The sequence below is a fragment of the Macrotis lagotis genome, chromosome X, assembly GCF_037893015.1.
Source record: "Macrotis lagotis isolate mMagLag1 chromosome X, bilby.v1.9.chrom.fasta, whole genome shotgun sequence".
In the NCBI taxonomy this organism is placed as follows: Eukaryota; Metazoa; Chordata; class Mammalia; order Peramelemorphia; family Peramelidae; genus Macrotis; species Macrotis lagotis.
In genome coordinates this window covers 239,086,475-239,374,832 of record NC_133666.1, presented here as the reverse complement: position 1 = coordinate 239,374,832, position 288,358 = coordinate 239,086,475, and the positions used below count along the sequence as shown (strand labels likewise).

Here is a 288,358-nt window from a genome sequence, read left to right as displayed (position 1 = left end):
TCACCTCAGTCTCTGGGTGGTTTTCAATTCATAGAGCTCAGTTCTTATAGAGTTATATCAAAGTTTCATGGGTCAACCCCTCTACAGGCTACTGCCCAAGGCACCTTGACTTCTGAATTTCCCTAGTGAATTGACTGACTATACCATTCTGGGTTGGCTTCAAGGTCATCATGGTTTGAACTTCTGGTTCCACTGGGTTTTGTTGTTTGTTCCTGGAAACAAGGACAGACTATACAAAATAGAAAAAAAAATACCCCAGGATCACTTTTCTAGAGTCAGAATAAAAAAGGAAACAGGGGGAAGGAGGCAGCAAATAAGGCAGCAAAAAGAAAGCAAATAGTTCAGTCTGTTTAGTTCTAAAGATGAACCAAGCAGATTAAAGGTGGCTACCCCTTCCTATCCAGTAAGGCACAAAGAGGCTTCCAGGGCCCCTCAGGGATCCCTCCATGTGAGGCAAACTGGACATGTTCAAATATGATGAATTACTCTTTTTTCATCCTTGTATTCTTTCTTCTATTGTCAAATGCCTAAATTTACAGCCAGCTTGATGTTTCACATTATGAACAATCCTAAGGTAACAAACTGTTTTGATAACTGCAGCTTTGTAGTATAGCTTTAGATCCAATACTGCTAAGTCTCTTTCCTTCCATTTTTTTTGTTGATTCCCTCTATATTCTTTTCCTTTTGTTCTTCTAGAAGAATCTTGTAATTATTTTTAAAACTCTATAAAGTACTTCTTGGGTAGTTTGATTGGTAGGGCACTGAGTAAATAAATTAATTTAAGCAGTATTGCCATTTTTAGTGGTATTGGCTTAGCCTACCCACGCTCAATGGATATTTCTCCCAATGTTTTAAGATCTGTCTTTGTGTGGAGGGTTTTATAATTGTATTCATATATGTATTCTAGTATGTGTTTTGATAGGTAGACTTCCAATATTTTCCAATGTCTGTAGTTATTTAAGTGGTACTTTCCCCCCTATCTCTTCCTACAGCATTTTGTTGAAACCTAAAGAAATACTAATGATTTATATGGTTTTATTTTATATCCTGAAAATTTGCTAAAGTTGCTAATTGTTTTGATTACTAAAGTTGACAGTTTTAGGGTTAATTAAAATCAATAATTATATCATCTGAAAAAAGTGATAGTTTTATTTCCTTTTTTTTTGCCTATGCTTATTCATAGGCAAATACCTTTTGCTATAGCTAGTATTTCTAGTATAATATTAAATAGCAATGGTAAAAATGAACATCCTTACTTCATTTCTGATCCTATTGGAAAGGTTTCTAGTTTATCCTTATATTTTAGTAAGTTCAGTTTGTCTAACATGGAGTCTGCTGCTGAGATTTGAGTCTTAGTTACAGTGGTTTCTCAGGACTTCATGCTGAGATGGTTGGCTGCTGCATCACCTTTTGTGCAATTCTGGTTTCGAGGTCACTATGACTTGAATTCCCAGTCAAAGAAGATCATGTTCAGCGCCTGAAAATGAAAAGGACAAATAACAGAACAGAAACAAATACCCCAGGTTTATTTCTTGGTGCTGGGGGTAAAAAGAAGGAGAGTGGGGGAAGAGCAAGTTCCTTTCTCTTCTCACTGATTCAGTTCATGGCATCCAAACTAGGTGCAACAGCTAAGCACAGCTGAAAAAAAGGGTGGGAAGAGAGACAGTAAACAGGATGGTCACACTACTTTTAAAGATGCAGGAAGTCACCAATGAGGTTATCTCCACCCATATGGTTAGGGATACAGCAAGCTCCATGATAGGCAAACTGAACTTGTTCAAAAGCTAGGTTACATTCCCAAGAATACTTGCTTTTGGTTTTAAATGGACACTATCTATTTTAAGGAAAACTCCATGTATTTCCATGCTACTGATGTTTTTTTAAACAGGAATGAGTGTTGCATTTTGTTAAAAAAACACCTTTTTTCTGTACCTATTGAAAAATCACATGATTTTTGTTGGGTTTATTTATTATGATCAATGTACTTATGATTTCCCTGGTGTTGAACCAGTCCTGCATTCCAAGTATAAATCCAACATGATCACAGTTTATTATTGTAATCTCCTTCCTAATACATTGTTTTTAAATTTTGCATTTATATTTATTAGGGAAATTGGTCTCTGTTTTAATTCTTTCTGATTTAGGTATCAAGATCACATTTGTGTCATAGAAGGAATTTGGTAGGATCCTTTTTTTTTTTTATTAACCTGTGTTTTCAAAGAGCTTAAGTAGTCCCAGAATTAATTGTTTTTTTAGCTAGCTATTTGGCAAAATTTACTTGTAAATCTCTCTAAGTCCTAGGTTTTTTCCTCCCTTTTGTAGATCATTTACGGCTTGTTCAATTTCTTTTTTTAAAGATAGGGTTACTTGATTTTCTATTTTCTGCTTCATTAAACTGAGTAATTTGTATTTTTGCAAATATTCATCCATTTCATTTAGATAGTCAATTTTTATTGGCATTGGTATATTTTGTTGTTCAGGCTTTTTTTTTTAGTTGTGTCTAACTTTTGGAAAAGATACTGGAATGGTTTGCCATTTCTTTCTCCATATCATTTTACAAATGATGAACTGAGGTAAACAGGATTAAGCGTCACAGCTAGTAAATATCTAAAACAGATTTGAACTAAGGAAGATGCATCACCTAGTTACTCCTATTTATAGGGGGGCAAAATGACTCCTAAATAATTGCTTTCATTTCTCCTTCATTGTTTGTGAATTAACCTTCCCCCCTGCCTAATTTTATAAAACTAGTTTAGTTTCCTTTTTTGTTTGTCTTAATCAAATTAGCTAATCATTTATTTTTTAAAAGCTAGCTCCTTGTTTTTCTTATTAATTCAATTTTTTAACTTTCAATTTTGCTAATCTTTGATGTTCAGGATTTTTATTTTGGTGTTTAAATGGAGGTACTTTTAGAAAGATTTTTATTTAGTTTGACTTTTAAATTTTTTCCCCTAATCTTGCTTCCCTCCCCCACCCCCCACAGAAGGCAGTCTGTTAGTATTTACATTGTGTCCATGATATATATTGATCTAAATTGAATGTGATGAGAGAGAAATCATGTCCTTAAGGAAAAAAAAATAAAATATAAGAGATGGGAAAATTACATAATAAGATATCATTTTTTTTTAATTAAAGGTAATAGTCTTTGGTCTTTGTTCAAACTCCACAATTCTTTCTCTGGATACAGACAGTATTGTCCATTGCAGATAGCCCAAAATTGTCCCTGATTGTTGCACTGATGAGATGAGTAAGTCCATCAAGGTTGATCATCACCCCTTAAATGGAGGTTTTTAATTTGTAGATTTTTTTAGTTTTCTTAGTTGCTTAAATAATTCTTTGATCTGCTTTTAAGCAATGATGAGTTTATAGTTTTAAAAAAATTTCCCCTAATTGCTATTTTGGTTCTATTCCATAAATATTGGTATGTTTTTTCATTGTTGTTATTATCACTGATGAAATTATTTATTATTTCTAGAATTTGTTCTTTGATGTACCCATCCTTTAGGAGTATTTAGTTTTCAATTAATTTTTAATTTTTGTTTATTTATTAAATGAAAATTCATTATATTATGGCTGGTAGAAGATGCATTAAATATTTCTGTTTTTCTTCATTTGTCTGTGAGATTTGTATGCCCTAATACATGGTCAATTTTTGTGACTGTGACAGACATAAACGAGAAATAGATATTCTCTTTTGTATTTGCATTCAGTCTTCTCCAGAAGTCTAATAAATTTAACTTTTCTAAAATTGTATTCACCTCCTTAACTTCATTCTTGTTTATTTTTTCATTAAATTAATCCAGATGTAAGAGGACTATATTGCTGTTTCTCACTATTATAGTTTTATTATCTATTTCTTCCTATTACTTATTCAACATTTTCTTTATGAAATTAAGCACTATACTATTTGATGTATTAATATTTAGTGCTGTTATTAATTCATTGTCTATGGTACCTTTGAACAAAATGTAATTTCCTTATTCATCTCTTTTAATTGTCTATTTTTTATTTAACTTTGAGATCATGATTGCTACTGCTTCATAATTAATTCTGTTCTAGATGTTTATTTTAATTTTGTGAGTATCTTTTTTGTTTCAGATATATTTCTTTTAAACAACCTATGATGGATTCTGGTTTCTAATTAATTCTACTATCCCCTTCCATTCTGTAGGTGACTTCATCCCATTGACATTCATTAACTGTGTTTACTTCCATCCTATTCTCCTATACTTGTCCTTTTCTTTCCCCTCCCCTACTCTATTTAAGAGTTTCTTTTGCTTCTAATACTTCCTTAATCTAATCTTCCTCTTATTTCTCCCCCTTCCTTCAACTCTTTTCCTTTCTATTTGCTTTTTCATTAAAGTATATTTTTGTATCCAACTGTGTGTGTATGCGTATTCTTTCTTCCTTTAGCCAGTTCAGGTGAGGGTGAAGTTCAAGTGTTGTCTGTTCTTCCCTAATTTCCCTTCATTGTATAATCTCCTTTTTGTGCTACTTATTCGTGTGAGATAATTTTCCTCATTTTCCCTCTCCATCTCCTCCTAGTGCATTTGATTTTCCCATACATTTCATTCTTCTTTTGAGATCTTCCAAACATGATACAATCAGAGTCATAAATTTGTCTAATTAGACAAGCTTCCAGCTTTTTTTTATAGTGGTGGTCACTAAATTTTGTGTGATCCTGATTGTGGTTCCTTGATAGTGTTTTCTGGCTCCTTGTAGTATTTTTTCCTTGACCTGGGAGTTCTGAATGTTGGTAATAATGGTCCTAGGAGTTTTCATTTTTTGGATTTCTCTTACAAGGTGACTGGTAAGAGAACTTTCGATTTCTATTTTACCCTCTGATTCTAAAATATTTGGGCAGATTTCCTTTATGACTTCTGGGTTTTTTGTTTGCTTTTTGTTTTTTGCGAGGCGATGTGGTTAAGTGGTCTAAGGTCACACAGCTAGGCAATTATTAACTGTCTGAGGCCAGATTTGAATTTGGGTCCTCCTGACCCCAGGGTCAGTACTTTATCCACTGACCACCTAGCAACCCCCCCTTAATGACTTCTTGAAATATAATATCTGGACCCTTTTTTTGATTGGGACTTTCAGTTAGTCTAGTGATTTTTTTTTTTAAAGTTTTTTGCAAGGCAATGGGATTAAGTGGCTTGCCCAAGGTCATATAGCTAGGTAATTATTAAGTGTCTGAGGTTGGATTTGAACTCAGTTACTCCTGACTCCAGGGCTGGTGCTCTATCTATTATACCACCTAGCCTCCCCTCCAGTGATTCTTAAATTAGTTTTCCTTGATCTATTTTCCAGTTTTGTGTGTTTTTTTCTATGAGATATTTTACATTTTCTTCTCTTTTTTTGTAGTTTTTCACTTTGTTTTGTTATTTCTGATGTCTCATGAAATCATTAGTGTCCATTTAGTCAATTCTAATTTTCAATGAGTTATTTTCTTGAGAAAAGTTTTGTACCTCTTTTTTCCCAAGCTGCTAATTTTCTTTTTATATTTCTCTTCCCTAGTTCTTGCTTCTTTTTCATTCTTTCTTCTACCACTTTCACTTAGTTCTTAACATCGATTTATAGCTCTTTTTTAAACTTCTGTTTTAATTCTTCTGGGAATTCTGGTTGGACTTGTGTCCAAGCTGCATTGTTTTCTTTAAGTTTTTGCTTGTCAATATTTTTGAGTCATTCCCTTCTTTTATATTTGAGTCTTGAGTTTCCTTGCTTCCATGACAGCCCTTTATGGTTGGGATGTTTATTTTTTGTTTGCTCATTCTTCCAATCTACTTCTTTACTTTGAATTTTATTCTAATGCTCATCTCTGCATATTTCTGGGAAAGGCTGGTTTTAAGACCACAGAACAAAATTCCCCTGTTCTTGGTACCTCTGGTGACATCCTCTCCTGCTTTCCTACCTCCTTTTGGGACATCTCCCCCTTTAGATTATAAACTCATTGGGAGGAGGGACTGCCTTTCTTTTTATTCATTGTATCATCAGCATTGTGCTTGACTTTATAGTGATTTCTTAATAAATGTTTCTTGGATTGTGATATCTGACCTTTTCATTTTTTTTCTATATTTTTGGTTGAGTTTGCAAGTTTGCAAGTTTGCAAGTGCAAAGTGGGGGAGTCTGTTCACTGCCCTCGTGGTCTGAATTCTGCAAGTTCCTGACCCTGAGATTGCTCTATTGGCTTGCTTTAGATTGGGAGGTTTAGACTGAGTCACTATTGACCTGCTGGGAGGCTCTATATGTCTAGGGGGATTGAATTGCTGGTTCCCCTTTAATCCTGGACATTATGCTCTGCTCTGGGGATTGGATCCACACAGATATTATGAGTTTCCCATAACTTGTTCTATGTTCAGTCAATATTCACAATCTTTCCTCTGCCCTGGATCCATGAACTGGGGAACTGGGTGGTGAGTTACTTCATAGTCTTCATTTCTGCAGCTTGCTAACTTAGGGCTCCTATGGGTTCTCTTTCTGGCAGTCCTTGGTCTTCTCCTAGTTCCTTGGTGCTATAATACTTTCTCTGCCCCCCCCACCTCCTGCCCCTTGTCACCTGCCATTGTTGCTTCAGCCATATGCTCTAGCCCACACCCCTCTCTCCATCCCCTAAATTGCTTGTGGACTGGAAAATTATTCACTGGGGGGACTTCTGGCCAAGATGGCAGAGAGAAGACAGGCACAGTTCTAAAATCTCCTGATCTTTGCCCATATATGATACGAAACAAACCTCTTAACAGAAATCCGATCCACAAAACCCAGAAAGAAAAGCCAGGAGAACATCTACCCCAGGATTTGTCTTCTACAGCCATGGGTGAGTCCGGGTGCAGAGGTGGATCAGTTGCATGTCAGCCTGATTAGTGGCAGGGTTGGAGCCTGGGAACCTGAGAGCCTGAGAGCTGGACCTGTTTGATCAGCTGTGGGGCTACAGCCTTGTTGACCACCAGGGCTTGGGTCCACTAGGGAGCAGAGGCATTGGTGTTGGTGCTGACCATCTGGAGCTCACTGGCAGGGCTGGAGGAAGAGTTCCCATGAAGGAGAGCTTCGAACATCATCCCTGGGCTCCTCTGGTCCGGAGGAACTCTGAGACCACATCTCCATTGTGGCTGAGGCCTCTTCCCAGAAGAAACACAATTACAGACTTTCTGCCCCAGGCACAGGTGTGTGAGCAGAAGAACCACCTCAGCTGACAATGAGGAGAGGGTTGACCTCACACCAGGGTATAGCTCACCATTGATTGAAGACAAAAGTATTCAACAGCTTCAATCTCTCCCTCCATGCCAAGGCATAAAGCCTCAATCAAGGTCACAGACACTCCAGAGAAAGCAACTGGCACCCCTACTGGCCAGCTAGAGAAATGACACTCAGTGAGAGCAGCCCCTAGGGATCCCAACACCAAACCTCTGTGAACCAGCCCCTCCTCCCCAACTCAAGGTCTTAGCAAAATGAAGAAAGGTCAGCAGAAAGGTGGATCCATAGAAAAATTCTTGGAAGGGAAAGACTCTAACTCAGAGAGACCTAGAACCTTTGAGGAGGAATACAATCTGGTCTCCAGCACAGAAAGACTTCCTTGAAGAAATAAGGAAGGAGTTTAAAAATCAATTGGAAATTTTGGGAAAAGAAACCCAAGAGAAGATTAACACCTTGCAACAGGAAAACAAATCATTGGAAAATACAATTGGACAAATACAAAATGAGACTAATTCTCTCAGATCCTCAATTGGACAAATAAGAAATGAGAATAATTCTCTCAGATCCTCAATTGGTCAAATGCAAAAAGAAAATAATTCTCTCAAAACCTCAATTGGTCAAATGGAAAGTTCTTTTGAAAATAGAATTGACCAATTAGAAAAAGAGTTGCAAAAGGTAAATGAAGAAAACTCCTCTCTAAAAAAAGAATAGTCTGGGGAAACTAATGACTTCATGAGACAGCAAGAGCCTGTTAAACCAAACCAAAAAAAAAAATAGCAAAAAAATAAAAATAGAAAATTACTCACTGTAACTTCTTGACTTTTTCAAACATAATTGAATCTGGAACATTTTAGATCTTTGTAGAGATGGTATGAGGGAAAAACTAGACTCTAATACTTCCCCTCATGTTGCCATCTTGACTCCACCTTTCTATAGGAATTTTTTTTAACATTATGAATATCTAAATTGAATTATTGGGAATATCCATTTATATACCTTGTTCTCACTATGTGATCAGACCACTTCCTTTTCCAATCATCCTTTGGAGGATAATATAATTTGTGTTATTTTTTGTGAGCATTGGTAATATGCTACAACCTATTCATGGCTTCTATACATTTCTCCATTCCTTCTTGGGTAAACCACTATTTTATATCACTGAAGATTGTAATGTTCTAGAAGTGATAGTCATATGTTATTGCTATTGTCATATTGTTATTTATGGTAAAGATATGAGTTTTTGTATCAGGTTGAAGCTTTATGATGGCTGAAAGTAATATCCAATTTTCTAAACACAATCTTGCCTGTTCTCTTTTTTTCTCTTCAGTTCTGGGCCCAGTGTTTTTTCCATTTACAGTGCCTGTTCAAGATATGTTTAATGATTACACATCTGAATGTATCTCATAGTCTGGATAATAAATTTTCTTCGTCCTTACTTGTGCAGATTGTGTGTTGAACCCTTCTGTGTTTGTCAGTCTTTTTAAGACTATGTCGTATTTTTATGTTCTGATATAATCAGCAGGTTGTCAATTTTTCTTTCTTTGCAACAAATAATAGGGCATAAAATGCAAATATCTTCATGGTGATTTTTTTTTTTTGCTAATGTCCATCACAAGTATTGTGAGGCAAGATGAGCAAGTTACAAAATAATGCCAGTTGTTGCCTTTAGTCTATAAGGAAATTGACTTTTTGATTTTTTTATTTACCTCTCCAAAGAGAACTTGTGATGGCATCATATTTCTGTTTATCAACAGTTTCTTCATTTCTTCTGGTTTCATTTACAAAGAACTATCAACTTTATGTTCTCCTAAAGTTATTTACATGACTTTTGTCTAACTATAGTTTTCTGATGATCATAAATGGTTTTCTATAATGAAATTTCAGAAGTCTAGTTATTTCCACTGTAGGAAATTTCCAGTGAGAATTGGTTCAATGTCAGTGCCTAACCATAGTCTCTCTACATATCTCCATTCCTGGAAGAAATACTATGTACTGTTAGCTAGAAGCAGAAACTTAAAGCTGTTTATACCACTACAACAAATTTAAAACTATTCACCTTGTATGTTAAAGGAATATATACCCTGCATTTTCTTGTTGTTTTGTCATTTTTTAGTCATGTATAATATGATAAAATTTGGGGTTTTCTTGGCACAGATATTAGAATGGTTTGTTGTTTCTTTCTCTAGTTCAGATGAGAAAAACTGAGGCAAATGGGGTTAAATGATTTGCCAGAGTCACATAACTACTAAGTGTCTGAGTCCAGATTTAAACATAGGAAGAGGAGTCTCCTGATTCTATGCTCTATCCACTACACCATTTAGCTAACTTAAGTGGAAAAAAATGTTCTAGTTAAGTCAAATACATGATATTTAACTAGTTTAACTTTTCCAGTGATGCTACTGGGTTTATACTGGAAGTATAAAAACTATTTGTTTTAATCTAACATGAATAATAATCCTTCAGAAGAAACTGGTATAATAGTTATGCAATAAATATATTCTATTGAAGGATCTTAGTGTCTAGTAATAATATTGCAGTCCCTTATCTAAAAATATATCCTTCAGGCTATTGAGACTAATACAAAGCAAATTGAGGCATCCTATATAGACGACTGGCTATGTGTCCTAATTAAATTCTAGGAGCAGCTAGTTGGCACAGTGGTAAGACCCTGACTCCATTGACCAGAGGACATGAGTTCATCCTTAGACACTTGCTAACTATGTGATCCTGGGCAAGTCATTTAACTCCAATTGTTTCACCCAAAAAAATCTATACATGATTTTTCATTACCTGTTCAGTTTTGCATCAACATTATAAGACTTCTATTACAAAGTTCTGAGTATTCTAGTCATTTCCATCAATCTTAAATTAATAGGAAATATCTAATGGAAATTGGTTTATTTTAAATTGTCTTAGCCAAGTAACTTCACTCTGACAATAATATTATATATTTCTTTAGCTAGAAATAAGTCCTTAAAGCTATCTAGAGTGATATTAGAAAAACTGGAACATCTCATATTACACATTTGCTTTGTGTGCTATGTCAGTTACATAAATTATTTCTAACTGGCAATATATTTGACTTATGACAATATTTTCTCTAGCTATATTTTGAATGATTGGTTGATTCTTGTCCTTTGTTATCAAAAAGACTAAAATGACATCACTATGTTTGAGACAAATTGCAGTGTATCTGACTGTGGCTGACCAGGTCAATATGAGCTCAGAATGCTCTACCACAAATCAGTACAAATAATTCTTGTGAACACCTGGGATACTTACTCCAAATTTATATATGTTACATTTCTTTTGAGCTGCTTCACTTTTGTCTTCTTCAAAGAGCACAATGCCATGCTGGGTGATCCTGTGCCAATGTCTCTCATGCTGGATAATCAATTTTAAAGTTCTTATGAGAGACCTTCAGGGTGTCCTGGTACTGCTTCTTCTGATCCCCTTGTGAGCTCTTGCCCTGTTTTAGTTCTCCTTAAAAAAAAAAATCTTTTTAGCAAGTGTACTTCTGGCATTCTAACAATGTGTCCAGCCCATTGTAGTTATATAGTAATATTGGAATGCTAGGTAGTTTAGCTTGAGAAAGGACCTCAGTGTCTGGTATCTTCTCTAATTTCAGAATCTTCCTAAGACAATTTAAATGGAAGCAATTAAGTTTCTTGATATGGCACTGGTAGAATGTCCAGATTTCACAAATATTCAGCAATGACTCTGTAGACCTTCAGGTTGATAGTAAGACTAATATCTCTTCTCTGCAACACTTTTTGGAGCCCCCCCAAATACTGAGCTAGCTCTGACAATGCATGTTATTGTCAATGTGTACCTCCCTGGAAAGGACACTGCCAAGATAAGTGAACTTGTCCACAGTACTCAAAACTTCTTCATTTGCTGTAATGGATGGTTCCACATATGGATGGTGTGATGCTGGCTGATGGAGCACCTGTATTTTCTTGGTGTTGATTGTTAAACCAAAATTAGTACAAGAAGCAGTGAATCTGTCCATACTTTGTTGCATCTCATTTTCAGACGCTGCATAGAGTGCACCATCATCTGCAAACAGAAGACCCTGCACCAACACTCCCTTGCACTTTGGTCTTGGCTTGTAGCCTTTTCAAATTGAAGGACTTACTATCAATGCAGTAGCTGATGAGGCCATGTTCATCCTCATTGAAGGCATTTGATAACATGGCTGAGAACATCATGCTAAGAAGCATGGGCACAAGGACACATCCTATGACCATTGATGACTGGGAAATCTTGAGAGCAGACATGTCATCATGAAATAGACATACAAGATTGATGAACTTCTCGCAATTCCAATAATCTGTCAATTAACATTGATTCTATAGCAATAGGCAACCTCTGGTGGTATTCAGTATAATGCCAGCTTATAATTATATTCTATTTAATATTTTATTTTCCCCAATTACATAGAAAACCATGTAATTTCACATTCATTTTTTAAGAAAAAATTTGATTTGGACAGGGCCAAGATGAAAGGAGAGAGAGAATGGAATAAATGAGAGTGGGGAGAAATAGAGTGGAGGCACAGCTAGTAGTAGCAACTGAGGGAAAAACATTGAAGCAACTTCTCTGGTGGACTTATGATAAAGAAAGCAGCTCATCCCAGAAACAGAGCCATTGGAATGTGAACCCAGACTGAAGTACATTTTTTTCTCTCTCTGTTCTTGAGGTGTCTCATCTTCTTGGGGTGGGGGAAGGGGTTTATATTTACTCTTATGTTTACTCTTATAAAATATTTAATTTACATCAATGTATAGCATGGAAACAAAAAAAAAGAAAAAGTTTGTTTCAATTTCTGTCTCCCTCCCTTCATATCTCCATCATTGAGAAGGCAAGCAATTTGATATAGGTTCTACATGTGTGATTAATTTCCATTCCATAAAGAAAGCTGGTTTGTTTTTTTTAATGTGTTTTTAATCTGTATTGAAATTACATCAGTCCTTTCTCTGGAAGTGGATAGCATTTCTTTTAAAGAGTAAGTCCTGGGGCGGCTAGGTGGCGCCCTGGAGTCAGGAGTACCTGGGTTCAAATCCGGTCTCAGTTAATTACCTAGCTGTGTGGCCTTGGGCAAGCCACTTAACCCCATTTGCCTTGCAAAAACTTAAAAAAAAAGAAAAGAAAAGAAGAATAAGTCCTTCTGAATTGACTTGGATCATTGTATTGCTGAAAATAGCTAAGTCATTCACAGTTGGTCATTGTACAATATTGTTGTTACTGTATACAGTGTTCAAATTCTGTTCATTTGCATCAGTTTATGAGTCTTTCCAGATCTTTCTGAGAGCATCTGCCTATCATTTCTTTTTTTTAGATTTTTTTTTTTTTGCAAGGCAAATGGGGTTAAGTGGCTTGCCCAAGGCCACACAGCTAGGTAACTATTAAGTGTCTGAGACCGGATTTGAACCCAGGTACTCCTGATTCCAGGGACGGTGCTGCCCCCGCCTATCATTTCTTAATAATATAATAATATTCCTTTGCAACCACAACTTGTTCAGTCATTCCCCAATTGATGGGCATCCCTTCATTTCCAGTTCTTTGCCACCACTAAAGGAACTGCTTTTACTATTTTTGTGTATACTAATTTTGTATATATTTTGATTTTTTATCTTTTTGGGATATGGACCTAGTGGTATTATTGCTGGGTAAAAGGATGTGTATGGTTTTATAGCCCTTTGGGCATAGTTCCAAATTGCTCTACAGAATGGTTGAATCAGTTCACAACTCTATTAGTAATGTATTAGTGTCTCAATTTTCCCATCCCTTCCAACATTTGTGATATGTGTGTGAGATATATATATATATATATATATATATACATACATACATGTGTGTATGTCCATATGTCAATTTTGTATGTAGAGTTATTTGTATGATGTCTCCCCCATTAGAACGTGTTCTCCTTTAGGTCAGAGACACTACTCTTGACCTCCCTTTGTATCCCCAGACTTAGCACAGTACTTAATAAAATGCATCTCTATGTTTAAGCATATTTACATGTAACATGTACATATAACTATACAGTGGGAGTACTAACCAATGAAGTTCCAGTCTTTGGAACTTGAATAAGATTGATCTTTCTTGAAGGTTATAGAGCATGAGCAACATTAGTTGTCTTCTGCCAGTCCAAAAAATGGAACCTCAGAAATTGATTTTGACCATGATGATCCAGAGATTGAACTATGTGATGAGTGAAAAGTCTTCAGGTTGGTTAAGATACCAAAAAGAAGAATAATGACTCACCAGATGTCAAAATGGAACTGAGTGTGCATACAAAAAGTTCACATGGACAGTCTACTCTCTTTTTCTCCCCCCCCACAAGGATAATGAATTTTAACAAAGTGAGTCTGTGACTGAGAGTAGCTATTCTATTAGGCTGCAAATGAGGGTAGTTATTTCTAAAATTCTTCTATACAAGGAATGATCCTTTTTTTTTTTAAATTCAGGGGAATTTAATTGGTGTTTATTATATAGTAGACATTGTGTTCCGGTGCTAGGAAGACAATGGAAAAATGAAACAATTCCTGCCCTCAAGGACTTTACTTTGTATTTGATAAAAATAAAACAAAATAATAGTTTGTACATAGCTAAGTAACTTTTAAAAAAATTGGACAAATCCTGTGATTCCCTTGCTATCAGAAAGATTTAATGAGGAAATTCCTTCTCTGCAGGGATCAAATATGTAAAAGAAGGGGAAATATACTCCTTGTTTGGGGTATGTTTTTCTGTCCTTGGTATTCTTTACTAGTAATACTCTCTTTGTAAAAATTAATTGATATTAATTGTTTGCTAAATAATGAGGAGCATACTAGATAGGGGTTCTTGCATAAAACTATTGAAACCTCATCCCTTTCGAATTTTATGATAGAACCCTCAAGAGAAAAGTAGTCAGCTGACCTCTGAGGTTCTATTCTGCCATTGGGAAAGGAAGTTGGGCAAGCAGCTGGATGCAGGGTGAAATATATGTGTATTTATACTACATTTTATTATTTGTAAAACATTTATTGTTCATTTTTTTAGGTTTTTTTTTTTTGCAAGGCAAATGGGGTTAAGTGGCTTGCCCAAGGCCACACAGCTAGGTAATTATTAAGTGTCTGAGACCGGATTTGAACCCAGGTACTCCTGATTCCAGGGCCAGTGCTTTATCCACTACGCCACCTAGCCACCCCCTATTGTTCATTCTTGAATTGTTTACTGGGCTCCTGTCTTTTTATTGTCTTCTTGGGCTTTCTCTTCTGCACATAGTTCATGGTCAGACAAGCATGTTGAATGGCTCCTGATTTGCTTCTGTAACTTATGCTTTGCTATGTCATCTCATAGAAAGGCATAGTAATTTTTGAAGATTTCATTAGGGTGTTGATTTTTGATTGAATATAGTTTACTAGGGCTAGTTATTAATGCTCTCCTATTTCCACAATTGTTTATATTTGCTTTGCATATTTTTTGTTAATTGTCTACTCTGTGTAAGATGAGAGTCAACCTAACATATAGGACAGAAGACCTACTTCTGAATAAGGAAGACCTGGACTCAAAAGACTGCCCCTTGCATACTGACTGTGCAAACCTTGACAAGACTCTTAAACTGTTAATGAAGCCATTCAATGCTTTAAAATTCTAAGTTGCCAAGAAGTTGATCTCCTTGTTGTTCCATGTTACCTGTGAACTGCCCCATTAATAGGCTACAAGAACTGGGGAAAGACTCCAATTCTTTTTCAGGCTACCCTTTCTTTGCACAGATCCAGTGCCAAATCTCATTTTGCACTCTGCTAACTGGGGAGAGAATATCTCTCTCCTCTACCTCTTGCAGTATTAAAGTCTATAACTGTTTTAGGACAGGGACACCATGTGTTTCCCTAGATGAACCGCAGACTGGGTCGCAAGTCCCTGACCACATTTTCTTTTTTTCATTTTTTTTCCTCTGAGCCCTGTACACCTAACAGTGATTCTGAGAAATGAACATTTCCTGATCTTGGAGCTGTCCTTTGGAGCTAAAGAAGTTGAAAATCTCAAATTGGTGGAGTATACACAGAGCAGGATGTTTCCTGCTATAGCACTACTTCTCGGAGGAAGAAATGATCATGAATAAGGGTAAACTTAAATTGAAGGGATTCAAGGATCATGTCTTATTGGTCAGAAGATCTGGGCACTGAGAATTACTCAGAAAGTACAAACATGCAGGGAATGTGAAATATGTGTTCAGAAGTCCTACAAAACTGTCTTTACCTCTGGAAGAAAATAATGAGTTATGGATTCATTATTCAAGTATTGTTACAGTATGACTATGAGACTTTTGTCTCAATTTAAGCCTGTCTTTTATGGTAGAAGAAATCAGTTGCAAACCTAAACCTGATCTCCATTTTGAACTTGGAGTATCTTTTCTAGAAGAGACCCCAAATACAATCATCAGTCTTCCTTTTTTTGTTTCAGTTATGTCCAATTCTTCAAAACTCATTTGGAATTTTTAGGCAAAGATATGGGAGAATCATTTCCTTCTCCAACTCATTTTACAGTTAAGGAAACTAAAGCAAACTGGGATAAGTGACTTGCTCAGCAACATACAACTAGGAAGTGTCTGAGGCCAGATTTGAACTCAAGAAGATGATTCTTTCTTAATCCAGACCCAGAACACTATGCACGATGACCCCACCCAGCTACCCACAGTTCTAATGCAAACTGTACCTCAACTATTTTAGAGATTATCCTTAGGATTTCTACTTTAGGGTTTAAGCATAAGCAGACAGTGTAGGAGAAAAGTCTGATCTTCCCATCTTTGGGATCAAGTTACCCCTAGGATTGAGCCTGGCTCATGCAAGTGCAGAGTGGGAACCCCCTGTGCGAGGTGGACCATCTGGGAATGCAGGTGACAATAAAATCCTGCTTGTGGGGTGCTTGGAGTTCTGAAGAAAAGCACCAGGTAGTCTTATTTTTAAGCCTGTACTCAGGCTGAAGATATGTTTTTCTTTGCTAGTGAGTCATTATTCGCTCCAAGTACTCAATGTCATGTGGAGGAGCTTAATAAAAATGAAAAGCCTGCTCAATAAATTAGTATGCTGATGATTGCATTGTTGTTGAAGGGACTGACTCCTGATTCATCTCGTTGGAGGGAACATGAAAGATGAAGTAATGTGGAAATAATTGCTTAAGTATACACATCTCTCTGGCAGAATGTTGCCTGTTTCTTGGACCCTACGTATGTTCTGAGTTTGTAATAGATGAGGGAGCAGTATGGCAAAATAAGACACAGCCAAAAGAGTGAGAAGAGGATTGGATTCTGCTTGGAATATGCAACATGGCCCTGGATGAGTCAGCTTAGAACTTTTGTAGCTGCATTGGAGAAACCATGACTTTGTGACTGAAACTCAGAGATTAAGTAGATTACAAAATTAATAAGTAACATGCTGAGGTCGGAATCCCATCTTTTCATCCCTGATCTTTTCCCCCCACTACACCACACACTGCTTGTGCAAAATGGACCCCAAGAGCATTTTGATCAGTTTCTTTAATAAAAATATAGATGACATATATTTATCAAATTTGTAGATGACACAAAGCTGGGAGGAATTGCTAACATGCTGGATGGCAGAATCAGGATCCAAAATATCTTAAAAGGTGAGAGTATTGAACTAAATCTAATAAGATGATATTGAACTGGGATAAATTATGTTTAGGCTTGAAGAAAACAATTTCAAAAGTACAAGATGGAGGCTGCATGATTAGAAAGCAGTTTATTGGAACAAGATCTGGGTTTTTTATTTATTTATTAAGATCTGGGGTTTTTAGTGAATTGGAAGATCGATATGAAGTTATTGAGAAAGGAAAGAAGCAAAGAAATAAAAAAGAAGGAAGTGTTAATATAATTACAAAATATATAGAATGTAATTAAGAAGCACTAAGAAGTTGGGAATTAGGAAAGACTTTGTATAGAAGACATTTGAGCAGAAATATTATTGTAATGTGGGGCCCAAACTGGCCTCCAACCTGTGGATAGCCAGAGCTAAACAGAGCAGACTAGAAATAGGAGAATCAGGAATCAAATAGAAATTTAATTTCAAAATGAGGGAAACAGCTTGCAAAGAGAGAAATTAAATAGTGTGCCATAGCCAGGGGACCTGAAGCAGGGTAGGGAGATCTCAATACTAAATATCAGTGGTTGCTCATTAGACTGAAGCCTTGACAATGTGGGGTAAGAACAGCAATGTGACACAGGACTTCATGATCAGAACTTGTCCTGTGCTTGTCAGAGCCCAGGGAACACTTGGTGCTGGTCAAGGGAATTCAATAATTATGGGATTTTGCCTGAGGGTGAGTAAAAAGGATTGTTATTATGCCAAAAGGCCGCTTCTGCGAGACTTAAGCTCTGTAAAACAGGGGTCTTTTTGCATCTTTTGCAGTAAGAGGAACAAGGAGTTGCCTTCGTCAACACCTCATCTGTTGTCTTATGTTCAGTTGTGGGCAATATTTAAGTAGGATATTAATAACTGGAGAGTATCTAGACAACCAGGATGGTGAATGGCCTTGAATCCATGGAATAATAAGTAGAAAAGAAAGAAGGATAATGGGTAGGAGTTAAAAGAAATCTGACTTTAGTTTTCTATTTGTTGTGGTTCAGTCATTTTCAGTTGTGTCTAACTTAGACCCCACTTGGAGGTTTTTGGTTTTTTGGCAAAGACACTGTAGTAGTTTACCATTTCCTTCTCCAGTCCTCAACTAAAATGCAAACTCCTCAATTTAGCATTTAAAACTATGCATAATTGAGCTACAACCTATATTTTCAAACATTTCTTATGTTTTTCTCCCCCACCCGCTACATGTAAAAATAAGTTTCAACATTTACTTCCAAAACCCTGAGTTCCAAATCCTCCCCCTTACTTCCACCCTACTCCCCCTCACTGAGAAAGCAAGTTACTTGGTATAGGTTAAGAATATGTAGTCATGAAAAACATTACTACAACAGTCATGTTGTAAAAGTAAATATAATCTCCTCTCCCCACAAAAAAGAGAAATGTCAAGAAAAGTAAAGTGGGAAAAAAAGTATGCTTCAATCTGTATTCAGATCCCATCAACTCTGTCTTTGGATTAGATAGCAATCCTCATCATAAATTCTTCAGCGTTCTCTTGAGTCACAGCACTGCTGAGAAAAGTTAAGTCATTCATAGCTGATCACCCTGTAATACTACTGTTACTTCGTATAAGATACATTTCCCATAGTATTTACTTGTGTAACTTTTTTAGTGAGAGTGTCCTGTTCATCATTTCCCACAGCAGAGCAGTTCATCTCAATCACATACCACAATTTGTTCAGCCATTCCCCAACTGCTGGGCATCCCCTCAATCTCCAGCTCCATCACCAGAAAAGAGCTGCTATAAATATCCCTAAACATATAGACTCTTTTCTTCCCGTAGTTCATCTCTTCTGGACTATAGAACCAACAGTGGCACAGCTGTTGGGTTTTATAGCCCTTGGGGCATAGTTCTGAATTGCTCTACAGAATTGTTGAATCATTTCACAATTCCTTCAACAATACATCAATGTCTCAATTTCCCTACATCCCTTATAAATGTCATTTTCTCCTTCTGTCCAATTAGCCAATCCAATGGGTACTCTTAGAATTGTTTCAACCTGCATTTTTCCTATAAATAATAAGGTAGGACAGTTTTAAATATGTATATACATATTTAATATATATTTAAATAGATGGCATTGATAACCTTATCTGAAAATTGTTCCTATCTCTTGGTCATTTATCAAATGGGGAATAACTTATTTTTATAAATTTGTCTCTGTTCTTTGTGTTTGAGAAATGAGATCTTTATCAAAGAAACTCATTTCTATATTTGATTCCCACTGTTGCTATTCTAGCTGTTATTTTTCTCCATTATATTCCCACCACCCCCATTTATTCTATTCTCTCTCTCCTTTCACCCAGTCTCCTCAAAAATGTGTTGTATCTGATTACCCCCCACACACACAATCTTTCCTCTCTTCTACTATCTATCCCCCCATCCCCTTTTCTCCTACCCCTTTCCTCTCCTATATTCCTCTAGGGTAAAATAGATTTCTATACCCAATTGAGTATGCATGTATTCCCTCTCTGTGCTAATTCCAATATGAGTAAGGTTCAGTCACTCCCCCCACCTTCCCTCCTCTTCCTCTGCACTTTCTTGCCTTTTTATGTGAAATAACTTGCCTCATTCTACCTCTCCTTTCCCTATCTCCTAGTGCATTACTTTCTCTCCCATTAACTCCATCTTTTTGATATATTATACTTTCAAATCCAACTCCCACCATTACCTTGTCTATACATGCTCCTTCTAAATGCCTTAATAAATGAAAAAGTTCATGTGAGTTATCAGTGTCATTCCCATGTAGGAATATAAGCAGTTCAACATCAGTTCCCTTATGATTTGTCTTTCCTGTTTTCCTTTTCTTATGCTTCACCAGTGCTTAAAGATCAAATTTTCTGTTAGCTCTGGTCATTTCATCTGGAAAGTTTGAAAGCCCCTTATTTCACTGAATATTCATCTTTTCCCCTGAAGAAGTATGTTCAGTTTTGCTGGGTAGTTGATTCTTGATTGTAAGTCAAGCTCTTTTGCCTTCTGGAATATCATATTACAAGTCCTAGGAGCACTTAATAAAGAAGCTGCTAAATCTTGGGTTATACTGAATGTGATTCTTTGATATTTGAATTATTTATATCTGGCTGCCTGCAATATTTTCTCTTTGACTTGGGAGTTCTGAAATTTGGCTTTAACATTCTCCATCATAAGTCCCCTAAAATTGTCCATGATTATTGCACTGATGGAATGAACAAGTCCATATTGGTTGATCATCACCCATGTTGCTACCAGTCTGCACAGTGTTCTTCTGGTTCTGCTCATTTTACTCATCATCAATTCATTCAAATCTTTCCAGGCTTTTCTGAATTTCAGTCCCTTATGATTTCTTATAGAACAATAGTGTTCCAACACAAACATATGCCACAATTCATTCAGCCTTTGTTATCTTCTACTGAGTGTGTGTTTTGATCCTCCATAGGACCAAAGTAATTATCTATGGTCATATTTTTTTTCTTTGGTGGCTTGCTCATTCCCTCAGCCAATCACTTGATTTTACTCTTGTTTAAGGTGAGGCTCTGCTTCCAGGGTGGAAGACTCACTGTTCCGAGTTTTTAAGAGTTTTGCAGTTGTTTTCAGGGATACCCCCAGGGACTTGCCAGTTCTCAGTTCCTCCAAGATCTTTTGAGAGGTTCTGACTGCTATCCTGGCCTGTACTCTATTCTGTGGGTGACCAAAATTCTGGAACCATAAGGAGGATCCTTGCTCTGCTTTAGGCAGTAAGCCATGTTGTGCTTCTGCACCTTTTCCTAAGACTGATGTCCCAGACTGAGACCTGGATCTGAGTATGGATGAAGCAATAGAGTCCTGCCAGGGATAGCAAAGGTCTTCTGTAGTATCCCCCATCCCTTTATCATCCTCGCTCTGGAAGCAGCTGCTGGATAGCTTCCTAGACCTGCTGCTCCTGGTCCCTAGGCTGGGTCTGGGCTGAGGCTTGCACTGTCCTGGGCTCTGCACTCACTCTGACTGAGTTTTCCTGCTGCCCTTTCCAATTGTCCTTGTCAATCCCGAGGCTGAGAGGTCTGAAAACCATCACCTCTGCCATAGACCAAGATGCCTCCAGGGACTCAGGTGCTTCATGGTCTGTTCCTGGATGGTTGGAGCCAGTTCCTTCTGGCATGCCAAGGCTTTGCCAAGGGCCCTTTCTAAACATAGTGCAACAGATCTTTCCTACAAATCTTCCAAGTTGTCTTGGACTGGAAAATTATTTCACTCAGTCTTTTTGTGGGTTCTGACACTCTAGAATTTGGTTAGAGTTATTATTTAAAGGTATTTAGAGTGGTGTGGGGAGAGCTAGCAGGAGTCCCTGCCTTCACTCTGCCATCTTGGCTCTATTCTAACTCAAAGTTGTTCTTAAAACAATATTTCTGTTAACTGTATACAACGATCTCTTGGTTTTTGCTTATTTCTTTTTTTTTTAAGGTTTTTGCAAGGCAAATGGGGTTAAGTGGCTTGCCCAAGGCCACACAGCTAGGTAATTGTCAAGTGTCTGAGACCAGATTTGAACCCAGGTACTCCTGACTCCAGGGCCAGCGTTTTATACACTGCGCCACCTAGCCACCTCAGTTTTGCTTATTTTAAGATTTGCCTGGAATTTCTGGAGTCTGAGAACAAGTCAAAGAAAGAGACTTGACCTTCTCAGGTCAGTTCCCAGTATAGCTAACTAACATTTATAGAGCTTACCAAATGCTGGGAACTTTGCAATTATTATTGATGCAGGAAATTGTAATTGTAATTAGAAATAAAATTTTTAATCTTTTTCTGCACTGACCTTTACTTTGATCTGGCCATGGGCTTACCATGGATCAAGTTAGATGCAAGATTGTGCATGTGTATGTGTATGTCACATTAAAGCATGTGCAATGTGTATGTCACATTAAAGCAAGTAGGGACTCAACCTACTGTCACACCTCCTACAGCAATCTATCCAATACAGGACCCAGATCATTCCCAAAATACCCCCCCCCCATGGATCCTTGCTTTCTTACTCCCTTTACCTCACTGACTTCAAATGTTAATCAACCGCTGACCTGATTGATTGAACTGCCTGTTGTGTCCAAAACTACTTGGCCTTTAAAGAACTCTTAGCTATCTCTCACTTTCTTTCTTTTGTGTTGTAATGACTTTTTAGTAAATCTGTCTTTTCTTTTACAACTACATTCTGCGGTAGTGAATCCTCCTACAACATTTTATCATTTGATTTTCATAGGAACCTTGAGAAGTAGGTGCCATTATTATCTTTGTTTTTATGGATGAAGAAACTAAAGCAGACGGAGTGGAAGTAACTTGTCCAAAGTTACAGCTAGTAAGTGTCTGAAACTATATTTCAGCTCAAATTTTCCTGTCTCCATGCCATTCTATCCATTCACTTACCTGCTGATCAGATTTGATTATTGTGAAGCCAGGTTCCCCAGGTTGGCAGGCTGACATGGGTCACAGGTTACTTTATTCACAAGATTTTATAGACAATATATTTTTTGGTAAAGTTATTTACATTTCTATTTATATTTGCAGAGATGAACTCAATGGATATTTCTATTAATTAAACAATGATTTGTCCTTTCCTTAGTCTGAACATTACCCTAAATCTAGATAAGGGTGGCAAAAGAGGGCATTACTCTTATGTGTATTAACTCTTCCTTTACCCATCCCATACCCCACTTTATATACATACATACATACTCTAATTCTATCTTCAGAGCTCCTCCTCAAATTTTAACTTAATTTCCCTTTAGAAATTGGTTGGACCTTTGGTAGGAGTGGAAAAGAATTTACTACAGGGCATTGTTTTTCCTAGAAGTTTAAATATTGATAACATTTTCTTCAGTCAAGTTAAGTCCAAATAGGATTTTAGTGTGGAAAAATATTTATTTATTCATATTTCTAAAAGCTGGGGTAACTAGGTGGCAAAGTGAGTAGAGTGCTGAGCCTGGAATCAGGAAGAGTCATCTTTCTGAGTTCAAATGTGACCTCAAACACATAACTGTGTGACCCTAGGTGAGTCACTTAATCCTGTTTGCTTCAGTTTCCTCATTTGTAAAATGAATATCTTTGCCAAGAAAACCCCAAAGAGGATCACAAAAAGTTGGATACAACTGAAAAGTACCTAAGAACAACATCATCAACATTTCTAAAAGAGGGAAGGGGAGAGCTTAGTGTGCTTCCATAAAATTATGCTGCTGACTATTATGCTTCAATATTGACAGATGGGGGAATGTTGAAAGCAAGGATACATTTAAAGGATAACTCATTTTTCCTCTGAGCATATGCCATTTAGGATTGATTTTTTTTTCATTTATCTTTTGATCTGTGCCTGATAAAGATGTTCTTACTATTTTTACTTAATGGTACATTGTTGGGTGAGCAATGGTTCCCTAGAAAACCTGGTGGCTACAGCTGGGATTCTGAGTATTGCAGGAAAATATTAAAACAACATAGAAGATTAAATCATTAGTGGGAATGTCTGGTACAAGTTGCCCATTAGATAGACTCAGAAAAGGAGGTACAAAACTTTTCATTTAGTAAAATAGGGAATTTAGAGAATTGAGTGAAGGAGGGATTGTTTGGTTTAAAATATATTTTAAAAGATTTATTAATGCTACTTTAGATAGAGCAAAATGATAAGAAAAACTAGACACAAAATTAGCATAATATTTAATGATTTAATATCTAAATCAATATCAAAATATATTGATTTAATGGAAAAGAATACCCCCCCATCAGAGAATATCAGCACAACTTCCTGTTTCTAACAAGGCATTTGTGAATTGCCCCTCCTCTACTAGCCCTATTTCCTTTCTTTGGAGTCCTCTGGAAGGACTGCACTGATTTGTGTATATAGTTATATCCACCTATCAAATCACTTAGTTCATCTCTTCTGCCTCTTCCCTAGCTTAGGTCTCAATGAATCATCTTTGTCAAAATATTCAATGTCTTTTTTTTATCTTTTTATTTTTTAAATTACATGTAAAGATAGTTTTCAACATTCATTTTTTGCAAGATTTTGAGTTCCACAATTTTTCTCTCCCTTACTTCCCCTCCCCTCTCTTCTCGACAGTGAATAATCTGATATAGATTATATGTGATATATATATATAGATATATATGTATAGATATATATGTTAAACTTATTTCCATATTAGTCATGTTGTGAAAGAATCAGAACAAAAGGGGAAAAATCATGAGAAGGAAAAAAGACAAAACAAATTTTAAAAATTGGAAATAGTATGCTTTGGTTTGTATTCAGACTATAGTTCTTTCTCTGGTTGTGAATGGTATTTTTCATCACAAGTCTTTTAGAATTGTCTCTGATCATTGTACTGAGAGGAACTAAGTTGATCACAGTTTATCATCACACAAAGTTGCTGTTGATATGTATAATGTTCTCCTGGTTGTGTTCACTTCATGCAGCATGAGTAAGTTTTTCCAGATTTTTCTGAAATCTATCAAGATCATTATTTTTTAAAATTGTTTAATCACTGCAATAAAGCACACATATAATAGAATCAAAAGTGTTGCTTGCATGTAGCATACATAGATTGGGTATACCATTTAATCTCAGGTCCCAACCCAAGACCCCTACTCATTTCCTACCCCCAAGTCAAAATAATCTAATTTAGTATCTAATTATTTACATTCTAACTCCAAGTAGAAGGATACAACATAAGGAGAAGCCTGTTCATAAATGCCCCACTTTTAGCCATAGCTTGGAAATCTCCTTTTGTTCTTAGTGGGGTCTATATGCTCCTTCTTCATTCACCAGTGAATCTTTTTCAATCTTGCTGTGGTTTAATTCATAGCATCTGCCTCCATGGATTAAACATCCATCTATCCTTCATTTCCTACCTTTGTTAGGAAAAGTTAATATTTAAAGATAGGCTCTTAGACCAGAGCAGTAGTGAGTGTCAGGGAGATCAGTAGGGCTATTGATATTGATATTCCATCTCTACCTTCAAAAGTATGGGGGGGGGGAGGGAGAGACAGAGGCAAGAAGATAGATTAGAGGCAACCCAGATGAAATCTCTCACATACCTCCTCTCCCCCAACAACTCTAAAATAACAATGCAACAAATTGAATTTTGGAGTGACAAAAATCAATAAAAGGCCAGCATGAGACATTTTTTTCTAGTGTAAAAATCTTAGGAGGCCAGTAGGAGATGGTCTATGAAACCTAACCAGAGCCCACTTGTGGCAGAAATATCAATAGCCACAACAGAAACTTCAGCTCAGAGTTGGGGGTCAATTAGCTGATCAGAAAGAGATTATAGGGGACCTTTCATAAGTACTTGGTATATCTGGGACTGATTGGCATCTCTGTTGCCCATACACAGTTCTGGGTTGCAGTTCCAGGGCATAGAGGAGCACTTGTGGTCAGACACAAGGAATAAGGATCATGGTCACATTTCTAAGGCAAAGAGAGTACTAGAACTTTTGGTTGCAGGGAACCAGGGACCTTTGGGTAAAGACCAGAGTGAAGATCAGGAGATAAGTGATCACACCTCTTCCAGGATCTCATCACCTTGGAAGCCCCAAAAGCCTACAGAATCCTAGAACTAGTTCTGAAGATAGCGGAATAAAAAAGACTGAAACTTGGAATACTGCCTCTCCACCCCAGAAGAAAAGAACCCAACTTTTATCATAAAGTTCAAAGTCAAGAAATAGACTGGAAAAATAAGTAGGTAACAAAAAAGAATTTGACTATTAAAAATTACCAAGATGTTAAGGGAAGACATAAACTCAGAAGAATGTAGCATTAAAAACAGTTATAAACAAAGCCTCAAAGAAAAATGCTTGTTGGGTTTAAGTTCAAAAAGAATTCCTGGAAGAGTTAACAAAACAGATTAGTGGTAGAGGAAAAATTGGGAAAAGAAATGAGAGTGATATAAAAAAGTCATGAATAGAAAAATAACAGTTTGGCAAAAAGAAGGACACAAAATATACTGAACAGTTTGGTAAAAAGGATACAAAATATAATTGAAAAACAGAATTTGCCTAATGGCAAAAGAAACACAAAAATTGACCAAAGAAAAGAATTCCTTAAAAAAGCAGAATAGATCAAATGGGAAAAGTGGTACAAAATTTTCAATGAAGAAAATAATTGCAAGTGCTAGTTAATACCTCTATGAGAAACCAAGAAACAATAAAACAAAGTCAAAAGAATTTTAAAAAAAGAAAATGTGAACCATCTCACTGGAAAAAATAACTGACCTGGAAAATAGATCAAGAAGAGATAATTTAAAAATTATTGTACTACCTGAAAGCCATGACTAAAGAGAGGGCCTAGACATCATCTTTCTACAAATTATCAAGGAAAACTGCCCCAATATCTTAGACCCAGAGGATAAAATAGAAATTGAAAGAATTCACTGATTACCCCTTGAAAGATATCACAAAATGAAAACCCCCAGGAAGATTATAGCCAAATTAAGTATTTCCCAGATCAAAGAGGAGATACTTTAAACAGACAGAAACAGTGTGAATATTGTAGAGATACACAGTCAGGATCACATAAGATTTAGTGGCTTTCATGTTAAAAGAATGGAGAGTATGGAATATGATAGAAAACTTTCAAACATTCCTGATAAAAAGACCAGAACTGAATAGAAAATTTGACATTTAAACATAAGAATCAAGAGAAACATAAAAAGGTAAAGATAAAAGAGTAATCATAAAGGACTCAATAAACTTAAACTGTTTACAGTCTTATCTGGGAAGATGATACATGCAACTCCTAAGAACTTCTTTGAGAAGTTAAGTGTCTGCATAGACAGAGTATAAGTTGATTGTGTAGGGGTGATTTCCTTCTCCCTCATGCCTCTCCCCAAAAATGAAGGAATGAGAAGAAGGATGAACTGGGAGAAGGGGGAAGGAAGAGACAGAATGGGGAATTTTTTTTAAGAAAGATTTTATTTATTTTGAGTTTTACATTTTTTCCCCTTATTCTTGTTTTCCTCCCCACCCCCCCCCACCCCCTGCCACAGAAGGCAGTCTGTTAGTCTTTACATTGTTTCCATAGAATGGAAATTTCTGTCACATAAAAGTGGTGTACAAGGAAGAGTTTTTATAGTGAAGGGGGAAATGGGGGTGGGGTGGCAGGCAATGCTTGAACCTCACTAATTGGAATTGGTTCAAAGAGGGAAGACTACATACACACATACACACACAGACACTCTTAGTTATGTGTAGAAATGCCACTTTATTATTTTATTTTTGCAAGGCAATGGGGTTAAGTGGCTTGCCCAAGGCCACACAGCTAGGTAATTATTAAGTGTCTGGTGCCGGATTTGAACTCAGGTACTCCTGACTCCAGGGCTGGTGCTCTATCCATTTGCACCACCTAGCTGCCCCAGAAATGCCACTTTAATAGGGAAATAGGAGGAAAAGGGGATAAGAGAAAGTTGGGAGTAAAATTGATAAAAGGGAGGACAGATTAAGGGAAGCGGTGGCTAGAACCAAAATAGACTTTTGTGGAGAGATAGAATATAAAGAGAGAAGAAAAAAAAGAAGAAAATGGGAAGGTGGGAAATACATAGTTAGTGATCATAAGTGTGAATGTGAATGGTATGAGCTCAACCATAAAACAGAAGCAGAAAGCAGAATGGATTAGAAACAAGACTCTAATAATATGTTCTTTATAAAGGATACTTGAAACAGAAAGATGAAACTCTGAGTGCAAATTGAAGAAACAGGGTATTAATTAAGAGGCTATTGCAGCAATCCAATTGGGAAGCAGAGTGTTCTTATATCTCTTTTTTTGACCCTCTTTTTATTCCTATACATGCTTCCTATTCAGTCTTTTTTGTTAAATGATTCTAGTATAGAGGAAAGAATACTGGCTTTGGAAATAGAAGAATTCAAATACTGCTTCTTAACATTTACTACCTCTATGACCTTGAACAAGTTACCCTAGATCTATGGACTCAGTTTCCTTATGTGTAAATATGGCTCTTTTGGTCCCTTTTATCGCCAGATTGATGATCCTATTTATTTCCTATGATCCTCTGTTTATTTCTCTCAGAGCACTGAAACAGTTTTCCCTAGCTATACTTATGATAGTTTAGGGTGATTCATTTGTGTTAACTTGCAGTTTCAACCTCACTTTTTAGACATGCTTCCAACTCAAAGGAAAAGTATTGTGAATATTGACATTTAAAAATGAATGCATGAAAATTTTTTGCATAATGTAGACAAATCCTCATCTCTGAATCATTTAGAAAAATACAGAAAGTGGTATATGTCCTTGGCAAACATTTAGGATCATTGTTATCATAAACACTTCAAGGTGGCTAATTGTTAGGCTGCCCCTTGATCTAGCTTTGAGGTCAGTCTTCCTTTCTGTAAAAGTCCATTAGCATTTACCCATGAGATCACTGAAACTATCTTTCATGTAGATAATTTTCCAATTCCTATGCAAAGGCTAAGTAGGAGTTAAATGTTTTAATTTTAAAAGACAAACTTGTTTTCAATTTCCCGACTAAATACATCTCAGGAATAAGATTATCAGCATAGGTGTAAGCTATGATGATTCAGTCATTGTCCACCAAAGTAATTATGAACTTCTAGACATTCATGACCTTGCAGTACTCTACCTCTCTGTTCTGCTTTTCTAAATTTCATCATTTCCCTAAAACCCATCTGAGCCCATGCTCCTCCTTTAACCATGTCAGTCCATATTTTCTCCCTCCTGAATTCCTTTAGCACCAAATGTGAGTATCCTAATTTCACACATTTCATAAACTACCTGATAATGTTATTTACTTTTTAGAATATATTTATTGCATCCTCAATTAGATTGTAAGCTCCCTGACAAAAAAGGACCATGCTCTATATGGCTGTTAGTAGGAGAGGACTAGGCAAAGCAGCAGGAGTCCAGTTCTGGGTTTGTCTCTGTCACTATTGGGCTATCTATGTGACCTCTAGAATACCAGTTCACCTCTCTGAGTCAGTTTTCCCATATGAAAATGAGGATTAGATGATCTCTAAGCTCCCTTACAGTTGGATAGGAGGTCAGAAACCTTAGTTCAAACTTAACTGTTGGATCATGGGCAAGTCACTAACTTCTCCAAGTCCCAGTTTCCTCCTCTATAGAATGAGGATTTAATGTTTCAAGTACCTTCAGCTTTAAACCCTATGATACTAAGTGTATCCAAAATGAAAACTTTTCTCCCTGGCAACCTGATGTTTCTATGCATTCATAGAGGGCATTCTCAATGAGTATATTAGGAGGAAACAGGCTTTCACAAGTAAAATTCCATAGTCGTTTACATCTTTACTTTCAAACAACTGACTGAAATATGTAAAGAATATAAAAATATAAGAACATGTGACAAGAAGAGGAAGAACTCTGCAAGCTCTCTAGTCTCCTTCTAGTCTGTAGTGGCCCCATTTGAGGTTTTCTTGACCAAGATTCTAGAATAGTTTGCTATTGCCTTCTCCAGTTCATTTTCCAGATGAGGAAACTGTCACTTGGTATCAAAATAATACCCTGAAGTATGGGTACAATCATGTCATGCCCTGATTTTCTATTTAAAATACAGTGACTTCCTATTATTTCTAAGATCAAATGTCCACCCCTCTGACATTAAAAATTCTTCACATCTTTCCAGTATTCTCTATTCGTCTTTTCCACATATCACACAAACTAGTCAGATTGACCTGCTTACTTTTTTTTTTCATAAATGCTCCCTCCATCTCTTATCTCCATAGCCTAGTCCTGGCTATTCCCTGTGCCTGGAATATTCTTCCTCATCACCCTCCCATCACCTTAGAATCTGGAGTTTCCTTTAATACTCAGCTCAAAAGTCACCTTCTTACATGACTGATTTTATAGGTGAGGAAAGTGAAGTTTAGGAATGAGTCTAGAAGAATCATCTAATTATAGAAATTCTTAAATGCTAGGCTAAGGAGTAGTCAATAAGTAAGCCTTTGAGGAAGGAAGGTGACAGGATTACATTCATGCCACATGCTGTCTGGCAGTATTTCTTTGACATAAGCTGTCTGGTTATCATAAGCACTTAACAGTACCATAACTAGGGGGAAAGGAGCAGGAAGAACAGAGGATAGTCCCACAGGGGTTTGGTTCTGTCATGCCAGAAGAAGGGACCATCTGACTGTCATCCCTATATTGTTGAATTGGTGGGTATGGCAGAACCCAGAAGAGGTCCATCATTCTGTTGTGACAGCAGGAACTGAATAGTAGAAGAGTGAAACTGGGACCCTGAGGTGAATGGTAGAATTCTCCAATTCCAATGGTCAGCATTTAGGAGCAGAATTCCTTTGGTTTGGTTTTAGTAATAGCCCTGATTAATAAATATTTAACAAATTGACTTGCTTGACTTGAATTACCACACTCATGGATTGAAAGGTTTAGGGCTGGGACTCAAACCCTTTGAACTAAATCTGGTTCTCTGCTTACTTACTATTTTATGAAGGCTCTTGTCTCTGCACCACATATAGAGATCTATACAAAGAACTCATGTCATATACATCTTTGAATTTCCTTTCCAAAAGTATTGGATGTCTGAATTATAGAGTTTTCCTGGGTGGTGTGCTTTTCTTATTTTGTTGTGATTCAACTTCGCAATCCACTAATCTCTCTGAGCTTTGCTTTCTCCTTCCTTCTTTCTTCAACTTTCCTCCTCTCCAGCTACTCATTCAGAAACCAAAAATCCCAAAGTAAACATTCACAGTCAATTATCCAATGCTAAGATGTGATAAGAAAATATCTGCCTTTCATAGAAGGCATCTGAAGCATCAGTGAGAGGCTCTTGGGTGCATTACCATACAATCCAAACAATTTTTATAAGTGCTTTTCTACTTTCTGTAAATCTCTCATTATCTCTAGAATATTATCCTTAATTCCTTTTTTTAAACATACAAATAGGAAAGGATAGTGAAGGAAAAAGAAGAAACCATGCAACTGATAGATGATTTGCAGGCAAATGAAGGGATAGAAGGAGCTACATCATATCACAAATGATTAGCAATTTTTGTGAGTGTGTGTGTGTGTGTGTGTGTGTGTGTGTGTGTGTGTGTGTGTGTGCCAATGGGGATAAAATGACTTGCTCAAGGTCACATAGCTAGTGTCAAGTGTCTGAGCATTTTCTCCCATTGTAAAGAAATAATCTTTTACAAGAAAACATTCCCATTCAAGAATGTTTGATCCCAGCGTGACTAGGTGGCGCAGTGGATAAAGCACTGGCCCTGGAGTCAGGAGTACCTGGGTTCAAATCCGGTCTCAGACACTTAATAATTACCTAGCTGTGTGGCCTTGGGCAAGCCACTTAACTCCATTTATTTGCCTTGCAAAAACAAAAAACAAAACAAAACAAAAAGAATGTTTGATCCCAGCAGGAAAAACCACAAGCAATGAGTAAATATTTTAAAGAGGCAAATTTAAGCATGATATTGAGAAAAATTCCCTGACAATTAGATACAGCTTAGAGTTCCAGTATATATAGTGAAGAATTCATGGGTTAGACTAGACAATTATAGAGATTCTTTTCAAGCTGATAGTCTGTAATGTTATGGTTCCTTTTCAACATATAGATGCGAAAAAAGAGAGTAGCATTTAATATAAGAGAAGTTGCCTTTATAAAAAAAATTATTGGAAATGAACTTGTCTGATATTTACTATTCAACAAATATGTTGAGTTTTACTCTCCCATTTCCTAGAAGTAGGGTTGGGAAAAGTGAGCAATGTCCAGGTAGGAGCCGAGCTGGTCTGAGGCACTTCATCATAGGACTCCTCCTTCACCTTCTGCGCCCTGGGCTGGGTTTGTGTGTTCCTCGATTATTGGCAAATGGACTTGGAACCCTTTCAACAGTTCCAGCAACTGATACTCAGCCAGAAGAACCCGCAAAACCTATTAGTTGTTATCCTGTTTCACATAAAAAGGAACTACCTTTTGATATAGTGGAGCTTATGGAAGGGGGAGAAAAAAAAGACTGGATTTTTACCAAGTGTCTTTAAAGCGTTAGCACATCAACCAGGGGAATTCAGAGCAAAAAAACAAACTTTTCAATGAGTACCTGATATTGAGGTGTACTGAGTGCCTTCTTTCTCGGTTGATCAACCTCCAGTGACTTTTATTAACAGATTGTGAAACTGGTTATTTAACGAGCATTTTAATCCATAAATAACTATTCTATTTTAGGTTTAAATAAGGGTTGTCTGAGAGGAGTAGGAGCTCTTTTTATTGACCAATGGGTAAAAGCAGAACTACAAAGCTTGGAAATGATTTCTTGTACTGAAACGATTCTTTCAAGATTTATTTTATAGGGAATTGCTTCTATCTACTTCTACTGTTGCTTCTTTCAATTTGTATGTTCCTGACTTTTAAAGTGCTTCCATAGTTTTTATGTGGTTAAAAGAATTATATATAGCCTATGCAGTATTTTCTCTATTGATGTCTTTTCTCAATATTTTCTGAATTAGTCAGTAAAGAAATCATAAATAACTTTGAGAGCAAAGTTATATTAAAGTTTGATTTGATTTAACTGTGAAAAGGATTAACTTGTCTGTGAACAAAATTTCAAAAATGAGGGAAATATTATGATTTGTACCTCAAATGCTTTACCTTGTGAAATATAATTTTTTTTTGCAAGGCAATGGGGTTAAGTAACTTGCCCAAGGTCACACAGTGAGGTAATTATTATGTGTCTGAGGTCAAATTTGAACTCAGGTCCTCCTGACTTCAGAGCTGGTGCTCTAGCCATTTCACTACTAGCTGCCCTTTTGAAGTAGGGTTAATTTAATTTCACAAATAAAACTAATCAAATTTAAAAAAACGAAATACGTTTCTTAGGTAGTTTTATTCTATAAGGCGTGGTGACCAGGACATTCTTGTCCTCATGGAACTTCTTGTCTAGGGAGATTATAATCAAGGACTCAATACTTATTTACACTAGGCTTTTATCATTGGTGGAGATTAATTACTCAATGCCCTGTTCATGGTTGTAGGTGTATAGTATTGAGTAAGCAACATCCACCAATTGAGTAGAGCCTTATCCAAATAAATGTTAAGTTCCTGATTATGGGTAAGAGACTATATACAGAAAGAGCTAGTAGTGTTTTTCAAGGTAATAATAATAATAATTTTAAAGAATGTGAAAGAAAAAGAAGAGAGGTATGATTAGGACTTACTGAATGGGACCTGAGAGAAGGGAAAGATTATGGAATTTCTTGGTGTTGAATCAAGGATAGCACTGGAGTTTTAAAGAATGACATAGCAAGTAAGGTTAGAGGAGAAGCACGTACCAAGTTTGATAATGTTTATCCTTAGTTCTAGAAGAAGATCATGACATCAATTAGGAGATGCCACGACAAACATGTGAATTGGTTTTGACTGAGGAAATACTGTGATAAGTCACTAGCTTCACTTTCTCCTCCAGAACGATCTAGGACCAATGACCAGATACAAATCAGGACAACTTGAGATGGCCCTGGATGTGAGAAAATCAGGGTTAACTGACTTGCCCAAGATTACACAGTTATTAAGTGTCAAATGTCTGAGGTTCATTTTCAACTCGGGTCCTTTTGACTCTGGGGTGGTGCTCTATCTACTGTACCACCTATCCACAATATTCCAAGTAGATGAAAGAAAAAGAGTAAAATGAAGGGATCCCAAAGTATATTAGGGAAACAGTTTGGAAAAAGTAATATTACCTATCATTTTCTTCCATGATAGAGTTATAGGTCTGAAAGAAGACTGAAAAACAGGAATTGGCATTCCAAGAGAGAGTGTGCAGTCATTTTCTCTGTGACTTTTTTAAGAAGCACTGTACCTAGGGATTTAGCACTGGAAAAGACTTAAGAAATTATCTAGCCTTGATGATCATTGATCATCAAACTCTTTGGTTTCAGGGACTCCTTTACACTTTAAAAATTATGGAAGATTTCATAGTGTTTTTGTTTTTGTGGGTTACATCTATCAATATTTGCCATATTATAAGTAAAAACTGAAAATTTAAAGCTCATTTATTTATTAATTCATTTTCAAATAGAAGTAATAACTGTTAATAAAACACTTTCATTAAAATAATTATATTTTCAAATTTAAAATAATTTATTGAGATATATTTTTGCAAATTTTTTTATTTTCTGATTTAGTAGAAGACAGCTGGATTTTCCTTTCTGCTTTTGCATTCAATCTGTTACAATATGGGTTTTGAGATACATATACCAAGTTTCATCAGACATATAGTTAGAAAAGGGAGGAGTATATAATATGCAAATGACATCTTAGTATCATTTTGACTAAATGGTCACCCTTCTAGGATCTCAGGAATGCCCAGGGGTCCACGGACCATGCTTTGAGAACATCTCATCTGATCTGAGTTATTTTACATATGAGTAAAATGAGCCTCAGAATGACTAAATGTTTGTTCAAGGCCACATAAGATAGTACCAAGCCAACTCTCATCCTATTGTGTATAGTACATGAAAAAAAAACATCTCTTTTTATGATTTTTTCCTCACTTAATAGTATTTTTCCCAATTACATGTAGAGATAGCTTTCAACATTCACTTTTATAAGATTTTATGAGATTTCAAATTTTTCTCTCTCTATCCTCTCCTCTTCCTCCTCAAGACAGCAAGTAATCTGTTATAGGATATGCATGAACAATCTTATTAAATATATTTCTACATTAATCAATCAGAACAAAAGGGAAAAAAACATGAGAAAGGGGGAAAAAAACCCAAATGAAAATAATATGCTTCACTATGTATGCAAATTCCATAGTTCCTTATCTGTATATGGATAGCATTTTGGAATTAACAAAAGATAGTTTATTTTTTAATTTATTTTTTCTTTTAGGTTCTTTTTTTTGCAAGGCAATGGAGCTAAGTGGCTTGCCCAAGGCCACACAGCTAGGTAATTATTCAGTGTCTGAGGCTGAATTTGAACTCAGATACTCCTGACTCTAGGGCTGGTGCTCTATCCACTGAGCCACCTAGCTGCCTCAAGATAGTTTATTTTTTTTAAAAAAATTTATTTTGTTAAATATTTCCCACATACTTGTAAAATTTATTTTGACAGTCATTTAAAAAAGTTTTAAGTTCCAAATTATCTTTGCCCTTCTAACCTGCTCTCCTCCTTGAGAAGGCAAGTTTTTATTGATTATATGTGAAAAGTCATGCAAAGCATGTTTTATATTAGCCACGTTGTAAAAGAAAACACACAGAAAAAATAAAACAAGAAAAAAGAGTTGAAATAGTATACTTCAATCTGCACTCAGAGTTCTCTCCTTGAAGGTAGATAGAGTAAAATGAATGAAAAGTTCAGGAGACATAGTTTCTGGGTAATTGACAATTTTATGGGGAATAATTAATAAAAAGATGGTCATTTGTTTTTCTCTTGTGAACCAAAAACCCCTCTGACATTCATATACTATTGGAAGAGTTGGTATTTCCAACAGGGGGAAATCAACTCTTATTGGTCAACAATTAAGGAGAAAATTGTTGTTTGTCCTTAGTGCTTGAAAAAGAGAGAGGTGAAATCATGACCTGTATATGAATTGGGTTTGAGTGAGAGGGGTAATGTTCTAAGTCACTAAGTCTCACTTTCTCTTCTGGAGTCATCTGGTACAGTGGATCAGGACAATTGCAGCAGTAAAAGGTTAAGTGACTTTCCCAAGTTCACATAGCTAATAAATACCAAATGTCTGAGGCCACATTTGAACTCAGGTCCTCTCCTGATTCTATGGCTGCCCTATTCTTTTTACTCTTTAATCAGAATTTAGCTTTCCCCAGTGGGATAGGGTATATCCTGAGAATTTGGGCAGTCTCTTCTATCTATTTGACCTCCTTCAGATACTGGATGAGTAACACACAAGGGACTGATTTCTGAATGAGGAAACTCAAAAGGAAAAAATCTCAATTAACATCTGGTTATTAATATAAGAGAAATAATCATTTCACTCAACAACTTTCTGGTCCTTTGGAATTGTCTTGGATCATTGTTTTGGTCAGAGTAGATGAGGGGATGAGGGGATGCTGTGCTAAGTCACTAGCCTCACAGATGATTATTCTTATAATATTGTTGTTACTGTGTACAATGTTCTGGTTCTTCTCACTTTGCATGGATTCATGTAAGATTTCTCATTTTATTCCTCCTAATTAAATGTAAAAGCAATCTTAAATGTTATTTTTAAAATTTTGAGTTCCAAATTCTGTCCCTCCTCTCCCCCACATTGGGATGGCAAGATATTTGACATAGGCTATACATGTACAGTCAGGCAAAAGATATTTCCATATTGGTCATGTTGTGAAAGTGAACAAAGACCAAAAAACAAAAGCAAGAAAAAGTTAGGGAAAATGTTTGCTTCAAACTTCATTCAGACTCCATTAGTTCTTTCTCTGGAAGTAGATAGCATTTTTCAACACAAGTACTTTGGAATTGAAAGATACCTTTTTTGAATACAAAAATTTATGTACTATCCTACCCAAAGTCAAAAGATATATCAGTGAGTTAACAAGATTTTATCAAATACTTTATTAGATCTCCAGTTTTGTGTAGTCACTTGGCAGGGAGTGACATAAAAAATGGAGGAATATAAAAAGAGTATAAGGCAAGGTCCTTGGCTTCAGGGACCTTACAATCTAGTTGGGGAGACAGAACCTACACATATGAGAAAGTTGAGGAACAATAAAAGATAGCATATGATTAAGTGTCACAATGAGAGGTACAGGTTCTATTGAATATCTTTAATGAAAGGTTTTCATTTACCAATATGACATTTTAAAAGTAATTCTTCTAACTCTGATATCCCTAATTAGGAAGCTTTGGCAATTCTTAGGTTCTTTCTTCCTTTTGACATCATTAATGTTGTACCTGTTTGGAACATTTTGTTCCTAGAAAAGCATGAATAAGTGGGATTGGAATACATTTGTCCTATATTCTTGGTGATTTGTAATTATATGCTGCCACTTTCCTTACTATTCTATGCAACTCTGTGGAATTTAAGCATACATTACCATTTTACTTCTTATTCATACTAAATATAACACTTAGGGCACTTGAAGCAGTTTTAGGAAAGTGCCCAAGAATAAATAAATAAATAAAATATGTTAAAAATGAACTTCTGTTTGAAGGAAATTAAAGAGAAAGAATATTTTTTGATATTTTAAGGTATTTTATTGAATTTTGACTGAGAAGTATGCCTGTGCTATGATCCACTACAATTGTACTCTATTATTCCATGTTATTTATCTTAGCATTATGGTGCCTATTTATATGCAAAACTTCAGGCCCGAGACATTTATTCAAAATTATGTCTCAGGAGCACCTACTGATATGTTTCTTTTTCTTAGACATCCATAAGATACATTAGTACAAAAGATATTTAATTGAGTGGTGTAATAAACCCAGAAACAATTCCTTGTCACTTTTGTTCACATGATATTATTATAGTACTAGTGAAGTAGGGCATACATGTATAGACAATGTATGGCCATGGAATCTGTATGAAAGGCATGCGTAAAGGGCATGTGTGGCCAGCTAGGTACCATACTGGATAGGACACTAGATCTAGAGTCAGGAAGACTCATCAACCCTGAGCAAGTCACTTAACCCTGTTTGTCTCAATTTCCTCATCTATAAAAAATGAACTGGATAAGGAAATGACAAACCACTTCAGTATCTTTGCCAAGAAACCCCAGATGGGTCCAAGAGAGTCAGATATAACTGAAAAACAATGGAATAACAACAACAACAACAACAACAACAACAATAATCTTAGGAAGTCACTTAACCTCTATTTGCTTTAATTTCCTCATCTTTAAAATGGGGATCATAATAGTATCTATCTCCCAGGATTGTGGTGAGGATCAAATTATTGTAAAACATGGTGCCTAGCACATAGTAAGTCTATATAAATGTTATCTTAATGGCATCTCTGCTCTCCACTAGACCCACTGTCCTTGCTGAGCATTGTTCCATTGATCTTATGATTTTCATACCTCTTAATGCAGCAGCTGTTAGGTTTAATTTCTTTATAGGACCTGCTGGCTATCTCAGCTTGTATATGCTATGGTTCAGTGACTAGAAGGATTCCTTCAGACAACATAAAGTTAGATGATGATTTTTTAAAATTCATGCTGCAACTTTCTGAGGTACAGTGGCATAGCAGATAGAAGTTGGCTTCAAAATCAGGAAGACCTTCATTCAAGTACTACCTCTAACATATGAGGATGATGTTTAACCTTCATTCTTGAAGAAGACTATGACATCAGGAAGATAAAGCCATGAAAAGCATGTGAATTGGATTTGAATGAGGGGGATGCTGTGCTAAGTCACTAGCCTCACTTTCTCCTCTGGGGAGTGAGAAAGTTGATTTACAGTTGATTCAGTGAGTTAGCAGACTTACTTAAATTCTAATCAGTATTAGTCAATTGATTGTATTCTAATCAATTTTAGTCAATACATTATGATTGTATAAGGAGCATTGATCATCAGTAATCAAGAACACATACTCATTTAGTAAAACACATTTAATCCATCATCTAGTAATAGGCATAAAATAAGCAATATATATATATATATATATTAACCCATATTTTGTATAAATCACTTAGGAATATAGAAAAACCTGAAATGGAACTTAACCTTTCATTACTGCTTGCTTGTTAAATTACAAGAGCTGATACAAGGTATCTTCACCTTGTTTTGCTCAAATTCCATATTTGAACTTTGTATAGGGGATAACTTGGTATGGAAAGTTCCAACTCAGGATCAGGTCCAGAAAAACACTCCCTCCCTTTCCCCTGCAAATTTGTTCTTGGAATAGATGGATGGCCATACCAGCTGCTCTTGCTCAACTCCAAGAGTAGCCCAGCTGTACCAAGAGTAGCCCATCTGTTTTATGACCACCTAGTCAGTGCAAATATTTAACTTTGCCTAACTCGCAATCCTGGTGGCATTTATTTTTGCTTATTCTAGCTTATTCTAGGGGATGCATCATATGTCAACCAATGAAATTGTGCTTTATTTGAAAGGTCTATAAAAGAAGGGCCCTGGAAAGCATTAGCATTTCAGAGTACAAGGAAGATCTCGGGTGTTCTTCATTAGAGGAGGTCAGGTCCCTTTACTAAAGTGTTTGATAAAGAGTTCTGACTCAATTTCTTTTTTGATCATAAGGGTAGAATTTTTCCCTATGGAAGCCTTCTGGGTCCAGTGGTCAGAGATGGCCCTGGATGTGAGGCAATCAGGGTTAAGTGACTTGTCTAAGGTCACAGCAAGTAAGTGTCAATGGTCATATTTGAACTCAGGTCCTCCTGACACCAGAGCCAGTGGTCTATTTACTTCACCACCTAGCTGTTCCCTCTAACACATATTGGCAAGTCCCTTAACCATTGCTCTAGGCAACTCTCTAAGACCATAAATTGCAAAGCAGGTATGACTTGTATTGGCAGAGAGTTTTCTTACTTGAGAATTTCCTAAATCAGTAAAATCACTAATATAGTCCCTTTAGCTTTCCTTTTATTACCTTGTGAACTAGAGCAAGTTTTACATTGAAAGTTGTAATTGCTTTTTCCCTACACTAAATCTTGATTTGTTAACTATCTTATCAGCTCTCCAAAAATATGCCATATTGGTATATGGTATATACCACTAGTATATCCTCTCACCCTCCAGTCCCCACCTCTTTAAAGTACTGAGATAAACTTTTCAAAGCTGGGAAGATTTACCTCCAACTTCAGATAGGAGTGTGATTTAGAGATGATCCATGCCACTCTCTCACTCTCACCTCCAAGTTCACTTTGTTGGCCTTTTTTCCCTATGCCTTTTTTGGGGAATCCCTCAGCCCAGTCATCCTAAGATCTAGCAGAGTCATTCTTCCCTTTTAGGTCCCTTTGAAAGGAGCTCAATAAATCAAGAGGCAAGGTTGGAAGATAAAAAATTTAATTGGCTGATGGGCAGTTGTTAGGTGGGTAGCAACTCCTCAAAGTAGAGGGAAATGCATATGTATAGAATTTTATACAGTTTTTAGAGCAAATGGCAAAAAAGATTTAATAAGTGGGATTGCTTAGTTACTTTCCTTATTTTGGTCATTAGGTGGAACAAGTTGTTGTGATTTGGGGGCTAGGAATAATGACTTAATTTTGGAGTAACTTTGATGTTGCCCAAGATCAGGTCTATCCTGACAGGATTGTTTTCCTGTAGTTAAAATCTCATCAGATCATCTTGATAGGACTTGGGGTAGGATTCTAGTTAAACTCATCAGAATATATTGGTGGTGGGGGCAGCTAGGTGGTGCAGTGGATAAAGCACTGACCCTGGAGTCAGGAGTACCTAGGTTCAAATCCGGGCTCAGACACTTAATAATTACCTAGCTGTGTGGCCTTGGGCAAGCCACTTAACCCCATTTACCTTGCAAAAAAAACCAAACAAACAAAAAAAAGAATATATTGGTGGAATAGAAGGGAGACCTCTATTTTTAGTGAGAATCAGCACAACCATGCAGAATTCACAACCCTTATGACCTCTGAAGTTACTATTTTAGGGGATATGTCTCCTTCAAATTCACAGCACAGAGATTTTGTACAGTTCCTCTACACCTTCCACACTCTAAGTATTAAAATTCATTGTTTTCATGTATTCATTGTTAGATGCCTTTTTAAAAAGTTTATTTCCTCATAAAGTTTTTATTTTGTTTGCTCTTTTTATTTGTTTTGACTCATTTGGCAATACTATTTCTGAGATGATCTAAGTTAGCTGTGCTTATTCACAACAATTTATGCTAACATTTATATCAAGACAAAAATTTTGTCTATGGCAAGAATGAATGATTTCTTGAATCTTCTCAATGATCCTGGCATTGCCCTTCCTTCTTCACAAATGGTCTTAGTTTTAGCTGAGTTCTATGGTAACAAGAATTCACTTATGCACTATGGTTCAGCTGGTGCCTAATATAGTTCTGATTTCTTGTCTTTCAGCACCTAACACAGAACCTGACGCAAATCGAGCACTTAGTAAATGCTTTTTGAATTCAACAACTAGAAATTAATCTTTCACTTTAGTTATCTCTGGCATGTAGCACTTCTTCTGAGCTATCTTTCACACAACCTGTATTGGCAAACTCTGGGTTTCCCGAAGGGCCACTATCATAAGTTCAAGGTAATCTGTGAATCTGCATTTTTGTGAATTCAACCTTTAATGATTAACCAATAGACCTATTTAGTTCCAAACAAAAGCATTTACTGAGATATATTTTAATAATAGTAACTAACCCTTTCCTTCCCCAATAAATGCCCCCAAACTATTCCATAATCTCCTACAATCATATGTAGTAACCATGGTAAGAGGAATCACACATTTAGGAAACACTTAGTCGATACTTTGACCAATGCAACTTACATCTAAAGTCCTTTTTTTTTTTTTGTGGTGTCATGCTGCTCCCGTGGGTACAGCATCTCTGCCAAACTGGCTGAACAATTGGACTCCCTGAGACTGTTCTCTGCAGCTCACTTTCCAAACTAAAACTGGCTCTCTTCTCAAATGTGCATTCAATGCTGAGGGACTCTCTCCCTGTCTTTCTTTCTCACAGACATAGACAAAGACACAGACACAGACACAGACACACACAGACACACACACACACACACAAACACACACTTTGACACCATTCTTCTTGTCTCTTGAAAATATAACTGAAAAGTCTCTCTGGAACCACTCTTGAGGGAGAAGCTTTCCCTCACTCCAAGTAGCTTTGATATATATGCTTGTATTTAGTGGTAAGTTCATAAATGACGAGACAGACAAAACTAAGTAGACTAGACTTCAAATCTGACTTTGCATTTTGTGACTGAACAATAATCCTGAGAGATGTTCCTAGCCTGTGTAGTTCTAGTGTTGTGGGTTCAAGAGTTCTGGAGTTCCTGGGTTTTCAGTCTGGCAGAAGGAAGAGTTTCTTTCAACTAAACTCTTCTTGGATAAAATAGTCATTGCCAGGGGATTAGCCCAAGTCTTGTCTTGTCTTCCTAAAAGGAATGGACTTTGAAGTTGTTCAGAGTGCAGAACAGTCACAGTTCACCTTTACCTCAGTAATCCCCTATTAAGTTTTTCATGTTTTGTGTAGCAGTATCCCAAGAGAATATGATGGGAGTTATGGATTACAGTTTCATATTTCTTATTTTATAAATTCAGACTTTAGTCTTATATGTTTAAAGCATAATTTCTTTTATATGGAGAAAGTAAATAGCTACTACTAAGAGAGAAGTATAAGCATTGATAGCTGAGTAGCTAATTAATATTAAGTTTAATTATATAATACTTATTTTATGTTCAGATGGTTTAAAGTTTTACATATTATGTGCTTTTTTTCCTCAAGGTTTTCAGGAATGTAAATTTCTTTTTCTACCCAAATTTGTTTTTTAGAAATATATTTCATTATAATTGCCTTCTTTTGCAATTCTATGTATTTTATTTCTAAAAATTATTCATAATTTCATTTTTCCCATTTATATGTAAAAACAATTTTTTAACATTCTGTTTTTAAAATTTTGAATTCCAAATTTTCCTTTCTCCCTCCCTGTTCCTCATCACCCTCATCAAGAAGGCAAGGAATCTGATGGAGGTTATACATATGAAGGCATGAAAAACATTTTCATATTATTCATGTTGTGAAAGAAAACACAGATTAAAAAGACAAGCAAAAAAGAAATTTAAAAATATGCTTTAGAGTTTATCAGTTCTTTCTCTGGAGATGGATAGCATTTTTCATCATAAATCCTTCAGAATTGTCTTGAATCATTGTATTGCTGAGAATAGCTACATCATTCACAGTTGACCATTGTCTTGGTTCTGTTCATTTAACTTTGCATCAGTTCATCTAAGTTTTTCTGAGAGCATCCTGCTTATTATTTCTTTTAGCACAATAGTATTTCATCACAATCATATACTATAACTAGTTCAGCCCTTCCTCCATTGATGTGTATCCCCTCTACCTCCAGTTCTTTGCCACCACTAAAAGATCTGCCATAAATATTTTTGTATATGTAAATCCTTTTCCTTTATAAAAAAATCTCTTTGAGATACAGACCAAGTAGTGATATTAGAAATCAAAATTTCTAATGGAACATTGTCCTTTGTCCCTGCTAGATTCATGGTCTTTCCATAAAGAATCACCATGTTGTCATTTCTAAGAAAAATAATCTCTTGAGATTTTAACCAAATAATATCCCTGCATCAGTTATCAAGATAAGTAAGTCCAATGAGGATAAATCATCACTCATAAGTAAACTATTGAAACTTTTGTCTGGTGTTGTCATTCTCAATGGTAACTCCTTGGTAGGCTGTGCTGGTAAATGTTTAACAACTGGTTATTTAGTGTGCATACTCTTTGATCCAGCAATACCACTACTGGGTCTATACCCTGAAGAGATGATGAAAAAGGGTAAAACATCACTTGTGCAAAAATATTCATAGCAGCCCTGTTTGTGGTGGCAAAGAATTGGAAATCAAGTAAATGTCCGTCAGTTGGGGAATGGCTTAGCAAACTGTGGTATATGTATGTCATGGAACACTATTGTTCTATTAGAAGCCAGGAGGGATGGGATTTCAAGGAAGCCTGGAGGAATTTGCATGAACTGATACTGAGTGAGATGAGCAGAACCAGAAAAACACTGTATACCCTAACAGCAACATGGGGGTGATGATCAACCTTGATGGACTTGCTCGTTCCATCAGTGCAACAACCAGGAACAAATTGGGGCTGTCTGCAATGGAGAATACCATATGTATCCAGATAAAGAACCATGGAGTTAGACCAAGGACTATTACCTTTAATTTAGTTTTTTGGGTTTTTTTTTTTTTTTGCAAGGCAATGGGGTTAAGTGGCTTGCCCAAGGCCACACAGCAAGGTAATTATTGAGTATCTGAGGTAGGATTTGAACTCAGGCACTCCTGACTCCAGGGCCGGTGCTCTATTCATTGCCACCTAGCCGCCCCCAATTACCTTTAATTTAGAAAAAATAAACTGATATCTTATTGTTGGATCTTGCTTTCTCTTATACTTTGTTTCTTCCTGAAGGATATGATTTCTCTCTCATTACATTCAATTTGGATCAATGTATACCATGGAAACAATGTAAAGACTGGCAAATTGCCTTCTGTGGGGGGGTGGGGGGAGGGAAGTAAAATTAGGGGAAAAATTGTAAAACTCAAAATAAAGTCTCTAATTCTTATCTTCTCCACAAAAAAACAACTGGTTATTTAAGAAAAAATACCTATAACACACTTTTAAGTTTAATACAGTCAGTACAATGAAACAAACCCTGATCTACAGCATTTGCTAATTTCTGAGGTGTAATTGCTCACATTGAAGTTTTAACAATTGGTTCTTGAGAGCTTGTGTGTCAGCACCATTACACTGCTCCTAGGGAAGAGGGACTATAGTTGGTTCACCGTTGCTTTACAGACTTCAGAATAGCATCTTGTGGATGTAGGAGCTTACTGGTGCTTCTTCATAAGCATTTCAGTGACCAATAGAAATGGTTCTTGCAGCTAAATAATTGTAGTTTTGGTTCTTGCAGCTATTAATTAGAAAATATGGAAAGATTTACAGAAAACCCAATGTTAAGATTATTGCCCACTGATTTATGTCATCATGCTTCACCAAAATTACATTCTACAAAAAAAAGTCAAAGCACATTTACAGAAAGCATAGGTTCTGTGGCTCATTGATTTGCTTTGATAAGATGTTGTAAATCTCAGCTCAAGCCCAGCTACCCATCCTGTGAGACTCTTGCTCATGTTCTCCAGTAAGTTTGTCACAGAAGGTCCATCCACTGGAAACTTTCTTGCTTCATGATTCATCATAGGATAACTGTAGGGGGCAATTCAGGGTCTCAAAGGCTTCATGGAGTAGAAGTGTTGGCAGGTTCTATCATTCTGGGAAGGCTCTCAAAACAATCCTTTCTCAGGACCATCCTAGCTAAGTACAGAGAAGGTCATCACCTCTAATAGATGGAAAACTCCTTAAGGGCAGGGTTTGTCTTTTGTCTTTTTGTTTTTTGTGCTTAGCCCTGAAAATATAGTACCTGTTACATAGTAGAACCATTGTGATGATTTTTTCATTAGATTTGGAGTCTGATGAGGCAGCTTTGAGCCACAAGTTCATAGAAATTCTTGTGTTAATTAGAAACATATAGATAGGGCGGCTAGGTGGCACAATGAATAGAGCACTGGCCTTGGAGTCAGGAGTACTTGGGTTCAAATCTGGTCTCAGACATTTAATAATTACCTAGCCATGTAGCCTTGGGCAAACCACTTTAACCCCATTGCCTTGAAAAAATATTAAAAAAACCTAAAAACTCAAATCAGAAACATATAGATAGTTCATAATTATGGTCTTATCCAGAGAAAATTCTAACAATGGACTGGATTCATTTATCTGGGTTATGCTGGCTTTCCAGCACTATGCTAGGGAAGGTCTCTCTCTCCCCTCTATAGCTCCTAGAGTTGGTCATCCTATGAACAAGGGAAAATGCAAAGGACAACCAGAAGGGTGAATGAAGAATTGGTCAAGTTGCTGTCTTTAATGGAATATAAGAACATATTTCAAAACAGGTACCATCTGGTTAGGCAGAGGAAGGGAATGAGGTTTACCAGGTCCTCTGTTTCTGTTATTACCCTAATGTTCAATCCTAGTGAGCACTGATGATAAAAGTTGCATGCCTTGCCACTTGTTTCTTTGGCTTTAACTTCTTCATTTTCCCAGTAAGAGGCGTGGGTTTTGGAAAGAGAATTGCTAATGTTGCTACTGTTACCATAGTCATTTGGCTGCTCCATTTGTCTGGGGAGAAGAGAAGGTTCTCTCCATCTGTTCTCTCCCTTCTTTTACCTACGCTGTCCTTTTAAACCTGCCCCAGGTCCAAACCAGGCAATATTTCCTTCCCTCAGGAGATGAGCAAAATCTCCAAATCCCAGAAGTATCTTCACATCAAAGTCATTCTTTTCTCCCACCAGTAGAGGAGGAGCTATACATGAAAGGAAGATGGGGCAGAACTACCTTTTTTTGCATTCACAATGAGTGGGGGGCCAAATCATTGTGGAGGAGTAGGGGATAAGGACCAAAGATACACACACACACACACACACACACACACACACACACACAGCCCTAAATGTATCTTCAAAGTCATTTGAGAAGATTGTAATTTGCTGAGGGAACACACAATATGAAGGAGTCAAAGTTTATGTGAAAATATATCTGGGGCCTTATTTGAAATTGGGTTTATTCTGCTAGGGACCTGGAGGGAATGGGGAGTCTTAATCAATAATGGCTGGTGGTTTTTGGTAAGACTTTTAATTTAGGTTCAGCTGGACTACATTTTTGGGGAGAGGAATCTGGACTTGGGGACTGGGGTTGTTGATAATTCATATTGGTGTCAGTCAATAAATATTTATTGTCTCTTATATGCTAGCTAGGTACAGTGCTAATTGCTGCTAGTGGGGAAGGAAAGATTGCTGGAGAACTGGCAACTAGTTGTTATTCAAACTTTCTATTGGGGTACGATTGGGGGATAAAAGGGAGATTTGGCCCTCACTGCAAGTCATATTCTGATTGGATGACAAAGGGGTTTTGATCTTCCTTGAGGCTTCTTTACTTAGCAGGTTGTAGACATTGCTGTATTCTTTACAATGCTAAATATTTGTGGATTTAATTCTCTATTAAATATTTCACGGGGTCTTTAAATCTCTTTTCTGCATGTCACCTCCATTCCTGTCTACATCAGAGTTGTTTTAGTAAAAACCCTTTTGGATCAAGGACCTTGACAATCTGCAGTGTTTAGCATTTAATCTGGCAATTTCTTATGAATAGATGAATTCTGATGGTAATGAAGAAATTGTGGTTTTGTATACCATAGGTACCAATAGCACATGAGGTTGATTAAATTCTCTCTAGTTATGCCCACACAAGGCAGACCCTGAAAGATGAGTTAATTTGGCTTAATTTCTTTTACCCAACAGTCTCAGGATATGATTCCTCCTCTGCCCTCTTGCTTGTTGTTCCCTGCTCTTTCTACAAGTGTGCATTTGGACCAAGCCATGTGGGCATGCAAAGTTTTAAAAAATTTCATCTTTGAAGTCTGACCTGGAGAAGAGACTATCAATAAAGTGCTTTCTCTCCACTTGTCCCTTTAAACACACAGAACAGTAAACATTACAGATACAAAATGTTCTCTTGCCTAAACTGCTTATGGACTTTTTTTTTTTTTGTTGAGAACACTTAATAGTGCTGCTCAAGGACAGTTCTAGTGGCTCGTTTTGACTTGATTGATGACTTCCTTTATATCTTTTTTCCCTTCTCCTTGATTCAGATTTTACATTGAAAATTTAAAATATCAGACTGCTGAAGGTTCACCCCAACAGTCCTTCCTTATCTTACTGTGAGAGAAAGCAACTTCTATAAATACTAATAGCATATACTTAGAGCTTTTCATAGCGTGAATGGACATGTGCTTGAAAGGCCCAAGAACACAGTGTCAGAGAACAGAAAGACTCACTCACTCACCCCCACATTTCGCTGAAAAGATGTTTCGGCTCTATGATTACCTTGCTGGGGAGTCACTTTTTTGAAAATCAGTGAAAGAGTTTATTATATGATCAACAATTCTCTGAAATCAGTAACAAGCATTGGCAATAAAAAGAAATGGACTTTTTTTTTTTTTGACAAACCACATACAATTTCTTGTTAAAAGTTCCAGTTTTGAAAGGTAGTCATCTGGTTTTTTTTAAAGACTTGAGTTTCCAGAATAGCATCTTCAAAGCTAGAAACATCTGTGGGCTCCGACTAAAAGTATAAAAAGGACATGAAAATGTTTGCTAAATGATACACAAATTGTAGTTTGTGAATCTTGTAAATCTTGGTGTCTACATATTTATCTTGGGTTAAAATATCATTAAATTGCTAAGAAAAAAATGACAAAGAATGTACAATCATAAATTAAAAAGCAAAATATTGTGTCTGTCTTTCTGACTGGGATCAAAAACTCTTTGGGAAAACAAGATCTTCCCTGAGAGGAAAAAAAAAAGCATCCTAGGGAAAGCATTAAAATTCCAAGTATTCTTTGGCTTATTGATCAATGAGAAAGAGCTATTTCCAGTTTCCTGAGATAGGTTTGAAGATAAGTTTTCTACCTGACCATTCAAAATCCATGCAATCTAAAAACCCCTAATAAGGAATGATGTTTCCCCTTGTCCATATGCAAGAAGGGGCGGGGGGGAAGAAGACAGAGACTGACAGAGACAGACACAAGTCAAACTATCCTTAAACCTTGCAGTTCCCTGCAATTTGCCAGTCTCCAAGGTTTAAAAGATGTTGAGGACCAAGTGATTTATCTTTCAATGCTTCTCCCATTGTCCTTCAACAGTCCCAAGGAAGTCCAATATGGAAGAGGTTCCCAAATGCCACACAGAAAATCCCAAGCAGTTCCTTTAGGGTGGTTTTTCAGAATTCTGTCTGGGGTAGTAAGCCAAGATTTACTGCTTAGAGATCACTGTCACCCTCCAACTCCACAGAAATTTTATACAAGTTCAACAAACATTTTATTAGTTATCTTTATAATACAAATTTTTTAATTTTAATTTAATTTTTAATTCTCATTTTGTACAAATGTTTTTTTTACATTAATAAAATATTCTTGTTTAAGAGTAAACAAAATACCCCTGCCCCCCCATGAATATAGACTTCCTTGGGTGATAAAGTAAAGGGGAAAGAAAAAAATTAAAGTTAAAAAAATAATAGCAATAATTGTAGGTATGGCCAGGTGGTGCAATGGACAAAGCACCAGCCCTGGAGCCATGAGCACCCGAGCCCACATCCAGCCCCATAGACCCAACAATCACCCAGCTGTGTGACAAGCAAGCCACCCAATCACCACTGCCCTGCAAAAACCAAAAAGAAGGAAAAAAAAGACCCAAAATAAAATAAAATAGTAATCATAGTAGGGGTGGCTGGGTGGCAGACAGAGCATTAGCCCTTGAGCCAGGAGCACCAGACAAATCCAGCCTCAGACACCCAAAGATCACCCTGCTATGTGGCCCCAGGCAGGCCACCCAGCCCCATTTGCCCCCAAATAATAATAAAAAATGTGCTTCAGTCTTTGTTTCAACACCAACAACTCTGTCATGGGTGGATTGCATTCTTTATGGTAAGTCCATTGCAAAAGTTGCTTCCATATTTTTCCAACATTGCCATTGCTGATCGCAACTCCCTCCTTTCTTTTTCCACTACCATGTACTATATTTTCTCTCTCTCCTTTCACTCTGACTCTGCTGTAGGGTCGCTGAGTGGCATAGCAGACAGATTCCTGGTCCTGGGGCCAAGAAGCCCTGAGCCCCCATACCACCCCTTAGGCCCAGAATCCACCTGGCCCTGTGGTCCTGGACAGGCCTTCCAATTAGAATACAATTTTTAAAGATGGAAAATGGCTACATCTTTCTATAGTTGCAGAATGACCGTTTACTTTCTAATCTCTCAGTTATTGGGGGAAGCCTCTAGGTAAGTTAGAGGCATCAACAGAAATATTGCTACAAGCTTGGAAACTATGGAAGAATTGACTTCTATATTTCCTAACCTCCCTTTCAAGGTCATTCAAATTTCAGTTCTGCATGACAATTGCCACCCTCACTCAAAATCCTTTTATTCTATATATAATTCTAAGATGCTTAGTTGGCTATTTTTTTATTTTAAAGATTTTATTTGACTTTTACAATTTTTCACCCCTGATCTTACTTTCCTCCCTCCACCCCCCCCACAGAAAGCAAGTTGTCAGTGTTTACATTGTTTCCATGGTATACACTGATCCAAATTGAATGTGATGAGAGAGGAATCATATCCTTCAGGAAGAAACATAAAGTATAAGATAGCAAGATCAGACACTAAAATGTCAGGTTTTTTTTTTCTTCTAAATTAAAGGTAATAGTCCTTGGTCTTTGTTCAAACTCCACAGTTCTTTATCTGGATACAGATGGTATTCTCCACTGCAGACAGCCCCAAAATGTCCCTGATTGTTGCACTGATGGAATGAGCAAGTCCATCAAAGTTGATCATTGCCCCCATGTTTGGGTGTAGTGTTTTTCTGGTTCTGCTCATCTCACTCAGTATCAGTTCATGCAGATTCCTCCAGGCTTCCTTGAAATCCCGTCCCTCCTGGTTTCTAATAGAACAATAGTGTTCCATGACATACATATACCAGTTTGCTATGTTATTCCCCAATTGAAGGACATTTACTTGATTTCCAATTCTTTGCCACCACAAACAGGGCTGCTATGAATATTTTTGTACAAGTGATGTTTTTACCCTTTTTCATCATCTCCAGGGTAGAGACCCAGTAGTGGTATTGCTGGATCAAAGGGTATGTACACTTTTGTTGTCCTTTGGGCATAGCTCAAAATTTCTCTCCAGAAAGGTTGGATGAGCTCACAGCTCCACCAACAATGTAAGTGTCCTAGATTTCCTGCAACCCTTCCATTAGTTGGCTATTAAAAAAAAAATCATTAAAGATTAGATGCAGCAAAATGACATACAGTAAGGCAGATATTATACCAGACAATTAATGATTACTAATATAGGGGAAACAGAAAAATTTATAAAAATCTAACCAAAAACTTTCAGCATAGTTTCATTATCAATACTGTCACTGTAATTAACATCCCACATATATTTGTGGAATCACTGATTTAGAGCTAGAGAAAGGCCCTTAGAATTTACTTGTTTATATTGCTTGTCCTTTCAATGGGTGGGGGAGGGCTGAAAGAGTCAAATGAAGGTTGAAACATTTAAAAAAATATTTAAAATTATATATATATATATATAATTTTAAATATCTTTCAAAGTAAAAGGCAAAAAAAAGAGAAATTACCTAGTAAATCTGGTCATTTAAGAGAAGAAATTTAGGGTTAAGAATAAGCAATTTGGATTAAGTCCCATAGATAAGTTATAGAACCTGGTCATTTATCAATTCAGATTCTACCCAAAGGAGAGTTGGAAAAACTTCTGCAAATTATAGGAGCATCTTTCTTCTCTGAAAGAGTGAAATATTATATTTGCAGCAAAGAGAAACAGCCTAACCTAACAACATAGCCACCTGTCTTACACAGACACCATGTCCAGCTGGAAATTTTATGGCAGTTCTCAGAGTTGGAGGAGTTGCCTTCTTTATGTGCTGCCTGTAATTATGCTTCACCATCATGGTTCTTTACATTTGTGTCCATTCTTCTTTATAGACACTGCATGTGTGTGTAATGATGGATGAGTGTACCTCAACTTTATTGGTAGATTGTCTAATTTTTGTTCTTGCTTTGCCTTCTAAGAAAATGCTTTTGTTCAGAATTGAATCAGTTGCCTATGTTAATGGATAAATGTAAATTCTCTGGTTACAGGTTAGCTGGTAAAGATGAAGATTTCATCTTCCACAAAAATACTACTCTGATTCATCATGGAATGGAAATAACCTTGGGGTTCTCCAAGGCAATGCCAATTGAACAGAAGCTCTTTGAAGTTCTGCCAGGACTTTAGATTAGCCATCTAATGATGGAACTTTTTTTTTTATTATGGAAATCCAAGATAAGGGTGAGGGAAGTTCATTAAGTTTTTGTGTGGTCCACTTTGCTTCTGTAGCTACAGTGACAAGATATCAAAAAAAAAAAGGAAGGAACAAAGAGAGAGATCTAAGAATTAGATAGTTTTTAGATTGCCAACAACGTTAACTAGATTGCTAGTAGAGATCCTTATCCAATGATCAAGTAGATAGACTGCTAAGAAGAAAAATTCTATCATTCTTGTTTTTTTTAAATTAAATCTTTTTCCCAATTACATGCAAAGATAGTTTTCAACATTCATCCTTTTGCAAGCTTTTGAGTTCCAAAATTTTCTACCACCTTCCTTTTCCTTCTGCCTTCCCATGGCAGTAAAATTCTGATAGAGGATATACATGTTTGACATAAAAAATTGGAACTAAGGAGAAAAAAATCATGAAAAAGAAAAAAAATGAAAGAAAATTTAAAAAGTGAACAATGAATGTTTTGCTTTGTATTCAGACTCCATAATTTTTCCTCTGGATGCAGATGTCATTTTCCATAATAGGTCTCTCAGAAATCCTATCATTCTTGACATCTTTGTCATAAACAATACTTGAAGAAAGAAGGAAGTCATGGTTAAATTGAAGGATGGCTCATAGGTACTTCTTGAAGAAGCAAATAAAGGAATCGGCAGGATGAGTTTTATTATACTTCCTTAAGTATAAGAGATATTTCATGGGGACATTTATCCATCATATATTGCAATGCTGGTTATATATGTAGAAACATCATCATTAATATGTCTGTAGCTTATGCACCAAAATCAGAAGCTGAAGATTGTTGACAGGGTAGAGGAATTCTATGTAGAACCTAATAAAACCCATTGAATTAAATCAACATATATTTTGATATTTGATAACTTCAATGCAAACATGGGAAAAGGCGAGGATGGGGGGACAATAAGGTTTACGAGGCCCAAGGTCACACAGTTAGGTAATAAGTGTCTGAGGCCAGATTTGAACTCAGGTACTCCTGACTCCAGGACCGGTACCCTATCCACTGGGCCTAGCTGCCCCCAACTTTTCTTTTAAAGAAAGGATTGGTAGGAACTTGAACTAGCAAAACATCTAGAAAAAGTGAAACTGATTACCTTTTTAATAGATAAGGAAAGGTTATGGATGTATGAATTATTCCTAAGTCACCTGTCTAAGACCACTGCCATATCAGAGAGAAGATCAGAATTTTAAAATATAAACAGCAAAACCAAAAAGATATGGTATGTTAAATTTTAAATATGATTTATGTAAATGAACTAGTAAAGCCTGAAAATGAATAACAGAAATTATACTGACATAGGCTATAATAATTTTATCCACAAATTAAAACCCATAGTTTCTTAGCATAGATTTGATTTACTTGTCAAAAACAGAGATGACTGCCAAAGGCAACACTGATTTAGAATATAGACTTATCTATAAAATGTTTTGAAGGGTAATGGACATTTATGGGTAACAGCATCTCATAGTCAAGAAAAGTAGTGCACAAAGAAGAAATTTTGGCGAGATAGTCAATTAGGCAAAGTCATCTCAAAGTCATTCAAGAATGGAAATGGGAAGAGAACTACAAACAAGAAAAATGGAAAAGATCTGCAAAAAATAAACTTTTTTTCCATCAAGGATAGTGGAAATACAACTCTTGGATCTTAACATCACAGTTCTTGAGGTACTTTCAGAGGAAATAAAAATAATACTAAAGAGAACAACGATGGTTAGAGCTGACAGAATGGATCAAGTTCACAAAAATGAGAACATGCTGGATAATGTGGGGGCATCAAGGTATCTAAACGAGGGGAAATTTCCAAAGGTGTGGAAAAATCTCAGAATTTATTGATTTGTTTCCCCTCCCTCACCCCAAAGTGTCTGAGAGAAACTCAATAACTACTGATCTAAATATACCTACTCTCATCTATACAGAGGCCTTTTTGAAGGCCTCTATAAATGAATTGAAGACATCCTTGATGGGGAAAGTCAGCAAGAAACAAGAAAACTTTCAAAAGTGTTATTTTTAGCCATGGTACCATTTCACCAGTGGAATATATAGAGAATATAAGATCCTGTTGTGCTTATTGTTTAAATTTTTTTTTTTTTTTTAGGATTTTGCAAGGCAAATGGGGTTAAGTGGGTTGCCCAAGGCCACACAGCTAGGTAATTAAGTGTCTGAGCCCGCATTTGAACCCAGGTACTCCTGACTTCAGGGCCGGTGATTTATCCACTGCGCCACCTAGCCGCTCCTTGTTTAAATTTTTCAGTGCTCATTAAAAATCCTCAAAGCATTCAATGAAGTAGAACAAAATGGCACTCTATAAATAGGCTCTTCCACAAGAGGTCTTCAATTATCAAAATCATTTAAGATTTTTTGGAAGATGTTAACAATACAAACAACCACATTCAATGACCTGTTAATAATAAGCACCAGTCAAAGTATTAAAGAGTTGGTGTCCATGTAATGTAAGGAGACAAAGGTAGGCATTTAGGACAGTGGGTAGATTTAGATAGATGTTTGAAAGATTGTAGACAAGAACAGAACAGGATGAGAAAGTATGAGCAGGCTGTGATATATACCACTAGAGGGTAGCTACAACAATCACGCCATAAATGAACTTGAGTATTGGTTTACTTTTACATATATTTTTTTCCTCCAGTAACACCCTAAAATACTGATTTAAAAAGTGATACTTCGTTTTCATATTTCAATGAAGAACTCACAAACTCTTAATTTTACCATCTAATAATTTAAAAAAAAAACAGTATTTTAGATCATAAGCTCATGGATTGAGAGCCAAGAGACCTTAGAAACCATCTTGTACAACTCCTTTACTTTATGATAAGGAAACTGAGGCCTAAAAAGATTAAATGACCTAGGGTCACACAGGTAATAAGTAGGAGGGCTGGGATTTGAACTAAAGTTCTGACTTTAAATTATAGCCTCGTTTCCACTGCATCACAATATATACTTAACTATTCTCATGATTTTGCTTATTGTTCTGTATCACAGGTATTTCTAAATTTGTCACTTCTTACAGAAGTAGTATTTTTTGGCTTTGTTTCATTAAATTTTTTTTTACTGTTGTTAAAAATAGTATGTTTCCCTCTTAGTCTCCCACCTATGTAAAGAAGCTAAAGGAGGTGGTCTTCACATCACTCTTCTTTGGAGCTAAGGCTGGTCATTATAATTTCCCAGTATTGTTTCAATTATTTGGTTATTTTCATGTACATTTTTTATAACTATATAATTTTCCTGGATTATTGCAATAGGGTCTTTCTGCCTCAAATCTTTCACCACTCCAATTCATCCTCCATTCACTCACTAAAGTAATTTTCTGACATCACATTCCACCCCCGCCCCCCCCTTTACTTAATAAATTTAGTGGCTCCCTTATTATCTCTGGGATCAAATACAACATTTTTGTTAGGCATTCAAAGCTCTTCCCTCATCTACCTTTCCTCTTTTCTTACACCTTAGTCCTCCCTCAACACATCTTCAATCCAGGAATACTGACCTCCTGGCTGGTTCACAAACAAGAGCCCCATCTCTTGCCCTCCAGCTGGCCCCCGTGCCTGAATGCTCTCTCCTCTCTGACCACTCTAGTTTCCTTTAAATCCCAACTAAAATTCCAGCTTCTCCAGGAAGTCTCCCCCAACTCCTTAATTCTGGCACCTTCCCTCTGTTCCTTATTATTTCAGACTGCTTCTATGTATAGCTTGTTTGCACATATTTGCTTGCATGTTGTCCCTCCCTTAGGATGTGAGTTTTCTGAGGCAGGGACTGTCTTTCCCCCTTTTTGTAGCTTAATACACTGCTTGCCATATGGTAGGTACTTAAGTTTATTGATACATGAAAAAGTAAAAACAAACATAATTAGTTGGAAACAACAGCCTTCAAACTTTTCATGTTAATCTTGTTTTTCATATACTTCAAATTTATACTGAATGCCCTTTTCTTCTTGGACACCAGAAAGAACACCTGGATATCTGAAAAACAAAGATTTATATATTGTTAAATAATGTGTTGAATATCTTGATAAAATATTTCAACATGATATAAAAACAAAATAGAAAGTTGGGACAGGTCTTACATTATTTACTTTAGTAACACTGTTAAGAACATAAATATAGGGCTGGATGGCTGTTTAGGTTTTATTCTGTGCACCTTTGTCTCATTCATTTAATATGTAAACATTTATTAAGAACCCAATACTAGTTGTGTGACCCTGGGTAAGTCACTTAACCCTGATTGCCTCCAAAACAAAGCAAAACAAAACACTAAAAGACCCAAAGCACTGTGACAGGTGAACATTTATAGTAACTTAAATATAAAATTTCATTTGGAGACTAATACATACTTCAGTATTGAGCAAATAGTTGGTACTGAATACAGTATTTGATTTATTGGAGTGATACCATGTTCTAAAATTCCAAATTTATGAAGTGGAGTTTTTTCCCCAGAATTACCTTTCCTTTGCAAATCTCTCTCTGTTCTCCTATCCCTTATTTGGGTACTTATTCTTGAGCTCCATCTTTCCATAAAGTCATCTAAACTCACAGGGGAGTTAGGAGTCTTTTCCTTCAAGACACAGTTTAAGACACACCATCTTTATGCATTATTCCTTTACAATTTCAACCTACCTGGATGTTTCCCCCCTTTCTGAATACCTCTTTGTATTTTTATTAAAGTATCACACAGTTAATACCCTGCTATTTCCTAATTGTTTCATCCCTCACTCCCCCCCCCCCCCTTAAAGTAACCTCCTTTAGGGAAAGGAGCAGTATAAACATCTCACACATCTTTGATGATACCCTGATTGAAGATCAAGTTACTTTATGATTAAACAAAATAGAAGATATGATGCAATAGTTCTTCTATCTGTAGAAAGGATAATTTTCAAAATCTTTCCATATTGGAAAACATTCTAGATTAATTTATCTACTCTCTGATCTGTACTATTAGGACAATAGTAATCAGGAGAGCCATCATTTCTAAATTTCCTTTCAACAGTAGAGGCAGGTTATTATAGAAGAATTTAGGTTTTTGCGGAGCATTTTTATGTCCTTTAGAAATGTTTTACCACAACAGTTTTTCAGTTTTAGTTTATTTGGAATGAGTCACCCCAAACTTCATTTATATCCTTATGAAATTTTCAAGAGTTTGTATGTCAAACTGTCACTTTTTTAAGATAAGGAAAAAAAATGAATATGTGATTGCTAAAAACACATAAACCTTATAAAAATAATAACCCTTAGAAGTGAACAGTGTATTAGCCAATTAAGCTGGGTTTTATAAAACAAGGTAAATGATGTAGTTCAAAGTAGAGACAAACTTACTTTGATCTCAATCTCATTTTGGTCACTATTTTCCCTCATTTTCCCCCTTGCTCTTCTCTTCTTAGCAGGATGTGTTTGTTCTATTTCTTCTCAAAGCATTTTTATTCATACCTCTTCACTGAGCTCACCACATTGCTACAATACCTTTCTTTGGGTATTTCTCTTATGTTCTTGACCAAAAAGTAAACTTCATGGTAGGGTAGGGACTATCTTACTATCTTACTATTCAACTTTGAATCATCAGTGCCTAACACATAGTAGGCAGTTAAATGTTTGAGATGAAATGAATCACAATTCCATCTGCTTGTACAACAATCAAAACTCACAAATTCTTTGGCTTAAGCATAATCTTAAATTTTTCTCCTTTCTAGTTAGCAAGAGATTCAGAGAGTAATAAATGTGAAGAGTCGAGCTGAGATCTTGACTTTGTGTATGACTAAAGTTAACTATTTGCTGAATAAGCAAAACGCAGGGAAGTTTTAGACTTATCAGAAATTGTAGGATCTTTTGGAATTGGAAAATCTCTCTAGAAGAGATGGGTGATATCTGAATCAAAATGGCACTAGTCTATTGACAAGAAAAAAATTAAGGAAAATAATGCAAGGGAACTTTTAAACTAGAAATTAGGAGAAAGAATCTATTAGGGCATGCAGGAGATGTTCTGATGATAAACTCAAGAAAATAATGCTTTTAAGGCAGTTGTCACACATATGGGAAACTGAGATATATAGGAAATTGTAAAAAAAAATTACACTAAGATTATTATACAAGAATTTTTTTTAGGTTTTTTTTTTTGCAAGGCAAATGGGGTTAAGTGGCTTGCCCAAGGCCACACAGCTAGGTAATTATTAAGTGTCTGAGGCCGGATTTGAACTCAGGTACTCCTAACTCCAGGGCCGGTGCTCTATCCACTCTATCCTAGCTGCCTCATTATACAAGAATCTTAAATAATCAAACAAGTAAAGTGAAATACTTGAATACAACTAAAGACCTCCATGTAATTTGCATTTTAAAAACTTTCTAGAAGGGAAAGCTAATGGTACTATTAGGAAAGTCAATTATAATAAGAAAGGTAATATTAGAGGAATCATCACAAATTATAATGGCACAGAAAGTATTATAACACAAAGGACATACTAGAAAATATCCACGAGGATAAACAGCTCACTTAAATAGGAAGAAGTTTAACAGGATTATTTACTGAACCAAAAAGTTACAACACAAGACAAGTGATGATGAATACTATCCAAACTGACTAAAAGGTAATGGATTGAAAATTCAGAAAGAAACTTATGTTTTTGGAAATGTTCAAAGTGGGAATTTGCTCTGCTTAAATTGCATATTTGTTATAAGGGTTTTGGTTTTCTTCTCATTGCACAGAGGTCTGGGGAAGGGGTAAAGGTGGGAGGGAGAGAAAATAAATTTTGATTTGACCTCCATGCTAAAGATGCCTAATGGCAGGAACAATAACTTGTTACAATACTTAATAGCTTCCTTTCCCCATTCATATCTGAATGCTTTGGAATGGTAACTACTAAGTCAAGGCTCAGGAAAATTATTGAAACAAAAACCTCAAAATTCTTTTGTTGAAAAGCAGGAAGAAATAGCCAGATTGTGACAAAAGAAAAAAAAAAGAGAAAGAGATAGCAGTAGTCAGAGTTAAAATAATATGAGGGAGAGCTCCAAAGTTCTAAGGTCCTTTTCAATTCCCCAATTCTTTCCAATGTTATTTTATTTTCTTCAATTCAATGAAAAGATAATTTTCTAATTCATCTTTTTTTTTGTGTGTGAGTGTTTGAATTCCATTTTTTTTTTGGCAAGGCCATGGGGCTAAGTGACTTGCCCAAGACCACACAACTAGGTAACTATCCTGTCTGAGGTCACATTTGAATTCAGGTCCCCCTGATTCCAGGACCAGTGCTCTATCCACTGTGCCACCTAGCTGCCCCAAATTCCACTTTTTTCTACCTCTCTCTCTTCCTTCCCCACCCTCTCCAATTCTACAACTAACAAGGTAATAGTGTTGATTTTGGGGGGAAATATATACACCTTCCAGAACTTATACAAATGTGTATTGTCCCTTTTAAAATAAACCATTTTAGCAGCCCATACACATACCACTTAGAAACAAAAACAAAAGGGCAGCTAGATGGTGCAGTGGATAGAGAACCGGCCCTGGAGTCAGGAGTACCTGAGTTCAAATCCGTCCTCAGAAACTTAATAATTACCTAGCTGTGTGACCTTGGGCAAGCCACTTAACCCCATTTGCCTTGCAAAAACCTAAAAAAACAAAAAAACAAAAAGAAACAAAAACAAAAAAAAATGAAATTGTTCAGATTTATCATTTATCTAAATTTACTGACTTGGTTACATATAATTTTTGGCTATTTCTAAAAATCAGATTTGCCCTTCAAAGTTGGATTATCTGCCACACTAAGTAGTCAAGAGAATGTACTTTAGATCCAAAGGAAATGGCAAAAGATGATGTCCCAAAGTATATGTAACACCTATAGCATTAGTGGAATAAAATATATTGCTTCCTAGGAAATTACTTTGAAGAATATAACCTTTCCCCTAAAAAGAATAAACAAAATGAATCCTGAGAGAAAGTTAAAGGTGTTTCACTTCTTTGTAATAACCAATCTAAAAATCGGTAAAATTTATAAGGATGGAAGTGTATTTAATCCAATCTTCCTAATACACATATCACTCCTCTGTTCAAAATCCTTCAGTGTCTCCCACTACCAGAGCTCATTTCTAGAAATGAGTGAAATCACCACCTGTACTCAATCTCTGCCTACTGAAAGTCCTTCTTTCTTTCAATCCCAAACTTGGGTTATACCTCTTTGATGTTTGGTCATGTCAAACTCCATGACTTTTCTCTAATCTTTAAAATCACTGCTTTTTGAAATTTTTCACAGCACCTTTCCTGGATCTATTCCTGTACCTTTTTTTTTGGTCTTTCATTTCATATTATATTATGAACAGCTTGAAAGAAAGATTTATATAATTTTATCTTTGCATTTGGCTCAGCACCAAGGAGAGTGCCTTGTACACAATATTTTATTTTTTAGATAAACTGAATAAATAGAGACTCACTGAGGATATATAGACATGTAAAATGTAATATGTGAGATACAAAAATATAGAATAACATATATGAAAGGAAATTTTCTAGAGAAAGGAAACAATGTAATTGTTCTAAGTTACTAGAAATTATAGATTCATTATTCATTTGAGTTACATTAGAATCAATCATATAGTACCAGAAAGTTACCAGGAAATATTTATGCCTTTATGAGCTTCTAAGATGACCTTCATGATAGGTGTTAAAAACTAATTTCAAATAAAACATGTTTTCAATTATTCTTTAGTATAAAGTTCGAGAAAGCACTTCAGTTAAATTGTGTTAACTTACTCTGGGAGAAGTTTATATTTCTTTGGATCAATTTCTGGAAAAAATGTGTCACACTCAAATTCTTGCAAAATTCTTGTCACAAACAGTCGCTGATGACCAGGTTTCTTCATCACTTCCTTTGCAAAGAAGACAAAAAGGATTAAAATAGATTAACTGGCTAACATAACCTAAGCAAGTTCTACCAGGAATAAATCACTGGTATCTAACTAAAGACAAAGAGCAGCTAGGCCTGGAGTCAGGGAGACTCATCTTTTCGAGTTCAAATTCAGTCTGAGACACTTAATAGCTGTGTGATCCTGGGGTAAGCAAATTAATCCTGTTTGTAGCAGTGTTATCTGTAAAATGACCTAGAGAAGGAAATGGCAAACCACTCCAGTGTCTGTGCCAAGAAAATCCTAAATGGAGTTTGACATGACCAAAGCAACGGAACAACAACCAAAGATAATAAAGAAGAAAGCCTTTTGGGGGTGAGGAGTTTGTTTTAATGATTTTATTTATAGCACTAGGTATGTAATATGATACATACTGGTGACCAATAGAATGCCCCAGTTAAATGTCTTAACTTATGGTCTCATAGGTTGATATTATGTTAATTCTAGTTGTGGTTAATGCAAAATTAATGAAAACAATAGGGAGCCACCAGCTACCTAATCTTTTGGCCAATCCTATGTTTTATAAACACTTCTATCTGTGGTAGAGGTTAAGAAAATGAAACTAAAATCAACCCATTTTTGGAGAGGAGAGAAGGAAGGGGAAATCAATAGTTAACAGTTTCTAAACTGTCTACGGTTTCAGCATAATAAACAAGAAACTTAAGGTTTACAAAGCATTTTACAAACATTATTTTATTTTTATGGTGACAATAACGTTTGTCTTTCATTGTCAAAGACCATGACATCAGGGAAGTGATGCCAGAACAAGCAAATGAATTGGATTTGAATGAGGTGATGCTGTACTATGTCACCAGTCTCACTTTCCCCTCTGGAGCCATCTGGGCCTAGTGGCCAGATATAGATCAGGACAACTGGAGATGGCTCTGAATGCTAGGCAAACAGGGTTACATGACTTGTCTAATGTCACATATCTATTAAGTGTCAAGTGTATGAGTGGATTTGAACTAAGGTCCTTAAAAAATTTTTTTTAAAATTTAAGTCAATGGGGTTAAATGACTTGCCCAAGGCCACACAGCTAGGTAATTAATGATTAAGTGTCTGAGGCTGGATTTGAACTCAGGTTTGAACTCCAGGGCCAGTGCTCTATCCATTTAGCAACTCCTTATTCTTATATCAGTCCTGGAATATAGGTACTATATATAAGGTTGGATCTGAACTCAGGTCTTACTGATTTAAAGTCTATCAATCTACCTATAAGTAAAATGATATTTTCTAAAATTGAATTAAAAGAGTACCTTATTTTTTTATTTTTGTTTAGAAAGTGATTTGAAAAAATGTTCTGGTCCAGGGGCAGCTAGGTGGTGTAGTGGATAAAGCACCAGCCCTGGAGTCAGGAGTACCTGAGTTCAAATCCAGTCTCAGACACTTAATAATTACCTAGCTGTGTGGCCTTGGGCAAGCCACTTAACCCCATTTGCCTTGCAAAAAAACCTAAAAAAAAAAAAAGGTTCTGGTCCTTATAGCCATTTAAACTAGAAATTCTAGACTTCCTTGAATGGGACTTCTTGCCTAAAAATGAGGCACAAATAACATTTTTGTAGAAATTTTAATTCATTTAACATATATTTATTAAGGGCCTATGGAAGATACTTTGTTAAGTAAAATTTAAATAAATGACAAGGAATGTAATTATTTTTTTAGTTTTGCATTTCTAGTATGTGGCACAGTGCTAACAGGTTAATAACTTGCTTGTTGAATTGATCTTCAGTTAACATAGTAAAAGAGTTACTTGGCTGAAACTTAGAACAAATTTTCTCATAGAAACAATAGCATAGATATGAGTTAGATTCCTAGGCTAGCCCACAAAGGCCTGTTAATCCTGTTTACTATTATAATGGAATATTATAAACCAGCTGAAAGCTATCGATTAAACAAAAAAAAGCGAGAACAATAGGGATTTCAAAAATAAATTCTGAATGCTGGCTACTTTAGGAAAATACAAGTTGTTTAATTAGAAAAAATGAGAAGGTGGATATTTCTAGAGATTCTGAAATACATGCAGGGGTTTTAAAAACTGATAGCATTGTTTCTTTATTATGGCTAATTTCTTCCCCACACTTATAGCTCTCCTTTTTCTTGACATATCTCTATCAACACTATTCTTAACTCACAATTAAAATGGAAAACAAAGAAAGTAAGGATCTCAGAAAGAAAAATTTTCTGAGCTAAGTGAGCCAAGTATTAGATGATTCTACATCATTTATTTAATAGCTAGAAAAGACGTCAGAACTCCCTGAGTTTATTTCTCCATTTTAAGGATAAGGAAAATGAGAAAACCATAAAATGTGACTTGAATATGGTCATACTAGTAAAATTTGAACCCAAATTCAGCTCTCTTTCCCAAGCTCTAGAGGGAAGTTAAAGAGGATGAAAATGTTTGTGTAAGGTAGAAAGTCTACCTGAAGTATAATTATACACTGATATAAGGCAAATTCCAGGGAAGTAAGGAAGTTGTAGGGAGGAAGAAACATTGGACAGAGACATTTTCCTATACTAGTAATCAGGTGAGTCTGTTAGCCAAGGATAGCCTGATTCTTTAAAAAATATCTGAAGGTTTATAGGATGGGGATTATTGGTTGTTCTTAGTGATTAAGTTAGGGAGGGGGATGAGTACAGCATGACGTGGCCTCAGAGACTGTGAGGAAAGATTAGGCAATCAGCTATTCATAGAAAAGGATATTATCCTAGTATAGGATCTAGCAAAGCTATAAAATTAACTATTAATTAGGCATTGTGCCAGACCCCGCTAGAGATTTAGGCATTCCTCAAACAGAATCTCTACTCTTAAGGAGTTTCCAATTTAATTGGAAAGATAATCCAATCTATGAATCTTTTGTTAGGATGATTATTAATAGTAAGCATTTATATAGTATTCTGATGTTTGCAAAGTATTTCCATTGTTTAAATTAAATTATTCTTTCTACATGAATCAAAAAAATGAAAGCTCTTTGCAAATCTTAAAACTTTATGTAAATATGAGCTAGTAGCATATAAGGTATGTGAAAAGGACTTTGGGAGTTTGGATGGGGGAGAATCATGGGAAACTTCCTACAAAAAAAGTTACAAGGCTAGGTAGCACTTTGCCATACTGAGACAGAAAAAAAGCTCAGTTATGGAATACAGCATGAGGAAAGGTAGAAAACCGCGTGTTTGCCCAATTTCCTAACCCCTCTTTTATCTGTGTGGTTTTTACACACACACACATAAAGGAGGGGTTAGGAAATATAGCTAGCTGCGTGACCTGGACAAGTCACTTAACCCCACTGTTTAGCAAAAACCAAAAGGAAGTTTGAATAGAGAATTCAGGATGAAAGGGTAGGACAAGTTGTTATAACAATTGAAATAAACTGAGATAAAAAGGGTCAGAACTAGAATGGTGGTGATAGGAAAAGAAGGAAATGGTTAGATTTGAAGGACATTTCAAAGGAAGAAAAAGCATTGTAGTTTTCTTGGTAATGAGACTGACACAAATGGTAGAACCACTAACTCAAAAGGAATAGTTAAGAAGTTGTGTACACAGAGAGAGATGTGAATCAGTTTCAGACATGGTAAGTGAAGAGATAAATGAGATATACACAAATGGAAATGTTCTACAGTTGGGTTTTTGGAAATATGGAAGAAGTCTGTGGTATACTGGATACAGCAATAGATTTGAGAGTCAGGAAGACTTGAATTAAAATCTTTACTGGCTATGACTCTGGGTAAATTCCTTAACTTTTCTGAGCTTTGGTTTTCCTACTGAATGTAGGAAAATGAGGATAATAACATCAGCTGCCCTAAAGGGTTGTTGTGAGGATCTATTTGCTTGCAAACTTAAAGCCTTATGTAAATGTGTATTATCATATTCTATAATATTTTATCATGCTACAAATATACATATTATATAACAGTATACAATAGCTCTAACTATTACAAGCTCACACTTACATAAAACTCTAAGGTTTGGAAAGAATATTCCACAGATTACTTTGAGATGACAACTAAAGGTAAGAAAGTTATTGAGACAAAAGGGATAAGCAAACTGACTTAATTAAAAAAAAATAAAGAGTTATTTTTTTCCAACTATGGTTAGAATTGGTTACAAGGAAACATTCTCATCCTTTTTAAAAAACAAACCAGTTTAGAAGACTCCCCCTTTACTTACAACTAATTCATTCATCTGAAGACTGAACATAGCACATGTTAAGTATAGAGAAAAGTTTTGTTTTGTTTTTAATGAGAAAAAATCTTAAAAAAAAGCATATTGGTATAGTCAAATTTAACTGATGCTGCTGTATTTCAGTAACCTCTGTAAACAATGTGTGTTTCTGAAAGGAGCTCACTTGTCTCACACTGCTTAGGACTTAGGACTATCCTTTGCCACATTTTGTTAATGATCACGTTAAAGACTTGATGGAAATTTATTCATGGAACATTAACCCAATGCTCCTACTAGGCAGCAATGCTGAGAAAATGAGTTTTGAGAGAAACAACTCCACAAGGGGAGAATTTCTGAAAAATGCTAAAGGGGAGAAAAAATAACACTTCCAAAAATAATTTCATAATAATTTTTTGGGGGTGTTGGAGTGTGGGGGTGGGGAGGATGAGTCTTAAAGCATCTAGTACATATACAACATTTATGTCCCTTTATCTCTTGAGCCCATATTAAGACCAGGTCACAAGGCCAAATTTAGTCATGCAAGCTTTATTTTTCTATTTCTGGAGGCCATATTTGAATCTATAATCTTGTACTTTGCACTTCAAAAGCCTGTCTAATTTATTTAGAGGAAGAGGAAAATGAGGAATTTGGACAGGACCAAGGAAAGATTTAGTTATTTCTAGTTATTTATAGGGGGAGCCTGATATCCTTACTGAATTCAGTACTACAAAGAACTAATTCCTTTGGTAGATTATTGTATTTTTTCCTGCCAAGTTTTTAAACAATGTCTAAATAACTTGATAGTCACAAGATACCACATCAACACCTGAGATGGTTGGCAGGTGTCCAATCCAGGGGGCAGGGCACAACTAGATGTGTGCAGAGAGATGTTTAACTAGCTCTCAAGAAAAATAAAATGTTTGTATAACAAATGCTTTAAGTTTAGCCTGCACTAACATTTTCTCCATTCCTTTCTTAAGACTAGGCAATCAATAAAATAAATTCATTTGCAATGTTTGTCAATTTCTGGAGTGTAAACTTTTATAAAAATTTATCTTTGTTCCCACAAAGTGGTTCCAATACACACCCAGTCAAATCACTCTGGAGATATCAGAGGGCTTAATAATAACAACAAAATCAATTAGCATTCAAACAGTTGCCTACCCATATGCAAGGCACAATATTTACTACATCACAAATATTATTTCATTTGATCTTTATTCTGAGTCAAACTCTGGGAAGTAGGTGATATTCTATTACATATAGGAAACTGGGGCAATAAGTTATAGTTGAGAAAACTGAAGCAAAAGTTTTGATTTGTCCAGGGTCTCACTGCTGGCTAACTTTCTGAGTCATATCTAAACTCATATCTTCCTAACTCGAGACCCAGAGCTCTATTAATTGTGTTACATGGTTAAAATAAAACTTATTTAAATGTTTTAATCATAAGTATTTAAAATTTTCAAGAAAGCTTTTCTCAAGATAAATGTTACTTAATTCAACTAATATCTATTAAATGGCTACGTGTACAAGGCTCCACGTTAGCATACAAAAACAAAAATGGAAGGGCCTTCTCCATAAGGAATTTATGGTCTACCAAATAAGATATTATATGAGTTCAAAGAGTATTTTTCATTTTAAAATTTTAATTTATTTTGAGTTTTACAATTTCCCCCCAATCTTCCCCCACCCCAGAAGGCAGTCTGCTAGTCTTTACTATGTTTCCATGGTACACATTGATCTAAGTTGAATGTGATGAGAGAGAAATCATATCCTTAAGGAAGAAAAATAAAAGTATAAGAGATAGCAAAATCATAAGATAACAGGTGTTTTTTTCCCCCTAAATTGAAGGTAATAGCCTTTGGTCTTTGTTCAAACTCCACAATTCTTTCTCTGGATACAGACAGTATTCTCCATCACAGATATTCCCAAACTGTCCGTGAGTGATGGAGTAAGTTGATCAAGGTTGGTCATCACTCCCATGTTGCTGTTAGGGTGTACGATGTCTTTCTGGTTCTGTTCATCTCACTCAGCACTAGTTCATGCAAATTCTTCCAGGCTTCCCTGAATTCCCAACCCTCCTGGTTTCTAATAGAATAATAGTGTTCTATCACGTACATATACCACAGTTTAAGCCATTCGCCAATTGAAGGACATTTACTTGATTTCCAATTCTTTGCCACCACAAACAGGGTTGCTGTGAATATTTTTGTACAAGTGATGTTTTTACCCTTTTTCATGATCTCTTCAGGGGTGTAGACCCAGTGGTGGTATTGCTGTGTCAAAGGGTATGCACATTTTTGTTGCCCTTTGGGTGTAATTCCAAATTTCTCTCCAGAAAGGCTGGATGAGTTTACAGCTCCACCAACAATGAATTAGTTTCCTAGATTTCCAAACACTGATCACTGTCCTTTCTGGTCACATTGGCCAGTTCAAGAGGTATGAGGTGGTATCTCAGAGATGCTTTAATTTGCATTTCTCTGATAAGTAATAATTTAGAGAAATTTTCCATATGACTATAGATTGCTTTGATTTCCTCATCTGTAAATTGCCTTTTCATTTCCTCTGACCACTTGTCAACTGGGGAATGGCTTTTTTTTTTTTGAAAATTTGACTCAGTTCTTTGTGTATTTTAGAAATGAGTCCTTTGTCTGAAATAAAAAGCCTTTTAATTTAATGTAATCAAAATTATCTAAATTGTTTATGTTCTCCATCTCTTCCTTGGTTATAAACTGATTCCCTTTCCATAGATCTGACAGGCAAACTACTCCATGATCTTCAAGCTTGCTTATAATATATATTTTTTTTATGTCTAAATCCTATATCCATTTGGATCTTATATTGGTATAGGTTGTGAAGTGTTCTCATTACATTTTTTAGAATTTTGATTGGTAGGGCACTAAACAGGTAATTTAGTTTTGGAAGAATAGTCATTTTTATTATATTAGCTCAGCCTATCCATGAACAGTTAATATTTGCTCAGTTATTTAAATCTGTTTTTATTTGTGTGATTAGTGTTTTGTAATTGTTTTCAAAAAGTTTTTGAGACTGCCTTGGCATATAGACTCCCAGGTATTTGATATTGTCTGAGGTTACTCTGGATGGGATTTCTCTCTTCTTTCTGATGTATCTTGCTAGTCATATATAGAAATGTTGAGGATTTATGAAGCTTATTAATTTTATATCCTGCCACTTTCCTAAAGTCTAATTATTTCTAGTAGTTTTTAAGATGATTTTTTGAGATTCTCTAGGTATACCATCACGAAATCTGCAAAGAGAGTTTTGTCTCTTCCTTCCCAATTCTAATTCCTTCAATTTCTTTTTCTTCCCTTATTATTGCTGAGGCTAACATTTCTAATGCGATATTGAATAGAAGTGGTGATAATGAGCATCTTTGCTTCATCCCTGATCTTATTGGGAATGCCTCTAGCCTATCCCCATTGAATATAATGCTAAATTCAGCTGCTGATACTCAGCCTCAGTAGCCTTACTTTAAAACTAGGAAAAATAAAACCTATGGACATATATGAGGTTATTATTTATTATATTGATAATCAATTATTAAATTGGGATCCAGTCTTTTCTCTTTGATTTCCTCATTAAGGCCCAGCTCCTATAAAAAGTCAGTCTCTGAAGGATATGAATGTTTGAGGAAGATTAGAAAATTAAAAAGCTTGAGTGGAACCCCACTCAACTAGGAGACTTCTGTTTATAACACAAAAAGAATCTAGTCTGGGTGACTTCTTTGGGGCAAGTAGTCCCTGGTCTTTGGACTCCTCCACTTCAGTTTAGGTTGACCCAGCTCAAGGAGAAAACCACCTAGAGAGGTGTGGATGGAGAAGAAATTCCCCTTGTCCAGATGGCTTGAGGTGGCTGAGTCTTATAATCAAGCAATGTTCTCAAAGGGAGGAGCTTAAGACTCCTAGTCCACCTCCTCATTTCATTAAATGTCAACCAATCAATATTGATTTTCATTTGTCAGGGGCATTCATTTTAAAAAATTACTTAAGGCTTTTTAGGCTCTTCATGGGTCATCTTTGGTTATCAAGAAACTACGGTTGATAAATTTATTGAATGTGGTTAGTCTAATTGATAAATTAGTTTTATTATTGTTTTGCTGATTATCTAAGCCTAAGAAAGTGAGGAAGAAAATGAATACTTACCAGCATACCCTAAGTTTAACATGAAGAAAAAAAATAAATGCCTCTGGGTTATATAGAAAGTTTTCCCTAAAGATGTTTTAAGTTTAACATCTTATGAGCATCCATGTCTAAATTATGATTACTGACCATTTGGAAAATCCTTTTCCATCATAATAAAAATGTCTGAGCCAAGTTATATGCTTTTAGAAAAACAATGTGGTTGTTATCAATGACATTCATTGACCAAATTAGGAAAACCAATCCTTAATTAGAACTTGCAGGTTACATCACAGGGAATGAAGGATTCCAAGGCAAGTTTGATTTCTCAGGGAAAAATTTAGGATAGCTTTTAAATTTGGAACATTAAAAAGTGCTAACATGAGAAAAAAGGTGTTTCCATAAAACCACACAGCACCATTTAAAATTACACTTTAAAATGTAAATTATCCAAAAAAAGATAGTCTAGTTCTAGTATGAAGAATGATTCATTTGAAACAAATCATTTTGAAACAAGAGAACAGAGAAAAAGTGATTACTTTTCAAAAGAAAGCATCCAAATCACAATGGCTGTGATTAAGGACAGAGGGGGAGGAATTTTTGATGTAGAAAAGGGGGTTTTATTTTTCATTAAAACTCACATTTCAATCACACATCAAAGGGAAAATAAAGAATGTAAATTGTCAGTATTTTGCACTTTGAGGAGATGGAAATTTTAAAACTTAATTCTCATTCTATAAAAATAGATCTTATGTTTTCTTAAAAGTCTTTTTTATCTATTGCTAAAGTAATGCAATTTTTGTATACTTCCTGGCACAGTCTGACCAGAGAAATAATCTTTATGATCTGTTGCTGCTGTCCTTTTTTTCTATTTATTTTAAAATTTTGCATCAAAGTTCATTAGTAACATTGGTCTAGTTTTGTGTTTGGCTCCTCTTGATTTAGGTATCAAGAATATATTTGTTTTTAGATATCAAAATATATTTGTTTTATAGAAGAATTTGACAAGGTTCCATCTTTTGCTATCTTTGCAAATAACTTGTGTAATACTGAAATTAATTGCTCATTGAACCTCTGAGAGTTTGCTTGTGAATCCATCTAATATTAGGTTTTGTCCTCTAGAGGCTGGTTTATGCCTTATTTAATTCTTATTATCTGAAATTAATTTCTTTAATTTCCAGGATTTCTATTTTGGTATTGCATTGGAGTTTTAAAATTGGCTAGTCTCCTAGAATTTCTTAGTGATCAGATTAATTTAATTTATTGATTTGTTTTTCTCTCTTTTCTGTGGCTTAATGTTTTCAGATACAAGTTTTTTTCCTAAAGATTATTCTATTATTATTATTTTTAAACAAACCAACTTGTGTATCATTCTAGAGGGAAGATAGTGGCTAGTACTTGAAAATTTTTAGGACAAGATTCTTTCAAGCAAACACAAAGTGTGGTGAATTACCCTTAAATTCACATGGACGATGAAATTAACAACATACCTCATAAACAGAGCTTCCTCCAACTACCCAAATCATGTCCACCTTATCTGCAAGTTCTGGAAGTTCAAGAAGGTCTAATGCATCATCCAGACTTTTGGCAAGATAATGAGCTCCAGGAGGAGGTTCCCTAAATTGGAGAGGAAAAGAACAATAACAAAAGATTATTTAAACTAGACAAATAGAGTTGATTAGTCAGCTAGCATTTATCAGATAACTACAATGTGTTGGGCTTTGAAAATATAAATAAAAACAAACCACTGCCTAAAGGGGAAAACAATAAACAAACAAGGATGTAGAAAAAAGACTTTTGCAGGATTAACTAGTCTCAGAGAGACAGTATCAAGATTAAGGAGAACTGGGTAAAGACTGTTTGCAGTAGGTGGGATCATTGCTGAGACTTGAAGGAAGCCAGGAGATGAGGATAAGGAGGGAGAATTCCAGGCATAAGAGACAGCTAGGAAACCACTCAGAGCTGGGAGATGAGAGCTGTATTTGAGGAAAAGCAAGCAGCCTAGTGTTATAGAATCTTAGTGTTAAATGGAGGGAAGTAATGTGCAAAAAGACTGGAAAGGTAAGGAAAAAGTTTTTCTTTTTTTAAAGTTTTTGCAAGGCAGTGGGATTAAGTGACTTGTCCAAGGCCACACAGCTGGGTAAATATGTTATCTGAGACCAGATTTGAACTCAGGTTCTCCTGACTCCAGTGCTTATCCACTGTGCCACCTAGCTACTCTGGGAAGAAGTTTTAAAAGCAAAAAAGAAAATTTTATATTTGATTCTGGGGCAACATAGTCAAACCTTCACTTTTATAAATATAAAATATTAATAAAATTAATGTCAACATGGTCTTTAGTAAGATAGATGACAATTTTGAAGCATAAATTTCCTGAATAGCTCTCCCTCTCTACTTGGCTTCCTTGTCTTTCTCTAGCTAAAGAGATTCAATTTAATTTAGCAAGTGAATAACTAACTGATCTTTAAAATTAGTCTTTAGGAGGCAGTTAGGTGGCCCAGAGGATAGAGAGCACTGGCTCTCTAATCAGGACCTAAATTCAAATCTGGCTTCAGATACTTACTAGATGTATGACCCTGGAAAAGTCACTTAATTTGCACTGCATTCCAAAAAATAAAATTGGTTTCTGACTTTGTCAAAGATTCTTTTTTATAAAATGAGGAGCTCAAAGGTAAATTATTGGTCTTCGTTTATTTGTTATTAGAACCAAAATAGATAATTAGAAGAAAATGTATATAAATAAATAGAAAGTAGAACTTAATTGTTATCTTCTTAGTCCAACATCTGCACTTCCAAACTCATTTTTTTCCTTTGCTGCATGAGAGAAAAAATATTAGGACATTAAGTAACTGAATTCATTAAAAACTGACTGTTCAGTTTGATTATATATGTGCTCTGATTTCTCCTTTTTGCTTGTTGTTTGTCTTGTCTATTTCACTGGTTGTTTGTTCCTCTAGTGCAGTTAGGGTAGAGAATAAGAGGAAAAACATAAATTATTAATGCTATTTTTGCTAACAACAAAATTTGGTGATAAAAGGTTGAAAGAAGCAGCTACAGTTTTCTAATAATTCCTTCACTATTTTAGTTGAACTAAAATCTCATCAATTTTCCTCCAGCGATGTAGTTTCCAGCCCACCTATGCTTAACCATTCTGGATGACACTTGTCTGTCTTCTCATGAAGAAGGAAAAAGGGAACAACCATTTATTAAATGCCTAATGTGCCTGCCAGGTCAAGTCCTGAACACTTCACAAATATTTCAATTGATCCCTCAATAGCCCTGGGAAAGATGTGCTATTATCATTGTACTTGAAACTGAGGCAGACAGATGTAAAGTGTCTTGCCCAGGGTCACACAGCTAGTGTCTGAAGTCAAATTTGAATTCAGGACTAGTATTCTATTTATGAGCCCATTCCAGGAGTTCCCCAACTTACTCTCTCGGTCTTCTCTTGATATTAGGAGAATAGCAAGCAAGCAGGTAACCTGTCTTTCTCATTATTCCTGGGATTAAATGTTTCATTTAAAAATTCTCAAATGCCCACTCAGACCAAGGACTGATGGACAGCTTTTGGGGGCTGAATGGGAAAAGAACAGCTCTGGTGGGTGGGAAAACTAGAATACAGCTAGGGATCCAAAAGTGTCTGACAATTGCAAATAAAGTTTTTGTAATTTCTTTGCACTCTGAAGACTTGTCTAAGAATCAGACCAAGGATCCAATTTTAACATTGCTGCAATATGTATTCAGGTAAATGCATTCTTTCAAAAATCATGTTGCTAAATTCTCTGGAAACAATTGTGGGCAGAGGAATTAGATAAAGATTTATACAAAGAACAAGAAAAACAAGAGAGGCAAGAAACTCAAATTTTTAAGAGGCAGTCAGGTCTAGTGATATAATACTGGGAGCTCTTAATGTGGATTTTGTAATTTCTTTTTTAGAAAAATATATTTTTATAATGGTATTTCAAAATAATTCTTTTGTAATCTTATGTATTTTATTTTATGCACTTAAATATTATTCTGAAAAACAGTATGCTGGCTTCACCAGACTACTAAAGGGTTATATGATCTATGGTATAGTAGATAAGGTACTAGACTTAAGAGTCAGGAAGACTAGGATTTAAAGCCTACCCAAGTATTCTTGTGACCTATACAAATCACTTAATCTTTCTATGCCTCAGTTTCCTCATATGTATAATGAAAGGGTTGGTTTTTTAATGGCTTCTAAAGACCTTTCTAGATATAAATCTATAATCTTATTTGGAATGATGCAAAATGCTCATTGGATGTTGACAATTCTTTATGCACATGGAGTTTTATATAAGGTATGATGGAAATAACTATATCTAGTAATCTCGACCTCTGTTGCTTATTTGCTGTATGCCCTTGGGCAAATCACATGTCCTCTCAACCTTTTCCTCATCTATAAATTGAAAATTTTCACAAGAATAAGATCTCTTCCAATTCAAAAATCCCTATTATATGGTGGCATTTAAATGAACTTTAAAGAATAGGACAAATTTCAGTGGCTGAAGAGCATACCAGGTAGACAATGGCATGGGTAAACGCAAGAGTGAGAAAGTATGATAATGATACAGATAAATAGGATTAAGGAAATAAATTGGGGAATTGGGTAGTTACAAGAGTAAGATTTGGAGAGTATGAAGGGAAAAGATTGAAAATAAAGACCAGCTAAGAGATTGTTCAATTAGATTAAGGCATGAGATGAAGAGCTATCTAGATTAGGATGGTTGAAGCAGGGATAGAAAAGAAAAATTGAATCTGAGGGATATTTTCTTCTTTCCTCCCTAAATTGACCAAAGCCCTGGTAACTATGACCTGGTAGCCTAGCTGGTTTACCTTTTCTTAGGCAACCTGGTATCTACCCTTCTTCCTTACTAGGCTCACTAAATTAGTGCCAGATTTAGTGTGATCACCCAATTAGCTTACTACACTTCAACTCAGAACTCCCAAGTACAAATCATTTATCAGTCTCAGTCTCCCTAGTAGTAGGGACTATAGATGTTTTCTACTATATTGGCTGAGGGGCATTTCAAAGAAAAAAACAGACTTGGTAACAGATTGGATGGAAGTGGTGGATAATTAGTCAGAAGTTTCCAATGATTTTTTCAGTTCAGGAAATTGGAAGAATGATGGTACCCATAAAAGAGATGTGATAGGAAAGAGGGACTTTCTCTGGACATATTGGAGGGGTTCAGTTTTGTATAAACTGAGTTTGAGATGCCTTTCCATTATCTAGAAATAAGAGACTTCAATGGGGGTGAGAGGTCTGACCTAGAAAGTTAAGAATCACCCCCTAATAAGGAGGTAGGTAAAAGTATATTAAAAGTATGTAAAGAAGAACATAGGATAATGAATACTGACTTTGTATACGGCTATATAAAAAGAAGCTATAGACAAGGAGTGACAAAGTATGGTCAGTGATAGGAAAAAGAAGAAATTGTAGTTTCATGAGAATGGAAGATAGGAGAGAAGTTCAAGAAAGAGTTGTTGCTCTGCAAATGCCAAAGAAGTAAATGAAAATAGAACTGAGAAATGATCACTGAATTTAATTGCTGTTAGGTCATTCATAGATTTAGAAATAGAAGTAGCTCAGGTCATGTTTGTAGAAGGAGGCTGCCATGGTAAACAAAAGCTTTCTTATTTAATGATAGGGAGACCTGAGCAAGGCTGGTGGAAGGGAAAGCCCAAAGGAAGAGAGAAATTAGAGGTGCTAGAAGGAGGTTATAGTCATTAGAGCTCACTAAGGATGGAGATCATATCTTATTCTTCTTTGTGCTGCTCCAGAAGCTTTGCAGTAACTAAGTAAATGAATAACCACAGGTTTGACCTTCTAAAGGAGACAGGAAGAGACAGGCCCAGTGTTCAAGTGGAAGTGTTGATTTGGAGATGAAAATCCAGTAAAGATTGGGGTGTCAATTACATGGACAGGATTATGCTGAGCTAAAAATCAAAGATACACTCTTACTTTTCTCCTTAAGATATAAAGACAGGCACACAAGTGGCGTCTGGTTAGGAATGGGAAGAATTAATGATTTAGGAAGAAAAGGTAATAAAGTCTTATTCACATAGGGTGTAGCTGGGTGGTGCAATAATAGAGCACCAGGTCTGGAGTCCTGAAGTTCTAAGATTTACTAGCTGTGTGACTCTGGACAAATCATTTTACCCTGTTTGCCTCAGTTTTGTTATCTGTAAAATGAGTTGGAGAAGGAAATGAACAACTCCATTATTTTTGCCAAGAAAACCCCAAATGTGGGTCATGAAGCGTTGAGTGTAACTGAAATGACTGAACAACCAAAAAACCCAGAATCCTCTTGAAATGTGCTTCTGCTATGGTTCCAAATTTTTAAAAATATAGCTGCCCAGACTAATCAGTCTCTTAATTTTAGGATTAGCTATACTGTTCTTTTATTTTAGCCTTGGCTTGTTATTTTTTCCTAGTGAATGGAGAAGGAAAGAGGGATAGGAGGAAAGTTATATAGAAATTAAGTATCTACAGCATAGAGGGCTTTCACTAATAATAATAATAATAATAATAATAATAATAATTAATATATATATATATGTCTACTTTTTCAAGGATATTTTGTTTTCATCTATTTCAAGAATGAATAAGGGACCACTTGGAACAATACAAAATTACTCTTTGTTAAAAATCATTCTAGCTATTTCAGCCCAATTCCTTATAATACTTGAAAACAAAGTTTTAAAATAAAGTAATGGTATCTACATGCCTTATAAATTTTTAATAAACAGACAAATAAAAGCTATTAAATATAAATAAATAAAAAGCATCCAGAATCAATTATCTGCACTACTGGGGGCACATAAAGAATAAAATTATCTTCATTACTTTAGAATTGCTGACCTGAAATTGCACATTCCTCAGCAAAATATCTTTATGACCTGTTTTGGCTCTTGTTAACTAAAAGTAACGTCTAAGTATTAAAAAATGTATTATTAAAGGGTACCCCAGGAAAGTTGATATTGCTTACTGATTTGGGATTTACCAAGACAAAAGAATAAATTAGATGATTATTCTGGAAACACAGGGGAAATAAAAGGAAAACAAAACTTTCTCAAGTCTATTTTACCTTATATATGTAGTAGCCTATTGGGGTTTTTTTTTTTTTTTTAGGTTTTTGCAAGGCAAATGGGGTTAATGGGGTTAAGTGGCTTGCCCAAGGCCACACAGCTAGGTAATTATTAAGTGTCTGAGACCGGATTTGAACCCAGGTACTCCTGACTCCAAGGCCGGTGCTTTATCCATTATGCCACCTAGCTGCCCCTGTAGCCTATTGGTTTTAAGGAAAACTCAAAAAGGTTCATACTTAGAATATCACAAAACATCAAGGTATAAAAGGTGAGGACAATTAATTACCTTCTATCATAAAGTCTTTTAGTTTTTGTATTTGGATTCCTCATTGCCCAGTGTGGACTTAAATGCTTGCTGATTGGTTGAATTGTTATTCAATTCACTGAGCAATGCTACACATAAATAAAAAGGAAAATTAGAATTTCTTTATAATGTTATTCAATCTGAAAAAAATGGAGAAAATTTCATGTATATTTTAAAAAATATATATACTTTTTGTTGAGTTAGTAGTAACTAATATTTAGAGAGGACTTAAAAAGGCTAAGTGACTTGCTCATGGTCATGCAGCTTATTAGCTTTTCTTGTACAAAAGGCACTTTGTAGGTGCCTCAGTACAACTTCCAATTCAATTGAAAAGTGCCAAGAAGGAAGGTCTGGGTTTCAATCTAGCTCTAACATGTATGACCTTGAACTTCTGTTTTCAGTTCTACAAACAATAGCCATTGTTGTGTCTAGGGGTTGTGCTAGATAATGGGCGAAAATGTCACTAGGTAACCAATTTACCTTACCCCAATGAAGGAATGACTCCATGTCATTGAATTAGTAGTCAACTCTATACAAAATTTGTTAATGCCTGGAATTTTATCCTCATCACTGTCCCATTTTTCCTGTCATTCCCCCCTCTTCTCCCTCCCTAGTCTAGCAAACTTATATTGCCCATTGGCTTAATTAAATAAAGATGCTCTGGCTATATCTTCCTCAGTTCTGAAGGGGACATTCATTCAGGATTCATTCATTAAAACCTTACCATTTATATATAGACTTGTGACTCGGATAGACAAAGAAGTGAGATACAGAGAGGAATACAACTTTTGAAGGAAACAAAAGAACAAGACTATCTACTTGTCCTCCCTAGACACAGACTTGTGTTTACAGCAAATGATAAAATGTGTATGATAACCCTGAAAATTAAGAAGCAATGCACAATTACAGTGTGTGGAGCATGGAACAATTCTGTAGTTCAGAACAACTGAATCAATCATCTGCAAGGTAGCATTTAAGCTTAGGTTTGAAGAAAACAAGGGTCTGTGAAGTGAAGGTGAGGAAGGGCTGTCCTCCAGGCTTGCATCTCTTCCATCACTTCTCAGATCCTTATAAATTCTGACCCTGCTTTCCAAAAAATACTCTAAGGTTACAAACAACCCCTAGATAATTAAATCTAAAGGTCCCTGTCAGTCCTCATCCTTCTTGAGTTTCCAATGTAAGTATGAAACTGCTAACTGCTTTTTCTGGATATTCTTTCTTTACCAGTTTTTTTTGGGGGGGTGACACTGTTTTTCCCTCCCTCTCTGAGAACTCCTTCATTCCCATCAGTATTCACACCCTGTTTTCTATTTGTACTGTGTAACTTGATGCTCTCCCTGCAATAGTTTTACGTATTATCTGGTCATTCAACTAAATCATCTGCTACCATTGGTGATCTACTTTTCCCCATGTGAAACAGACTTTCCCGTAATGCACCTAAATTTGGGACTTCCAAACCTGAGTCTTCTCAAATCCACTCCCTCATCTTAGGGGAAGCTAGTCAACTGATCTTTGGAGTTCTTCCTCAAGAGTCCACTTTAGTTGATTGGTGACCAAGGATATGAAATTATAAGAAATTGAAAAGCCATTCTCCTCCCATCCCCAACATATTAATGCAAAGAAGATAGGAAATGAAGTTGTTGACTAGGAAAAAAGTCTTTGCATCAAATATCTTTGAGAAGAGTTTGATACCTAAGATACACAAAAATATATAATACTGAAAGCCATTCCTCTAAAGATTTTTTTTTTTTAGGTTTTATGCAAGGCAAATGGGATTAAGTGGCTTGCCCAAGACCACACAGCTAGGTAATTATTAAGTGTCTGAGACCCGATTTGAACCCAGGTAACTCCTGACTCCAGGGCTGGTGCTTTATCCACTGTGTCACCTAGCCACCCCTCCCCTAAAGATTAAGTGATGCAAGTATAGGAACAAATAGTTCTCCAAAGAAGGGGGAACCACCCTTGTGGAACATTACAAATGTCAGATTTTTTTTTGATACAATCATCAGTTTTGCTGAATGTTTTCTCTCTTTTTTCTTTTTTTCTTAAATTTAAAGTCTGATAAAAAGTTCTTTGAGAATACAGTGGGAACTCTAGGGAATGAAAAACAAAAGATATTAATAAAAATCTATTTTTTAAAGAATCAGTCTATTGAGGCTTCTGTGAAGATGGAACAAGGCAGGAAAATTACCTTGTTCTTCCAAATTTCCACAGAAAAAATTTAAAATAATGCCTCAACGTGAACTTTGAGAGGTAGAAATAATTAAAATGGATAAACCAGCTTCTGCCTAAGATAACTTGGAAGGACGTTAAGGAAGATCTGATCATCTAATATAATAGTCTAGCCTGACTGAAGTATACCCCTGAGGCATATATCTTAGAATCAATAACCAACAAGCCCTTGAAGACAGTATTCTCAGCTGGAATGAAGTACTCAGGTACTGACAAGGGCCTCGGGTTCACAGAAGTCTCTTTCTAAAGTTTAAATCTAGTGTCAGGCACTTGAATAGCTGTGAGATCCTGGGCAAATCATTTAACCCTGTATGCCTCAGTTCCTCATCTATCAGGAGATGGAGAAAGAAATAGCAAACCAATTTATTATCTTTGCCAACCCCACCCCCCCAAAAAACCCCAAACCCAGAGTCAAATAGAGTCAAAAACAATCGAAAGAACTGAACAACTATATTCAGGACAATAAATAATCAGTTGGAAATTAGTGTCAGTAGTTTAATAAATGCTTTTCCATTCATTCCTTCTTTCTTCATAATGATTATGATTTCCATACAGATGACTCCCAATCTATATCACCAACACTTCTCACCTCTTTCTGAGCTCCAGGCCATCTCTCCTTATCCACTGACATCTACAATGGGTTTTCCCTTTAGCAACTCATTTTCAACAAGTCTAAAATAATGGGGCGGCTAGGTGGCGCAGTAGATAGTGCACCAGCCCTGAAGTCAGGAGTACCTGAGCTCAAATCCGGCCTCAGACACTTAATAAGCCACTTAACCCCATTGCTTTGCAAAAACTAAAAAAAAAAAAGTTTTATTCTTTCTCCCTAATTTACTCCTCTTCCAAAATTCCCCATTATTGTCAATTCCCCATTACCATCTTTCGAATCATCCAAGATCATGACCTCAGTGTCACCCTAAGCTAGAGTCTCATATTCACGTCACACACTGAATCAGCTGCCAGTCTGCCCTTTTCTACTCCTTTAAGATCTCTCTCCCATTTTTCTATTTCCTTTCAACAATCATTCAACTCTCACTCCTGGTTAGGCTCATACCAATTCATCTAGCATTTTGCAATAGTCTCTCATTGATCCCCCTGCTTCCTGTTTCTTTTCTCTGATCCATCCTTCACACCACTGACCAAATAAAATTCCTCAAGTGTAGTCCAAGATTTAGTGACTCTCAATTGCCTCTAGTATAAAATGTTTTCTGTTTAGCATTTCAAGTCATTCAAAAACCAGCCCCTCATCCATTTTTCACAATTCTTCCTAACACTTTTCTGCTTTCCACCTAAGTAGGCTTCGTTTCTACTGCCCAGATATAACATTCCATCTCTGACCTCTGGATCACTGGATAGACTGTTCTCCATGCATGGAATGTCTTCTGTCTTTATGAATTATTTCAAGTATACTGTCTAATTCCCTATGGTTGTCAGAGTTCACTCTTAAAATGAAATGACTTTGTTTACATTTCCTCTTTATTTCTCTGGGTACATTTTGGATCTTTCCAGGAAAGTAAGCTCCCTGAGGGCAAGAACAACTATTGCCTTTTTTTTATTTTTAAGTTTTTGCAAGGCAATAGGGTTAAGTGGCTTGCCCAAGGCCACACACAGCTAGGTAATTATTGAGTGTCTGAGGTTGAATTTGAACTCAGGTACTCCTGAATCCAGGGCCGGTGCTCTATCCACTGCCCAACTAGCCACCCCAACCGTTGCTTTTTAACAACATCAACAATAATTGAAGCTATTATTTAGGGAGGACTTAATATGTTTCAGCAACTATGCTAAGTACTTTATAAATATTATCCAACAATCTTTGGAAGTGGGTGTTATTATTATCCTTCTTTCTTAGATGAGGAAACTGAGGCAAATAAAGGTTAAGCAACTTGCCCACAGACACACAGTTTATCATAGTTTTTCTTGTGCAAAAGGTATTTTAAGATGGGTGCTGAAATGATTTTTTTTTTCTTCCAGGCAACACTTGATTTAGTAAACTTATTTTTTTTTAAGTCATAAGATCATAGATTTGGAGGTGGGAGAGAACTTAAGAGGCAACTTCATTCTGAGAGACAGGCACCAAAGTATAGAGAGTTCAGTGATTCTTATAGTTAATAAGTTTCTGAATTAGGATGGGAAACTTAGTCTTCCTGATTCCAAGTCTAGTCTCTTATACATTTCTCCATGCTACCTCTTAATCTTTTGGTTCAGACATGTATTAAGTTTAATAACTCTTTTTCATTAACTATATATTATTACATCTGATTACAAAGTGACCATCAGGAATTAACCAATAGTACTTACTTCAGTTCTCTGCTGAGAACTACATTAATCCTGTCTTTTAAAGGTCGATTCTTCTCAGGAATAGAGAACCAGGTCTTCTTTCCCATTATCAACAGATTCTGTTTACCTGTAAATCAAATGGAAAATTTAAGAATCCATTTGGATAAATATAGTTATTATAGCGACATCTAGTGGATCCTCTATTCTCACATAATTTTTGTTAATGAAGGATACTTTAAAAAAAGTTAAAATTGCCCTCCCTGCCAAACCACTTTGTATATCTAGATACATTATATTTATGCTACTTATATTTTCATATATACTTGCTGAATCCCCTAGTAGAGTAGAAGTTTATTTTGAGTGCTTAATTTTCTGTATTTTTAATACTAGTGGCATATGGCAAGTATTTAATAAATGTATTGATTTTTAAAATTCTCTTAAGTTTGGGATAAGAGTTGTATGATAAGCATTGCTATTTCTTTTTTTTAGGTTTTTTTTTCAAGGCAAATTATTAAGTGTCTGAGACTGGATTTGAACCCAGGTACTCCTGACTCCAGGGCCGGTGCTTTATCTACTACGCCACCTAGCTGCCCCACTATTTTTTTAATATAAATATTTTATTTGTTTTCCAATTATATACAATAGTAATTTCACCTATCTTTTTTGGGTAAGGTTTTGAATTTTACAATTCTCCCCGCCCCCCAGAAGGTAGTCTGATAATCTACATTGCTTCCATGCTAAGCATTGAACAAAATTGAATGTATTGAGAGAAAAATCACATCCTTGAGTAAAAAAAGACAACTTTTTAAAAAAAAATATTGAAGGTAATAGTCTTTGATCTTTGTTTAAACTCCACAGTTCTTTCTCTGGACAGATGGTATTCTCCATTACAGATACCCTAAAATTGTCCCTGATTATTGCACTGATGGAATGAGCTAATCTATTAAGGTTGATCATCACCCCCACATGGCTGTTAGGGTGTACAATGTTCTTCTGGTTCTGCTTATCTTGCTCAGCATCAGTTCAAACCATTGCTATTTCATTGGCAGTATTGTAACAGTTTTTAAGTTTTTAATAAATAATGTTTTAATTGGTTTAAAAAAAATACCAAGTCGAAATGTAACTCTTATGTGTGTGTGTGTGTGTAATCTAAAAAAAAAAATTCAGATTGTTGTTCCCAATACCTAAATTCCCCCTATCTCTCCTCTTTTACTTTACAAAGGCTCATCTTATAAAATAAAAATTGAAAAAAACAGCAAGGAAAAAAATCATCAATATATTAAAAAGACATTAAATTCAATACTCCATGCCAATGAAAATTCCATTACCTGTGCTTCCAACCTTGCAGAGAAGTGGGAGAAGGTGTTTTCTTATATATTTCTTGGGGGATAGGTTTTTTTGTAATTTTGCAACACTGATTTTTCTTATTTTATGACAGATATAAAACAGAAACACTTATATTATTGTCATTATTGTATATATACTTTTTTCTGGCTCTGCTTACTACACTTATCATTACCCTGTATTTATACTCATTGTCTTTTACAGTCCAGTAATATTCCATTATATTCATATACTGGACACAATATTAAAAGAAATGCAGTAAGTCGAAACAATTTTTACAACTAGTATTTCTGATAAAGGCCTAATTTCTAAAATACATTGAGAACTGAATCAAATTCATAAGAATACAAGTCATTCCCTAAATGATAAATGGTCAAAAGATATCTAGAGGCAGATTTCAGATTAAGAAATTAAAGCTATATGTGACCATATGAAAAAAAGCTTTAAACCATTATTAATTAGAGAAATGCAAATTAAATCAATTTTGAGATACCCATCAGATAGGCTAATATGACAGGAAAGGGAAATGATAAATAGTGAAGATAACATGAGGAAACTGGGACAGTAATGCAAAGTTAGTGGAGTTCTGAAATTGACCCAGAGTTTGAGAGCAATTTGGAACTCTGCCCAAAGGGCAATAAAACCACAAACCCTTTAATCCAGCAACAACACTATGAGGTCTGTATCCCAAAGAGGTCATTAAAAAGGGAAAAGAAGGGGCAGCTAGGTGGTGCAGTGGATAGAGCATGGGTCCTGGAGTCAGGAGTACCTGAGTTCAAATCCAGCCTCAGACACTTAATAATTAGCCAGCTGTGTGGCATACACAAAAATATTTACAGCAGTTTTTTTTGTGGTGGCAAAGAATTGGAAATTGAGGGAATGTTCATTAGTTGGGGGATGGCTGAACAAGTTTTAGCCTATGAATGTAATGGAATATTATTGTACTATAAGAAACAATGAGCAGAAGGATTTCAGAAAAACCTAGAAAGGTTTTCATGAATTGATACTGAGTAGAGAGCAGAACCAGAAGAAAATTGTACACTGTAACAGTAGCATGGTAAGATGATCAACTATGACAGACTTAATTCTTGCTTTTTCTTTCTCGTGTCCCCCCCTCCTTTGTTTTGATTCTTCTTTCACAAGTTTAATATATAAATATTATTGTACATGTATCATCTATATCAGATGCTGCCTTGGGAAGAGGTGAAGGGAGGAATGAAAAGAGAAAATTTGAAACTCAAGATCTTATAAAAGTTAATGTTGAAAATTTTGAATGTAATTGGAAAAATATAAGATACTATTAAATGGGAAAAATCATTTGCAGCTCTGATGACTATTTGTTTATAATCATAGCTAGTCTATTGTTTGGAGAATAGAAATGTCTACATAGCTTGAATATCAAACCTGATGTAAAGATTCCCCCCCCTACTTTACTTGATTATTATCTATGCAAGTTTTTTCAATTTCATATCATCAAAATTATCTATTTGATCTTTGGTAATTACCTTTATCCTTTCAGTTAAAAATTCATTTCTCACCCAAAGCTATGAACAGAAGATGATACATTTCCCCTCTAATTCTTTTATGGGATCATCAGGTTGTGTCTCAATTTTATATTGTGGAATATGGTACAAGATGTTGGTTTACTGTTAATTGAGCTCAATGTATTAAAACAGAGTTCATTTTCCACCTCCCTATTATTGTAGAGGGTACCACTATCCCTCTCACTCCTTACTCCCTGTATCCAATTTGTTGTCAAGACCTACTGATTTTCCCTTTACAACCTGGTCCACTCCCATCCTTCTAGGCTTCTTATCAAACTATCTCATCCTCCTTTAGCTCCATTTCATAATCTGATGATAATAGCCTTGTAGGAGACATTCTATTTCCAGACTCACATTTTCCTGGCTATCTCCTTTGCTAAGAATTCTCTCTTTTCATTTACTTTCTTCAGCTAGAATTCTTCATTCTGCAGAAGCCTTTTTCAGTCCCCATTGAGGAAGACTTCTCATTTATACTGTATATATTTTGAAGGTACACAGTTCCAATGCTGTCTCCTCTATTAAATTGTGAGCTCTAGAAGGGAAGGGGACCATTTTTTGTCTTTCTTTATAAGCACCCAAATACTTGCTGACTGAGAGGGAGGTTGTCAAAAGTAACTTCAAAGATTTTTTTTCTTCTGAGATTGGAACCTCTTACAACAGAAACAGCTTCCTCTCCTTGGAGTTAGGAGGGAACTTCATTTGAAATCTGGCTCTGGCACTTAAGTCATGTAAGAGTAGTGGCATGGGAGATGGCATCATGGGGGAAGGTCCCTTCATTCAAAAAATATTTATTATCTTATTGTCTATTATTGATTATTGAATAGGAAAACACTGCTAAAGTATAGTAGAGGGATATAGGTCCCCAAGGAGCTTAGAAAACTGGGCAGTGTCACAGTAATTATAGGACTATAGATACTAATCTTTCATTCATTCCTTCAATCTGATCATTCCTTTGAAAAGTTTTACTGATCCTGTCCCCATATTCTTTACAGGATAATGACCTAATTAATAGCCTATCATTCAGGCTAACTGTTTCAACCTAACCCCTCTATATAAGCACTAGCCAAATGGAACTCCTTGCTTTCCCCATTCTCCCTAAATCAGGAATTAACTAAGTGTTTGTTTGTAGGACAATGTACAGAATCATGCTTCAAGGGCCAGGCCATGAGACTTCTTTCATGAAACATAACCTTTTACTAAAGAGATCTCACCTTCTAAATTTTATTTTCTCCTCATGCTACAAAGATAAACTATAAATCATTTCCTCTCAACTCTGGACATTTTCATCATCATTTCCCACCATATGACTGGAATGATCTTTTCCCTCATCTCCACTACCCAGCTTCCTTCAAATTTCAGTTAAAATCCTACATTTTGTAGGAAATCTTTCTCAATCCTCTGGAATTCTCAGTTTGTTTCTGTCAATTATTTTCAATTCAGTAATTTTTCAATTTATAGGGCAGCTAGATGGTGCAGTAGCAGCACTGGAGTCTGTAGGACCTGAGGTCAAATCTGGCTTCAGACATTTGACAATAGCTGTATGATCTTGAGCCAAGTCACTTAGGGCTGTTCCTATATTCTTTGCAGGATAATGACCTAATTTAATAGCCTGTGATTCAGGCTAATTGTTCCAGCCTAACTTCTTGATGTAAGCACTAGCCAAATGGAGGCTGACTGCCTTCTTCCAGGGTCATCTCCGGTCATCCTGATGCCTTTCTGTCTACAGGATCCAGAAGGAGTAAGTGAGGCTGGTAACTTGACACAGATCCACTCACTCAAATCCAATTCACTTGCTTGTCATGGCATCACCTCCCTGATGTTTTTTTTCTTCCTAGAGAAGGACAAACATCATCATCATCTTCAATTTGTCCAGTATGTGATGACTTACTTGCATGCTATTTCCTCCAAAACACAGTGAGCACTTGAAAGCAAGGATAGTCTTTTAATCTTTTTGTGTAGGCCCTTGTGATTAGCATAGAATTTGGAACAAAGGAGACATTTAATAAATGTTTATTGACTAATTGGGTCCCACAGTAAGTTCCTTATTAGATTATAGACCCCAGAATCTGGCACAGCACTTTCAATCCATCAGGAGTCAGATAAAAGTTGTTTTGATGAAAAGAACAAAAGCTTCTGGCAGAAATAAAACTTCAGTAATAGTAAACTGACAGTAGTCAGTTTACCTCTGTAGCAATTTGAGTAGAGCATGTATTCATTAATCTAATTATTAATGTAGTGGTCTAAAGGAGAAGAAAGAGATAGACATATTTTTTTTTTCTTTCATTCTTGAAGAAGACCAGGACATCAGGGAGGTGAAGCCATGACATTCAAGTGAATTGGATTTAAGTGAGTTGAGATGGAGAGACTGTACATAACTGGATCAGGCTACCCACAGGGGGCCCTGGATGCAGTAGAAGACTTTGTTCTTTTTGAGTTTAGGTTAGGTCTTTCCCAGGTCACAGTTTGACCAAGGCAAGGTTCATTCAGAGATTAAGGGAAGAAAGCAGAGATTTCCAAAGACCACTTTTACTTAGTTTAAAAAAAAATCAAATTGGGAGAGCAAGACCCTTAGGGTTTCTTAAAGATTAAAGCCAGTTCTGTTGGAGAATAAAAAAAAATCCATTAGGGAGGGGAGGACCCTCAGGGTTCAGCTCAAAAACCTAAACAGAAGCTAAACAATTACTATTAACTCTGAGGCAATCTAGGTCTAAACAATGACCAAATCTGCCTACTTGTGCTCAATCAAGGCCAGACTTGGGGAGGGGGGTCTGTAAACCCCAAGAAATCTTACTAGGCCTTTGGGCACAATACTTGCAAGCAAGGGAAAGTAAGGAGGAAGGGAGGGAAGAAGCTGCATAGCCCAACTTGCCAGCAGAGGTATTCATTTAATAATTATTGTTGCTAATTATCTAAAGGAAAAGGAAGAGATGGATATATAAAGAAACATAGTGTCTCCACATAGAGACTTATGAGATATCTTTAACTTAAATATCACCATCATACAACCTCTGGCTTGTCTAACCAAAGAAGAATACAATCCCCAAACTAGGTTGGGGATGGAGCAAACTGCATAAAAAAGAGATTGAACCCCAGGAAGCATTCCAATCAAAGGAAGAGTCCAAAAGTATACCTTGAGGACCTATAGAAGGGAAAACAAGTTGATCTTAAGGAATTGCCTCTAAGCATCCTTTTCAAATGCTAATTTCAAGGGTACACTTGAAAGGATCTCAACCATAGCTTTCCATTCTTTAATTAGATCAAAAGGAGGTTAATAAGTAGGGGAATTTCTAGGGATTAGTTACTTAAAACTCATTCACCTTTGTCACTAGTAAGAAAAACTAGGAGTAAAGAAATCCTAACAAAATCCAAAAGATCTGAGTAAATAGCTACTTTTGAAAAATGACCCAGTGCTTTTAAAAATAGACAAAGACTTCAATATCAGAAAATCCTTGGGAAAATATGCTAACTCTATCCTGGTGGAGGGATAGAGGAAATAAAAAGTTTCCTCGCATCTTTATTTGGCATTTTTTTAAATGTGAGATAATGTGTTACCATAACTTGGTAGAAAGATTTTATTTTCCTGTTCTTATTTTCCTGTATTTAATGAGACCTATCTATTTTTACGAACAATAAATCTTTCATTTGTAGTTTTGAAGGGGAAGATGTATGCCATTTGTACCAATGGTGGGAAAATATATACAAATCAAAGTATCCTTAAAGAAAAGAAAATTGTATAATTTACGGCAAAAAGGTTCCTTTCATTGAGCAAGCTGGCTCAGCAATAAACATGGCAGCTCACCTTCTACTGAAGGGGTTGTAGTCATTTTCTGGAAGTACTTGAATTCGTTCCTGATAACGGGAGAGACAGATTAGACAACCTCCGGGGTGCAGAGCGCATGCCGGCCTTCGCTCCAGGGGCCCCGGCTGGCTGTTTACACGACCTTGACCTCGGTTCAGGCCCCGAGCTCAGTAAGGGGCAGCGCGCTTCCCCCTCCAGGTACGGCTGCAGGGCCACCCCCCCCACTAAAGGAAGCCCAAGGGGCACAGGACGAGACCCCTTTACAAGGCCCCATCTCTGGGCAGCCCCTCGGCCCGGTCTGGCTCCACCCCGCCCCCCCTCCCCCGCAGGTCAATCCATCAAACATGGGCATATACTGCCTGGCACGAGTCGGCGCCCTCCAGGAGCTGCCATCGCCTGCTTCCATTAGCATCAAGCCCAGCTCCCGCCCGGGTACCTGAGCAGGGGCCAGGGCAGGTCCCCGCCCTTCCCGATGCCCATGTTCTGGGACAAGGCCACTATGCAGTTGATGGGACGGACCATGTCTGCGAGCAGCTCCTCTTCCCCGCGCACCGGGGAAGAACCAACAAGTCCGCGCCAGGCGCTGATTGGAGGAGACGGGCGCGGGCCCGGCGGGGCCCGCCCCCGGCCTCCAGTGCGCAGGCGGGTCGTGACGTCGCGTCGCGCGGGCAGCGGCCGGCGAGCTTGGGCAGCACGTGCTCTGCTGCGCCTGCGCGCCGGGGCGCGAGGAGTCACTCCGATCTTCCCTCCCGCGCCTGGCGTAGCGTTTCCTGCCCTGCACCCGCTCGTCCCCGATGCCGCGGCGGAAGCCGGTCGCCGGCAGGGCCGGGGCCGCCTTGCCGTCCTCCGCGGCGGCCAGACAGGCCGTGCTGAGTCGATTCTTTAAGCCGGCGGGACACCTGAAGTCCTCCCCGGCGGGGGCAGCTGGGAGCCCCAGCTGGGACTCTGGAGCGCCCCCGGAGCAGCAGGAGCAGCGGCGGCCGGTGCGCTCTGGGCGGGGAGGAGGCGGGAGGAGGCGGGGTCTAGGCCTGCGCGAGGAAGGCGGGGGGGCAGCGGGGCTTGGGGCTGCGGGGCTTCCCCCCGCACTGGACTAGTGGAAGCATCCATCCGAATCTTCCCTGCCGCCGCGTCTACGTGACCCCCCCCCGTGTCCTTCAGTTGGACTCTTCCGAACCTCTGGAAGGTGGACTCCGAGGGAGGGTAGAGGGAGGAGGGCAGGAGCGGCCTTAGCCACGTGTTCCGTAGCAGGGATGAGAATGTAGCGCCAAGTCATTAGATGTGATGATAATTACGGCTAACATTTATACAGCGCTTCCATGATGAGAAGAGCTATGTAAAGCTTTTTTTTCGTTCAGTCGTTTTCAGTTATATTTGGGTTTGTTTTTTTTTTTTGGCAAAGATACTGAAGGGAGTGATGCCTTTTCCTTCACTTCATTTGACAGATGAGAAAACTGGGGCAAACAGGGTGAAGTGATAACGCAGGGGCTACATAGCTGGTCAATGTCTGAAGCAAGCCCTGCACACCGGACCACCCTGCACTTAATAATAATAGTAAATGGTGATGAAGACATTAAATCATTGATGATAATGAGACATAAGATTTAGATAGTGCTTATTCAATGATCATATCGACCATGATAACTAACCTAACATAATGAAAGGTTACATTGACAGTTTAGGAAACCAAGGCAGGTTGTGGCTAAATGACAATAATAATAATAATAATGATGATGATGATGATGATGATAACCAAGGCAGGTTGTGGCTAAATGACAATAATAATAATGATGATGATGAAAATATTAATAATTTAATGATAGATAATATTTAGATAGTGCTTATTTAATGATAATATCGACCATGATAACTCTAGCATAATAAAAGATTACATTGAGAGTTTAGGGAACCAAGGCAGGTTGTGACTAAGTGACAATAATAATAAATGACAATGAAGATATTAATAATTTATGATAATGATAAATAATATTTAGCTAGTGCTTACTTAATGATCATATCAACCATGATAACTAACCTAACATAATAAAAGGTTACATTGACAGTTTAGGAAACCAAGGCCCCTTGTGGCTAAATGACTTACTCAGAATTATAAGATCTCTTTTACACAGTGTGACAGTGGAGCATGTCAACTATTTATTAACTTTAATTCTGGCTATATGGCTCACCTTCTTTTTCTTATATGTCTCTGAGAGTATCCTGTCATCATCTCCTGTGCCATTTATTGGCAATGTGCTGAAGCCTACCCTTCTCCACTAGGTGATTCACTGTTATCCTCTAGGGGATATGAAATGTTTAATTCCTCAGAGACTGTGATAATCTATGATTTCCATCCATATGGAAAAACTTGGCATTATAAGCTTATATAATTTCCCAGATGCCCACTTTGTTCTGCCCCTCTCATTACTTCATTAAGGATTGATTCCCTTGGTATTTGTATGGACTTCCCAAAAGCAGAGATGGTAAGTAAACAAGTGAATGGATAGTTATTGATATTACCTCAGATATGTCTTTTTTGATAAGAAATCTTTGATGTCCTTTGCTCAGATATTTTGCCCATCACTTTGTCAGAATCCTTAAAATTGTGTCTCTTCCAGGATGGACATTGTTTTGCTTATTTGGTCTATTACACCTATTTTTTCAATTTTTTTTTTTTTTGGCACTTCTCAGTACTTGTCTAGGATGTTCCTTTCGAAGCAGGCATAAACTATTGTTAAGGATTGTACCCCAAACTTTTCGAGCATGGCAAAATTACTCAGAACTTATGTTCAGATGGCATAGTCTTCAATGGATCAGTTACCAAGCATTTATTTATTACCTGCTGTTTGTTGGGTACTGTGCCAGGTTATGGGGATATGAAGTTCAGAATGAAATAGTCCCTGCTCTTAGAAATCCAAGATCACATTCATATCACAGGGAGCATTGGCATAGGGCATTGGCAGAAAGGAGATGAATGCCAAGAAAAAGCCATTAGATTTGATGAATTCTTGGAGGTTTTAGAGAAAGTGGATTTAGTAGAATGGTGGACATGCAAATCAGATTGCAGTAAGATGTGGAATGGGGGGGGTGCCAATAAAATGGAAGGGGATTCAAACATTTATTAAGCAAGCTCTGCTTCAAGTCCCTATGAGCTTACGTGCTCTGTAGCATAGGCATGATTGAAGCCACTAGAATGGAGCACTGAAGTTAAATTGTGTGAGTTTTCAGGGGACCAGGTGGTATATAAGCAGTGGATAAACAGCACTGTTTCTGACAGTTTAATGGTAAAGGATAGGAGACATTGAGGAGAAAGCTTGGAATAACTTTTGCAGTGTACAACAAGGAATCAGTGAGAGATGAAAACAACCATAGGGTTTCCAAGAATTAGTGTTGTTCCAGAGTAGAATGAGTTGCCTTGGGAGATAATAGGTTCTTCCACACTGGAGATTTGCAAGGATATGACTACTTGTTAATGATGTAGAAAAGATGGGTTGGGCTAGATTTCTTCTGGGGTCCTTTCCAGTTCTGATAGTCTTTGTTTCTGTGATTCATGAATAGTTTAGTGAAAGTGATGGACATGAACTGGTACTTTGGATTAACAGAGCAGGTATAAAAGAATAAGGAGGCAGAGGATTCAAGAATGGAGGGGTTGAGACTGTGAGGGGAGGAAATGAAGACAGATAAATTATGATGGATAGGGAGAGGAGGGAAGGAACAAGTGACAGGAGATGAAACAAGATTCATGAGGAGCAAATTTGGGGAAAAGGTGGGAACAGAAGATTATGATGACTTTCTCTTTATAAAGTTTCTGTGGCAAGAGTACCATCCCCCCTCCATTTACCTTTGGTTCTCCTTTGGCTTCCAAGTTACCCTTGACTCTCCCCCATGCTTTCATTGCCAATTAGTGCCAGTTCTTGTTGCTTTTAATTCCACAACATATATTCCATTCATCCCTTTCTTGATACTTCCATTGCCCGCATCCTCAAGCCATCCTCTTGTCTATTTTATCTATTGTACTTTTATCCAATGTCTGTCTTGAGACTACCCCTCTACATTTAAGGAGCTCTTTTAAGTCCATTCTTACTCTCCTCATTTCCAGACTCAAAGACAAGGTAGCATTTCTCCAAATGAAGTTACTAAACTATCTCTCAAGCTCTTGATTCCAACCCTTCCTAGATCTCATTCAATCAACTAACAAGTATTAATTAAGTACCTACCTCACACCAGAATAGTGCTAGGTGCTGGGCATACAGAAACAAGGGCCCTTGTCACCTCTCCTATAGACTATTGCTATTGGTTTCCTTTTACTTCTGCTCTTTCTTCTCTCCAGTCTACCTCTCGAAGAATTGCCAAATTAATATTCCTTTTTTTTTTTTAAAGACTTTGTCCCCATCTTACCCAGCCAACATTCAAGGGCCTCATCCCCTCTCCTCATTAACACACAAACTTTGAATTGCTAGATTTTCAACCAGGACTAGTTTACCCCTCCTTAAGGCAATCTGGTAGCTGCCCCCCCCCCCCCCCCCCCCCATCATAGGGACTCACTGTATTGGTGCTGGTACCTACTGTAGTTAGGCTATAGTCTGGCTGCAGCTGAGAATTCTTGAACTCAAATCAGTTCAACAGCTTAAGCTTCCTCAGTAGGAAGGCCTGTAGGTGTAAGCTGCCACACCAAACTGATGTCCCCAAAGGACATGTCATTTCCCTGTTTGTGAAGTATCGGTGCCTCCTTGATTTGAGTTTCTGGGCTGGGCTATCTTGCTGTTCTTTAATCCTGCCTTATATAGTCTGTGATCAATCATTCCCATTTTGGCTAAAATTGGTTAGTGGCTACCTAATTATGTATAAACCTCAGAAAATGAGTTTAGAACATATAGGTGAGTAAGTAAGTAGGTAGCAGGATGGAGTAGTGGATAAAGCACAGGGCTTGGTGTTGGGAATACCTCAGTTCAAATCCAACCTCAAACACTTATTGGTAAGTCCCTCCAACTCTTTTTGCCTCAGCTTCCTCATCTGGGAAATGGTGATATTAACAACATCTGCCTCTCAGCGTTGTTATGAGTATCAAAGGAAGTAATGATTGTAGGCCCTGACCCTAGTAGTAGGTCCTATATAAATGCTAGCTATTACATTAGTGGTTGTACTTAAGTTAAATTTTGTATGTCTCATATAATGATAGCTAGAAATTATGTTTTGCTCTAAAGTTCATTTATTTATTTATTTATTTTGCAAGGCAATGGGGTTAAGTGGCTTGCCCAAGGCCACACAGCTAGGTAATTATTAGGTGTCTGAGACCAGATTTGAACCCAGGTACTCCTGACTCCAGGGCCGGTGCTTTATCCACTGCGCCAACTAGCCGCCCCATGCTCTCAAGTTTAAATAAATTGCCTCCTCTGATCCATAAGGCAACCATATCAGGAAAGTTCTATTGTTAACCTCATTTTATAGATGAGGAGACTGGGCTTAACTAATTTGTCCAGTCACACAACCAGGAAGTATGTGAGGAAGAATTTGAACCTATATTTTCCAGAGTTCCATTTGCTATATTACAAAAGTCCTCTAAATGGATGAGGAGTAAATCTGGAACCAGGACTGTCCTTTGTAAAGCCTGGAGAAACCAGCGAGCTTGGGCAGCACGTGCTCTGCTGCGCCTGCGTGCCAGGGCCGCAGAGGGGTCACTCTGAGCTGTGGAGCAATTTAAGTCTGATTCTGAAATGCTCTAAAACATATGCCCTATATGAAAGAATATCCCTTATATTCTTGTCTCCACCTTTTTTTTAATAAAGCTCTGTAAATGGAAAGATAAATCATAATTTAAATTTCCATGTTTTTAGGTCTCTGAAGTTAATGGATGTAAGAAGAGGACGCTGGAATATGATGAACCAGTTAACAAGAGAGCAAAGCAAGCTCAAAGAGATGAAGAAGAAAGTGACACCAGAATGGTTGGGAGCTGTGGTTAGTTCCTGATTAACAGATCTTCAGTTTAACCAGCCAAAAACCTGACTCCTTTTCTTTTTGTACAGTGACAGTGAAGTTACTGGAAACTGTATGCATTTTTCTTTCTCTTTTTAAACTTATTTATTGATATCTTTGTTGTTGTATCATGTTCATCTTCAAATATGTTCCTTCCCCATCTCCTATTCAATGAATTATCTTATAGCAAAAAAACAAACAGAGAGAAAAAAATAACCAAACAGTTCAGCAAAGCCAGCTAGCACACTTACCTAACCTGGCAGTATATTCAATGTTCTTTTCTCTGCAGAGAAGGGAAAGAGTTGCATTTTTCTTATCTCTCCTTTGGGGTCGAACTTGATCATCACAATTACATCATGTTTCAATTTTTAAATTTTTGTTTTTTTTCTCATTGTTTATTTTTATATTGTCATTGTTTTTTTTGATTTCATGGTTCTTCTTTTATCATTTCTGCATAAATTCATTGGCCTTCTCATGCTTCTCTATTTTTCATTTTCATAATTTCTTTTGGTCCCAGGTAGTGTTATGGCTAGAGGATTGGACTTCCTGATTAGGGAGGCCTAAGCTTGAATCCTGTTTTAGCCACTTTCTAGCTGTGTCACTATACCCAGTTAAATCACTTACCTTTTTCAACCTGTATTCTTATTTATAAAATGAGTGTTAAAATAATAATAATAATAATAATAATAATAAAAATAACAACTATCCTCATTGGATTATAGGATCAAATGAAATAGCTCTTGTAAAGCACTTTGCAAAGTGCTATCAAATTGCTAGCTATTATTAATAATTATTTTTATTATACAGGATAACTCAAATTCATTGTGTAGTATTTAAGCTTTCATAGCTTTAAATTTTTTGCTTTAATAGTTTGAAATTGTCTAAGTACTTTTGAGACACCCTGTGTTATTATTATGATGATTCAGTGATAATTTCCATTTACATTCATGAACCACAGTTTGTTTAGTTGTCGTCCCCCCCCCCCCATGATGAATTCTATGCCCTTTTCTGTGGGGAAAGAACATTTTCTTCTCATTGTTCATGAGTGAAGTATCTATTTTACATATAGGATCCCATGATTTCACTGCCTGCTTTGGGGATTTAGGCAATTTAGGTAACTCCTCAGGGACTGGATTTTTTATTGGTCCAAAGGGTATAGTTCAATCACAGTTTTTGATGAGTAGTTTCATTGTAGTAGTCTTAGTGAATCTCTAATATTTTCTTCTTACAAGAGGTATCAGTGGGAGGAGTTAAAAGCAAAATAATTTCTAGAGGCTTATTAATATTGAAAATGAATGAATGTCCTTATAACTTATCTACTTATAATACTGGTCAGAATTTATTTACATCCTTATACAAAAAAAATATTTTTCAGTGAAGAACCTACTTTTAAAAAAATCTGTTAGTTATTAATTGCTATTTGATACTAAGCTCCTAGTCATGTTTTCTAATTTCAAAAATAAACTTCTATTAATTATTGTTAGATATTTTATTTTAAAGATACTAAAGTTATATTTCCTTTTAATTTCAAATTTAAGAGCCACGGAAATGTCTGAAACCCAGGATGGTTTTAAAGTCTCTGGAAAAATTAAAAGAATTCTGCTGTGATTCTGAGTTTCCTTATGGCAGAGCTTCAAGTGAACCACCACAGGGAAGATTGGCAATTTTGCCAAAATGTACTGATTTTGAAGACATCAGTTTAAGTGCAAAGCATATTGTTCCCTCTGAAGATTTGAATTATCGAATGAGTCAGAAGGTATGTATTGTGTCCTGAGAAGCATTTATTAAGAGTACATCTAGGGGCGGCTAGGTGGTGTAGTGGATAAAGTCAGGAGTACCTGGGTTCAAATCCAGTCTCAGACACTTAATAATTACCTAGCTGTGTGGCCTTGGGCAAGCCACTTAACCCCATTTGCCTTGCAAAAAAAACCTAAAAATAAAAGAGTACATCTAGGTTTTGATTCTCACATAGGGTCCATTAGCATCATTGAAGGAGGCTCAAAATATATGCTTTCTTTATTTCTCTAGCCAACTGCATTGTAGAATGTCTGTGCAGTGAGTTGCATTTGAGTTTTGGCAGAGACTACTAAAATTGACCATTTTACTTCCTTCGTTTTACTTATATTTGGTCTACATTTGCCTTTTGTAACTTCTACTCAACATAATTAATTATATTCTTGGGTCAGACAGATTACGTCTAATTCTGTTCTTCTAAATGGAAACCTTTCTAAACTTAGGCACCTAGCCTTGAACTCATTCTAGATGTGTTATTAACAAAACAGTAAATATATACTGTGAGGCTACCATCTCTTTTTAAGATCTTGGAAACTATGCCTCTCAATGCAATCCAAGATTGCATCAGCTTTCTATCTGATAATATTATATTGTCAACTTATAATCTTTTAAAGTTGCCATTTGTACATAGATAAGCTGTTGTGTAACCATTCCTCCATCATCTTGTCTTGGAGAAATTGATTTTGTTAACCTAGAGTGTAAAATTTTACTTTTTTTCCCCTTCATCTTATAATTTCAGTCTAATTTCCTGCCTGTTGAGACTTTTTGAATCTTGAGCCTGCCATGAAGTGAGTTAGATATCCCTCCCAGCTTTGTGTCATCTACAGATTTCATATTAAAGCCTTTTAAGTCTTTATCCATGTCATTGATAAAAGTGTTTTATAGCAAAGACCATGTACATGTTCCAAGTACAGGAACACTCCATAGGATACTTCTTTTGGTTATGTATAAAAAGGTTTGAGAGACATACTTTCTGGGTAATTTAAGCATTTTATTAATAAAACCAACAGGTTATTGGCAAAAGGATGGTCATTTGACCAACTCTTTTAGAACAAAGATCTTTAATGGCAGTAGGATCACAGTTTATATGTCCTTCAAAAAGGAGGTATTCCAAGGTCTGCCTAATCACCTCTAATTAGTTGGCCATGTTGGGTAGGTGACCTAGATCACTCAAATCTTGGTTTAAACAAACACAATTTTCATATCACCTGACTTGATAGTAGGAAGAATCAATATTTTCCCTGAACCTGTCTAAACAAGCACAATGAGCAGAAATATGCCCATTATTGCAAAATGTAGAATTTCTCTTATTGTCTGATTAGATTTTGGCCTGGATAAATCTCTAAGGGAGATTTCTCACATTGATTCTGGATGATGAAGTAGAAAAGAGAGAAGATACAATACAATACAAATAACTGATATAATTATTATTAAATGAGAGAAATATTCATTTCTCACGTTTCCAGATTTATGGGGAAACAATAATAACTATAGTTTGAGTTTAACCATTTAACTGGTTCTAAATTTATCAGATTGTTCTGTGATCTAGCCTACATCAATGTCTTTTCCATATGAAGAACATGCGATACATTGTAAAGCATAGCACTGATATCTGTGTTTCACATATTCTCTTGTATATGAATTTGTCAGAATCTATTCTTTTAGAAAAAAGTCTAGCAAACTTGATTTTGGAATTTCCTATTCCATAACAAAATAAAAACCATATAGAAGAAATGGGAGGGAGAGTATTCTTTGATACACAGTCCCATTGATAGGTATCAAGACAGCAAGTGGACAAATACAAGAATTCAAACACACGCATTTTTGTTTAAAAAATTTTTATTGATACCTTTTAGCATCACCTTCATTTTTAAAACCTTGCTTCTCTTCTTCCTGTTTCAAACTGGCCTCAGATTCTTGTGAGCTGTGTGACCTTGGACAAATTACTTATGTTTGCCTCAGTTTCCTCATCTGTCAAATGACCTATTGTAGGAAATGGCAGACCACTGCAAAATTTCTGTCAAGAAAACTTCATATGGGGTTAGGAAGAGTTGTAAGTGACTCAAAGGACAGAACAACCAAACAATTGATCATTATAGTTGCACAGTAGTAGTTGAGTTTTTTCCTCTTTCCATATTTAATATTTTTGTTTTCATTGTATTGCTTTCTTTATAAGACTTACTTTACTCTTCATCAGTTCTTAGAAAGTTTCACTCTCTGCATTTTCTATATTCATTATTTCTAAATTACAATAATTTTCCATTGCCTTCTTGAATTACAATGTTTAACTATTCTCTAGTTGTTGGTCATTTATTTTGTTTCCAGTTCTTTGTTACTTTGAAAAGAGGCATGGCCATTTTTAAATCCCACTTAACTTCCTTTACATTTCTTTCATATGTTTTTTTGGATGCAATGTATCTTGTCTAATCTTTGTGGTGAGGGGACTTTCTTGACAAATTGTTTCAACTTCTTTAACTCTTGAAATTAGTCTCCTGTCTTCAAAGAGAAAAATCAGCTTAGGTTGGAGCTCTGTTTTTCTTAATTTTGTATAGCTATTTTTCCCCTTAAACTCTTCTTTTTTTCTCTCAAAGTCTGAATTCTAAAATAATCCCTGGTCCTCTTCCCTTCACCCCCCCCCCCCCCACATCTTTAAATGTTCTTTTTTTTTGTTTTGTTTTTTTAGGTTTTTTCAAGGCAAATGGGGTTAAGTGGCTTGCCCAAGGCCACACAGCTAGGTAATTATTAAGTGTCTGAGAACGGATTTGAACCCAGGTACTCCTAACTCCAGGGCTGGTGCTTTATTCACTGCGCCACCTAGCCGCCCCTAAATGTGCTTTCTCTCTTTTTTTTTTGATAATTTGTAAAATTTGTCTTTTCCTTTAAAGTATAAAAACTTGGTATGCATTTGGATTTCAGGATGTACCATATCCCTTGCCAAGTCTATCCTTTTAGAAAATTTTCTTTCATCTTTAGATCTAGGGATGCAAAGTATTCAAACAGCAAAGTACCTCTTTGTATGGACATAGATCCCCTCTCCCATTTCTGGAGTGCATTCCCTCTTCATCCCTATATTTCAGAATTGTCCTTTTCCTTTAAGGTTTAGCTCAAGTTCTTTGTCCTCCTTATAGGACTGATGCCTTTGCCCAACTGACAGTGTTCTCACTGAGATTTTCCTAAAGCCTTTTGTCTAGCTTTTCCCTTCCTCTTTATCCCATTCTGCCTTTAGATTCCCTTTAATATATCATATTTCCTTGTTAAAAAGTAAGTTTCTTAATGTTTATTCTCAGGCTTCAGAGAAACTATTGCTCCAGAGAGTCAACATATTTGAAATTTAGGTGGTATAGTGGATATAGTCCATGAAGACTCATTTTCATGAGTTTAAATCCCAGTCTCTGAGTACTTAGAAGCTTTGTGACCCCGGGCAAGTCACTTCACCCTGTTTGTTTCAGTTTCCTCATCTGTAGAATGACCTGAAGAAGAAAATGGTAAATTGATCTAGAAGATCTAAGAAAACTGCAAATGGAGTCATGAAGGGTCAGACATGACAAAAAAAAAACTGAACAATACTTGTTTCTCTATTAACAAATGTTCATAGATTTGGTATCTCAGAATTAGAAAAAACCTCAGAAATCATCTATTTCAACCTGTCTGAGCAGGAATCATTTCTCTAACATCTCTGACAAATAGTTGTTTAGCTTCTTCTTGAGTCCATACAGTAATGTAGAAATCAATCAGGCTGCCCACTTTTGAATGGTTTTGCCTGGCATTGAATGGAGTCCACTTTTACTGCAACTTCCAGCAAGTCTCCCAACAGAGCAGATTCTTATCAGCGTTGGTTGAATTTGAGGTAGTATATTTTACCCAATGATCCTTGTTCTTATATCTGGAGTTAATTAAGTAATTCCTTGCTTGCAGTCGAGTAAAAGAAATATTCCATATCCATTTTCATGCTAGAAAGGTTGCTTCATGTTCATGGTCTCTTTCTCTTGATGTCTCCCTCTATTTAGGTCTTCCCTAGTCCAGTGATGGTAAAACATTCCATGATGCTTTACCTTCTTTATTTGTTCTCCTTTTGGATACCTTCCAGCTTGGGGATGCTGTTTCTAAACAATGATTCCTAGATTTAGGGCTGGGTCCCTAGATGCAGTTTGCACAGGCCCCTGGAGCCCTTCTTTAGACTGTGCCCACCCTCCTCCCCTCTGACTCCTAGACTCTCAAGGTTTTTTCAGATACCTCCATCTTTAGGAACTTTATCCTGATTCTCTTTACCTCCATTGTTAGCGCTGTGTCCCCAGAAATTACTTTACATCTAGTGTGTGTGTGTGTGTGTGTGTGTGTGTGTGTTTGTGTGTGTGTGTTTTATATATAGGTTATTTGCTGTACCTCTGTATGTCTGCCCCCAATAAAAAATAAATTCTTGAGGGCAGGGACCATTAAGGTTTTCCTTATGTTATCCTTAGCACCTAGCAAATTACCTGATAGTAGGCTCTCAAAACATCCTCTTCTAAATGGATGATGAATTCCACTATCCTTATGGAACTATAGTCTAAGGTGATATTAAGGTTTTGGTAGTCACTTCATATACTCTGTTGGCATAAGCATATTGTGGTTGAAGCCTGAAGCCTACAGCTTCAGATCTTTGTTGCACAGCCAACACACATGTTGTTGATTTCTTTTAAAAAACCGCTGTTATATTGAACCTTTTGCCAGCCAGGATGATGAAGGACTTCAAGGCCATGATGTCTGAGGATCTCTTGAGGGATCTTGGTTTGTTTTGACTGAAGAAGAAAAGATTTGGGGGAGGCATGATGGCTGTCCTTAAATATTTAATAAATTTTCATTTTGAAGAAGGTCTAGATTTGTTCTGTTTGGCTTTAGAGGGTGGAGCTAGAAGCTTGAAAGAAGCAGTTAGGTTTGACATGAGGAAAACTTTTTTTAACAGAAAGCCCAGCATGGAGTGTTTTTTGTTTTTGGCAAAGCATTGGGTTTAAGTGACTTGCCCAAGGTCACATAGCTAGGCAATTATTATTACTTTTTTAAAAGGTTGCAAGGCAATGTGGTTAAGTGACTTGCCCAAGGTCACACAGCTAGGTAATTATTAAGTGTCTGAGGCTGGATTTGAACTCAGGTACTCCTGAATCCAGGCTCGGTCCTCTGTTGACTATACCACCTAGCTCTGCCAAGCATGGGCTGCCTTAAGAAATAGTAAGTTTCTCTTAATTGCAGGTGTTCAAATAGAGGTCGGATGACCTTTGTAGGTATCATATAATAAAGATACTTTTTCAGGTTTGAGTTAGTTTAGTTGGCTGCTTAAATCCTGTTTAACCTTTATCAAATTTCATCTTGTTGAACTTGGTCTATTGCTTTAGCTTATTGCAATATTTTGGGGTCTTGATTTTATCATCTACTGTCTAAGTATTCTGAAAATTTGGTTGACTTTTGATGTGCATGTAATCTGTGCCTTTAAGCCCTTGATAAAACTATTAAACAGAAATAGTCCAAGGATAGCCTTAAGGAATTCCATTATACATTTTTTTTTGAGCTGATGTTTTTTTATAACTTCTTTGGATATTTCTTAGGAAGTTTTTGATAGGAATTCTAATATAAACCAAAAATTCTTTGAATTGAAGAAGTAGAATAATTTGAACAATTAAATGATATATTATATATGTTTATCTACATCAATTCTTCTCTTGATAGGGAGGATCACTTTTTGGTCTTGCTCATTTTTCATTATCAAATAAAAATCATGAAAGCCTACAAAGTACATCTGAGCCCAAAGCTACTAACAGAAGAACCAAAAGCATTTATACTCCTTTAGAACTTCAATACCTAGAAATGAAAGAGCAACATAAAGATGCTATCTTGTGTATTGAATGTGGATACAAATATAGGTTCTTTGGAGAGGATGCAGAGGTAAGTTGCTTTTTTCAAATATTTCAGACTACTTTTCTTATTTGATAGCATGTAAGTATGACTTTTTTAAAATGGCATTTTCAAAAATTTTTGTTTTCATTTTCTGGGTTGGTGAAATTATTTTCAGCATTCTAGATAACGGGAATCTTACCAAACTTTAAAATGTACCTATTTTTTATTTTAATGTAAAAAAATTCAAAATTAAAAGAAAATATTTTATTTGTCATATGTACACAAATATGTAAATTTGTTTTAATTTCTGACCTCTTGCACCCTGAATTGAAGAGTAATTCTGCATGCAAACACAACAATGTTAGGTTTTGATGGGTTTAATGAGATAAAGAAAATCTAGTGTATTTTTATAAAAAGCTTTCAGGTCATCTGCTAGTCCTCGTGGTCTAGCACTTAAATTTTGCAAAATGGAAGTAAAGCATAGAATTTTATGTAGAAAAATGTGATTGTAAATTTTATGAGTCTGTGTTTATATTGTATTTTGCAGATTGCAGCACGAGAACTCAACATATATTGCCATTTAGATCACAACTTTATGACAGCAAGCATTCCCAGTCACAGACTTTTTGTTCATGTACGTCGGCTTGTAGCTAAAGGTCATAAGGTCAGCATTGGCTTTTGTTGGTTGGTAAATGAGAATGGCAGTTCTTTTAGACTTTAGAAAAATATGAGTCTGTAATGAAATTGATATGAAAGACCTCAGATTTTTATTTTGGCGTTTGGTAGACATTTGTTTTTCTTTGATACACTAGTCTCACTGAATTATATTTTGCTTAGTTTTTAATTTTTTTAATCCAGTAAAATGTGGCAGAAAGGCAGCCACATGGTATGGTGAATAGAGCAGTAGCCTAGAGTCAGGAAGACCTAAGTTCAAACCTGCCTCAGACATTTACTAGCTGGGTGACCTGGGCAAGTCACTTAACACTGTTTGCTTCAACATTTTTCATCTGTAAAATGAGCTGGAGGAGGAAATGGCAAACCATCAAGAAAATTCCAAAATGGGGGTCGCAAAAAGTCAGACATGACTGAAAACAGCAACAATTTAAGTGGCAGAGGGATTCTGTTGAAGCTGTTTCTGTGTAGTACTATCATATTATCTGTTCTCTTCACATTAGTAATGTGTTGCATTCTGTACATCCATTGTGTATGAATTAACCTTTCTTAGGTTTAGCATGTGAGAATTTTAAAATTTGCCACTTGATTTTAAATATTTTATATATACTCTTTTACAGGTGGGAGTAGTCAAGCAAACTGAAACTGCAGCACTAAAGGCTATTGGAGAGAATAAAAGTTCTCTGTTTACCCGAAAATTGACTGCTCTTTATACTAAGTCTACACTTATTGGAGAAGATATCCTTTTGGGCTGATAATTTAGCTTGAAAAGTTGCTAATACTTTCTGTAGGTTTTTTAAAAGTGCTTAACTTTATAAAATCTTTTTTTCTTTTAGGTCGATAACTTTTTGACATAGCAAGAAGGTCTATCAAACTATAATGATGTTTGATGGAAGATGCAAGTATCAAAGTGGGGAAAAAAACAGACAATTGAATTAAGATTAAGAAAATAGATTTTTGGAAAGTGTCTTCTAGAAGGCAGTGTTAGTTGATTAATGTCTTTTATTTTTTGATGACGATACAATTGTAATATGATGCCTCTTTTATTGGAGAGACTGTTCTAGGGACAGACTTTTTGGTCAGAAACTATTTCCAAAGGGAAAAATAATATGAGACACATAGGATTCTGTTCTAGGGCTTGGATTTCTTCTTTTTGCCATATCTTTTCAAGGCACATCTCTCTGTTAGTTGAGTGGCAGCTTTCCAGCTTTCTTGACCTATTTAGTTATTATATCTTTATAATCTTAGGATGTTCTGGTGGCAGGGAAGCTGCGTAAAGGGCCTCCCCATCCCTCATTCCTTGCTGGCCCAATGCAGAAATATACAGGTGATGAGGCACATCATCCATCTCACTTGCTGAACCTGGACTCTAGTCCTTGCATGAGATTCTTGTGCCTTAGATTGCCTAATTGCCTAGTGCTCAGCTTCTGCCTACACCATCACTTTTAGAACATCTTCCAGATCCCTCAATGCTCAGGCCAATTTAAGTTAAAGGAGCTTTATTCTTAAAGTGTGTCAGTTGAGGTCTTAATTGATTTCTTTCATGCATCCTTTTAGTTATCTTCTCTTTTCATTCTTTGTCTCTGTTTTTTACTTTTCCATTTCTTTCTACTTATCAAATTTTCTCATTTTTTTTCCTTGTCAGTTACTAGGTATTTTAAGATAAAGAAAGAGGTTGCTTAATATTGTGTCTTGGGTGTTTTGGCGTATTTATTTTTTTATTGACCTTGGACTAGTAATTTGCATTTTAGTTTACTCACTGCTGAAATCAGTGGTAAATTTACCATTACCTTTCAGGTTCCTATTAGCTTTAAATCTATAATCTTATAGAACTTAAGGGAAAAGTAAAGAATATTAGATGTTAACAAAATATGCAATACAAAGCTATATGGAATGACGTATCCTGTGAAAATATGGATAACTAATCAGTGTTCTTGATGGACAGAATAGATAATGGATTTGTTGTTGTTAATGGGAATAGGACAAATCAATTTTATTTCCTTTAATAATTATTAAATGTGAATCCCTTGATCAAGCTAGATGACCCTGTAAATATTGAAGAACTATCAAATGATACTTCTAATAATTATCTCCTGTGCATCTATGAAAATAAAGAAAATATGAAAGATAAACAAAAGGGGAATATCCAAATTGGTATTGTGGTAAGTAATATTTGGGTGAACTATGAATGATAGTATATCTGATAAAGATTTCTTATAAAAACTTATCTTAGTACATACAACTGATGTTTTGCAAAAATATTCTGATTCATCATTAACATAAAAATGTCTTTATTACATGCTTAATTGTGACTGCCATTTTGTGGAATTATTTTAGGAACTTCATTGAGTCAGACCTTGGCCTCTGCAACTTTACAATTTAAGATGGATATACTTATGTCCATCACATGTATGATATTTAAACAGTGACAGAATAAATTAAAGATAAATCCATTGTTTGTGTTGAGAGCATAGGTAAATAATAGTGTTAATTATTGATGGTAACTATGGGACTATAAGGTCTAGACCTGGATAGATAGGTGAGGCAGAAAAGGTTTAAATCCATTAAAGAATTATTAGTAAGGAAAGTTTTAATCCATCTTACAGATATAATTTATAAAACTTTGCTTTCCTAATTTTTTCCAATCAGTTTAAGTGTAGTGTGTGTATATATATATATGCCTTGCACTAAAGGTCTCTGATATCTCATTTCTGACCTAGGGTCTAGAGCAACTGAACTATATGCCTCATGGGTTTTCCTCTGATGTGAATTCAGAGGTTGGCAGAAAGAATTTATGGGAATTAAGATTAAAAAGATTAAAAAAGCAAGAGAAATATTTCATAGGATGCATGGTCATGTTATTCAAGCAATCATTCCTCAAGATGACTAGAAATGAATATGATATTATAAAAATAATCTATTGCAGAAGATGAAAAAGTTGAAAAATCCTGTAAAGAAATTAATTTCTATTCAGTGGATCTTTTGGTAATCATTTACTTCATTGTGAGAGGAACTTGGAAAGATAGTGAAAGTGTGTTGATAAATTTAGGTTTAGGATCAGGAAAGATGTGAACTAAAGACAAATTTCTTGTGAATATTTTCTCTTAAGAAGACAGTTGGAAGGCAAGCACAGAATAACACCATTTTGAATGTCAAATTGACTAACTTAACAGCTAGAAAATTACTGGGATCCAGTCTTTTTTTTTTAATTTGAAAGATTTTGTATTTTATGTTTTTCAAGTTGTTTGCAAAAAAAGTTTTTAACTTTTTTAAAATTTTGAGTGCTAAATTCTCTCCCTTCCTTTTTTCTCCTCCCCTCACCTCAAGATAGCAAGCAATTTGATACAGCTTATACATATCATTCAAAACATTTCTAAATTAGCAGTTGTAAAAGAAAAACATACCTTAAAAATCCAAGAACAATTAAAAAAGTAAAAAAAAAATTATGCTTCAGTCTGCAGTTAAACTCCATCCATTCTTTTTCTGGAGGTGGATCACATTTTTCATCATAAGTCCTTTGGAATTAGCTTAGTTTATTTTATAGCAGAGAAGAGCTAAGTCATTCACAGTTGATCATTGGACAATATTGCTGTTACTGTATACAATATTCTTCTGGTTCTGTTCATTTCACTTTTTATCAGTTCATGTAAGATTTGAGGACTCTTGGTTGCCTAAATTGTGAAAAATTTAGTATTTTTAATGCTTGAAATTTAATTTGGATAGGAAATCCACTGCATTCATAAGACAATAAGGTACTACTGAGGACATAGATCTTTTAGTTACTTTCTGGTTTGACTGATGCTCAAGCCAACTAATATTGATGCATAGATAACCCATCCTTCAAAGATTACAGATTTATAAGTAAAGAATCCTTGAAGGACAAACATGGATTTTTACAGATAATAGCACACACTGGAAAAATAGAAATTAATTAAGGTCTGAAATGCTGAGATTGGTACCTTTGATTGTTGTTAATCTTTTTTTATTCTTGCCTCTCCTCCACCTCACTGTTCCGTTTTCCTTCAGTTTTATTTTCTGGTCTTGTAATATTTCCTCTTTGTTAAAAAGCATATAGAGGGTTTTATGGTATTAAATAGTATAAACTCTGTACTTTGCTAGTCCAGCATAAATGTTCTTGCTCCAGGCAGTTGGCTAATTGCAAAGCAAAGCTGTTTCTTGTTTTGGAATTGAGTGTTTATTTCCAAACATTAATATTTCATTTTTGAGTAAAGCTATTTGTTTCTCTTGACTGCTTTTCTTTTGCTCTAGTCAGCATCAAAAGACTGCAACATTTTTCAGAGTGGATGGGTGATCTCCTTGAGATAAAGAGAAAACTAAAATGGGTTACAGCTGTGTTTTTGGATTTTAAGAAATGTGTTTTCTTTAAAATCCACTTATTAAGTGAAGTTTAGGGTGCTACTATTCAGGATTATAATTCCTTCTAAAAAAAGAAATCATTTCTGATTGGGTAGTGAGAAAATTGATTAATATTGAAAGTGCATATAATAAGGTTCAAAGCGATAGTTTTCATAAGTGAATTATTGCTGTTGTGATGGTGATGATCAGTGATTTTTTGAACATCTTTCATATCTTTGTAAAATATTTGAATTGTTAGACTTATAAATATATATATATATATATATATATATATATAAAGTACTTCAGAAATGCCTGTTTCCTTCCTAAAATGTAGCAAAGCATCTATTTTCCTTATTTTCCACCTGTTTTTCAGGGAGTGCAGCCTGCAACTGGGGAAGTCATTTTTGATAGTTTTCAGGACTCAGTATCCCGTTTAGAATTAGAGACCCGCATTTTAAGATTACAGCCTGTGGAACTTCTGCTACCATCAGAGATGTCTGATCATACTGAGAGATTCATCAGGAGTATAACTTCTATCAGGTATGTGTTTACATTTTTTTGTGGGGGAAATAAAATGGATTTGGTCATGGTATTAGCTATTTATAATAAATCTTTGTTTAAGGTTGATCATCTTAAATGCTAAATTTCTTTATTAGTAATTATTTTATGAAAGCAATCCAGAGTTCATTCCTGAAAAAAATTTGGTTAATTTTGAAAATGTCTTTCAAAGTGTCAGGTTTTTTTTATACATTATATCTCTTGCCAATTAGTTTTCTCTATATGTAAATTCACAGAAATTTGAAGTAATTTTTATATAGGAAGCTCCATACTAATTATCATTAATACTATTTTATCTACCTCAGTTTAGCTTCATTCTTTTTTTAAAAAAATATTTAGTGTTTTATTTTTTAAATTCATTTTTAAAACTCTGAATTCCAAATTCTCCCCCTCCTTTCTGCCCCACTCACCTTGTTACAAAAGCAAGCAATTTGATTTAGGTTATAGGTTGTAAATGTGTGTTATGCAAAACATTTCTATAATATTAGTCCTGTTGTGAAAGGAAACTTACCCCCCCCCCAAAAAAAAGTAAAGAAACTTCAAGAAAAATAGCGTTAAAGAAGTATGCATCAGAGTCTATTCAGTTCTTTGGGGATGAATAGTATTCTTCAATGTAAGTGCTCCATAGTTTACTTGGGCCACTGTATACACAGTACATTTTACTTTGCATCAACTCATGTAAGTCTTTTCAGGTTTTTCTGAGAGCATCCTGCTCATCATTTCTTATAACATAATTCATTCTCTCACAGTCATGTAAATATAACTTGTTCAACCATTTCTCTGTTGGACATCGCCTCAATTTCCAATTGCTTATCACCAGAAAAGAGCTGCTATAAATATTTACATGTATAGATACTTTTCCTTTTTTTGATTTTCAGCTCTTTTGTAATACAGACCTAATAGTGACAATTTAGCTTCACTTTTGCAGAATTAAGTCTTTCATTTATAAAGGCTCCCATTTGAAACAATCAAAAAATACATTTTAAAAATAAAATTTTAAATATTACCACAAGAGGTCCCCATAGCATTTCTTATTTCATGAGTCATTAGGCCAGTACTTTAAGTGATTCAGAAACTGTGTGCTTTTATTTCCCAAGCTGCAAAACTACTTGTTTTTTAAAAAAATTATTTAGTAATGTGAATATTCATGTAATTGTTAATCTCATATAAAATTAAGTTGCAATTATTTCTATCCAAGTCTAAAACTTTCAATGTTTTGGGCTCTTAGTCTTTCATGTTTTACCTAAACATGAAAATAGATGCCATGGTTCATTGAAAGATATTGACCACCAGAATCTGGACTAGGTGTTAAATTTGAAAATATAAAGGAAAGAGAGGAAGAGAGTTTACTGAGTGATGGAAGGAGAGTGAGAAGGAATTTGGAAGTGATAATGAGGAGCATGGAGTATCTGACTCCTCTAACATGACCAAGGGATTTGAATGGAAGTGTACCCATTTCTTGGTACTGTGATCATCAGTGATACCATGTCATCAGGAAGGAGTCAGAAGATGGAGGGACTGAGAGAAGAAGAACTCCAGTATGAAAACAAGTTTATTAATTATGGAATCTACATGCTATCATATTAGAAAAGGTCTTGTTTGAATGTGTGTTCAATTCTTCTTTGTCTAGATCAGATTTAATCATTGCCACTCATATTCTTCCAAAACCTACTATCCCCTGACCCCTTCCTAGAGGTTTGTAGACTGTTTCTTACTCTAATTATGGGACATAGTGAGTTCTACTTCTTTTTTCCTTCTTTTCCTTATTTCTTTTCTTCTAATCCTTTTTTCCTTTCTTTTCATTGTTCTCTTAAGACTATTGAAACAGAGCAAAACACCCCTTCTCCCTCTGTTTATCTTAATCACCTTTTCACTCAAGAACTTTTCTGAGACATTTCTTCCTTCTCTCCCTATTAGAATGTAATCACTTGCCCACTTTTTAGCTCTAGTTTCTCAAATGTGTTTCCTTTTCTAGGTTTCTTGATTCTGGGGTTTTCAGTTCATAGTTTTTACTCAATTCTCTCTTTTTTTCCAATCAAGAATGTTTGAAAATTAATACATTAAAGGCCCTTTTGTTTTCAGTTTGTAAGATTATACTGAATTTTACAGCATAAATTGTTCTTAGTTTATAAGTCTTTTTTCGTGCCTTTTAGAATATTGTGAGTGATATTTTTTCTCTCCTTTATAAACAATTACTGCCAAACAATTGCTGTATGATCCTGATTTGTCTCCTAGTTCTTAAGTTATGCTGATTGTTATTTTTTGATTTTAAACTTGGGAGCTCTAGATTTTAGCCATGATATTACCGAGAATTTTTATTCTGGGGTGTTTATCAGGTGGTGATCAAAGAATTCTTTCTATTTTTACTTTGCCTTCTTGTTCTAGTAAAATCTGGACAGTTTTTCTTTATGATTTCTTGAAATATGACATCTCAGATTTTTTTGGTCATTGTTTTCAGTGCCCAGTTATTCAGTTAATTAAAAGAAATTTCTATTTTCATTTTCCAATTACATGTAAAGATAGTTTTTAACATTCATCGTTTTTCAATTTTATGAGTTCCACATTTTTCTACCACCTTCCTTCCCCTCCGCCTTCCCATGAAGACAGACAATCTGGTAAAAGTCCATTCAATCTTAATATATTTGCATATTAGTCCTGGTGTGAAAGAGGAAGTAGAACTAAGGGGGAAATTCATGAGTAAGAAAGAAAAAAAACAGAAGAAATTTTAAAAAGTGAACATAGTATGTTTTGTTTTTTATTCAGACCTCATAGTTTTTTCTCTGGATGTAAGTCATTTTCTATAATAGGTCTCTCAGGATTGTCCTTAATTTCTGAACTGCTGAGAGGATCTGCATCCTTTATAATTGATCATCTCACAATGTTACTGTTAATGTGTGCAGTGTTCTCTTGGTTCTGCTCATTTCACTCAGCATTGGTTCCATGCTTCTCTAAAGTCCAACCTCCCATTTCTTTCAGAACAATACTACTCCATAGGATTTATATGCTATAATTTGTTCAGATGGGCATCTGAACAGTAACATTGTGAGATGAACAATTAGGTCTATATCTCAAGAGATCATAATCAAAAATTTTTATAGCAACTCAATTTCTAATTCTTTACCACTACAAAAAGAGTTGCTATAAATATTTTTGATTATGATCTCTTGAGATATAGACCTAATTGTTGTATTCCTGGATCTCAGGGTATGTACAGTTTTATTGCCCTTTGGGTATGGTTGCAAAGTTAACTCTTTTTTAAATAGAAGATTTTTTTGCATTCCCTTTTCTTTTTTAAACAAATCTTGTAGTATCATGGAGTCATCAAGTTCTGTTTGTTCTCTTCTAATTTTCAGGGAATATTACTTGGGTAAAGTTTCCTACCTTCTTTAAGCTATTTATTCACTTTCCATTTCTTTCCTTCATAACTCTTATTTCATTTATAATTTTATATATATATATATATATATATATATATATATATATATATATATATATGTATAGATATATATTTTTTCCCCCTTTTAGGTACTCTTGAAATCCTTGTAACCAGAGCATATTTTTCTGTCTATTACTCTTTGTCTCTGAGTTTTCCTTTTGGTCATCTTTTGACATATTTCTCTGTGGTGTTTAATGTTTTTTTTTTTTAGCTCATATCTATACCCTCAGTTCCTGACTTTTGTGTCTGTGCACACAAGGTTCACTAGGGCCAGGCTCTTCCTTTTGCTCTCATTCTTGCATGGAGTGGTTATAGGCCCTATTTGATTTCTTGACTTCCAGAGGGCTGACAGGCATCAGTGTTCCTGGGTGACAGACAGAGCAGTATCTTTATAGGTAGAGTGGAAGGAACCAGTACAGAAAAAGAGATTAAAGATGTTCCCTTGGGGATGATGAATGAATGAAGCAAGGTTCCAGAAGATATGAGGGTCAAATAGAAGAGGATTAGGGGAAGGGGCACCATATCCTCTCAAACTAGAGAGGAAAAGATAGGTGAAGGAAAGAGCAGTTTTGTAGTATGGAGGAGAAGAATTGAGGAATCTAATCATATGGTTTCAGTCTTATCAATAAAATTAGAGAAGAGGCCATCACTGAAAAGAAAAGATGAGGGTACAAGTGAAGTTTGATAATGAAGAGAAAACTTGAAATAGCCTGTTTGGAAATGTATAGAACAGAAAACAATAAAAGATTGTCATACATTGCCATGTAGTCAGAGGGGCCAGTTATCCCCTAGTGAAAGATGAAAGATTGAAATGTGAAAAGTTATACAACCTCAAAGAAAATAAAATTATTTGTAACTTGAAAAAGGAAAATACAGGAATAGTATTAAACCTTTAACCCAGTATCGTACCAAAGATGAGTAAACCAATTATGGACTCAAATATAACTGCTATTTCAGATTTTGAATCTGAAGAAGGATGCCTTATGATTTTTATCTTTCCATTTTCCTCTTCCTTTTTTTCCCCCCTTCCTCCCTGTCCAGGCATCCAGATAGTGGTGTATATGAATAGTTCTGCGAGGATTTACCTTCCCAACTTTGGACCAATGCTTCTTTTTTTTTTAATTGTTTTTTGAATTTTACAATTTTTTCCTCAATTTCGCTTCCCTTCCCTCACCCCTCATAGAAGGCAGTCTGATAGTCTTTACATTGTTTCCATGCTAGACACTGATCAAAACTAAATCTGCTGAGAGAGAAATCATATCTTTATGGAAAAAATAAAATATAAGAGATAGCATCATTACATAAAAAGATACCTTTTTAAAAAAAATTAAAAGTAATAGTCTTTGGTCTTTGTTCAAACTCTACAATTCCCTCTTTGGATACAGGTGGTATTCTACATCGCAGATAGCCCAAAATTTGGATCAATACTTTAAAAAAAAAATTTAAATGAGAATATGGTGATTGAGCTGGGGTTTTTTTTCCCAGAAAGGTGACTTTGACATTTTTGGTTAAGACATTACATTAAAACTCTATTGACATAAATTGATATAGCTTGCTAAAAAGTCAGAAAATCATAAGTCTGAAAAAACACCCTGACTTTTCTAGAGCACTTGTTTCTGAGTCTAAACCCTGTATTCTTTTCACCTTTTGGATAAATCCAACCTCTTGTGACACTAATGGCAGTTTCTTCCTTGGCAGGTACCAGTAAATGTAAGCTTCTTTCTAGGTTTAAGCCGAATAGGAACAGTTCAAACTGTGTCAATGCTATTGGCTTCAGAAATATAAAACTTTCTGAGATTTGAAATTCTCACTGTCTTAGAATTTTCAAAGGTGTTATGCATTATTTTTTACTTGTTGCATCATACAGGCTAATGCACGAATGAACAAAGAAACATTTTCGGACTTCTGTCATCTTTTACAATTTGAATGAAGGATCATTTCATGACTCCAAGCATAACTGAGGCAATTTTTTCCATGTTCCTAACCAAAAGTGTTACTGCACTGATTAAGTCTGTGAAATAAAATATTACTCAGAATGTGAAATGTACTTGTAGGAGGGTTTTTTGAGAGTTGATTTGTCACACAGTTCTTATATAGAACTTTCCATCCCATTATGACCTTAAAGGTGCATTTTTTTTAGTGTTATCTAGAATTCTGATCAATGTCAACATGACCTGATGTCATGTCACAGAGATCACTGACTTTGCAATGAGAAGAATCCTAGATTCAAATCCTGGGTTTGACACTAATTAAGTCACTTATTACTGTGCTTAGTATTCTTATCTGCAAAATGTAATAACCCATCTCACTGTCCTATTGTGATGGTCAAATGAGACTGAACACTCATCATCTTAAAACACTTTATAAAAATTATTCATTATTGCTACAGCTATTGGCAGAAGTCAGTTCCTCTTGCCTCTATGAACCAGATTAGGATAATGGAGAAAAAAAACAAATGAATACAAACTGGCATGGTATTGCTGATGCTATATGGTGAAAGTAAGGTGGGAAATCCTCACGATTTGATGTTAAGAACTCAAAGAATAGTCATTGATGGTGGTAGATAAAGTGATGATTTTCTGGAAGGCAAAACCCCCTAGGAGTAGACTGTTTCAATTTTTCCAGACTTTAATTAATTTTATTGAAAGTCAGCCATGTAATATTGCCCAAAAGTTATACCTTGGTTCTTCAATTGCTTCTTCTTTGTGAAATTTTTTTTAGTCAAGTCTGAGGCTTTAGGTTTTTCTTGGCAAAGATATTGTAGTGGTTTGCCATTTTCTTCTTTAGCTCATTCCACAGTTGAGGAAACTGGGGTAGATAGGGTAAAGCGACTTCCCCTGAGTCACACAGCTTCTAAGTGTCTGAGGGAGGATTTGAACCAAGGAAGATGAGTGGTTCCTGACTAGATGGCTAGCACCCTCTCCTCTGCGCCACCCTGCTGCTGAAAGAAAGACAGGAGCAAGGAGCAAATGAACAGGAATAGTTTATAGAAAGCAAGTTCTTGGGCCATTGCTGAGGTTGGTACTCAATTCTTTCCTTGATCCCCACCATCTGCATCCACAGTTGTGTTTCAGCATCTCAAAGTGACTAATATTGAAAAGGAAGATCCTGAGTTTTCTCAATTTGTAAATCCAGTCAGGACATAGGAACTTGCTTGTTTTTCATGGTTGTTTGTGCCTAAGGCTTTACACAAGACAGAATACTAGGCCTGCAGTCAAGAAGGGCTGAGTTCAAATTTGGTTTCAGACTCTTAACCATGTTTTCCTGTTTCAGGTTCTTGTACTCTCTCTGTCACAGTTTTCTCAACTGTAAAATGCGTTTGTAACATTTTATTTACCTGAAGCTAATTTTAAAATAAGTTTATTTTTATTTCATTTTAATTATTCATTAAATAAAACTGATCATAATATTCTCCATTTGCCACTTTTATTTGAAGATTTAAAGGAAATAAAGCTGTACTCTTTTCTGCTCACTGTGATGTTTAAAAACTTTGAGAGACAAATTCTGGGCAATTAATCATCTTATTAATGATGCTAGGCTTTTTTTAAGAAGGTCAGTGATACTCAGATCCCAAAGGCCCCTCATGGCAATAGACACACAGTTTATATGCCCTTAAAAAGAAGGTCTTCCATTTGTTAACAGTTAATGAGAGAGATGGACTTTACAAAGAGAAGTGAGTTCATTGAGAGAGTGACATCATGTTGCTCTTGGACCAAGACATTGTCTCTGCACCTGGACCATCCCCAGTCTTGGGCAATTTTGACAAAGTATCTGCCTTTACCCAAACTTGCTTGAGTAGAACACAGTGGATAGGAGGAATTCACCTAGATAAGATGATCTAAGTGGGATCAGTTTTTGACAGAGGCTAGTAATGTCCTTCAAAGGCTGGATCTTGAACAAGGAAATAAGACAAGTAAAAAATCTGAATCTCTTCCCCTGAATAGGTTATTAATAATTTCTCTCATCACTTTTTAGCCATGGATTTATCCCTGAAATAGTAGAATAAAAATAATTTTCTCTGAAAAAAATAGAGTTATTGTGAGGATTAAACAAGACAATATAATATTGAGATTATTAGATGATAGTATATATTTATAAAGCTCTTATCCCAGTACCTGGCATACAATAGGTGCTCAATAAATAGGTGTTCTTTCCTTTCTTATATAGAATGGGCATATGATAAATGTTAAAAAGTCAGGAATATGTTTAGAAATATTTCCTTTAAAATTCACTGTAAAACAGTATTTTGAAGTTAACTCTAAAGGGTTAATCCTAAAATATCTTGAAATATACTTATCTAGAATGCTGGATGAATTAATAAGATTTGAAGTTACTTTAGAAATAATCTTTTCACAGATGAAGAGACTGAGACCCAGAGAATACCTAGTGACTTGCCCTAGCTTACTTGGGTAATAAAAAACACAGTAGAGAATTAAATTCATCACCTCTGGATACAAATATAGTTTCCTTTGATTTATACTATTTACTCCCAAATAGTTGAAGTTAAATATATTTTAAATTTAGAAATTATTTTTCTTCATAATTAGAAATATGAGCATGAATGTTGAAACTTTGATTTAATATCTAATGTAATACAATGTAATGCCTGCAAACTAATAAAAGTATAATTAGAATAGGTAACTGTGGCAAAGTTATGATTATTCCTTAGAATTCTAATTTGACTGAAGTCTGTTAATATTCCTAAAAGTACCTGGATAACATAAACATCTGATCCAGTTGAGATTTTTAGTGATCAGTCTCCTGGTTAACAATTCAGGTCCCAGTAGTGTGCAGTCTTCAGTAGAAATTCCTCTTTCATACTTTAGAACTTGCAAGTCAAAATACCGGCTTCATGTAAGTTATTTTCGAAGTTAAGATAGCTCTTGAGTTTGCTTAATTATTTCAGGATTGAGAATGGGGTCTTAGGTTTCTAGGTGGGTTTACTGCTCTGTGGATTCCCTGATTTGCTCCAGACTATTGCTGATTAATAAAACAAAGGTCTCCTTAAAGTCTCCTAATAGGAGTATAATAAGTGAATATTTTGGTAGGAAAATTGATTGACTGTCACATGATTTTATGTGATCTTTTCCTCCAAATTACTTTATTCCTAGAAACAACATGATTTGAGTATGCTTATTAGTTAACATGCCTCATTTTTTTGTAAAAATAATAATAAATAATAATTCAGAGTATCAAACTGTTTATAAAATCCCACCTGAAGTATCTTTAACATGAACCGACTAATAAGTAGTATTTGTCAAGGAGACCCTTATCTTTCTTCATTTGGTTCTCTTGAGTCACTTCATTGGATGTGGAGTAGCTATAAGCATTAAAGGATTCAGTACCACAACTTGGATCTTTTGTTTTGTGGCAGTGATTTCCTCTCTTTTTTTTTTTTGTAATCTTTTTAATTTTGGGGTTTTTTTTTTTGTGAGGCAGTGGAGTTAAGTGGTTTGCCCAAGGCCACACAGCTAATTATTAAGTGTCTGAGACTGTAATTGAACTCAAGCACTCCTGATGCCAGGGCCGGTGCTCTATCCGCTGCACCACCTAGCTGCTCCCTTTTTAGTGATCTTAATAATTTTGCTCACAAAATTTTTTTTCATCATTTTAAATAATATTTAAATCTAGACTTTGAAATAAAAATAACTCTGCTTTCCTGTTTTTGTCTTTTTAAAAATCACATTTTGACAAATGCAGCATTTATGTTTCACTATTTCTATTGAATTCTTCCTCTCCCCTGCATGTTGTATGCTCTCTATGTTAAAATGTAAGATTGTGTTACTGAAATGATCTAGTGCTACCATAAGAAAAAAAATCTGACAATCTCACCAGTCCCTCAAGTTCATTGATACAAAAAGAGTAATTTCTGTCCTTTTCAAATACATCATTGAAATATTGTTATTAGAATGAGGAAAACAGAAAGAGTCAGTTGGATTTGTTGTTTGGTGGGGTGAAAGAGGACTGGGGAATAATTTGACAAGTGAATAATCAGAATTAGATTTGTATGAATATGCATTTTTTAGTTATAGTTCATTTTATTCCATCATAATAGCCAAATAACCTTAAGTAATATAAACTTAGTTTTTTTGTAAAGAGGTGCCTAAAAATAAATTTTTTATGCAAGTTTTTTCTTCATTCAAATACTTTTAAAAGCAATACAAAACAATATTAGCCCAAGTGATTTAAAACACTAGAAAGTAAGAATTTTTTTTAGGGGAATGTTTGCATTAGATACCTCTCCCAGTCATTTGAAAATAACTTACTTGAAAAACTTGAAAAAACCAAAACTCTTTACACCCTTCTAGATTGAATTAAGGAAGATAACCGGCCTAGTGCTTAGCACAGATTATGCTTCAAATTCTGGAACTTATCACAGGGCCTGGCACATGAGTACTTAATAAAATGTTTATTGACTGAGTATATTCTTCTTTTCCTGACAGAGAAATATATTTAATTTATTCCTCAGAACTACAATTTTTTCATTTACTCAAAAAATTTACTTTTAGTGGTATTTTAATTTACATTATTGTATTAATCATGTTTCATACATTCTTTTGGTTCTTGCTTCATTTTATATCAGTTCCTACAAATCTTTCTTGGTTTCTTTGAATTCTCTTATTCATCATTTCTTATGCAATAAAATATCATTATTTTGTTTACAGTGTTTTTTTAGCCATTTCTTTATCAATAGACATCTACTTTAAAGCATATGTTCTTTATAGTTCTTTGCTGTTATAAAGAAGGTTTCTATGAATATATTTTTGTACATTTGACCTTTTTCTGTATTTTACTTCTTTAGGGGGATAAATGCTTCATTGTAGGGTTACTGGGTCAAATAGTGAGGAGTTGAGGATGTTACCTAGGTTATGAGCTAGGTATCTGGGTGGTATACTTGATGAAAATAAGGCATTTAGGCAGAGGGAAGGATATTTTTGGTGAAAAATGTGTTCAGTTTTGTCCATGTGATTTTAAGTTTCTTTAGGATATCCACTTTGAAATGTCTAGGAGGCAGTTAAGATGAGAAACTGGAGATAAGCAGAAAGGTAAGGTTTGATAAGTAATTTTGAAAATCATAGCATAGAGATGACTATTGAATCCATGGGACTGATAAGATCACCAAATGAAACAGAATAGAGTAAGCCTTGTGGGACAGCCAATTTCTAAGCCAGCAAAGGACGCTGAGGAGGAGTGGTTACAACACAAGAAAAAACCAGGGGAGAACAGGGACCTGGAGAGAAGAGTATATCAGGTAAATTATTGACAGTATCACGTGCTGCAGAGAGATTTAGAAAAGTGAGGAGTGAGAAAAGGTTGTTAGATTAGGTAATTAAGAATTCAAGATCATTAGTAACTTTGGTTTGGGCAATTTCAGTTGAATGATCAAGGTGTAAAACAGACTGTTAAGAAGAGGGGGAGAGGAAAGGGATTATAGGAATCTAATGTGGCTAGTCTTCTTGAGTTTAGCCCTTCATCTTTCAAAAACTTTATTTCCTTTGGAACTATCTATTTACGTCAATTCCCCATACATTTTAACATCAATTTTCTTCTTTTCTTTTTTTATTTTATTTTTGGAAAACCTTTTTATTTTGTGTAATCCAGAGTCTCTTATCACGTCACTTACATATTGTTATAGGATCTTTTTTAACCTCTTATTTGATTAAGAATTTTTCTTCTAGGCATGATTGTGAAATGTAACTTTTCTCATTCACATCTTACTTTTTTGTGATGTAACCTTTAATATTGAGGTTACTTACTCCTTTGGTGCTAATCACTCATCTCTTTGGTTTTTGGTATAAGTTATTGACTAAATTTAATTTCTGCCTAACTACAATCACATTACTTGTCAGAAAGGGAAGTCATTCTGTTAATTCATATTCTTCGATTTATCAAATGCTTGTTTACTGTTTTCATTTACTTTTGCTTTTTGCCTCTAGTCTGTGCCATGGAACTACTTTTCTGTTGTTATTGTTTTTTTTTTAACAAATATTAAATAGTTTTGATGATTGCTGCTTTATAATTAAAATTTAAGTTATTATAAAACTGTATTCCTGTCATTGGTACTTTCTTCATTACTTCCTTGAGATTTCAGACCTTTTGTTCATCCAAATGAATTTTTTTTGTCTTATTATTTCTACAAAATGTCTTCTTGGTACTTTTATTGGTATAGTGCTGAATCTGTAAATTAATTTGGACAGCATTATTATTTTATAAATTGTGTTGGCACAGTCCTAAAATTAACAGTGAATTTGAGAGGATTTGATTTTAAGTAGTTTATCATTTCTTTTTTTTTTCACTAGGCAGTGGGTTAAGTGACTTTGTCAAGGTCAAAGAGTATCAGGTGTCTGAGGTTGAATTTGAACTCAGTTCCTCCTGATTCCAGGGTCAGTACTCTATTCATTGCACCCTATAGCTGTTCCTTCATTTGTTATGGCAGCTAGTGCTGCAGTGGGTGGAGGGCTAGGCCTGTGGACCAGAAGACCTGAATTCAAATTTGGCTTCAGACACTTACCAGCTGTGTTGACCCTGGGTTAGTCATTTAACTTCTTTTTGCCGCAGTTTCCTCAAATATAAAATTGGGGGAATGATAACACCTACCTTTGAGGGTTGTTGCAGATATCAAATGAGATAATATTTGTGGGGGGGGAACACCACACAGTGTCTAACACACAGTAGTCACATAAATTCTTATCCTTTTCTCTTCCTCCTATGAAAATTCCCTTGTTAGAGTTTATAATGAAGTTAATCCCCATTTTTTCTAGATGAGTATTTATTTATGAGATTCATTCTAATAAGTATTACATATGTTTCTTCATTGACTTTTTTTAAGTCAGTGTTTGTGTCAGAATTTTTTTTCTATCTTGCTGTCATATCTTTATCTTGTCCATAGCAACATCATAACTATGTCAATGGCTTGCTGAAATCTAGTTAGTACTATTTTCTATAGACTTCTGTTTAGTAAATTTATCATGAAATGTAATGAAGTTAGTCTTATATAATCCCATGCAGGGATTATATAAACTCACTTATCTGATTTAAAGTCCAAATTATTTCAGTGAAATTGCACAGGTTAAGAATTGTTCTTTGTGTAAAGACTGACAGATTGCTTTCCATGGGGGTGGGGGTTTGGGGAGGGAAGTAAGATTGGGGGGAAAATTGTAAAACTCAAATAAAATCTTTAATAAAAAAAATTAAAGAAAATAATTGTTCTTTGTGGAACTTCAGAATTTGGATCCAAATATATATATAAGTTTTAATAATAATACATTTGTTGATGCCACATTGACAATTTACAAATCACTTTCCTCACAGCTATTATATATTATAAGTGGTAGTAATTCAAGTATAACTTCCATTTTATAGTCAAGGAAGCTGAGGCTTAGGTTGTGACTTATCCACAGTCATTTAGCTAAGAATTGTCAGAGCTGGGAATATCACCTAAATACTCTTGTACTGTGCCATTTGGTTTGTGGAGAAGCTCCAGTGAGATACTGGATGTGAACAAATTTTCCTGTCACTAAGGTAAGGTATTATTATCTTTCAATTATGTATTTTTAGATATAGAGTAAAAAAATGTCATCTTGCATTTTATCTTTTGGAATAAAGCTAGTACATCTGACATCTTCCAATTCAAATCTTCAATTTAATAACCGGAACATTAGCTTTGGTACAAATACATTTTGAGAGAATACTGATAAAAGTACAATGTTAAAATGTCTCTCTCTAATGACTTTTAGCTAAGTAAAATAAAAGAAAAAAGTAGAAGTAACAATAAAACCTTTTATCCAAGTTTCTTAAAAGTAGAAAACAAATATTTTCAGAAATCCCTACAAAATAGTAACTTATTTTGTAAGTGGTAATAGTGGATAGAGTCCTTTATATGGGTCAGGAGCAGCTTTCCTGTTATTCCTCTGACACTTGGGTAAGTCCCTTAGCCTGAGTCAAAGTTTCTTTATTAGTTATTGGAATAATAATGAGTATAGTAATAATGTCTGTATTGTCTGCTTTCAAAACTGTAACATTCAAATGATCTAAAGTATGTCAACTATTTTCCAAACTTTAGAGTTCTATGTATTATCAGTTGCTATTATTATTGGAAAGTTAACCTTTAGTTATTCTTTTTCAGATCCTGATTTTGTCTAGATATAGACTTTTTCAGATTTAGAATTCTATGATTCTGAAATTTTTCCTGAAATCAAATTAAAGTGTATGTATCTGAATTCCTACCCATTGCCATTTCTGCCCATGAAGCCATAAGCCTAATTCAGTTTTTACTTGACAGTCTTTCAAGATTTCTAGTTAGCTGTCAGTGAGCACATATTTATTAATTTTAGGTACCATGTGTCAGTGCTGTGCTAAGTGCTGGGTGTGCAAAGCAAGATTAAAAAAACAGTCCCTGCTCTAAAGTCTATCATATCTCCTCAAATTTTCTTTTTTACACGCTAAACAAACTATACAATTGAAGTCCTCATATTACCTCAGTTGTTCTTCTCTGGTCTCATTTGATAAAAACTGTGCTCAGAACTGAACACAGCCATTCACATATGGTCTGACCAGGGCAAGAGTTCAGTGAAACTGTTCCCTCCCTTGTTCTGGATGCTATGTTTCTATGAGTATAGTTTACAATTTGATTAATATTTTCAGTTGCTGTGTCTCACCTTTAACTCAATGTTGAGTCTGCAGTCTTACCAAACCCAACAAATCTCATTCACTTGAACTATTTTTTTTCCTACATCTCAACCATCTTATGATCATGAGTTGATTTTATTTTTAGTATCAAGATGTAAGACTACTGTTATTCCTATTAAATATGATCCCATTTGATTGTACCTGTCATTGTAGTCTGCTATCTCTTTATTGTCCCAGGTGCTAAGACTAGAAATGTAACTAATGGATAGAGCACTGGACTTGGAATTAGTAATAACCAGGTTCATATCCTACTAACTAGTACTTGTGAACTTGTACATTCCATCTTAACGCCTTTGAACCTCAGTTTCCTCACCTGTAAATTGAAGGGATTAGATCCAGTGAACTCTGACATCCTTTCCAGCTCTAAGTCCATGATCCTGTGAAACTAAGAGGTAGTTTTCAGAGCTTAGTACAGTGTCTGGCACATAAAAGAGACTTAATAAATGTTTATTGATTTATTTAGTTCTGAAGAAACAATTTTGTTATTGAATCCTTTCAGTTGTGTCTAACTCTTTGTAATCCCATTTTAGTGTTTTCTGGGCAAAGATACTGGAATGTTTGCCTTTTCCTTCTCCAGCTCATTTTACAGATGAAGAAACTGAGGTAAACAGGATTAAGTGCCTTGCCCAGAGTAGGTTACACAGCTGGTAAGTGTCTGAGGCCAGATTTGAACTCATGAAAATGATTCTTCCTGATTGCAGTTCCAGTGCTCTATTCATTGAGCCATCTACTTCCCCAAAGAAACAAAGGGGCAACTTAAAAATACTTTAAAAGTATTTATGGGGAACATCAGCTCAGGAATCAGGAGGTCCTAAGTTCAAACATGGCTTCAGACACTTGATGCTTACTAGCTGTGTGATCTTGTGCAAGTCACTTAAGCCCTTTGCATTTCAACACCCCGCCCCCAAAAAAAGTATTCATAGAGGTGTTTTTGTTACTAGAAACAGTCCCTGCTCTAAATTTTATTGTTATTCCACTATTATGTATTTCTATGTACTATGTACTATTTGTAAGTACAACTTTTATGTTGCCCTGAAATACCCCCAATAACAAAGTTTACTTATCATAGGTGATAAATTGATTTAGGCCAAAGGAAGTTCTCCATTTTTGCTTTCAGATTAAAATCCTGTGTATTTTGTGGAGGGTAATGGAAACAGCTTACCTTGTTGGTTGACTGCCATTTCCTCAGGGCAGTTGTTTCTAACCCGTTTTGTTTCTAGAATCCCTTTAAAGGAACAACAAAAAAAAATTGTTGTGAACCCTTGGGATATTTTGATATATTACTGATTATATTCTTTTAGATTTTTTCATTAAGTGCTGGCAATGATATCATGCCCCCCAAAGTTCCAAATTAAAATTTATATTACATAATTATAATATATAAAATTTCATATTATTTATAATTATGAAAGCTATAAATATAAAATCATAACAGTAATTATAAAATAATTATGAATATTTTATATGGAAGTTCTATGAGAATTCAAAGTAATCCAACAAGACTTCATATTAAATGTCTTAATTTTACAAGTTTTGTGGAATATATATAACATTTTTAATGAAATAAGTTACAATATGGAAGATATTTAGCAGTATGATAATCATATATAAAATTAATTTTGATGACTTTTTTTGATCATATTTGACTTAATGCCAGACAAATAAGTCTGAATTTGGTTCCTCATCAAGTTTATATCCCTATTTTGATTTAAAGTAATAATAAAGTGAAAACTCTCTCACATGAATATGTGGTAGAAGATGGTAGGAGAATTTTACAAACTTGTAGAGAGCTGGAAATTAATTTAACTTTTAGCCAACTAAACAGTTAACATTTATTTTTTTACTGGCTTATGACAAGCACTATATTAAATATAAACATCTTTATAGTGCCTTTGCATTTATTTCATTTTTTAGCAATGTATATAAAAAAACTAACCTTTAAAGGAAAGAATCTCTTCAGGTGGGACAGTTTTTTCTTTTACTACCAGCACACTGGCTACATTCTGTCAGAAACTGTACTGATTGACTGACCAATATTGCCATTCAGTTTATTTGAAAGTCCTCCACATAGTAGAAAAATAATCTGAGCAGAAGATGTGATTAGGGAGAAAGCAATATAAGATTTATTTCTGTAATTTGTAATGGTTTGTGAGATGACTTGTAATACTCAGTTATTGGAATGTGTTGTAAACTAAACTTTTGTAAGAACACAAACATTTGTAACACTTTGATTTTGACATTACTCAGCTGAAGATGTGAAATTCCAGGGTTAACTTGAGGGGAACATGGAAGGTGCTCTAAGCTTGTATTATAGAACCTAAATGAAGGTATGTGCATGCATCAGGTCATTCATTGGTCATTAGTTTTTGGCCTAATGTTGAACCCTTGTGGCAATTTGGAAACAGTTTGTTGACAGGTTGAGAAAATGCAGTGTTTGTGGCCTAGTCAGAAGAGATCAACGTTTGCTGTAATCACTACATATATACCAAAATCATTGTGTGCATGAGTGTGATGGTTTTGATTCTCTAGTGTAGTAAAACCGCAATGCTTCAAACATGCATATTCTTTTTGTCAAAGAAGAATATATTTGTAACATAATTGAATGATTATATGCTTTGTCTTCTAATTACCTTGTACTTATAAGGATCCTAGATCCTAAAGCTAGAAAGGAACTTGGAAACCATCTACTTCAACCATCTTCTTTTACAAATGAAGAAACTGAGATTTACAGAATGAGAAACAAATTATTTGCTCATTTCTGGCCATGCTAGTAGAATCCTTTATCTCTCCAGAAGAATGTAAGCTCGTTTTGGCCAGGAACTCTCTCAGGGCTGATTTATTCCAACTTACATACTGGTAAATCAGGGGTGGTTTCTAGGAAGAGAGTTCAATTGTGGGTGGCTTTGTTGTTTTAACTCACGCTCAGAATTCTAAGGGTAATCCAGTGTGGGAGAAATCCATGTTTATTCACAAATGTAACTTCTGAGCTGTATGCTTCCCAATTACACAAATCAGTCAGATTAACAGAGTAAACTTATTTTTCTTTTGAATCTTTTCTTTGTTTTTTCTTTGTTTTTTTTTTAAGGCATTGAAGTTAAGTGACTGACTCAGGTTTACATGGCTAGGTAATAATTAAGTGTCCGAGGCTGGATTTGAACTCGGGTCCTCCTGAGTCCAGGGCCAGTGCTGTATGCACTGTGCCACCTAGCTGTCCTTTATTTTCTTTGTTTCAACCAGCCCTGCTCTACATTCTTTCTCTCTCCTCTCACCTCAGTTGTGAACAATTGTGAACAGTGCATTGTGTTGTCAGTCAATCAAAATGCATTTGTACATTGGTCATGTCCCCCAAATTTTTTTTTTTGTCTTATTTTGCATTCTGGGTCCTTCATCTTTTTATCACAAAGTAGATAGCATGTTTCAGTATTAGTCCTTAGCACAATAATGTTCCATCACATTTATATACCTTAATTTATTTATCCATTCCCCAGGCCCCCACCTCAGATTCCTATCTTTTGCCATCTCAAAAAGAGTTGTAAATATTTTAGAGTTTGCTTTGCTTAGGACTAATCCCTTTGATGTACACTCTTTTAAATTCTCCCTTACTCTTCATCTCATTTCTCTCCAGTTTCCCCATTGAGTGGAATGTGTTCTTCTCTTTTTTTGACCAAGTCAAATGCTAATAAGATTCAAGTTTCAGCTGTTCCCCTCTACCTCCTCCTCCATATATATATATATGGTTAGATAGATAGATAGATAGATATCTACTTGTGCATCCTGATTATTTAAAATAACTTTCCCTAACTTTTTCCCTCCCATTCACACTAGTGCATTCCTTTTCGCTTTCCATTCTTTTCTTAAGTTCATCAAGACAGTAGAATAACTCTTGGATCTTGTGCAATTAGACTTCCTCTGTAAATCCTGATGATTATAGAGGATGCACAGGTATCACATCTCCTGGGCAGTTAGGTGCAGCAGTGGATAGAGCACTGACTAGAGACCAGAGGACAGACATTAGAATCTGGCCTCAGACGCTTGACACTTACTAGTTATGTGACCTTGGGCAAGTCCCTTAACCCCAGTTGTCTCACATCTAGGGCCATCTTCAGACATCTTGATTCATATCTGGTCACTGGACACAGATGGCTCTAGGGGAGAAAATGAGGCTGGTGACTTAGTACAGCATCCCCTCATTCAAATGCAGTTGGCATCACCTTTCTGATGTCATGGTCATCTTCGAGAATGGAAGACAACCATCAACATTTTAATGTAAGCAGTTTATCCTTTTTTAGTAATCATTATTCATTCATATTTACCTTTTTATACTTCTCTTTACTCTTGTGTTTGATCTTCATAGTCTCTCTCTAGCTGTTTTTTTTTCATCACAGATACTTGAAAGTCTTCTAATTCATTGAAAGTCCATTTCTCCCCTTTTTCAAATCCTCCTAGCCCATCCCCCCAGTATTATACTCACTTTTGCTGGTTAACTTATTCTTGACTATAAACTCATATCCTTTCACTTCTGGAATATCATATTCCAAGTTCTCCATTTCTTAAGAGTTATATATTGCTAAAGCCTTATTTTGGCTCTTTAGTACTTGAATTATTTCTTTCTGGCTGCTTACAGTATTTTTTTCTGTCCTAGTGGATGTGAATTTTGGTTATGATGTTCTTTGGAATTTTCATTTTGGTTTTTTCTTTCTGGAGGTGACTCAAAAGATTTTTTTTTCCTATTTCTACTTTGCCTTCTGGTTCTAAAAGCTCTGAACAATTTTTTTTTTAAGGTGTCTTAAAATGGGAAATCCAAATTCTTTTTTTTGGTCATGATATTGAAATAGCCCAATTATACTTAAATATTTTTATCTTCAATTTGTTTTTTTTTTATTTTTGCAAGGCAAATGGGGTTAAGTGGCTTGCCCAAGGCTACACAGCTAGGTAATTATTAAGTGTCTGAGACCGGATTTGAACCCAGGTACTCCTGACTCCAAGGCTGGTGCTTTATCCACTATGCCACCTAGCCACCCCCAATTTGTTTTTTAGATCAGTTATTTTTTTGAAAAAGATAGATCTTAAGATCTGATATCAAGTAAGTTCTGAGATAGCCCTACATTTTTTAATTTTGTCAGCCTTTTGACTTTGTTTTAAATTTCTTGTTCCTCATAGAATTATTGACTTCTACTTGGTCTATTTTTATTTCCATTTCATTTTATTTGATTGCCTTAGCAAAGTTTTTATACTCTTATGTCAAACTGCAGTTCCCTTTCCATTTTTTCTTTTATAGTTATCATTTTTCTTCAGTTTATTTCCTTGAACATTTTCATTTCTTATATGAAAACATTATTATTATTATTATTATTAATTATTATTATTTTATTCTTACTTCGTCTGTTTCAGGGGATTCTAATTGAGTTTGTGCTCAGTTTGTGGTTTTCTCTGACACATTTCTCTGGGATATTTTGGAATAATTTTCTTCTTCATTTGAGTCTTGAGTATCTCTGCCACCATAGCAGATTATTATTGTGGGGTGGTGGGGTTTTTTTTGTTTTAGGTTTTTGCAAGGCAAATGGGGTTAAGTGGCTTGCCCAAGACTACACAGCTAGGTAATTATTAAGTGTCTGAGATTGGATTTGAACCCTGTTCCTTCTGAGTCCAGGGCCAGTGCTTTATCCACTGCGCCACCTAGCTGCCCCGTGGTGTTTTTTTTAATTACTCATTCTTCCAACCTACTTCCTGACTTCAAACTTGTGGTAGGGATAGACTTTGTGATACTTGTGGAGGGAAGGTCTGAGCTGGTCTATTTGATACCTTCTTGGGGTATTAAATGTTGTATTATTTTCAAAATAAATACTTAAATATGAAACATTTACTAAACTAGAAGGCAAAAGAAAGAAGGCAAAATCAGTGATAATTGAAACATAACATTCAGTCCAATAATTATTAGTTACACTTTCCCAGATAGTGTCTGTTCAGAGAGTGGGCACAAGCAGTGAAACCTAGCATTGAGACAAATGAATAGGGAAACCCATGTTCCTTGGAGTTGTCCAAGGAAATCTCATGACTTTGGACTGCAGGACTGGATGTCTGTGGTCTCTTTGAAAAACAGTTTTCATCTTGTCATCTATTGAGTAAGACTGTTCATATTCTGGTTTCTCTTTTCTGCAGGACAGGACTGCTTCTCTGCTATTCTTGGACCAATGTAGCAATTTCAAAATGTTAGGTAACATCCTACATTTTGGGTCATGGAAAGATTTCCAGGTCTATTTCCTTGGCTAGGTATTGAGGGAGTATGACACTTTTAGTGAAAAGAAGTTTCCTTTAATTCAGGACCATCCAACTTTACTTTTAAAAGTTTTTATTGGAACAGTATATTTTGATTTGCCATTTTAGTGAGAGCTCTGCAGTAACTCAGTTTTGTTACTAAAGCATTTAGTAAATCCACAGGGGGCTTCATAAAATCACACTGTGACCCATATGGGCTGCATTTTGGACAGCCCTGCTTTAATCCTAAGATCTGCAATACCATTCACATCTTGCTTTATGAAGGTTTTGAGGGGCCTTCTTCACCCTCCCTTTAACAGCCCAATTCATAGAAGTAGCAAAGGATAACATAGGCAAGCCTTTGTGGGATTCTGTACCTTCAACTTAAGATACCTTTCACCAAGCCAGCTCTTCCCCTTTAGCTTCAGATTCTCCTTTCCTCCAAAGAATGATTGACTAGTAGTCTATTTAAACCTTCCTCTCTACCTCATCTTCTTTGTTTCAGTGACTCCTTAGTTGTTCCACAAACAAAATACTCCATCTCTGCTCCAGGTATTTTCTCTGGCTCTCTCTCCTCAACCCTACCAGCTGTCATCTCTGACTTCCTCCAAGTCTCCTTTAAAATCCTTTTTTTGTATATGAAACCTTTCCCAGCCCTTTCTTAGCTCTAATTTTTTTTTTCTCTCTCTAAATTATTTCCCATTCATCATGGATAGAATTTGTTTGCATATATTTGTTTGCTTGTTGTCTTCTCCATTAGATTGTGAACTTGGAACATAGGGACTGACTTTTGCCTCTTTTTGTATCCCCATTTGATTCTGTTAGATTGCTAGAAAAAAATGCTTATGAACTTGTGTAAAGCACATATTAGGTGCTTAATAAATATTTATTGACTGACTGTCTATCAACAGACTCTTTGTTTTCCTCATCCACAGAAGAGCCTCTAGTCATTTGGTTTTAGCCTTCATCAGCCTATTAGTTCCAGTGACTTCTTGGTTCCATAGGCCATAGTAATGTCTTAGTTTCTGTCAGCAGCTTCATTTGGTGGATCTCTCTTGTCCTCATTTTCTTCCTGAATTTCTGCTCTAACTTTTTTTTTTTTTTTTTTTAGGTTTTTGCAAGGCAATGGGGTTAAGTGGCTTGCCCAAGGCCACACAGCTAGGTAATTATTAAGTGTCTGAGACTGTATTTAAACCCAGGTACTCCTGACTCCAGGGCTGGTGCTTTATCCACTGCACCACCTAGCTGCCCACTCTGCTCTGACTTCTAATGCTCAAATCAGAGCTTCCCCATAAGTAATGGCCAAAATCTAACTTAGGTCAAGGAAACCAAAAATCTACATTTCTGAAAGATATGACATAAGCAAGTTCCTATTATAGTAGTCTGCAAACTGTTCTTTGATTCATAGTTTCTCAGCAACAACTTTCCTTTTTCTCCTTCTATACTTCCCCTTCTCTTTCTCTTTCCTTCCCTCTTCTTCTTTCTTTCACACAGCTAGCAAGTATCTGAGGGAGAATTTGAACTCAGGTCTTCCTGACTTCAGCACCATTGCTTTCTCCACTTCTCCTCCTAGCGCCTCAAAAATAATATTCAGTGGCATGAAAGCAATCATATTCACATTAGGGGCTAGGACATGATGCATTGCCACTATTTCTACCATAATTTATTGTAACATCTTTCCTACTAAATATCTATTCTCTCTCAGGACCTTTTAAAGCATTATCTGAGGGATTGATTTTCTTTCATGTTCTCTTAGCACAGTCTGTTTCTCCTCAAGATGCTTTTCTATGTTTCACATGAAAATATCCCTATTATCTTCCTTTCAGCAAATGAAATGCCCACATTAGAAAGGACCTGAACTGTACAGCATTATTCCAGAAAGCTATCTGTGGTAACTTTAAGCATTAAGGAGCTTTCTAATCTATATTTTAAGTGTTACTGTTTTGAATCTGTTAGATTACTTATAAAAATTCTTGTGAACAAAAAAAATGATGTATTGATTCAAGAAAAATTTAATGTTCAGCGTTCAGGATTTTGTAACACTTTAAGTGCTGAGAGAGGAGGGGTGACTGCTATTTTTCCTCAAGGGTAGACAGAATGTTGCATTGTGATCTGCAGGAAAGATTTACTAGATTTTTGATGTACATCAAGTCTTTTAAAATAATTGGTAATGAAATATAAACTAATACTTTGAATTGGTATTTAAATAGTTGATATATCTTAGATTACTATGGCATCTAGCACAATGTCCAAGTAGTAGGATATAGCAGAAACTTAGCAAATGCTATACAGTCCCTTGATCAGTGAATAACAGTAGGAACCCCTACACTAAAAATACATATGTTCTACAGTAGTTTACAGAAGAATTTGAGTTACACTCATTTGTTCAGAAAATTATGAACTACAAATAGGCATGGAATATTTCAAAACTACTTATTTGAATTTGAAATTAAAAACTTATCTTTTCATACTGTGCCATTGCCTCTGGAAGAATTCTTTATATTAGCTTTTTAAGATCTTATTAAAAAAAACTTATTTAGTTTCAAAATTTTAAAATGGATTTCTCCTTCAGTCCTCTCCAGAGTTTAAAAACAACTTCTATTTGAGAAGACTATGTAGTTTATTTGGAAACACTCACACAAGGCTGTGAGCGATTGGAGGAGGAAGGAGCAATAAAGCGAAGAACACAAGGGGTCAGCATGTTTCCCTTAAGTTGGGGAGTTTTGGGGGTAATGTTTGACAACCAAAACAGAATATGAAAGTTTAGGGCAGAATTAAAAGCAAGGAGTTTTACAGAGTCTCTGCCAAATAGTTTTCAGATTATGACAGGAAGAAAAGAAGGCCCATGTTCTTGGAACTCCATTCTTTACTCAGTGCATAGAGGCAAATAAGAGTTGCCAGAGGATCAGTTGCTTTATAGGAAGAGGTGAGGGTCTTTATTTTGTCTTATTGACTTAGTTTATTACCCTTGAAATCATCGTCAAGGAATTGTCAGTTAAAGAGTTTGCTTTGAGAGATGTACATTTCTAGCCTAGGTAGTGCCCAGATTTTACAAGGAAAGGATTCAGCTAGAGGGGAAAAGGTAGGACAGAGATAGCCTATTGGAAAAGAATAGACCAGCTACAATAGCTCTCTAAGAGGTTTTAATATCTTCTTTCTAATAATCTGATATAATCTTTCTATAGTCTGTAGATGCAGGTTATTATTTTTGAGTATTATATGACATAGAGAAATCTCTTTTATTCAGAAACTTTCAAGAGAAAATTTAAAGATTTCATAATCAATTGGATTTTAATTAACCTGCTTCAAAGATTATATTCTTTATTGTCAAGTAGTTCTTTATGGTTGATAACAATATCCCATTCTTGCTGCATTTCAGGCTGCTTCTTTTTGTTTTCTCTTTTGGTAGAGGTGGGTAAAGATTTTTTTCTTACCTTCAACTTCCTTTTGAATGGCCAGTATTAAATGGCCTTAGTGTTTTCTCCAAACTAGATGATTTCAATTCTTTTTCTCTTTTCTCTTCTGACTCTATCTTACAGTGATAAAAGGCTTTCAAGAATTTTAGGGTTTTTTGGTGATTGTCATATCAAAATATTCTGAGTATGACCTCCAAAATGGTTTTGTATTAGAAGTATTTTTTATTGCATGGTCATAGTGTGCACAGTGTAACAGTAAATAGTGATACTGTGAAAGGTGCCACGGGGAGACAAAATCAATGAATGATCCAAGTTGTAACTTAATAATTTGATTGGGGAAGGAATACTCTTTCTCTTCATATATACATATACCTGTACCTACATATAATTGTAACTATGAATATATGTAGCAATTAAACATCATAAATAAGAGAAGTATAATATAGTGTGGAGAATTTCATGGTTAACAAATGTCTAGGAATTACTAAGTTTTTATAATTAGGTAAGTTTAAGGAAAAAACCCATGTGAAGCATGAAGATCAGTTTGCCCCCAGTAAGTCTGAAGATTAGCAGAGCCCACCCTAAGCAAAATTGTAAATAAAAATTTTTTTTAAAGTTTGTTTTTTGGATCCTTGACCTCCTGTTTCTCTGTTCTTTTCTCTTTGTGAATACCTCCTTTTTTTCACTTCAGGGCACCACCGCACTCCTACATTCAGACATTTGCTGAAAAGTTCCTCTTCCACTTTCTCAGTCATATCGTATTTTCCTCTGACATCATCCCTATGCATGGTTTTCTCTTTCAAGTTATGATAAAGAGGATAACCCTTTTCCTTGTTAAGTCTAAACTCTTTAACGCTATCCCCTCCTGTCTTCTTGAACAGAATTTTCCTATCATCCACACTTTCTAAGTGTTCCATATGTCCTTCCCAATCTGCTGACTCCTTTTCTGCTTCCTTCCTTCATTCGATCCTACTACCTCACTAGTTATCATGTATCTCTTCTATTCTCAGCTAAACTCTTTGAAAAAGGAGCTTCTATTTCTTCTTACTCTTTTCTAAATCTTTTGCAGTCAGGCTTTTAGCCTTATACAGGCAACTTGTTTAAAACAGCTTTCCCCCAAGTCATTGATGATTTCTTATTAGCCATTCTTATGACCTTTCCACAATCCTCATGTTTTTGATATATAATTGATGTTCTCCACATTTAAAGCTGAGGAAACGGAGAGCTCAGAGAGGGGAAGTGACTTGTGCATAGTCTCACAGCTTGTATATGTCTTTGAATCTCTTCACTTTTAAGTTATTTACTTTTCCCACACTTACAGTTGTCTATGTAATGTCAAGTTTTTAAATTCTTTTTAGTTCCAGGGGACTAAACACTTCAGGTAATTTTTCTTAATATTTCAGAGTTCAAGTTTTTCACTGCTTTTCTTTATCTTGATTTTTAAAGCAACAACAAGAAGAAAGGTTTTGTCTATTTGACTGAAATTGTACTCCTAGGATATGTTTTCAAACTGAATTTCTTTTCTCAGACTGCCAAAACATGGCCTGCAAACAGTTGGTCTTTATTTGTTTCATTGCAGGGAATGCTTAGATCTTGTTGGATAAAATTGCTAGCAGGATATTGTTCATTATAACTCCACTGTTACTAAATCGACTCTTATTTCAAAGATATGTAGATTTAGATTTACCACACAGACCTTCTTAATTAAGAATTACAGAGAAATAATAGATATGAGATTTCATAACTTTAACCAATTTGTGGAAAACATTTGTATGTGAATGTTTAATATAAAAATTGCAAAACTGTGAATTTAACATTCTTGCGAGACTTTCATGAAAGCCTAAAAGAATTAGTTGGAAAAGTGACAAGTCCATTTTCATCTAATTTAATGGGTTTCTAAATCCTTATCTGCTTATCAAACAAAGCATTAATTAGAACAGTCATTGAGGAACCCAGCTGTCTCCTGTGTTCTCTTTAGGAACTTGTATTAAAAACATTGTGGAGCTCATGTAAGGTCATAGTTTTTTGAATTGCTAAATAATAACTTAACTGGTTTTCTGTAGATTACAGTAGTATCAAGGACAATTTACAGGAAAAGAAAGTTAGTGGGAAGATCTGGTTTTCTGTACCAGATTTCTCCCAGCTCCACAGAAAACTATAGATGGGAGGAAACCCTCCTTTTTTTACATTTTCCTCTTAAATCAACTTGCCTCCATTTCTTCCCAGAAGTGCAGCCTTTACTTTCTGTGGTACAGCAAACTCAATAGAGTGTCTCCTGCACTGGCTGGTAAAAGACTTGGAACTGTCCCTAAATTGGATAGTACTGTTGGATTTTCTGGGAAAGCACAGTCTAATGTCAGCATAACACTGAGCAAACCTTTGAAGGATAATACTTTATAAGCTTGAAACAAGATGTGACGAAAACAAATTGATCAGTAAAATATGAATACTCTAAATTACTCTTTCTGGCCATCTCTGTATTCTGTCTTCTGTTCTTTGGTCATCCTTATTTTCCTCTCACTTGACCCTTACACTCATTTGAGTTTCTCTGCTCTAACAGGGGAGATTTTGTCTGGCCTCCCTTCTCCATTCATATTATAAAGGGTAATACTTGGCTCTTCCATGATTTTTGTCTCCCATTGGTACCTTTTATAGTGTACACTGTTTACTGTTGTATCGTGTACACTGTAGACATGTAATTAAAAATAGGTTTAATATAAAAACTATCTTGCTAAAAGTTCAATTACCTCATACTCTGAATGCAGTAAGTAGATAAATGTTTTTGGATACCAATTAAAAGCTAGTGAAATAAAGTAGAAAAATGTGTAAGTTATAAAAAATATTAAATCACATATAATTAATTTAACAAACATTTATTAAATGCCCATAACATACCCATTGTGCTAGGTTATGGCAATACAGAAACAAAAAGCAATCTCTTACCCTTTAGGAATATACTTTTTGGGTTACATATAGTAAGATAATGGTAGTTTGAAGAGGGAGAAATGGCAGACAGCTAGAAGATTAAGGAAGATTTCAATTAAGAAGTAGTACTGAGTTTAGAATCCTTGAAGGAAGCTTTTGTTTCAAATCACTATACTTATAATAACCCCGTGAGATATTATCCCCATTTTCAGAACCGAGTTTTTGAGTGATTAAGTGACATGTCTGTGGTTATAGAACCAGTGGGTGGCTAAGGCTGATTTGGATCCAGGTCTTCTGATTACAGTTCTAGCACACTATCTGCAGTGCCAAACTACCTTTCAGTTATGTATGTATCTTTTACAGTCATCTTCTAAATAATGAGATGTACTAATTTCCTTTTCCCTCCACTTGACTTGTATTATTGAGATTTCATTGCAATTAGAAATTTTCTTAGCATAATTTTGCTACTTGGGGAAATGTTTTCATATAGTTGATTTCTGATCTAAAGGCAAAATCTTGATTCTTTTTTGGAATTCAAATGCCTGGTTACAGTTATTTAGAGAGAATTACATTGATAAACCTCTGCCTTATGGGGGTTGAATGTGTCATATCATTATCTGAAAATAAAGCAAATTTGTTTGATATGTTGATAATACACAATGAATAGAATCTTTAAAATGACATTTGTAAAAAAAAACACCTGACATTTGTGTTAAAATTAATTTAGTTCATGAAGTATGGAAAGACTCCTATAATCATTCTTTTTTAAAAAATATTTTTTTATTTTTTTCAATTATATGCAAAGATAGTTTTCAACATTCATCCTTTTACAAGCTTTTGAGTTTCACATATTTCTAACATCCTCCCTTTCCTCCCCCTCCTCATGGCACAAAGGGGTTCAATTGAGTTTAACCCCTTTATTCATTCTATTCAGTATAGACATGAATAATGGATTCTGTGAGCATAACTGCTGGCTGTGTAATTGAGGTGCTCCAACATTAGATGGCCCTCACTAGTTAACTTAGTAAAATTTTCCACTATAAGGAGGAAAGCTGAGGGTACTGATAGAACTAAATCTCCCATGGTATATTATCTGAAAGACTGAACAAATTAAATAGGTTTTTCTTTTTCATGTAAATTTCCTGTGGAATAAGGTTGCATTGGATTGCTCCCAAACTAATCCTTAAATCCAATTGTTAAAACCTTGATTTGAAGGTTTGTTGGTTTAAAAGATCTGAAATATTTGGTTATATTAGTGCTAAATCTTTTTCAGTCACTTCAAAGAGTACTTAATTTTTGTGTCCTGTATTTTTTCCCAGTTGGGGTTTTGCTTTGTTTTATAATTATTGAAATGGCTTCTGAAGTTCTATTCTTTCCACAAAGCTTTTTCTGAATTTACTCGGTCAAGATATGAAGCACGCATGACTCTTTCATCACATCATTATTTCCCCTTTTGCATGTCCATCCACATTTTATAAATAAGTTATAGCAATTTCCTATTCATTTAATATTGTCAGAGAATGAAGCATTACACAGAAGTGTATTACCTGGAGAAGTAAAGCTTATTCTTTCAAGCTTTTTGCAACTGTCACAGAACCAGAGAATTGGAATGGATCTCAGCTGCCATCTACATAGTGTATGTGTATGTGTATATATATATATATATATATATATACATATATATATATATATATATATTCTATCTTTTTCAACAGTATCCATGAATGTATTTACATTTTTTATTGCTGACTCAGTTATTATTTTGAGCATCTTTAGCTATGTTTCTGCAGGCTAGTTATTTAGTTATTGTCTGCCTCAATTTCCTCATATCTAAAATGAAGATAATATTAGATACGTGTCTCCCCAGGTTGTTATGAGGATCAAATGAAATATTTGTAAAGAGCTTTCTTTGCAAACTCTAATTTTGTTTTTGTTGTTCAGTCATTTTAACTGTGTTTGACTATTAAACACAATTGGGGTTTTCTTGGCAAAGTACTGGAGTAGTTTGCCATTTCATTCTTTAGTTCATTTTAGAGTTGAGGAAACTGATGTAAACAATATTAAGTAACTTACCCACATAGCAAAAAACTATTTGAGGCCAGCTAATCTTCCTGGTTGCACCTTGCAAACCCTAAAACACTAAAAAAATGCTTGTAAATGAGATATGTTGATTATTTGTACTCCTGACAAATCTTCCAAAACTGTGGACTTTTCTCCTTCTTGCTTTATATGGTTTTTTTTCTCCTCTCTATTATTATGAGAGCATGACACATTTACTAACATAATCACTTTATCACTGATGTCAGTCTGTTTTGATTTTATATGATGCCTTATTGTTGTTCAGTGGTAAACACAGGTTTGGCTCTGCTGTTCTCCTTCATTAAAATGACCTTTGTGATAGCTGTACTGCCCAGGGAGGTTTTTTTTTTTTTACTTACTCTTTAGTTTACATTGTATTCTAGTTATTTGGGGGGGTATCTTTATTTTATTAATTTATTAATAAATTATATATTCTATATAAATATATGTGATATATAAAGAATATATATTATGAGTAAATAAATTTATTTATAAGTCCTCATTATGCTTAAGCCCAAGGGAATCAATGCAAGAGAGATAGAATCCATAAGATTTGGAAGCATAGTGGATAATGAAGGTGAGGTATGGGTGACTTCAGGGTGGAAGAGAATAAATAAAGACTTATTTTGAATTTATGTACTTGAGGCCCTGAAAATTAATCATACCCTCAATAGAGATTGTATTGATGTAGGGTAGATTATTTGAGTGGTCTAAGAAGGATGAGTTTCATTTTGTATACATTAAATTGGAGGCTTCTATGAGGTATTTACAGGGTTGACTCTCAGATGGCTAATGCTTTGGTACCACAAATTAGAGACTTTTAGTCTAGTTCTATAAATTTGGAAATCATTTCCAAGGAGATTATATTTGAATCTATGGGAGCAAATGAGATCACTTAGAGAATAAGCGTAGGCAGAGAAGAATAGAGCTTTGAGGAACACCTTTGCTGAGCTACCAATATATGACTAATCTATCAAAAAAGAGAAGAACCATGGAGATGGGTAGGAGAGACCAGGGGAGAGTAATGTCATGGAAACCAAGAGGAGAGTATCCAGGTGGAGGATGTAGTTAGTCAGCAAGGTCACAAGGTACAGAGAGGTAACGAAAGATGAAAATTGAGAAAAAACCTTTTCAGATTTCTTACTTATCTGATTATTAGTAACTTTGGAGACAGTTGTTTCAAGGTTAGTGATGAGGTCAGGAGCCAAATTGCAAAGATGTTGACTAGAATAGGTGATTAGGAAATAGACTATAGATGACTTTTTTTCTAGTAGTTTGGCAGTGAATAGGAAAAAAAAAGATATAGAACAGTAACTTGAAATGATATAAAGGCAAGTCAAGATTTATTAAAGGTGAACTGCCTGAGAGGTTAAAGACAAGAAAATAAATGATATAATGGGGCAAGCTTCCATGGGACATGAATTGTAGAAGAAACCTTGGCTAGGAGAAACTAAATCTGATGCTAAAAGATTAAAGTATAGCAGGATAGGTGAACATTTTTCAGTATTATGTGGAGTAGACAATTAGGCTCATGTTGGGTGATGTTGGTTTTCTAAATAAAATCAAAGAGGCATATGTTTGTTAAAAGATTGTAAGTGAGAGAGATTCGGATAGTTTGCTTGAAGAGAATATTTAGAATTGTTTACAGAGATGGTAAAAGAATAAAAGAATTTGTAATGGCAAGGGCCCAAATAAGATCAGATAATATATATTTGAAGTGGATCCTGTCTGCATAGCATAGGAACATAGAAAATGGATGTTTGGGATCATTTAGAAGTGGGGATTTGTAGGCTATGAGGAATGGAAGGACAAGGTAGTCAAGGATAGAAGACACTGTATTGCTGAATTAGTCAACTCTAGGACCAAGATCAGTAAAGAAGAAAAGTAAGACCAGAACATGCGTGATAGACTAGGATGGGAAGTGGGAAGGAAAGAAGGAGGCTGAAGGTGATTATGAAAATGAATAGACTTAGGAGGAACATGGCAGAATAGAGATGGAAAGAACTGGTGATTATGATCATACAAGTAAATTTCAAAATTCAGAATCAAGCAGGTTAGCATACTTACCAGTGATGGTGAGATCTTGGCCATATTATTTTCAAAATTCATCTAAGTGTATATTGAAGCCCTCAGTTATGATGGAATGAAAGGGAAAACTATTAGTTAGGTACTAACTTCCTTGAGAAAAGAGAGACCTAGAGGTTTTTAGAGCATGGTCACAAGTAACTGAATTGAGTGCTGTGGTCAGATCAAATCTCAAAGGAGTTGAGATTGCTAGGTAGCACTATCGTTGAGGGCAGGGCAGTAAGGATCAATACCTTATTCTCCTCTTGGTTTGTTCTCAAGGTTGGGGATGGCCTGGGAATGAAGAAGAAACCAGCATTGAAGAATATGTGATGTTAGGAAAAAACCAGAATTCTATTAAGAAGGTAGAAAGAGGAGATCTGGGATGAAGGAGAATTTGTTAATGTTCGAGTTGGATTCTAAAGGACTTAATGTAAGTCAGGGAGAAGATTAAAATAGGAGTGAACTGATGGGCACAAGAGTCTAGGGAGAGTTAGCAGAGAGAAACCTCTTCTCGGGTCAGTCAGAGATTAGGAACCTAGGAGGCATGACATTGTCAATAGAGATGTGAAGAAGTACCAGGTGATGGGGATTCCCATCCTTCAGATTCTGTGATGATGGAGATCAAGTTATTAGGTTATAAAAAGCAACATCTTTTGGTGCAGTGAGCATAGTGTTAGACTTAAGAGTTAGGAAGCCCAGAGTTTAAATCTTGCCTCAGACACTAAGTGGGTAAATAAGACAATGCACTTAACCTCTCTTTGCCTCAGTTTCCTTAACTGTAAAATGAGGATAATAATAGCACCTACCTCACAGGGATATTATAAGGATCAAATAAAATAACATATATTTTATAAATGTCAAAGTACTAATGGATATTATTTTTATATTAATCAAATCATGTCTAGGACTAGGAAACAATTGTTCTGTTGTGCTTTTAAAGTCAGAACACCAAAATGCAAGAGACATTTTAGGGCCAAGCATAAATCATTATCTTATTTTTCATTTACAAACAGAAATGATGGAGGGATATAAGTTACAGGGTCCCACTTGTGCAAAGGTACAATAATCTATTTTAATGCCAATATGTAGAATGACAGTGTTATCTGAGTTATAGTAGATATTGATCAGGATAAATGATAGTTTACTAGTATTGACTTTATTAATTCTGTCTTTAGAGGCCAGAAACCAAAGATAGAGGTGACCTTTGCTCTTCTCAAAATGGTTTACTTTGTAATAGACTCTAATTGGAAATAAGAGATTAGCAAAATGTAAGTCTAACTTGATTTGATTAGCATTTATTCTTTGTGGTTGAGAAGTGTGATTGAAATGGTTTTACAAAATGCTACCCAGAAAAGAAGTTCATCTCTAATAGTGGAGGTATGGAGTCCATCTCTAAGAATAATCACTTTATATTAATTTATTCTATTAACAGAACATTTAAACATATATAAATGGAAATTAGCTATGAATTTAAATATTATTTCTGTATATAGTACACAATAAAACATAAAATACCTTCTACCTTAAAATAGTTTTAATAAGAATTATTTTTAGTCACAAAGAATTTACAAAGTGTCTATGGCCTGTTAGGTGGAATAATAATAGCAATTACTAGTTTTTATTATTATATATTAGATTTTCCAAGGGCCCTTTTACAGGAATTCTAAGAAGATGATCTGCATAAAGGAGCTCTTAAATCATAAAATGACAGCATAAATTAACATTTTTTTCTAATTCTTTATGTGGAGATTTGGTTTGATTTTCCTGAAACTATAGGTTAGTGTAAAGAGGCAGAACTGTTTGGGTGGGAAGCAGTTGAAAGCAGATAATTCAAGAAGACGTAAAATTGTTTCTTCATTTCCAGTCAATTAAGATTAGTTGAGAAAACAATTTATGATTGCATTTGTCAATTCTTTCAGTGTACAGGATGACAGAATTCGAGTAGAAAGGATGGATAATCATTATTTTGAATACAGTCATGCTTTCCAGCAAATTACTGAATTTTATGCAGAAGTACTTGATGTCAAAGGTACAGGTTTTATTCTTTCAAGACAAAATTCTATTATTTTGTTGATATTTGGATAAAAGTATAACTTTAGTTCTCAAACTGTAATAAGTTAAAAACTATATAGGAGTTCAAATTCAGTTACTTTTATCACAAGAGATTCCTACCCTGTTGTTACTACTTCAATAATATATATATGTATGTATGTATTTATATATGCACCCCCCCCCAACTGTTTACTGTTTTGGGTGATGGATTCTTGTGGGAGTATATAGTATATATGTTGTTATCAGCTTTTTGACTCTCCCTGAAGAGGGCACCATCAGTCACTTTTAGTGTCATTACAGTGGCTATGGTTTAGGGTAACTTACATCATCTGAATTTAGAGAAGTTATAGTATCACTCATTCATTTATTCATGAAGTATTTATTCAGCTAAACATACTATGTTTTGCCATTTTTTAAAAGTTTTCAGTTCCAATACCCAATTTTGATAATATGGTCATTACAAACATATACTTACATTACTAAGCTTTTTCATATTGAACTGTAGAGTAACAGTTATACCTGTGGTGGTTAAGCCATTAATAATTTTGATTCGGAAGACATGAGATGTATTTCTGAATCCAACATTGATTTTCTTGTATGGTCTTTGATTCCTTTCTCACTTACCCATTACGTGGGGCCCTCTCCTATTGTCGTGATCTTTATCTGTCTACTGGACTCAGATGATGAAAGAGAAAGTGAGGCTTGTGACTTTGCACAGTTCTGCCTCATTTAAATCCAATTCTTGTGCATGTCATCGCCTTCCTGATGTCATGATCCTCTTCTAGAATGAAGGACAAATAACAACCCATTATATGAAAGGCAATTGATCATTTTTGATACCAGTATAAATTAAAATGTAGATTGAAAGGCTGTTACTGATTTGTAAATTTTTTTAGCAGATTTAAAAGTTGTTATTTGAATAATTATTAAAATAAATGACATTTATTGTAGCAGATAAATGTTTTTAATGGAAGCAAATAATCTTGTTTTAAAATTTTTTTTAGCTTCTCAGAGTTTTTCTGGAATTTTAAATTTAGATGAACCTGTGATTTGTTCTTTGGCAGCAGTTATCCGATACCTTAAAGAATTTAATTTAGAGAAAATGCTCTACAATCCTAGGTAAGTTGTTTTTTTAAAAATCTAAAATTATTTTTAAACGAGGGATAAGTTTGCTAATTTTACTTAGAAATTATATCTGGAAATTTCTCTTCCCCCAAGAGTTCACTTCTTATTTTTTATAAAAAGGTACTTTCTTCCTTGGGAGAATTCTTTATTTTTGCTATACCAGTTATAGCCTCAAATGGAAATAAAAACAAGTAGCTTTTTTTTTTCTTTGTAAACCATAGTCAATGTTCTGTACTTTATAATGAAGCCAATTATAGGATGATAGGTTTTAGACCTGAAAGAGAGATTAACTTGGTAATTTATAATTGACAAGGAAACTGAGACCCTGAAAGAGGAAATTATTTCCTCAGGGCTACATAATAGAGTTACACACAATCCAGTTCTGTTACATTATTTAGTTGAAAACAGAATGGGAATAAAAATTTACTTGTGCATGTTTTCTATCCTAACTATTCTTATTTCAAATTTTTATCTAAAAGCCTTCAAAAGGATAGTTACTGTGACAAGTTTTTAATTGAGCGATTGATTTTACAGATTTTTCTCCCTTGTCAAGTATCTTTATTGCCCTTTCTCTTGGGAAAAGTGAATGTAGTCTAGTGTTCAAAAGTAGCTAATTATAGTAAATGTTAATTTTTATGCAAAGAAAATATCAGTGCAGTACCTGTACTTGGGGGAAAAAAACACAGAGTTGTTTCTTTTCCTTTTCTCACTCTTTTATCCCGTGTACCATCACTAATTAACTTCTTTTGTCCTTGATCCCAGAAATCTTTCTTGGGAGTTTGATTTAGTTAATTCCTTACCCAATTTGTTAAGGAGTTCTGAGGAAGAGAGACATCCATCCAGAAGTGGGATATTTGTATTAAGGAGAAGAAACTATCTTAAAGGTAGTTTTAGGAAGGTTTAGAGGAAAGCAGGTATTAGAGTACAGGATATAGAGATGCTTTTCCCTGCCTTAGGGGTGCTGGGCTAGAAATGTAAGGGTAGATTGAAAGGAATAGTGGTTGAAAAGAATAATCCAGCTTCTGCTTGGGAAGACCTCTAGTGAGAGGGAACTCACTTCCTCTCTGTTCCCTTTTTTTGAATGGCTTTGTTAGAAAGCTTTTCTTGATGTCATATCTAAATTTTTTCCTCTGCTGCTTCCTTCTGTTACTTTCCTTTGAGAGTGAGCAGAATAAATCTAATTCCTTTTCTGAATGAAAGTCCTTCAGATACTTAAGCACATCTATCATATTTCATATATATATATATAATTATTCCTAATTAACATTCCCCAGTTCTTTATGTATGGCATTTCTAGTCCTTTCTCTGTCCATGTGATCCAGATCATTTATGTCTTTCCTAGAATGTGGAACCCTAAAATAACAAAATACTTTGGATATGACTTGATTATAAGTAGAATGTAGCAGAACTGTTTTCTCCTTCATTCTAAATACTGTTTTTCTTAGCCATCTCCAGTAGTCTTGTTTCCTAAAAATCAGTCCCTGGGATGTTTGACTCTGATGCCTTGCACAGCATGCCCCTCACTATATTAAACATAATTATGCAACTCACGCCTCCAATTATTTGTGTGGTTGGTGTGGTCTTTGTTCATCAAAGGACTAGTGGTAGTGTTAGTAGTAGTAGTAGTAGTAGTAGTAGTAGTAGGTAGTGGTAGTAGTAGTAGTAGTAGTAGTAGCAGCAGCAGCAATAGTGTTAGTAATAGTAGTAGCAGTAGCAGCAGCAGCAGCAGCAGCAATAGTATTAGTAGTAGTAGCAGCAGTAACGGATTTAGTCTGCCATGAAGTATTAATTCTAAAATGTGTTTTCTTCATATTTTTTGTCTTTTTAATCCCTTCTCTCTTTTTTTCTGACAGATTATGCCCTACAGTTACCCGCCCCCCTACCATGTTCATTCTCTTCCTATTTAATAACTCCTTCCTTACTGCCTACATAGATACACTTGTGTCTCTCCAATCTGCATGGTCATTCCCATTCTCTTTCTTTAGTTTTAGTCTACATTAACCAGTTATCTGCTGGACGTTTCCAGTTCACTGTCCTGTATTTAGTTAGCCTACTGTCCTGTATTTAGTTAGCCTACACTCAGGATACACAGAACACATTTTCTTTCTTCCCTAAACCACCCTCCTAAATGCTCTTAATTTTGTTGATATTGCTACCATTCTTACAGTCAGCTGGGTTCACAACTGAATTCACTGTCATCCTTGGTTCTTTCTCCCTCATGCCTAGCACTCATTTATTTTGCCAGTTGTACCAACAAGAAATCTTCCACAATATCATAATAAAACTCTTTTTGCTCTCCATACTTGTTTTGGTCAAATTCCAGAACTGGTGAAAATGGAGTCTTCTATTTTCTTTTTAGTAGCTCTCTGGGCTAATTCAGTTAACTCTTTCAAAAGACCAATATAACTCATTTTTACAAAGAATTTATGAAGAGAAATAAAAATTTTTTTGATTTCTCTCTTAATTCTGTAATTTAAGAGAGCAAAAAAAGAGAGAAACAATAAAAATAGCCTTTGAAAATAAAATTCATGGATATTCTTTTTAGGTTTTCCAGAATGAACTGACTTTGGATTATATCTTTTACTCTAAAAGAAAAAAAAGCAAGAGGAAAAACATATTTCAACCTTGACTCTAAGGCTATCAATACTCTGTCTTGAGGTGGATAATATTTTTCATAATGAGTCCTTTGGAGTTTTGGTGGATCATTAAACTGAGCAGAGTTTACTAACTTTTACCAACTTCTTTCAGATCATTATTTAACCTTTTAGAAAAATCAGGGAGGTTTCCAAAGAAATCCTAGAAATTTAGAAATTTGAAAGGCAAAAAAAGACCAATGAACTGCCCTTTGTTTATAGGGATAACAATTGAGATTCTAAAGAAAACTTTGTGATTATATTCAATTTTCTTAATTTTTGCTAGTTAAATGATCTTTGTCTTCATTTAAGTAATGGATGAGAGAGTTATCATGGGAATTTTTAATTTTTTTGTCTGAATATTCAGAGGAATTGTGATTGATGTATCTTTTGAAATTATAATATTAGCAGGCATTTTCTTTTTTATGTAAATATAATAAATAATATATTATCATCAAGATAATATATTATCTAGATAAGTATAATATCATAAATCATAAATATAATAATATTTATGTGTGACCTTAGGCAAGTCACTTAATCCTATTGCCTTGCCAAAAAAAAAAAAGAGTGGAAAATCCAGAAGGTTGGGCATCTATACTGTTATCTGAAGTAGAATCTGGTGTTAAGGAAAACAAATCATAATATAATAAATATAATAACAATAAAGTAAATTTCTTTTTACAAATCTGCAATTCTTTGATGAAATCTAAGTAAGAGGATTTACTATTTATATTCTTTAATCCTGGAGTCCTTTTCTCTATCCCAGACAGTGAAGAAATTCTAGGCTTTTTTTTTAATTGTTTAAAGTATTAGTAAAAAAAGTATAAAGTATTCTTATAAGATTTTTCTCCAAGTAAAAATTTCACATAGAAGATCATATGATTGCCATTCACTAATTTTGTTATTCATTTTTAAGCACATAAAATTTGTTGTCTTTGTCCACATGGATAATTGCTTGGTTATTTCAGGTCAGTGAGCATGTACTGATGTGTCAGCAAGCATTTGTGAGATACAACTTTAGTGAGGGAGAAGTTTATAGTTCTTGATGCTTCCAAGTACTGGTACAAAGAAATGCCTTTGTATTGGAAAGGAGGATTGCAAATTGGTAAATACTTTTATCGGCTATTTCCAGTAGGAGGAGAAAGTATTAGCTCTGCTTTTATCTTGATAATGATTGTTTAATACCATACCTTATGTCAAATTATCTTTACAGTCTCTAGTTTTACTAGAATTATTAATATCAATAACCATTATACTTGGTTTTTGAGAAAGTTGTATGGTTTCTATGGAAACCAATTTGAGCTATAGATAATTCAACATGGGCAAAGAAAAACAGTGATTAATAATAGAAAATTATGAATATTACCAATAAAAACTTAGGAACTCTGGTAATAAGGATGCTCACATTTGTATACTTGGGTAACTCCTTGGTCATCTAGAGAAAACAAGATGATGTTATTTTCTTCAGGTTTAAGCATTATTGAGCCTTTCTTTGTTTATATAATCTGAGTTTTCTCTTTTTCATCACTGTCCCTGAGTCAATGAAAGCATTTGTCAGCTAGCTATCTAGACATATTCTTGTGTACTGTGTTGTATACTTCTTAATTATGGATTCTTTCCTTTTTTTAATTTTTCAATTTTATTTTCAGTTCCAAATTCTTTCTCTCCTTCCACTGTTTCCTCTACCCATTGGTAAAGTGAGGCAGATAATACTCATTGAAGTCATGTAAAACATATTTCCATGTTAACCCTGTTTCATTAAAAAAAAAAAGCAAGGACAAAAATATACTTCAGGCTTGACTCTAAGCTCATCAGTTCTCTCTTGATAATATTTTTCATAATGAGTCCTTTAGAATTTTGGTCGATCATTGAATTGAACAGTTTACAAATTTTATCAGCTACACAGCTAGGTAATTATTAAATGTCTGAGGCTAGATTTTAACTCAGATACTCCTGACTCCAGGGCAGGTGCTCTATCCACTGTGCCATCTAGCTGCCCCTTATCAAGTTCTTTCAAATCATTATTTAACTTTCTAGACAAATCAGAGAGGTTTCTAGAGAAATCCTGCAAGTCTGGAAGCTTGAAAAGCAAAAAAGACCAATGGACTGCCTTTTGTTTATAGGGAAAACAAATGGAGTTCTTTTCCCATAGTGTTGGGTAGTTAATGTTATTATTCAAGGTCATTTCAGATCCAGTTGAACTCTATCTTCTGTGATAAATAGTATACATATGTGAGAGTTGATTGAAGTTAGAGTTGGAATATGTGACTGATTTTTTTTCTTTGTGAATTTACTGCCAACAAATGATGGGTTTGTTTTCCATAATACCAGATTCTAACCCAGATATAACAGCACAGATGCCTAGCCTTCTGAATTTTTCACCTTTTTTTTGGCAAGGCAATGGGATTAAGTGACTTTCCTAAGGTCACACAGGTCATTATTAAGTTTTGTTTGAGGCCAGATTTGAATTCAGATGCTCCTGACTTGAGGGCTGGCACTCTATCCACTGTGCCACCTGGCTACCCTTGCCTTCTGGACTTTAATCATAAAAGGGTTCTCAGGTATTGAAGTTTAAGACATGATCCCCCTAAAGCCATTTAAAGCAATGTTTTTTTTCTTTTATTTTGATCATTTTTAAAGAATTGCTATCATAATAAAAACCATCAAAACATCATTAAGAAATATGATCTAGAATAATAGGTCAAATTTTCTCAATTGCTTCTTATCAAATTGGAGCCTTAGTTGGTGGTGATTGATCAGGTGAGACATGGGCACCAAGTTCAAAAGAGTTTTAGAGCAAAGCAAAAAAGTAGGCATCAGTTTCTCTATGCCCAGAGAATTATTAGATTACTGACTTTTTTAACTTGCTAATTTTTCAGAGTCTCTTTGACCCAATCACAGATTGAGATAAGTAAATCTTTAATTTAATTTGATTTATTTTGCAAACAATTTTCAATTATCTATAAATTATAAGTGTTTTAGACTCCTTGGTTCTTTTCTTCTTTAGTTCTGCCACTTACTTACTTCTTGTTATTTCACCAAGACCATTAAAATTATCTTGTTGGGTCAGCCTAGCCAGTGTTCTCTATTTGACAGTGATAGCAGAGACTATCGGAAGAGCAACTGTAAAATGATTTGATTATAAAGAAGATTGAATTACTTTATATATTATTTATCTGATCAGCATTCTTTCTAATGTGAGAATTTTGAAAAGTAGTATTTGTATCATCTTCTCTTACTCCTCCTTTCCAGTTAATTTGTTCACTCTATCACTGTAATAATATCTGTTATATTCATCTCTTTTTTTCATTGACTTTTTTTAAAAAATCACATTTTCCTTGGACTGTTGCTGTAGTCTTCTAACTGATATTCTTTTTTTGTTTGTTTGTTTTTGCAAGGCAGTGGGATTAAGTGACTTGCCCATGGTCACACAGCTAAATAATTAAGTGTCTGAGGTTGGGATTGAACTCAAATCATCCTGACTTCAGGGCCAGTACTCTTTCCACTGCGCCACCTAGCTGCTGCTCTGTAGTCTTTTTAAAGCATAACTGGAGCAATATTTTTCTACATGAAATCTTTCTGGTTCCTTACTTGTTGCTAGTGCTTCCTCTTAAAAAAATTACTTATTTTTATTTATTTATCTATCTATTGATTTGTCTATTTCTTATTTAGTCTGAATTTATATATCTTTGTATCCCTCAGCTTTAATAGCCCTTCCCAGGGATGCTGTGGATACTGTTCTTATATCTTTAATAGGGAATAGAATCTTGGAAGAGAGGCAATTTAATATCCTCTGGATTTTTAACTACTTTGACAAGAGAGAGATTCTTTGATAGAAAAGACTTGGAAAACTTTTTTCCTAAGAATCTGATTGACTTAATTGTCAAAGTGAAAGAACTGGAAGAAGCATTTCTTGCTGATTTTAATTCTTGTGCTATGGAAAAGATAGCCCTAATAGAATTTTCAAGTGTCTTTGACTTCTATCATAAAAGACCTAAACAGTAGGACTGTTTTTCCAGAGTTGAGAAATCAGCAGTTGCAATTGATAGAAGTGCTTTGTGTACTTTCTTATTCTGATACATTTATTAAAATATCTAAATATATCTTTATCTTATTCATTACATTGTTATTAAATTGAATAGCCAATAGTACCAAAGTTTATTTAAAACTTCAATACTAGGGATTTGAGAAAGAGTAAAGAAAACATGATAAAAATTTTATCCAGTTAATTCTGTTAACTAAAGTGAGATTAAAAATTCATTGATTTATGAAAAAATTGTACATTTCTGTTAATTTGTGAGGAAATATTGCTATATATATTCTTTCATTGCCTGAGAACTCAGGATAAGAATAATTTAATGGATCAAGTAGTAGTCTAAGGGGTGAGGGTGTTTAGTATAACATAGTATGCCATGAGGCCAGCCTCACATGAATTACACATAGTGTTATGATCCCATTAATTATGCTGTTACCTTCAGGACTCTATCCTGGTCCTCCTCCTCTTCTTCCCACTGTACTATTTTACTTAATAGTCTCTTCTTCCACTGAATTCAATTCCTCACACTCTCCTAAACACGCTATGATTCAGTGACACTGTTTTCCTTACTTTTCCTCATAAACACTACATTTTCAGATGCTGGGCATTTGCCCTGGCTGTTTCTCTTCCCTAGAAATCTCTCCCTCCTCATCTCTCTGAATTACTTTAAATTCCAGCTAAAATCCTAGCTTCTGGGATCCTCTTTAATGCTAGTACCTTCCCTCTGTAGATTATTTCCAGTTTGTCTTGTATATCTCATTGGTGTGTAACTAGTTGCTTGCTTCCACAATTAGGTTCTGAGTCCCTTGAGAACACTGGACACTTAATTATTGGTCAATTGATTGAATGTAAGCTCTTTCATAGAATATAGAAGAAACTTAATGAGATTTACTTTATTGATTATGCTGTAAATTGTTTTGTCATACTAAATTCTGAGATCTTCTGAAAGGTGAACTTTGTTATATTCCTCACATTTCCTGGTTTTCTTCAGGGGAATATATCATAAGACTTGGAGGACTTGCATTCAAATTCTGTCCAGTTACCAAATGACCACAGGCAAATAATTTAATTATCTCTAAACCTTAATTTACTCATCTAGAAATACTATATTATATAGATATTAATGATATGATAATAATACAGATTTATACAATTGCATAATGCAAGAATATAGATTTTTGTGAGTTTCAAATGATGTAATATATATTCTAAAATATATTTCACAAATGTTAGTATACTATGTAAATGGTAGATATTATTATTATTATTATTTATAGTTTTTTGAGTATATTTTTCTTTATCTTTATCTTTAACTTTGACCATTTTGGTGGTGGTTGTCAATTACCATGAAAAAAAAAACCACTGTGCATCTAGGTGTAGACTAAATTCAGAGTCAGAAAGTCCTAAATTCTAATCCTATCTCAAACAGTTACTAGCTGTGTGATTCTAGGCAAGTCATTTAACTTCTTCAGAAATCAGTTTACTTATCTCTCAAAGGGGGATTTTGAGAGTTGCTACTTCACAGGGTTGTTGTAAGAATCTACTGAGAAAATATATATAAAGTGCTTTGCAGATCTTAAAGTAATTTGCAAATGCTATTATATCCATCTTCATCATCACCACCATCATCATTATCATCAATAAATCTCTTGACTGTATTATAACCTTTAATGAGAGCTAAAAATCAAGCCTTATCAAAAATAATCCCATGTTAGAAGAATAAGGAAGACAGTTTAAAGTATCTTGATGTCCTTTCTTAGATAATTTTTTAACTTGTCTTGAATATTTGCCATTGTACGCTAAGTCAATGTCAAAAAATTATGCTTTGTGCTATTCTTAAAAATAGGAAAAGGGGCAGCTAGGTGGCACAGTGGATAGAGCCCCCACCCTGGAGTCAGGAGTACCTGAATTCAAATCCAACCTCATACACTTTTAATAATTACCTAGCTTTGTGGCCTTGGGCAAGCCAATTAACCTCATTTGCCTTGCAAAAACCTTTAAAAAAAGAGAGAGAAAAAATTAGGAAAAAAGGGCATCTCTAAATTTCCTTAGTGTCTCAGTGTTGCTTTGATTTCTGTTTTCCCTCTTCTCCTTTCAAGGCATTTAAGAGCTCATATATCAGTGGAAGAATACTTTCAATGAATTTTCCTTTTATTTCCTTTTATTCTTTTGCATTTGACTTGATTATTCTACCAAATGGCTAACTTTCATTAGTAATTCTATTGGAATTTTTACCTGGTGTCTAAATTAAATTTTTTTTTATTTCTTTCTGCTCTTTTGGTTTGCATGATTACATTTCCTCTCATTTCTTTTCAGAAATTTTAAAAAGTTGTCGAGTGAAATGGAATTTATGACAATTAATGGAACAGCACTGAAGAATCTGGAAATCTTACAGAATCAGGTCAGGAAAATATAACTAGTTGATTACAAATTTTTGTTAGGGGAAGGAAAGTTATAGAAAACTAGTGCTAATGAATGCACTTGAAACAGAAGATTAAGCCTTTGTGTCCCAGCTGACCATTGTCTTTCTTATCTGATAGTTACTATGAAGCAGTTTTAGGATATTAACTTTTTTTTTTGGCTGCGAAAAAGCCTTTTTTTTTTTACAATAACTAAAAATCATTCATTTATCCCCCCACCTTTTTTTTAATTTTAGAAAGGTTTTATTTTTTTTTTGAGTTTTACAATTTTATCCCCAATCTTGCTTCCCTCCCTCCACCCCCCACAGAAGGCAGTTTGCTAGTCTTTACATCATTTCCATAGTATGCATTGATCTAAGTTAAAGTGATGAGAGAGAAATTATATCCTTAAGGAAGAGACATATAGTATGAGATATAGCAGAATTACATAATAAGACAACATTTTTTAAAAATTAAAGGTAATAGTCCTTGGTCTTTGTTCAAACTCCACAATTCTTTCTCAGGATATAGATGACATTCTTCATTACAGATACCCCCAAATTGTGCCTGATTGTGCCCTGTTGGTATGAGCAAGTCCATTAATGATCATGCCCATGTTTCTATAAGGGTATACAATGTTCTTCTGTAGGATATTAACTTTAAAGTAACACATGGAGAGTCAGATGCTGATAAAGATTTTTTAGCAAGACTTTTTAGTTTTTGCAAGGCAGTGGGGTTAAGTGGCTTGCCCAAGGCCACACAGCTAGGTCATTATTAAATGTCTGAGGTCGGATTTGAACTCAGGTACTCCTAACTCTAGGGCCGGTGCTCTATCCACTGCGCCAGCTCATCTGCCCTAATATTTTCAAAAAAATTTTCTGCCTTTTACTTGTGGGAGAAATACAGATCATAGATAGCAAGTTCTTATGGGGAAGTAGTTGAAAATAGCAAATACTTCCTGTCCCACCTTACCCTCATCCCTCAACTATCCAAACACACCAATATCCAGTTCCCATGGTATCTTCAGTGCACATTCAGGTCAATTCTTTGCACCTTCTTTACACATACTGCTATCCAATGATCAATAGATTTCTTGGTCTTTTTTTTTTAGGTTTTTTTTTTTTTTTGAAGGCAAATGGGGTTAAGTGGCTTGCCCAAGGCCACACAGCTAGGCAATTATTAAGTGTCTGAGACCGGATTTGAACCCAGGTACTCCTGACTCCAAGGCCGGTGCTTTGTCCACAACTCACCTAGCCACCCCAATCAATAGATTTCTTAATGATAATCCTGAGGCACTGTGAGATCTTGAATAGTTAGGAAAAAAAAGATTTAATTATATTCATTCATCTGTATTCCCTTTGGCAGGCAGTGTACTAATATATATTAGAAGAATTTTACACAAGAATGGAATAAGATAGAATTTTCTGATTAGTCTTTAGTTAAAATCAGAACATTCTTTTTCTTGAATACTAAATTCATGATTGTACATATTTTTAAAAAAGTAAAATTCAGTGATACCTAAATAGGCATGTGTTTTAATATTAATTAAATGGTTAATTTAGATAAATAAGCAAATGTTTGATTATTTTTTAAAAATTGCTTGTTGGTCCTCCTTAGGCGGATTCAAAATTCAGAGGTAGTTTGCTGTGGGTCTTAGATCACACTAAAACTCCTTTTGGACGACGAAAACTGAAAAAGTGGGTGACCCAGCCACTCCTCAAATTAAGGTAAAAATCGCTAATTTTGGTATATTCTAAGGGTTTTTTCAAATCTTAATCTTAATGATATTGTAAATTTCAGAGTCTTAAGCCATATCTCAATATAGTCACAGTGCATAACTAAAATTCAGGAAAATATACTTCAAGATATGGTAATACAAGTCAGTCTGCTGTTGGTGGAATTTTTTTTCCTTTTCTTTTTACTAAGAATGAAATAAAACCTACTTTTGGAGAACCTGTAAAATTCGTAACGAATTTAACCTCACTATAGAGTTTCGTAAAATAACTTAGGGAGTGATCTTATTAGCTTCATTTTTAGGTCCAAGAAGGATTGACCATAAATAAAGCAATTGAGCCTGCTGATTATTGGATATTTTTTCTGACTGCCAGAGCAGAGACCTGGATGAGACTTAGAATAGCATATTTTTTGTTCTCATTATGTGCAGCAATAACAATAATGCTATAGTAACCTGGTCCATATAACAGAATTATATGTAACTGCTGTGTATGTTTACCTGTTAGCAGAGACCATCTTGAGAAACAAGAGACCCTTTTTACGTATTCCAATCTATTTTTTTTTAGCTCTTTTCTTCCTTATCATAGGCTTTCTCCCACCTATAGCCTTAAACAAATTTGAACTTTAATATTCTTTTTTTTTCTTCCCTTTTGGTGGCTAGGAACCCAAGCAGAACTTAAAATTATCTAAAGTAAGAAAGAATCATTTTTCTGGTTGATAAATCTGATTAGTATAACTTTGAGCCATCTGCAGTAAAGGTCTGTTATAATTATTAAAAGAAAACCTTTTTGTTCTTTTTAGATGAGATTTTGGTTTGCTTTACTCTGTATACTTTTTTTTTTTATTTTCAGTGGGCCAGATGGTATTGTAATACTTTTGTTAAGACTGTTGAAATGGGGGGTAACCTGTAACTTCTACCAGGTATTACCCATTGTTTCCCAGATTTGTCAGGGAGCAGGATATCTTAGGGAAACTTTTAGTAATAAACTTAAAGAATCTATAAAAATGGTATATGTCTTAGGGAGATGAAAGGCAGTATGGAGTAATGTAGTGATTTCCAATGTTTTTTGTTCCTTGAATCTCTTTCAACCAAAAAAATTACCCCAGGGTAATTTTATGTCCTACTTGTATGTAATATCCTCTCAGATTTATTCACTAAGTGCTTACAATAACAGTTTTAATAACTTGTCCTTAAAAGCATCAAAATAAAAGTTATATGATATAATTATTATTATAAAATTTTATTCCATCTATAATTATGAAAGCTCTAAGTGTAAAATTATAAAGCTCTAATTATAAATTGTTACAAATGTTTTATTTGGGACATTCAATAAGAATTAAAAGAAAAAATCCATCAAGACTTCATATGCTTATAATTATTTGCAAGATTTAATATTATTTCCTCACTTTTATAAATTTTATAGAATGTAACTTTTTTTAGTGACATAAATAAATTTAATAATCATATATAAACTTAATTTTGATGTTTGACTTTTTATTGGAACAAAGCTTTAGAATTTGGGGGAGCAATACTAGGCAGACATGATCTTAAATTTGCTTTGACCTCAAGTTTATTTCTGTATTTTGATTTAAAACAAGAATAAAGTGAATATTTTCTTATGCTTTTTACAAGCTCCCTTGATGAAGATAGAAATCCATTTTTTTTATTTTTATTTACCTAACATGCCAGAAAACATGATTTAAAATATTTACTTTTTCCTACAAGTCAACTGCAAGTGCTGTATGAAATGATAAATTTATTTAAAGTTCAGTTGCACATATTGCTTCATTTTCAACAATGTTTATATAGGAACTGAGTTTTGTAAGGAAAGCATATCTTCAGATGGTACTGCCTTCCTTTCTATCACTGGCTGTCCCCTCACAGGAATTCCACTGAATGACCTACCAGAATTGCCAACCAGTTCATTTAAAATTCTGCCAAATTGAAGAATAGTAATGTAAGTGGAGGATAAGTTTAGATGAGGTTATTCAGTTTCCAATTTGCTCTGGGTCTATATCTCCTTGGCCCAGTATTGCATATGACTTTTATTGCATTGTGATCTGAGAAAGATGTATTCACTATTTCTGCCTTTCTGCAGTTGATCATTAGGTTTTTATGTCCTAGTACATGGTCAGTTTTTGTATAAGTTCCATGTACTGCAGAGAAAAAGGTATATTCCTTTCTATCCCCATTCAGTTTCCTCCATAAATCTACCATATCTAATTTTTCTAACAATCTATTTACCTCCCTAATTTCTTTCTTATTTGTTTTATGATTTGATTTATCTAGATCTGATAGCGGGAGGTTGAGGTCTCCTACTAGTAGAGTTTTGCTGTCTATGTCTTCCTGTAATTCTTTCAGCTTCTCCTCTAAGAATTTGGGTGCTGTCCCACTGGGTGCATATATATTCAATATTGAAATGACTTTATTGTCTATGGTACCTTTTAGGAGGATAAAGTTTCCTTCCTTATCTCTTTTAACGCTATCTATTTTTGCTGCTGCTTTGTCTGAGATAAGGATTGCTACCCCTGCTTTTTTCATTTTGGCTGAAGGAAAATATATTTTGCTCCAACCTTTTACCTTTACTCTATATGTATCTCTCTGCTTCAAATGAGTTTCTTGTAAGCAGCATATTGTAGGATTCTGGTTTTTAATCCACTCTGCTATTTGCTTAAGTTTTAAGGGAGAGTTCATCCCATTCACATTCAAGGTTATGATTACTAATTCTTTACTGCCCTCTGTGCTATCTTCCCTCTGTTTGTATTTTTCCCCTTCCCCCCCCTTTTATCTATATTCCCCAGTATTTTGTTTTTGAATACCACCCCCGAGGATAAGTTTAAATTGGAAAATAGTCATAACACTGCAGTGAGAGTGGTTTGTTTCTGAAGAATGTTTATGATAGTCTGTGATTTGCTCAAGATAGCAGCTCAATATTTGTGCTGTAAGAATGCAAAAGTCTTACTCATGTGATCACATAGTCAATTGAAGTGCAATTATGGGGTAATAAAAGGAGGATGAGAGAGCTTCTTTAGTGCTTAGTAAATTTAGTAAACTCCCAAGGGGTTCACAAATCACTGAGTGGGAATTACTCATTTAGTAAATTCAAAAGCTATTCTTAGAATCAAGGAGAAGTGGGTTCACATAATAATAGCCAAAATTTATTTAATGCTTACTATATGTCTGTGCTTTACTGTTATTTCATTTCACCTTCATAGTAAACTTATAAAATAAATGCTGTTATTGACCACATTTTACAGGTGAGGAAAAATTCTACTTTTGACACCTATTAGCTATATGACCCTGGGCAAGTCACATAATTTTTCATTGCCTCAAGAAAATTCTGAAAGTATAAGTCAGAAAACACTTGTGGTTCTGTATTGGTAAAGGCATGTTCCTCACTGGAAGTTTCATAATCAATGAAATCATAGAACTGTTCTAAGTCAACTCAGTGGTGAAAATACTAGACCTGGAGTCAGAAGACTCATCTTCCTGAGTTCAAATTTGACCTCCTCATACAGGTGTGACCCTGGTTAAGTCACTTAACTTTATTTGCCTCATCTGTAAAATGAGCTGGAGAAAGAAATAACAAACCACTGAAGTATCTGTACGAAGAAAACCCCAAATGGGTCACCAAGAGTCAGGCATAACTCAAATGACTAAACAACAACAAAAGAAAAAATGTAAAGAGTTTGAGGCAACTGAAGAACCCAAGCTTGAGAACTGACTACAGAAAAAATGAACCCAGCTGGAGTGAAGGGAGAAGAAAAGGTGTAAAACAGAACTATTCCCTAAATAATTTATCATGTGGAGAAACAGGAATGAGGGTAAGGGAAGGAACATATATATGACAACTTCTAAATGCTGAACTCTATGCAAAGCACTTTACAGATGTTCTCATTTGAGTTTCTCAATAGCCCAATTAGGACCTAGTGCTGTGATCTCCCTTTTATTGTTGAGGAAACTGAGGCAAATGAGGTTAAGGGCCTGCAGCAGGGCCACACTGTTAGTGTCTGAGGCTGTGACCATGCCTAATTCTCTCTGTACCCTTTGACTTTCCTACCTCCAACCATAAAGGGATCAAGAGTTGGGAGGTGCTGGTGTAAAATCAGGTCCATTTAACCCTGAAATTGTGGGTCTGCTCTTTAGGAAGATCACATTCCAGTAAGATCAGGGCAAAGCAAAGATGTCTGTTGTACTAGAAATGTTAGCTATAGCAATAAGGCAAGAAAAAGAAATTGAAAAAATAAATAGAGGCAAAGAAGAAACAAAAGTATCTTTTTGTTTTTTTGCAAGTGATATAATTGGTTTTCTTTAGAGAACCTTATTGGTAAGTCAGTGAAGATACTAGTTGAAACAATTAAAAACATCAGCTGGATGTAAAATAAACCCACACAAATCATCAGCATTACTGTATATTGCTGACAAAAGCCTTGTAATAAATGCAATGGAATATGATTTGTGCTATTTAAAACAATGAAAGGGATAGTTCAGAAATATCTGGGATGACTTATTATGCTGATACAAAATGAAGTGAACAGAACTAGTTTAACTGCAAAAGGCAAGAGAGCTATGGGATGATATACATATATCAGGTGAAATTTTTAAGGAAGCCGGGGCATGTTTATAAACTGGAGGGAAGCAGCAACACGATGAGACTGAAGAGAAGTGAAAAATAGTTCCAAGATGCTTATTTGTCAACTATGACTCGACCAAGGAAGGCAGAGCTGAGGGAGTCCAATATCTTAGTGAACTCAGTGACTTAAATATATCAGTGGATCTACCAATAGAGAATGCCACTCCTGTTTTTGGCTTTCCCTAAATTCTATTTCAGTAAAGGACTCTTGAAGGAAAGGACAGTTCCTTTGTCTTTGTGTTCCCAGTACGTGCAACAGTGCCTGACCCATAGAAGGGGCTTAATAAATATTGTTGAATTAAATTCAGTTGAATTTTCTAGAGAAAATATTAAATATATTAAAAGTTTTCCTCTGATTCTATAAGCAATTCATGGATCCTAGTTTGGCTTAGGCTACCTATCTGCTGTCCTTCACTACTAAGTCCATCTCCTGTTTTAGTTATACATGTTCTTGATTGTTTTAAGTTACTTTTTCTATGTGAGACCTCATTGCTAATGTTTTATTCTACTTATATACAACGTGTATTGTTTTCTTTGCTCTTTAGGTCACATAAAATTTTGTTTCTTATGAGATCGCAGTGTTTCATAATTCACTGTCTTATAGGATCACTGGGAGAATGTTATTTTTACGCCAAACTCACAACAGCATTCAATTCAGATTTAATACATTTCTTGTCATTTCATTTCTTTTCTTAGGTAATTTCTACTGCCACCACCCAGGTAACAGTAAGGAACTTCTCCTTGAGAGTCATGACCTTGTGATTCATAGCCTTCTGTCCTCTGTTTTTCTTTGGTCAGGAAGAAATTGGTCATCATAATTTCACAATATTCAGTTTCAGTTGCTTTATTTATTTAATATTTATTCATTTTTATTTAAGTTGTTATATTTGTTTCCTTCATTTTGTATCTGTTCCTCTAAGTCTTTTCTTGCTTTCTTTGTGTTCATTATATGCATCATTCCTTACAATACACTAATTCAGAATTCAAGCTTCTTGAGGTTAGGGCTTGTTTTCATTCTGTGTTTCACTTGCCCAGTGTCTGGTGCAAAGTAGCATGAGATTAATTGATGCTTGATGTTAGATTGATTTATAATTGGTCATTTCCTAATTGATGTAGTCATTCTTCAGTCATAGACATCTTTGTTTCCAGTGCTTTGCCACCATAAAGAATGCTCTCAATATAATAAAATTATCGACTTGTTAGGGACCTAGTCTTCTACCTAAACTATGAATCTCACCCTTGTGATTATTAATTCATTGATTCCATTATCTTTTATTAAGTGCTCTCTATGAGCCAGGTCCTAGAACAGACATTGGGGAGATAAACAAAAAATTTAGATTGTATTGTCACGAACAATATGCACACATGTCTGTCAATTGATGCAAATGACTGTCCAGAGCAGAGCTATCAGGAGGATCAGGATGAGCTTTTCCTAGGAAGTGACTACCCATGAGTTGAACTGTGAAAGAAGCTAGCGGTCCAGGAGAGGGGAGTTGAGGATAGTGTTTTCTAGTCCTGAGGAACAGCTTGTGTCGAGACATTGAGACAAGGAATGAGCTATCACATATGGGGAGCAGCAATTTGGTATGGAACATTGAGTGCATGAAGCACATGTAAGAGTCAGTAAGCCAGCAGGTTGTCCACATGCACCTACTTAGGTAGGTGCAGCAAGGAGGGCATTGAACCTGGAATCAGGAAGACCTGAGTTCAAATATAGCCTCAGATACTTCCTAACTGTTATCCTGGGCAAGCCATTCACCTCCATTTGCCTTAGTTTTCTCATTGGTGAAATGGGGGTAATAATCGCACCTGCTTTCTAGGGTTGTTGTGAGGATCAAATGAAATCACATTGATAAAAACTCATTAGGGCAGTTTCTGGAACAAAGTATTATGTAAATGTTAGGTTTTATCATTATTACTACTACTATGTTATGATATATTGATATTTGCTACAAAGATTATAAACATAATTATAAATGATATTAATTACAATATAATTACCCTGGTAATTTAGATTGGAGCCAGATTATATAAAACCGAACAAAGGAGACTGCATCTTATCCTAGAGCAAAAACATCCTGGACCTTCTTAAGTGATAGGTCAGATGTGTGCTTTAGGGTAGAGGATGGATTAGTGAGGGGATGAGCTAGAGGGAGGCTGGGAGACCAGTTAGGAGGCTATTGCAATAATCTAAGTAAGAGGTAAAGAGAGCATGCACCTTTATTTGAAAACCTCCAGTTGCTGTCTCCCTAGGCAGTTTATTCATTTTTAAGATGACTTTTATAAGAAAAAAGGTTTTCCTATATTAAGTTAAATCTGTTGCCTTGTAGCTTTATTCCCATTAGTCCTAGTTTTGTCCTCTGGGATCAAAGAGAAGTAAAATAGAATTCTGGACTTAATATCAGAAGCTCCACTTATGGCCTTTTGACCTATTTAAATAAATTTTCTCTGGGTCTGTTTCCTCACCTGTAAAATGAGCATGTTAGACTAGATGATTTTTTAAAAAAATTTTTAAATTTTATTTAAGACAATCAATGGGGTTGAGTGACTTGCCCAAGGTCACACAGCTAGGCAATTATTAAGTGTCTGAGGTCAAATTTGAACTCAGGTTCTCCTGACTCTAGGGCTGGTGCTCCATCCACTGTACCACCTAGGTGCCCCAGACTAGATGGTTTTTAAACTTCCTTCTTACTTTCACATTTTCTGAGTCCGTAATTATCCTTTTCTACATGATAACACTTCACATTATCTGAAGGTTTTTGTCTTCTGGTTATTTAACTCAAACTAAGAGATAAACCCAGAACTTACTTGGCATAATCTGAATAAAGGAGCATTTCTTATGTGTTTTTAATGATGGTAATGACTCAATCACTTAGCTTACCTCAAGAAAGTTTTATTTCCTATTTAGAACCTTACACTGAAAGGAATTTAATGATTGAAAACTCTGAGGAGTTTGTGAAATTGTGTAGCTGAGAGGGGAAGAAAAACATAGATCATGTCCTTCTGTGGAAGGATTCCTTTGAAATCTCTGTCCATTGCCTAGGAGGCTGATCTTAATTCTGTGGAAGTAGTCAGGGTTGTCAGGAAGAAGCCAGAGGTGTGTTGTGCTTCTGAGGTTGACTTGAGTGTGGTAAACCTTGAGTGTATTAGTATGAAAGAAGAGACAGTGAGCTTGGGCTTGGGTTAAGGGCTTGGAGGGTGAGAGGAGAGAGCTGGCTATGGATGGTCCACTGTTTGTATGCACCTATATAGAAGTATGACATAATGCAGAATTTGAGTCATGACATGAGAAAAAAAGCAGTGTTGGAGAATGTGGGGGTAGCCAAGCACTTGAGACCCCCTTATATATTCAGGGGTAACAGGGAGAGAAGGGGAGTGCAGCCAAGAGTCCTTAGAGGGGCTAGAGTGGCTATGGATCTTGCTGACAGTCCCTTCTTTTCTCTCTCTCTCTCTCTCTCTCTCTCGCTCTTTCTTCCTTCCTTTCTTGCAAGGCAATGGGGCTAAGTGACTTACCCAAGGTCACATAGCTAGAGAATTATTAAGTGTCTGAGGCCAGATTTGAACTCAGGTTCTCCTGACTCCAGGACTGGTGCTCTATCCACTGTGCCACCTAACTGACCCCCCCCCCCCTTCTTCTCTATGAGTATGTGCAGAACCTGAATTTCAAAACTTTTCTTTACCTTTTCTTTTTTTTGCATGGCAGTCAAAGTTAAGGGACTTGCCTAGGGTCACACAGCTAGTAAATGTTAAGTGTCTGAGGTCAAATTTGAACTCATTTCCTCCTGTCTACAGGACCAGTTCTCTATTGTGCCACTGAACTGTTCCTCTTTACCTCTTTCAAGCTTTAGAAAGTACTCTATTATTCTGGGATTTGAACAATCAGTCTATCTTTACTTATATTGTTCATAAATTTATAAAGTACAATTATATTTCTTATTTGTTTTTGCTTTTCCATTGCCTTTATTCAGAAACCCTTTCATCCATTCTTTTGGTCACTGACTTTAAAAAACTTACCTTTATTGGAATATAATAATTTCAAATCAACAACCTAGACCATTTCATCTCTTTAATGAGCTTACTTTTTAGGGGTTGTGGAATGGTAATGTTGAATATAATTATAATATAATTGTGATATAATTATAATGCTAATATGGGAGACTCAGAAAAGACCTTGCTTTAAAGGAGACTTTGGATTCCAGGAATTTTGAAAGAGAAGAAAGAGTACATTCTAGGAATAATGGAATGGATAGTCTGACAATGGAGATGGAATATTTTGGGGGGAATTCCTTAGTAGGCTAGACTGGAACATATAAAAAAATAAAAGTAAAGAATAGGAAATATGTAGAGAAGCATATTGGAATCAAATTGTGAAGGTCTTTAGTTTCTAGGATGAGAAGTTCTTATTTTGTCCTAGAGAGAATAGAGCTGCTAGAGATTTTTTTTCATATGGGGGTGGTGGTGTATCTCATTAGTAATTTTTTTCTCTTTTGGAGCAGTATGATTTTTTTCCCCAAAATTAACAGAGCACTGGCTCCATTGGGATTAGTTTATAATTTCCCTAGGAGTTTGTCATAAAAGTTGGGGAAAGTTAAGTACTTATACAACAGTGGGAAGGGGATAGAGTATGAAAGTATAGAATTATAATGGGAAGAAGAGTGGGTATGGTTGTCTTGGAAACAAACCCCACCATTGGCTATCTTAGGAAGGAGCAAATGCAACTTACCTTCCCACCCTCTGATTGCTTGTTCAACATACCTCATTGGGCTCAATCTGTGATCTCCTGGGGCTCATGGGATTGCCCTGTGGTTTTCCCTTGGAGACCACTGCCCAAGAGAGTCATTTCTTTCTCTAAAATGGGGGAAAAGGAAAAAATTCATGAACTTGAATTCTTGGTAGAAATCTTGTGGAAATGCTTATAAGTCAGATAAAGTCATATAATTATATTACATGAAGATAGATAAATTAGATTTTGTCTTCTCATTTTAAAACTTGGCTAATTTAAAGGACTCTTTGGAGAAACATTTGAAGTACAGCTGAGTGCTTAAACTTAGATACTCACAAAGGATCTATGATACCATTGATACAGATGGAAATCCATCTGTGCTTTCCTTGAAGGATTCTTGTTCATGTCTTCCTGTGAGTTAGCCAGAAGGAGACCACTCAATATCCTGGGAACATTCCTCCATTAAACTGGACATGAAAAAGATAGCAGTGGAGCACATAGGCTGGCAATTGATTATTCTTCAGTCTTGCCACATGTCCAGCTTATCTTTTTTATTTATATATTTCTTTAGTGACATTCTTTACTCCTTAGTTCCTCATTTGTTTTTTATATATATTGCAGTCTACTTAGATGTGCCTCTGAGAGACAGTAATTTTTTTAATTCTTTAGAGTCAATGGCGTTCCTTAATGCTATCATAAAGTAACTCCACTGGTAGGAATATTATTAGTTAAATTTATCTCATTAGGAAAGATGTCTGGTAACATTGTGACTTTATGAAGCTCTTCAAGGTCACCTAGTGGAAAGCATTGCAGTATATGAATTTGGTAATTGTCAATTCTCATAGATTCCATTATTTGAAAACTTCCTTTCTTTTGGCAGAAGTAGATAAAATGTATCCATCTGTTGAATGGAAACAAGTGTTTTGATTACCATTTAAATGCTTTGCACATTTTCTTAACATCTGATGTGATATTGTGAAAAGCCTTTGCATTTTGTCAGTTACCAACATTACTATGATTTCATGCTTCTCATATGCTTTCTGGGAAAATTATCCATCCCTCTTATCCTTGAAAGCCATTATAGGCTGCAGCTATAATTTGTGTGACTGGTTAACTGTTTCTCTGTGAAAAAAAGCTTGAATGATTTTTAACCATGAAAAAGAAAAATCCATATGTATAAGAAAACAAGGAAAGAAATTGGGGGTGACTGAAGAACCCAAACTTGAGAACCTGGAAAAAAAATGCCCAGCTGGGATGAAGGGAGAAGAAAAGGTATAACAAAGGAGAAACTATTCCCTAAATAATTTATCACTTGGAGAAACTGAAATGAGCGGAAGAAAAAAACATTTATATGACACTGCTGGACAATGTGTTAAGCACTTTACAAATGTTATTTTACTTGATTTTCTCAATCACCCTGTCTAGAAGTTTGTGCTGTTTTATGATCTCTCTTTTATAGTTGAGAAAACCGAGGCAAACTGAGGTAAAGAATCTTGCCCAGGGTCACACAGCTAGTAACTGTGTAAGGCTGGTTTAAATCAGGTTTTCCTGATGCCATGCCTAATTCTCCATGTGCCCGTCAATTTATCTTCCTTCAGCCATAAAAGGATCAAGCATGGGGACACGCATAATTGTGGCAAAATGTTTAGGTAATCACCTGTCCAGAACCTTGACAAATTCACTTCCTGTGTGTGGCTTAATAAGTTATTTGTTCTTTTGTCCTTTGCTTTCTTAGATCTCTTGCTTCTAAAAACTGCTTTAGAGAATTTGCAAGTGCTGCTGGTAATCAACCAGATTAGGGTGATTTTGGTGTAGGAGGAGTGCTGTTTTGTCACATTTGGTGATAATTAACCATACAGAGTCATAATAAGTTGTAGGTCATTTCTTACCATGGGTGCCTTCCTGAGGATCACAAGCAAACAGTCAACAGTGGGATAGAAAGAGTCCTGAGAATGAGAAGGATGACACTTTGGACCCATCAATTAGTCATTTATTACCAAAAGAGATGTGAGGTATTTTGTATAGGTGCTGGGATAGGGAAGACAAAAAAAGAAAGTCCTCACCCCCAAAGGCTTAAAATCTTATCAGAGGGAACACATCTATACATATAACTAGATACAAAGTAAATAAAGGTAATTTTGGAGGAGGTAGTTGGAGTATTAAAAGAAGTAAAGAAATCTAATTGACACAGGGTACAGAGGAGACTGGCTTCCAAAGAAACTACAGTGCTGGTGAAAGGAGAATTTAAACACCAGACTTTTTATGAGTAGAACTCTTCTGCAAATGTATCCCTAAAAATGTCTTCCTCAAAAGTATAACTTTGTAGATAATTCCTTGGCAGAGCTGGAAAGCAACCCATTTTGAAATGATTTGACAAAGTTTTGCATGTCCTGTTTTATTACTGTTGGTTCACAACTGTATTTGTGGGATATCTCTTCTTTAGCATAGCTGCAGGTGTGGACATTCATAAGCTTTGAGGCTGCTCCAGAGCACAGATCTTGTTGATTTCAAAGATATGAATCTTTGCTTTAATTAGAAATGCTTCAGGTATTAAAATGGATTTTTCAGACTTGTTGAATGAAGACTTAGTGATATGGTAATCAGAGCATCCACCACTGAAATATCTGTGTGGTATGATCCTGCCCAATCCATAATTTCTTTCCAACTAACAAATTGATTATATTAGTCATTTTCAACCATCTCAAGATGAATGGTGCTCTTTACCGCAGTTGAAACTTATTCAGGATGTGGCATGATGGTGCCTGTCAGGTGGCTACTATTAAAACCTTACAGAACATATGTAACTATTGTCACTTTTCAGGACCCTTATTTTCATCGAGTCATAGATTTAGAGCTGGAAGAAACTTTCCCATCAACTCCAACATTCTCCTTTTACAGTTGGAAGAAATTGAGTCTGAAAGATATTAAATGATTTACCCATTGTCACCCATTACTAAGCATCTGGGACTAGATTTAAACTCAGACTCTTATTTCAAGTCAAGCATCCCAGCCCTATCTTCCTTGTTATTGAAATGCTTCCATTTCACTGCAGAGAAGATCTAAAATTGGGGTTGTTGTCATCACATTTGATGGGTTTTACATTTCACATGTCATCCTTGGGTATCTGGGCATTATTAAGTTATGGAATGAACTATTGTAGTAATGGCTTTGACATCATAATGCTTAATTTTAGAGTTATCTTTTATAACTCTCCAAAGTTTTGGCTGTCGTTAATCAACACTATGCTTGGAAGGAAGAGACCTCTTCCATCTAACTGTTTCTGGAATTTTTGCCTTCTAGTGATATAGGGAAGCATTAGTAAATTGTATTCTTTTAACCTATTAAAGCTACTTTTATTGAACTTTTTGTAATTTACAAGTATTTTGTTGTATTCTAGTACTGTCCTGAGTTAAAGGTTTTTTAATAACTAGACTTTAGCCTATCTTTCTATCCATGCTGAACAACTTTCCTGTTCTTATCCTGCCCTCTATTAGTCACAGAAACTCAGAGTTGTAAGGAATATTAACCTAAATTTGCTCTGTAGTTTCTGGACTGGTGGTGATCCAGTTTTTGTGTATGTACTTAGAAGCATTCTAATTCACAGTGATGTAGCTTTAATTGTGAGGAAATTATTCCCTGTTTTTTGTGTGTGCTAAAATTGCCTCTTTGCAATCTTTCAACTCAGTGTCTCTCTTCTCATGCAATTTCCTCAATTTAGACTGAATTCCCTAATCCCTTTTGCCCTCCTCCTTTTCTCTTCCCATTCCCCACCCCCCATCTTCAGCTCATTAAGTTCTTTCAGGTGCAAATAAGGCAACACCTTTTCCATTAAGCCTTCCTCAAATATTTCCTTTCTCCTTTCTCCTCAAACTAAAAGTACTCATATTTCTCACAATATTTTGCCCCAGACTTATCAAACATTGTCTTATGATATGTGGTTAGTTGTGTAAATGCCCCCCCTCCTTTCACCTGCCCATTAAAATGTAAGCTCTTTGAAAGGGTTTTATCAGTCTTTATATCTGCAGCACTATCCATTAGGGTGTGCTGTATCCTACTCATTGCAGCAAATGGACTTAAAGGTAGAAAAACTCAGCAGTTAGAATCTTTTTTAAATATTTTATTTAAGGCAGTGGGGTTAAATGACTTTTCCAAGTTCACACAGCTAGACTATTAAGTGTCTGAGTTGGATCTGAACTCCGGTCCTCCTGACTCCAGGGCTGATGCTGTCTCCACTACATTACCTAACCCCCTAAGTTTTAATCTTAACTTAAAAAGAGGCTTTAATGCTATATGCTTCCACATGTGCATATTTTTGGTTTGAGGTATAGCTTTCTGTAACAACATTGTTGCATTGGTTAACAGAGAAGATAGGGTTACCAGTGAAAGGTCCAGCTACACATCTTCTTGGTGTGAAAAAGCTCTATATGGGACCTTTGGAGTATAGTCATTCACAAGGAGGATTAATATCAGTAGCAGCATTGTTTCTAAAAGGAAAGGACTGTGGTGACATTCATATTTAGTCAGCTGATCCAGAATAATCACCATCATGTTTGAAATCTCCACTCAGTCATTTCCTGCTTTTTAGAATGAAAATGACAAGTGCCTACATTTCATGCCCCAAGAATTTGTGATACTCTTAAAACATCCTCAAGTACTTCACTTTACCACTCAGCAGTAATGTCTTTATTGTCATCCCCTGTTCCTAAATAATAGTGCAGTTTCCTGTTTGGATGAAGTGATGATCAGTCTCTCCCACATAATTATGCCAAAAGACTACTTCCCTTTGTCTCCCTGTCTATTGTGCTATTTTTCTCAATATAGTGATTGTTAATAACCTTGTCTTAAGACATCCTTACAGGATACAGTATTGTTCCTAAGCTTTTTTTTCCTCCACATGGTTTACTTTGGTGCTTATATAATGAATCTGGTTGTGTGGATGGCTTTGTCTTAAGACTTAAGTGGTTTACCATCTAGTTCTATCTTTGTTCTTTGGATAGGGTTTGACAAGTTACTTCTTTTATATTTTTTTTCCAGAGCCCAAATCTACTCAACACAGTGTGGCATTTTAAAAACTTGAGAGACAAAGTTTCTGAGTAATTTAATTGTTTTATTAATAAGGCCAGCATATTTATTAATGAAAGTATGGTCACTCTCTTAGACCAAATATCCCTCATGGAGGTAGGCTCACAGTTTATATGATCTTGCAAGAGTAGGTATGCCTGAGGGTGGCAATCATCTGATTGGTTAACAATTAATGAGAAAATTAATATCACAATGAGAGACTGGACTGTATTGCAATGAGGGGCTTAGAGTACTAATTTATATCACCCAAATCTTAGTCAAAGAAACTTGGCAATTTCTATATCACCTGTCTGACAAAAAAGGAGGATTCAATATTTTCCCCAGTCTGTCTGAACAAACACAGTAAGCACTGATATACCCGTTAATCCAAACTTAAAATTACTTTTTCTGTCTGATTAGATCTTGGCCTGGGTAAATCTTTGAAAGAGATTTCTGGTTGATTTCTGATTAAGGAAGTTGATAAGGGGGAAAACCCTTAGTTCTGTTTGAATAATTAGTTATTAATACCAAGAGATTTATTTATCACATTATCATTTATCACAAGTTTTGTTTTTCAAAGCCTTATCCCATGAAATCTGTAGGGTTTTTTTTTTAAGTTTCCTCTACTAAATTTAATAAATCCTTTGTGGATTAATTATTGAGCATAATCTCTTCTCAGAGATTCTTTATGCTTTATTGAAAGTATAGTTTTCTTAGGAATTAAGTTTTACATGATTACAAATGTGCTTACCATCTCAAGGAGGGGGGAGGAGAGGAAGGGCAAGAAAGAATCTGGAGCTCAAAATTAAAAAAAAGGTTAAAATTGTTTTTACATGTTATTGGGAAAATAAAATATTCTTTTTTTAAAAGTATAATTTTCTTTCTGGGGTTTATTTTGTATTAAAAGAATACAAGAAGGTTTCTTGTCCTGATACATATTTAGTTTCAACTTGATTTATCTCAAATGTTATCAATTCTCAGTTGTTCAGGAGTAGATGATTATCATAATGAATCACAGGATTTGATACACACACACAACAGTGGTATCATGCTGCCCTTAACAAATCTGTCAGCAACCACATCATTCAAGAGGTGAAAAGTCAGGAGTTGGGGCACAAGAGATGTTGGTTTTCCTTTCTTGTTGGCAATTTCTTTGTGTTTTATCAAGCAGGTAGAGATTTAGGATCAGCTAATGACACTATTGAAAACTGCTGGTTAAATAAGAAAATCCATCATGTAGGATTTAGAGGACTTGCCATTTGATGAAACTGCTGTGATGACAGATCTGTCTATATGCCAGTCAGTCAGCAAGTATTTGTTAAGTGTCTGTTGAATGGCAGACATTATGGTAGATTCTGGGGATAGAAGTACAAAGAAGGAAATGACCCCAGTTCTCAAAGAGCTTCCATTCTAAAGGGAGGACAAGAAGCTCATGTCTGTATCTCTCCTTGAGAATCTCATGTATTTATGTGTGTGTGTGTGCGCGCGCGCGCGTGTATATTTTTATATACGCACATATGCATGCATATGTAATATAGAGTCATACATGTACATTATGGTATATGTAACAAATAAATGCAACGTAGTTAAATGCAAAAGAGTTTGTGAGGAGGCCCTAGCACTTAGGATTGGGAAAAACTTCATGTGGAGGGCAGTCTTGAGCTATGTCCTAAAAGAAGTGAAGGATTATTTGTGGGGACAGTCTCAATGTAAAGACATTCTTAAAGATAGGAAGTGGTATATTTTTTTGGTGGAACAAAAAGAAGGCTAGACTGTTCAAATTTCAGTTTGCAGAAAGGAGAACCATTATGAATTCATAAAGATTGTTTGGGGTCAGACTATAAAAGGCTTTCAAAGATTATATATTATTTCTTAGAGGCAATAGAAAACAGCTCAAGTTGATTATGGAATCCATATAGTTCAAGACAGCCTTTTGATTGTAAAATATAAAGAGTCAAACAGTTAAAGGAAGTATCCTATTCAAGTGTGGGAATAAAAGTCAGATTAAGCTGTGATTCATAGGTTAGGGGTTACTAAGAATGGTACTAATGATGATTAATATTAAGATGTGCAAAGCACTTTATAGATATTATCTTACTTTATCTTTACAATACCCTTGGGAAGTAGATGCAAATATCATTTTCATTTTATATATGAGGAAACTGAGGTAGTCAAGTTAAGTGATTTGCCCAAGGTCACACAGCTAGTAAGTTTCTGAGACTATGTTTGAACTCAGTTCTTCCTGAATCCAAGTTCATCTAGCATCCCAGGTACCAACTTGACCTTGTGTTTGCTTGCTTTAGAAACTTTATTTTTTTAGGACTGTCTATGTCATTCTCTAATGTTTGTTTAGGTCTTTTAATAGAAGTGTTATATTTTTTATTTAAAACATAATTGAATAAGAAATATTGTCTATGTGAGACTTCATTATTTGAATCAGAAATTGACCATCATTATAACAGATTATAACAAATTGTGGTCTAACCACTGCCATCAGGAAATTAAAAGAGTTAAAATAGCAAACTTGGTAAGTTTGTGCTCACTTTTGTAACTATAGTTCCCCTGTCCTTTGAGAGAAAGGAGATCTCCTATGATGAGGCTATAAGAACCTTCTCTTTCTTCCTTTCACATATAAGTTTCATGTGACCAGCTCAGAGTAAAATACTACAGACATGACTCAGGATATCTTGTCATTTGTGTTCCCTGGAGTGCTGAGCTTTGTCCCCTGTCAATCAATTTCTTTTTGGGGGCTCATGGATCTTCAAGAGGGATATTCCTTTGTTAGCAAGTACCCACTAGCAGGGATGGGGCTCATCCTTATCTGCTCACTCTTGTCTGAGGTAAAATGACTTCTTGAGTTGAGCATAGAGAACTCAGAAGAGTGCAACAGATAGCCTCTTGAATCCTGACTTTTTAAATTCACGTTTTTAAAATTTCAGAGAAAAAAATAAATATTAGTCACTGGCTAGTTTAAGGGCATTATTAGGCTGTCAAAGTTTTTTTTGTGTTTCTCATACCTCATGAATTATGTTTTTTTGTGGTATTGTTCCCCTAGCAGGATTATATTTTTTGTCCTCTCCACTTCTTTTCCTTCTTAAAACTTAACTCAATAATAACTTTTAAGATCTAGTTATTGTTGTTTAGAATTATCCCTTCCACGTTTCAGGGTTTAGGCTTGTGTCACCCCTGCAATCTCAAAAATCCACATAAAATTATTTGGCCTTCCCTTCATACCAGAAAAGCAGTCTTCTAACTTCATAGATTTCTTTCTCTTTTTCTTGATATTATATAATACTCCATATATATTTTTTGCATTTCTGAGTTTCTAAACTTTTTCTTTGTTATCCACTGACCTTTGTGTATCATCTGTGATATCTGCAAAACTCCCCCCAAATTCCTACTTCTTAATATTTCATAAGCACAAATATGACCCTTTAATTATCATAACCAATGGGGAAAGTTGTGATGTGGAAGGGATAACTGTAGTCACTTCAGTAATGTTCAACTCTTTGTGACACTATTTGGAGTTTTCTTGGCAAAGATATTAGAATAGTTTTCCATTTCCTTCTCTAGCTCATTTTAGAAATGAAGAATCTGAGGCCCAGAGTTACACAGCTTGTAAATGTCTGAAGTGGAATTTGAACTCAGGTCTTCTCACCTCCAGACCTCTCACTCTAGACTCAGCTAAGATCTAGAATTAGTCCTAATTCAATTTTTACCTTTAGAACAAGAAAAGCTGAACTGGAAGATCTCTAGCCTTAATCTTCCAGCTTTTAGTCCTATGACTCTCAGCTTTTATGACTTGAATCTCTAGATTTTATGTAACATAATGAGTTATTTCTATGGCCCAAGGACTTGGTCACCCAGTGATCAACCTTTTGGTGAGAAGCTTTGACATACTTAGCCAAACTGTTCCTTTGTCAACAGATATAGTCTAGGCTTGCCTTCCTATATACCCTCTTTTAAGCATTTAAGACTCTTGATACTCTGATTTCAGACTATTTCTTTTTAGGCCAACTAGACATCAGTACTTCTCATGAAGTCTACTCTAAACTCAACTGTTCTGGTACAATTCATTACATCCACCACCTACATCCTTTAGCCCAGCTTGTCTGTTTCCCCATTAGAATGTTCTCTTTTTCCTCCTCCACTACTTAGAATCCTTATTTCCCTTAGTGATTGCTCAGATGCCACTTCTGCAGATTGCTGCTATCTCTTTTATTGTTGGTGCTCTTTCCTTTCTTCTAAATTTCTTTACATGTGTACATGTTGTCCCTCTTGTCTTACCTGATCCCCTTGAGATTGTGAATTGTTTTGTTTTTATCTTTCTTATCTCTATGATCTAGCTTGGAACATAATAGACTTTGAGTAAATTTAGTAAATTAAAATGAGTTGGGTATATAGAATCACAGAATGTTAAATCTGGAATTTTGAGATTATTTAGTTCAGCCTCCCAGCTTTACATGTGAATAAACTGAGTTCCAAAGATGAACTAGCACACCCAGGATTACTTAATCATTCAGCAGACATTTTATTCATTGCCATATTCCCTATTCTTGAGAAATTTGAATTCTAAAAAAAGATGCACAAAAACAACTTTAAGACAAGGGAAAGTAAGCTAAGTGTTACTCCTGCTCAGTCAACTCCAGTGTCTTCTCTTTTCATCCTAGTTGGACATTACTTTCCCCCCTATTCCTGTGGTCCAGTCAAACTGACCTCTCTCTCTCTCTCTCTCTCTCCTTAATTACATGATGGAATATTCCATCTACCATCTCCAGCACTAGCTGTCTCCCCTCCCATTACTAAAATGCACTTCCTCCTTATCTTAGAGTTCCTCTTTTCCTCTAAGGGACAACTCAGAAATCAGATGTCATCTTCCACCCATGACCTTTCCTGATCTTCTGAACAGCAGTGTCCATCCTTCCAAACTCTTTTGTTTGCATTTTTATTAACTTTTTATTTTTGCTAAGTGTATGTGTGTACAATTCCATAGTTATATCTTCTCCATTAGAGTATATGCTTCTTAGATAGAGGTAGAATTTTTTGTCTTAGTACAGTTTGTTGCACGTAGTAGGTAGCCAATAATGCTTGTTGATCAACCTCTTGCTTGAAGGAAAGATCCTGAAAAACTGTTGAGAAAGTTAAGGGAGGCATGTTACTTTGGCTCGTGTGGGGAGGTTGTCAAAAAAGTCAGGCAGAGATGTTCTGAAACTCTAATGAGATAATGGATTTAAAGTGCTCTATAAATGCCTCCAGTCTGGTTATAACTTCATTTTCTGAATCTTCTACTGCATTTCTGCTGAGCTTAAGCAATGTTTATGGAGCAATACAAGGTTGAGCTGGCAAATATGTGATAACTTGATTCTTTCCAGAAAAAAAAGTTTACACTCACTTTAATCTGCTTATGTCCAGATAGACAACCAAATAATCAAGGCCTGATTTTCAGCAATTCTGAGGTATAGATACTCATTCTGAAAATTTATTAGAAGCAAAGGAGACTTCTTGGTGGAAGTAGCACTTCAGTTGGAGGGATGAAGGAGGGGAGAGACTTCAACCAGTGGAAAATGATGGATAATCCATTCTAAGCACAAAGTATCATGTAAACAAAGCTTGGTGATAGGAGAGAGATCAAGGCAAGAATTGTGCCAGAAAGGCTTTCAATTTGGTTGGATATTAGAATATGTGAAAAGAAGTAGTATGAGATAAAACCAAAGTAGTAGGTTGATGGTCACATAGAGTGGATTAAAACTTCTTTGATGGTGTCTGAAGATTCAATTGCTTATATTTCCTTCATAAATTAGAAAAGCTATCAAAGTCAATGATGGCCAGAAATATGTTTATACATAGTAGATACTCCATTGTTGTACATCCTTCATTTTCAAAGAGGACCAATGATGTCATGAGTGATGTCTTAATTTGCTTGTAAATTGAGTTAAAGTGAGGCAGAATTGCTCAATCATCAGCTTCACTCTTTCTTCTTGAGTCAGTGAAGCCCAATGGTAGGACAAAAGTCAAGATGACTGGTAGTAGCCCAATCTCTAAGGGGATGACCTGGATGTCTTCAATGTCTGACCAAAGATCTAAGTGTTTCATATCCTTGCTTGAGCCACCTAAATAGCTGTTGGAACAAATTGCTTTCATCCATTCTCTATTTCCTGGAGAAAGTCTTCCCTGCTTAGGGTAGACATACTCCTAACTCACCAATAGCTTTGAGATCTGTTAGTTACTCTAAACCTGGTTTAGCCATCCACCAAGACAGTTCATCAGGGTGTGGCTACTGAAGATGCTTCCTGTAGCTGTATAGGTACTCCATAAATAGTTATTGAATGTGGAAGGAGAACAAAGGGACAGGAACAACATGGTGCTTTAGCTTGTTAGAAAGAGACCTGATCCCCATGGAATTATTAGGAAGACTATGAGTAAAAAACACTTCTTGATTGGAAGCCAAATGGGTACATTGGATAGAGCACTGGACAGTCAAGAAGTTCTGGAATAGGTAAATTCTGTCTATGTGACCTGGGCAAATCATTTGGCTGAGTTTCCTAGACTGGAGATAACAGTATTTCATAGAATAAGGTTATGTTATAGCTACGATCTTTTCTTAAGATTCTTTCATTTTTGTGAGGTTTAGTTAAGCAATCTAGTCACCAGAAAATGAATCAAATTAATCATTTCATGGTTTCATGGTCATTGTTCAATCACTCCAATTAGGATCACTGTCATATCTCCATGCAGATATAATCTGTGGATTTTCCATGTTTTTTGACTAAATAAATAGTAATTAAAGAGTAGAGGGATAAAGATCCCTGTCCCTAGCAAAGCAAATGATTGGTGAGGGTCTCACTTACTTTGCTGCAAGACCAATTTTATACAACTCTAACTTTTTTTTAAAAAAGGTATCTAACATGCTATGAAATTTCTACAAGTCCCAACTGTATAATATTGTAAAGAATCTATATTATGAAGGAGCAGGGCTCCTAACTTACAGGTGGATTTTTTTTTCAGATAATTGCAATCTTTCCTCTCTAACAGGGAAATAAATGCTCGACTTGATGCAGTGTCGGAGATTCTCCTCTCTGAGTCCAGTGTGTTTGGTCATATCCAAAATCATCTATGCAAATTGCCTGATATAGAGAGAGGACTCTGTAGTATTTATCACAAAAAGGTAAGTTGGTGAAAATTATAACTAGAAAGATCTCAGGTATGATGGGAGACATCATCTCAGATCTTTGGCATCTTTTAACAAACACAATTTTGCATATGACAAAAGAAAATGTTTGACTATTTTAAAACTTAAATCATACAAATTAATGTAATCTTGAATTTCTCTATTGTAATAAATATAAAGTTGGCATATTCCATCCAACTGACCCATGTAATGGTTACTTAATTTCTTAAACTTCTGATCTCAAATTATAGCCCATTAGAAGCTGGTTAGGATTATTTGTTTAAATTAGTCTTGTCTTTTAAAGCCTGTGAGGATCTGCTCATTTGACCTCATAGAATTTCTACTTGACCATAATCAGTGTGCATAATAATTTTAACAACTGCATTTGATAAAGTTTCATTTATTTTTCCTGAAAAATATATATTATGTACTTTCTATTTTACTTTGTCTGACTATAGGAAAGCATAAAGGGAAAAGCAGTTTAGTAACATATAGGGAGACAATTCTCTTTAACTTCTCATTTTAATTTGGGATGTGCCAAAACAGAAAATTCATGTTGAGGTACCAGCAAGTAAATTTTTATCTGGGATTTGGGATTTACAAAGTCAGGGTTAGGCAGAGTCAAATTCATTTCCTAAGTTACTAATTTGAAGACTAAGTTTATCCCTGATTGTCAGGTGGTTTTTTTTGTTTGTTTGTTTGTTTGTTTTAGATTTTTCAATGCAGTAGGGTTAAGTGGCTTGCCCAAGGCCACACAGCTAGGTAATTATTAAGTGTCTGAGGCTGGATTTGAACTCAGGTACTCCTGACTCCAAGGCCAGTGCTCTATCCACTGCGCCACCTAGCCGCCCCTTTTTTCTTTTTTTATTAAAGATTTTATTTATTTTGAGTTTTACAATTTTACAATTTTTACAATTTTACAATTTTTCCTCCATCTTACTTCCCTCACCCACCCCCCACAGAAAGCAATTTGTCAGTCTTTTTCAGTTTTGTTTTGTTTTTGTTTGTTTGTTTGTTTTGCAAGGCAATGGGGTTAAGTGGCTTGCCCAAGGCCACACAGCTAGGTAATTATTAAGTGTCTGAGACTGGATTTGAACTCAGGTACTCCTGACTTCAGGGCCGGTGCTCTATGCACTGTGCCACCTAGCTGCCCCTCAGTTTTGTTTTTTTAAAAAAAGATTTTTTTCCAGAGAAATTTGTAGTTTGTTTTGCTGTTTTAATGCTTATGTAAATATACATTCCAAAATTAGTTTGAGTCATGTTAAAAAGTGGACAGAAGAGAAAATTCGGAGTTAAATCAGATTTGGAAAATATAAACATTTTGTACCAATGTCATTTGTACAGTGATCTTTGAGATTCCTTCTAACTTTAAGCCTATGCTTCTATGTACTTATCTGTGCTTATTTTTGGTAAATTTGTTAGCTGACTCTTGGAACACATCATTAAACACATGTCTGTTCTTTAACATCAGCATACCCTAAATAAGCTTCTCCTTTGTGCACCAACTGGTGAGTGATGCTTGGGTACAAACTGTGCCAATGGTCTGAAATTTATAAAACTGTAAGGAATTCTGAAGTGCTTTATTTGGATGTTGTGAAAATGGTTAGGCTAGGCCATATGGCTGTACAGAAAACGCTGGGCAGCAAACACAAATAGGTACTTTTGGGGATGATAATAATAGTGCATACCAAGTGGCACAAGACTAGAGTTTTAAAAATAATTGTGTTTTTGGTAGCCAGAATTTTAAATTCAAATCTTGGGGAACAATCTTAGTCACAAAAGCCAGGGAGACTTGGCTGAAAAATTTAGTCTTTTAATAAAAAAGATGTGTTTTTATAAATCTTTTTAAAATGGAGATTCTCAGCCTTTTTTGTGACATAGACCCCTTTGACAGTCTGATGAAGATGGCTAATTAGACATGACTGTCTGTGTAGAACCCTTAAAATATACAAAATAAAAATTCATAGTTACAAAGGAGACAGTTATATTGAAATGGGATATTGCAGTATGTTTTTAAAGTTCACAGACCCAAGATTAATAATCCCTGTTTTAAAGTGCCATAATAATAGCCAACTTCAAGGCTTTCTGTTGAAGGAACAGAATATAAGAATATACAAATTTTGCCTAGACTATGGAGTATGTACAAGGGAGTGATGCATTTTAGTACTGGGAAAATAGTTTTGAATCAGTTGTGAAGGACTTTAAATGCCAAACAGTTTTATTTTGTATTTCTATAGATCTTGTATCATAGATACCCAGATGCTCAATTGGATCTGATATCAATTAGGAAGTTCCTTCCAGTAATGTAAATAATCATACATCCATAATTCCTAATTCTGTGTGGTGCTGGTTCATGTTTCTCTCATAAATTTGCCATGAGCAGTCAACCCAATAGTCCTTCTTCATTTTTTCCTGCTTACAAGAAAGTTCTATTGGGACTTCCTAGCAGTCTTCCTGTCATTCCTCATCCTCACCTTTTGACCAGCCTATCTTCTCTCATCCTATCAAATAATTACTTTTATTTTTATAAAAGACTTACTTCAGTCACATTTCTAAAAATATACAACTACATATTGCATATGTATGTATATTTTACAGCCCTTTCTTGAGTTACTGACCTCTTTTATCCCATCATAGAAAGAAATTTTTTTTAATAAATATTTATTGAATGAATGGGTGACAGTGGTTTTTTTCCATTGTTAATCTTAGCTTTTTCATGCTCGTCTCACTTACACATAATCTAGAATTATGATGGACAAATGAAGAAGTACACTTTGCTTTTGTTTTGTTTTTTTTTAGGTCTTTGCAAGGCAAATGGGGTTAAGTGGCTTGCCCAAAGCCATACAGCTAGGTAATTATTAAGTGTCCGAGACCATTGGATTTGAGCCCAGGTACTCCTGACTCCCAAGGCTGGTGCTTTATCCACTACGCCACCTAGCCACCCCCACCCCCCCCCAGAAAATTTTTTTAAAATGTTTTTCACCTATGACCTCTGACTTTTATCTCTCAATTTAAAACAGCAACTGTTTCTGCCAACAGCAGATTATCTATCTAAATTGTTTTGTCTTGGCATGACATATAAAGTGTTAAATTTAAGGTGCAGCTTGCCACTGACTGGGTTAGACAAAAGAAAGAATTAGTATTAAACTTCCACCTTCTCCTGACTTTATTTTAAAACATTTTTCCTTTTCTTTCCTCCCATGAATTTGACAGGGATATGGAACTGTTTTCACCTAAACTTGCTAGTGAAGTGATGTCATCAACAAGTCCAATACTATTTCCTTTGCACCAAAGATGCTAGAGTTCTAAATTTCAAATCTCAAAGGAAATCTTAAAGGCAAATAACCTTATGCCAACACTTAACACATCATTAGCCTCCGTTTCCAAAACATAAGCAGTTTTCCTTAAATCTTATAAGTCAAGAACAGCTGAAGAAAAATTAGAAAACTCAAGAGTCCAATTATTCAGCAACCCAAATGATGCTACATAATTCTGAGATAGGGATATAGGGAATATAGGGATAAAAATAGCAAAGACTAACTTTGTTAAGAATAAAGATTGACCAAGTCAGCAGTATTCATTCAGGGTGGAAGAAAAAAGGTGAATTATGCAAGTTGATATGCAAGTTGTCAGACCAGTCACAAAGAAAATATATTCCAGATAAAATTTACATAGTAAAAAGAAAGGTTTCATTTTCTTTAGTTTGTAATTAACTTTGGTTTCTTTACTTCAGGAATGATGGAATTCAAGTTGTTGACTTCTAAAATCTGAAGTAGATTCTGTATAAAAGCACAAAGGCAGGGGCGGCTAGGTGGCGCAGTGGATAGAGCACCAGCCCTGGAATGAGGAGTACCTGAGTTCAAATCCGGCCTCACACACTTAATAATGACCTAGCTGTGTGTCCTTGGGCAAGCCACTTAACCCCATTGCCTTGCAAAAAAAATTAAAAAAAAATGAAATAGACTTAAAAGCACAAAGGCCTGGGAAAAATTTATCATATTCTTCTAATTTGTTGATAATGCTTTGTATGCCCTGGGTACCCAATCTAAGCATGTTTTCCCACATCTTCTTTAATGATTTTACACAATTTTCCAATTGTATTCACCAGGACATTTAATGATGTTGAATTATCCAGTTCTGGAATCTCATAGATATTTCTCACAGCAATATTCATTTATCTAAATCTGATACAAGTTTCATTCATTCAAGAATATATTCCAGATATAAATATTACAGCAGATAGCCTTTGGAAATGATTTACAATTATAAAATTTCAGAGCATGGCACATCACCATTTTTTTATGTTCAACTTCTTCCAAATGGTATTGACAAAGAAGATCTTCTACTTTAATGCCACCTTCACTCCTATCACATTGTTTCATTTTTTTTTATGTTTTTGCAAGGCAAATGGGGTTAAGTGGCTTGCCCAAGGCCACACAGCTAGGTCATTATTAAGTGTCTGAGACCGTATTTGAACCCAGGTACTCCAGGGCCGGTGCTTTATCCACTGGGCCACCTAGCCACCCCTACATTGTTTCATCTTAGATCAAGGCAACAACTCCTCAGTCCTTTAGAGACTTGATCTACTCACATTTATATTGTGAAAGAAAGATGCTCAAATCCACATTCTTGATTGTTAACTTTATTATAACTCTGAAAGGGACCCTTGCTCTGTTTATATGTTACTGTTAGAGTTCTGGATTATTTTTAATTGAATTGATGGTGGTTAAGATCTTGAATTATTTCTGATCAAACAGGACCTGGTTCTGGCTTTCTGATCTCAGAATTTCTGTTGTCTAAGCTCACAAATTGTCTTCCCTGAGTTCCTATAATTTTGTGTTTTACTTGTGTGCTTTAATTCAATTTCTTCACTTGTTGTTTATAAAATCTTAAATCATGTGATGAAAACCCCCTTTCTAAATCTTTTCTAAATCTGATTTTCACATGAAAGTTTATCTTTCTTGATTACATTATTTCTAAATTGATTCTGGGATGACAGGAAAAAGTTTTTATAATTTGTCATACCATCTAGATCTACAAAATCCTCTTTTCTTCCTTCTTTGATATCTGTATCTTTATTTACAGTGTCTCAGTTCCTTTTGAATTTTTTTTAAATTTTGGAATCATAATAATTAGTCAGAATAAGCAACTATTCATCAGAATTTTTTGCATTGCAAAACAAATTAAACATTTTTCTGAGTGATAACACAAAGTTCTTCCTCTTTCAGTAATTTGTGAATTTCCTTCTGCAAAACTCCATCCATTTTTGTTCACACTGAAGATATTTTGCCTGTGCAGCTTTTTGGTGTTTCCGAAATTCTTTCATTTGATTCTGTTGCTGGGAAAGTGTGACTACAGATTCTTTTTCAAGTTCAGTGATTTTGGATTTCATACTATCCATGATTTGTTCCAAGTCATTAGCTCATTTTTTTCCCCTAAGTTGTTGATTTGCTTTGATGAACTGCTCTTTCATATTCTGATTCCTACTTTTTCAAAGTCTGTCTAATCTTCTGTTGGTGACACTAGGTCTTTATCTGTATGTCCTTTAAAAGAAAAAAAAACACTGGTTTTAAGCCATTCTTTGTTAATAGTGCTTTTATGCTTTCATATTCTGTTTTTTTCCTAGCTGACTTCCTGACAAGTATGTCTAATAATTCAGTTGATGAAGGGATGTTAGTGGACTGACTGATTCTTGTGTGATCACATGAAATAGGCAAAAAGATCCCCCTCCCCAAATTTGATTGGCATGACCAGAAGTCACATTACAGTGTAATAAGTCATTAGATTCCTGTTCAGATTTGGTACCATTTTCCATACAGTCAAATGGAGCAGAAATTGTCATTGAAGAACTCCAACAGATTTCGATTTTGGAAGATTCCTCTTGCAATTTCTACTCGGTGGTCAAAAATTGCTGTTTAATTGATGACTGTCCAAAAAGACTAATTTCATGGAAAAGAAAGCTCATAACACCATGGATGTTCACCTTTGACCCCACCTCGTTCTTATTCCATATCATTTCTTAATGCCATCTTTTACTTCTACTGACATCCACTATGATGCACCTCTCTTTTGCTCCTATGTGATAGTCAGGTATAATTCTCTGGAATTTGTTGTATTCATTACATGTTGCTATATACTGGTAGCATATTGAAGTTGTGAGTGAAGAAGCTATAAAGCAAACTTGACACAGGTTGAATTAATTTTCCATAGGATGATTTAACTTGAAACCTCACTGTAAGCCTCTTATTTTTTGAAAATTATTTTTAGTGGTGCCCATGAAGAAAAATAAAATTATTTTATGTATTCTTTTTATCCTAGATACTGTTAACATAGTCTATGTATGTTTGATATAAGGTATGAATAATATATATTAAATTGTAACCTTCTAAGCTATCCTGCTTTTCTATGTTTCCTTTTAGCTTTATTTTTTTTTTTTGTACATTTCTTTAAATTTTTCATTGACACTTTTCTTTTGAGGAAGTGCTATTCTCTCACTAGGTCTTTCCTCTCCTACATTCTATCTCCTTTCAACTGGGGAAAGAAAAAAGGGGAGTGGGGACTTACTTAACGAGTAATTGCAAGTAAGACAAATCTTCACATTGTCCTGTCCAAAAATACATGACTCATCTTGCACCTTCTCAAAAAGTAAGTAGTATTCTTCAAGATTAGTCCTCTGGAATTGGTTCTTTGGTCCATAGTTCTTAAGGCAGAAGGTTTTTCCTTTATAATGTTGATGTTTCTGTATTGTTTTCAAGGTTCTGATAACTTTACTTTGCATCATACAAGTTCATACAAGTATTCTCAGATTTCTCTGAAATTATCCCTTTCATCATTTCTTAGTTCAGCCCTAACTGACCTTCTTAGTTTCAGTTCTTTGCTATAATCAAAAGAACTACCATAAATGTTTTTGTACATATGAATCCTTTTCTCCTTTCTTGGATTTCTTTGGACTATAATCTTGATAGTGGATTCATTAGATCATGGGTATAAAAATTTGTTGGATATAGTACCAAGTTGATTCTTCCAATAGTGCATAAGTTTATTTGTATTCCCTACAGTTTTCTCCAGTCTTTATATGTTATTTTTCTTTTTTTCATTATAAATCTGATGAGTATGAGTTGGAATCTTGTTTTAACTTATATTTCACAAATTATTAGTAATTTGAGAGTAGGATCCAATGGTCTTTAAAATTTTTTCAAACTCTAAATATGTGATACTATGAATTTACTGTTACATGCAATCTAGCCTGTTCTATTCATCAATGCTAGGTTCAACAAGCTTAATCTGCTTAATAACTCTTCTTCACCTCAGAAGAAACAATAGATGTGTGTGTGTGTCTCAGTGTGAATATATACACATATACTTCACAGTACTTATAAAGCAACACAACAGAGAATTTAAATAGTCTGAAAAAAATTCCAAGTATCATTTTCAGCATCTAACACAGCTGTAAGCCCAAAGTAGTAGCTGTCTAAAAAATGCTTTTGATTTGATTAGTTAAATCATCCATTTAGTTATTCCCATATGGATTGGGTTTTTTCAATTATTGGGTCTCCCCTGTCTCACCTGGACTGGAAGTACAGGAACTACTCACAGGTCTATTCCCACTTTAATCAGTATGTGTATTTTGGCCTATTCTGTTTAGATTCTGGGTCAGTTCACTCCTCATTAGGTCACTTGGTTCCTTTCTCCTCTAACTGCCAACCCAGAAGTTCATTGTATTAATGCTGAACTGGGGTCAGACACTCTATCAGCTTGGCCTTATGTAGCTCAAAATCTGAACTCAATAGTTCTGATACCCTCACTTTCCCTGGTAGCTGGGATTAATGGTATATGTCACTGTTCTTTTGCATTTCTCTGTTCATTCATCCAATCGTGCCCAACTCTTTGTGACTCCATATGGAGTTTTCTTGACAAAGATATTGGAGTGGTTTTCCATTTCCTTCTCCAATGATTAAGGCAAACAGAGTTTAAATGACTTGACCAGGCTCACATTACTAGTGAGGTCACATTTGAACTTGGATCTTACTAATTCCAGGCCCCAGCCCACCATCCACTGAGACACTCAGTCCTGTATTACAATTTGTTGAACATTTCAAAGTCAACATATTCAAAAAAGAACCCATTACTTTTCCTTGCTAAGACCATCCTTCCTAACTTCCTCTAACTATTTAAATAAGCCCTTGTGCTTTTGTTTTTTGGCGTGTTTGTTTTCAAGTTAGCCAGCCAAGTACTGTTAGATTTGGTTATTTCTTTGAAGTAGACCTCTAATTGTTCAGATTTTCATTGAAAGAGAACTTTTCTCTAGTCTCTTTCCCAGGATTAGAAGAAGGCAAATTATTTTTAATCTTTGTGGTTGAGAATAGATTTGTGACTTACACATTTTGCCTTCTGTTTTAGGAAGGGGAGGGAAGAGAATAACAGGGAGCTAGAAAAAAAATTCTTTGAAGAGGATGAAGGTATATCTTAAACTCTGTCTCAACAAGGAGTATCATCAGGTAGTAAGTAAATAGAGGGCAAATTTTGTAAGAAGGAAAAACTAGAGGTCCTGCTTCTGATCCTTGACATAGTCTGAGTTATTTAGCTTTCTAGTGCTCCAGGCTTCCAATTGCTCATTCATCTTTCCTATCTCTGACCCCAACCCAGAGCAAATTTGTGGAACTCCTTGCAAAACTCTTTATATTAGAGTGAGCTATGAGATCTGTAGAAGAAAAAAAATAACAATTTCTTTTTTTTTTTTTTGCAAGGCAAATGGGGTTAAGTGGCTTGCCCAAGGCCATACAGCTAGGTAATCATTAAGTGTCTGAGGCCAGATTTGAACCCAGGTACTCCTGACTCCAAGGCAGGTGCTTTATCCACTATGCCACCTAGCTGCCCCAAAAGTAACAATTTCTAAAAAGAAGAATAAATGGAATTTATTATATGAAAAAAGTAGGGACAGCTTTAACGGATTTAAAGTTGCAATATTAGCTTGTCTTACTGTCTTCCTTGGGTCCTGAGTTTAAACTCATTTACCTGGTCTGTAAAAATCTAATAAGTAAATCTATTAATGTTCAGAGTGCAATAGAGGACTTTTCCTTTTCTTATTTTCTTGAATAATAGTGTGATTAGGGGCAGCTAGGTGGTGCAGTGGATAATGCACTGGCCCTGGAGTCAGGAGTACCTGAGTTCAAATCTGGCCTCAGACACCCAATGATTACCTAGCTGTGTGACCGTGGCCAAGTCACTTAACCCCATTGCCTTGCAAAAAAACTTAAAAAAATATATAGTGTGATTATTAATAGGAACTGCAGTATTTTGTATATAGTAACTTGATGGTAAAAATCTGGTACATTATTAAAAGGGGTAATTCAAAAGCAAGTTGTCCATGAATGTGTGTCATGGCTTAATTTATTTTTGGGGGGATAAATAAAGTAATAGTGTAGGAGAGGGCAGGAAGATTAGATTCATACAAACTAAAATTATATTCAGCATAATTGTTTGAATTTATTTCCTCCTTCTGACATTTCTAATGGATTTTTGAAATGCCTTTTGAAAAATGGAAAACATCCTGGATCTAAATCATTTCATTTACATCCTTAAAACATTCCTCATCAACATATTTACTAAATTAGCATTTGCTGGAAAATCTTTATTGTAAGCAGCAGAAAGTTCTTAAATATGCCCAACTTTAAAATAATTGATTAATCATTAAATTTCATTTTCAGGTATCTTAGATTCTTTAGGTTAAAACTTTTTCCATTTTCAGTGTTCCACCCAAGAGTTCTTCTTGATTGTTAAAGCCCTGAATTACCTGAAGATAGAAATTCAATCATTAATTCCTGCTATTAATTCCCAAGTTAAATCAGACTTGCTCAAGCAATTCCTTCTGGAAATTCCTGAGTTTCTCAGCCCAGTGGAGCATTATTTCAATGTACTCAATGAACAGGCTGCCAAGTAAGTATCAGACCTTTCAGTATTTCTTTAAAAAAGTTCTCTTGGTTGGGCCTCATTGAGTGGGACTGACTAAACAAATTGTGGTATGGGAATGAAATGGAACAATATTACCCCCTAAGAAACAAGTAATGGTAAGAACTTGAAGAAGCCAGAGAAGACAGTGAACTTATACAGGGTAAAGTAGACAGAATGAGGAAGAGTTTGTGGAGGGGAGCAAAGTGTAAGGAGATGGGAAGACAGAAAAGGGTCACATTATGAAGAAGTTTAAGTGCCCATCAGAGGACTTTATATTTGGTCTGGATGCAGTAGGGAACCACTAAAGGTCATTGAGCAGTGGAATAAGTGACAATGGACCAAAGTATTCAAGAGGAGCAGAGAGTGTTCAGTTGAGGTGATTCACCAAGGAGTTGAAGATAAGGAAGGAAAGAAAGAATACAGTTACTGTAGTGGTGATCGCCCAGAAAAAAAGGAAAGTTGAAGGCAATGGAAGTTATACTGAAGAAAAACAATGTGATTAAGGGGCATGAGACTTGAGAAAAGTGGAGTAATAAGCTATTTTGATCAAAGAAATTTTATAATTCATAAACAAGGAAGTAGAACTCTTATAGTTGGTGGTGAGATCAAGAATATAATCCCTGTCTATAGCTAAAGTATAATGGAGGAGTAGGTCATGGAAATTGAGTAGATTGAGTCCTGGGAGATTAGGGTATTTGAGGGCATATCAGTACACATGAGGACAAGAAAAAGACATTATTGCATTTAAGGAAGGAAGAAGACTATCAGCTATCAGACTGGATTGGATGATTAAATTTGGATAGCATGAATTTTAAAGGAGGAGGTATGATAGAGAGTCTGGAAATGAAAATGGGAACAAGATATATTTGGACTTCCCATAATTATTGAGTGAATCAGTGAGTATGGAGGAAAGTGCAACTGGTGCTGAAAAAGAGTGGTAAGGTGAGTGGTTTCATTAGGAGGGAACTGTATTTCAGTGAGGGTTAATAAGAATAAGAAAGGAAAAAAAGGTTTAAAATGAAAGGAAGAATAATTATGGTATTAATTAAGAAATAAGAGTTTCAGACCCCAGTCAGTGGGACAGACAGACAGATCTGGGTGTGGGGTTAGAATTTGGTGGATAGGCATTTGAGAGGGCCTTGAAGTGAAGGTGACTTAGGTTTTTACTTTGTAAAAAAGAGTTGAGAATCCTTCAGATGAGGTGAGTAAGGGAGTAAGTATCAATCCAGTGTGGATGCTTATGCAAAGTATTTGTTACTAGAGAAGAGATCCTTTGAAGAAGACATGAAATTAGACAGTTTAAAATCTTCCCTTAAGATTTAGCCTGTTGGTTGGAAGTGATGTTGAATCCTCTGAGACCCCAAGAGCCCACCTCACAGTAGTCAGGAGTAGATGCATATGTGGAAATCCATTCAGGTGGGCTTTGGGTATATTTGGTCATTTTTATTAACTAAAATTCAGGGTTATTGATATTATTGCTTTTCTTTCCATTCACTTCAGTATACTATGTAAATATAGTGACCATATTTGACCCTGAAGAAGATGTGAGAAAATAGATTTTTTGGCAGAGGTGTGAAATCCTGGGTGTAGATAGCATATGATTATTAGTCTTGGCCAATGTGTTGGTTATTTTTGTTGAACTTTATTTTTTCTCATTAATGTTTTGTTTGAAGCTAATTGGTTGGAGTAGTAATTAAAAAAATTTGCTTCAAATTAAAAAAAAAAGATGATTACGCATATTTGCCATTTCATGTATATTTTTCAGTCTACCTTGGTAGCAAAGGGCAGTATACATTTGCAATGACAAATTTAACCAGATCCCAAAGGACTGAGACTTGAGACTAAATGTTAAATTTTTCCAGTAGTATCTGGAAATAAAAATTTAACTGGCTACTACTTCACAAGCCCTGCTGGATGTGAATTTCCCACAGGATTCACATAATAAGGGCAGGCATAGGGAAAGCTTGTTTAACCCAAATGGTGCTATCTGACTGACATTTCATATATTTACTGGCCAGCTCTGCACCCTTTGTCTTATAATTAGGATCTCCAGATTCTAATGACTAGAAGCAGATTTTCCACAGGGGAAGTGAATCCTGTATAAAATAGGTAAAAAATCATCATAAAGGTACTGAGTCCAATACAAAGTATAACTCTTACACCACTTTTTATTGTTTAAAGAGTCATGTTTTTTACCCAGTCATGGCAGAGGCAAATTAGAACCGAGGACTTTTGAGTCTTAACTACATGGTTACTTCCATTATATCACACTGCCTTGGAATGCTATTTCAACCACTCTGTCTTCTTTCATCCTCATCTCCATCCCCAGTCTCAGAGGAAAAGCTGGCTAACCTTTTCACTTGTTATATTGACTTCATACTGTCCTTTTTCCTGTATGACTTTGTTTAAATAAATTTTTTCTCTGTCATGACTATTTTAGCCTTTTCCTATCTGTGAGCTCTTTATTGTCTGAAAATGTGTTTAGATTTCATATTCCTAAAAATTTTCCCTTGACCAGACTATCTTTTTTAGCTTTTATTCTCTAGATTACTTCCCTTCACTGATAAAATTCTCAAAGAACTTACCTGTGTGAAGAATGCCCAGAATACAAAAGGCATTGAGATGGATAAACCTCTAGAGATTTTTTGCATCTCTATGAGTATCCCAGACAGAAAGTGCAGATGTCTGGACAAGTTGGGCCCAGAGCAGTCTTCCATTCACTGTCAGTCTTCACGCTCCTGCAGTCTGGTTCCCATCTCTACTCTTCTCTTGGAATTGTCTTCAAGGACATCTCATTGCCAAAGGGATCAGTCATAAGATTAGAGCAGAAAGCATTTAACCCATAGATTGTCCAACCCCTCTTCTTTATCATATCTATGAGAAAATTGGGTTACAGAAAAGTTAAATAAAAGACAGGTAGTAAGTACCATAGAGATCATCTTATGAAACTCTCTTATTTATCTAGATTAGCTGAGTATAAGAAAGATTTACATGACTCTTCTGAGATCACAGTGGTAATTGTGGACAAAGATAGGTCTAAAATCTAGAACTCAAATTTCAGCCAGTACTAATATCTTTACATCCTTATGGAAATGTTGTTTGGTAATTAGTTCCACTCACAAGACAAATTCTTCATGAGTACAAATATACTTTTTTTATTTTTTAGAATTGGAGATAAAACTGAATTATTCAAGGACCTCACAGATTTCCCTTCAATAAGTAAGAGGAAAGAGGAAATACAAGTGGTTACTAGTAAAATCAATGTACATTTGCAAGAAATACGAAGAATACTAAAAAATCCTTCTGTACATTATAAAACGGTATTGGGACAAGAGGTAATATGAGTTATTAAGTTTTATTTTCCATTTTCTGTGAATGCTAACAAAATAGTGATAAATTTATACAGTTGTGAAATTTTTTAAATTGTTAGAACAATTTTTTATTTTTTAGATTTTGCAAGGCAAATGGGGTTAAGTGGCTTGCCCAAGGCCACACAGCTAGGTAATTATTATTAAGTGTCTGAGGTCGGATTTGAACTCAGGTACTCCTGACTTCAGGGCCAGTGCTCTATCCACTGTGCCACCTAGCTGCCCCAGAACAATTTTTAAAATAACTAAGAACCCTCTTCTGTTTTATCACTATTATTCACTGTTCATAGAATCATCAGGCTATATTGGAAGGAGTAAGGGAATTGACTTCAAAGAAGCTAGATTCAGATCCCTACTTGGCTGTTTCCTTCTTTGACATTTTGGGCCTGCAGTATCATTAGCTGTAATCCCTAGCTACATTAAAGGAGGGTTGAACTAGATGCCCTCTAAATCTAAGACTATGGAGGGAAAGACTGCTGTGGTATGGAAAGACTCCAGTACTCAGTATAACATGGCATTGAGAGTTTCCATGGTAACCCATTTGGTAACATTTGACTTTTTTGAACAGCAACGTGAAGCATGATTTTGACTTAAGAATTTTTATAATCAATGCTTATCAATTGATTTCCTTATTGTATTGGGATATGGTTTGTTATGTTCTTTGAATTATAACTGAATACTGCCTTCAATAAGCTTGATTATAATATTAGGGAGATTTGGATTAATTTGTTTTAATAAAAATAATGCTAGCATTTAGATACTGCCTTTTTTTTCTGGTGAGACAGTGGGATTAAGTGACTTGCCCAAGGTCACACAGCTAGGTAATTATTAAGTGTTTGAGATTGGATTTGAACCCAGGTACTCCTGACTCCAGGGCCGATGTTTTATCCACTGTGCCACCTAGCCACCCCATGAGACCAAATTTGAACTCAGGTCCTCCTGACTCCTAGATACCCCTAGATAAGGTCTTATGGTTTACAAAGTGCTTTACAAATTTTATCTCAAGGGGCAGCTAGGTGGCGCAGTGGATAGAACACTGGCTCAGGAGTCAGGAGGACTTGGGTTCAAATCATAATAATTGCCTTACTGTGTGAACTTGGGCAAGTCTCTCTTAACCCCATTGCCTTAAATAAAAAATAAAATAAAATAAAAAATAAGTTAAAACAAATACTATCTCAATTTCTTTTTCACAACTATGGTAAGTATGTGCAGTTATCCAATTTTGCTGTTGAAGAACTGAAGCAATTTGGAGTTAAGTGACTTGTCTGGAGTCCCACAGTTAGATCTGTGGCTGGATTTGAACTCAGGTCTTCCTGACTCTAGAACCAGCATTCAGTCTACTGTGTTATCTACCTGCATGTATCAGTGAAATTAAAATCTGAAATGTTTTTTCATTTAGTACAATGCTGCAAGTGTGAATGATTCTAGATTTCACATGCTATATCCAAATGTGTAACCTCTCCTGCATGTGATGCTTTCAGAATACTGGATGATGACAGTAAGTGTTTGTAGGTTATGTAATATGGATTCCTTATGTAATAGCTCATTCATTTAACATTCTTGAAAGAGGTAGAACTTTGAGAAGGGGGGGAGCATTTTACAGATGATAAAATTTAATGAAAAGGCTACATTATGAAATGTCAAACACTGACTCACTGGCAACCCTGCAGTGAGGTCATTTACACCTATGCAAAATACTAACCATCATCATTCCATATTCTGATTTGAAGAGTAAAGAGAATAAGAAAAAAGAAACCCACTTTTACAGGAAGTGATGCAGCCTTTTGACCTTGATGTTTTGCCATCTCTTAAATTTAATAAAAATGTGAAGATTCTGAATGACTTTGAAAAGTACAAACTTGTGATTGTGTATTAGAACTAGATAATTTGTAAAACAGATTTTTACAATTTAAAAACATTGTAAAGCTAATTCCAAAACTTTTTCATATTTCTTCTTTGGGAGGGTAGAGCTCAAAGAGAATAGAGTGAATGTAATTTTACATAATTATTCTATTGATTTCTCATTTGCCTTCATTTCTCAGAATAGATGTGCAACATAAGTTATTATTTAAAAATTTCAAATGTTTATAAGTGCCAGACTTCAGGGGAAATTGTCATGAATCTTAGACTCTTTGTGCTTAAGCCATCTTTTTTTATTGCTACCTTCTCTAAGAGTTGAAGTTACTATTTTACATTTAAGTTTACTGTCCTCCATTTTTCAGAAGATCATTATTATCAAAATGAACCTAACTATACATAGGATTGATAGGGAAATATTGATAAATGCAAAAAATGGCAGGAAAAGATATATATATCACAAAGAACAAAAATAAAGTGACCTTGAATTAGCATTTTGGCATTTCTATTTTAAAAGTAGATGTAACCCTGAGATTGAGTAATAGGATTATGAGCTATGTTGGACAAAATCACCCTATTAATTAGTGTACTATAGTACTCTCAGAGTCAAAAATGAGACAGGAAGAAACTAGAAAGGATTCAAAAAAGTGATTTAAAGGACTGATAAATAACATAAAGAAACATTATGTGTATTAAAGGATTTTTCACCTTATAGATGAGTAGGCAATTTGATAAAGATTCTTAAGAAGAGAGTAATGATTCTTAGACCCAGATTCAGAAAAGATTAAAAGAACTGCCTAATCATTATTGGTGAGAGAGAAATCAAGATTTGTGATGGACTGTCCTTATCTAAAAAATGCCAAGGGTGTAAAGGGTCCCTAAATCAGAATTTGTAAAGAAATGTATTAGTTTATATTTGAAGATATCTTCTGGTTCTAAAATTTAATCATTTCTATGTTATATTACAATGATTGTTTATACATATATATATATATATTACAATATAACTTGTAGCTGATAATGTGTTTATGCCCATTTAATGTCAAAACAAGCAATTTTGGAAGACATCTTTTTAGGTGGAACAATGGGCAGACCCCAGGCCTGTAATCAGGAAGAGTTGAGTTTAAATGCAGCCTCAGGAACTCCCTGAGTTTGCCTCAGTTTCCTCATCTTTAAAATGATTTGGGAAAGAAATGGCAAACCCCTCCAGTTTCTTTGCCAGAAAAATCCAAAATGGAGTTACAATGACTGAATAGCAACAATAACAAGTACATTGAAGGTGATTTACCTATAAATAATTCCTTTAATTTGACCCCATCCCCAGGGACAGTGTTCTGTCTCCTCATAGCCCCCCCCTCCTTATCTGCCACAAAGATCTAGTGTCAGGTTTACATACCTTTTAGCATTTATAGGGTCAGGTATACTCATCCATGTTCCTTTTACTTTACAATGTAGAAAGGATGAGAAAAAAACCAGATGTGGAGTATATCCCATAGGCATTGTGGTCCCAGGGTTTAATAATGACTTTCTAGAATACCTCATTAGTTAAAGTTAATGTTTTACCCAGGTTTAATTATAATTTAAGTTTGGTCATATGTAGTAATCAGCTATTTAAGTAACTGAAGAATCGCTGGAATTTTGAAATCAGTTATCTTAAATATCCAACATTTCCTTTTCATTTATTTTAGTTTCTCATAGAAGTAAAGAACTCTCTCATATCTTCTATACCATCTGATTGGGTTCAGGTTGGAAGGTAGGTTATTTAACTTTATGATGACATTACTGTTTCTATGTGTAATTGGAATGTGTTTTGTTAGGAGGCATTTAAATAAACAGCATCATTGCTCTAGCCATTCTAATCATTATCTTAAAAATTGAGCTTCCTTTCATTTTAAGTGTTTCATTGGATATTTTGTAAATAAGTATTTCATATTTTCTTTATGATTAACTGAGTCTAGTGATATTACTGTACACACGCTTGTGAGAAAAGTAATAGTCTTCAGATAAGGGGGAATCTTATCCTTGAGCATTTTTATTTTTTTGATATTTTTTAAATTTAAGGTACAAGTTTAATTTCCATCTTCAGATTGATCATTTTCATTTTTGGAGATTTTCTTAGCAAAGGAATTTATAGAGAAGCTTATTTGTTCTCATATGTCAGTGTCTACTGCTGATGGACAGCAGTAGATTCATTGTATCTGCATCCTGATGTGAGTCCAGAATGGAGACAGGGTTTTTTTCTTCAGCATAAGCAATGACCCTTGTAACAGGGGTCTTATTTCAGGGAAGGATAGGAGTTACCAAGGCATAATATGGTATTATGTGTTAAGTAGGTCAGTAATTAACCTCAAAATCAGTATCCTTCACAAAAATGAATTATCTCCTCAATGCTGAGCTTTTATGACCCAAAGTGAAATGGCATTTGCTTTTCTAGTTAGATTTGAAAAGATCACAGAAAAGGAAAAACAAAGTTGGTTATGGTATTAAAGTTGCTGTAAGAGGGGTTACACAGATCATTTTCATTTGATTACATTGTCAGAAACAGATTAGAGTTTATATCACAACAAAGTGATGAATTTTCATTTTAATTGTTAGCTTAACAATTTGTTATTTATTACCACTAGCACAAGAGACTTACAAAGTGCCCAGACCTACCTTAGAAGTTCCTAACACCTTGCTTTTTTCCCTATGTATTTGTAAGTTTTGGACTTCAGAATCAGATATTCTAGCACCTTTTCTTCCTTTCCAAATCATTAACCCTTCCCTGCCTTTCCAGGCATTCTTCTTTTTGTCTTCCTCTCTTTTTAACTCCACTTTTATCTTAGTGTGCAGCTAGTAAGTAGAAATCTTATTTTCAGAGAAATTACCTGAGATTGAATCATGGGAATCTTCTCAGAAACTACAGCTGGAATACCTTTAAATCATTTATAGGTGGAGAGAGTTACGATAAAAGGCATTTGCATAGAAACTTAGGCCATACTTACTATATGTGAAACAAACATGGGATAGTAGGGTATTGATCATCTTCTGATCTTTGAGTAAAGGTAGTTGAGTGAATGACTAACATAGCTTTTGGAAAAGTTTATTGCAAGTATTTTTTTCCCCTCATTGTAGCTACAGTAAGGGCAGGTTAGTACATCATGAATCAGATCTTTAAAATGATATAATAGAGGAGATGAATCCATCCTCTTGGTACAGTGACTTACCAAGTTAAAGTTGACTGACGTCACTGCACTATGGGCAGGGAAAATGGAAAGGGAAATTGGACAAGGAGCAGTTCTTGCCATCAGAGTTTATCCAAACTCTGTTCTTTACCTAATGTCAAAACTGATGGGAATTATGTGGAATATAGAAAGACTAGTGAAATAAAAATGACTATGCATCATTCCTCTCCATGGGAAATTTAGAAAATATAATTCACTTTCCCAATATTTCTTTCACTTTCATTCTCCTTTGAGAATCAAACTGGTCTTCCAGTAACAAATTTTAAAAGAAGGAACCTTCTATTGCTAAAACTGAACATTTGAAATACTGAATTTACCATACAGATTTTCTATTCAAGAATAATTTTCAAAAGCTTTCTTCTCAGACCTTTCTATAGAATATAAGAGTTTTCTTTATGGTAAAGATTATTGAAATGATTATATTTGAGTAGCAAAATAATAAGAATGCTCCTTCTTTACATCTATTTTCAAGGTTCATCAGAGAATAATGAAGAACTACTCTAATTTTCTGAAGTGATGGTATTACTGATTTCTAAGTAACCTTGATTTCCTATTTATGTTTTTCTTCTCTTCTAGCACAAAAGCTGTCAGCCGCTTTCACTCTCCTTTTATTGTAGAAAATTACAGACATCTGAATCAGCTTCGGGAGCAGCTAGTCCTTGACTGTAACACTGAATGGCTAAATTTTTTAGAGTGAGTTTACAATGATTGTATAATCTGACTCTTGCTATGAGAAATAGACCGAAAACTCTTTCCATCAAAAGGAAAAAATAGAAATTATTGCTTTGATTTCTTCTGGTCTTCCATAAAATAGTTGAATATATATGCTCTTTGATTTTTATTTTTAATCCATTGAAATGTAAGCTCAACTTAAAGTCTTTGCTTGCAGAATAAACATTTATTTTTGTTATAATATCCTAACTTTTGGGACTGAGGACTTGACATAGTCAGTGAGTAAATTATTGCCTTCAGTTATTACTTAACTTGGTTATATACTCATCATTTTTTCCAAAACAAAATATGAATCAATAATTTGGGGAAAAAATTATTCCCTTACAAGAAAGGAAGTTTGTATTTTGTTCCTTTACATCTTGATTACTGATACCAGAATATACACTTGGTTATTCTTCTATGTTTTATATGTATTTTGATGTAATTCTATAGAAATAATGTGCTTCTGCTAGGTAATTTTCCAGATGCCCACATGGGTGTTCCTATATTATCCAAAGTATTTTACAGAAAGGTTGTGTCTGGCAATTATTATATTAAGGTGACCAAATTCCTATTATTAGGTATGTAGCATGTGTCAAGTGCAGTATATCTTTGAACAAACTCTCTTTGTTGTAAATAGTGCTTCCTATTCCTTCTTATATTGACTTTTGCTCATTTTTGGTCATTTGTTTATATTAATGCTAAGCAATGTTGCCTAAAAGTCTTTAATAACCCCATTAAACTATCCCCTCCCTGCCAAATTGTGATTTTTTTTTCAACCAATCATGTAAGACAAAGGAGAGTGGTTGCCATACTCCCCTTTTCCTGTCATTTCACTAAGCAGGATATGTATGCCTGGATTTTAAAAAGTTCTTTTCTTAATTTATGTCTTTAATTTTTATTTTGCTTTCATTTCCAAATATATCCATCTACCTTCCATATCTAATAAATCATCCTATATAATTAGTCATGCCTTTTAATAAAAAAAATGAAAAGAAAGAAGGGGGGAATAAATTAAGCAGAATAAATGAATATATACCACGTGGTCTAATGGTATCTGCGGTGTTCATCACCCATAATATCTCAACTTTATAAAGATGGAGGAATTGGTATTTTCTTATCTCTTCCACACAGTCAATAGTGACCATTATAATTAATTATGTAGTGTTCAAATTTGCTTCTCCTTTGTTCTTTTCTTTATCATGTTTTAGTTTTTATATATACTTTGTTCCTGGTTCTGCTTACTTTGATCTTCATGAGTTCATATAAGTCTTCCCATATGTCTCTGAATTCTTCATACTAATTTTTTTTTTACAATGAAGTAAGCCATATTCATATGCAATTTTAGCCATTCCGTAATCAATAGGATTGATTGGGTAGCTAAGTGCTGCAGCAGATAAAATGCCATGCCTGTAGTCAGGAAGTCCTGAGTTCAAATCCAGTCTCAGATACTGACTAGCTGTGTGACCTTGTGCAAGTCACTTCACCCCGTGGTTTTCTCATCTGTCAAATGAGCTGGAGAAGGATCATGCTTTTTGGGACCCTGGAGTACAAGAAGAAAAGACATTTAACACAAATATGCAATATAGTAGAGAATGGAGGTATGTTTGAGGGAATAACATGTAGAGCTAAAGAACAGTTAAGCCTGGCCTGAATATAGATTTTTTAGAGGGGGTTGGATAGAAAGCAGCTACAAAGTTAGGTAGGAACTAACCTAGTTGACAATGAAGATTTTCTTAGTTGAGAAAGACATTTTCTGCTAGCTTTGTAGAGTCAGACTACTGACTTGTTTCAACCTTATGAAACAAATATAAAACAAGAAGAATAGAAATGAGAAAAAAGATGTGGAGTGAAAAAAAAAATCTACAACTCCACCCTGACCTATTTAAATATTTAAATATTATTTGCCTCTAAAATGGGAAATAATTAAGTCCAGTAATAGTGATTAGTAACTTTTTTTTGGGAAAGCAATCAAGGTTCAGTAACTTACACAGATCACACAGTAAATGTCAAGTGAATGAGACTAGATTTGAATTCAGGTCCTTTTGACTCTAGGAGTGGTGCCCCTGTGATAGTGATTATAATAATTTTCTTAGTTATGTTTAGCCAATAAAAGAAATGCCATACAGAAGAGACAAAAGGAAACCAAAAACCATCTACTTTCAAATGTGCTTATGTAAGAAATTTCATTTCTTTTTTTTTGAATAAAAAAAGATTTTATTTATTTGAGTTTTACAATTTTCCCCCCTAATCTTGTTTCCCTCCCCTCCAACCCCCACAGAAGGCAGTCTGTTAGTCTTTACATTGTTTCCATGGTATACATTGATCTAAGTTGAATGTGATGAGAGAGAAATCATATCCTTAAGGAAGAAAAATAAAGTATAAGAGATAACAAAATTACATAATAGAAAATTTTCATTTCTTAATGCTGGCAGTATAAAATCACTCTTTTGGCATCAGTATCAAAAATAGCTGATGCCATCAGGACTTCATTGACTCCTTAATTCCTTTTCTGTTCAGAATTGAATATCAACTCATTTATTTTTCTTTGAATATATTATCAATGCTCAAGATTATCTACCAATTATCTGTATATTTGCACAACCTTTATGAGACTTTGCTAGTTTCTTCCTCTCATTTGTCATATCTTTATGTTGAAGACCTTAGGTGTCCTTTTCTCTTACATTCACCTTGTCAGATGATTTTGATTCAGGCTGTTTACACAGGAATGTTATTGATTAGGTAGGTCTAAACTAAAACCTTTGACAATGACTCTGGTCATGGATTTTCCAGGCTACTTCCAAAATCAATGATTCATTATTTGTTTTGATCCAGGACCTTTTCTACTCCATTATAGACTTGAATACTATCTCAAGACTAAAAGGACTATGCTACCTTACCCTGTCCCTCATTATCTGGTTTTATAGAACCTGACTCAGTTTGCCTAAAAATAGTCTCTTTTATTATGTTTAATCCCTCATGACTTAGTCCAATGACCTTGTTTAACATTCACTGAGTAGTACTTAACAACTGAAGAAATAACTAGCACTATTCTCTTTTCCTTACTTTAGGAGACATTTCAATCAAAAGCAAATAAATATGTTATATTCTACTAATTAGTAATTTCACTAGTCATCAGAGTTGGATAGAACAAGGAAAACTGGATTTAATTTATTCAACTACTTGTTAAACATTTCTCTGATAAAACATTTAATAGAATAGTATGTTAAAATTAATATTTAAGATGATGAATTATTTAAACACATCAACTTATTCAATTATCCATACATCCATTCCCATTGTTTCTTTCACATATACTCAAACATTGACTGAGACTTAACCAGCATTCTTGCAGTGAGAACTCTCAGGAGAAAAAGGCACTGGTTGCCATGAGCACTGTTTAATGAGATGCCATATGGTCTGAGTTTTTTATTTTATTTTTTTTTCACTAACCCTGGTGAACCTAGCATCAAAGAATTAAATACTAGTGATGCAGCAAGTGTGCTTGTCTCTTCCTAGCATACACGCATTTGTATCATTAACATTGTTTTTGATCAGAATGCTACAGGAAATAAAAGATGTCAAAAATCAGTGAGTAAAAAAGAAATGTATTTCCTGCTTGCATTCTGAAAAGAAGGCTAAGTACTCGATTGTGCTCTGTTGGAGTCAGAAACCTTTTCATTTGAAAATTCCTTTAAAATTGAATTATAGTAGCTCTTAAGCAAAGTTCAAACATGTTAGAAATGTCTTCACAAACAAGTAGGAAAATATTTCCCTTTCTCAGTTAAATTCACATTCATGGAACATGACTCAAAACTCAGCCAGCCATCATTGCAGCTTTAAAGACTTAAAAATGGATTTTTCTGTTTGCCAAAGACTGAGCCATATTTAGCTATGGTTACAGCTATAGATACAGGCAATACCAAAGACTGTATACAGTCTTCACTCTCTTACTGATTTTTGGATTAATAATAACATTGCCTATTAGTAAGAGTGTAATTAAGAACCATAAGTTTCTTGAGTACTTGGACTCTTATTTTGCCCTTCCTAGCACTTAGCATAGTGCTTTTGGCCCATAATTGTTGAATTGTTTGTGATCCATTTGGGTTTCACTTGGCAAAGACACTGGAGTGATTTGCTGTTTCCTTTTCCAGTACATTTGACAGATGAGGAAACTAAGGCAGATTGGGTTAAATGACTTCCCCAGGGTCATACAGCTAGTAAGTGTCTGAGGCCATATTGGAACTTAGAAAGATGAGTCTTCCTGGGCCTGGTGCTATATTCACTACTGCGTAGCTACCCAGTCTGGAATTGATGTTTCCAAAGGAAGGACTGTGATTCTTGCAGACCTGGCTTGCCTAGGGGTTAAAATGGTTAGAGGATAGAAAAGCTGATCATATTCCGCTCTCCTCTACAAAGCTAATCATTGTCTCTAACATAATTCCACATTATACTATACAACTACACCCATGATAGCCTGATAGTCCCTCACTATACCTGCTTCTGCAGCTTTGTAAACTCAACCTAACCTTACCTTGACTTCCACAATTATGTGTTAGGATTCTATATTTGGAGCTAGAAAGGACCTTGAAGGCCATTGAGTTCAAACTCTCATTTTGCAGGTTGAAATCCTAGGTAGAGCTTTTGTGAATTCATCAATTTGAATTCTGCCTCAGATGCTTTTGAGATGACTCTTTGATCCTGCAGAAGCTACTTGAATTACCAGCCTCAGTTTCTTTTTCTGTAAAATGAGGTGACTGGACTTCCTCAAGACCCTCTTTATGCTCTAAATAATTGAGGCAAGATTTCAATTGAGGTTCTTCTGGCTCTAAAGTCATTCCCACCCCCATGTATATGGAGCAGGAACATATGTACACACAGAGAGAAATGATATTGTGGTGGGACTGGGACACAGATCACCCTGTGTAGGAAAAAAGAGGAGAAATAGGTCATTAAGAGCAGACATGGAGGCTTGATGAAATATTAATTGTGAATTTCACTTGTCTAGAAATATGATGGAGCATTCTAGTCTTGCTGAAAGCAAAGTATTCTTCAAATTCTTGATTTACCTAATGAAAATTTCATTCTTGGGAAGATGGGAACAATGAAGATAACTACTGTTTTGTCATTGATTCTGACTAATACCAAATAAAAACTCAAGATCAATAAGGTTATTGAAATAAAAATGTTAAAAACTTTTTGGAGGAAGACAAACTATCACATTGTATAGTTTATGTCAGATAAAAACAGTCATACTAGACATATATACTAGACATATCATAGATTTTGCTATAGGGTTGGGTTCAAGAAAAGGTTCAAGAGGTGTAGGATGTTTTCAAGAATAACATCCTTACCACACAAACAATAGTGACTTGGTGAAAAAGAAAAATATTTCCCCAAAGAGAAATTATATTTTCAAAATGACAAATTGAGTTTCTAAAAGCTTTTTGTACAACATTACAATCCTAAATTTTTATTAACACACTACCTCATTAAAAATCTAAGTGTATTTCTCCCTTCCAGCTCTAACTGGTTTCCATGACAGGGCAAAGGTGGTAGAAGATAATGGAGTTTTTGTTGCTCATTTTTCGTTTTTGAAGAAGTATTGCATATACTATTAGATCTTCAGTTTATTGATTGATTTTGCTGAATTAGTTTTTTCTTTTATTTTTAAAATGTTTGTTACCCAGAGAAGCTCCTTTTATTAGGTGAAGTATAAGGGATATATTCTGAAATGAATGTAGTTTAAAGATAGAAACAAATTTTCTTCCTTAAGGATGTGATTTCTCTCTCATCACACTCAATTTGGATCAACATGGAAACAAAATAAAAACTGACAGATTGCTTTCTGTGGGGGGGGGGGGAGTAAGATTGGGAGAAAAATTGTAAAACTCAAATAAAATCTTTAAAAATTAAAAAAATTAAAAAGATAGAAACAAATAAGAGAGTTGTATTGTTTTTCAAAAAATTTCTTACTGGATCAAGGAATTGTAATATTAGGTAGGTGTGGTATAAAAATGGAAACATGATCTGCTTGTATATACAGTATTTTATTAATTTTATATTTTGTAATCTGTATCATTCCACCCCCAAACAACACAAAAAAGAGACCTATGAGTTTCAGTGGTTGTCTTGCTTAGAATAATAAGTTGGGAGACTTGGGCTATATATCCTACAAACCTGAGTTTGTGCCTGAAAAGGTTATATAAAGATACAATTTTTGACATGACAATTCTAGCCATCACAAATCAATGTATTCATTTTTCTTGTTTGTTTTTGTACCTCCACAGGCATTTCAGTGAACACTATCACTCTTTGTGTAAAGCAGTTCATCACTTAGCAACTATTGACTGCATTTTCTCACTGGCCAAGGTCGCTAAGCAAGGAGATTTTTGCAGGTAATCTATTTTAATCTCTTTCTTTTTATTATTGCTTTAAATCATTCATTTCTTCTCTCTAGTTTTATATAAAAATATAATTACTCATTTATTTGTCATGTGGTATAGCTAGATATAATATCTGTATCATATATTTGATATTGTTTTCCCAGTAGGGATGAATAGTGCATGCTTATTATCTCACAAAATGCCTCAGTATTCACACTAGGTCTGCTTTGAGGTTTCATCTCTTTGTTTTGCCCAGGCTGGGAGTAGAGTGGCATTCCATAGGCCAGATCCCTCTGCTGATTAGCATGGAAGCTTTGACCTGTTGCATTTCTGTCCTGGGCTGCCTCACCCTTCCATAGGCAGCCTGGTGGCTTACCATCCTGCTCAGCTCAGATCTCCCCAGCTCCAACAACCTTCATGGTAGTTGGGATTACAGGTCTTACATGACACAATGTTTTGCCCTTTCCTCCCTTTGTTAGTATAGTAAGAAGGGAAGTGGTATGAGCCACGACTTAACTCTTTTTTTTGGATAATGTCTGTGATATTTAGAGTTTGAGTAGGCAGTTAGAAGGTAGATGATGCATTGCTTTCTGAGGTCCTAAATCCCTTCTACTACTCATACAGTGATAGGGCTGAAAGAAACTTAGCCATTCATATCCTTACAGGTAGAGGTCACAGAGCTAATATGTTGCTAAAGAGAGGTCTTCCAACTCTAAATTCTGGCTCTTTCTATTACGCAGAATTTTTTCTCACATGGATAAAAATTGATAATGGCTTTCCTTGACTTCCTTTTCTTTTCCCTTTCTTCACATCTTGGGCAGTAAATCAATAAACATTTATCCAGCACCTACTTGTATTTCCAAATACTGTACTGGGGCTACATAGAAAGATAAAAGACAGTCTCTATCTCCTCAAAGAGACACAGTCTAATGAGGGAGAAAATATGTAGACAGATATATATGCACACACTATGGAAAGGGTAAAAAAAAAAAAATTGAGAGTGTAGGCCCCAGAGAGATTGGGGAATGATTCCTACAAAAGGTGGGATTTTATCTGGGACTCAAAGGAAGCCAACAGTTGACTGAAGAGGGAGAGTGTTCTAGGCTTGGTGAAAAGTCAAAAAAACTGGGAACTAAGAGATAAAAGTGTTTAATGGAAGAACAACTAGGAGGCCAATGTCACTGGATTGAAGAATGCATTGTCAGGAATAAGGTGTAAGAAGATTGAAAAGGTAGGAGTGGGATAGATTGTGAGGGCTTTGGATGCCAAACAAGATTTTGTATTGCATGGAGATGATATGGAGGCCCTGGAGTTTGTGAGTATGGAGGGGAGAAGTGACATGATTGGACCTCCCCTTTAGGAAAATCACTTTGGTGGCTGAATGGAGCATTGACTGGAGTGGAGAGAAATTTGAGGCAGGCAGAAATTACCTCTCCTTGATAGTATTGCTGGTGATAGTAACAGCTGACACAAAAATGCTTGTGTATGTGTATACTTATATAGTATTATTTATACTGTAGTTTGCATACTAACTTTTTCGTCATAGGAATTATGTGAGCTAGTTATTATAGGCACAGTTATCCCTTATAGTATAATAGAACTGAACTGAAAGAAGCTGAGAGATCACCTAGTCCAGATCAGAAAACTGAATCATTGAGGTTAAATGATGTGATCATATAGCTAATAAGTACCAGAGATGGGATTTGAGTCTAGATCCTTTTGACTCCAATTCTCTCTTCTAAATCTGACTGCTGACTACCTTTCTACTACAGATATGTTTCCTTTGAGAGGAGCTAGATATGAGCATCAGCAGACATGAGTATATTCTAATGCCTAAATATAGGAAAAGATAGAGATGAAAAGGGGTAGGAGAGCACCAGGGCAGAAAAACTCTGGAAGCCCAGAACATTGTATTAAGAAGAGGAGTGGTCCCAGACTATGCATTTGATATGTTTAGATAGAACTTGACTGACACTGTGAGTAGGGAGAGACTGATTTTTCTACCATTAAAAAGGTTCTTGGGCAGCTAGGTGGCACAGTGGCTCAAGAGCCAGACATGAAGTCAGGAAGACTCTTCTTCCTGAGTTCAAATTTTACCTCAGATAAGTTTTGTGATCCTAGACCAGTCACTTAACTTTGTTTTCCTCAATTTCCTCATTTGTAAAAGAAACCAGAGAAGAAACTGGCACACCTCTCCAGTATCACTGCCAAGGAAACCCCAAATGGGATCAGGAAGTGTCCAACATAACTGATAGTAATTATTTAATTGTAACAATTACCATGTGATATAACAGCAAATATCTTAAATATTAGTGATTTCTCTATAAAAAAGGTCTTTTTGAGAATAGTAATTGTTACAGATAAATAATTGCTATCATTTGTTAAAGAAAGAAATAATACCAGATGGATTCAGGAAAACATTTTAGTTTTCAATTTGAGTGTCACAAGTAAAAGGTATTTTAGATGCTTTCCCCAGTCCCCATTAATTGGGAAAAGGAAAAAAAAACTGAGCTAGAAAGAAGAATCATATGTTACTCATAGAACAATTGCAGCTGAATCCACAAGTCAAGGACAGGAAACAAATCACTGCCAGCAGCTCAGGCCACCACTTCATCTCATACCCCACTGGAGACAACCCCAAAACAGTGGGATTAGCATTGCTCTCCAGATGACCAGCCCTGCCATCATGAGGAGAACAGTACTTACAAAAGGGTCCTACTGCCCTCTCCAAAACCCATCACTGACCAATTTTCATTGATGATTGATGAGCTCAAGAATCGTGGAAATGCCTTTTCTTGATGGTTGCATCAAGTGTTACTTCTGCCCTCTGCATCCCTACCTCAGTCATCATCCCAGGAAGCATCTTTTTGAATATGTAACATGGAATCAGTTTCTGCAGTGCTTAGTCCGCAGCTCCTCAGTAACCACAGCTACAGAAAACCTATGGGGGGAGATTTCTTGACATTATCCTATATATATGTAACCTATATATATATAAAAAAGACTTAATTTCATCATTAATCTCAATATATCCATGGCACTTCAAAAAAAAAATAAAGAGCCATCTGCTTTATGATTAAACCCAGTAGATTATGGGACCTTACAAACTTACTTGCAACTGAAATTTCCTATATGGAGGAGAAATCCTTCAGTTCAGGGATTGTCTTCACTTCTCTATTTGTATCCTTACTACCTAGCACAGTGGTTTGCACTGCAAATTTAAAATGCTTTCAAATGATATAACTGTGTATTTGTTTGTGTGTGTGTTTGTGTGTGTTCATAGTGATTTATAATGCTTTGGGTTTCAATCATTCAGAGACCCCCCAATAAGGTAAAATCTTTATGAATTGACAAAAGTTAATCCTAATGCTTAAAATACATAAACCAAATAACATTTATGCTCCCAGAAGAGAGGCATAAATTGATAAACAAGCTCATACCCAGGACCTATATTAGGTTTTCCTCCTGACTACTGTTAGGACTTTGGAGGCACCCTTCATTCCCTCCCTCCCTGCTTCCTCCTGGCAAGAAGCTACAAACATTGACTTTGCATTGAGTTTCCTTTGTGAGAAGGGATATAGAAAGGAGTATGCTACATTTTTCCTGAGGTGAATCCTAGGTTAAGGACCACTGAGGCTACAGAGACACTTCTCAGAGCATTCTTCCCATGTTCTTTCCTGCAAAAAGTGGCAGAGATCCATTAACATCAGTCAAAGAAGGATAAAGAGAGAGCCCGGGGTGTCACTAGTGCAAAGGACAAGCCTGAGTGGCTCCAAGAAGAAAGGGGAATGGAAACCTAGCTGGGGCCAGCCCCTCCAGAAACCACTTGCTTCTGGGCAGAGATTGGTGAAACCTAAACCTAAATCTGAATAAAACCATGGGAAGAGGTCAAGGCTTCTCTGTAGTGCCACCATAGAGATGTCTCCATCTGCAGCAAAAACTTCAGGAATTTAAGGGGAAATGTAGAAAAATATCATATATTTTAAGTGTAATAAAATATAATAAAAACTCAGAAAATAGTAATAGTAATAATAATAATATTTATAGAAAGGTAAGTATTATTATTACCCCCATTTTCTAGATGAGCAAACTGAGACAAGCTGGGATTTAATGACTTGCCCAGGGCCCCATAGCTAGTCTGTGTTTTGGATGCAAGTCGTCCTGACACCAGACCCAGAACTCCCATCTACTTCACCATCAAGCTACCCTGTAAGCGTAAGTCGATAAATTAACAGAAAGGGTCCTAAAGTTAAAAAATAAGATTTCTGAACCCTTAAAGAGATTACAGAACTGTATTAACAAATATTACAAGACAAAGGAAAATGAACTAATTCATATATCTGTAGAATACAAAAAAAATTTGGAAAAAATAAGAAATTTTAGAATAAGTCCAGAAAAAGAAATTAAATATATGAGAGAAGAAATTTGTAATTAATGCTTATCGGATTTTTAACTTTAAAGTCATAAATTTAAAAACAATCAATTAGAATAGAAAAAAATCAAATTCGCATAGTGGGGAGTTTTTCTAAGGAAATAGGAAAAAATTATAGATTTGGTATGTAAAATATTGAAGTGGAACAAAATTTGTCAAAAGAAACTAAAAGTGAAAGAAAACACATGACATTTACCTTGAAGAGAGGATGTGCAGGAGCAACTTAAGAATCACAGGTTTCTTAGAAGAAGATTTGGGAGTGGCTAGGTGCCTCAGTAGATAGAGCACCTACCCTGGAATCAAGGGTATCTGATTTCACATCTGGCCTCAGACACTTAATATTTACCTAGCCGTGTGAACTTGAGCAAGCCACTTAACCCCATTGCCTTGCCAAAAAAAAAAAAAAAATAAGCCTAAAAACAAGATTAAACTAAAAACACTGACTACTTTGATTCATGAAATAATCTAAAAAAGTCTATAGAACTTCTGAATACAAGATAGCAAAATATTAAGGGAAAGAATCCAGCAATCTCCAGACAAAAACAAGTTTTAAAAAAAAAACTTTCTCTATGTCAGACTCCAACATACAATGGTTAAATTTTAACTATTCTAGTGACACCACATTCTGCAGTCAGTCAGGATGGAGAATTTTAAATTCAGTTAACAGGATTATTGCAACTGCCCCAGAAAGTATCAAAAAATGAAATAGTAATTTTTGGAAAGCAAAAAAAGCTCAATCTGAAGCTTAGAATGTTAAACTCTACAAACCTGAATCTAATCATCAGTGAAAAAAAAGGTGATCATTCATCTGAAGAGATATTCCTTCCCTCCCCTCCCCCTTAAAAATGATATGAACATTGACTCAAAAACATTGCAGACAATAAGAAAAAAATTTAGACACAAGAAAGGCAAATTGGTATAATTACAAAGGAAAGAATAAATAATTAAATTTCCCCATGTTTAGAGGTTATTTTAAAAAGAGAAGAAAAAAAGAACTGGCCTAAATTGTTGAAAAAAGGCAGGGTGAGGTGGTAGGGGATTCAACTTGATTTTAAAAATCATGCAAGGGAATGGAGATGTTGAGTGAAATTTAAAGAAATAGGAGATCTAAAGTAGAAGAGAACTAAAGGATTAAACCCCTCAACTTCTACACAGATGAATCAGTGTATTTCATGGAACAAAATTAGAGAGTGGGAGTATTTATTAAATGGGTAGTGGGATGGTAGAAAACAACAGCAATTCTATGATGTACCTTTATCAAATTCATGGGAATACAGTGGAATGAGGATGAGTTTCAGCAAGAGGAGAAACTATAGAATAATGACAAGAAGGGAAAGATTGAAACTGGCAATGAAAGAGGAGGGTCTTTACCCAGTGGGCTTAGACAGTTCATTAAAGAGTACTTAATTGGGGAAAGAGCTTTGGAAAAGCAAAACCCATCATATGTTTAATCTTGGGGAAGACAGTATATTCAGTGTCTCTTCTTAGTGTTGTACTTTCTTGACTATCTTGTCCTAGGAGAAAGGATATGAAAGTTCCTGCATAGTCAATCAGCTCCCAGTAGGGTGTGGGAAACATGGAACTGGAGATGAGATAGCATAGTCAGTGGGAAGGAATGGGGCCAGGCTATCAGTAGAACTGAGGCAGTATGAATTGTCTTTCCCCTTCCCCATTCCTGCCTTTCCCCCCCCCCCCGAGCACACACTCACTCACTCACTCACTCACTCACACCAGGGCTATTGCAAGCAAAAACGACGTTGTATTTAGAGATATAAAATGGAAAAGCAAAAGACAAAATTTCTTAAATAAAAGAAAGGGAAAAATACTATAAATAAAATTCCAGAATCAAGAAAGGAATGACAAACTGGAGTGGAGCTGGGTAAAATAGTGAAAAGAGTGTATCAGAACAGGGTCACATCATAAGACTTTAAACAAAACTAATTGCATGAACTTTTAAAAACGAATTGTACATTGACTAAAAAAAGAAAAGGGGCTTTTAAAAATCAGTGGAGACATGGAAGGAAAAACTTTAAAAAGAAACTTGGAGGAAAACACAAGCCTCACTGTCATACTTTTAAATGTTAATGGACTAAGCAACAATAAAACTGAAGAGTTACAGACTAGACCATGCCTCCAAGTGGCTTGCTCTAGGATCTAACTTTAGGTCCTTTGGGCAAGAGAATATAAAAGTAGCTTTTTGAGATTTTTTTTCAGAAAACTCCTGAGACTCCAGAGAATCCTCCTTGAGAATTGCTTTGTTCTGAGAATATTGGAATACTATTTTAGCCAGAGACTCTGAGTGATCCATAGACTCTTAATAGAAGTGAGTGATCAGAAAGATAGGGGGCAATGTCACACGACATCATTTTGGACACAGTTATTTCTACTATAGAGCACTACTTTTATTAACATTACATGTCTTGCAAATTGATACTTCTAAGAGTGAGACCACAGGAAAAAAAAGGTAAAATGGGGCAACATCTAAGAAACCAACTCCAAAAAGAACATAAATTAAAGAAGGAATAAACATGTGTTTAGATCATTAACCAAAAGCTAAATTTCAAAATAGACTAGCAGGGAAGAAAAGTAATGAAAAGAGCAAAACAAAATCTTCTTAGATAAAGGCACAGAAAAAGAAATTTAATAAACAGAGAAAGGTGAAAGGGAAGGGTTTAATTACTTAACTGAAAGGGGGAAAAATATAACATTAAATAAAAGAAAGGTAAAGTAAAATAAGTAAAATTCCCAAACTAAGGAAAGGATTGACTATCTTGGCGCTGGGGTGGGGTGGGGGGCAAAGTTGAATCAGGGAAAAATGCCTATGAAAATAGCTATATGGTAGCCTGAGCAGGACCAATTTTAGGGATAACATTGACTTAAAAGAGGAAAAAGATTTTTAAAAATACCTGAGGCTCCCCTCAAAATTTTCAAAACAAAAACAAAACTTGGAGACTAATAACATTCATAATTTTACATGTTAGAATGAACTAAACAATATAATAAAACAGAAGTTACACAATAGATTAGAAAACAAAAACCCATCATTTTTGGTTATAAGAAATATATTGAAAAGAAATATATCAGACAAAGCAAAAATAAAAATTTATGTTATCAATAGAGATAAAGGAGGAAATTGTATTTAAGCTTAAAGGGACAACGAGCAATGAATTATTATCCATATTCAACCTATGTTCTAAATCATATAGTATCTAAATTCATTATGAAACAAGCAAATTTCTAAAAAAGCAAATAGGCAAAGGCATAACTTTAACCAAAATGAGAGGGTGGAACTAAATTTATTATGCATTAAGTATATCCAAAAAAGCAGGAATGTGGTTATGCTATCAGTGAAAGCAAAAATAAAAACTTACTTTATCAATAGAGATAAATGAGGAAATTGAATTTAAACAATAAATTATTATCCATGTTAAACCTATGATTCTAAATCATTTAACATCTAAATTCATTAAGTAAATTTCCAAAAAACAGTTTGCAATTCAGGTACAAGAAGAAATATTGATATTCCTTTCTAAGAGCTGAAAAAAATTAATAAAAAGGAATTGAGCAAACTTTTGGAGAATTGTACAGAATTTGTATAGAATTGAACAAAATTTTGGAGAATTGAAAGCAAAAAAGATTTATGTTGTCTTTTAGAGTTTCTGTAGCCAAAAAGATTCATCATTCAGTAATTAATCTGGTGGTGTACCTTTAGCTTTTCAAACCTTCTGTAATTTTTGTAGGTTGGTGGAGTATCTGCCACAAATGATATAATGAAACATCCAAATAAGACTTTCCATTCCTTCATTTACTTTAATCATTTTTTTAGGGTGGCTTTATTCCTCCTGGCTCTCTTCCCTCATCCTAATCCCATCTGATCCAACCCAGTAGGCATTTATTGTTGTTGTTTGGTTATTGTCAGCTGAGGGATTCTTGACAGAGATATTAGTGTGATTTACCATTTTCTTCTATAGGTTCATTTGAAAGATTTGAATTCTGGAAGATGAGTCTTTCCTGACTTCAAGCCTGACACTCAATCCACAAGTGCCACCTTGAACTGAGTTTGAATTAGGTACAAGGAATGCTGTTAGTAAAAAGTGCTATACCTGCCCACAAAGAGCTCACAATCTAATGGGGGAAAGAGAAGGCAGGAAAGAGTAAGGGAGGAGGTGTGGCTAGGTAGCTTAGTGGATAAAGCACAGGCCCTGGAGTCAGGAGTACCTGGGTACCTGGGTTCAAATCCGATCTCAGACACTTAATAATTACCTAGCTGTGTGGCCTTGGGCAAGCCACTTAACTCCATTTGCCTTGCAAAAACCTAAAAAAAAAAAAAAAAAAAACAGAAAGAGTAAGGGAGGAGACTCAGAATAGCAAATGCAGAGTTGAATAAGTCAAAGTCTAGTTTCTGACCTCCAAAAAGGTAGTCATTAGGAGTTTTGTTTTCTACTCTCCAACCCAGAGAGGAGAGGAAGCTGAGGGAGGTGATGTAGGTCAAGTTAGCACATGGTGAGATTAGATGTGAAGAGTTTAATCTGGACAAGGGGGTGAATAGGAGCTGAAGGAAGTAAGGCCTTGAGGGAGCAGTGTGGTGGCTCAATGGATAGAGTTCTGGACCTGACAAACTATTCCAGTATCTCTGCCAAGAATATTCCCAAATGAGATAGCAAGGTCTTGAGAGGTGACATAGTGAAGAGAATGGGGACTGAATTCTATATTTAAATCTCAGATAAGTGTTTTCTCCATCTTGCCATGATTCTTTGGGGATTTTTTTTAAGATTCTATCCTTTTATATAACTAAAATGACCTTTATGCATAAAACCATGTTCTTGAAGTATAGCCTTTAAGAAGTTTGAAATTTCTGTTTGTATTGCTTATTATTAAGCTTATTTTATGTTATTTATTTTAAAATGTTTTCTATACTATTTTCAAACATACTGAATTAAAGTATTTCTTTTTGCAGACCAATTTTGCAAGAGGAGAGAAAAATAATGATCAAAAATGGTCGACATCCTGTGATTGATGTTTTATTGGGAGAGCAGCATCAGTATGTTCCCAATAGTACATGTTTGTCAGTAAGTATTGTATTATGATGAAAACTAACTAGACAAAGTTAACTTTTGATCTCGAGTTTATATATATGCACGTTTTTGTATACATCTGTATGTATGTATGTATGTGTGTATGAATGTCAACAGATAATTATAATTTCCCTCGGTTTTCATTTCACATGGATCACCTTGTTTACTATACCTAGAGTGTAGTTTTCTCTATGATGCAGTATCCCTGTCAGTGCTATTATTGGTGAAAAATCATATGTTGTCTAAAGTATTTGGCAAATAAAAGATTTGCCCTAGTTATCAATTCTTGTTAACTCAATTTAAAAAAAAGTCATATTCAAATCAATGCCCAAATGAACAGATGTTATTAGAGTCATATTACAGTGATATGCAGTGATATTTCATTAACTTTTAGTACCTTGTTCTCTACTCTGATCCTTTCCCTCCCCCAAAATACATTACTTCTCCAGTTTTTTGGTAATGTGGAATTTTGACCTCAATACATTAAGGACCTGGAATCTTATGACTTTTGAAACTTAGACTAAATCTCATAGGTTTTGTTTTATTTTGGTTTGGTTTTAGTTTTTGCAAGGCAGTGGGGTTAAGTGATTTGCCCAAGATAACACAACTAGGTAATTATTATCTGAGGATGAATTTGAACTCAGGTCCTCCTGACTCCAGGGCCAGTGCTGTATCCACTGTGCCACCTAGCTGCCTCAATCTCATAGGTTTTGATATTACATTTTAATAATGTTCAAAGGCTTGTTGAACTTTCACGATACCTAATTTCAGTAACCTTAGTTCTTATTAGGAAATTGTATAAATGATCTCATTTATTAGATTAAGCTAATAAACATTTATATGATTTTCCTAAAACCTATTATGTAAACATATATTTCTTTTCATTTCCCACCATACTAATAGAAACTTTTATTTGAACAAATAAATTGGACTATTTGAAATTTCTCTAATTTGGTTTCTATTTTGTTTACAAATTGCTTTAATAATTTGCTAGCACACCTTGAATAATTAATTTATCTTAGTCAATTTTACTGGCTTTGAAAAAGTTTATGCTGCTTAATAAGGTAGCCTTTGGAAGCTGAAATATCATTTCTACCAAAGTACAAGAAATTTTTCAGCAATACTGAGACACCATATTGAAACTTTTGTAAAATAGGTGTTCTGTTTTATCCTTGCAGAATACATTTCTGGATGTTCTGAAATATCAGTGACTTTTATAGATCCTTTTTTCTAACATTAGTGTAGGAGTTGATGTGGAATTGTTGCTATGGTGAAATGCATTCTTTGTATGGTATGAATTTATATAAGGATGGAGTTAAGAAAAAAATTAAGAAAAAGTTGTTTTTAAATATTTTATGGTAGGTAATTACAAACCATACTGTGATAAGGTGGAAGGAAGGAGGGGAGAGATCCCTTTTAGGAGAGAGCACAGCCAGTTTTGATAATGATGTGATTTTAAAAATCAACTGTTTTGGAGCATAAACAGTTGGGGTAGGGTTTCTGAGATTCTGTATAATGTGAAGTTTTTCACATTTTGCTTCTTATATTTGTCTAGTGATGCCTCTTCAAGCTATGCTAAGCACTTTCTCATATTCTGGGCCAACAAAAAAAAACAAAAACTCTAAACCTCCTTTCTTCATCTCCTTGATTTTCTGCATAATCCATATTGTTATGTACCTGCATATTAGTCATAACTACAAGAACTGGCTAATTCATCTCTCAAAAGGAGTCTAAAAAGCACTGAGAAATTTCATCTAGGTACATATTCACTATAAGCACCACCAAACTACAAGGAATACTTGTTGCTTGGCAGTTTCCCCTACTCATTCCCCATTCTAAGCCTAAATGTTGGTTTTATGCTTCAGTGTCAGCTCAACCCACTTGTTCTAAGTCTTATCTCTTAATATCCATCTCTCCCCCCCACCCCCACCAGGATCATCCATTCTAATCATAGCAGTCTCTTTATTCTCCCTCCTTTGTGATTTTAACAGGAATAACTAATGCTTCCTTTTTTGCTTATTAAAATTTTGCTTTTCAAGGCCAAGTTAAGTTACAGACTAATGTAACACATTTGGATGAACTTCTCTGTAGGAAAACTACACTCCTGTAAGTCATGTAATTTCCTTTAGTTATTCACACATATAAGTTTTGTCTCTCACAAAATGGTCTGAGGTACCTAAAATAAGGGAGAAAGTGCCTTATATTTTATTTCTAACAACTCCTAGCATGGTATTGAACACTTGTCAAGACTTGATAAGCATTTGTTGATTTATTGAGGCTGTATCTTTTAGCCACTGAGAGTGCTACAGTGAGGTAAAATTATGTTTATTCCCAATAGGAATAAATGAATTCTGGGTCCCCATTGACTTTTCTAAGATTGCTTTTCTTTCTAATGGAATATTATAATGATTTTACTTCTTGATCTTTTAGGCTATTAAAAAAAAAAACATAGAAGCCTAATCCTTTTAATCACTTATTTTGATTAGTTAATTTTTTTACACATTACTAAAATAATCTTGTTGTAAACTTAATTTCCCTCTCCCCCCCCCCCACAAAGATAGAGAAACCACATGAAAAATAAAGTGAAAGAAAAAAGAAAAAAATTGTGCTTCAGTCTGTACTTCAGATAACATCAGCTTTGTCTTCTGAGAGGGACTGCATTCTTTATCCTAAGTACCTCAGAGAAGTTGCTTCAATATTTTTTCCCCCACAGATGCCATTGCTAATTGTATTTCCCTCTATCTATTCCTCTCCACTCCCATTTATTCTATTCTCTCTCTGCTGTCACTTTGTCCCTTCTCAAAAGTGTGTTATGGGGCAGCCAAGTGGGAAAGCAAACAGAGCACCAGGCCTGGAGCCCAAGCCTGGCCTCAGATACCCAACAATCACCCAACCCTGTGACCCCACTGGCCTACCAAAAAAACAAACCAAAAAGTGTGTTGTATCTGACTACCCTCTCCCAAGATTTTCTCTTTTCTCTATCACCTATACCCCTCCTTCCCTGCCCCTGTCCCTTTTCTCCCATCCCTTTCCTCTCCTTTTTCCTCTAGATTTCTTTACCCTATTAAGTGTGTATATTATTTCCTCTCTGAGCCATTTCCAATGAGAATGAAGGCTCACTCACTCCCATTCATCTTTCCCCACTTCTACTCCATTGGAAAAGCTTTTTCTTGACTTTTATGTGAAATATCTTAGCCCATTCTACTTCTCCTTTCCCTTTCTCCCAGTACATTCCTGTTTTCCCATTGACTACATCTTTATACCATATTGTACTTTCATATTCAATTCTCTCTCTTTTGCTTTATCTATATATGCTCCTTCTAACTGCTCTAATAAATGAAAAGGTATGTATCATCTTTGCAGGAATACAAGTAGTTCAGCATCATTAAATCCTTCATATTTAGACGTTTTCTTCCACCCCCTCTATACTTCACCTGAGTCCTGTACTTCAAGATCAAACTTTCTGTTCAGCTCTAGTTGTTTCAACAGGAAAGTATGAAATTCCCCTATTTCGTTGAATGTTCATCTTTTCTCCTGAAAGAGGATGTTCAGTTTTGCTGGGTAGTTGATTCTCAGTTGTAATCCAAGTTCTTTCACCTTCTGGAATATTATATTCCAAAACCCATGAGCCTTTAATATAGACACTGCTAAGTCCTGTGTAATCCTACTGAAGAGCCACAATATTTGAATTGTTTCTTTCTGAATGCTTGTAATACTTTCTCCTTGACCTGGGAGTTCTGGAATTTGACTACAGTATTCCTGGGAGGTCTTTTTTGGGGGGGGGTGATTGGTGGAATCCCTCACTTTCTATTTTATCCTCTGTTCTGGGATATCAGGGCACTTTTCCTTGAAAATTTCTTATAAAATGAAGTCAAGGCTCTTTTCCTCTTCATGATTTTCAGATAGCCCAATAATTTTTAAATTATCTCTCCTAAATCTGTTTTCCAGGTCAGTTATTTTTCCAGTGAGATATTTCACATTTTCTTTTAGTTTTTGTCTTTTGGTTTTATTTTATTGCTTCTTGATTTCTTACAAAGTCATCAGCTTCCTTTGGCTGCATTCTACATTTGAAGGAGTTGTTTTCTTCAGAGAACTTTCTTATCTCCTTTTCCATCTGGACAAATCTACTTTTTAAGGCATTCTTCTCCTCATTGGCCTTTTGTATTGCTTTTTCTATTTCACCTAAACTGGTTTTTAAGATGTTATTTTCTTTGCCATCTTTTTCTATCTCCTTCACCAAGCTGCTGACTTGGTTTTCATGATTTTCCTTCATTGCTGTCATTTTTCTTCCCAATTTTTCCTCTACCTCCCTTACTTGATTTTCTTTTTTTAAAAATGTATTTAAGTCTGGGGTTAAGTGACTTGCCCCAAGGTCACACAGCTAGGTAATTATTAAGTGTCTGAGGCTAGATTTGAACTTAGGTTCTCTTGACTCCAGGGCTGGTGCTCTATCCACTGTACCACCTAGCTGCCCCTTTTTTCTTGCAGGCTTTGGATACAGAAGCTTGGACTTTGTCATCTTCTGAGTGTATGTTTTAATTCTCCAAGGGACCAAAGTAATTATCTATGGTCAGATTTTTTTTTTCCCTGTTTACTCATTTCCTGAGCCTATGACCTGATTTTAACTTGCTTCCTAAGCTTTTGAATGTTATTGGGACACCTCCCACCCCCATATCCTCAAATCCTTCAAGATCTTTTGAGAGGCTCTGACTGTTCTCCTGCTTGTGCTTTGATACACTGATGACCACAAGTACAATCCTCTGCCCTGGAGCTGTGAGGAGGGTCCCTGCTCCTCTATGGCAGTTTGGGGGCCTAGACTGCAACCAAGGTCTATCCCAGGGATAACGTGGAGACCTCAACAGCCTCCCCCCACTCCCTTACCTTCTGTCTACTGAGCGATCTGGAAGCAGCTTCCAGGTAGCTCCTTGCTGGGTGGCTCCACAGACCTGGTTCCATTTCCAGGGGCAGGTCTGCACTGCAGCTTAAGCTCTCTAGGCTCAAGCTCACATTGACAGAGTTTTCCAGCTGACCTTCCAAGTTGTTCTTGGTGGTCCCTGGACTGGGAGGACTGTAACCATTCTGCTGCCACAACCTTGGTGCTCCCAGGGACCCTGGTGCCCTGAAGACTATTCCTGGAAGACTGGGGCTCCTTTTCTCTGGCACAATGCAGAGCAGCCCTGTCTGCATTCTGATCCCTTCCCACCCTGGTAGAACAGAACCTGGAGAATCTTCCAAGTTATCTTGGGCTGGAAAATTGTTTCACTCTGTTTCACTGTAGAATTTGTTAGAGTTATAATTTTAAGGTATTTCGAATGGTTTGGAAGAGAGTTTCTGTGAATTCCTGCCTCCATGCTGCCATCTTGGCTCTGTCCTTTGCTTTTAATGATTTATGGCTAAATAGTAGCAGGGATGTGGAGGGGGAATGAACTATTTAAATGTATATTATAAATGTTTAAACTATGATAATTTTAGCAAAAATATTTATAAATGAAATCTGGATTTTCCTGCCCACTCAGAGTTTTATAGTTCTAGGGATAGATCATAGAGATAATAATGAAGAAGATATATAGGAAGCAGAGGGAGGAGCCTATATATCTTAGATGAGGAGTGAAAATTGAATCTAACCACTTTGAATTTGCTTTTATCATAAATCTTAGGGTTATTTATTGTAGACTTTTAGCAAGGTTGTCAGGTGTAACCATAATCACAAAAGCAAGTCAGTTGTTTATGGAGGGCAGGAAGCCAAAGTTAACAATAATAATAATAATAATAATAATAATAATAATAATAATAATAATAATAATAATGATTGTGTGTGTGTATGTGTTGTTCTTTATCATTGATCACCATGTCAGTGTTGTGAGAAAGATGTTATAGTTTTTTGTTTTTTTTAATCAGGTTTTGTTGTTGTTGTTTTGCAAGGCAATGGGGTTAAAGTGGCTTGCCCAAGGCCACACAGCTAGGTAATTATTAAGTATCTGAGGCCGGATTTGAACTCAGGTACTCCTGACTCCAGGGCTGGTGCTCTATCCACTGTGCCACCTAGTCACCCCGATGCTATAGTTTTTAAAGAAGAAACTGAGGCAGAGAAGTTGTCAAGGATCATCCTGCAAATAAATGTCTGAAATGAAATTTAAACCCAGGTTATCCTGAATCCAATTCTTCCATTCTAACCTCTGTACCATACTTCCTCTCTATATGCAGCCAAGCTATGGTCAGAAGCCTCTAAGGGGCCACATGAAAAAGCATGGAAAGCCAGGCTCCTGAGCTGAGTTTGGAAATTGGCTTATTACATGACAGTTTTAGAACTAGTATGTATTGGAATAAGGGAGAAGAAAAAACAGGTGACATCTTCTTAATGGCAAAGTGGTATGGTTCTTGTGTTCTTGATGTGATTTTTCCCTGTTTATCTTTGTTGTATTGCTCCATGTTGTATAAGTCTCTATGGAAGTCTTTTGTACTGAGTTGTGGGGTCAGTCCTGAGGACCTGAGTTAACAAAGGCCTTGGTGATGACACAAGACCAGTAACAGATGCATCCTTGATAATGTCTTCTGATCATTTCCTATTCTCTTTGGCATGCTTCTGTCATTCTCATAGTTGGAAGGGTCCCTAAAGGCCATCTAGTCTCCTTTATAGTATTCCTAGCAAGTGCTGATCGAAGCTGTGAGCATTTATTATGTGATTACCCTGTGCCAGGCATGCTAGGGACATTTCTTTGAAAAAGCAATAACAGCCATTGCTCTTGAAGTTTATATCTTAATGGACCTTGGATGTGACTTGCCCAGTGAGAGGCCCATGTGACACAGCTAGTGCGTGTCAAGTGTCTTGAGGCTGGATTCAAACTCCCATCCTCCTGACTCCAAAGCCAGTGCACTATCCATTAACTGCCTTGCATCCAGAGTCATCTTCAGTCGTCCTGATTTCATATCTGGCCACTTGATTCAGATGACTCTGAAGGAGAAAAGTGCAGCTGGTGACTTAGCACAATACCCCCTCACTCAAATCCAATTCATGGGCTTTTCATGGCATCACCTCTCTGATGTAATGTCTTCTTCTTTGAAAAGGAAGAACAAAATATCATCATCATCATCACCATAATCATCAATATCATCTATACATTAATAGAAGAAATAGAAGAAACATAATGTAATAATTAAATACATAAAAGATAAATCCAGAACAGATGGAAGAGACCCTAAAGGAGAACTTGCTAGCTTCTGAGATAACTCATTCCATGCAAGTCTCTCTGGCTGTTAGGAAATTTTTCCTTATATCATGTCTTAATCCACTTCTCTGCATCTTCCACTCATGACTTCTTTTTCTTACATTTGGGATAAATAGAAGAAATTTGATCCTTCTTTCATGTGACAACCCTCCAAATATTGAAAACAGTTCTAGGCTAAATATTGCCAGTTCTTTCAACCATTACTCATATGGCATGATCCCAAAGCCTGTACTGGTCACTCTCAAAATTAAGTGTTCTTTCTAAAATGTGATGAACAAAAAACTAAGCACGGTACTCTAGATATAGTCTGACCAGAATACTGATAGAATACAGTGAGACTATAATTTGCTTCTTTCTGAACACTAAACTTGCATTAGATATTTTTGGCTCTCTTATTAGATTTTTCACTTGTATTTAGCTTGATCCCACTATCCTCTTAGGTCTTAATCAGAAAAAGCTTATCTAGCCACACCTCCCTGTCTTATACTTGTGAAATCAATTTTTTTTTTAACCTAAGTATTATAAGACTCTTAAGAGTCCAAGATAAGGAAATCTGACACCAGAATTCAGAGTGGTCTGTGTAGTCAGTCATATATTACCTAGCTTCTATCATCAATTTCTCCTTTTTTTTCAGCCTTATTTTTAATTGTATTTTCAAATTTATGTGCACAAGTTTAAATTTGCCACTGAGGTTGCAGAATTTGACAAGATTTCCCTCAGCCTCCATCCCATCACCCCCATAGTTAACAAATGTAGTAGGGTTCCATTCATCTAGAATGGCCCCAAAATTTGTTATCATTAATTTAATATTCAAGTTAACTGAAAGAGTTACAAAAGAGTAGAACAGAAGGGGGAAAAGAGAAAATTCCCTTGACTGACACCCATCATCTACTCATCCAGAACTTTTGTTAGAGGTTTGTTTGGGTCTCTAAGAAGTTACCTGCCCATAGTCACACAGCTGTGTGTTAGGTGTGAGATTTGAACCCTGGGTTTTCCTGACTCCTGGCCTTTAAACATTTTTTTTTTTTTGCTTTGCCTCATTGCTCCTCATACATGGTTTGCCAGTGTTCATTCACATAATTAGAAATATTCAAATACACTTAATGTTAGGCAGTAAGTTAGCCAGATTCATCTTTGATTATAAAATAAATTAAAGTATCTCATGAATTTAATTAATTTTAGCCATATCTATGAATTACAAATTATTAGCCATATAACAACCTAGAAGCAATTTGGATTTCCTGACTGGGATGAAAAAGAAATATGAACCCACTTCTTCTGCATTTGCTGAGTTCCCCTGTTTCCTAACTTATCACCTATTTGGGTTGGTTAATATTAAGGCAGAGGAGACCACAATTTCTTGTTTGTTCTCTTTAGGTAGGTATAAATATGGAAAAAGCCATTGAAGCACAGTGATTTCTGAATGATTGTTTCAAGGACTTGTGATGGTATTTGGATCTGATGTGCTGGAAGAATCCCCTAGAGCTTGGCAGCAAAGCCTAATACTGAATTTGTAATGCAAGACTGAGTGAATAGATTTACATTTTAGACTTTTCTTTTTTCATGTTTTAAAAAGAAAATAGAATCTGGGTAATGAATGTCTGGTGTTAATGAGTTAAGCAGTTGTAGGGAGGCTTGACTAGTCAAGAATTGGCTAAGTAGTATTGTCAGGGAACAGCTTTGTGAAAATCTTTGAGAGGTGGAAAATACTGTGAAGCACCCTCAGTGTCACCCCACAGCCAGCCCAAAGCTGCCAGCCCACCCTTTCCCTCAGATCATGATTATGTATGGGGTTAGGCAGGGATCTGAGAAGAGGAAGGAAGAGACCTTGCCTGCCTCCTACAAGTAAATAATTTTACTTTGACATCATCCTACCTTCCTTTCTGTGCTCCATGATGATCTTCTCCCATCAATCTCTATATGTCATCACTGTCTTCCTTCCTCCCTACATCTGCCATCATCCAAGATGTTCCCTATATTTTCCCAAACTATCCAAAATCACCTACCATACTAACTTTGAAGGGGCTCTGCTTTCTTGCCCCAGGCCTCTCTCAAGGAGTGCCCCATGTTCCTACTCTATTTTTCATTTATTCCTTTAGGACAATCTAATTTTTGTTGTAATGATGAATCATTTGCAAAACTGATAAAAGTAAGGTAACTTATGGTAGTTTGTGATTCACATTTATGATTTAAAAAAATACTTTTCATTGATCCCTTTTGTCTCGTTGTCATACTTTTTTCAAACTCTACCTTTTCCACTTTAAACTCTTCCTGGGAGATGAAGAAAAGCAGTTAAACAAAAATGTTCCTCTTAGTGGCCACATTTAACAATGTAACATTTTTTTTTAGTAGTCCCACACTTTTCTGACAAGAGAAGTTTGTTTTATTATTTATTGTCTGAGTCCCTAACTCATTTTGTCCATTATTACTTAAGAGTTCAACTTTCTTTTAGTTATCTGTTCATTTACATGATTGTGGTCATTGGATTTATTGTTCTTTTGATTCTTCTTATTTAAACCCATATCAGTTCTCACCAACTTTTGTCATGGTTTCTGGAATTCTTTTTTTTTTTTGGTTACTTTTTTACTACATAATAATATTGCATTACATTCATATACTGTAGTATTTTTCAGCTATTCCCTAATCATTAAGCCATCCACTTTATTATTACCAGGTCTTTGCTACCACAAAAATTGTCACTTTAAATATTTTGCTAAATACCAAACCTTTGTTTCTGATTTTGACCTTTTCGGGATACTCGTCCAGTACAATCATTGCTGAATCAAAAGATATAGACAGTCTGTTCGCTTTTCTGATCTTATGCATATCACAGTATGATAAATGACTACTTCAGCTCCACCAGTTTTGCATCAATGAACTGATCTTCCCCAAGTTTTTTGTTGCCACTAGTTTTTTGTTGCCTTTTGTTCTCAGTACAGAATATACTAGACATTCAATTAAATCAACCTCTATTAAGAATCTACTGTGTTCAAGATACAGTGCTAGAAGCCTGAGGATATAAATATATATGAAAAGAGAAAACAATCCTTGAACATTGTTTAATATTTAAGCTTGCCTGTGCCCCTGTCTCCTAACCCCAGTTTTTTTAAGAGTTTCAGATTATTAAAAGAAAAAAAAATCAGCAATTATTTCAGGTAGGTTTTTTCCCCTATTGTTTATTCCTCAGAGTAAATTAAATCTGCTTATTCAAGGAATGTTAACATTGAAGGGAACCCTAGAAATCATCTAGTCCTGGGGTCCTTAAGGTTTTTTTTTGTATCAGCCCCTTAAGTAGTCCGTTGAATCCTAGACACCTCTTGCTCAGAGTAATGTTTTTAAATGCATATGATGTATAAAATTACTAAGGAAATTGATTAAATTGGAATACAATCATCAAAATTTTTTTAAAACAAGTTCACAAACCCCAAGTTAAAAGAATGCCTAATCTTGTCTATTGTCCTCTAAATTGGGGATGAGGAGGCTGAGATACAAATTCATGTAGCTTGTTAGTGGCAGAATTGGGACTAAGTCTCCTGAGCATTTCTCTATAACCCAATCTATCATACTGTCCCCTACTTAACTGCACTGCCTTTAGTTTGCTTTGTCCTGTGTGGATGTGATCTAAAGATTTTGACACACCAGAAGAATTACAAAAGGGTCATGCAACTCCACTTCAAAAGCTCAAAACTTCTTTGAAGGTTTACTCTTCTTTACAAATCAGCAAACAGAAACATGTATTATTAATATTAATTACACTTCTGTGTCCTCTTCCTCATGTGCCCTAGAATCTGTTTTCCATGAACCAAATAGTCTACCCCCAATTGTCTTAGTCTTCCTTGAAGCTCAAGACTATGCTAAAAATCCTCCCCAAAGCAAAAGAATTGAGAACAGGCTTAGGTTTACTTTACCAACCAACAGCAGAAAGCTGCTGAATCCACTCTACTTACTTTGGACATTTGCTAATATGAAATTATTTTGCTTTAAGTTATCATTTAACTAGAGCCTTTTAGCTCCAGACTTTGCCTTAAAAGACTCATCTTTGTGGACATCTTCCTTACTACTTCATTATCAAGTGACATCTCCATGTAAAGAATTGTAGCATTCTGATGCTATAAGGCATGCTAGTCCAGCATTTCAAAAAACATGTTATACGAGTCAATATGAGTTCCAAGAAAATATATATATTCCAGAGAGGCAGATTTTGGGCAGTATTGGTGTATGGGTGTATGGGTGCATTAAATGACATAACAAGAAGTAAATCTTTAGTCATGGAGGATGTAGACAAAGTGTGAAGGAAGACTTAAATGTATTTGACAGGGAAGAAAGGGAGAGTGCAGGAAGAGAGGAAGATAAGCAGCTAGGTGATGTGGTGGATAGTGCAATGGAACTGGAGTTAGGAAGACCTGAGTTCGGATCTAGCCGGGGACACTTAGTAATTGTGGAGCCCTGGCCAAATCACTTAATCATGTTTGCCTTCATTTGTAAAATAAACTGGAAAAGAAAATGGCAAATCCCTCTCATATTTTTACCTGATGGGGTCAAAAAAATTGTACACAAGTGAAACAGTGAGCAGCAACAACTAGTGAGAACTGACATGGATCATTAAATAAAGCTACATGTGGGACTGCCATTCTTATAGAACCAATAGCATTGGACTTTCATCATTGTATCTCAAATACCAGCAGGGTTTACTTCTACAATGGAACCCATTTTGTGCCATCTCCTACTCTTCCCTATCAGATGGAGTGATGTCTTATTTACATTTTGTCCGCAGCCACTCTGACCACAAAATTGCTTCTCACTGTTACTCAAAACACACACACACACACACACAGACACACACACAGACACACACACACAATCATAAAGCACTTTCAGAGGCTCTAGTCCAACCTGTATATAACCAAGAATCCATTCTCCAGAATTGTCAGCAAATGATTAGCCTCTACTTAAAAGTCTTCATTAAAAGGAATCTAATTAGGCAGTCCATCCCACTTGGGATCCGCTCTGATTATGGGGACATTTTCCTGATATTAAATCAAAAATCTGTTTCTCTGGGAGTTTTCACCCACTGCTCTTCTTTCTTCCTGTGTTCCTAAACAAAATAGCATAATAACTGTTCTGATATTTTATTTTTATTTTTCCACCAAATGTTGGAATTCATCCACTTGTATATTCATAAGTTACACATTTTTTGCCACTCTTCCTTTCCACCACTCCTCCTCTCCCCCGCAGCAGTACACAGTCTGGGTACATGTACAACATTGCTGCAATATTAACCATTTTGTATATGAAGAGGAATTAGGACTAAGGAGAAAAAAAAAGAAAACCATGGGATAGGAAGGAAAAACATAAGAGAAGTTTTTTAAAAAGTGAACATAATATCCATTCAGATTCTGTGGACTTTCCTTTCCTGTCCTGTCCTGTCCTGTCCTGTCCTGTCCTGTCCTGTCCTTTCCTTTCCTGTCCTGTCCTGTCCTGTCCTGTCCTGTCCTGTCCTGTCCTGTCCTGTCCTGTCCTGTCCTGTCCTTTCCTTTCCTTTCCTTTCCTTTCCTTTCCTTTCCTTTCCTTTCCTTTCCTTTCCTTTCCTTTCCTTTCCTTTCCTTTCCTTTCCTGTCCTGTCCTGTCCTGTCCTGTCCTGTCCTGTCCTGTCCTGTCCTTTCCTGTCCTGTCCTGTCCTGTCCTGTCCATTCCTTTCCTGTCCTGTCCTGTCCTGTCCTCTCCTCTCCTCTCCTCTCCTCTCCTCTCCTCTCCTCTCCTCCTTTCCCTTCCCTTCCTACTGTGTCCAACATATTGATCAGTTTACAATGTTGTTGTTATTGTGTACAATATTTTCTTGGTTCTGCTCCCTTACTCAGCATCAGTTCATGTAATTCTTTCCATGCTTCTCTAAAGTCCAATCATTCAGAATTTCTTAGAGAACAATACTCTATAACATTCATATACCATAACTTGTTCAGCTGTTTCCTAAATGATGGGTATCTTCTCAGTTTCCAGTTCTTTAACACTACAAAAAAAAACTGTTATAAATATTTGTGAACATGTGGGACTTTTCCCATTTTTTAAATTTCTTTTGGATATAGGCCTAGTATTGGTATTGCTGAGTCAAGAGCATCATCAATTTTATTGCTTTTTCGACATAATTCCAGATTGTTCTTTAGAATAATTCAGTTACTTCACAATTCCACCAACAGTACATCAAAGTCCCATCTTCCCACAATTTCTCCCACACTGATCATTTTTCCCTTTTAATCGTTAGCCAATCTGATGGGTGTGAGGTTGTGCCTCAGAATTATTTTAATCAATTATTTTAATCAATAATGATTTGGTTTGACTAAGGTCCAGAGTACAGTGGGACTATCACCTTATTCATTCTAAATTACTCTACTTTTGTTAGTAGAACCTTAATTAGAATTAGTCTCTTTAGTTATCTTGACATATTTTTGACTCATATTGATTTTTTTTTCCACCAAAATCCCAGCATCTTTGTTCAGCCTTATCTAGTCATCCCTCTGCCATCTTGTATTTGTGTCATTGATAACATTGAACTCTGGTATAGAATTTTATATTTATTCCTCTCTAATTGTATTAGATTTGACTCATCCTTCTAATCTGTTGATGGTTTTTAATAAAAACATCATCCTTCATACATTAACTATACTTCCTAGCTTTTTGTTATCTTGTTATCTATGACATCATTGAAGCTATTAATAAAAATTTTGAATAACCAAGGACAGATCCCTGGAGCACTTCCACTAGACCTTTTCCTCAAACTGACATAGAGAATGAATGACTTCACTCTGGATCCAGTCATTTAGTCAGTTACAAATCTACTTAGTTGTACTGTCCTTGAGTTTATATCTTTTAATCTTGTTTACAAGGATATAATGAGAAACTATCAAATAATTTGTCAAACTTAGCTACTCTGTACACTGTTTCCAGCATTTTCTCAATCAGTTTCTTTGTCAGAGGAAGGAAAAGAAGTTATTTTAGTGTATGGTCTATTCCTGATAATGTCATACTAGTTTTGGTGATCACCATTTCCCTTCTGTGCATTTGTCCACCAATTGCCTATTAATTAAGTTCTAGAATTTTGCCAGGATTTGAAGTCAAGTTTGCCAGCTTCTCTTGTGCAACATCCACATTCTTCGTTTATTGAAAGTCAAGGTAGCATTTTCCTTTCTTTGGTGCCCTGGTACCATTCTTGTTGTCCATGATCTCTCAGAGATCAATAATAGTAGCTAATCTTGCAGTTCTTTCAATTCCCTAGTATCTAGGCCATCTGTGTTTGGAAACATTTACTTTTAGTGCTCTCTTACCACTGAAAGGACTCCATCATATTGCTTGTCTTTCACCCATCCACATCACTGTTTTCCAAATACTCTGGATCTGTATTATTGTGTTCCTAGCCTCTTGAACAATGCTAGCACATAGCAGGTGCTTGATAAATACTTGCTTGATTACTTGCAAAAGATTTTATTGCCTCACTGGTAATTGAGTACCTATGAAAGAATTGACAGGAAAAAGAAACTCCAGCTACCTTGCTACAGAAAAACCAGGATGCCTGGACCAATGACATCCCCTGGAGGCTGGAGCAGAGGCATGTGGTTGGTATAAGGATATGCCAACAGTCATGAGAAGTGGCATGAAAAATATAATCTAGGAGATGTGTGATTGGAGGTTTTCTACAAACCCTAAATAGGCAGAAATGAGAGAAGTGACGGATGGGCCCCAGGAGAGTTGCACCAACACAGCTATGCTAGGAGCTCTAGAAGACAGCATGGAGCAAATAGAGCTAGGCTGCAATCCTCAACACTTATTCTGCATAGACAGGGTGTTTCCACCAACTTGAGAAGGAAGGCATTTTGTCACAGCATTGCTATGATCCACTGTGGAATGAAGTGGGGAAATATACATACTCCAAAATGAAACTTGATGCTTTTCAAAATCATTCTACCATCCTACTTATTCCATCCTCTCCCGTCATCTTAGAATCCCTACCTACCCTCAGGGTGTAATAACATCTTTCAAGACCTGGTTCAAATGACATCTCTTTCATGAATCCTTTCCTGATGATTCTTGTATTAACTTGATTATATCTTTTGTGCTACTAATCTCTTTTTTATACTTATCTATACTTTTACTTTATTGCCACTAAATTAGCAATTCCTTGAACAAGTCTTTTGTTTCTAGATATGTTCATCTCTCCCTATGTCCATCCCATCCCCCCAGTTGAAGCTTTCCTTTTTTCCTCTCTGTCCCTATCATATAGCATTGTGTCTTACATAATATCAGTGATTCAATAAGTATTTGTCAAACAAACATTTAAAATTCAAATGAAAAGACAAGACTATTTACAGGATGCAAATTTTTTTCTGAAGTATGCTTTAAGGAAATTTGCCTTTTTTCTCCTTTAGTAGAAACAAAAAACACTCATTCATTTTCACATTCAACAAATATTTACTAAGGATCTACTATATCCATAGCTAGTCTTTGGGGAATGACCTGAGTGTGACAATCTTTAATCTTCACTCTGGGGATATTTGAATCCTATCCCCCTTATTTTTTCCATACAACCTATCTAGCCCCCTCAGCTCAGTCTTGCCCTTCTGTTTCCAGGCTGACAGCATGTCTGGAGGAGGCTGTTGCTATTCATTCTGTTGAAGAACATTGTCACTGACTGACATTATCAGTGCACAAAAGGCTTTGAAACCTCAGTGCTTTTCAACAGTTTGCAGTTGTTATAAAAATAGTCCTACCATGATTGGTTTTAAAATATATGTGTATGTCAATATGTGTACTTGTCAAATTAGAATAATTTTTTCAGTCAACTTGTGACCATTTCTTGTCAGCAAATTTAAGACCACTTTAGTGAAGGCTTTTCTCTTTTTTATATTTTACATTATGCAGTTCTGATTCATGTGTTCACTTCTATAATTTTATTATCATGTTCCCTTTTCTTCTCCCTCCCCCATCTTAAAAAATTGAAAGTTTTTAAAGGTTTAACTTGAATTAAGGAAAATCATCCATTTTTAACTATTCCCAGTATTTTAGTTTCCTCAAATCACTATATAAAGTCCTCAAAGTATTAATAGTGTAATTGGTTGATTTCCTTATGATATTTTAAGTTTATTTTCTTTATTTCTTTATTTTTTTAGCAGTAAACTTTTGTTTGTTTTGTTTTTTTATGGGTCAGTGGGGTTAAGTGATTGCCCAAGTCATATAGCTAGAATGTATCAAGTGTCTGAGGCCGAATCTAAACTCAGGTCCTCCTGACTCCAGGGCTGGTGCTCTATCCACTGGGCAACCTAGCCATCCTGCCAATAAACTTTCGATCTCCATCTTCCATCCTCCCCTAGAAAATGCTGTGAGAAGTGAAAGTTGTTTGGACCTTAAAACAGGCCCAGACATTGTCCTCAGAGCCATGACAATAATTGCTCTGCCAACTTTGTTTCCATAGGATGCAGTTGAGATAATTATTCACTTGTTTATTGAGCATTTATTAAGTGATGGCTTTTGTCAGGTTATCATGCTAGAAGCTGGAGATACAAGACAAAAATTAAACAACCCCTATCTTAGAAGAACTTAACTTCTATTGGAGGAAAACAACGTTGCATATAAACAAGTAAGTTCAAAAAATATAAGAAGTGAATCAAAGATAATTTCAGAATCTGAAAGTACTAACAGTTATGAGGAGGGGATGGCGGGGAGGGAGGTCAGCATAGCCTTGGGTAGGAGGTGAGATTTGATCTCAAATCTTGAAGGAAGTTAGAGAGTCTTAGACAGGAGGAGGGAGTGCATGGAAATCATAGAGGAGAGCCTATACAGAGACAGAGAAGGAATAGAGACTCATGTACAGGGAATAGGACAGTTTTGCTAAAGCATAAAGTGCTTAAAGAAGATGACTAACCTGTAATAAGCCAGGAAAAGGAGCCTGCAACCAGATTGTGAAGGGCTTTAAATGGCAAACAGAGCAATTTGTATTTGATTCTTAAGGCTTTAGGGAGGCATTTGAACTTCCTGAACAAGGGATGACAAAGAAAGTTCAGTGCTTTAGTAACACCAGTCTGATGGTTGTGTGGAGAATGGAGGGGAGAGTGAAGAGACCTAAAGCAAAGAGAACAATTAGGAAACCATTGAAACAGTTTAAGAGGTGATGAAGGCCTGAATAAGGTTTCTGGGTAGTTTCTATGAATGGATAGAAAATGACATGTTGTGGAAGGACTATCTATAAGACTTGACAATTGATTGAATATATAATGTAAGAGGGAATGAAAAACTGAAGATTACTTCTAGACCAAGAATCCCAGTGACTAAAATTATAGAAAGTCACTTATTTTCTACCACAGAAATTCCATGAGGGTAAGACCATTTTTTTATCTGATCTTTGTTTTCCTCCAATTCCTAATGTAATGCTCTGCATTTAAAAGTTTTTTATTGAATTTAGTTGAATATTTTCATCTGACTGATTTTAGATAAATATGTTATGGTAATGATTATTAGAACTTTGTTATTTATAGTATTAGGTTTCTTAGAATTAAATGTTCAATAAACAAACTTTGGGTAGCCCTTCCAGATTATTATAACTCTTTTGAGTTTCCTGAAGGCTGCCATTGTTCTTCCAATATATAGGGCAATATTTTTTCTTGAAAGTCAGTAGTATGTGGATTATTATCAGAAATATGTATATTATTCAATTCTTTTGAAGTCTTTAATGTATAGATGTATATTGGGAATAATGTATGTTCCCAGTATAAGTAATATGATACTATTTTATATGATGGAGAAAATTTTGGTTATCCTTCAGCTTCCTTTTTGATTTCTGTTGATTACAAATAACTTTTGTACTGAGACTTCATTTTTTTGATACCTTCATAGATCCATGACATCCTTACTATTTATTTCATAAATGCCCATTGTAATTAGTGGGGTTCATTCAACTATGCTTTTTCATAGAAAACCCACCAACACTTTGGAGATCTTCTCATGGTTTTTAGTAGTTTTAATAACTTAAGACTTCCCTTTGTGGTTTTTCATACTCAACTTCACCACACTATTTTATTTTGCAGTAGTAAGGAGTTAGATCATGCCATCACCAAAACCAGAGGAAGATGTCAGTGTTGACTGTGAAGAGGTTATTCCAGTTTTAAGATCTTCTTTAGCCTGTTTATTAAATTTGCCTTCTAACCATGAAGAGTTTCTGATCTTTGGCATAAGAATATATTAAGATTAGATGTTGAATGAACTTTATTTTTTGTATTGTTTATGTTTTCATAGGAACTGTGGAGAATGATATATACTATCTTCCTCTATACTTCAAGGCTTCCAGTTACTTCTAGGGAGATTGTGAAATATTATCTTCTAAATTTGAAGAGGTAGAATACTCTTCTGTTGAGCATAAAAATCTTGAATTGTCCTTTGAAGATTGGCTAAGGCCTCTGTACATGGGGAAGCAGCATGGGATGGAAGAAATAACACTTAGTTTCAGCCCCACTTCTGATGCCTAATTACATGACCAGGTCACTTGGACCCTGGATTCATTTTCTATATCCTGAGGGGTTGGACTAAATGGGCTCTGTTTTAGATCTATGATGTTATGTTCTTCACGTAGATATTTTTATAGAGACTGAAAATGAATGATTTTACTACCTGTTTTACTTTTGGAATTTAGTATCTGAAGAAACTAAAAATGTAAGGATTTGTCTCTATTTGAAGGGAAGTTTTTAGAGGTGGCTTTTGGTTCAGTTCTGTGATTTCACAAGTACTAGGAAATGTTACTGAGAAGGTTTTGTCTACCAGTGGTGACTAGAAACTCTTCTACATCTTATTATCATGGTGACTTGAGAGCTGGCCTTAAATTTAGTAATACCTAGGCTTAAATCTTGCTTCTGGCATACAAGTCCTGGCTGAATTGAGTACCTCCTAGGGAATCTCAAATGCCACATATACAATCAGTATTGTCTTTTCTTGTCATTTCTGCCTTTACAGTATCTCCTGGATCTCTGATTATTCAGCTTCTACTCTGGTCCATGTCCTCATCACCTCATGCCAGGGCTTACTGCAGCAGCTGGTTTATAACCCTTTAATAAATGCATAGTGACTGACTTAGTGAACATATATTCCTTTTTGGACTAGTTTAACCCATAGTAAGCCTGAAGAGTCTCTTTCCATCAAGGAAGGTTTCAACTGACTCCTAGTCATCATTGTTCTTAGAGAACATACTGATGAACTTCAAAACTTCCCCTTTTGGTTTGTATTTACTCCAAGGCAAGTTGGTCCTGAAATGCAGTTGTCTCCTTTGCCTAGGTCATGGGCCATTCCAGCTGTGGACTCATATGTTCCAAGCTAGAATACGTGTCCAATCTCCTCTATTTGTGGATGAAGAAAATGAGAATCAGGTTAATTGCCACATGGCTAGTTAGTAGCTGAGCTGAGACTAGAACTATTTCACCTCAGCCTCTTTTATTCTCTGTAATTTTTTCTTTGCTTATGTGAGTTCCATACAGATTCATATTTAAATGAATTAGAATGTTTCTATAATTTTTCCTCTAATTATTTTCTATATTTAACTTTGTGAAATTAGGATAGGATCCTCTTATTTTCATTAGTTTATCTCTTCTCCTTTAAAGTTGTATGAGGATATTTGATTTTCTGCTTGTTTTTTCAAGATTGTGAGATCTTATTCTTCCTCTGTTTTTCAAAGCGTTTTTAGTATATTTCAGTATTTTTATTGTTAGTGACCTGGTCATATTTTACAGTTGTATTATGTATATGAATAGAAAGCACTGTTGTCTATCAGCTTCCAACAATGGGTCTCATCACCTGGAGAGAAGACACAATTCTTACAGCATAATGTTTGTTTTCTGATGCATTGCATTAAAATATCACCATTGACCCACCTATCTTCCCTACAGAGCTGAGGCTTTTTTATTGGAAAGTGTTGGGTTTTTTAATTCCAATTCTTACTTTAAAATTTGTATTTTAGAAGAATTGACAGAAAAGGTGGACAACTTTTATATTTTGTTATCCCCATTTCTTGATCTGTTGCTCTCTGTTGCTCTTTTCCCTGATAAAAGGCTTTTGATATTGTAGAATTTAACACTGGGCAATAATAGTTGAGATGGTTTGTATAGAGCTATTATTTTAGCATATTAAAAGATGAGCATGACATATATTTCAAAAAAAGATGTTAAAAATAATCTTCTGTCCTCTTTAGTTGGACTTTTGAGTTTTTATAGTTTTTACTTCTTCAAAAGCACACACCCATAAAGCAGTATAAGATAGCCACCAAAAAAATTATTCATTCTTATGCTGCTTTAAGGGAGATATAATGTCCAGGATTTGAGATGGATGATAGTCTTGCCATAATCTTCCCTGCTTATACCCCATCTTGGAACATTGTGTTCTGTTCTAAATAACCACATTTTAAAGGGACTTTGTTAAGTGGAAAAGAGTGTCTAGATGAGAACAGCCTCATCTAGATGGTGAAGGACCTTTAATTTTTGCTGGGAGGATCTGGAAAAGGCATTGATAATGTTTAATATGGTCAAAGGGAAATTGGCTTAAAATAGGCTCAGAAAAATTCAGAGGACACAAAAATCCCCAAAAAACTAGAAGGATCACACCAATTCAGTAAAGTAAGCCAGTTTTATCAAGGGGAAGTACTGATAAAATGCAGTGCAGTCAGAAAGAATAATGAAAATAGGTCCAGAGGAGAAATGAGGTTCCTTTCCCCCCAGAGCCAGTTAAGTCTTGAGTTCTATCTGGATCTAGAAGGAGCAAGCATACTGATGCTTTGGGCTAGTTAGTTGAGGAAAGACTTCTGGAGAATTGACAGCTGGTTGGCATTCAAACTCCTCTTCAGTGGAAAAAAGAACTTTGGGCCATTACAATTGATCTTATTCCGAGTGACTAAAGGTGTTTTGAGCCACCCTAGTAGGAACAAGATAATTATCTTCAAATACTTAGCATGAGGAAAAGGATTAGGTTTATTTGGTGAATTCTCAAAGGTACTAAAGAGCAGTGAGTGACAGTTGCAAATAGACAAAATTATTATTGATATAGGGGGAAAATTCCTTACAATGAGAGCCACCCAGGGTGGCTAGGTGGCACAGTGGATAAAGCACCGGCCCTGGAGTCAGAAGTACCTGGGTTCAAATCTGGTCTCAGACACTTAATAATTACCTAGCTGTGTGGCCTTGGGCAAGCCACTTAACCCCATTTGCCTTGAAAAAAAAAAAAAACCTGAAAAAAAAAGAAACCAGGAGAAAACATTTGCCTTTTTTCTTTAGTCAAAAAAAAGAATAAAAATTTTTTAAAAAACTACAAGTATTTGTTGGAAAAAAAGTGATTTTGTACATGTGGTATAACATTATAAACTCAAGACAACTCATAGACAAAAAGGTTACCTCCCACATCTGTCACCCATCTCTACAAAAAGTTTATATGGAATATCCATCCAGTCAAAACCACCATATTCTCTTTCTTGAAATGTCATCCAGGTTTTTCCAAGATGACCTCAAGACTGTGTGTCTGTCTTGGAATGCCCTCAGAAGGCTCTGTCAGTGATTAAACTGATAAAACTCCCAGAATTTGTTCACCAGGCAGGGGAAAAGAGAATGGGGAAGAGTTATTCACACATCTTCTCTGAAGAATGAGTTTTAAGGATAATTCTGCAATTAAACTTAGATCAGCATTTATTAAGCACCTCCATTGAGGTTTGGGAAGGGGATGAAATACTGTAGGGTTTTTTTTCATTTATATATTCATACATATGAAGAGAAAGGGGGAAGGGTTAGGGATGAGAGCTGTGATTTCTTTCATATCTTGGACTCTCAGGTAAGGAAACTCACTTAAGTGAATAGGGACCATTTCTGAGCCTTATGGTTTTAGAGAGGTGCCCAGAATAGCTAGAGCTGAAGTGACTGACCCAGGGTTACCTCCAGGGTGTTGGAGGTAGACCTGGGAACCCAGCCTGACTTTTCATCTAGCACTCTATTCTCCAGTCCATGTTGTGTCGCATAAGATGTGAGAGAAGTGAAGTGAGGAGGTGCTGTGCTAAGTCACTAGCCTCACTTTCTCCTCCAGAACCATCTGAGTCCAGTGGCCAGAAGTGAATCAGGAACTGGAGATGGCCCTGGATATGAGTAAGTCAGGTTGAAGTGAATTGCCCAGGGTCACACAGTAAGTGACAAGTATACCAAAGTCCTCCTGACTCCCAGCTCTATCCATTGTGCCACCTGGCTGCCCTGGCACCCAATCAGTACTATATAATGCTATCTATGACAATTAATACAATATGTAACAACATTGTAAAGACAGTTTCTAAAAGATTGAAGAACTCTAAGGCAGTGAGTAAACCATGTTGCCTTGACTTGAAGGGAGTTATGACGATGCATGCTATTTCCATTCTGAAAGAAAGAAGTAATAGATTCAGTGCAAATAAGACTTATTTTGGGCATGGCTAATGTGGGAATTTGTTTTGCTTAACTATATACTTTTGTTACAAGAACTTTTTTCTTTTGGGGAAAAAGGAAGGTGAGAAATCTAGAAAATAAATGCTTTATTAATTTAAAAATAAAAAGTAAAGTAAGAGACTACTCAGAAGGTTCACATGCTGCTTCAAGAAAGCTGAGTATGGGGGCAGCTAGGGTGACACAGTAGATAGACCACTGACCCTGGAGTCAGGAGGACTTGAGTTCAGATCCAACCTTAGATACTTAATAATTACTTTGCTGTGTGATCTTGGTCAAAATCACTTAACCCCATTGCTTTACAAAAACTTTAAAAGCCCGTTGTAGCTTATGACAGCTCTTGGTTTGTCTGTTTGCTTCATGGCATTTTTGGTAATATAAATTTTTTTAAAAATTTTTCCCTCCAACTACATGCAGAAAGCAAATTTCAACATTTCCTTCCAAAACCTTGTTTCAGATTCTCTTCTTTTCTCTCACCCTAGTACCCCCATTGAGAAGCAAGTTACTTGGTGTAAGGTTAAAAATATGTTGCCATGAAAGACAAAGTGATAAAAAAAATGGACTTCAGGCTGTATTTAGATACTATCAGCCCAGGGCGGAGCCAAGATGGTGACAAGAGAGGAAAGTCTCTTAGGCACTCTCTCATAAAACTTGGAAAGTAAGGACTCTAAATTTTCGAGAGACAGAACCCACAGAGGGACCCAGTGAGGCAGTTCTCCTACTCAAGTAACCTGGAAAAGAGCAGAAAGGCTTTGCTCCCTGGGGTTGGAGGGGCGGCCTGCCAGAGTGAAAGAACTTCAGCCTCCCGGAGGCAGCCCCAGGGCGCTGGGAGCCGTAGCTCACAGCAGCGGGGGAGTTTTCTGACCTAAGCCCCGGAATCATCGGACACAAATTGGGGGCACAGCGGGGGACCTCTGTCAGAGCGAGCACGTGAAGCCCAGCCCTCAGGGCACACAGCCAGCAGCATGGCTAGGGCAGTCCAGATCGAGGAAACAGAAGCAGGTGGAGCCAATAAGCAGGAGCCCCCAGGGCATGAGCCCATTGAACCTAGCGAGGGGAGTTAAGAGAGAGAGACTGCAGAGTTCTGCCCCTGGAACAGGACTCTGCGGTTCTGACCACATTCAGATGCTGATCATAGTCTAGGCCACCCCCCATCTCACACCTCAGCCCTGTGGGGGGGGGGGTGCATATGATTATTCATAGACCAGGAGGGAGGACAGAGCCTCACACACTGAGACCCTTGTGGGAGTGTCCTAAAAGCTCAGGAAGCACCCCCAAAACAGGCTAAGGCTGGGAAAATGAGCAAGCAGAGAAACAAGAGGAACACCATTGAGAAATATTTTGCCTGTGAGCACAAGAAGGATCAAAACATTCAGTCTGAAGATGAGGAAGCACAAGCTCCTGCATCTAAAGACTCAAAAAAACCCCAGAAATTGGGCTCAGGCTATGACAGAGCTCAAAAAAGACTTTGAAAATCAAATGAAGGAGTTGGAAGAAAAACTGGGAAAAGAAATGAGAGATGCAGGAAAAACATGAAAATAAAGTCATCAGCTTAGTCAAGGAATCCAAAAAAATGCTGAAGAAAATAGCATGCTAAAAACCAGCTTAGGTCAAATGGATAAAACAGTTCCAAAAGTTATTGAAGAGAAGAATGCTTTAAAAAGTAGAATTGGCCAGATGGAAAAAGAGATAAGAAAGCTCTCTGAGGAAAACAAATCCTTCAGACAAAGAATAGAATTCAGGGAGATTGATGAATTTATGAGCAATCAGGACTCAGTACTTCAAAACCAAAAGAATGAAAAATTACAAGAAAATGTGAAACATCTCATTGAAAAAACAACTGATATGGAAAACAGACTTAGGAAAAATAATTTAAAAATTATTGGAATACCTGAAAGTCATGATCAGGAAAAGAAACATTATTTTCAAAGAATTACTACAGGGGCCGGCCAGGTGGTGCACCAGCCCTGGAGTCAGGAGTACCTGGTTTCAAATCCGGTCTCAGACACTTAATAATTACCTAGCTGTGTGGCCTTGGGTAAGCCACTTAACTCCATTTGCCTTGCAAAAACCTAAAAAAAAAAAAAAAAAGAATTACTACAGGAAAATTGCCCTGATATCCTAGAAGTAGAGGGCAAAATAGAAATGGAGAGAATCCACAGATCCTCCCGAGAAAGAGATCCCAAAAAACCAACCCCTAGGAATATTATAGCCAAGTTCCAGAACTCCCAAGTCAAAGAGAAAATATTACAAGCAGCCAGAAGGACACAATTCAAATACCGTGGAGCTGCAATCAGTATCTCACAGGACTTAGCAGCAACTACATTGGAAACTCGTAGGGCTTGGAATATAATATACCAGAAGGCAAAAGAGCATAGAATGCAACCAAGAATCAACTACCCAACAAAACTGAATGTCCTCTTCCAGGAAAAAAGATGGACTTTCAGTGAACCCGGAGAATTTCAAATGTTCCTCTTGGAATGGCCAGAGCTGAACAGAAGGTTTGATCTTCAAATATAAGACTTAGGTGAAGCATAGAGATTAGAGAAGGGGAAAATATGAGCGACTTAATGATGATGAACTGCATGTATTCCTGTATAGAAAAATGACACTGATAATACTTATATGAACCTTCTCAATTAACAGAGCAGGTAGAAGGAGCTTTTATAGATGAAGTAGAGGAGAAAGCTGAATTTGAAGATAAAATATGGTGTAAAAATGGAGTCAATAGAAAAAAAGGGAAATGTAATGGGAGAAAGAAAAAGGAGAGGGTGGGATAGGCCAAGATATTTCATATAATAAGATTTTTCTTTATTACAATGAACTATTGCAATGATATGGAAGGGAGGAAGGCAAGGGGGAATGAGGGAATCTTCACCCTCATCAGAGGTGACTAGATATACTCAATGGGGTATAGACATCTGGAGTAAGGAGGGGGGGCAGGGGGAAAGGGGGGGATGTGAATGAAGGAGGAGAGGACGGACCATAGGGGGAGAGTGGTCAGATATAACGCATTTTCTTTTTTTACTTCTTGCAAGGGGCTGGGATTGGATGGCTTATCCGAGACCATACCGGGTGGCTGCTGGGCCTAAGGGGTGGTATGGGGACTTGGGGTCTCTTGGCCCCAGGATCAGAGATCTATCTGCTGTGCTACCCTACAGCAGAGTCAGAGTGAAAGAAGAGAGAAAATATAGTACATGGTAGTGGAGAAATACGAAAGGAGGGAGTTGCAATCAGCAATGGCAACAGTGGAAAAATATGCAATTAACTTTTGTGATGGACTTATAAAGAATGTGATCCACTCACGACAGAGTTGGCGGTGTTGGAACACAGACTGAAGCACATTTTTTATTATTATTATTTGGGGGGGGGATGCAGGGCAAATGGGGTTGGGTGGCCTGCCTGGGGCCACATAGCAGGGTGATCGTTGGGTGTCTGAGGCCAGATTCGGACCTGGGTGCTCCTAGCTCAAGCATCAGTGGTCTGTCCACCACCCAGCCACCCCTATTATTACTATTTTATTTTATTTGGGGTGTTTTTTTCTTTTTTTTGGTTTATGCAGGGCAGTGGGGTTGGGGTGGCTTGTATGTCACACAGCTGGGTGATTGTTGGTTGTATGGGGCCAGATATGGGCTTGGGTGCTCCTGGCTCCAGGGCTGGTGCTCCGTCCACTGCACCACCTGACCATAACTACAATTATTACTATTATTTTTTCATTTTTATTTCAGTTTTTTCTCTACTTTATTGCTCAAGTGAGTCTATATTTTTTGGGGGGGATATTTTGTTTACTCTTAAACAAGAATATTTTATTAATGTATTAAAAACACTGTACAAATTGAGAATAAATAAATATTAAAAAAATAGATGCTATCAGGTCTATCGTTGGGATGGATTGCATTCTTTATCAAAAGTCCATCAGAAAAATTGCTTCAATATTTTTTCCAACAGTTACTATTGCAAGATGTTTTCCCCTCCATCCTATATTCCCCCCCTCCATTTACTCTATTCTCTCTCTCTTTTCACCCTGTTCCTCCTCAAAAGTGTTTTGTGAATGACTACCCTCTTGCCATAATCTTTCCTCTCTTCTACTATCACCTATACACCCTCTTCCATCCCCCATTCCCTTCTCCCTTCCCTTTTCTCTCCTGTTTTCCTTTAGGGTCAATTAGATTTCCATACCCAATTGAGTGTATATGTTATTTCTTCTCTGAGCCACTCCCACTGAAAGTGTAGCTTCACTCATTCCCCCCTCTTCCACTCCATTACAAAACTTTTTCTTTCCCCTTTTATATATGAAATATCTTAGCCCATTCTATCTCTCCTTTTCCTATATCCTAGTATATTCTCTTCTTGCCCATTAACTCCATCTTTTGAATAGCATACCTTCAAATATATGAGTTTTCAGTACCATCTTCCCATGTAGGAATACAAGCTGTTCAACATCATTTAAGTCCCTCATGATTTGCCCTTCCTCTCCACTCAATTCTTCACCTGAGTTCTATACTTGAAGAACAAACTTTCTGTTCAACTCTGATTGGTTCATAGGAAAGTTTGTAAGTCCCCTATCATTGCATGTCCATCTTTTCCCCTGAAAGAGGATGTTCAATTTTGCTGGGTAGTTGGTTCTCTGTTGTAATCCAAGCTCTTTTGCCTTCTGGAATATGGTATTCCAAGCCCTATGAGCCTCTAATGTAAAAATTACTGTATTTTGTGTTATTCTGACTGTAGCGCCACAATATTTGAATTGTTTCTTTCTGACTGCTTGTAATATTTTCTCCTTGACTTGGTAATTCTGAAATTTGACATAACATTCCTGGCAGTTTCATTTTAAGACTCTCTTTCAGGAAGTGATCAATGTATTCTTTAAATTTCTATTTTACCCTTTGCTTCTAAGCTATCAGGGCAATTTTCTTGGAGAATTTCTTGAAAAATGAATTCAGGTAACCCAATCATTTTAAAATTATCTCTCCTGGATCTGTTTTCCAGGTCAGTTGTTTTTTCCAGTGAGATATTGCACATTTTCTTCTACTTTTTCATTCTTTTGCTTTTTTTTTTGTTTCTTGATTTCTCACAAAATCATCAGCTTCCCTTAGCTCTATTCTATATCTGAGGAAATTCTTTTCTTCAGATAGCTTTTGTACCTCATTTTCTATCTGACCAGTTCTGCTTTTTAAGACTTTATTCTCTGCATTAGTCTTTTGAACTGCTTTTTTCCATTTGACCAAATTGATTTTTAAGATGTTGTTTTCTTGAGTATTTTTTGTATCTCCATCACCAAGCTGCTGACTTAGTTTTTATGATTTTCCCGCATTGCTCTCATTTTTCTTCCCAATTTTTCCTCTACCACCCTTACTAGAATTTCAAAAAAATTTTTTGAGCTCTTTCATAGCCTGAGATCAATTCCTATTTTCTTGGAGGATTTGGATACAGAAGCTTTGGCCTTTTTATTCTCTGAATGTATATTTTGATCCTCCACAAGAACAAAGTAATTGTCTTTAGTTGGATTTTTTTCCTTCTGTTGTTTGTTCATTTCTCCAGCATATGACTTGATTTTAATTCTTGTTAAGACAGGACTCTGCTTCCAGGGTGGATGGCATACTGTCCCAAGCTTCTGAGGGTTTTTGCAGCTACGTTCAGGGACAATGCACCCAAGGACCTCAATTCCTTCAAGGTCTTTTGGGAGGCTCTGACTACTCCCCTGGCCTGTGCTGTGATCTATATGTGACCACAAGCACTCCCCTCAGCTCTGGAACTGTGAGGAGGGTCCCTACTCTGCTATGTCAGTAAAGCTTCTTTTCCTGAGACAGGCCCAGACTGCAACCTGGATCCAAGAATGGGCAAAGCAACAGAGTCCTGCCTTGAGGAGTTCAAAGAAACCTACCGTCTCCCCTGACCTTCTTAGATTCCATGGGCTGAGCTCTCTGGAAACAGTTGCTTGGTGGCTCCCCAAGCCTGTCCCTGGTTCCCAGCGGCTAGGTCTGTGCTAAAGCCTGTGCTGAACTGGGCTTCGCTCTCATTTTGGTGTAACAGAGTTTTCCTACTGACCTTCCCAGTTGTCCTGGACAATCCCTGGGCTGAGAAGTCTGGAAACCACCTTTACTGCCCTAGGGTGCCCCCAGGGAACCAGGTACTGTGGGCTGTTCCTGGATCGCTGGTGTCAGTTTGCTTCAGCACTGACTCAGACTGCACTGTGGGCCCTTTCTAACCCTTTTAACATACCTTTCCCAAGGATCTTCCCAGTTCTCTTGAGTCGGAAAATTGTTTCACTCGGTCTTCTTGTGGGTTCTGCCACTCTAGAATTTGGTTTGAGTCATTATTTAAAGGTATTTGGAGTGGTTGTGGGGGTGGGGGAGCTTGTGGGAATTCTTAACTCTCCCTTCACCATCTAGGCTCCTACATACGTTTAAAGAGGAGAGAAAAATCCCTTTAGATAATGAATTCAATTTATGGATTAAGTTGTACTTTTAAATAAGAATGCTTCTGAAATGATATTTTAAAACTGCTATTAAATTTTCTAGGAGGACTCTGAGAGAGTAATGATAATTACTGGACCAAACATGGGTGGAAAGAGCTCCTACATAAAACAAGTTGCATTGATCACTATCATGGCACAGATTGGTTCCTATGTTCCTGCAGAAGAAGCTACAGTTGGGATTGTAGATGGCATTTTCACAAGGTAAAATTATTGGTTCTATTTTAATGTATTCCTTAAAATGAAACATATGAAATATTCTTTTCATTTAAATACTTAAATATTGGATGGATAGCTAGAAAAGAATGTTAAATTTCATCTAGATTAGCTTCTTCTCTTTGGAGATGAGGTTACAGAAACCTAGAAAACCAAAGTAAATTGTCCATTGTCATATAGCTAAATAAACTGCATAATGAGACTTGAATTCAAATCTTTCAAATTCATTTGCTGAATCATTTCATGGATTCCTTTTACTTAATGGTTCTGTAGTCTGAACGGACAGTTTATTCATATTTATTATTGTTTTAGTGTTTAAAAAAGTACCATTCTTAAGAGTCAGCTAGGTAGTGCAATGGTTTAGAGTCAGAGAGACTCTAATTGTATAATCCTGGAAAAGTCACTTAAATTCTATTTGCCTCGGTTTCCTCTTCTATAAAAATGGGCTTAACCTCCCTCAGGACTGTTGTGAGGATCAAATGAGATGATATTTATAAGGCATTTTGTCAACCTTTAATATGTATAAATCTCTTAACTTTTATTATTCATAAGATTATATACCCATCTATGCATGTTTAGTTTCCTTTCTATAAAGAATATATTGAAACAATGCTATTTCTATAATTCTACATCATTGATTTCCTTTGAGAGGAATCTACCTGTATCCTTAACAAGAAACATGTAACAATTTTGATTACCATGTAGAATATCTTGTTCCATATTAGCTTTTACAAGTTTAGCATTTTCCTAGATTTCTCATCTTGATTTTAAATGATGTTTCCATGGAAATGGAAAGGTTGCTACAGTGGTTTTTCCCCTGGTTATATTTGGCAGTTATATATTATGGCTTTTCTAAATTGACTTTAAATATTGAAGTCTCGTCTGATTCTAATACTTAAGAGAAAAGGTTGTTTTAGAAAAAAGAACTTTTTTTTTCATTGCAGAGAGTAATAATTTTGATACTAGTGAAATATTTCCCTATTGCTTGGGTGAAATCATGCTACTTATCCTAGTAATTATGTACAAAACACCCTAGGTTAATATAATGAAGTGGTATTGTATGGGGTACTTAAATTTGTCATTTCTCATTTCTCAACTGTAATAAATGTAAAGAATGCATTCAATATCATGATTTATATGCTTTTTCGGCACAGTTTCCTGCCCATTCTGACAATAGCTTCCTTAATTATTTGTCGCTTTCCAGATTTCTTCTCTACTCAGGCTGTAATTCTTGGCTTCTTTTCTTTCATCTTGTAGCCTTCCCAGAAGTTTGAGTAATTTATCCCTTTCTGAATCAATTTCCCTTCATCTGGGGAATGCCTTTCATTTTTCAAAGGTGTCAGTGGGTTATGACAATACCATGTACAGTGGAATGCAAATTGAAACAATACTTTTGTGGCTAAATTACATTTAATAGGAAAATAGAATTTGCCCTGTACTGTCACTAAATAAGTATATAATGAGTATATAACAGTGCCTTATGTTACTTCCAACAGAATCCTTCCTTCTATTCTAACTACAAATTTACCTGGTCTGGCCTCCATGAACCTTATGTTATTCTAGCTATGAATAATTAGGCTGGGATGATAGTTTGTACATAATCCCAGAGTAGGCTAATGATACCTACCAAAGATATCATCTGTATTTCCCTGGTTAATTCAATGGAGTATATTACAGAAATAAATAAAACAAGTCCAACCCTCAGGAAGCTTATAGTCCACTTGATGATAAAATTAGAAATAATAATAATTGCTACTAATAATAGCAAATATTTATAGCACTTTCAGGTTTGTAGATTGATCTTCACAAAAGCTATGAGAGGTCAAGGCTCTTATTCCTGTTTTACAGATGAGGAAGCTGAAAGAAGATTAACTGATTTGCCCAAAGTCAGTTGCTTGGTTAGTCAACATTTATTTTTTTTTTAGGTTGTTTTTTTTTTTGCAAGGCAAATGGGGTTAAGTGGCTTGCCCAAGGCCACACAGCTAGGTAATTATTAAGTGTCTGAGACTGGATTTGAACCCAGGTACTCCTGAGTCCAGGGCTGGTGTTTTATCCACTACACCACCTAGCCGCCCCTCAGTCAACGTTCATTAACCACCTTCTATGTACCCAGGAACTGTGGAAAACTCTAGAGATATAGATATGAAAAGGGCCCTTGTTCTCTTGGAGCTTACAGTCTAATGGGGGAAGACTCATGCCAGGGAGCTGAACAATGGAGAGAACACACTCAGTGTGGGAGCATGATAAAGACAAAACAAAGGAGGAGGAGATGGGGGAGATGGAAAGATGGCTCCTCTGAGAGCCCCCTTTCCATGGAGGCTCTGGGAAGAGTTCTTAACTCCACTGTCTAGTCCTCCAGTCAGAGACAGAGAGTACTGAGAAGACTAAGGAGCTGAGTACCAAAGCTGATGTATCCTCATGGGATGGTGAGATGTCCTGGGGCAATGATGGAAGCCAGTACCTGGTGGGAAATGGTACATAGTAACTAAGTGACTGAGATTAGATTTGAATTCAAGTCTTTCTGAGTCCTAAGTTCATTACTTTGTCTCTCTGCCACAAAAGGTCCTTCAGAAGTCTTGGTGCAGCTTAACCGTATAATTCCTAACAGACTGTTCTTAAATTCTTACTAGCCTGAGCAGGAGTTATCCTAGGGTTAACTAAACACTCAACAATTTATTAAGGATATTGTTATTTGATGAAAAAGTATGTTCATCATTTTTGATCTGGAATTATGATTTTATTGGCACAAGGAACCAAGTACCTTGCAAGAAAATGTCCCTTTATCAAATATAGATAAAAATTGAGTTTTGAGGGTTGCCTGGGCTAGTTCAAATTTAAGTGACTTGTTGAGACTGTCAGAGTCTTCATATGTCAGAAGAGGGACTTAGACCCAGTTTCTCCAACTCCAAGACAGGCTCTTCAAGTCATACTTTTTTCCCACCATCAATTCTATTTTATCACTGTTTTCAGCCTTGTATACTAAGAAGGAAATTTCTTATTGGTCTCTTCTGTTCTCTTGTAATTGTTATTATTCTTAGTTGCTATGTTTATCTTTTTTTGTTTGTTTTTTTTGTTTGGGGTTTTGGAGAGGCAAATGATCTCTTCAGGTCTGATTTTCTTTCTAGGAGTGTTCTAGATATCTCTTTTTTTGTACTAGTTTTTACATTATGCTATTCAAGTTTGTTTTTTAACTTGTCATGTTCTTTAGAGAAATCTATAATCTTCAAGTTGTTTATACCCATCCTGTCCTAGTGATCAATGTGTTTCACTTACATAGAGATCATGCTTTCTTTCAGTATTATTGCATTTTGCTTCTCTTTTTCCAGATTGCCTTTCACTTCTTTGTTTTTTTTCCATTCCTGTTAAGTTATTCTCTCTTTTGTTTCTTTGGTAAGTCTTGCCACCATGGCTTCATGTTCTTCTGTTCTGACAATTATTTGTGCCATTCAGGTCATAAATTCTGCTCTCACAATTTTCATTTCTCTTTTAAGCCTTGCTGCTTCTCTTGATGATTAATATTCTAATTAGTAATTTTTGCATATAATATTTTCTTGCTGTTTGCAACATTTCCCATTCCATTCCCATCCTGAGGAAGGTATTCAAATATACATCAAACATGTAATCATTATTCCATAGATATCATTGCTAGAACATAATGATCATTACTTGAAATACTGTGAACGATAAGTTAAATATAGTCTTGAGAATTTTGCATTGTAATGGACACACTTTGGGAACAATTCTTTGTTGGAAGACTGTGTAGGATTTTACTTCTCAAGTCAAGGATGTGGCATATTCAAGCATGTTCTGCATTCCTGAAAACCTAGGGATAATTAACTTGTGGATTAAGAGGATCTGCTATCCACATCTCTCTTTCCTGTTTCCTTTCCTAGAACCCATGTGCCTATCCCCCACTATTTTATTTCCTTTCCCATAGCTGCCTTTCTTCCCTTTCCCTGAGGCTCAGAGATGGTGATTTAAAAGGGGAAGAAGAGCATTCCAAAAACTGTAATTAGGCATTTAGATACCACTATTTTAGCATACCATTTCAAAACTTAATAGAAAGAAATTTTGTTGATCAAATTGTCAATGAAATGTTCTTAATCATATAAAGCAGATCATAAATTAATAAATTCCTTGGCTCCATTAATGCATTATTAACTGTTCCTGACCTATTTAAGGGTTAGAAAGAAGGGATTAGAAGGATTAAGTCTGCTTGTCACTCCTAAAAATATCCTGGAGGGTTTCCACCTCTTAATCATATAACTGCAATCTTCTATGTAGCCTAAGCTGGCAGACTTTTCAGTACCTTTACTATGAAACCTAAGAAATTTCATCTAGGTTTTCTTTTACATTTGAGAATACTTACAAGGTGATAATAAAAATCAGGTATATATTCATTTCATGTCAAAATGTTCTGGGCTTTCCTTTATTTCTAAAAAAATTTCAAAATGTAAAACATTTAAGATCACTATATATACATATATAGTGATCTTAAATGTTTTACATTTTGAAATATATATATAATATAATAATATATATACAGTATCTTGCACATAGTATATGTTAAAATGATTTATGAATAAATGAAACATTTAAACTAAAAATGCATTATTTTGACTCAGTGTATTGGAAACATTTATCACAGCTTCTTAATATCAGTAAGAGCCATCAATATCACTTTGTACAGGTCATATAATGAGGTTTTAGTGAAAGAAATAAATCTAATAGAAAACTTTTTAGTCCCTGTCTAGAGGTCTTTAGACAGGACTGAGTTACATAAATTTATATAAGTGCTCAGGGTTTACTAATAAAGATCATGGAAATTAGTTTAACAAAAATTTTAGAGGAAAAAAAAAATTAGAGGATGGCAAGACCAGAAAGAGAGGAAGAGATTGTTGCATGCAAAGGTTTAAAGGTTGGAGCGGCTAGGTGACACAGTGGATAAAGCACCGGCCTTGGAGTCAAGAGTACCTGGGTTCAAATCCAGTCTCAGACACTTAATAATTACCTAGCTGTGTGGCCTTGGGCAAGCCACTTAATCCCATTTGCCTTGCAAAAACCTTAAAAAAAAAAGTTTAAAGGTTGAATGCCAGCTTCTCTGGGCTTTATTTCTTCATCTATAAAAAAAGATGATTGGATTCTTATGTTCCTTCCAGCTCTCAATCTGTGATCCCATACAGGCTCAGCAGGGACTGCTGAGGAATTTGCAATGGATGTTAGAGGCGATCAGAAGGCTCTGAATTTGTGAGCCAAGTAGCTGAGCAAAATGATCCTTATGTGTCTGGGCTTAAGCTGGATGCAGACAATTATCAGCCTTACCTTGTTATTACCAAGGGCTGTGAATCATCTAGCATCATCAGTCCTACCATTGTATACGATATCCTGACAACAGAACAAGGAAAGCAAGGCTTGCCTGGGATCACACAGCTAGTAAAGTCTGAAAGGAGATTTAAACCTAGTTCTTCCTGACTTCATGTCTAATATACTATTCACTGCCTACCTTTCTTCCTATGTAAAGTATCTCACATTTATATGGCATGGGGAGCTATATAAATGTACATTATTATTGCTGTTATTGTTGTTGTTGTTATTATTATTATTATTATTATCATCATTATACAGCCAAGTAGCTCTATACATAGAGTGCTAAGCCTGAAATCAGAAAGACTCATTTCCTGAATTCAAATATGTCCTCAGACACTTTTTAGCTGCGTGGCTCTGGGCAAATCACTACCTTTGTTTGCTTCAGTTTCCTCATCTGTAAATGAACCAGAGAAAGAAATGGCGAGCCACTGTGGTATCTTTCCAAGAAAACCTCAGATGGAGTCACCAAGAGTTGGACTTGCCTGAAAAACCACTAAACAACAACAACAACTATTATTGTTGTCGTCGTTGTTGTTGTTATCCATTGAGTCCCCTAGCTCTGACATTGAAGAGAGCCCAAAAATAGCTCCAAAAAAAGGGAATGGTATAAAACCAGAGTTTAATAACAATAGTTAACATGTATATAATATTTCACATTTGCATATTTTATCTCATCTGCCCAATAAAGAAAGTGATAATTTTTTTATACATTTTATAGATGAGGAAATTGAGATTGAGAAAGGGTAAGAGATTTGTGTAGTTCCATACAGCTAATATGTGCCTGTTGCTGGATTTGAACTCAGATCTTTCTGAATCTAAATCAAGTATTAGTTAAGATTAAAAGTTTTTTTAATTATGCTTTGTTGAAACCAATTTGACTTTATTACCAATAGTTTAGCATAGAGTAGCCTATTTAAAGCATACTGTTTAATGACGTTTTAAATTAAATTATATCCTGTATAACTATAATGCTAATAACTTTTTATACTTGATTTCTATCTGAGCTGGAGAATATGAAATAATAAATCTGAGATTATTTGCACAATTTTTAATTAATTTCAGATACTATTTTATGGTAATGTTAAATTGAGAGCAGAACATTAAAAGGTAATTTGAGTACCATTAAAAGACTTACAAAGCTATTAACTTCTTTAAAATTCATAATTATTTTAATTTTATGATTTTGGAAATATAACCTTAGAAATATACAACTGTCCAAATGTAAAGGGAATAATAAAGGAATATTTCAGTCTTTATCCTAGTTTCATTAGTATAGTTCTATGCCTGAAATTCTCTTACACCTCATCTCTACCTCCTGGCTTCCTTCAAGTTGCTGGCTACCATGTCTATAAGAAGCCTTTCCTGACCGCCTTAATGCTAGTTTTCCCCCTCTATTGATTCCTTCTAGTATGTCCCATTTGTCTTGTTTATACATAGTTGTTTCCTGTTGTCTCTCTCATTAGACTACGAACTATCCTTTCCCTTTCTCCCCCAGGCTTAGTATAGGGTTGGCACATTGTTGGTGTTTAGTAAATGTTTATTGATGGGTTAATTATTCTGTTGACTAAAAAATCTTGGATAATAATTTTACCATTTTGAAAAATGAGTTAATTCTTTCAGTCTGTGCATTTACTAAATGATGCCTGTGTTACTTGCAGGGTTTTTTTTTTTTTTTTTTTAGGTTTTTGCAAGGCAAATGGGGTTAAGTGCCTTGCCCAAAGCCACACAGCTAGGTAATTATTAAGTGTCTGAGACCGAATTTGAACCCAGGTACTCCTGACCCCAGGGCCGGTGTTTTATCCACTACGCCACCTAGCCGCCCCTGCTTGCAGTTTTCTGATGGGCTTCAAAAAAAGTTAATGCTCTACCAAATATACTTTGGGTTTTTTTCCAGCACATTTTTAAGTTTCTTATGCTTTAAAGTTCCATTCATTTAGCAGGTTCCATTCATAAAAGGGACCAGAGTCTGTTTAACTGAAAAAGGAAGATTAAAGGTATTTTATGTTCTTTGATTCCCTTAACGGGAACAAGCCAGACTTCTTTCTGCCTTTGTTTTTAATATAATTAGGAAAATCTTCAATAAAAAAAGGACTTCCTGATTAAGCTGAACTTCAGTGAATGTCTGAATAAAATGCTGTTGAACATTTAGTCATTATCCTAATTCTTATGAAACTTATGTGTGTATACATACATACATACATACATACATACATACATAGAGGTTGGATAATTCTTCTCTATCAGCAAAACAGCCAGGAAGATACATAGGCAAATCAATGTGAAGGTTAATGAATGTTGGACATTATTATTCTAAAGATTCCAAATAACAGTAAAGATTAAAACGCTATTTTTCAAATTGATGTAAGCTTAGGAAAAGATTAGTAGGCATTAGTAAATTGAGATAAATGGTGCATATTTATGTTTCAAAAAGTAATGAAAATAATCTTAGGTTAGCAGCTTTTCAGAGAAGCTTTTCGAAGAAAAACCTTTGGGGTTACAGAATCTAGAACAAAAGAGGATCTCAGAGATAACACATCTGACACAACCTCTCCTCATTTTACAAATGAGGAAAACAGCCTCAGGTGAAAAGATATAGTGTATAAACCTCACAGAGAGGAATCAAGACTTTCAATACAGCTTGAGGTGGGGGGTGTCTTTCCTATAGGAATGATGAAGAATCATTCATTCAACATGAATTATTATACTGTTGTGGCCTCTTCTTGTCCACTAAAGAACACAGTGAAGGCCAACATCTTCTTTATTTCATGTGGAAGATTTACTGAGAAACACAAATCATGCCACTCATGATAACAAGGATTCTGGATGTTCTTAATCTTTTATGGTGCCTTCTCATCCCAGTGGAGTCCAGATATTTTGGGTGGCTTTTTTCTAGTGAAAGATGGTTATCAAATAGGTCCAAAGTATCCTTTTCTTTTCAGGTTCAAAGCTTTGAGGATAATTAAATAAATTTAAAAATGGTAAGTACAATTAGTGACTGAGGATATTATCATATTCTAACTAAATTGATGATTGCTTCTTTGAATTATTAAGATAAACTGGCAGTAAGTAATTAGTTCAGGAGTAAATTGTTTTTCTCCCCTGTTCCATAAAGCCTGAGAACTGTGGACCACAGAAAAGCCATATTTGTAGTCCTTAGAAAATATCCTGGAAAAAGTTTCTGTCCCCATGTGTTTCTCTAATTACTTGTCCCTACCATCTCAGGTTATGATTAACCATCCCTGACATCCTCATTATATTGCTGTGAAAATCAGAAACCAGGGTTGAAAGAAGAAAAACTTCATATTGCAGTGGAAAGATGGATGGACTTCTCCCTGTAGTGAGACCTAATTGCAATCACTGTTCCACTGCTGCAGAGGTCAGTCTTGGGCTCATCATCAGTTCTTCAAAGAAGAAAAGGAAGCTAACTCTTGTGATGGCCTTGTAGTTGGGGGGCAATGCTTGAGAAACCCCCTGATCTAGAAGACATGCTTTTTAAACATCCTACCACAGTGAAGTATACATCATTCAGAGTGAAAGGGCATTTTTCCTATATGCTGTGCTGAGGGGAATGAAGATAGAATATCTCCATTAAGTTTTAGATTTGCTCCAGCATGTTCCCAGATACACTTCTGATGTGCAACCATTTTGATACTGGACATACAGTTTATTTTATTTTATTTTTTACTAATTCCTTGTTAATAGCTCAATAATTATGGGATTTTGGAAGAAATTATTTTCTGCTGCTGACATTTTCATTATGGTCTCTTGGAAACATATTGGTTCTGGTGATAGACTTTATGCCTATCATCTAAGAAGCATTCTTGATAAATATTTTAAAATATTTATCATCAGATTGGCTGCAGAGTGATTTTTCAGCCATGTCAATTTGTGCTGCTAAGGTGTAGAAGAATTGTATTCTGTCAGTGGATCCATTGAAATATTAAAATAATTCAGTAGAGATACTTGGAAAAGGAATTCATATAAATTCTTACCTCTCTTCTAAGATCCAGACTTGCATATCCAGCCACCTGTAGAATATGTTTTTGTTCAGTCATTTCAGTCGTGTCTGACCCTTTGATTCTTCATGACTTCATCTGGGGTTTTCTTGGCAAAGATATTGGAATGGTTTGCCATTTCATTCATTGCCATTTTATGGATAAGAAAACTGAAGCCAACAAGGTTAGGTGATATGCCTGAAGTCACACAGCTAATAAGTGTCTTGAGACCAGATTTGAACTCAAATCTTCCTACTGCAGGCCCAACTCTCTGTCAACTGCACCATCTAACCACCTAGTAGGTCATGTTCAACAAGCAATTAAAACTCAACATGGCCCTAACCCAAAGCTTATAATTTTTTCCTCTCTAAACCTATCCATTCCTCCATCAGAAGCTCCATTAATTATCTCTCATTTTCAAATCTGTGATCTTTTAACTCTTCCCATTCTTTTTCACCTCGTTAGGTCCTACAAGTTCTTAACTACATAAAATCTCACTTCCACTTGGGCACCATCCCAATAGAGATATTCATTACCACTAGTCTACTCAATATCTTTTCATTTTTCCTTCCTCTTGTCTTCTGCCAAAGTAACTTTTTTCATAGATCTCGTTATGATTCACCTTCTCCATACCCACTGATAAATCTTCAGTTATTCTTAACCAAAGTTTACCCACCTTTGCCTGATATTCAAGACCCTTGGTACCTTTCTGCATTTATTTCTTTTTTTAACATTTTTATTTATTTAAGGCAATGGTTTAAGTGACTTGCCCAGGGTCATACAGCTAGGTGCTTATTAAGTGTCCGAGGCTGGTTTTGAACTCAGGTCCTCCTGATTCCAGGGCTGGTGCTGTATCTACTGTGCCACCTAGCTGCCCCTACATTTATTTCTTTAAAAAAAAATTTCAATTGACAGAAATCCATTTTCTCTCCCTTCCATCTTCTCACATCCCCAGTGGAAGAAAAAAAAACCCCAAGAAAAACCAATTCCTTTAAAAAAAAATATGCTAGTGGAGGACAGAGCCAAAATGATGGCATGGAGGCAGGCATTCCTGAAGCTCTCCAGATTACTCCAAATGCCATAAAATTATGACTCTAACCAAATTCTAAGTGACAGGACCCACAGAAAAACTGAGTGAAAGAATTTTCTGGCCCAAGACAGCTTGGGAAAGGTCTATTCCATAGGAAGGGGCTACGTGCAACCACGGCCACAGCTATACTGGAGCGAATCAGCTCCAGGCTTCCAGGAATAGCTTGTGGGGCAACTGGGTCCGTGACAGAGGGAGGGGTTCTGCCCTATGAAGGTATAATATAAAGATGGAGTCAGTGGATGAAAAATTAAAGTACTGGGAGAAGGGGGAAAGGAGAGATAGAATGGGCTATGATATTTCATGTAAAAGAGTCAAGAAAAAGCTTTTGCAATGGAGTAGAAGGGGGAAGATGAAGGGGAATAAGTGAGCCTTCATTCTCATCAAAAGTGGTTCAGAAATAGTATACATGCTCAGTAGGGTATAGAAATCTATCTTACCCTAGAGGAAAAAGGAGAGGAAAGGGATGAGAGAAAGGGGACGGGGGAGAGTGGGACTGTAGGTGATAGAGGAGAGGGAAGATTGTGGGAGAAGGTAGTCAGATATAACATACTTTTGAGGAAGAACAGAATATAAGGAAAGAAAGAATAGAATAAATGGAGGTGGGGCAAATATAATCGAGGGAAATACAGTTAACAATAACAACTGTCATTTTGATAAAGAATACAACCCTTCCCAGAGAGAGAACCGATGGTATCTGAACACAGACCAAAGTATGCTTTTTTTTTCCTCTCACTTTATTTTTCTTGAGGTTTCCATCTTTGTGGGGGGGCAGGGGATTATGTTTGCTTTTAGAAAAAGATTTTTGTAATAATATGAAAATAAATTTTTTAAAAAATAAAACTAAAAATTTTTTAAAAAAGAAATATGCTAATAAGGCAAAAAAATTCTACTTTAATCATGTTCAAAAATTAATATGTCATTCTATATCCTGAGTCCATCATATCTTGGTTATGAGATAGCATACTTTACTGCTACTTTGTAATTGTAGTTGGTCATTGCATTTATTAGAGTTGAGTCTTTCAAAGTTGGTTTTCTTTATATTGAATCAATTATTTTTTTGGTTCTACTCACTTTACTTGGCATTAGTTTATACTCATCTTCCTAAATTTCCCCCAAACTGCTGTTTTTTAGAGGAAAATTATATTCCATTATATTTATATATCATAATTTGTTTGACCATTTCCCAAGTGCATGGCATCCCCTTCATTTCCAGTTCTTTTCTACTATAAGCAAGAGCTGGTATTAATATTTTTTAATGTACATGAGTTCTTTTTCTCTTTCTTTGATATCTTTAGGCTCTGAACTTAGTGATATTGCTGGGTCAAAAATATTCAGAGTTTATTAACTTGGGAAGCATAGTTACAAATTCCTTTTCAGAATAGCTCAATCAAGTAACAGCTCCACTAGCTATGTGTTTACCTCCCTATTTTTCTTGTAGCTCTTCCAAGAGTTGTCATTTTCTTTTTTTGCTAACTTCACTGTTGTGAGTGAGATAAAGTCTCTGAGTTGTTTTAATTTTGATTTCTCTAATTTTTAGTACTTTTTAACTTCAAGTACTTTTAGTACTAAGTACTTTGGTATCATTTTTAAAATATGATTTTTGAGAGCTTGGATTTCTTCAAAATTGCCTGTTTATATCTTTTGACAATTTATCAGTTGAGGAATGGTTTTGATTCTTTTAAAAATGAATTAGTTCCATATTTATCTTGGAAATGAGGTCCTTATCAGAGAAGTATACTGCAAATATTTTTCCTCATTTTCTGTTTTTTTTTTTCTAATTTAGTAGAATTGCCTTTCCTTATACAGAAACTTTTAATTTTATGGAATTAAAATTATTCATGTTATGTTCTGTAATCATACCTGTGCTTGTTTGTATCATAAACTGTTCCCCCAGTCATAAAGATAATTTCCTTTTTACTCATTCATATCTAAGTTATGTATTCATTTGGAGCTTGTCTTAGTATATGGTGTGAAATATTATTATAAATAATTTATTATAGACTGCTTTTCAGTTTTCACTGTAATTTTTGTCAGACAGTGAGTTCTTACCACAGCAGATAGGAACTTTGGGTTTATCAAGCAGTAGAGTTCTGTGGTCAACATGGCCCAAACCCAAAGCTTATCAAAGTTGTTTTCTATTTGCTATATACCTATTGTAATCTGTTTCAAGGAAATCTCTCTATTTTTTTGCCCAGTATAAAATTGTTTTGATGATTACTACTTTGCAGTATAGTTTGAGATATGGTATTGTTAGATTTCCTTCATTCCTATTTTTTTTTTCATTTAAGAATCTGGACCTTTTGTTCTTTCGGACAAATTTTGATATTTTTTTCTAGCTCTATAAAGTCATTCTTTGGGAATTTGATGAGTGCAGCACTGAATAAGTAAATTAGTATTGTAAATATTATATATAGGCTTGGTTTCCATAAACAATATTTCTCCATTTGCCTATCTTCATTTCTATAGAGAGTGCTTGATAGTTAATTGTATTCATATAGTTCCTGTATGCATGTCTTGAGAAGTAGACTTGCAGTATTTTAATTATTTTAAAAGTAATTTTTTTATCTTCCTGCTGGAATTTGTTAGAAATATGCAGATATGCAAATGATTTATATGGATTTAATTTATTTCCTGCAACTTTGCTGAAGTTATTGTTTCAATTACTGTTTAATTGATTCTTTTCTCTGTGGTTCTCTATGGTAAACTATCAAATTATATGCAAAAGTAATATTTTCTCTTTTCTTCTGCTTATTCCTATAATTGCTTTCATAGTATAGCTAGCATTTCTAGTAAAATATCATAGTAATGATTGATATTAAAGATAATGGATATCTTTACTCCTGGTCTCATTGAAAGCTCCTAGGTAATTTCCAACATATATAAAGCTCTCTTGGTTTTATTTAATGCTGTTACTATATTGAGGAAAACTCCTTTTATTTCTACGTTTTCTAGTATTTTTAACAGGAATGGGTATTGTGTCTTGTCACAAGCTTTTTTCTGCATCATCATATAATTATATATATTTTGTTGTTCTTATTATTTATATGGTCTGTTATGTAAATAGTTTTTTTAGTATTGAGCCAGTCATGCAGGCCTGCTTACTAATATTTTATTTCAAATTTTTACATCACTGTTCTTTAATGATATTGATCTCTAACTTTTCTGTTTTTACTCCCTCTGGTTTAGGTTTGCATCACAAAAGGAATTTGTCGAGGTCTTTGTTTTCCTTCTTTTTTTTTTTTTTTAAAGTTTTTGCAAGGCAAATGGAGTTAAGTGGTTTGCCCAAGGCCACACAGCTAGGTAATTTTTAAGTGCCTGAGGTCAGATTTGAACTCAGGTACTCCTGACTCCAGGGCCTGTGCTCTATCCACTACACCACCTAGCAGCCCTGTTTTCCTATATTTTTTCAAAGAGTTTATATAATATTAAAACTTTCTATTTTTTTTCCAAAGAGTTTATATAATATTGGAACCAATTTTGTCTGTTTCTACTCTGTTTCCCATGTTATATGCTTCACTCAATCTTGGATACTCTCAATAATACTGCATTTTTCCACTTCTTTCCCTCAATTCTTGCTCTTCACTTGTGACTTGTACTCTTTAACCATTGAATTTCTATTATGCCACTTCAACCTAATGGAATATTATTGTTTCAAAATTATGATCTGAAGATTATGAAAAGCAGGCAGGGGTTTATATGACTGATACAGCAGTGAAGAAAACAAAATCAGACAAAATTAAATGTTATTTTTAAAACATATGTATATATGTAAATTAAACTTTTTTTGCCTGTCCTTTATATAAGTTCAACTTAAATGCCTTTCTCCATGAATCTTCCCTTAACCTCTCAGAAATCATAAGACAATCTTTTGTACCTCTTTTAAATTTCTTCATTATGTCTTATTTTGCATTTATCAGTGTATATGTGGGAGAGATCATACCTTCTCACACACACACACACACACACACACACACATACACACACACACACACACACACGTGCGCGCGCACGCGCACACTTAATGTTTGTTGAATTTAATTGACGTCCAAGGGGAAAATGTTACATATTATTTTACTTGTAGGATGGGAGCTGCAGATAATATATACAAGGCACAGAGTACCTTTATGGAAGAACTGACAGACACAGCAGAGATCATAAGAAAAGCAACATCGCAATCCCTAGTTATCTTGGATGAATTAGGAAGAGGGACAAGCACTCATGATGGAATTGCAATTGCTTATGCCACTCTGGAGCATTTTATTCGAGATGTAAGTATATTTCGTTTTCTTTTCAAAGTGCTATGTAATCTCAACACCATAGATTGAATTTTCCAGATTTAGTCCCCAAACTTTCTAAAAGTAACAGCTACCACTTATTGATTTTTTAAAAAAAAAATAATTGGGGAACAATTAGGTGGCTATTAAGTACAATAGGTAACAATTAAGTACCTGAGTTCAAGTCTGGCTTCATATACTTGATGCTTACTAGCTATGTAACTTTGGGCAGGTCATTTAACCCCATTGCCTCACAGAAAACAAAAACATATACATATGTATATGTGTGTGTATGAAATTGATTGTATAATACATGTTCATAAGATTATCAATGTAAAGCTCTTTGGAACCACAGAGGTCTTCTGATATGACCCTTTCATATTCGGTTTGGAAAACTAAGGCTTAAGGAGATTGAATTTAAAATTGCATATGTTAAAGTCATATTTTATTCCATTAAAGGTTGTTCTCTTGTTTTTTTCTTCAATTTCCTTTGGAGTCCTTATATGTTCTCCCCAAGAGAGTTTCTAACCACATTTCCATCCATATTTATTTCAGTATTTTCAACATCCATGACTGTCAGCCTGGATTCTTGTTTTTGACTTTTGCAGATTATAATTTCTTTATAACTTAGTATATTGCCTTGAAGCATTGTAGTGGCCAAAAAAATTCACTCCACCATGGCCAGCTATGTGATGAACTTTTCCAAATCTAGTTAGAATTGCTTCTTTGTCTTTTGGTTAAGAACAAATGTGAAACTCAGGTACAGTAGTCCTTGTAATATAAACAATTCACACCATCACTGACATCATTCTCTAAGCCCTTTTTCCTTGATGGACTATGCCATAGCCTTCACAGGAAGTGTCAGATTTGCAGCCCAAACCAGATTAAAGTGTAATTGGGAAATATCCAACAAAATAAATATAATTTCAAGGAAATAGATAAATACATTTTAAAACTAAGTTAATATATAGCTCACAGTGATCCTTATGTGTGCATTAGTGTCCTTTATATTTATTTGAGTTTGACACCTTTGGCTTATGCCATAATGAAATAGCATTGAAGAATTCAGAATTATCTCACTGCCATGATGAGGCATCAGATTATGATTAAATGGAAAATTTCCATCTATATTACTAACTAGATTTTAGTCAGTCTTTGGTAGCCTTGAAATTAAAAGTAGGAAAGCCTTGAACAAAAAGTAACAAGAAAGCTAAAGGTCAGAATGAACAGGAAGATCAACTAAGATAGGGGCACTGTTCAGAGTAACTGGTACCCTCATATCAAGTGATGGAGAGAAGGTAAGAACTACTTCACTTTTTTCTCTACTCAATTTTGTTTCTGTTTTCCATTACATTAAGAATAGTTCTTGGACTGGAAGGAAAGAATAAAAATTATTATTAAGGAGTTTAAATTCAATATGAGTAGAATATCTGTCTTTCCTTGGTAATTTCAAGACACCAGAGATACAATTGGCATGCATGCTAGGGAAGTTGGAAACTTGAAGATATGATTGCTGAGCCACTGTTTTCAAAATAGGAAATGTTGTAGAGTCTCTAATCAGCCAGTCAGCTTGATTTCAATTAGGTAGATTCAGAACTTACTGAATAACTTTCATCATATCTAACCCTGTGAACTCATTTGGGGTTTTCTTGGCAAAGATATTAGAGTAGTTTGCCATTTCCTTCTCCAGCTCATTGAGGAAATTCAAGCCAACCAGGATTAAATGATTTGCCCAGTGTCACACAGCTTATAAGTGTCTAAGACTGGATTTGAACTCAGATCCTCCTAACTCTAGAGCTTATGCTCTCCCCATTGTGCCATCTAACTGCCCACTGAACAAGAGTTATGAATGGTTCATTGTGAGCAGGAAGGGTCTTCTCTATTAGAATGCCCCAAGGACCTATGCTGTTTATCACCTTTCTCAATGACTTGACTAAAGGTATAGTTATCATATTTTTAAATACACAGAGTTGGGAGGAATGATTAATATGTTAACTAACAATTAGAATTTTAAGTTAGACATCCGCTTGGCACCTGGGGCCAGCCATGTGGCGTAAACTTTTTCTTGCGTCTGTCAGACAGAAAGGAAAAAATGGTTCCTGCTCGTTATCTTTGGAAAGGAGCACACTCTGTACGAGTTCACAACAAGAATAGCAGTATTTGGGATCTGTGGACACATCACTTTTGCTCGAAGGAAGATCTTTTTTACATTAGAATTATGATGGCAATGGAAGAACAGCATCCACAGAAGAAAAATTTTTACGTGGAATTACCCAAAGTGGAACTTCATGCCCACTTGAATGGATCCATTAGTTCTGCTACTATGAAGAAGCTAATAGCCAAAAAACCAGACCTTAAAATCCATGATCAGATGACTGTAATTGATAAAGGAAAGAAAAGAACTTTCAAAGAATGTTTCCAGATGTTCCAGCTCATTCATCAGGTTACCACTAGCCCTGAAGATATTTTAATGGTCACAAAAGATGTTATTAAAGAATTTGCTGATGATGGTGTCAAGTATCTAGAACTGAGGAGCACACCTAGAGAAGAAAATGCAACAGGTATGACCAAAAAATCTTATGTGGAAGCTGTTCTAGAAGGCATAAAACAGTGTAACGAAGAAAATTTGGTTATTGAGGTGAGATATTTAATAGCAATAGACAGAAGAGGTGGACCTACAGAAGCAAAAGAGACTGTTAAACTTGCCAAAGAATTCATGCTTTCCTCTAAGGATACTGTCCTTGGCCTTGACTTGAGTGGAGACCCCTCTGCCGGACACAGGAAAGACTTTTTGGAACCTCTCTTAGAAGCAAAAAAAGCAGGTCTGAAACTGGCAATCCATCTTTCAGAGATTCCAAACCAAGAAAAAGAGACCCAAGTTCTCCTGGGACTGCCTCCTGACAGAATTGGCCATGGGACATTTCTCAGTTCATCTGTAGGAGGGTCACTGGATTTGGTGGAGTTTATTAGACAACACTGTATACCACTAGAAGGCTGTTTAACTTCAAATATCAAAAGTCAAACAGTACCTTCTTATGATCAGCATCACTTTGGATTCTGGTACGGCATAGCCCACCCCTCTGTAATTTGTACTGATGATAAGGGTGTTTTTGCAACACACCTTTCTCAGGAGTACCAGCTAGCTGCTGAGACATTTGGTTTGATGCAGACACAGATGTGGACCTCTCCTATGAATCCATCAATTATATCTTTGCTTCCAGCAGTACCAAATCTGAATTAAGGAAGAAATGGAATAATTTGAAGTCAAAATTCTTACATTATTAAGGGGAATCTCTGGGAAGTCACATCATGGTCCTTGGGCTGGCCTCCATTTGGAATTACTTTGCAATCCTTCTACCACCTGCCTTGAATCAGTGAATAGGATGAATATCTGAGAGTCTTAAGTCAAGGGGATCCTTAACCAGGAGATTATACAGCATATTGATAGTTGCAGAAGCCTTACCTGGCTGCTCTCTGGTTTGTTCACTGTTAATATTCACCACACCCTCTCCAACAGGTTATAGGAAAGGGAACTAGCCTAATTAGTAACTTGGACCAAAAGCCATATTTTCCTTTGCCTATCCAGTATCATAAGGCTTCAGAGAAGTCATTCTTTTTTCTCTTATTCATTCCCCAAATGTCCCAATAGCATTAACAGTTGATGACATCTGGATCTCTGCCTAAAGGGCCTGTTAAAAAAAAAAAAAAGCAGCAATCTCATGGAAATAACTCTTGATCACTTGGACTGCCTTAAGAGGCTGTGAGATTAATTAGCAGTTAACCATTTCCTTCGCCCAAACTAAACTGATCTCTGCAAAAGTAGCAGCACTGCCTAGGATCCTCCAGTTTCACCATCTTCTAAGTCCTCAGGGAAGAAATCGCAGTAAAACAAATATATGCATAGCAACTTCAACAGGAGATAGGACCAAACTAATAAAACTGTTAAAGTGGAGTAAGATATAACCAAGCTAGGATAGGATGGTATACTTGTTTTGCTCTCTAGAAATGTCACTATTGTTTGGCATATGAAAGAAAGTGTGCCCAGTTAGTCCCGAAGGAGCTACCTGATCCTATGTAAACATCAGCCATGTGCTACTCTTCTTTCTCCAACTTTTTCAACCCTCCCAGATTTAATGAGTGACAGTTGTTGCTATTTCCCATTTTCTAGAGCCTAAAGTAGCATGCATTGTCATGACTAATGAGGAAAGGTCAAGGGGCACAGGGAGGTCCTGTGTTCAACTGCCAGTAGACTGAAAAGCAGGTCAGGTGTCACTAAACCATATAGAATGATTATATACATTGGTTTCTGTGTTCTCCAAAACAATAGGTGAATAAATTGAATCTTAATTAAAATTAAAAAAGAATTTTAAGTTATCTAGAATTTCAGAAATATAATAGGGATAAATATAAGCTTTTAAACTTGGGTTCCAAAAAACCAAGTTGACATGTATAAGATGGAAAATTTGTGATAATATAGAAGTAAGAGTATGTTTAGCAGCCTGAAAGTGCAATCAATGTAAGTCAGCAGTGTGATATAGCTACCTTCCAACCACCACCACCAAAAGAGCAAATACTGCTTTAGACTGCATTAGGAGAAATAGCTTCTAAGATTAGAATCAGGAGAAACAGAGAAAGTCATAGAGAGAGAAAGGTCTTTAATCATTCAAAAGGCAGGGGGGGGGATTTTCATGAGTTATGTCCATATTTCTTTGGTATGCTCTACTATGCTCTCTCCTGGCTAGATCTAGAACATCTTAATTAGGTTCCAAGTGCCATTTTGGGGGGGGGGGGAATGAACAATCTAGAGAGTTTTCAAAGGAGGATAGCCAAAATCATGAAGGATTTTGAGATCGTACTACTTACAAAGATCAATTGAAGGAAGAGAGAGGACTTGAGGTGGGAAAATGGACAAAGAAAAATAGTTGTCTTCCAGTATTTGTAAAGATGTCATAGGAAAGTACTAAATTTGTAATACTTGACCTCAGAACTAAGAATGATGGTTAGAAGTTGCAAAGACAGATTTTCATTTGAAGAACATGTTTATAGGAGGAGCCAGGGAAGAAGTAGAGAAGGAGAAATTGGAGTGGAAACCAAAGGCAATGAAATTAGGCATAAAATGTGAATATAACTCAAGAAAATCTTCTCCCTTTGTGTATGTTTCAATACTTTTTCTATATTTTTTCCTATGATTGAGGGTATGTTCATTTCTTTAACTATCCAGCCTTTCTGTTCCCCCAGTTCTACCTGCTTTTCCATTTTCTTCTTTTTTGTTTCTCTATGTCTCTTTATCATTTCTTCCTTTTCATTCCTTTTTTTCCCCTCTCCTCTATCTCACTTTTCCTTAGCCTCCAAATAAACATAATGAAGTCTGAAGTTTAGTTTTTTATTTTATATAGCCAGCAAGACCTTAATTTGTTTTTATATGTTTTGTTGTTGTTTAACTGTGACTTGACTCAATGGCTTTTGGGGTCCATATTGTTGTTTTTAAAAATTATTTTGATAACTACATTTCAATTTTGTTACCTTATGGTTTTTATCTTACATAATTAAAACACTATGCTGAGAAGGGATCCAGAGCTTTCTCCAGCCTCAAAACCATCTTTGAAAACAGCATGAAAAACCTGAAGCTTGGGACAGGTCTCCCTCTAACCAAGGAGCAGAGCCCAACTTTAACATAAAAGTAAAGCTGGAAAAATGAACAAAAAAATAGCAACAGCAAAAAAAAAAACCGACCATAGAAAGTTGCTATTGTGACAAATTCAAAGAAAACAACAAAATCAAAACTTTTACAAATTCTGAAAGAACATTGGAAATTTGTCTCAACCCCCCCCCCCCCCCCCCCCGCAAAAAAGAGATGCATTGGGAGAAAGGGGAAAGGAAAGATAGAATGGGGTAAATTATTACAAAAGAGAAGCTTGAAAAAACCTTTACTGTCAAGGGGAAATGGGGGGGGAGGGCAGTGGCAGACTATGCTTGAACCTCATTCTCATCTGAATTGGCTCAAAGAGGTATACCAGCACTCAATTCAGTAGGGAAGTAGGAGGAGAAGGGAATAAGAGAAGAAAGGGCAGAACTAGTGGTTAGAAGCAAAACACTTGAGGAGGAATAGGGTAAAAGGACAGAAAAGTTTAAGCAGGTGAATTTGATTCAGTTCTCTAAATGGGGCCTTTATCAGAGAAACTTCATAAAAAAATTTTCACAGTTGTGATTATGAAATTTCTCTGATAAAGGCCTCATTTAGAGAACTGAATCAAATTTATAAAAATATCAAATTGAACCCAATTGATGATTAGTCAAAGAATATGAACAGGCAGTTTTCAGAAGATAAAGCATGTTACATGAAAAAAAAAATCCTCTAAAGCACTATTTTTTTAGTTTTAGTTTTTTTTTTACAAGGCAGTGGGATTAAGTGACTTGCCCAAGGTCATGCAGCTAGGTAATTATTATGTGTCTGAGACTGGATTTGAACTCGGGTTCATCTTGGCTCCAGGGCAGGTGCTCTATCCACTGCACCACCTAGCTGCCCCCTCTAAGTCACTATTGATTGACTTAACTGTTCTCAACAATATAGTGATTCAAGACAAGACTTAGGATGAAAAATGCTTTCTGTCTCCAGTAAAAAAAACTGATAGAAGATAAATGCATACTTTTTTTTAAAACTACTTTTCTTGAGTTTTGTGTTTGTGTTTTTTCTTTTTGGTCTGTTTTCTTTCACAGCATAATCAATATGGAAATATATTTTAATATGACTGCACCTGTATAACCACTATTAAATTGCCTGCCTTCTCAAGGAAGGGGCAAGTGAAGGAGGGAGGGGGAGAATTTGTGACTCAAAATTTTTAAAAGTTGTTTTAGATGGGATTGCAAAAAATATCAACCACAATGACAAAAAATAACTCCTACTCTTAATGAAGGGGGTAGTCATAGGGGCTGTTGTACATAATCCTTATGTTCTATAAGAAAAATGACATATGAAAGATCAAAAACCAATTGGTTCATGTGTTTTTGTAACTAAAGTTTATCTGCTTTAGCATCTACTATTTTGTCATTTTTTAATTTTATTTTTGATGAATCTTCTCCATTTGCTCAAAGAAGATCCAAAACATTATTCTAATTGTCATGGAGGCTAAGTCTCTGTTCCACTTACCATAACTTCCATAATCCTAACATGATGTGAAACAAATAAGTCTGAACAACTGTTATCAGAACTAGTCTGAACTAATAATTTAATTATACAACATGATCCTTAATTGAATATGCTACTTCAAAATTTGATTTTTCTGGATTACTAACTTAACCAGATCTTTAAAAAAATTAAATTTAATGAAGGCTAAGTAGTTTGAAGTTATGAATGTTTATATCATATTTCCCCATTTATAAGACTCACCCTTTTTCAAAAAATTTGGATCTAAAAACTGGGAGCATCTTATACAGTGGTTGTAGATTTTTTACTTGCATTTCCTTCTTTGCTCGTTGTTTCACATTTGTTACTTGTTCTGCCCAGAAATGGTTCAGAAAAGATTTTCCTCCAGTGGTGAATTCAAGTTCAAAATGATTCAGTTGCAAAAGTGAATGGAAATCATGTTGCTGAATGTCAGTTTAGTCCTCCAACTGAGAAAACAATCTGAGACTGTCTATGGGGAAGAAGAAACCCAAGTGAAAACACTCTGGCAGAAAAAGACTGTGAGAGGCAAGTCAGCCAAATGATCTGATCTAGAGAGAGAATTGAAGAGATGGATTGAAGAGCAAAGGGCAAGTGGAATTCCTGTGTCCACAAAGATGGTTCAGCAGGAGGCCAGAAGAATTGCTGATGAGAAAGAAGTGACTGATTTCAAAGGAGGACACAACTAGTGCTTCATTCATGAAACAGAATGGACTAAACCTGCGTCCACACACCAGATTTGCCCAGGAAGAGCTTGTGGTCAACCCCAGACCAGAGCACAGGCAGGAGAGTAGTCAGAGCCTCTCCTAAGACAGTGATTTGTCATCAGACACAGATGAGGTCGATCTAATGGGTAGGAGGTTTGACAGTGATGAAGAGTTGTATGGATTTTATGATGAATAAAACTTGAGTCCAAAAACTTTATGTACTACATTTTTTTTTCAAATTTTGGGCCCCAAAATTAAAGTACATCTTATACATGGGGGAATATCTATATATTAGCTATCTATAGATAAATAGCTAAAAATATCTAAATCTATTTAGATTTATAGATCTAGATATAAATGTGTATATTCACATCTGTGTGTGTGTGTGTGTGTGTGTGTGTGTGTATACACACACACACACACGCACACGTACACAATCTCCCCCAGTCTTTTATGAATTGGAAGGTACCATAGTATGAGAAGTTACACCATGCCCTCTTGCTGGAAACACTCATGAAAGGGAAACACTATGGTGACTAGTATCTACATGATCAACACTGCCAGTTTTCAGGAAACCCTTGATTGAATAGCTTGCATGTTCTGATTTCATTTCATAATGTAATTGGTAGTCTAATAGTTGTTAGTACTTGAATTTATTTCCAGTCCTACCTATGTTATGTCACTTCTTGCAAGAAGGGATTTCAGATTAAATTTACAAAATTGAAACTGTGTATTTAAACATTATTTATTATATTATTTCAGGTAAAGTCATTGACCCTGTTTGTCACACATTATCCTCCTGTGTGTGAACTGGAAAAAACATATCCACAATGGGTAGGGAATTACCACATGGGATTCCTTGTTAATGAAGATGAAAGTACACAGAAACCAGGTATGAAATATTCCCTGCAGAAGATTAGTAGGTTCCAACATAAGTTTCAGTTCGATTAGAACTTTTATAAGAAATAAGACTTTTATTATTTATAAATATTAATATAATCCTTTATTAATATTAACATTTATCAGTGTAATTTGTTAATGTGGTATTTATTAATATTAATTAGTATTTGTTAATATTAATATAATTTATTAATGTTGACCCCAAATTTCTATTGTGGAGAAGCTAGGTGGCCCAGTGGGTAGAGCACAGGGCCTGGAGTCAGCATGACTTGAACTCAAATCCAGTCTCAGACACTTATTAGCTGTGTGACCCTGGGCAAATGACTTAACCCTGTTTGCCTCAGTTTCCACATTTGTAAAATGAGTTGGAGAAGAAAATGGCAAACAGCTTGATGTCTTTACCAAGAAAACCTCAAATGGAGTCAGGAAGAGTCAGAGATAGCTGAAAACCATTGAGCAATAACAATTGCAAAGTCCTATTGTGTCGTCTTAATTTGGGCTTTTAGGAGACATTGATTGCTTTGATATACCCCAACCATACAGCTTTGTTGGTTTCCTCTATTGCTTGGTGTACTATAGTAGTGATGGACTCTTTCAAGGATCAACTTAGTTATGTTTGGAGAATCTTATTGCCAGGTTGTCTATCAGGTGATGAATTTTTCTCAGCCACAATTCTGAAAGGTCATCTACTACACTTTACAATGGTTGAGATCTGTGTTGATGGAGGCAGTACCTATAACAACAGAATCATGACTGTCTGAATTATTACTTTGTCTTATGTTTGCATAGCCTCCTGTACTTTTTAATCTTCCTTAAAAATGGGCAGAGGCAGGGGACCTGATAATAAAAAATATTCAATATAGATGAAAATTAGAAAAAAATAGAAAATAGGGTACATTGGCTGATACTGTTCATACTAAGGCTCATTTCCAGCAAATACTCCAAGTATGAGAAAGGGGCACTGAATTTATTGATAGAATTTAAAGTCTATTTTTTTATAGTTAGAAATAAACTCTATTATTGAATTAATTATACAGAAAATTTTTAGGCTCTTTGAAAATAACTTGCTTACTTAAGGCTTTAATATTTTATTACTACAATCCATCTGGATGATAATATACATAAACGCAGATGCACCCACACATTTAAAAGATAAACAAAAAGAAAGCAGCCTCATTGCAAATGAAGCAGACAACTGGTATAATTCCAAGGAAGAGCTGTGTACACACACAAACAAACAATTTAAAAAAATTTTTTTTAAATTTCTGTTGCCCTGGAAACATAGTGTTCATGTATGTCTCCTCCAAGTTTCCCTGTCTTATCTTCATCCATGAATAGAGAATATTAGCACCTAAGTCCCAATGATGCATCACTCAACAAAATCTTATGGAGACATACTTGTGGAAGTTACTCCACCACTAGAGTGTACTGTATTTTTATTCATTCTTGAAAATTAGGACGAGACTTTTCTTACGAAGTTTGATCAGTTGAAAATTTTTTTCTTGTGTTTAATTGCTACTCTTACAGAGGTTATCCATTTCATGAAAATGAACCTTAGTAGCCCATAGAAATACATCATTAATACAACTACAAATAACACATTCTTCCGTAATTTTAACTGTGAAGGTATACTGTCTCAAAACATCACAACCCTTGGAGCATCTAGGTGGCGCAGTGGATAGAGCACTGGCCCTGGAGTCAGGAGTACCTGAGTTCAAATCCGGCCTCGGACACTTAATAATTGCCTAGCTGTGTGGCCTTGGGAAGCCACTTAACCCCATTGCCTTGCAAAATCTAATAAAAAAAAACAAAACAAAACATCACAACCCTTTCATGCCTTCATATATGGTTTACATAACCATCTCTCCCCTCCTTCCCATCTTCCCCCAAAAAAGGATCCTGAATTATCAGCCTTGAAATAATAAGCTTCTCACAATTTAAACTGGTCTTCAGATGACAGTTTATTAATGGACTCATATTCAAAGATTTACCATCTTGATAAGACCCACCAGATCTCCTGGCATAGTATTAGAGAATCTGGAGTCATCTCCATCCCTCAAAGAAGCATTGAAGTAGAACTTTTGTCTAGGAGTATTATTATGTTCTGTAATTTTGACACACATGCAATGTATATTATATAATCATAACATAATGTTTTACAATATATGCAGTTCATTTACATTTTAACTTAATCTTATAATAATTTATTTACATCCTTGGGTCTGTCACAGTGCTTCTATGAGTAGATGATGTATTAAATTGAGAAATTCCTCCTCTCCTAGGACACTGCAAAGGCATAGGTGTTCACAAATAGAAAAATATCGATAGACCTAAAAAAAAATCAATAATGATACTAACTTTAAAAAATGAACCTGGAAGAAATTTAAAGGCAAGTGACACAATGGTTAGATAACGGGTCTGGAGTGAGGAGGACCTGAGTTCAAATTTGGATTTTGTTTCAGATACTTTCCAGCTGTTTAACCTTTGGGCAAATCACTTAACCTTCTCAAACTCAAAAAATAAAATAACAGATAATAATAGCACCTACCTCACAAGGTTGTTGTGAACATCAAAAGAGAAAATTCAGATAAAGCACTTGGCAAACCCTAACATACCAAATAATTGATCTGATGAATTGATGATATCAGTTTGGCACTAAATTGGTACTTAAGTTTTTTGGTAGATAAGGCCAAATAGGAAAAATGTTATAACTAGAAGCTATGAAGCTGTTCATAAGGACTCAATTTTAAATAAATTTGGACAGTTAGGTACAGGGGATAGAGTATTGAGTCTAGAATTAGAAAGACTCATCCTCTTGAGGTCAAATTCAGCCTCAGACACTTACTAGCTGTGTAACCCTGCGTAAATCACTTATCCCTGTTTGCCTTAATTTCCTCATTTGTAAAATGAACTGGAGAAGGAAATGGCAAACACCATCTTTGCCAAGAAACTCTATAATAGGGTCATAAAGAGTTAGACATGACTGAAATGCCCGAACAACAAATTGATGAGCCACTACATCATAAAATCAAAGATTAAAGTGAAAAAATTCTGCTAGTATTCAAAGATAATAGAAATCATGCTTCAAGTTTGTCTTTGTGTATTCTAAATTCTAAATACCTTTGATTTCTTCCTTATAGGAAGTTCTCTTGAAAAGAAAATTCCATCTTACAGCACAGATCTACAGTTTAAAGGGTTTTTTTTGGGGGGGGGGTTGTTGTTTGGTTTTTGTCTTTTAGGTTTTTGCAAGGCAAATGGAATTAAGTGGCTTGCCTAAGGCCACACAGCTAGGTGATTATTAAGTGCCTGAGACTGGATGTGAACCCAGGAACTCCTGACTCCAGGGCCCGTGCTTTATCCACAGCACCACCTAGCCGCCCCTACAATCTAAAGTTTTAATGGGATATCTGTCCCTCAAAAATTAAATGACTTGTTGAGGGTCAAATAGCCAGTGTGTTGAAGGTGGGATTTAAAATTGCCCCAGTCTTGACTTCAAGGCTGGCCCTTTGTCTTCTAAACCATGCTCCAACCTGAAAAGCAAAAATCATCCTACCACAAAAAACATTCTCATGAACTTAGCACTTAGAAAACAAGTCCACACTCAAATAACTCTCTTGCTTAATATTTACTTTATACATGGATTTCATCAACTATCTCTGTCAATCTCTTGCTGATTGTCAGGAGGAACTTCAAAAGAGAATGATTTGAATATCAAAGGATAAATAAACGTGTTTGGAAAAAATTGATGAAGCTCTCAAATATTATAATAAAAAACCTTTATGAGTGTGCTTTATAAATCAAATATGGTGAATATCATACTGTGCTATTATATAAATTTTTGGAAAAATTATGCCCTCCTACCTAAAAGAACACAAATCATTCTTTATTCTAAAAATTTGCAAATGTTTCCAGTTATGACTTATAGCTTATTAAATAGGGTAAACTTATTTTAATTTCATTTTCAAACTAAAATAACAATCAAAAGTTGGTAAATAAACTAACTTTTAGTGGTCTTTTCCCATATCAATTATCCTGGGGAAATGAAGACAACAAATGAAAAATACAACTCAACTAAAGCAGAAAATTTCCTACAAGATTAAATCCTCGACTTTCTCAGGAGATACTGTTCCTAGATACATTGAGCCTATGGAAAATAGGTTATTAGGTTCTGTGACCCCACCTCCCCAAATATATAATCTTTAGCTTGAGATTGCTGAAATATACTTTTCTGTAAATGATTTTTTAACAACAAAACATTATTTCTGATAATATACCCTTTTCCTAACACAGTAATCATGAATTAACCCATAAAATGCTGGGGAGAGGAGAGGCAACATGGAGGGGATATGAAAGGGCAGGGGCAATGGTGTCAGAAGAACCCCAAAATCAAACAGAAAAAGGGGGAATCTGCCATCTCTAATCTCCCTTTCCTCTCACATGCTTTGGGATGAGTCCTGTCAGATTCTGTCCAAAGGGCTCTTCCCTGCCTTACCCAGCCAGACCCTGAAAAGTTTAGCTCTTTCTAGAACAGAGAAAAACTTGGGTACATTGTGCCTCTCATTTTTGCCAAAACAAAAATTAAACACCCAGATATTGAGGATTGACTTTAATTATAACATCTTTATACAGTTGACAAGTGTTGATTGTCGATTACGCCTCAACTGTGGACCCCTTGCTGTGCTAAAGGCTGGTTATACAAATACATATTTAGTCTAAGACCAAAGTATTTGTCTGTACTGCACAGGGCCGGGTTCATAGAAGATGTTTCTGTATTTATGGACCTAGAATAAAAGGATGTCTTGCAGGTGTTATTTCATTGTGTCTATCTGATTAACCCCTGTGACAATATAACCTTTATACAGGCCTTATTGTAGAATTCATCTCTCCTGAGTGAAGCCTTTGTTTTAAACTGTTCCTCACTCTTTTCCTAGTGGTATAACTATTTCTAAGATTGGGAATATACTAGGGCAATGATTATTTAGCTGAGTTTTCTTTATACTTAGACTTCAGTCTGCTCCTACCTACTTCCTCACCTTTTGTCATCTTGATTTCTTTTTAAAATTATATATATATATATATATATATATATATATATATATATATACATATATATACATATATATGTACATATATTTATATACATACACACACAAACACATATATTCTTAGCTCTTTGTAATGGAGAACTTGAGTTTCTGTATTCATCAGAATCAGCATTCTTTTCACCTCCCACTCCTGGCAGTCACCATTAGAAAGGTATTATTTGCCTCTCACTAAACAGTGAGAGAAAAAGACATGGAAAATTCCGTTGTACTTTTCTCTGTCAAGCTAGATTTTGTTCATACCTTGGACTGTTTTGGTTTTTTACTTGTTAAAAAAGGCCTACCATGCATTTATAAATTAAATACACTGAATTCTCATATTTGTGTTTTTTTTATCTTGAATCTGATCTACAGGGATTTGGTTAGTGAAAGACCAAAAGAATTTGTTATAAGACGGTGCCAATAAAAGTCCTGAAAACCTGCAAGGCTTCGATATTTTTGTTAAAGAAGGTTGTTAATAGTATTCTGTGCAAGAAAATAATAAATGGACAGAGGTTATTAATGATACTTTTTTAAGTTTTAGAAAGCTATTTTAAAACCAAATTAATATGGTTAATAAAAGCTACTCATTTTGCAGGTTAAAAAATCAAATTTGAATTATGACTGTAATTTGAAATACATTACTGAGTAGTTTAGTGGAGCAAACTTGCCATTTAGCCAGAATGTAAGCAACTAGAAAGTTCAAAGACCTTAGAATTTTTCCCCTTTTTTGGTCACATTGTATGGACGCTTTGTTAGCAGGATAGGATCTTGCTGTACTTTCTGATTAATCAAAAAATATTGTTATCTTCATCATGGTTCTATAAGCATTGTTATTTTATTATATTTTTAAAGATGATAATATATGAGTAATATGTTAATTCTCAGTTAGCCTCATTCCAAGAGGGAGAAAGAGAGAGAGAAATTGTATAGGTTATCTTTAAAAAAGAGAGAGAGAGAGCGGTGATTTTTGTCTCTCAAGATTAGCTCTATACCAGCTCCAGTCTATTTAAGCAAATTACAGGTCGAAGATTCTCTTCTTCTAATGAATGTGATGCAAATACATTTTATGTAACTGCAGCTCAATGTTCTCATCTGGAAAATTAAATAATAAAGCTAGATTTGATTTCCAAAGTCCTTTCTAACTGATCCTTTGAGCTAAGATGTCCTCAGCACAAAAATATTATCATAGCAAAATTTATCCATTTTATAAAGTTGTGAAAGGTAAAATTGTATATGACATACTATGAAATTGTAAATTTAATGTTAAGAAAAATAACAATTTTAAATAACTCTAATTAATCCTTTAATTTCTTTGTTTCCTATTGGGTTTTCCCCCACAATCTATTTTTTTAAATTTTTTCTCCTCTTTTTCTGTTATAGGTGAGGAAGATGAGGAAATCCCTGACTATGTCACTTTTCTTTATCAAATTACCAGAGGAGTTGCTTCAAGGAGCTATGGACTAAATGTAGCCAAGCTAGCAGATGTCCCTGGAGAAATCTTAAAGAAAGCAGCTTATAAATCAAAGGAACTTGAGAGATCAGTCAATGAGAAAAGGTCAGAATTATCCCACTATACTTTTCACTTTTTAATGAAACTATCAAATAGGAGCGAAGGGAAAGGGATTGTCCAATAAGTAAGCATCCAGGGTAGCTTCAGGTACTTCCCTAGACATCTTGAAACACATCATTAAGAGAAAATGAAAAATGGTCCTTGTTAAAGTTCATGTGAAACTATGTTGTCCCTTTTAATCACATCTTTAAAAATTAGGTTGTTTGTTTTTCTAGTCATTTCTGTAAATATTGAAACTAATCACGAAAGTAAACAAATGTTAAGTGTATATAAAAAATTAAGATTATATGAATAAATTTGCTAAAATAATTGCATAATGAATATACACTGAATTATCCCTGAGAATATTTTCCATTTTTATAGTTTAATTCCTTGTTTATTTAAATATTCTTTTAGAATTAAAATTAGTGTTTTTTAACCTTCATACAAGCATAACAGCAATTCAGAATACTGTGTAAACAAGTTTTGACAAAACTATTTTTGCTCCCTACATACCAGTTATTCTATCTCTCCAACATAACTTCCTTATCCATAAAATAATTGAATGACCTCTCAGATCCCTTCGTTCTCAATCCAATAAAGAACTCCAGACCCACTGTTCAAAGGTGAACATTAACTCTTTATCTTAGTATCATCACCTTTTAATTAACAGTAGAGTGACTTTTGCCTCACCCTAGAAAACATTGCACTTCAACCAAGATTCTTATTATTCACAGTTCATTTACTATGGAACTGTTAGTTAGCTTCTTTCTACCTGAAATGCTAAATCAAAGGAGATCATAGTCACATAATAATAGAGACCTCTTCCCAACAATCACAAGTAATCTTGACAGAATATTTTCCAGAGAGAAATTTATAGAACCTAATTATAAGTCTGTGCTTTGTAAGATTAAACTTTTCGCAGTACACATGATTCTAAAATAAAGATAAATTTTAAGTCTCTAGTGTGCTTTATAGAGTTTTTCCCCCCTCCAAGGTACTACAACAATGAAATTCTCTTACAGAGAAAATGATAACTTACACATGCTATTATTTATAGTTTTTAACTTACAAGTAATAAAGTCTATAGATTACTTATAACAATTTTAACTCTTCCACTTGGGACATAAAAGTTTTAAAATCTGTAGAATTGCTTTAATGAGAGATAAGTCTGGAGTTGAAAAGTTAGCCTTGATGCTTACAGCTGATAAATTGTGACATAAAATGTTTTTGTTTTCATACTATATTATATTCTTATCAGCATCCTTTTCAAGATATGAAATAATATGCTTTGTGATTTTTTTTCCCTTCCTAGGAAAAGACTGAAATCTTTTGCAAAATTGTGGAATTCGGTGGATGCTACAGAATTACAAGAATGGACAAACATGGTTGAAACTGAATGAACTTCAACCTGTTGTTGCTGTCTGAAATGGAGGATAACATCAGTTTATAAAAATAAAATACTCAAAATTTAGTTCCTCCAAAACAGAGTAACTGCCTAACCTTACATAATATTCAGACTGTTTTAAGATAGGAGATAGGGACAACAAAATTACATTCAAGGTGGTTTTTGATTGAAATGAAGAGACATTCTGTGCATACAGTCTTTAGAAGATTCTCAGCTCCTAGACTTTTAAATAAAAATATAAGCCATAGTTTTACCTATAAAAACATCTACTATGCAATTAGATAACTGCTTGGCTCAGAAATTTCTGCAAAAAAATTTTTTTACATACATTAATAAATACTATAAATGATGTTTTTGTAGTTTGTTTTTGGTAGGTCTGAACTGTTTATTCCAATTTCTTTGATTTCCAAATAAGAGAACTGCTCATGAGTGACTGAAGTTTGACAGGCAGTATCTTCACTGTCATTTTAAATCACTTGCTTTGATGACCCAGAAAATAAGAAAGTATAATTGGTGAGCATTACAAAAGGAAAAATTAGATACTAAGGAACAAAATACCCAGAAAGGAAAAGATAATTTTAAGTGTGGAAAAACTTAATTATAGTCATAATGTTAAGGTGGTTTTAATACTATTAGGTAACTTATTTAGTGTAGTGTAGCATGGTAGCCAGAGAGCTGACCTTGGAGTTGGGAAAACCTAGGTTTAATTGGTATCTCTGGATACCAGTTGTACACACACTGGATATATGATCTGGGGCAAATCATTTAATCTCTGTTCTGGGAGTAGGCAAAGACTATAAATTATAGATGTTTTATCATAAGTGGGAAAGGAAGAAAGTTTCTTTTTTATACTTCAAATCCCTATACTGATGAAATCATAGTAGGTCTTTGGCTTCCCTCCCCATCCCCAACCCACCATAAAAAAACCAATACAAATTTATTTATTAAATATCTACCACAGATAATGCCTGAAATTGAAGGTGCTGTTCTTCTATACATGATGTTATCATGATATATTTTTTTTAATTTTAGGAAATTTCCAAGTAAAAGAAGATATATATGTGTGTGTGTGTGTGTGTGTGTGTGTTTGATTAATAAATCTATTATGCTAATCTAGCCATGTTTTATAAACCTAGATAGATGTGATTAATTAATTCATTAATTAATACCATAGGCTAAATGAAATGGATTATTCCTTTGTCTTGAAAGTTTTATACTTCACATATTTAACATGATTGTGTATGTATAACTTATATCACACTGCTTGCTCTCTTGGGGAGGGAAGGAAACAATTTAGAACTCAGAACTATTGATACTTTTGTCAATTTAATGCATTTGAAAATTAAATAGATTAATAAATTTTTAAAAAGAAAAGACAAGAGGGCATTTGCTGTATAAATTATTATATAAGAAAAAAAGAATTTCATACTTCTTAACTATCCCCTGATCATTTTTGATTTCATAAATACAGCCCTTTCTTTTGGCTAGTGGCTCACTGTAAATTACAGGTCTTTTTTTAATATAGAACTTTTGCGTTATTTCTCATATTTTATTTTTTTTAAGGTTTTTGCAAGGCAAATGGGGTTAAGTGGCTTGACCAAAGCCACACAGCTAGGTAATTATTAAGTGTTTGAGACCGGATTTGAACCCAGGTACTCCTGACTCCAAGGCCAGTGCTTTATCCACTACACCACCTAGCCGCCCCTTTTGTTGTTGTTCTTATGAAGATTGTCATCCCTTTCCCTTAAGAATTGCTTTTTGTTTTCTATTGTGTGTGCATATATATATATAAAACCATACATAATTTAGGTCTTCTCCAGATGTGATAAATATACTTTCAGTGCCTTTAATGTTGGTTTTTAACAAAGGCATCATCCTAAAATAGACTGTTAGAATCTAGCAGTTGTATTCACTGATCAAAAAAGTCCCAGAGGTTGTATTTTCCCCAAAGTGACATAGTAAATGGCAGTGCTAGTATTTCAACCCTGACCTTTCTACTCCAGCCCTCTGTAGTGTTCTGGCATACTTATCCATTTGATTCCATTAGACTTCTTCAGATACTTTGATGTAAGGAATCTGTGTAGTTTTTGTTGTTTTTTAAATATTTTGATAACTATTTCAATATAAGTATCATGTTCATGTTTTAAAAATTCTGAGGATTCAATAGACATTACTTTGTGACACAAAAAAGTGAAGAATCCCTGTCTTTTATAACTCTTACACTCCCCCAAAATCCCTCAAAAAAATTAGTTATAATTTATTTAATTCTAAAAAAAAACCCCAAAATATGCCAAATAGCACTTTAAGAATGGCAAGTTGATTTTTTCACTTCTTGTTATTGAAGATGTACTGTTTTATATTCTAAGGTCTCAAAATTTGGTGACCAATTTATAAAACAATCAACTTTTTTTAATTTTTTTATTCTCATTTTGTACAAATTTTTTTTACATTAATAAAATATTCTTGTTTACAAGTAAACAAAATATCCCTCCTCCCCCATGAATATAGAAAGACTAGCTTGGGCGAAAAAAGTAAAGGGGAGAGAAAAAAAATTAAAATTAAAAAAAAATAATAGTAATAATTGTAGGTATGGCCAGGTGGCGCAATGGACAAAGCACCAGCCCCAGAGCCATGAGCACCTGAGCCCATATCCAGCATCGTAAACCCAGCCATTACCTAGCCGTGTGACATGCAAGCCACCGGATCCCCACTGCCCTGCAAAAAACCAAAAAGAAGGGAAAAAAAAGACCCAAAATAAAATAAAATAGTAATGATAGTAGGGTTGGCTGGGTGGCAGACAGAGCATTGGCCCTTGAGCCAGGAGCACCTGGGTCCAAATCCAGCCCCAGACACCCAAAGATCACCCTGCTATGTGGCCCCAGGCAGGCCACCCAGCCCCACTTGCCCTGCACCCTCCCCCAAATAATAATAACAAAAAATGTGCTTGAGTCTTTGTTCCAACACCAACAACTCTGTCATGGGTGGATCTCATTCTTGATAAGTCCATCACAGAAGTTACTTCCATATTTTTCCACCTTTGCCATTGCTGATCGCAACTCCCTCCTTTCTTATTTCTCCACTACCATGTACTCTATTTTCTCTCTCCTTTCACTCTGACTCTGCTGTAGGGTCGTTGACTGGCTCAGCAGACAGATCCCTGGTCCTGGGGCCAAGAAGCCCTGAGCCCCCATACCACCCCTTAGGGCCAGAATCCACCTGGCCCTGTGGTCCTGGACAGGCCTTCCAATCCCAGACCTTTGCATGAAGTAAGAAAGAAAATGTGTAATATCTGGCCACTCTCCCTCCATGGTCCATCCTCTCCTCCTTTATTCACATCCCCACCCCTTCCCCCTGCTCCCCCAACCCCTCTTACTCCAGATGTCTATACCCCATTGAGTATATTTGCTGTTTCCTCTCCTAGCCACCTCTGATGAGAGCAAAGTTTCCCTCATTCCCCCTTGCCTCCCCACTTCATATCATTGCAATAGCTCATTGTAATAAAAAAAATCTTATGTGAAATATCTTGAACTATTCCCCCTCTCCTTTTTCTTTCTCCCATTCCATTTCCCCTTTTTTCTATTGACTCCATTTTTACACCATATTTTATCTTCGAATTCAGCTTTCTCCTGTGCTTCAACTATTAAAGCTCCCTGTACCTGCTCTATTAGCTGAGAAGGTTCATATGAGTATTATCAGTGTCATTTTTCTATGCAGGAATACATGCAGTTCATCCTCATTAAGTCCCTCATATTTCCCCCCATCTCCTCCAATCTCCATGCTTCACCTGAGTCCTGTATCTGAAGATCAAACCTTCTGTTCAGCTCTGGCCATTCCCAAAGGAACATTTGAAATTCCCCTGGTTCATTGAAAGTCCATCTTTTTCCCTGGAAGAGGACATTCAGCCTTGCTGGGTAGTTCATTCTCAGTTGCATTCCAAGCTCTTTTGCCTTCTGGTATATTGTATTCCAAGCCCTACGAGCTTCCAATGTAGTTGCTGCTAAGTCCTGTGTGATCCTGACTGCAGCTCCACGATATTTGAACTGTGTCCTTCTGGCTGCTTGTAATATTTTCTCTTTGACTTGGGAGTTCTGGAACTTGGCTATAATATTCCTAGGGGTTGGTTTTTTAGGATCTCTTTCTCTGGGGGATGGGTGGATTCTTTCAAAGAGATATTTCACATTTTCTTCTAATTTTTCAGTTTTTTTTTTTGTTTTGGAGTATTGATTCCTGATTTCTGGTAAATTCATTAATCTCCCTGAATTCTATTCTTTGTCTGAAGGATTTGTTCTCCTCAGAGTTTTCTTATCTCTTTTTCCATCTGGCCGATTTTGCTTTTTAAAGCATTCTTCTCCTCAATAACTTTTTGAACTGTTTTATCCATTTGACCTAAGCTGGTTTTTAGCATGCTATTTTCTTCAGCATTTTTTTGGGTTTCCTTGACTAAGCTGCTGACTTCATTTTCATGTTTTTCCTGCATCTCTCTCCTTTCTTTTCCCAGTTTTTCTTCCAACTCCCTCATTTGATTTTCAAAGTCTTTTTTGAGCTCTGTCATAGCCTGAGCCCAATTTCTGCTTTTCTTAGAGTCTTTAGATGCAGGAGCTTGTATTTCCTCATCTTCAGACTGAGTATTTTGATCCTTCTTGGGCTCATTTGCAAAATATTTCTCAATAGTCTTCCTTTTGTTTCTCTGCTTGCTCATTTTCCCAGCCTGGGCCTGGTTTGGGGTGCTTCCTGAGCTTTTGGGACACTCCCACAAGGGTCTCAGTGTGTGAGGCTCTGTCCTCCCTCCTGGTCTGTGAATGACCACAAGCACCTCCCTCTGCCATGGGGCCGAGATGGGGGGGGGGCCTGTTGTTCTATGGGGGAGCCCAGACTACGACCAGCATCTAAATGTGGTCAGAGCCCCAGAGTCCTGTTTCAGGGGCAGAGGACCGAGCTTGCTGTTTCTCTTCACTCCCCTCCCTCAGCCCAATGGGCTCATGCCCTGGGGGCTCCCGCCTACCAGCTCCACCTGCCTCTGTTTTCGGCTCTGGGCTGCAGAAATACCAAGCTGCTCCCTGTGTGCCCCGTGGGCTGGGCTCCACGTGTTCGCTCTGCCAGAGGTCCCCCGCTCTTCCCCCACCTCGTGCCCGGTGCTCCTCGGGGTGCAGCTCAGGCGACTCCCCTGCTGCTGTGAGCTGAGACTCCCAGCGCCCTGGGACTGCCTCCAGGAGGCTGAAGTTCTTTGGCTCTGGCGGGCCACCCCTCTGGCAGCCACCCCTCTGACCCTGGGGAGCAGAGCCTTTCTGCTCTTTTCCAGGTTACCTTGAGTAGGAGAACTGCCTCACTGGGTCCCTTTGTGGGTTCTGTCTCTCGAAAGTTTAGTTAGAGTCCTTAGCTGATGAGTCTTATCAGAGAGCTCCTAAGACTGGATCCCTAGTTGTCGCCATCTTGGCTCTGCCCCCCCCCCCCCAAGAATCAACTTTTAAAAAGGAATGTTTCCTCTTTTCTTTTTAAGAAAAAGTGATTTATATTGTTTTCCTCTCCAAAGTTTTTTAAATATCCTTGAAACATGGTTGATATGAATAATTTGACTTTTTTAAAAAATCCAAATTATTTTGTTTCTTAGTTTAATTCCTTCTTCCTTACCTTCACCTTTCACTCTCTCATTCCTCATTCCCTTATCCCATCATTAATTGGCAATAATTCTGGTTAATCAAACCTTGATATTTTCCATAGATTAATTTTAAAAAAGCCATCAAAATATTTCCATTTCACTGAAGACTCTGTATTTACCCCTCACTTCAAACTTTCCCCACTCTAAAAAGACTTTTAAGATCAAAAATAACATCTTTCTGATACCACCCTCAGTTTGAGTTTTTGGTTTTGGTAATGAGGATATGATTGCCTTTTGCATGTTTTCCTTTTTTGTCATATTTTTAATATAACAAGCACACACTATATTCTTCAGTTGAACTAAATGGGATTGAGGCTGTTTCTCTTTAAGGTTGACCTGTTGATTTCTGAACCCAGTATGAGCAACATCGTTGCTGTTTCTGTGATTATCAATTCATTCAGTTTGTGGCAGTAGAGAAGTGATATAGGTGAGGAAAAATGGAATGAATTATTATTAGCTCTGATTTCTATCATCACTGTTAAGTTCAGTTCTTAAATTGGCTGGAAAAAATTATGGTATATGAATGTATGAAATTCTGTTGTGTAACACAAACAAAGTAAAGGATGGTTTTAGCCAAGCCTTGGGAGACTTTTATGAACTGATGCAAAATCAAGTGAAATAATCAGAAGCAGAACAATTAATGCCATAACCTTGTAAAGACAATCAATTTTGAAAGACCTAAGAATTCTTGATCCATGCAGTGACCAACTATGATTCCAGATATCCATTGATAAAAAGTGTTTCCCATTTCCTAAGGAAAGAGTGATGGACTCCTGAGAGAGAATGAGACATAATTTTTATATGGAAAATGTGGGAATATGTTTTGCTTGACTACACAAATAACTTATAAGGCTTTTTTTCCAGTAGGAAGTAGGAGAGAATAAATGCATCTATATTAAAAAATAATTTTAAAATTTTTTAAAATTCTTATCTGTTTGAAGGAACAGAGCAAATAGTATCAATATTGTCTTATGTACTTTAGTGATCCAGGAAATACTAGAGGAGTTTCATTTTTTAGGTTTTTTTGTTTTTTGTTTTTTTGCAAGGCAAACAGGGTTAAGTGGCTTGCCCAAGGCCACACAGCTAGGTTAATTATTAAGTGTCTGAGACCAGATTTGAACCCAGGTACTCCTGACTCCAGGGCCGGTGCTTTATCCACTACACCACCTAGCTGCCCCAAGTTTCATTTTTTAAAAAACGTTTTTAAAAGAAAGGTTCCTTTTAAAGCTATGAACAGACTCTTACCTAGGAAAGATGATCATTTAATTTGGCAGTGCAGCAGCAAGAAGGTTATTGAAAGACTCATCTGTCTTTTGCCATCAATCTGTAATGATTGTTTATAATTTGCTACTTTTATGTAGGTTATTGTGAAGGTTGTGCAATTATATGATCTTCTGGGTTAAACATGAATATCTCTAATATCTACAGCAGTCCTGGCACATGGGCACTTTAATAATTAGATATGGCTGCTCTCTTGTGAAATTGATTTATCAAGTTAAAGGAGTAAATAGCTTTTTCCTAAGTTGTTTTTTCTTACAAGGACTTTTTAATAATTCTTGGATGATGATGATGATGATGATGATTATTTTAGCATTTGAAGTGACCTTTGAGAGACATTGTGGTGGAAAGGATAGAGTGGGTCTTGAATTCAGGGAGACTCAGATTCAGATTGAGTTTCCAACAGCAATATGGTCATGAACAACCCAGCACCTTCATGTCTTTGAGCCTCGATTTCTTCATCTCTAAAAGTGGGGCAAGAATACATGTAATATTTGGTAGTTGTAAATACAGATGAGATTGTCTCTGTAAAGCACTTTTCAAACCTTAATGGTGCTATATAATGACCTGAGTTCAAATGCAGCCTCAGACACTTACTTCCTTGCTGTTTTACACTGTGCAACTCATTTAACCTCTGCCTGCTTTAGTTTCCTCATATATAAAATGAGGATAATCATAGTCCCCATCTCACTAGGTTTTGGGAGGATGAAATGAAATAAGTTTTGTAATGTGCTTAGCAAATCTTAAAGTATTATATAAAAGCCAAAATATTATTGCTATCTGTATTATTTCTGCAGCATTAGATGCTTTTATCCAGTCACTTCTTGACACTCTTCCTCTTTGGTTTTGGTTTTCCTAATATTGCTATTTCCTTGTTCCCCTTTTCAGTGTTTTTCCTCTATCTCTTTTCCTTTGTCCTTGTTCTATTAAGTGTAGGTGTTCTCAGACCCATTTTTCTCTTTATATACTCACTGTGTAATTTTATAAAGACTTTAATTATTATCTTTATAGAGATGACTCAAATATATATACATTTATATATTAAACATATTTATGTGTATTTTTAAAATGGCACTCCTTTATGTATATATGTGTACATATAGCCACAATTTTTCTTCTTAGATCTTAGGTTTGCATTTACAATTATCTGCTAGACATTTATTCATAGATATCCTGCCAGATTCTACATGTCCTAAACCATCCTCCTTCCAATTTTCCTATTTTTAGCTCTATCCTTTGAGTTATCTAGGCTCAAACCTTTAGTCTTTTTTTAACTTCTCTCACATCCCACTCCCAAATCCAAAGAATTGCCAAATTCTGCCAATTCAGCCTCCAAACATCCTTTCCTGCTTCACAATCATACTACCACCAATCTGATTCCACACTTATTTTTCACCAGAACAACCTCAGTAATCCCTCCCCACACTCCCATCTCCCTTCCCCCCCCCCCCCACTTCATGCTTCATATAGTTTCCACAGATCCAGTACAGATTTCTTAGCTTGGTTTTTGAATCTTTCATAATCTGGTTCCAACCTGTCTTGCCAGCAGGGTTATGCTGGAACTATCTTGTACTAACTGGAAGGCTGATGGTTAAATTTGCAGAGTAAACATCTATGCCCCAGAAATCTGTAATTACAATTCTGTAAATCAAAACTTGATTTACTGTTTTGTTGATTGTTTATACTTAAGTGTCAGAAAAAAATGTTAATGTGGGTTTAACTTAAAAGGATATCCTGCCCTTCTGTGAGCTGGTTGTTAAACATTTACCAGCACTTTCCCTACTTGCCAGATTCATATCATCCAGGGTTCAGTGGACTGTGAGTTCCTTTTCAGTCTCATCTTGCCCTTTTCTACCCTTGTCTATCTCTTCTGAGAAGATCTGTAAGCTTTTGGAGGACAGGGATGGTTTCATTTTTTTTCTCTCTTCAAATCTGTGATGCCTAGCACATTTCAAAGTACATAATAAACACTTAATAAATGAAATAAAATAGAGAAAATGGGCAAAATATGCTTCCTTTGAATAATAGAGAATTTTCTAGCAACAAAATAGCTCTTTCTAAATCATTTCTGAATATATTGGGTGAAAATTCGTTCAGTTATACAGTATTTTACAGTTGCAACCCCAAAATGTTACAACTTTGACATGCAAGTGGTGTGACCCTGGACAAGTCATTTAATCTCTTTCAGATATAGTATGGAACTGCATTAGTAAAGAGGTTTCATTCATATAGGAACTCCCTATATCAGTGAAATCATTAGTCCAGTCCTTAGTCACATACTAACAAAATAGAAGGGGTTTTTTTTGGGGGGGGGAGAAAGTATGGTATTTCAGCAGGCAGGTGGCATGTTGGATAGAGTGCCAGGCTTGGAGTCAAGAAGACTGATGCTCATGAATTCAAGTCTGACCTCAGAAACTTACTAGCAGTGTGACCCTGGGAAAGTGATTTTCCTCACCTGTAAGATGAACTTAAAAAGGAAATGGCAAACCACTGTAGTATCGTTGCTAAGAAAACTCAAATAGGGTTACAAAGAGTCAGACACAACTAAAAAAGAGACTGAACAAATACCTGTCAGGCAGATTATCACAGGCATCAAAACAGGATTAATACTAATAAGTATAATAGCTAGTATATATAGTTCACTTTAATGTTTGCAAAGCACCCTACATTATCTCATGGGTTCCTCACAACCACCTTGGTAGGCAGATGCTATTCCATTTTGCAGATAAGGAAACTGAAGCTAAGAAATTAATTGATTTGCTCAGTCACACAATTAGGAAGTGTCTGAGGAAGTGAACCAAAGCAGCTAGGGGATAGAACACTGAGCTTAAACCCAAAAAATTCATACTCATTCTGTGACTGGGTAAGTCACTTAACCCATTTGCCTCAGTTTCCTTCATCTGTAAAATGAGTTGGAGAAAGAAATGCAAACCTCTCCAGTATCTTTATTTCCAGATCTAGCTCATGTACTACCTCCTTCATTGTTCTTGAAACTTTTGCAAGTATCCTCCCTTGTCTTAAACTCATTGTTTAAGTCTTTTATAACATTCTGTCTTGCTTCCACCTTTGCCCCTTTATATTCTACCTTGGATCATATTTATTCATTTATGTTCCATAGTCTCAATGAGATTATAAACCATTTGAGGGCAGGGCCTATTTAATTTTTTTACCTTCTCATCCTCAGCATCTTGCACAGTGCCTTCTGAATTATTAGTAGGTGTTTAATAAATTTTTGTTAAATTGTGTCCTTTTAATTACCTTGCTAATTTTAAATTATTCTAATTGACTTTACTGTGTTGATCAAATGGGAAGGCATGCCTGTTGTCATTTCAAGAGATAAGGCAGTAGCCTCCCTTCCTGCTCCCAGCTAAACCTCATTCCAAAGTTCAAAAATCTTCATCAGAAAACATTTATACAGATAGCAATGGACTATATTTTCTAGTTTTTAAACAAATATTCAGGCAAAAGGAAGCTTTAAAACAATTACATGTTGTGAGATTGAAAGCCATGTATAATATTTTCAAAATGGATTGACTTCCTCATGAAACCTGTAACAACATTTCCTATTTTGAATAATGCCCTGGTTCTTAGTTTGAATAAAGTAACTCTGATAGATAAGAAAATGGGCAAAATATGCTTCCTTTGAATAATTGAGAATTTTCTAGCAACAAAATAGCTATTTCTAAACCATTTCTAAAAATTTTCACTGCAGGTACAAACATATCAATCAGAAAAGGATTCTTTGGATATCCATGAATCTGAGCTAACTTTGTGAGCAATAAATAAGTAACATCTTGGATTGATTTTACAGTCAACAGACTAGATTTTATTTTGTCAGAACCTGCTGCTTTAGCATACTGAAATGAGGGTCACTCAAAACTGGATGGGAAATCAGATAGTAATCTGTAGGTATTAAATAGCTATTACTAAGGTAGTGCTTTCCAACTTTGGGAGAAGTTCTTTTTTTGTTTTTGTTTTTGTAAAGCAATGGGGTTAAGGGACTTGCCCAAGGACACACAGCCAGGTAATTATTGTCTGAGTTTGGATTTGAACTTAGGTTCTTCAGACTCCAGGGCAAGTGTTCTATCCATTGTACCACCTAGCTGACCCCAGGAGTTTTTTTCATTGATTAGAATGAGCTGAAATTTGTTATTTCAGTAGTTTTTCCATCATGTCCCATTCTTCATGACTCCTTTTGGGGTTTTCCCTGGCAAAGATACTGGAGTGTTCACCATTTCCTTCTTCAGCACATTTTACAGATGGCAAAAGTGAGGCAAACAAGAATAAGTGACTTGTCCAGAGTCATACAACTAGTAAACGTCTAAGGTCAGATTTGAACTAAGAAAAATGAACCTTTTGACCCCAAGTCTGATACTCTATCTACTGTGCTAACTAGCTGTGCTAGACATGATATTAATGTTCTCTGGGAAGAAAAAACAAAAAAGAAATCAGTGACTTTGTGTTATCTGACAGAGGACGCACGTTCCCAAAATTGTTTTCCTTTATAATGTCCTGTTGGCATTCATATCCTGAGAAATTCCAACCCTGATTTTCCCCACCATCAGCCTTCTGCATTCCTATTTGCATACTGCAAGCAATGAAGAAAGTCTTACAACTACCAATTAGGGTTGCTATTTGATCTAAATTTCTTTGAGGCAGTAATATAATGTATCTCATCTATCAGCAAATCAAAAATTTATCTTCATCCCAACAGAGGACCCTCATTTCCTCCATTTCCTCATCCCTTAAATATTTCTCAACCCCTTTCAATTTGGTTTCCTACACCACTGCTCACTGATACTACTTACTTCAAGCTCATCAAAGATCTCATAGCTGCTAACTGTGAAAATTTTTTCTTATTCCTTTCTCATCCTCATTGACACTTGGTTTTGACACTTTTTAAACCATCCCCTCTTGAGTTCTCTCTCTTTTCTTGGCTTCTATGATGTTACTCTGTCTTATTTTTCTTCTCCTCAGTTGTTAGTGGGTCTTCATTCATTTTACACACTCTAAGTATGAGTATCCCTTGAGGCTCTAAAGGGTTCTCTCTCTCTCTCTCTCTCTCTCTCTCTCTCTCTCTCTCTCTCTCTCTCTCTCTCTCTCTCTCTCTCCTCACATGTAGATACATTACTCAAATGTATCCCTAATGTTGCCTATTGGATATCTTTATCTTGATATTTCAGAAGTATCACAAGTTCAGATGTTCAAAAGAGAACTAGTCTTTCCTCCATCTAATCCCACTTCTCCATACTTTTCTATTTCTGTTGACGGCAAGACCATCTTTTTAAGTCATTCAGATATAACATTTTAGAGTGATCCTTGTATCTTTCTCCTCACTTCCTCACATATAAAATCAATTCCCAAGCATTGACAAGTCCAAAACTGCAGCATATTTCCTCATATTCATTGCCATCTCTTCACTCATGTGGCTACTGCCCTTGTTTGGGTCCTAATGTCCTCTCAGCTAGACTATCATAAAACCCATCTAATTGGTCTCCCTGCTTCCAAACCTCTCTCCTCTCCAATTCCCTCATTCACACTACCACCATATTCCTATACCTTTAATAGATAAAATTATTTCAGTTCTCTGCTCAAAAATATTCAATTGTTCCCTATTGCCTCTAGATTAAAAGTACAAAGTCCTCAACTTGTCCTGTAAAACCCTCTATAAGTTTTATAAACAGGAACAGGATGGTTTTTACCAAATTCCTTTCATGTTACAAATATAGTCTTAAAACCTAAAAAAGGAAGAGATACATCAGATAAAAAGAAACTAAAGACATTATCAATATCAATAGAAAAATTTTAAATAAAATATTAGCAAAAGGGCACTGGAGAAATGCTTCCCTGCAAGTCTTTTTCAATCAGCCAACAAACAAGTGGGCTCCTTGATGGGGTTTGGTGGAAACTTCTGGCAATTTGTTTTACTGTTTTGAAAAAGTTAACATTTTTCTTACTTTGAAATTGTGCTTAGTACTCCTCATTGTGGAAACCAGTCTCTCATCATTTTTCTCTTCAATTTCATTTTAACTCCACCTTCAGATACTTCACCAAGGCACAAGCCCCTCCTTTCAGAGTAATTCATTTTGATACTTGACTGATGCTGTGTGGTTTAGGAATGGCTCATGTTTGCTTAAGAACCATGGTGACAGTCAATCCAGTTTGTCCTGCCCTGTGTTTTTTATATCAATTAAACCTCCATGGGTCATTTTTCTACACACACACACACACACACACACACACACACACACACACACACACATATATATATATATACAGTAACCCATTAGAAAGATTGTACACTACGATCAAGAAGTATTTGTGACAGTAATGCAATTTTGGTTCAAAACTGGGAAAACTGTAATCATAATAGACTGTATTGATTAGAAAAATAATGAAATTTATGTGCAAATAGATATTTTTTTAATATGGGAAATAGTATCTATCCCCAAAACCAAGACAGCAATATATATGAAATAGAGATAAACTTAGAGAGCTTTCTAATTAGGGATAAAACAAGGGTATCCATTATCACTATTGTTAGATGACAGTGCTAGAAATACTAACTTTAACAATAAAAAATAAATTTCAGAAATAGAAATAGGCAAAAGAAACAAAATCATCACTTTTACAGCTGCTATGGTGATAACTTAGAAAAGTCTATAAAGTCAACTAAAAATTAATTGAAACTTCAGCAAAGGAACAGGATGTTAAATTAATCTATCTATATATCAAAAATGAAGTCCAACAGGAAGAGTTGGAAAAATTCTACTCAAAAGAATTATGATTTCACCTACCAAAGCTATACATAGAAATTCTATAACTACAATTATAAAACACTTTACAGAAATAAAGACAAATAATTGGAGAAATGTAATTGCTTATGGTTAGGCCCAATCAATATAATAAAAATGAAAATAATAGCTAAATTTAATTTACATGTTCAATGCCACACCTCTCAAGTCACCAAAAGATTATAACTTTATACTATTTCATTAAAATCAATTTATATCCACATAGTCTTTCTATGTATACTCCTAACTGTGCTAATAGTGATACATTTTAAAGAGTTTTAAGTATCATCTCCCATTTGCAGGGATATAAAGAGTTTAACCTTATTGAATAACATTTTTTTTCCTGTTTACTTATTTATTGGTTTTTGTGAGTCAATGGAGTTAAGTGACTGCCCAAGGTTGCACAGGTAGTATCAAGTAGGTAATTTACAGCCAAATTTGAACTCAGGATCTTCTGATTCCAGGGCCCATGGTGCTCTATCCTAGCTGTCCCACCTCCTATTTACCTTTTAATGCTCCTCTTGAATCCTGTATTTGAAAACTGAATTTTGTATTCAGCTCTGGTCTTTTCAGCAGAAAAAATTTGAAAGTCCCTTATTTCACTAATTGTCCATTTTTTCCCCTGAAAAATTATGCTCAATTTTGCTGGGTTTTTGATTCTTGGTTGTAACTCAAGCTCCTCTTCCTTGCAGAAAATAATATTCCAGGTCCTTGGATCCTTTAGGAGCTGCTAAATCCTATGTAATCTTGACTGTGATTCCTTGATATTTGAATTGTTTCTTTCTAACCATTGACAGTATTTTCTCCTTGACCTGAAAGTTCTGGAATTTAACTGAAATGTTCCTGGGAGTTTTCATTTTGGGATCTCTTTCAGCAGATGATCTGTGGATTCTTTCAATTATTTTACCCTCTGGTTCTAGAATTTCAGGGAAGTTTTCCTTGATAACATCTTGAAAGATGCTAAGGAAAAGAACCTATATGTTCTAAAATATTGATTGCAGCTCTCTTTGTGGTAGCATAGAACTGGAGACTGTAGGTATGCCTATGTATTGGGAAATGACTGAACAAGTTGTGATACATACTTTTGACAGTATACTGCTATGCTATAAGAAATGATGAGCTCAATTATCTTCAAAAAACATGGATAGAGTTGCACAAAATAATGAAGAGAAAAGCAAGTAGAACTGAGAAAATATTGTATAAAGAAACAATAATATTGTTTGAAGAATGATTTTGAGTGAATAAGTCATTTTTACTATTATAAAATACCCAAATTAACTACAAAGGACATAGGAAGACAGATGCTGATAAATAGAAGTATGTTTAAAATGGTTTTACATGTATAAGTGTATGTGAGTATGTGCCTAATGATAGTCATGTCTATGGTAAGGGGGAAAGGAAAAAAAGAAAATTACATGATAATTTTATTATATATTTAAAAGGAATAGCAAGTTGTACTTATGAGAGTTAGAGTTTCATCTACAACCTCTTTTTTTCTATTGCAGAATACTTGTTTTATTTCTTAAGTTCAGAATGAAATAAAATTAAAAAAAGATGCCGTCCAGGTTCTTTTTTGATCATGACTTTTAGGTAGTCCAATAATTTTTAGGATAATCTCTCCTAGATCTATTTTCAGGGATGGCTGTTTTTCCAATGAGACACTTTACATTTTCCTCTGTTTTTCCATTCTTTTGATTTTGTTTGACTAAATTATTGATGTCTTATAGAGTCATTAACTTCCATTTGTCCAATCCTAATTTTTGTCAATTAGTTTTTTACCATGTTTTTTCATTTGTACTTTTTAAGAAGTTGTTTTCTTCAGAAGATTTTTGTGCTTCTTTTTCCATTTCAACAATTCTGCTTCTTAAAGTTGTTTTCTTTTTCCAAGATGTTGACTCTTTTTTCATGATTCTCTTATATCACTCATTTCTTTTCTCAAATTTTTTTTGCCTTTCTTATTTATTTTAAAAATTCTTTTTGAGCTCTTCTAGAAAGATTTTTTTTGGGGGGGACTTAAGGTTAATTCATATTTTTCTTTGAGGCTTTGCGTTTAATTGTTTTGACATTATTGCCCTTGTCTCAATTTGTGTTTTCATTTTCCTTATCACCACTGTGACTTTCTGTGATCAGAACTTTTGGTTTATTTTTTTGCTCATTTTTCAGCCTAATTCCATGACTTTTAAAGGTCATCTCTGCTCCTAGTATATAGGGCATACTATCCTGAGCTTCATGTGCTGAGGATTCTGCACTGGGGCCTCCAGGTTTGCAGCTCACCTGTAGTGCAAAGGTCACCTGGCCTAGTCTGATGCACTAGTTCTGGGACTAGAACATTGTTTTGAGGTAGGGCTAGAGGCCTCATTGCTGGCTCATTGTGCCTTTAGCCTGCTGAGCCAGGTTTGCAGGAACTCAATGGCTGATGACCTGACCCAAGTTAGTTGCCTCTCACTGGCTTGCCTGAACATCACCTGCACTGATCTGTGCTCCTCTTTTACACAAGTGAGACAAACCTTTCCTGCAGTCCTAAATTATCTTGGGTTGGAAAATTGTTTCAACCTGCCCTTTTGTGAATTCTATCACACCAGAATTCATTTAGAAACTTGATTTAGGCGGAGCCAAGATGGCGACAAGAGAGGAAAGTCTCTTAGACACTCTCTCATAAAACTTTGAAACTAAGGACTCTAATTAAATTTTCCAGAGACAAAACCCACAGAGGGACCCAGTAAGGCAGTTCTCCTACTCAAGGTAACCTGGAAAAGAGCAGAAAGGCTCTGCTCCCCAGGGTTGGAGCAGCGGCTGGCCAGAGGGGTGGCCCGCCAGAGCGAAAGAACTTCAGCCTCCCGGAGGCAGCCCCAGGGCACTGGGAGCCGTGGCTCACAGCAGCGGGGGAGTTTCCTGAGCTATGCCAGGGCATAAATTGGGGGGGGGGGGCTCTGCCAGAGCGAGCACATGAAGCCCAGCCCTCAGGGCACACAGCAAGCAGCAAAGCAGCAGCATGGCTAAGGCAGACCAGGAAACAGAAGCAGGCAGAGCCAGTAAGCAGGAGCCCCCAGGGCACAAGCCCATTGAACTCAGGGAGGGGAGTGAAGAGAGAGAGATTGCAGAACTCTGTCCTCTGCCCCTGGAACAGGATTCTGGGGCTCTGACCACATTCATATCCTGATCGCAGTCCAGGCCCCCCCCAATAGAACAGCAGGGGCACCCCCCACCTCAGCCTCATGGAGGGAGGCGCTTATGGTCATTCACAGACCAGGAGGGAGGACAGAGCCTCACACACTGAGACCCTTGTGGGAGTGTCCCAAAAGCTCAGGAAGCACCCCAAAACTAGGCTGGGAAAATGAGCAAACAGAGAAATAAGAGGAACACCATTGAGAAATATTTTGCCTGTAAGCCCAAGAAGGATCAAAATACTCAGTTTGAAGATGAGGAAGCACAAGCTCCTGCATCTAAAGATTCCAAGAAAAAACAGAAATTGGGCACAGGCTATGACAGAGCTCAAAAAAGACTTTGAAAATCAAATGAGGGAGTTGGAAGAAAAACTGGGAAAAGAAAGGAGAGAGATGCAGGAAAAACATGAAAATGAAGTCAGCAGCTTAGTCAAGGAAACCCCAAAAAATGCTGAAGAAAATAGCATGCTAAAAACCAGCTTAGGTCAAATGGATAACAGTTCAAAAAGTTATTGAGGAGAAGAATGATTTAAAAAGTAAAATTGGCCAGATGGAAAAAGATATAAGAAAACTCTCTGAGGAAAACAAATCCTTCAGACAAAGAATAGAACTCAGGGAGATTGATGAATTTATGAGAAATCAGGAATCAATACTTCAAAACCAAAAAAATGAAAAATTAGAAGAAAATGTGAAACATCTCATTGAAAAAACAACTGACATGGAAAACAGATTTAGGAAAGATAATTTAAAAATTATTGGAGGGGTGGCTAGGTGGCGTAGTGGATAAAGCACCAGCCCTGGAGTCAGGAGTACCTGGGTTCAAATCCGGTCTCAGACACTGGATAATTACCTAGCTGTGTGGCCTGGGCAAGCCACTTAACCCCATTTGCCTTGCAAAAACCTAAAAAAAAAGAAAAAGAAAAAAAGAATTTCAAAAATTATTGGAATACCTGAAAGTCATGATCAGGAAAAGAGCCTTGACATCATTTTCAAAGAATTGCTACAGGAAAATTGTCCTGATATCCTAGAAGCAGAGGGCAAAATAGAAATGGAGAGAATCCACAGATCCCCCCGAGAAAGAGATCCCAAAAAACCAACCCCTAGGAATATTATAGCCAAGTTCCAGAACTCCCAAGTCAAAGAGAAAATATTACAAGCAGCCAGAAGGACACAGTTCAAATATCGTGGAGCTGCAGTCAGGACCACACAGGACTTAGCAGCAACTACATTAAAAGCTCATAGGGCTTGGAATATAATATACCAGGAGGCAAAAGAGCTTGGAATGCAACTGAGAATCAACTACCCAGCAAAAATGAATGTCCTCTTCCAGGAAAAAAGATAGATTTTCAATGAACCAGGGGAATTTCAAATGTTCCTGTTGGAATGGCCAGAGCTGAACAGAAGGTTTGATCTTCAAATAAAGGACTTAGGTGAAGCACAGAGATTGGAGAAGAAGGGGAAAATATGAGGGACTTAATGATGAACTGCATGTATTCCTGCATAGAAAAATGATACTGATAATACTCATATGAACCTTCTCAGTTAATAGAGCAGGTAGAAGGAGCTTTTAGAGATGAAGCACAGGAGAAAGATGAATTTGAAGAAAAAAACATGGTATAAAAATGGAGTCAATAGAAAAAAGGGAAATGTAATGGGAGAAAGAAAAAGGAGGGGGGAATAGGCCAAGATATTTCATATAATAAGATTTTTCTTTATTACAATGAGTTATTACAATGATATGGAAGGGGGGGAAGGCAAGGGGGAATGAGGGAATCTTCACTCTCATCAGAGGTGACTAGGAGAGGAAACAGCATATATATACTAAATGGGGTATAGGTATCTGGAGTAAGAAGGAGGGGGGGCAGGGGGAAGGGGGGTGGGATGTAAGTGATGGAGGAGAGGATGGACCATGGGGGGAGAATGGTCAGATATAACACATTTTCTCTTTTACTTCTTGCAAGGGGCTGGGATTGGATGGCCTGTCTGGGACCATAGGGGTGGTATGGGGGCTTGGGGTCTCTTGGCCCCCGGGCCAGGGATCTGTCTGCTGCGCCACTCAGCTACCCTACAGCAGAGTCAGAGTGAAAGGAGAGAGAAAATATAGTACATGGTAGTGGAGAAATACGGAAGGAGGGAGTTGCGATCAGCAATGGCAACAGTGGAAAAATATGGAAGTAACTTTTGCGATGGAGTTATCATAAAGAATGTGATCCACCCACGACAGAGTTGTTGGTTTGGGAACAAAGACTGAAGCACATTTTTTATTGTTGTTATTTTTGGGGGGGGTTCAGGGCAAATGGGGCTGGGTGGCCCGCCTAGGGCCACATGGCGGGGTGATTGTTGGGTGTCTGAGGCCAGATTGGGACCCGGGTGCTCCTAGCTCAAGGGTTGGTGCTCTGTCCGCCACCCAGCCACCCCTACTATTGTTACTATTTTGTTTTATTTTGGTTTTTTTTTTCTTTTTTTGGTTTTTGCAGGGCAGTGGGGTTGGGGTGGCTTGCATGTCATACAGCTAAGTGATTGTTGGGTGTATGGGGCCAGATGTGGGCTCGGGTGCTCCTGGCTCCAGGGCTGGTTCTCTGTCCATTGCGCCACCTGGCCATACCTACAATTATTGCTATTTTTTAAATTTAAATTTTTTTTCTCTCCCCTTTACTTTATCACT

At 35.6% G+C, this 288,358-nt stretch overlaps 2 protein-coding genes and 3 pseudogenes across 5 annotated transcripts; 2 read left to right on the top strand and 3 right to left on the bottom strand.

Annotated features, from left to right (window-relative positions):
* Positions 1 to 55,229: 55,229 nt before the first annotated feature.
* DHFR (dihydrofolate reductase) lies at positions 55,230 to 87,806 on the bottom strand. The gene is made up of 6 exons (XM_074201748.1): positions 87,658 to 87,806; positions 87,222 to 87,271; positions 80,556 to 80,661; positions 70,099 to 70,225; positions 60,159 to 60,274; positions 55,230 to 55,390 (listed from the first exon to the last, which is right to left on the bottom strand). Exons 1-6 carry the CDS (start codon positions 87,741 to 87,743, stop codon positions 55,312 to 55,314), a joined length of 564 nt encoding a protein of 187 aa, XP_074057849.1. The 5' UTR covers positions 87,744 to 87,806; the 3' UTR covers positions 55,230 to 55,311.
* Positions 87,807 to 87,938: 132 nt separating this feature from the next.
* On the top strand, positions 87,939 to 270,180 carry MSH3 (mutS homolog 3). Of its 4 annotated transcripts, XM_074201744.1 has the most exons (24): positions 87,943 to 88,204; positions 93,050 to 93,170; positions 94,727 to 94,944; positions 100,683 to 100,898; positions 101,398 to 101,514; positions 102,143 to 102,262; positions 103,541 to 103,684; positions 106,255 to 106,421; positions 139,226 to 139,335; positions 140,363 to 140,477; positions 149,472 to 149,556; positions 151,172 to 151,281; positions 172,739 to 172,871; positions 182,623 to 182,810; positions 185,992 to 186,160; positions 189,739 to 189,803; positions 191,851 to 191,967; positions 198,276 to 198,383; positions 207,761 to 207,872; positions 237,096 to 237,253; positions 251,799 to 251,985; positions 260,623 to 260,752; positions 267,225 to 267,399; positions 268,709 to 270,175. In XM_074201744.1, exons 1-24 carry the CDS (start codon positions 88,016 to 88,018, stop codon positions 268,794 to 268,796), a joined length of 3,342 nt encoding a protein of 1,113 aa, XP_074057845.1. In that variant the 5' UTR covers positions 87,943 to 88,015; the 3' UTR covers positions 268,797 to 270,175. The 4 variants fall into 4 exon arrangements, with proteins under 4 accessions (XP_074057848.1, XP_074057846.1, XP_074057845.1 ...); XM_074201746.1 differs by lacking the exons at positions 87,943 to 88,204; positions 93,050 to 93,170 and adding an exon at positions 93,171 to 93,261 and having other exon boundaries at positions 268,709 to 270,172; XM_074201747.1 differs by lacking the exons at positions 182,623 to 182,810; positions 185,992 to 186,160 and having other exon boundaries at positions 87,939 to 88,204; positions 268,709 to 270,180.
* On the bottom strand, positions 174,787 to 177,310 carry LOC141503391 (centrosomal protein of 70 kDa pseudogene; annotated as a pseudogene).
* LOC141503386 (centrosomal protein of 70 kDa-like) lies at positions 177,468 to 179,494 on the bottom strand (annotated as a pseudogene).
* LOC141498528 (N6-Methyl-AMP deaminase pseudogene) lies at positions 251,993 to 256,666 on the top strand (annotated as a pseudogene).
* Positions 270,181 to 288,358: the final 18,178 nt, after the last annotated feature.

Excerpts from the sequence above, each read along its gene's own strand:
- DHFR (XM_074201748.1), bottom strand. The coding sequence starts at position 87,743 with ATGGTCCGTCCCATCAACTGCATAGTGGCCTTGTCCCAGAACATGGGC. Across the intron at positions 80,662-87,221 it reads TACAACCCCTTCAGTAGAAG|GTAAACAGAATCTGTTGATA; the intron begins GTGAGCTGCCAT and ends TTTGATTTACAG. Across the intron at positions 70,226-80,555 it reads GTTCTCAGCAGAGAACTGAA|GGAACCTCCTCCTGGAGCTC; the intron begins GTAAGTACTATT and ends TCTCCAATTTAG.
- MSH3 (XM_074201744.1), top strand. The coding sequence starts at position 88,016 with ATGCCGCGGCGGAAGCCGGTCGCCGGCAGGGCCGGGGCCGCCTTGCCG. Across the intron at positions 100,899-101,397 it reads TCTTTGGAGAGGATGCAGAG|ATTGCAGCACGAGAACTCAA; the intron begins GTAAGTTGCTTT and ends TGTATTTTGCAG. Across the intron at positions 106,422-139,225 it reads AGGAGTATAACTTCTATCAG|TGTACAGGATGACAGAATTC; the intron begins GTATGTGTTTAC and ends CAATTCTTTCAG.